Here is a 243,793-nt window from a genome sequence, read left to right as displayed (position 1 = left end):
ATATTGTCAAAGTTCGGCTGCCCCGCCAAATTCATTTAGATGGTACGCCAGTTCCATGATGGCATGACGGCCAGAGTGCTGGACGGCGGAGAATCCTCTGAGGTGTTCCCAGTCTCCAATGGTGTCAAACAGGGCTGTGTGCTCACACCCACACTGTTCAGCATAATGTTTACTGCCTTGCTGAATGATGCCTTCCAGGACAGTGACGCTGGAATCAGCCTTAAGTACAGAGTGGATGGGAAGCTCTTCAACCTGAGAAGAATTCAGGCTATTACCAAAGTGAAGGAGACTGTTCTGAGAGACTTCCTCTTTGCCGATAACTGCGCCCTGTATGCTGGCTCGGAGCCAGAGATGTAAGTCAATATAGACAAATCCTCCACGGCTTGAGACAACTTTGGAATCACCATCAACATCAAAAAGACCAAAGTCATGCGCCAGCCTGCTCCTCATGCACCGTACACAGAACCGAAAATCACAACCAATTGACAGAAACTACAAGCAGTGGACCAGTTTACTTACCTTGGCAGCACCCTCTCCCGAGCAGTCACTATTGATACAGAAGTTAACTGCAGAATAGCCAAGGCAAGTTCTGCTTTTGGTAGACTGCTCTCCACTGTATGGAAACGCCGAGGAATCAGTCCAGCAACAAAACTGAATGTCTAAGAGCCGTGGTACTCACCACCCTCCTGTATGCCTGTGAAACATGGACTGTGTATCGAAGGCATGCAAGACAGCTCAACCATTTCCACATGACTTGTATTCGCAGAATATTAGGCTTCAGATGGCAAGACAAAGTACTAGACACTGAAGTTCTCTCTAGAGCAAGTCTACTATCAGTCCACACATTGCTGATGAGAGCACATACCCGGTGGGCAGGTCATGTCATCCGCATACCCAAGCAGCTCCTTTTTGGAGAACTCCTCTCTGTTGGAAGACACTCGCATGGAGGGCAGAAGAAACGTTACAAGGACACACTAAAGGCCTTCCTGAACTCGCTTGACATAGACACGACCACCTGGGAAACGCTGGCACTAAACCACCCTGCCTGGCGCGGCCTCATCCACAAGGGCTGTCAAGCTTACAAAGCAAGGCGCACAACACAAGCGCCACCGGCGCAACAACTGCAGTGCCTACACGTTTGCCCATGTGCCTGGACATTTCGTGCCAGAATTGGCCTGACCAGTCATCTTCGGACACACCGCATCCAGTCTCAAAGAGACTAATAGTGTCGAGGTCTTCATCGACGACGACGATGGACGAACAACATTACTTATCAATACAATGCAGAAAAGACCCTTCTGTTCAACAACCCTAACCTAATCGGGAACAAATTACAATGACCAATTAACCTGTACACCTTTGTACTCTGGGAGAAAACACATGCATTGCAAGGGGAGGACGCAGATACTCCTTACAGAGGATGCAGGGATTGCTCTCCAAACTCTGATGCCCCGAGATGTAATAGTGTTGCAGGACCACTGCAGCGCCGTGGCATCCATATGCCCTCAAATAAGTGAAATAACGCTATCTGCAGCCACTCCATCAAAACCTTTTACACTGTCAAAGAAATTTTAGGTCATAGTCCCTTCAACCGTTCTTAATTTATAGCTTCCTTCTAGGTTCATCCCTTGTTTTGAACCCTCCCCATGCATCTATTTATGACAAGCAGACCAGTATGAAACATTTAAGACTAACTAAGGTTCAAGATTTAAAGTAACTTGCCATTTTCTCCCAATTTTATCCACTGGATATAACCCTGGTACTTAGCTTGCTTCTTTCATTAAAAAAAGGCAGTTAGTAATATATTCGTTTTTTTGCCTCGTTAACTTAGCTTTCTAACAAACGCCCATTTTATTCTATTAAAATACATTGGTTCATGTTTACATTGAATTTCACTTGTCTTTATTTATGTCCTCCTGTAATTTGCTGGTATTCTTACAATTGATGCTACTTCTCTAATACCAACAGCCTATCCCATCACCCCAAGAAACAAAATGCTGATATCAAATTATATAACTGCAGTTATTTACATAATCTCAATCATTGATATAAACTTTAATGGCAGTCCCGGCCACTAATTTTTGTAGAACATTCTACTCCCATTCTTCTATTTAATAGAATCTATTACATGGAGCTACACCTCGCTCCCAGTGAAGCCAACCTACAATTTATTCCTTTACTGACATGCTTAGTGTGGAATTTCCTCATCCAAATTTGACCAGAACTGTAACACACTCATGTTGTTTGATACCACTTAAGGGATTTAACAAGTTTGTACAAGCAATTTTTTTCCCTTTTAGAAGCTATATTGAGATTAAAAGCGGTGACAAATCAGCGTATAGGAGGAAGATTGAAAATCTGAGTGAGTGGTGCCTCAACAATCACCACCTACTCAATGTCAGCAAGACCAAGGAGCTGATCATTGAATTCAGGAGGAGGAAGCTGGAGGTCCATAAGCCAGTCCTCATTGAGGCAATCAGAGGTGGAGCAGGACAGCAACTTTAAATTCCTCGGTGCTACCCCTTCAGAGAACCTGTTCTGGGCCCAGCACGCAAGTGCAAATATGAAAGCACATCAGCACCTCTACTTTCACTTGCCCCATCACCAAAACGTTTCCACAACCTAGATGGACTCACTTTCAATGACTCATCATGTTCCCAATATATATTATTTATTATTATTTCTTTGTGTATTTGCACAGTTTATTGTTTTTGCACACTGGTTGCCCACCCTATTGGTGCAGTCTTTCATTGATTCTACTGTGATTTTTGGATTTATTATCCTCGCAAGAAAATTAATCTCAGCCATGTATATGGTGACATAGATGTACTTTTAAATTTGAGATTTCATTATCACACTTTTCAACTACTGACAAAGTTCTCTCCATCCAACTGAAAAGGAAGAACACAAAGATTCTGCATATGCTGTAAATCCAAAAAAAACACACAAAATGATGGAGGAACTCAGCAGGTCAGACAACATGCATGGAGAGGAATAAACAGTCGACATTTCGAACCAGAACTCCTCATGATTGAAAATGAGGTGCAGAGAGAGAGAGAGAGAGAGAGGGAAGACCAATTCTTCAGCTGGACTACAGGAATTGCAAGTGTGTTAAGATTTCTTAAGTCACAAAACATACCATGAATTTGGATCAATGCTTTCATATACAAACAGACACTTGACACTGCTTTGAACACATTTAGACTGAAGCTCAGCATTGGACATCAAGCTGTTTACTTACAGCCTGATGTGGATAACTGATTCCTCCGTTATCACAATCAACTGCATTATATGCAGTTCTAGTTGCCCATTATAGGAAGGATGTCAGGGCTTTGGAGAAGGTGCAAAAGAGGTTTACCAGGATTAGAGGCATGTTCTATAATGAGGTTGGAGAAACTTGGGTTGTTTTCTCTGGAGCGGCAAAGGGACCTGATAGAAGTTTATAAGATTATGAGATGCATAGATGGCTACATCATATCTTTTTCTCTGGGTTGAAATGTCTAATACCAGAAGGCATGCATTTAAGGTGAGAGGGAGCAATGTCAAAGGAGACATGAGGAACAGTTTTATTGTTTTTGTTTTAAACAGCGAGTGGTGGGATGTCTGGTATGCACTGCCTTGGCTCGTTGAAACATTAGGGACTTGTAAGAGATGTTTAGATGGACACATGAATTCAAGTAAAATGGAAGGATATGGATACTGTGTAGGCAGACAAGATTAGCTTAGTTAGCCATTTGATTACTAATTTAATTGGTTTAGTACAACATTGTGGTCCAAAGGCCCTGTCCCTTCGCTGTACTGTTCTACAAGAGCCCATTTTCAACATGTTCTCAAGGTCAAGTTCAATGGAGTACAGCAAGCTGTTTCAAGAAGCTTAAGGTGCCATAAATATGTTAGCAGGTGCATATTTTGATGAACCTTTAATAAAATGATGGGATTATTCTGTAAAACCAGAAATGCAAAAGAAATGTTGAACAAACTCAAAGCCAACATAGTGCAATGCTGTACAAAGTGAATCAAGAAGGTGCTATATTTTTCTATTATATAATAAGAACTGAGTATTTACAATTTAAAATAAGTAATGGGTTCATACATAGATTACAAAAGTTCTCATACCTTAAGTATTGTCCGTTGCATACAACCAGCAAAGCATTACAGGTCAATACTAAGTATAAGCCATTACAAAAGAAGGGGAAAATGTTGTGATTCTAAACGTGCATATGAAAGAGGCGACAGGAGTGTGCGAACTGCAGCAAGAAAGTGAATGCAAATTTCCTTTATTTTTATATAAAAATGCACTTTTCTACATGTGCACTGATTGGCCAACTCTTTGGTACAGTACACAAATTTCATATCTGAAACCTCAATAAACCATTTGTTAAACTTAGTGATTACCCAAACCAATGATTTTGTTTTTAAAGTAGCTTGGGTAAATAGAAGCATTTTGTGCCACCTGCACAAAAGGCTCAATTTTACATTTTGTGACTGAACGGTGCTGATAATACCAAAACTAAACATCCTTATAAATTATCTTGAGTGCGTACCAGTTCAAATCAGTTTAACCATGTCTTGGCAAAAGAACAAAGAATATATTTCACCTCTTACGGCAATATTAAAATGAACAAATCATAATTTAAAATTTATCCAATGATGAGTGGATGAGGCAAAGAAAAGGGCTTTTCCCATCAGGTTTAATAGCCACACACAAAATGTAAAGCATTCTTTTTTTTATTTTGGAATTCCCCTACCTTCTTTTATACAAGAACCTTTGATCAAACTTTCCACAAAGGCAGCAGTGAAATTTCAGAAACATTTTCAGTTCTCCTAGGCCTAATGACCATAAATCACAGTGTAATAATACATGATCTGCTGTCATCTTTGGCTGGGGTTAGGCTAACGGGTCACTGGATAGCCAAAAGCCTAGGTTAGAGTGAAAGCCGCTAAGCCTGTGGTTTGGACTTTTAGCTACAAGCCAAATTCAGGAATGTTCACCACCACAGAACCTCCAGGTGTGTGACAGCAATAACTTCCATAAATTTTATTGACAAATGAAAAATTAATCTACAAAACTTGGACCTAGTTATATTATTACACACAGTACACACATTTTATTATACTCTACACAAAACCAAAGTTCTTGGTCTTAATGGCTAGTAACAGTTTTTGTTTGAGAATTTGCTTGGAGGAATAAAGTGGGACGTATAGACGTGAGATGCAGGTGTTTGCAGTCGGAAGATGTTGATCATCAGGTGGTCTAATAGTGATCGATGGCATTGGTTGGAAACCTTCCTCACTGGCAGGCAATGATGGGCTTGACGTCCAGAAATAAACCTGAGGTCCAGAAAGAAAACAACATCATCAGCAAACTATTTTCATTATTTCCTTATGGCCCCCTGCTCCCACCCAAATACTTAGCAATGACTATCTGTAACAGGAGCACTGTAACCACCCACCCATCAGTAAAACTGACTGTAAAAAATAAGTGGGTTAGCCACATAAACACTAGCTGCATGAGCAGGCTGTTTATCTGTCACCTCAAACCATCACATCATCTATAAGATATTAAACAAATTCAATGTTAGCATTCATTTTGAGAGCACTAGAATATAAAAGCAAGGATGTAATGCTGAGGCTTTACAAGGCATTGGTCAGACTGCACTTGGGAGTATTCTGAGCAGTTTTGGACTTCTTATCCAAGGACAGGTATTCTGGCATTGAAGAGGATCCAGAGGAGGATCACAAGAATGATCCTGGGAATGAAAGGGTGTTTGATGGCTCTGGGGCTGTACTCACTGAAGTTCAGAGGAATGAGGAGGGGATCTCATTGAAACCTATGAAATATTGAAAGGCCTAGACTGAGTGGATATGGAGAGGATGTTTCCTGTTATGGGGGATTCTAGGATCAGAGAGCACAGCCTCTTAGGAGAGAGATAATAGAGGGACACCTATTTAGAACAGAAATAAACAAAAACTTCCTCAGCCAGAGGGTGGTGAATCTGTGGAATTCATTGCCACAGACAGCTGTGCAAGCCAGTTCACTGGGTATATTTAAGATGCAAATTGATAGGTTCTTGATTAATCATGGTGTCAGAGGGAGAAGGCAGAACAGGTTTGAGACAGATAACAAATCAGCCATGATGGGATTGCTGAGGAAACTTGATGGGCGAATTCAGCTCTCATCTTATAGAGATAAAAGGCATGTTAGGTGTGAAACTGAATACTTCCCACTTGCATGCATCTCTGCAGTTCCAAAAACACCCATGCTCAATGACATTACAAGAAATCCTTTGATTAGTTCCCAATCCCCACAAACATTGACTTCCTCTACCATTAGTACAGAAAGATTATAACGTGTATATTTGCAAATGCAATGAGTTACTGTACAATATTTTGCGACAGCATCCCAAAACTCATTATCTCAACCACCAGAGTCAAGAGGTGTGGCACTTGCAGGTTCCCCGTTGTACATTTAGAAATATATTGCTGCTCTTTCATCACCAACAGGTTCAAATATGGGAACACTGTATTCCAACACTACTGTGTGGATAGCTTCACCACAAGTATTGCAACAATTCCAGATTACAGTTCACCATTTGAGTACAACATCCATATCCCATAAACAATTACGTTTTACCAAAATCAAATTTTATTTATGAATTACAGCTACATCTTTGGACTATGGAGGAAAGACACGCACTCACGGGAAGGAATATACAAACATCCTACAGGTGGCATCGGAATTGAACTCCAAACTCCAAAACTCTGAGCTGTAATAGTGTTGCGCTAATTGTTACTGTACCACGGCACTCCAGCTAGAGAAATTCAATATTTTGCTGAAGTCTAATTTCAAAGCTCAGTAAAATTCACTTCAGTCTTACCAGATCTTGTCTTTCTGTCATGCTCATCTTCTCCACAATGGACCAGAACCACCGCTTGAATTGTAATAACTTTTCAGCGTTTTCCCCTGAAACAAAATGTTAAGTTGTTACCATCTACGTGCTTGGATGAGCCCAGAAATGTCAATCTTATCAAATCTGCCTACAGGTGCCTTGAAGAAAATGCGGATCTTTATTCACACAAGGATGTAATTTGCCAAGTCCTCAGAGCAGGGGAAAGAGATTTAAGCTACCTGAAGGATGCAAATGAAGTCAATACTATTGAAGCATAATGATATTGACTACCTGGCAACTAGCAACAGTTTTGTGTGTCTATTTAGACTAGGCTACTGCCAAAGCAATGAAGAAAAGCAATAACTTTTAAACTGGGTCTTCACCATCTCCTCCAACCTTCTCCTCTTTGACGCTGAATATTCTGTCCTCAGTAAGGGCTTTTCTTTTATCCCCCTGCGCCTAAACCTCAGTGAGCTCTGCACCCACTGTGACACTGAGCTCTTCTTCTGCCGCCTCCATCTCCATGCCTACTTCTTTGGCAAGGACTCTCCATCCTGCACCAATGACCCCTTCTCCCATCTTCAACCCTCCTCCTCTTCCTGGACACCCCGCCCTGGTCTTCTGCCTGCTCTGGATCTTTTCATTGCCAGCTGGCAACAGGACAACCGTCTCAACTTCACCACTCTGCTTTCCAATCCCAACTTCACTCCTTCTGAATGCTCTGCTCTTCGATCTCTCAGCGCTAATCCTAACCTCACCATCAAACCCACATTTGGGGGGGGGGGGGGCAGTGGTGCTGTAGTAGGCTGGCAGACTGACCTTTACCTTGCTGAGGCCCAGCAACAACTGTCAGACACCTTTTACCCTTGATCACTGGGGAGCACTAGGTCACTGTCTCCCACACCATCACCAACCAACATTAACCCTAGAGATCTTCCATCCACAGCCACCAACCTCAGTTCCCTCAACCCACACCTCCTGTTTCTACGTCCTAACCAAGATCCACAAACCTACCTGTCCAGGTAGACCCATTGTTTCTGCTTGTTCCTGGCCCACTGAACTCATATCTGCATACCTCGACTCAGTTTTATCCCTCCCCTGTTCAGTCTCTTCCTACCTACATCTGTGACACTTCAAACGCTCTTGATCTTTTCAATGATTTCAAGTTCCCTGGCTCTGAGCATCTTATTTTCTCCATGGATGCCCAGTCCCTATACACCTCCATCCCCCACCAGGAAGGCCTCAAAGCTCTGTTTCTTTCTGGGCATTAGACCCAACCAGTTCCCCTCCACCACCACTCTCCTCTGTCAGGCGGAACTTGTCCTCCCTCTCAACAATTTCTCCTTTGGCAACTCCTACTTCCTTCAAACAAAAGGCGTAGCCATAGATAATCACATGGGTCCCAACTATGCCTGCCTTTTTGTTGGCTATGTGGAATAGCCTATGTTCCAAGCCTACACTGGTGTCACTCCCCAACTTTACCTACACTACATCAATGACTGCATTAGTACTGCTTCCTGTACCCATGCAGAACTCGTCGACTTCATCAACTTTGCCTCTAACTTCCACCCTGCCCTTAGATTTTACCTGGTCCATTTCAGACACCTCCCTCCTCTTTCTCGATCTCACTGTTTCTATCTCTTATCTGCTTATCTAATGATGTCCATTATAAATCCACTGAATCTCACAGCTACCTGGACCATACCTCTTCCCACCCTGTTACTTGTAAAAACACCACCCCTTTCTCTCAATTCCTTCATCTCCGCCACACCTATTCTTAGGATGAGGCTTTCATTCTAGAATGAAGTAGATATCCACCTTCTTCACCATCAACGCTGCCCTCAACTGCATCTCTTCCATTTTGTGCATGCCTGCCCTCACCCCATCTTCCCACCACCCCACCAGGGACAGGGTTCCTCTTGTCCTCACCTACCACCCCACCAGCCTCCATGTCCAGCAGGTAATTCTCCGTAGCTTCCACCATCTCCAATGGGATCCCATGACCAAGCACATCTTTCCCTCCCTCCTACTTTCTGCTTTCCACAGAGATCGCTCCCTGCAAAACTTCCTTGTCCATTCGTCGCTCCCCACTGATCTCCCTCCTGGCACTTACCCTTGCAAGTGGAACAAGTGCTACACTTGCCCCCACACCTCCTCCCTCACTACCATTTAGGGCCCCAAACAGTCCTTCCAGGTGAAGCAACACTTCATCTGAGAGTCTGCTGGGGTCATCTACTGTATTCGGTGCCCCTGGTGAGGCCTCCTGTCTATCGGTGAGACCTGACATAGATTGGGAGACTGGTTCGCTGAGCATCAACACTCTGTCCGCCAGAAAAAACAGGATTTCTCAGTTGCCACCCATTTTAATTACCATTCTGACATCTCAATCCATGGCCTCCTCTACTGTTGCAATGAGGCTACACTCAGGTTGTTGGAGCAACACCCTATATTCTGTCTGGGTAGTCTCCAGTGTGATGGCATGAACATCAATTTCTCAAACTTCTGGTAATGACCCCCACCATTCCCTCTCTCTCACCTTATCTCCATACATAGAACATAGAATAGTACAGCACAGTACAGGCCCTTCGGCCCACAATGTTGTGCCGACCCTCAAACCCTGCCTCCCATATAAGCCCCCACCTTAGATTCCTCCATATACCTGTCTAGTAGTCTCTTAAAGTTCACTAGTGTATCTGCTCAATACCTCCCTCTAGTGCTCCTCCCCCTTTTCTTTCTTCCATGGCCTTCTGTTCTCTAAGAGATTCCCTCTTCTCCAGCCCTGTATCTCTTTCACTAATGAACTTCTCAGCTCTTTACTTCACCCCTCCCCCTCTCCCGATTTCACCTTGTGTTTCTTCACCCTGCACCACCCCCCCTCCCACCTTCTAACTCTGACTCCTCATTTCTTTTTCTCCAGTCCTGATGAAGGGTCTTGGCCCGAAATGTCACCTATACTCTTTTTCATAGATGGTGTCTATGTGTGTCTGCAGATTTTCTCTTGTTTATGATTAAACCACACAGTCCCATTCAAAAACCACCTACCCAGCATCTGAAATGACGTTTTAAAATTCATAGAATTTTACACAATCAAGATTGCATTGCATAATTCAAGAAAATACATGAGAAATTTTATGCAGCTTTGTTTTATATTAATTCCATGCACTAGACACAAATTCAATATGCTAAAGCTAAATGAAATTAATAAATTTCAACAACCCCAAAGTAATCAGTTGTTTCATACCAGACTCATCATTGAAAGATGTGTAACTAATTAGCATCTGGACATTCACTTCTCCACAGCCATTGACCAGAAGCCTAAAATCTTCTGCTGTTAGATCTTCTAGTGAATTTTTAGGAAGAACATCCAGTAATCCTTTCCGCATAGCCTGCAAATTGCCAAATACCAATATTAACAGCAGTGAAATATATCCAGGAAAATGCAAAAATGAATACTAAAACATACAAATTTTAATGTTTTAAAACTATTTAGAAAACAACCCTATGGGAAGGATGTGATTGCACTTGAGAGTGCACAGAGCAGCTTCACCAGAAGGTTGCCTGGACTAAGGGACTTTAGTTATGGGGAAGGACTGGATAGACCTGACTTCTCTCTCCTGGAGTGGTGAATCATGAAAGATGACCAACATAAGTACACAACTTCATGAGAGTGTAGATGGAGTAGATACAGGTGTCCCCTGCTTTTCGAACGTTTGCTTTACAAAACCTCATTGTTACGAGAAAAAAGCAGCGCGCGATAAAAAGCAGCGTGTCCCGAGCAGCCGCTCTCCCCCGGATTCGGAACTGCATTGCTTTAACAAGTGCCTGTGAGCAGCCGTTTGCAAGATGAGTTCTATGGTATCGGAAAAGCCTAAAAGAGCTCGTAAGGGTGTTATACTTAGCGTAAAACTAGACATAATTAAGAGTTTCGATTGTGGTGAACAAGTAAGGACAAAGTTAGTTTGGCTTGTGGAAGCTGACGAACATGATGTTAAAGAGGTTTTGGCATCCCATGACCAAGAACTGACAGATGAAGAGCTGATGCAATTGGAAGAAAAAAGGATAACAATCAAAACCGAATGAGTAATGATAAAGTACGACTTTAATTTTGAAAAGGTACGTCGGTTTAGGGGATATTTGCAGGATGGTTTGAGTCCTTACAAACAACTGTATGATAGAAAAATGCATGAGGCTCAGCAGTCAAGCAAGCCTTCCAATCAGCCACAGCAGACGACGAACCTCGACCTTCGACATCGAGGTGAGCAGTCATAGGAGATGATCAGCTGCTTGCTCTAATGGAAACAGACGACGAGATGACACCCCAACGTCCCATCACCCCAACCCCCAGGCCACGGACAGATACCGATTCGCGGAGAATGCAACGGTAGCCGGGAGGCACACAGCACATCTTTAAGAAAAAAGCCGAAATAAACATGCTAATTAATTAGGTGCCGCCGACACGTAATTGTCAGCCCAGATTGGAGGCGACACAATCGGAAATCGGCACTGATCAGGGCCAACAATTACGTGCCGGGCGGCAACTAATTAATTAGCATGTTTGTTTTGGCTTTTTTCTTAAAGATGTGCTGTGTGCCTCCCGGCTACTGCTGCACCCCTGCGTGCTTTGCGGCAATGTATCGGGTCGGCGGCCTGGAGGGTGGGGGCCACTGCACCACCCAAACTCCGATTCAGCCTAACACACCATCATCAGCGTGCTCGGTGCTGTCTTCCTGATTCCTGTAAGTGATACTACACTGTACATACATTATTTCTACTTTATATAGGCTGTGTATTTTTACATGTTATTTGGTATGATTTGGCAGCTTCATAGCTTAAAGGTTACTGGAGAGCGCTTGCGCCCTGTTTTTGCCAACAGCGCTTGCGTGAGATTTTCGCTACGGAGAACAGTTCAGTAATGATTGTGGAAAAGTATTTCTACTTTATATAGGCTGTGTATTTATCATATCATTCCTGCTTTTACTATATGTTACTGTTATTTTAGGTTTTATGTGTTATTTGGCATGATTTGGTAGGTTATTTTTGGGTCTGCGAATGCTCACAAAATTTTCCCATATAAATAAATGGTAATTGCTTCTTCACTTCACAACATTCCGGCTTATGAACCATTTCATAGGAACGCTCTACCTTCCGATGGCGGGGGAAACCTGTAGTCAATTTTCGCTTCCCTGTGATAGAAGTTATCAACAGGTGAGTAGTAGTAAATTTAAAGGGCAAGTTTTATTTAAATAGAGTGCCTGATAGCTGGAATATGCTACTAGGTGATGGCGGTTGTCTCAGATACAATGGCCATGTTTAAGAGGCATTCAGACAGACACTTAATTGGCAAGGTATAGAAGGATATAGGCAAAAAGGGTCAGTGTAGATAGGCAAAACGTTTGCCATCAACATTGTGGGTCAAAAGGCCTATTTTTGATCTGTACAGCTATGACTCTAAACGTGTGTGTGACAAAAGACCAAGTTATCAGAAGATTGATGCCGATAAGAGAGACAATGGGGAAACATTCAAAATGCTAATAAATGAGAGACGAGAGAGATTAACGAAAAGAGACACAATTCTGAGTATCGTCAGACCGGTTGCTTTGAACCTGAACTGTTTGAAGTTTGATGGACAGGCAATACCCCAGCAGGGGGATAAAAGGAACAGGTTCGCTAAGGCAAGCGACACACCATGACACCACGAGATAGCGAGACCCTGGAAGTGCGTTATGCCCCCCCCCAGAAGTTGGTGGGAGTTTTTGAAGGTCTGGTCACGGGACCGACCATAGATGCACAGGGTGAAAAGGTACGATTGGCGGGAACCTGGTGTGTGCGTCCGCCCTTGCCTGGGTGCCGGGTTCACCGCAGAAGAACGATCGTATCTGGAACGGAGGGGTGACAGTCGGTGACCTCATTAGACATTACAAAGGGCTCGCCCGAAAGTTAACTGCGAGGAATATCAAAGGCCTGTTTGAATCCAATTTGAATATCATCATTCGCTCTCTCTCTCCCCCCAACGGCACAACAGCGATTACTGCGAACTGAACTAAACTGAACTGAACTCTGTGTCACTTGAGACTGATCATTTTACCCCTAGACTGCGATAGAGCTTGATTGATCCTATTATCCTAGATCTGTGCACGTGTGTTTTATCATTGCTAACCTGTTGCATTTATATCCTTATGTTTAGAGTACTGTGTTACTTATTTCTTTAATAAAACTTTCTTAGTTCCAGTAATCCAGACTCCAACTAAGTGGTCCATTTCTGCTGGTTTGGCAACCCAGTTACAGGGTACATAACATGTGCTTGCTGCGCTGTTCCTTCAAAGCGCTCTCATCTGACACTAACAATCAAAAATAGTCTTCTGGATATTTGTTTGGGAGTACACAAGTGTTCGTGCTCACAGGCTGCTTAGCTGGTCATGCTGGATTGTCAAATGAGACAGTTTGTATGAATATACAAAAAATAGTCTATTACGTTACATTAAAAAAAGAAAAACTGGTAGGCAAAGATGTGGCCTCTATTTTGGAGCTGTGGCTCGATGGCTAAGATTTTGTTAATTGTTCTGAACATTACCAGACAGCAATTCTGTGACTTCCACCCATTGATAGTCAACACAAGTTTAAAACTTAAGATAACAAAGATCTTAGGTGGAAATTCATGCTGAGATTCACCAGCATTTAAGATAGGGAACTGTTCTGGATCATGTGCCAGGTTAAAGTTAGCACAGATCATCAGGCTAATGGTTTCCAATGGTGATTGTAGAGTTGTGGGGAAGAAAGGTGGGATTTTTAATTATTTGTGATTTGTTAAATCTCCTAACTAGTGTACAAGATGATAAGAGGCACAGATCGAGTGGGTGCAAATGGCTAATATGAGGGGGCATAATTTTAAGGTGAATGGAGGGAAGCATAGGTACACATAGAGCAGTGGAATGTATTGCTAGGGATGGTGACAGAAGCAGATACATTAGGCCATTCAAGAAACTCTTAGAAAGGAATGTGGATGATAGAGAAAATGCTGGTGAACGCAGCAGGCCAGGCAGCATCTATAGGAAGAGGTACAGTCGACGTTTTGGGCCGAGAAGGGCCGACTGTACCTCTTCCTATAGATGCTGCCTGGCCTGCTGCGTTCACCAGCATTTTTTATGTATGTTGCTTGAATTTCCAGCATCTGCAGATTTCCTCGTGTTTGGATGATAGAGAAATGGAGGCCTATGTATGAGGGAAAGGTTAGTTTGAACTTAAAAGTAGGTTACAATGTTACATCAAGATCATGTATGAAAGAGCCTGTATTGCGCTGTACTGTTATAGGTTCTAACTTAAAGCTTTTTTAGAAAATAAATGTGCTAAAAATTACATTGAGGTAAGTTGAATTATTTAAAAATGAGTTTTGACAGCTTATAAAACCAGACTGGGTCTTTGTTGGCTTTTAAAACTGTCAGGGAGTTTTGGAAGTAACACTTCTTTACAACAGTGTTCAGAATCCCATCACCATTCAGGGCCTTGTTGCTAGGCTTTGGGGTGCACTGAGCCACAAGATTCACCTGCTCAATTTGGTAATTATGGATGAGAGGTGATGCTGGGTGGCCAAATAAACCTGGGTTAATGAATATAAGTTCTATTTTGAATGACAGTGTTGAACAAAAATTGAAATGGAGAGAAAAGAAAAAAGGTCAGAAAAGGTCAATATTAATAAACAAAGCATCATCCTGACAAGGTTACTTATAAAGTCAAACAACACATCTCAGTTAACAAAGTAATAACAATCTGCAGAAATATTTTTCAGAAGCCATTTAAAAATATAACAAGACAACTGCAAATAGAAAAACACATTTAAAACAGTGGTATTTTTCAGGTGAAGTGAGATGGTGTTAAAATAAATGTGACTAGTGCAGAGACACACTTAACTATGGTCACAGAAGAAAACTCTTGCACGATTCAATGCAAGCTTTAAATAATCTAGAACAGGCAACTGTCTGAAACCAAGTACTGAAATTAGGGTAAAATGCAGTGAAAATTGTGAGGCAAGGTACACAAAAACCAAATAAGCAAGAAAATGATCCTGAAATAAAACAGGGCTGACCATTTTGATTTGGACATGCCTGTTCTGGGAAAGAGGAGTCATGCCAGGCTTGGGAGAATCCAGCAGTTGCCACCAAGACTGCAGTCAGCCACTGGTTTCATCCAGCAGAGATTTCACAGAAAACTTTAAGCACTTTTTAAACACTACACGGACCTCCACGTACATCTGTAAAGAAAAGTCCTATGTTTAAGTTGCATTGCTTTGTGCCTGAACTATATTTAAGAAAGATGGTGGGAACACACTGTAATACTGCTCCCAGCCTCCATTACTTTTATTGTTTAATGGGTGAACGATGTGTGCAAGCTTAAGAGGGTAGCTTTGTGGCAGGTACATCAAAACATTACCATGAAATGCATCGTTTGCATCAAATCAGAGAGGATTACGCTGGGGGTAGCCGGCAAGTGTCGGCACACTTCCATCACCAACATAGTATGCCCACAACTCACTAGCCCTAACGGTATATCTTTGAAATGTGGCATTTGAGCACTTGGAATAACCCCATAAGTGCAGAACAAAGACCGCTTACCAATAACACATAGATTTAGAGTTGGGAATGATGGCGATGTCAAGCAACCACTGACTGTCCATCTGGGTGCCTGAGATAATGACAGCTATTAGAAGTATTATATAAAACTACCTTCAGGATATTGGATATGTATAAGCTGTACATTTAATGTAAATGTATTTCCTGTTTAGACTTGGGTCTCATCCCCAAGGTATCTCATTAAACAGATGCAAATATTCCAAAATCTGAGAAGTACCAAAATCCAAAACACTTCTGGCCCCAAGAAGGGGTGCTCAATCTGTATTTGGTTTCAGTCAGTCATCTCAGTGAGGCTAAGTTTTAGATACTGCATGAGTCTTCTGTCAAATGCTATTATCCTTCAAACCCTTTTATAATCTTAGGAACATCCCACTTTAGAGTGAATCTCAAGAACTGATAAAGCACATTTTCAGCACAATAATAAGTGTTTCCACAGCACTAGCAGATTCACTGCTTACTGCAGTTTTAATGAATTTCTTCGTAAGTGACCTTTCCAGTGAAAACAAGATATTTGCATCAGAAATAGAAAGACTTACATGAAGAGGCTGCTCAGCAACCACCAACATTCGGTATTCTGCATATTTCCTAACATATTCGTAAACATTCAGAGGAGTGACCGGAATATTGGCTCCACCAGGAACAAGTTCAACCTGCAACCAACAAAAATTTCAGATTCTTACATGATCGTACATAATATACAGTGGAAAATAAGGAAAGAATTTTACAGTACTGCATCTACAGAGGCAGTGAATCACAATGTTTCTACTAAACAAAGCAGAAAATACCAACTTGACTTTGATCTCGAGGTGCTTTTAAGGACACATTTTCATGAATAAGCCTTTGTGAAGGTATCAAGTCTAGTCTGGCATTCGATGTGTACACAATACAAGCTTAAATAATTAAGCTTGCTCTCTTTATTTTAAAGGAACTTGAATTCCACATATCAATGAATAAAGCTTCCAATTGGAAAGAGGAAATAAATATGTAGTAATTGGCGAACACTTCATGCAAAACAGTACTCAATATTTGACATACAAACTGTATAATTTTACTCCATTTTAGAGGATGCGTGGAATTCAACTGCATCCAGTTGGGGCAAGTACAGAACTTTGGCTTCAGTAAGATACTAAAATGAAAGCTCTGAATACTTCACACACATGGCTAGATTGTGTACTGGCTGAAGAACTTAGAAGTTAATGTTTCATTTAGCCGCATCCACGTGTATGACTGAGTGATAATAACAGTTGAAGTTGATCTATGCTGGGAGGAAAACACACTTCCATTTGAGGAAGCAGACTTACTTTCCAGTAAATGAGGCAAAAGTGAGGAATTATGAGACACTGGCCATTAGTAGCATGACTATATTCCAACACTATCAGTAACTTAATGCTCCTTACTACATCATACTACCAAGAGATATCATGGGTATGAAGGAAAGCCTAGATAATTTCCAGATATATGTACAGATAAGTTGCCAACCTGGTTAAAAACTGCAACACGGGATACAATGCATGCTAAACAGGAAAAATAGCCACGTAATCCCACAATCAGATCACTCTGCATTCCTGCTTCACCAAGTTGTGGAAATCAACATACAAACAAAATTACTGGCTAAAAAAGATGATGCCATGAGTACATTTAATCTCTGCAACAATAGGGTGCAGCATGCAAATGCCTTGGAACCATGTTCAACCTGAATTATTGAGCAGATGGTCTACTCTGGCTTCTTTCGGCAATTCCTGTCAGCTTCATCAATCCACTAGTGACAGCAGCGAAGACAGCTGAGACTATGGGATCAGAAACATTCTTGCAGCAAGGCTGAAGAAATGAACTGAAACAAGCTGCAACTCCATCCTAACTGTTCCACTGGCACCTACCCACAAAGTGAAAAATCATTACCAGCAAGACAATGCCAATCAGGCAATTTACCTCTTATTTTATTCCATCAGCAGCCAAGTAATAAAGGCATCATCAACAGGACCATCAAGCAACACTTACTCATCCTTAATTTGAGTTTTATCAGGACCACTTGGGTCCAGATCTTATTGGAGCTTTGGTTCAAAAGTGGATTAGTGTTGAAAAACCAAAGGGGAGGTAAAAGCAACTGGCCTTGACTTCAGGCAGCATTTGCTTGAGCATATCACCAAGGGTATCCAAAGATTTTAAAGATCAGCTTTATTTGTCACATGAATATTGAAACACAGATATTCAATATTCATGAATATTGAAATACACCGCCTGCATCAATGACTAACATATTTGGGAGATGTGTTGAGGGCAACCTGCAAAAGTTACCACAATTCCGGGGCAAACATAGCAAGTCTACAACTCACTATTCCTAATCTGTGTTTCTTTAGAATGTGGGAAGGAACTGAAGTAGCTTGAGAAAGCCCATGGTCACGGAGAGAACATACAAAGTCAATATAGACAATAGCAGGAACTGAACCTTGATCCCAGGCACTGTAAAATGTTACACAAATAGCTACGTCAGCGCATCACCTTATCTGGTCAAAAAGCATCAAGAAAATTAAGTAGGAATTACATCTTGCATACAGATGACTGTAGTTATTGGAGGTTAACAATTCCATAACTGGGCTGCTGCTGCAAGCATTTCTCAAGAAACTGTTATTTCCCAACCATCTTCAGCAGCTTTAATCAAGGTCTTCAATTAAGCCAGATGTGGGGGACAAGATACAACATTATTTTCTAATCACAACTGCTCAGAAAATGAAGCACTCAGTGCTTGCTTACTCCAGGATATTAACATCATTTGGGCATGGCTGATGTGAAGACATCAGTGCAGTTGTTCCCTGTGCTGAGCCCATCACAGAAGGTTATCACCCTACCAGTGACACTTAGTGCAGAACATAACCTACTCTTTCAACCACAATCTGGAATCAAACTGACCAGAAGCCAATCACACACATACCGCAACCACAAAAGCAGATCAGTAACTGAGTATGTTGAAGGCAGTAATTTATCTTATACCCTACTGTGTTTCTACAATCTGCACGGATTGTCAGGAAAGTGATGAGATACCACTACATACATACCCCTGGTTGGCCAAATGCTGCTTCAATATTCAAAACACTTGCCATCATCCAGTTCAAACACCATTCACTCCCTCCACTATAGCCACAGTGAATATTACAAACTATTTACATCCTGCAATGACATTTGCTTGTCTAGGTTGCTCCAATAAGCTCACTCTGAGTCTCTATCACCCAGAAAGACAAGTGCAGCAGACACACAAGACCATAGCTACATGTCATGTCATATCACATCACACTACTCAACACTGTGAAATTCCCTAACCAACAAAACATCAGGAATGATGCATTTGAGATGGACTCTAATCATTAATCTCTAAGGCAATTAAGGACAGTAAATGTTGGCCTTGCCAATGTCACCCAGATCCTTAGTTATGGATTCAAGACAGTATGGATAAGGTGCAGATTGTTCTGATCCTATTGCATAGCAACAGCTGAATGATATACTCTAATTTTCAATATCCCTACCCATTATTTATGTCTTCAGAACTGCCTTCCTGGCCAACTCTATATATAATCATGTACCTATAATGTGTATTTTGTTTGTCAGTCTTTGCTCATGTATAGTTTTATAGTATTGTATTTCTTTATTTTCTGGTGAATGCCTGCAAGAAAATGAATCTCAAGGTAGTACAGTGGATCCCAGCTGACGGGACACATTGGGACCAACACATTTAGGTCCAATTAGTCCGTTTCATGGAAATAGTTAAAAGGCATAGAAAAGCCAAACTGAGTACCAAACTATGTATTTAAATGAAATATAGAACAAATTAGAACACTACCAATACCATTACGGTACTATAAAACTGTACTAGTTCCTAACAGTATCGACAGAGGAACTCGTCTAGTGTACACTGCCACGCTCTTGCTAGACTAAAACAAACAAAATCAGCAGACACCTCCTGCAGATAATGGAAAGCCTTCATAGAAAACTTTTGACAATTGTATCTTTCAAATCTTCATTTTCATTGTAACATTCAGATTTATCATCAATTCTTTCAAATTCTTTATAGTTCCTAACATGTTGAAGTAGTGAGATCATTTCATTTTCACTCCTAACCATTTCTAGTACCTTCAGGCCTCAATGCTTGAAACTGCAGTGAGCAAACAAGGTTCAGAATTCTCTTATTGCTTATATCTCACCAGTTACATATCAGTGACAAAAATCACTGCTTTTTGAATAGAAGCACATGCAACTGACGCTATTTAAAAACTATTTGCTCTAAGTATGGTGCAGTGTTAAATGACCACACAAGTGCACATGACTGAAGCTAATTAGAAACTGTTGGGCGTCAGTTTCGTATCCCTATAAAGTGTCTTAGTGTCCAAAATAAACAACTGACTCAATTAACGAATGGCCAAATTAATCAGAATACACTGTGTATGGTGACATATATGAATTTTGATAATAAATTTTACTTTGATTTGATTTTAGGATCTCAATAAAACAATACATATTCTTTAGTTCTATGATATCTATAGCAAGTTGCTCCAATACCTATACAGTGGCATGCAAAGTTTGGGCACCCCAGTCAAAATTTCTGTTATTGTGAATAACTAAGCGAGTAAAAGATGACCTAATTTCCAAACGGCATAAAGTTAAAGATGACACATTTCTTTAATACTTTAAGCAAGATTATTTATTTTTATTTCCATATTTTACTGTTTCAAACTAACAAAAAAGGAAAACTGCCCAAAGCAAAAGTCTGGGCACCCTGCATGGTCAGTACTTAGTAACACCCCCTTTGGGAAGTATCACAGCTTGTAAATGCTTTCTGTAGCCAGCTAAGAGTCTTTCAATTCTTGCAAAAGCCTTCTAGTGCTGTGAGATTCTTGGGTCGCCTTGCATGCACTGCTCTTTTGAGGTCTATCCACAGATTTTTGATGATGTTTAGGTCAGGGGACTGTGAGGGCCATGGCAAAACCTTCAGCTTGCGCCTCTTGAGGTAGTCCACTGTGGATTTTGAGGTGTGTTTAGGATCATTATCCTGTTGTAGAAGCTATATCCTTTTCATCTTCAGCTTTTTAAAAAAAATGGTGTGATGCTTGCTTCCAGAATTTGCTGAAATTTAATCGAATTAATTCTTCCCTCTACTAGTGATATATTCCCCATGCCACTGGCTACAACACAAGCCCAAAGCATGATCGATCCACCCCTGTGCTAAACAGTTGGAGAGGTGTTCTTTTCATGAAATTCTGCACCCTTTTTTCTCCAAACATACCTTTGCTCACTGCGGTCTATCTCATCAGTCCACAGGACTTGTTTCCAAAATGCATCAGGCTTGTTTAGATGTTCTTTTGCAAACTTCTGACGCTGAATTTTGTGGTGAGGATGCAGGAAAGGTTTTCTTCTGATGACTCTTCCATGAAGGTCATATTTGTGCAGGTGTCGCTACACAGTAGAACAGTGCACCACCAATCCAGAGTCTGCTGAATCTTCCTGAAGGTCTTTTGCAGTCAAACGGGGGTATTGATTTGCCTTTCTAGCAATCCTATGAACAGTTCTCTCGGAAAGTTTTCTTGGTATTCCAGACCTCCACCATTCCTGTTAACTGCCATTTCTTAATTACATTACAAACTGAGGAAACGGCTACCTGAAAATGCTTTGCTATCTTCTTATAGCCGCCTCCTGCTATGTGGGCATCATTTATTTTAATTTTCAGAGTGCTAGGCAGCTGCTTAGAGGAGCCCATGGCTGCTGATTGTTGGGACAAGGTTTGAGTAGTCAGGGTAATTATAAAGCTTTGAAATTTGCATCACCTGGCCTTTCCTAACGATGACTGTGAACAAGCCATAGCCCTAACAAGCTAATTAAGGTCTGAGACCTTGGTAAAAGTTATCTGAGAGCTCAAATCTCTTGGGGTGCCCAAACTTCTGCACGGTGTTCCTTTCCTTTTTTTCCCCACTGTAAAATTGTACAAAACACAAATAATACACTACTCTTGCTTCCAAATGTTGAAAAGAATGTTTCATCTTTAACTTTATGACTTTTGGGGATCAGTTCATCTTCTACTCACTTAACTATTCACAGTAACAGAAATTTTGACCAGGGATGCCCAAACCTTTGCATGCCACTGTAGGTATCAACAAGTTGAATCTATTTTGTAATTTTTGCCACACTTCATGAAGATACTAACCCCACACACAATATCTCAATAACTTGCGCAACTTCAAACTTTTTACTTTTGTTGCATCTCCACATATATGAAGTTTTATCTATTAATTTACCATGAACCTTTTCCATTGAAAGACTTTCCATAATATTTGACAGATGAACTTAATTGTTATGTTATTAAAAGCTTCATCTGCAAAGAGCAGGATTTCCCTGTGGCCAACTATTTAAACTCTTATTCCTGTTCCCTTTCTGACATGTCTGACCATGGCCTCCCTTTTCTGCCATGATGAGGCCATTCTCAGGCTGGAGGAGCGACAACTCGTATTCCAAAGATAGCCTCCAACCTAATGGCACGAACACTGATTTCTCCAACTTCCATTAATTTCTCTCCCCTCCTTCCCACTCCTCACTTCAGGTTTGCACTCTGGCCTCTTATATCTTCTCATCTGCCTATCATTTCCCTTTCTTCCATGGTCCACTCTCCTCTCCTATCAGATTCCTTCTTCTCTAGCCCTTTACCATTACCATCTATCACTTCCCAGCTTCTTACTTCACCCCCCTTCCCTCAGCCATCTGGTTTCACCTATAACCTTCTGGCTTTACCTCCTTCCCCTCCCTTGCACTTTCTTATCCTGCAACCTTCCCCCTTCCATTCCAGTGCTGATGTGTCTTGGCCCGAAACTCCAACTGTTTATTCATTTCCATAGATACTGCCTGACATGCCGAGTTCCTCGAGCATTTTGTGTGTGCTATTAAAAAGTATAACAATTATTATTTCTGTTAAGATTTTTAAAGTTATACATATTATGCATGTCATATTCATTCACTAATACAAATGTAATTACAATTCAGCTTACACACAAAAGTAACTATACCTGTCCTCCGCCTTCTTCTTTACAAAGATCAATAGCAAAAGCAAGATCCATTGCTGCAAACACTGCATATGCATCCTGACTCTGAGAAGCGAGGATCAATTGCCGTAAACTTTCATACATCACATGATCAAAGAAAGCAAAGTCATGCCAATTCACCTGGAAAGGATTTACAATCATTACTTTTAATAAGTCCAAGTTCCAATTATACAATATGCACATAAAATTATATTCACTAACATACTTACTTTCCTTCCTAGCAGAACTTTAATAACATGTCTATTTAGTGTTATAGGGCATAATTCATTTTGTAGTAAGCAAAGACCCAATATCCTGAAATGAATGCAAAGGGATAGTTATAATTTTTAATTTTCTGTATGAACTGGAAAAAATGAATAGTACATAACCATAATAAGTTTACAATTCAATTCACCTGCCAATATTACGGAAACAATTGAGGCGTGCTTCTGTGTTTTTGCCAGGCCTTGGTGAGTAGAATCCTCGCTTCCCAGGTTGATAGAATAATGGGGCATTATCATCACCATCATCTGGCTCATCCAATTCCATGTCCACCACACTCCGACTGGAACCATGTCGTTTTCTAGTGTCCTGCTAAAAATTTAAAAAGTCAGCAGTTTTTAAGAACATTGCAGCAACGTAATTTATTTGTGGACTCTTCAATCTCTGCTCTTCTGTTTTCCTCTGCCATAATGGAACTTTGAAACTGAATAGACCACGACATCTGCAATTCAAACTTCAGTCTGGTATTAAAAATTGAAATTGCTGGCTTCAGTGGTAAAGAGTTTAAAGTTCCTTATAAGCGAAGAATTACAATGCATAAAACCTGACAAAAGCAGAACCACGAGCATGGAGGTCATATTAAAAAAGTTGTAGAAGTACTAATACTAGTAACAGTAGTAGTGTGATTAGTCAAGTTGAGTTTGTTCTCATCCTAAAGGGTTATTTTTGGTGAACTGAACGTATATTAACATAGCTAGTTAATTTGAGTTGTAACATATTTTTACAAAGAACTCTTAAATTGCATATCCTACAGGCTGAAACAAATACAAAGACTTATTCAAAGAAATAAGATCTCACTACCTGAGATTTATCTGATGAATCAAGTAATCCCAAGTCCAATATACTATCAGCACCATTTTCCCTGTAAAATAAATATAATAATTAAGTTTGCATTATAGATTTAGAAGTTCAATGAAATGAAAGTAGAAAATGTTGGCAATACTCTTCAAGTCTGACTGCATTTGTAGAGATGCTGCATAACTTGTGCATATAGACGCAGATCTGAAAAGCGAACTCTTCTTCACACTCCACAATGCTTACCGAATGGCTGAAGACTTTTTTTTACTTCAGATCTGCAGGCTCTAAAGCTTTAGGTTCAAGGAGGATAATGTACCTTACCTTCCATGTGCAATTATTAGTTCCATGGCCTCGTCAACTCTTGCTCTTAATGAGTCTTCACTAGCTAGAAGAAGCAGGAGTTGTGCAGGGGATAATTCTAGCAACATTCCAGTAATTTTACTTGCAAATGCCTGAAATACAAAGTTTTAATTTAGGCATTACAATTTTATTAGAAACTACATAAATTCATCACAGAAAAATTGCATACATGATGACCAGAACAGATTATTTTTCAGCACTTACTGGCTGCATTGCTTGAACTCTGGGATAGAGCCGCTCTCCAAGTGCTTGGCGGTGGGCTGGTAGCGGGTCTGGATCATCACTAGGATTTCCTTCTGATGCTGGCCGGAAAGGTCTGGTATCTATCGAAAGCTGCCTTCTGGATTCCCTACAAAAATTAAGAGTACCCACTTTAATAATCATTGATTGTATTACATTAGAACAACCAGCTGGAGGAGGATTCATGTAAGCTTATTTCCTTATTACATCAATAATATTAATCGGATCAGATTCCAGTAATGCATTTGTGAAAGTGAAGGATTTTCAACTAGCACTAATTATATGGTCAAATCTGTTGAAATTCCCAGGTCAGGTCACTTACTTTGATATTGATATTGGTTTCCATTGTCACATGCACCAGCATACAATAAAATGCTTGTTTTACATAGCATTCATGAAGATCAAGTCATAACAGTATATTGAGGCAGAACAAGGTAAAAGGACAACAATGCAGAATAAAGTATAAAAGCTACAAAGAAAATGCAGTGCAGGTAAACAAAGTGAAGATCATAAGATAGATTGTGAGGTCTAATAATGCAAATTAGTTGGTTCAACAGTCTAATTACACTGGGATAGAAGCTGTCCTTGAACCTGATGGCACATGCTTATAAGTTTTTGTAACTTCTGTCCAATGGGAGAGGAAAGAGGAGAAAATGTTTGGAGTGGGTGAAGTCTTTGCTTATGCTGGCTGCTTTATTGAGACATCAAGTACAAACAGTCGATAGCAGGGAGGCCGGTTTCTGTGATGTGCTGAGCTGGGTAGTTTCTTGCAGTCACGTGCACAGCAGTTTACCAAGTCATGATGCAGATAGAATGTTTTTGATGGTGAATTAATAAAAACTGGCAAGAGTCAACAGGGACATGACAAATTTCTTTAGCCTCCAGAGGAAGCTTCCTCGAAGTATATATTTTAAAAAGATATGGAAACTTGTCTTTATCTTCTGCATTTTGAAACAATGCATAGTAATACTAAATTAAAAGCTAAATAACTCTTTTCAACATATTCTTTAGGATCTGATATTCATTATCCCATGGAACCAAAAAACTATTTAAAATTTATTTAATCCTGACCGTAGAACATTGCTGAAAGTAATCTAGATCGTACTCCACCAATGTAACCACAGAAAGTAAGATCTGTAATATGACTGATCAAGTAAGATCTGTAATATGACTGATCAAGTAAGATGAACTGGTAGAGCCTTCGATGTAATAGAATTCAACACTGCTGGCATTTCATTTGCCGAGGTACTGCTGGCTAGTGTAATAGGTTAGAATGGGCAAACATGACCAGAAAGGGATGGCCATTTTATTTTTAATAGAACAATATAAAAGCAAATTAAATGCTTAGGAAGTGTGATTACAAGCTCTAAGCCCTATTGTGCTGTGAATGGAAGTCTATTTATTTATTTAGAAATGCAGCATGGTAATAGGCTCTTCTGGCCCAACAAGCCTCCCACAGCACAATTAAACCCATGTGAGCAGTTAACCGAACTCGTACGTTTTTGAAACTGGAACACCTAGCGGAAACCCACGAGGTCACAGGGAAAACGTAGAAAATCAATACAGATGGAGACAGGATGTTTATCACCTGAAATCTCTTGAAAGTTCTATATTTTCTACTTTCAACTCTGTGTATAGGGACAAAATCTTAGGAATTTGTTTGGGGAGGAAACAATCCTTAATATGATGGTGAAATAAATAACGGTGCAGATTTTGCACTTTTAGTGACATTGATACTGTCAATGTTTGTTGTCATTATTCTGTGAAACAGACTGCAACTTCTTGAGTAGATCAAATGCAGTTCAAGCCTAGAAATCTGCAGTGTGTTGTTGTCAGTGATCACCAGCTACCTCACAGACTCGGCTGTTTTATGTTTTTTTCAGGATTAAAGAAATACTTTGTTCAGGTATCTACAGAGTAAACTCTCTAATCAGCACAACTTAACACAAGGTGCAAATGACTTTTTAAATAAAAAGTGTTACTGCTTAGCAACAAACACAAAACATTGGAGGAACTCAACAGGTCAGGCAGCATCTCTGGAAGGGAATAAACAATCAATGTTTTGGGCAGAGACCCTGCATCAGAACTGGAAAGGGAGAAGGAGCCAGAATAAGGTGGGGGTAGGTGAAACCAGGTAAGGGGAAAGGAAATTGGGTGGGTGAAGTGAGAAGCTGAGAAATGATAGGTGGAAGTGGTAAAGGGTTGAAGAAGGACAAATCTGATAGGAGAGGAGAGTGGAATAAAGGAGAAAGGGAAGGAAGAGGGGCCTCAGGCAGGTGATAGGCAGGCAAGGACAAGAGATTAGTGGGAGCCTGAATGGGGAATGGAAAGTGGCGGGGGTGGAGGCTTGGGGAAGAGACAAGAGAAATTACCAGAAGTTTGAGAAATTGGTTTTCCTACTGTCAGGTCAGGTAATACCGCTTAGCAACATTTCTGGTCTTATAATAACTAAAATTGTTGTTGCTTGACATATGATCCAAAACCTTGATGCACTAATCATTCCAGGATTTAAATAAAAGGTCTTCAGTTGCTATGCTTGATCACAATTTGACTTGTCTCAGTGACTAAGCTAGAATATCTACAAAAAATGCACCTATCAATCTGTAATCAAAAATAAAAAGGCTGAAGGACAAATAGGAAACAGACAGGAACGATGCTTTGACTGAGCTGGCAAGCTGATAGTTCAGCCCAAGCCAAAAAACTCAATTGGAACAAGATTCAACTGTATGGACGTAGAGGAGTTATATAGTTAGCATACATTCAGTGGCCACTTTGCTAGGTAGCCCATTCTGATGTTTGGTCTGAACAACAAATGAACTGCTTGACTGTATCTACATACTTTTATGCACTGAGCTGCTGCCACATTAGTGGCTGATTAGACAGATGCCTTAATGAGGTGTATAGGTGTACCTAATAACATGGCCACTGAGTGTAGAACGACACCTTTTCAGTTTATTGTAAACATTTTTGGACAACGGATATTTTCTTGAAATATCGATGGTAAAGTATCTAATGGAACTTGATTCGAATTCCATTAGTTTATAAAATTTGACAGGGTTGGACTATATTCTTCTGCACAATCTCTCCTCTTCAAAAGTGGGACCAAATGTAAACTCCTCCCTAACACAAAATGCAATGGTATTTCAATACTTTAACTGAATAAAAACTGATCTTCAGTTAGTTGATATCATACTGAAGCTTTTGAAAGCCAAGGGTAAATATGAAAAAGTTCACTTACCGATCTCTATCTCGACGTGAACCTGCTCTCATTCCACCACTTCTCCTCATTTCTCGTTCTCTCTCTCTTTCCCGCTCCCTCTCCCGGTTCCTCAGGCGCTGCATTAGACCTAAACCATAAACAACTACTTATTGTTGTAACTTCTATAGTAAATGTTATTAATTTTGTTAACAACCAGTACTATTGATCAGTTAAAACACAAAAATGAAAATTTCTAGATTTCAAATTTTCTTGTAGTAAATGTCTACAAATATATTTATCAATTAACAAAATATATTCTTAATTCAGAAATAGTCAGATAAAAGATCAGCTCTCTATCTATATACCAGGAAATTATGATCTAAGATCGCCAATCATTAATACTGTCCTTTCTTATAGATATGAAGGACAAAATACACAAGAAGGCACCATGGTAGCGTAGTGATTAATGTGTCACTATTACAGCTCATGGCATCAGAGTTTGGAGTTCAATTCCATCACATAAGAAAGTTTGTAAGTCCTTCCCCTGAAGCACGTGGGTCTCCCATGGGTGCTTCATTTTCCACCCACAGTTCAAAGACACACTGGTTAGTAGGTTAATTGGTCATTGTAAATTGCCCTGTGATTAAGCCAAGGTTAAATCAGTGAGATGCTGGGTAGCATAGCTTGGTCTGGAGTGGCCTGTTCCATGCACTGTGTCTCAATAAATAAATAAAATTTAAAAATAATGAATCTAACCTTCACCTGAAACTGACATCGTGGGAATAAATTTCTACTCAAGATCTTGATATGTTTGCAAACCATTACAATTATATAAAACAAAGAAAACTTGTTTTCAGTAATTTAATCACATGCTCTTTAAGAAACTGACAAAGCAAACTATTTACTTTCTATATAATATTCTGATGGTTTTGTAATCTGCTCCTTTGAATCACTAAGGTGAGAAATTAAATGCGAACAATTATGTACTTACAGTAAAGGTTAATCATGGTTAAATTTGATTGTTCTCATTAAAAATGAAAAGGTTCAATGAATTTTCAGACTATTACAGTTATCCATATACTCATGAAAGTCCACATCATTTCAGATGCAGGATTAGTTTGTAACAATCTAACAGATCCTGTTACAGTCAGATTTTTAAAAAATTTGTTAAACCAAATGATTTAGCACCAGAACACATAAACCATTTATATTTGTGAAATATTTAAAAATCACATACTGGTTTGCAATCCCTTGCTAGCATTCTGGATGCAGTCCAGATTTGGTAATTTTTCACTGGACAGAAATGCTTGTGCAATTGCAGTGTAAAAACTTCGAGCCACTCCACTACCCTCTCCTGGCTCATCTTTGAAAGTGACCTTCACCCTGTGCACTGTCATTGGAGTTGTGGTGCATCTGCGGCCAAAGTGATTGTTCAGTTGCCTCATTGTTTGTTGAATCAAGAGGTCACGATCGCGATCAACCTGAAATATCACACATTAAAATTATCTTTTTTTCCCCACTGTTAATTTAAAGTACCCAAACTACTTAACTATTTACAACATTGAAATAAATATTGGGGGGGAGAAATTGTAAAGGAAATGACGAGGCACAGATTCACTGTTTATAAACTTGAGGTACCTATCAATATTTCAGTATAAACTTAAAGGCTTCAAGATCTAACAACAAAAACTTGAATAATCCAGGAAACTCAAATTTAATCTCCCAAATTTAAACTGCTCTGTTCAAGTTGAAACATGAGCATTACTGACTAGTTACTTTGCTGGGGAATGTGCATTTGGAAATGGGGTTTGACATTTATTCCTCAGAGACACTCATGTACAAAGTTACAATATTCAAGAAATAATCTTCTATATTACTTCCTAAGATTTAAAAGAGAACAAAGGGATGCCAGTGATCATGAAATCAAACCACTTTTTACCTCAAGCGTTAGATCTCTGGATTGAGCATTTCTTAGTTTCTCCATTTCTCTCCGGAATTTTGATTCTTTCACTTCAAACCCACCAAGTTCAGTCAAGATCTATTGAAGAAATTCACACGTTTAGTTCAAGTGCTATATAAATAATTCTGAAAACAATAACTTTAGAATGTTTAACATCAGTGTCATGAGTGTATTTTACCCACCGAACCAGGTTCAGCTCCGACATCTTCCATAAATACTCTGCCAAAGAGCTCCAAAGACAATCGCCAACGCCCTAATAACATGTCATGAGAAATCACCATTCCCATGAAACTACACTGCGGCCTGAGATTAGATAAAAATAGGAAGAAATTATGAATTTCTAAAACCATGAACTGTTAGATTAAGAATATGACAGTTTTAACATTGTTTTGAACAATTTGAAATATAGCTGCACAACAGAAAAAACTGCAAAGAATACTTGCCTGAATGATGTAAGTGGTGGTCCTTCACTTTCAGTAAGCCCAATCTCAGCCAGTAAGCTACTTTTTAGTTGTGCTGCAAGGTCTTGAGCAGATGGTCCTATTCGTGAATTTTCAGATTCATCTTCTGGTAACACTTGCTCATCAGCTGTCTTCCTCTGTCGATTCTGCATACTCATAACATTCTTGAGGTTTGAAGAGTAAGACATTTTTGTGGGAAGCACCTGAAATGGACCACAATACTGATGTAAACTGGCAATGCTAAGGCTTAAAAAAGTTTCACTTGTAGGATATGATCTGCACAGCCAGCCCTGAGTTTGCAGAAGGACAGAATAAACAAGACTTACGGTTGCAAGAAAAAGTTTGTAAACCCTTTGCAATTACCTGTTTTTCTGCATTAATTACTCAAAATGTGGTCTGATCTTCATCTAAATAGACAGACCCAATCTGCCTAAAATAATAACGCACAAACAATTTTGCTTTTCATGTCTTTATCGAACATGTATAATCATTCACAGTCCAGGCTGGAAAAGGTGTGAGAACCCTTGTATTTAATAACTGATAGAACCTCCTTGAGCAGCAACTCCCACCAAACATTTCCTGAGCTGATCAGACTTGCACAACGGCAAGGAGGAAGTTTAGACCATTCTTCCATACAGAACTCTTTCAGTTCATCAATATTTCTGGGATACCTTGCATGAACAGTCCCCTTCAGTTCCATGGCACAGCATCTCAGTTGGGTTAAAGTCTGGACTCTGACTTGGCCATTCCAAAACACAAATTTTGTTCTTTTTAAACCATTCTGTTGTTGATTTACTCATGTTTCAGATCATTGCTTTGTTGCATCATCCAAATTCTCTTAAGCTTCAGATGACAGACCGCTTACCTGACATTCTCCTGTAAAATATCTTGATACAATTTTGAATTCATTGCTCCCTCAACATGTGCAAGCTGCCCAGGCTGAGACAGCAAAGCAGCCCCAAACCATGATGCTCCTTCCACCATGCTTCACAGTTGGGATGAGGTTTTGTTATTGGTGTGTGGTGCCCTTTCTCCTCCAAACACAGCAATGTGTATTTCTGCCAAGAAGTTCAACTTTTGTCTTAGCTGTCCACAGAACATTGTCCCAGAAGCATTGTGGAACATCCAGGTGGTCTTTTGCAAACTTGTAGATGTGCAGCAATTTTTTTTTTTGGAGAGCAGTCGTTTGTTCTGTGGTGTCCCTCCATGAACACTATTCGGGGTCAGTATTTTTCTTACAGTGGACACATGACCAGAGATTTTAGTAAGTTCCAGAGATTTCTGCCGGTCTTTTGCCGTTTCCCTTAGATTCTTTTCCACCTCCTTCAGCAGTGTGATTTTGGCAGGAGAGTAGCAATGGTACTGAGTTTCCTCCATTTGTAGACAATTTCTTATTGTGGACTGATGAACACTCAGGTCGTTAGAAATGCTTTTATAGCCTTTTCCAGCTTCATACATCTCTATAATTCTTCTTCTAAGATCCTCTGGAAGTTGTTTTGATCGAGGCATGGTACAGATCTTTCTTGACAAGAGCAGGCTCTGTCAGTAACCAGACTCTGTCCTTTTTATAGGGCAGGGCACCTCTACAACCCACACCTCCAATCTCATCTCATTGATTGGAACACCCAAGTCCAAAAAGCTTTTGTAGAAGGAATTAATCCAGGGATTCACATAATTTTTTTGAATGCCATTGCTTAAATGGTGTACTCAGTACTTACAAGTAGTAATACAATCACTTGTGTGTTATTAAGTTTAGGCAGATTGTATTTGTCTATTATTGTGACAGAAAACCAGACAACACCTTATAAGTATTTAATGCAGAAAACCAGGTAATTGCAAAGGGTTCACAAACTTTTTCTTGAAACTTTATTTCCATGAACAGTAATTGAATGGAGAATAAGAAACAGGTCATTGATTCATATTAAAGGAAAACTGCTCCTCCTTAAGATGGGTTTCATTCAAGTTAGAACATACGTACATAGTGGCTACTTCATTAGGTGCTGTATACCTGATACCTGCTTATTAATGCAAATATCTAATCAGTCAATTATGTGGCATCAACTCAATGTACACAAGAGCATGCAGACATGGTCAAGAAATTCAGTTGTTGTTCAGACCAACCAGCAGAATGGGGAGAAAATGTGATCTATGTGACTTTCACCATGGAACGATTGTTGGTGCCAGATGGGGTGGTTTGAGCATCTCAAAAACTACTGATCTCCTGGAATTTTCACTCACAATGGTCTCTAGAGTTTAGAAAATGGTGCGAAAAACAAAACATAAGCATCCAGTGAGCAGCAGTTCTGTGGGCGAAAGCGCCTTGTTTCAAGAGGTCAGTGGAAAATGGCCAGACAAGCTGACAGGAAGGTGACAGTAACACAAATAACTACTTGTTAACAGCAGTGGTGTGCAGAAGAGCATCTCTGAACACAGAACATGTCGAACCTTGAAGTGGCTGGGCTACATCAGAAGACCACACTGGGTTCCACTCCTGTAATTAAAGCAATTACTGTTTGTATATTTAACCAGCAAAGAAATTTTAGAAACTGTAGGTATTTTGACAAAATATTGCCATCTGAGAGGTTCTAACTCCTGGATTCCTGGCTGAGAAAGAAAGGAAGTAAACCAACTAGGTAATACCTTGAGTTCAGTTTTCTATGCCTGTAAAAAAATGTGAAGAAACACAGGAGACAGTTCTGAAACAGGAAACAGAGTGTGTTCTGAAGGCATACTTGAGAAGCTCTTACAGAAGGTTAACTAACTTGCTGTGCTGGAGGGACTTTGTGGCCGTTACTACTTTCACATGTAGAAGTAATGGATGAAATGACATCATCAGTTAGCATTGAAACAAGTAATGAGAACCTCACAATTCAAGTCAATCACCATTGCTGTCAGGTTATAGAATTCACAAAGTTCAAGGAGGAACTCCCTTACTGAGGAAATACACTGTCCTTGAAATGATGGCAATTGATTGACTCATTTGATCTGGAGGGTCAACCTTGCCTAACCAATTGGTAGCCCTTGTTATACATCTAAAACAATTGAAAAATTCTGAAATCAACTTAGCTCCTTCAAACTAAAATAGTGTATACTAAAAATTGAAGTAAAACATATATGTTCATTTGTTTTTATCAAGTTAGCAAGATGAAGCAAAATGATTCAAGTTTGAAAATCAACTGCAGATGCTGAAAATCTGGAAGTGCTGGAAACACTGAGATCAAGGAACATCTATGTGAAGAGAAACAGAATTTAATATTTCATGTCTGACAAAGGATCTTTGAATTAAAGTGTTAACTCTGCTTTACTTTCCACTGATACTCCCTGAAATGCCGGCTATTTCCAGCATTTCCTACAATAGAAACTCGAATAACATGCAGTGATTTCTAATAAATGCTCTGCAGGAGACTGCTTAATAAATTGCACGTTTACAACGAAAAGGGAGCGCTCCAGCCAGTATTAGCAACTGACAGACTCAGATCTAAGTATAATGTCAGGTTCGTAGAATAGAGTTCTATTCCACAAATATCACAGAAAAAGCCAATTTATGGTAAACAAATAAGTAAAAATTTGAATGAAAGCAAATTCAGACAGGAATAGAAAACTGTACAACCTAAGACATATGAAGTTCAAATATTATGAAAGTGTTTACTATTACAAACAAATGTACATGGGTTGATTTAGTGCTCTGCATTTTGCAAATCTAAGGCTTCATAAGGCACTGGTCAGACTGCATTTGGAGTATTGTAAACAGTTTTGGGTGTTAAGAAAGGATGCACTGGAATTAGAGGAGGTCCGGAGTTCATTGGAACACAGAAATAAAAACGTTAATGTATTAGGAGTATTTGATGGCACTGGAGTTTAGCAAAATGGTGTGGGAGAAATATTGTTGAACCATAGCAAACACTGAAAGGCCAAAACATAGTGGGCATGTAGATGTTTCCAACAGTTGGAAAATCTAGGACCAGACGGCACAGATTCAGAATAGGAAAATGCCCCTTAAGAACAGAGATGAGAAAGAATGTAGCCAAAAGGTGATGAATCTGTGGATTTTATTGCCAGACAGCTGTGGAGATCGAGTTATTGGGTACATTTAATGCAGAGGTTGACAGATTCATAATTACTAAGGACGTCAAAGATTACAGGAAGAAGGCAAAAAAATGGAGTTGAGATGGAAAATAAATCAGCATGATGGAATGATGTGCAGACTCAATGGGCTGAATGGCCTAATTCTGCTCCTAATGTCTTATAGTCTTACTTTCCTTTTAAAACTTCTCCACAATAGGTCTACTTTGCAATCCTTGACATTTTCAGCTTAAAAATAAAGCTTTTAAACTTAATTTCAATTGAATGCAGTGGATTATGGTTGACTGGGCCATATCAGGACAGCAGTTATTTGAGACAACCCTAACAAAAACAATTGTGAAGATTACCAGGACACTTTTCTCTTATTTGGGATACTATGCTGTTTAATTGGGACAGGAGACTGTTGCCAAACAGGTTCTAAATAGCAGCAGTTGTGCGCTCCATTAGACACAACACCATGCTTACAGCACAGTTTTAAATTGCGTCAGTTGTATACGTATGTGCTCAAAAAGCAGTGATTTTTGTCACAGATGATTGGCGAGAAATAACCAGGAGGACAATTTCAAACTGTTTTGTTCTCTATGGTTTCAAGCATTCAGGTTTGGAAATGCCAAAAACAGCCAGGAGTAAAAATTTCACTACTTCAAGTTAGAAACTGATGAATTTGAAGGTATTAACAATCTTGAATGTTACAAAGAAAATGAAGATTTGGAGGATGCAATCATCAATAGCATGGAATGAAGGCAGTCCATTATCTACACTAGGTGCTTGTGATTTTACTGAATTGTGTACACTGGATGAATTCACCCCTCAATAATAATTAGGAACTAATACACAGTTTTATAGTACTGCAGCACTACTGATAGTGTTCTAATTTGTTCTGCACTTAAACACATTAGTTTTTACTCAATTCGTCTTTTTTTAAAAAACCTTCAATTAATTCCATGAAACTTCAGCTAATCAGGGCAGCCGTTTAATTGGGCTAAAAAGTACTAGTCCTGATATGTTCCAATTAACCAGAATCCAATGTACTAGGAAGAGTACCTTTAACAACTCTTTTTGTATATTCACAGAAACAAATTGGAAGTAAACAATGAGCGCATGATCAAATTTATATGCATCTTAGTTATAGATCCACAACATGAGACAAAGATCACCAGAAGTTATATGTGAGGCAGTAATTCCTGATAGACTGCATTTTTTCCTTCTCCGGCACAACTTGCTCCATACTGATTTACAACATGCACTAGAGGCCATTCTGGCCATAAAACAGCCATGTACCCTGAAATCTCAATAGAAACTTTACAAAAAAATTTATAAGACCATAAGACACAGGTGCAGAGCTAGGCTGTTTTGCCCATTTCTGCTCTACCATTTCATCGTGGCTGATCCTCTCAGCCCCAGTCTCCTGCCTTCTCTCTGTAACTCTTCATGCCCTGACTAATCAACATCTGCTAAAAAAGTAAACATCCAATGACTCCACAGCCACCTGTGGCAATGAATTCCACAGATTCACCACTCCAAGTAAAGAAACTACTCATCTCTGTTCTAAATGGACATCCCTCTACTCTGAGACAGTGTCCTCTGATCTTAGACTCCTGCACCATAGGAAACATCCTCTCCACATCCACTCTACTGAGGCCTTTCAACATGTGAGAGGTTTCAATGAGACTCCCTCCCCCTATTCTTCTGAATTCTAGTGAGTTCAAGCCCAGAGTCATCAAACACTCCTCATATGATAAACCTTTCAATCCCGAAATTATTTTCATGAACCTCCTTTGAACTCTCTCCAATGTCAGCATGTCCTTTCTTAGATAAGGGGCCCAAAACTGCTCACAATATACTAAGTGAGGCTACAAAAGTGCCTTATAAAGCTTCAACATTACATCTTTGCTTTTATATTCTAATCCTCTTGAAATGAATGCTAACATCCCATTTACTTTACTCACCACCGACTCAACCTACAAATCAACCTTTTAGGGAATCCTGCATGAGGATTCTCAAGTACTTCTGCACTTCAGCTTTTTGAATTTTCTCTCCACTTAGAAAATAGACTACACTTATTTATTCTACCAAAGTGCATGATCATACACTTCCCAACACTGTATTCCATCTGCCACTTTTTTTGCCCAAATCCTAATCTGTGAAAGGCCTTCTATAGACTCCCTGCTTCCTCAACACTACCTGCCTTTGACCTATCTTTGTATCATCTTCAAACATGGCCACAAAACCAATTTTGTCACCCAAATTATTGACATATTATGTAAAAAGCAGTCCCAACACAGGTCCCTGTGGAAGACAACTAGTCATCAGCAGCCAAACAGAAAAGGCTTCCTTTATTTCCACTCTTTGCCTCCTGCCAATCAGCCAATCTTCTAGCCATGCAGTATATTTCCTGTAATACCATGGGCTCTCATCTTGTTAAGCAGTCTCATGTGTGGCACTTTGTCAAAGCCTTCTGAAAATCCAAGTACACAACATCCACTGATTCTCCTTTGTTTATTCTGCTTGTTACTTCTTCAAAGAATTCCAACAGATTTGCCAGGCAAGACTTTCCCTTAAGAAAGGGAAATGTTGACTTCCGCTTATTTTACCATGTGCCTCAAGGTACCCCGAAACACACCCTTAACAATCAACTCCAACATTGTCCCAACCTGAGGTCAGACGAACTGGCCTATAATTTCCTTTAATCTGCTTCTCTCCCTGCTTGAAGAGTGGAGTGACATTTACAATTTCCCAGTCCTCCGGAACCATGCCAGACTCCAGTGATTCATGAAAGATCATTACTAATACCTCCACAATCTCTTCAGCCAGCTTCGAAAGAACCCTGAGGTGTACAACATTTGGTCCAGGTGATTTATCTACCTTCAGATCTTTCAGCTTCCCAAGCACCTTCTTCCCTAGAAATGACAATATCCCTCACATCTGCCCCCTGACGTTCTCAAATTTCTGGCATGCTGTTAGTGCCTTTCAACCTGAAGACTGATGCAAAATACTTATTCAGTTCACGCATCATCTCCTTGTCCCCCATTACTACTGCTCCAGCATAATTTTCCAGTGGTCCAATATGTACCCTTGCCTCTCTTTATATAATATGAAGGAACTTCTGGTATTTCTTTAATATTACTGGCTAGCTTACCTTCATATTCCATCGTTTCTTTCTTTATGATTTTTTTGTTGCCTTCTTTGATTTTTAAAGCTTCCCAATCCTCTAACTTCCCACTAATTTTTGTTCTATTATGTGCCCTCTGGTTTTTATGTTGGTTTTGACTTCCCTTGTCAGCCATGGTTGGGCCATCCTTCCTTCAGAACATGACTACTTTGGGATGTATCTATCCTGTACCTTCTGAATTGCTCCCGGAAACTCTAGCTGTTCTTGCTCTACTGCCATTCCTTCTAGTGATCCCTTCCAACCAATTTGGCCAGCTCCTCTCTCATGCCTCTGTAATTCCCTTTACTCCACTGCAATACTGATACATCTGACCTTAGCTCCTCCTTCTCAAATTGCAGGGTGAATTCTAACATATTACAATCACTGTCCCCTAAGGCTTCCTTTACCTTAGGCTCTCTGATCAATTCTGGTTCATTGCACAACAGCCAATCCAGAATAGCCAGTCCCCTAGTGGGCCTAACCATGAGCTACTCCAAATAGCCATCTTACAGGCATCCTACAAATTCCTCCCTCTTGGGATCCAGCACCGACCTGATTTTTCTAATCTATCTGCAGATTGAAATCTTTTGGCATGCATTTTCTATGTTGTAATTTGTAGCCCACACCTTTGCTACAGTTCGGAGGTCTGTATTTAACTCCCATCAGTGTCTTTTTAACCCTTGCTGGCTTTTGGCTCGATCCACACAGATTCTACACCTCCAATCCTTTGTCACCTTTCTAAGGATGTTTTATGTGACTGAGGTGTTGGATATCTTTATTTTCATGCAAGAATACCATTAAGCATTTTTAAAAGCCATTTCCTGTTATTTAAAGCTGGGTTGTCTGAGTTGTGGCACACACAATAACCACAATTTTAAATCTAGCACTGCCCATCTAGTCTACTTTAAAGAATATTTCAGATTTAGTGACTAGCATATATTTTGTAAAAATTTGAGCAAAAAATAAGGATGTTTCTCAAACATAGTAGAACTGAGAAATTTTCATTTGGATTAACTAATCCATTCATAAGAACACAAGAAGTAGGAGAGTAGATCAATAAGATAATGGCTGACCTAACCATAGACTCATCTCCACCTACCAGCCTTTACTCCATAACCCTTATTTCCCCTACTATGCGAAAATCTACCCAACCTTGTCTTGTCTGAGGTAGCCTCCACTGCTTCATTGGGCAGGGAATTCCAGATTCACCACCCTCTGGGAAAAGTAGTTCCTTCTCATCTCTGTCCTAAACCTACTCCCCCGAATCTTGAAGCTATGTCCCCTAGTGGAAACAACTTTCCTGCCTCTATTTTATGTATCCCTCTCATAATTTTATGTTTCTAGAAGATGTCCTTTCATTCTTCTGAATTCGAGCAAATACAGTCCCAGGTGACTCAATCTCTCTTCATAATCTAACTTAGATCTTGATTCACTTTTTAAAATGGTTTAATTTACATTCAGTACAACTAATCTTCCCAGTTGGTATATGTTGTGCACATACCAATGCGCTCAAGACTTCATGCTGATCTTCAATCCTTTGTAAAGCTGACTGAAAAAAACAATGGAGTCTTGTCAAATGCAACCTTAAATTGACAAAGCTCTTATTTTAACTTGCATGGCGCTGCAGTATGAAAGATACATTAGCTGAAAGAAAAACACCGACTAGTCAAGCTTCAAAAAAATTATTACAGGTATGCATCACACAGATAAAGATTAAAGACGAGCTTTATTTGTCACAGGCCGGCTGGTGGCATAGTGGCATCAGTGCTGGACTTCAGGGCGAGAGGTCCCGAGTTTGAATCTAGCTGGCTCCCGCTAAGATCCGGTCATCTTTTAAAAAGAATCTCACCCACTGGCAGACCACTGCTGTAACTTGCCTTGTACACGATTTCCCAGTACATCAGAGCGGCGTGGAAGGAAATCGTCTGCTAACTGGAAATAATTCCGGATGCAACATACCTTTTTTTTAATTTGTCATATGTACATTGAAACGTAGTGAAATATGTCATTTGCATCAAATCTAGTAAGCGAGAATTGTGCTGAGCAGCCCACAAATGTTGCTACGCATCTAGCACCAACACAGCATGCCCACAACTCACTAATCCTAACCCATACAATCTTTGAAACTTGGGAGCAAACCACAGCATCTGGAGAAACAACACACTGTCATAGAGAGAACATATAAATTCCTTACAGACAGTGGCATGAATCGAACCCCGATCTTACACTGCATTCTAAAGCACTGTGCTAACTGCAACGCTACCGTGCTGCCCCGTGTGGATATTTCTGAAATGTTATGTTTACTTTCAGATCTCCAGCATCTGCATATACTACATGAAAAGTGTCAAAATGAGAGAAGACTACATATAGAGTAATCATTGCTTGTGTATTTGGTTTAGCCTTACCTCCAAGCAGTTTCTATCCACAGTTACTTCAGTTATACCTTTTCCAAGACCAGAACAGGATGAATATAGACCTTGACTTGGGCGACCAAATAAATCTTCTTTTCTAGCATTGGGCTATAAGGAGAAAAGAAAGTAGTAAATAAGGCTCTGGAGTAACAAACCATTTTGGCAAACATTCTTCACACTAACACAATTTACATAATTACCAACATCAATGTAAAATCACTAGCACTGTAGGAAACTTGAGGTGTCTGAAACCACCAGTGCTATTGTTTACCTGTAACAGGTGAGGTTGGTCTGCCAAAGGAATTGCTTCGGCGAGAGAAACTTCAAAAGGATTTGGTGGAATGCAGCCAAGGAAGGTCATAGAATCAGAACGCCGAAAGAATGGATGGTTTTGCCCCGCTTCTGTGGACAGTGTTTCATCATCTTTATCATGGAGACCTGAACCTGAAAGAAAATGAACCATGCCGAGGTGACAGCTTATTTGAAGGCTCCCAGACTAACATCCCAAATATCGAGACTGTAATTATACCTAGCTATGCTGTAAGGAACTTGTATGTTTCCCCCTCAACTGCATAGGGTTCCCTCCAAGTGTTCTGGTTTCCTCCCACATTTCAAAGATGTACGTATTAGTAGGCTAATTGGTCACAAGAGTGTAATGAGCGGCACAGGTTCGTTAGATCATAAAGGTCTGTTATTGCACTGCATCTCTAAATAAATAATGCTGGGCAGGCCATATAACATCGTTCCAAACTCTCTCATGGGAAGAGATTTTCAGGTGGACAGACGAAAACATGCAAAAGGTTGCTCAAAGCCTCTTGAAAACAACCCAACATTATCTTCTGACTCTTGGTAATCTCTGGCTGATGACCATTCAGAGAGAAGCTCAGGATGGCAAAGGTGGTGTTGGAAGCACAGATATATGGGACCATATCTGGGAGCACAGATATGCCTCACATTCTACCTACCCGCTTAACCCATCAGTCGTTACATGCCCTAACTGTAGAAGAGCCATGAACCTGAAGCTCCTTCACTAACCTCATTAGTCCAAGAGGTCACAAACCAGAGTGGAAACACGTCATTCCCTGCACCAGAGGTTCCCAACCTGCGTTCTACGGACCCCTCAGTTAATGGCAGGGATCCATGTCATACCAAAGGTTGGGAACCCCTGCCATACACCAAAGGTCTTCCCAAGCAGCAGCAGTATCTGTGTGCAGTTTAAGCCAGTAATGATGTACAAATGAAATGGATTCTTTCAGACAGATCCCCAAGTCGTCAGGTCTGTAACGTAGCATGAATATTAAATGAGCAGTTCTTGGGGGTGTTGGTCTTGGGATGGAACATCCCTCACATATATCCATGTGCCCTTCAAAACTGTACAAAATCAGTTTCTTATACATTTATGAACTTGCAATTTTGGACAGAACAAGTTGGGAAAAAAATTGAAAATCTACCTATAGATATCTACATCTAGTAAATAAATTCAATTTATTAACCCTGTTAACCCCATTTCCTGCCTTCTTCCCGTAACCCACAATCCGTTTACGAATCAAGAACCTATCAACCTCTGCTTTAATGACTTGGCTTCCAGTGTCTGAGGCAATGAATTCCACAGATGCGCCACCTTCAGGCTAAAGAAATTGTTCCTCATCATCACATATAGAGATTCACCTGGACCTACAAATTAGGTTTTATGAATACCTAAGTGATTTGTCCAACACCTGAAGAAACTAAGGCCCCAAATTATCTTTAAATTATGCAGATATGAATCACAGGTCACTTATTAGTTCAGATAACTAAATTCAAGCTACATATTTCACTGAAGTGTGAGCAACAACAGAAATAAAAGGTGATCAGCAGGGATGGATGACAAGATTGTCACAAGCAGAAGTTCTGCAGAGCAAGGAGATACACAACTGATCCCCTAATCACCACATCAATAATCCCAAAGCATTTAAGCGGATACCTATAAGAGTCTCTTATACAGGTTTTAGATGTCCACCCTTTACCCAATTTTGATTCATATTTTTCTATCATTGAAGTGGTGAGCCATTTTTGAAACTGGACTTCAAATCACCTATTATGCCTTTAAGTTACTTCCAATTTCTATAGTTTTCATTTACCCCATATTATACCTAAAATATGCAAAAATAATACCAGCCACTATGGAAAAATTGTCTAGTACAACATAATACAGAAGTCCATCACTAATTAGATTAAAGACTAAATGAATAGACAAGAAGTTGGCAGAGTACAATGTGTGAAAAAGTGATGTTATCCATGATGAAAAAGTAAAATAAAACGATTTAAATGGAGTGAGACCACAAATGGTAGAAGGAGATCTGGGAGTTCCAGTACATGAAACATGGGTGGCTGGTGTGCAAATACAGCAAAAGATTAAAAAGTGTAATGTAACATTCACCATCATTACAAGGGCCACAGAGCATAAAAGTAGGTTCTTTACAGGATGCTGGTGAGATCATACCTGGAGTATTCTTACAATTTCGACCTCCATATTTAAGAAACAAAGTGCTTACATTGGATGCAGTGCAGCAATGAGTCATTAGTTTGATGCTTAGGATGTAGGGGTTGACATATGAAGAAAGGCTAAGCCTACATGCATTGGTGTATAAAAAACTGAAAGATGATCTTGCTGAAACAAAATTTTAAACAGGGAGACAAAAAATCATTTCATCCACTGGGGGATTCTAGAACTAGGGAACAGAGTTTCAAAATAAGGGGTTCCCTACTTCAGGTGGCAATGATGAAGAATTTCTTCTTCTGGGATTTGGGAATCTTTGGAAGTTCCTAGAAAGTTGTAGGGATGTAGTGGAGAGTGGCAGAAATTTCAGGCTAGAGGGGCTGAGTCACGCCCCTATTTCTGAAGCATTGAAGTGACATCAAAAATCAACTTCAGCTATGCAGAAGCAATAAAACATAATTGTGACTGTAACTCAATACACAATGCAAACCAGCCTCCCCCTCCATTGACTCCATCTACACCACCTGCTGCCACAAGAAAGTAGCAAATATAATCATAGACCTCTCCCATCCAGGTCATCTTCCCCTCTCCCACCGGGCAGATCCCAAAGGTTTGAAAACACGTACGATCAGATTCAAGGTCTGCTTCTATCCTGCTGTTACCAGACATTTGAAAAGGACTAAAGATGAATTCTTGATATGCCAGTCTACCTCTTCATGGTCCTTGTACTTTATTTACCTGCACTACACTTTCTTAGTGCTTACTACACTATATTCTGCAATTGTGTTCATTTTACTTTTATATGGCATAATCTTTCTGGATGCAGACAAAAGATTTTTTATGGTATCCCAATACATATGACCATAACAAACAAAATTAATTCAAATTCCACTAAAAAACAGAAAGAATAGCCTTGATATTCTGTAAACCGTTTCTACATTCAAATATACTTACTTTGATTGGTATCGTCTTCATTTTCATGTTCTGAATCTTCATTGTCAAGACCCAATTCCAACAACTCTCGAGTTCTGCAACAACAGCATTAGATCCAAATATAAAACTTTCTTAGCTTGGAAGTAAAAGTTACTCAAATTAACTCAAGGACAGAAACTATTTTTCAAATTACCACAATGGACCACTTTTAGTTTTAAAAAACATTTTAACTCTAAAACCAAATCAGGTTTTACATTGCAATACCCTCTTCACTGTGCAGCCCACTCTAAAAAAATATGCTGCTATCGGAAAAGTTTCAGTGTTTCAGCCTGCATTTATTCAGATACAGCGTGGAATAGGCCCTTCGAGACATGCTGCCTAGCAACCCCCGATTTAACCCTACCCTAATCACAGGACAATTTACAATGACCAATTAACCTACAACCGGTACATCTTTGGACTGTGGGAAGAAACCGGAGCATCTGGAGGAAACCCGTGCCTTCCCAGGAAGGACATACAAACTCCTTATGGAGAACAGTGGGAATTGAACCCAGGTGGCTGGTACTGTAAAACATTGTGCTAACCACTACACTATCATGCCACCCGAGTTTAGGAACATCCAAATACTGATATACTCTGGAAATACTTGACCAATACAACACGGGAAATATTTGCCAGTCTTTTTATTGATTGTTTTGGACTCAGCATCATCTAAATTCTCCATAATTCACAGTTTTAGTTTCAAACATTATTCATTCTAAGGTGGTACTATTTTGTTCCTAGACAGAGCAACAAGCATATATGCCTTATCAATGAGAGAATTTGCAGCTGCATCGACAAGATCCACAGATCAAGAACAAAGATGCCAGTCCTATTTCCCCATTAACTTCTTGGAGTTACTGCAAATTTAGTAGTATTACTTATTAGGCTGCAAGGAACCCACCAAGAAATGATTAATTATAATGAAACAAAAACTCTACAAATTATATAATCTCCACTCTAGTAAGAGTCAACTGGCCCAGAACAGAATATTTTACTCTGAAAGATACCATTCAGCCCTTTTAATTCTATACTGCCTTTCAGTAGAGCTTAACAAAAGCTGCAGTCCAGGAGCTCAGCATCTAAGCTAACTTGACACTGTTTGAAGTAAGGTATAACCATGGCTGCTCGTGCCATAACGACTTTAAAATAAAACCAGTATTCCATCTACTTCCACAAAGATCTCTTGGTAGTATTCAACAGCAGATTGATTTGGACATTCTGCCTAAAGTAATTTTATTTACTGTGCTGCTTACAAACTAACCACTGATGCTCACATTATTCATAGATCATTAAATATTTTGAAGAAATGATAAGCTTTAAGTAAATGCTCCCTACCTGTAATTAAAGGTAATATCCTTTGATTTTCCAGCAATGATTTCTCATTTCAGAACATTTCAAATACAAGAATGCCACAAAGTCCAATAATCAAACTTTAAAGTGGGATGAAGCAAATGATCAAAGCAAGAGGAGGACACAGCTGAATGAGCATAAAATTCAAATATGCAATTCAAATCTAATGCAAAAAATCCACAAGGAAAACTAAATAAATTAGGATATAACCAGCATTGAGACTCAATGGGAGGAAATGGCTGTTGAAAGGCCAATTAAACCCTCATGGTTTTTCAGCCTCTGCTACCAACTCAAAGACCTTTCCTCCTATGCCAGTACCAGAGGGGTTCTGTTGAAGATTCTCAACAGCATTACTGTCAAATCCACATTGTGTCAACATCCAACAGTAGTATTTGAGATAATAAATGATGCAGCCTCAAGAAGGAGCAGGCCAGAAGAGACTGGCTCCTCTGTCATGAGCTATGTGGTCTGATCCCTAAATGCCTTTCCTTTTACAAAGCTAGGTCAGGAACGCAATGGAAATCTTGCCTGGGTAGGTAGATTCCCCAAGGATATCTATAGTTTATTGTTATGCTGTAAACCATGGACAGCGAGGTTCCCACTGGATTTCAAATACACTGTTTTCAGCATTGGTGCATTCAACAAACCCCATTTCCAGAAAAGTTGGGATATTTTCCAAAATGCAATAAAAACAAAAATCTGTGATATGTTAATTCACGTGAACCTTTATTTAACTGACAAAAGTACAAAGAAAAGATTTTCAATAGTTTTACTGACCAACTTAATTGTATTTTGTAAACATACACAAATTTAGAATTTGATGGCTGCAACACACTCAACAAAAGTTGGGACAGAGGCATGTTTACCATTGTGTTACATCACCTTTCCTTTTAATAACACCTTTTAATCGTTTTGGAACTGTGTATACTAATTGTAGTAGATTTGCAATTGGAAATTTTGTCCATTCTTGCTTGATATAAGACTTCAGCTGCTCAATAGTCTGTGGTCTCCGTTATCTGATTCTCCTCTTCATGATGTGCCATACATTTTCAATATGAGATAGATCTGGACTGGCAGTAGGACAGTCAAGCACATGCACTCTGTCTACAAAGCCGCACTGTTGTAGCCCGTGCAGAATGTGGTCTGGCATTGTCCTGCTGAAATAAACATGGACGTCCCGGGAAGAGACGTTGCCTTGATGGCAACATATGTCTCTCTAAAATCCTAATATACGCCTCAGAGTCAATGGTACCTTCACATACATGCAACTCACCCATGCCGTGGGCACTGATGCACCCCCATACCATCACAGATGCTGGCTTTTGCACCTTTCGTTGATAACAATCTGGATGATCACTTTCATCTTTGGCATGGAGAACTCGACGCCCGTTTTTTCCAAAAACTAGCTGAAATGTGGACTCATCTGACCACAGCACACGGTTCCACAGTCTTTCGTACCATCTGAGATGAGCTTGGGCCCAGAGAACTCGCCAGAGTTTCTGCATAGAGTTGATGTTTGGCTTCCTCCTTGTGTAATACAGTTTCAAGTTGCATTTCTGGATACAGTGACGGACTGTGTTGAGTGACAATGGTTTTCCGAAGTACTCCCGATCTTGCGTTGAGAAATGTTCCTTTTGAACTGACTAACAATTCTCTCACAAATTTTGGCACAAAGGGGTGAGCCACAACCCATCCTTGCTTGCAAAGACTGAGCCTTTGATGGACGCTACTTTTATACCCAGTCATGATACCTCACCTGCTACCAATTAGCCTGCTTAATGTGGAGTCTTCCAAACCGGTGTTACTTGAATATTCTGTGCACTTTTCAATGTTATTTTAACTCTGTCCCAACTTTTGTTGAGTGTGTTGCAGCCATCAAATTCTGAATTTGTGTATATTTACAAAATACAAGTTGGTCAGTAAAACCATTGAAAATCTTTTCTTTGCACTTTTGTCAGTTAAATAAAGGTTCACGTGAATTAACAGATCACAGATTTTTACTTTTATAGCATTTTGGAAAATATCCCAACTTTTCTGGAAATGGGGTTTGTAGTTACAATATACACACTCTACAGGAATCTTTGCCGAAATTCTTCCTTATCAGCTTCCATCAACATTAACAAACTTAAATACTATTATCTCTGTGGGGGTAAATTCATTGGATACATTTAAAGAGGACTTGATTAGGAAGGCGTCAAAGGTTACGGGCAGGAAGCAGGAGAATGGGACTGAGAGAGATAACAAATCAGACATGATGGAATGGCAGAACAGACTCAATGAACTTAATGGCCTAGTTCTCTCTTATCTCCAAACTCTTCCAACACTTGCCTTCCTGACATGTACTTTTATTTAATCACTGAAAGGTCATGTTCTTGTAATATCCTGATTATACCATCATTCAGGTACAGAGAGCACAAGATTGACAGAAAAGACAAATAGATTTTTATCAATAGAAGCAGTTCAGTTTTCAGAATCCATCTTTTTAAAATTTGAACACAAGTACCGTTTTCGATCTAGTTGTGGTGTATCCAGTGTTGTCTGTTGATTCATTGCTTTAATCCAATAAATAAGTGCTTGGAAGACGTACGCTACGTGCTTTAGTGAACAAACGTCCAGTACTGGCAGGACATCAGAATGTTCATCATTGTGCGAACGCATCAGAGAAAGAGCATAGTTAAGAAAATCACCACGAGCAGACATCATTCCTTGACGGGCATTCAACAAGGTGGCACGCCTGGACAGGGATCAAAATATTGAAAAGAACAGAATATATATTAAAATTTAATATTCATCCTTCTTTGAATTAATTCAGCCTACACCAAAACAACTATTGAAACTGCCTTCAAACCCAAATTGGGGTACGATTTAGTTCTTCTTATCAAGGCTTTAATAAGACTAAGATTTTCATACAATGCTTTCCTCAAAAACATTACATTGATACACGCATAATGTCAGTATGTTCTCAAAGACCACTGACAGCTATTTCAGAAAAATAGATATTTCCTAATATAAATCACTTGGGGGAAACATTTTTGTGTGCTGTTAATCAATTTCAATTTGAAATTGAGAAAGAAACTTCAAAAAAAATTTATATATAGTTACATGCCTGACAGAAATTTTGTCAAAAGTTCTTCTAAAATGGTAGCACCTATGATAACATTCTGCAATGACTATAACAGATAATTTTTAAGGCTTAAATCAATAGTATTATGGTAAACAATAAACGTCCTTTGACCTGATAATGCTTTGACTTCAACAACCAAATAACGTGCTATGCCGCAGTAAATCATTTTGGCAAGTCAACAGGTCATAATAGGTAATGCAACTAACAGACCATAACAGATAAACACCTCCAATATGATGATTCTCAACACTGGTGCCCTACAAAGCAGAGCCCTGAGCACACCTACTTTACTGTCGATATACTCATGACTGCATGACCAGATTCTGCTGTATCTACAAGTTTGCAGATGATAAATCATAGTGGGCTGTACTCAGAGTGTAGTAACTTGATGGCATGACAAAAGCCTTTCCTGTAATGTCAGCAAAATAAAAGAGGTGGTAATAAACTTCAGAAATACGAGTGGGGGGAGAGGATGCATATGCTCCTGTTTATATCAGCCGTACTGAGGTCGAGAGAGTTGAGAGCTTCAAGTTCCTAGGAGTAAACATCACCAGTACCCTGCTCTGTCCAACCATGGCCAAGAAAGCACACCAGTGCCTCTACTTCAGGAGGCTAATAAAATGTGCATGCTCCTTTTGACCCCAATTTTTATCAGTGTACCAGAGAAAACATTCTACCTGGATGCCTCACGGCTTGGTATGGCAACTGCTCAGTACGTGACTAAGAAACTGCAGAGAGTGACAGACACAGCTAAGCATATCATGGAAACCAGCCACCCTTCCATGAACTCTGTCTACAATTCATATTTGCAGCCTTGGTCAAGCAACTAGCATAATACCCTGCCTACTCTGAACATTCCCTCTTTCTCTCCCTCAACTCCCCCACCCCCAAACAGATAGAAGTTACAAAAGCCTGAAAACATGTAGCACGAGACTCAAGGACAGCTTCTATCACACTGTTATAGGATTATTGAAGGGTTCCCTATGAAAGGATGGACTCTAGATCTTACAATTTACCTTATTGTCTGCCAGCATTGCACTTTCACTGCAACACTTTTTTTCTGAACTCGTATTGCTTTACACCATACTCTTTCAATGCACTGTTGTAATGAATTGACCACTCCATGTGAACAGATGAACAGTACACAAGACAAGCTTTTCACTGTACCTTGATACATGTGCCAATAATTGTAACAGCAAATGACACACATTTGGGGTGAAGGAAGTGGTGTGGAGTAAAAAAAAGGTGGGTAAGGACAGAGGACAGGACAGTAAAATTATGAATGATGTTCGTCCCAATGACAAGATTCATAAAATCCCATTGTTAAATGCTGGACAGACTGAAATTAATTCAGGGAACTATGTTCATGACTGGAAAAATGCATGGAAACTGTCCCAAGGGCAAGATTAACCTGCTATGAGCACACGTACTAAAAGCTCAGAAAAACATTGGCTTGGGACTACTTTTGTTAGACAAGGCAGCATTTTTCCATCTTAAATTTAGTAACATCACGCTACCATTACATCAAAAGAATCCATATATTGAGAACTCACCTTCTTCCCTCTAGAGTTCTCAGACTGGCTTCTTCACGTGCTGTTAATCTTTCTCTCCTGGCAGAATTTTGTGAAGCATGCAAAGGATGACTTGGGTGACCTGGATCTCCAGCTGAAGATAATGCTGAACCATATCGCAACTGAGCCTCAGTGGAATCCATGATACTGACCATCCAGTTCCACGTGGGCATAAGCTTTTCCTCAACATAATTCTGTAGAAATTGTTAAGACTTTAAATAGTAGAGAGGATGAACATTCATCTGCTTAACACAAGAACGTCATTTAATTGGGACAAGGTGGCGAGGAGAAAAAGTAGGAAAAGAATTCTTTCAGAGATCCTTAACACTTTTGCAAGATCATGCTATGTAGACATATTTATTCCATCAGCACCTGCACAGACAAGACTCCTCAGTTGCTAATTCAATGAAGAAACTAAAGGTCAGGGAGTAGTCTACCTGTGTAGATGTGACAAACAATTTCCAATGAAAAATTAGTCTCACCAAGTCAAATCTTATATATAATGAAACTACCACTATGAGGAATTAAGCACTCAGGTTACAACACAATGGAAAAATAAGGCCTTTAATATTAAAGTAACTTGTGCAATCTGTTCTGTAGCCTTTTCAAAATTTATATGATAATGGGGAAAAAATAACTAAAGCATTTAATGCAATGAAGAATTTTAGGCATAATTCATCAAGTGGTTTCTACTGTCACCAGGTTTTCCTCCTTGGCCCTCAAATGTATGTTCAACACAGCAATGAACTTGCTCACAACTTGCACATGAGTCTGTGGTGGCCAGTGCTATCATGTTTGCTGTTGTGTGCTGGGGCAGCAGGCTGAGGGTAGCAGGCACCAACAGAATCAACAAACTCATTCGTAAGGCCAGTGATGTTGTGGGGATGGAACTGGACTCTCTGACGGTGGTGTCTCAAAAGATGATGCTGTCCAAGTTGCATGCCATCTTGGACAATGTCTCCCATCCACTACATAATGTACTGGTTGGGCACAGGAGTACATTCAGCCAGAGACTCATTCCACTGAGATGCAACACAGAGCATCATAGAAAGTCATTCTTGCCTGTGGCCATCAAACTTTACAACTCCTCCCTTGGAGGGTCAGACACCCTGAGCCAATAGGCTGGTCCTCGACTTATTTCCTGGCATAATTTACATATTACTATTTAACTATTTATGGTTTTATTACTATTTATTATTTATGGTGCAAATGTAACAAAAAACAATTTCCCCCGGGGTCAATAAAGTATGACTATGACTTCCATTATCCTAAGGCACCTCCAAAGACTTCCATACTTTCAAAAAATACTTTTAAATTGCTCACTGTTGTAACGTGGATATTAAGGAGCCAATCCATACAGAGAAAGATCACACAAACTACAGTGCCACTGTATCTGGACCATATCAACTACTTTCTCAATGCTACCTTAAAAATACACAGTACTACATTGGATATAACCTGTTTGCTTCTTTGCCTCTTCGAATAAACCAACAGAACTTTTGTATTCATTTAGAGTCATAGAACAGTACAGCACAGGAGGACCACCTTGGGCCTATCTAGTCCGTGCTGAACTATTACTCTGCCTAGTTCCATCGACCTGCACACAGACCACAGCCTTCCATACCCTTCCCATCCATGTACCTATCCAAATTTCCCTTAACTTTTGAAATCGAACCCGTATCCACCACTTCCATTGTCAGCTTGTTCCACACTCTCACCACTCTCCCCCTCATGTCCCCTATTCAACCTTAACCCATGAACTCTAGTTCTAGTCTCATCCAATCTCAATGGAAAAGCCTGTTTGCATTTACCCTATCTATACCCCTCAAAGTTCTAACTTATTCACATGATGGAACAGATGAGTTTAACATCCAAAGGACGTTATTCCACACTCCCTCCTTGTTCAGTAATGGTCGGAAATGGCAGACTAGCCGAAGCTTATTTCCTCAACACCTCCACCATTCTCTCACTTTCTGTAAGATACTGCTGAAAACAGACTTCTGTTCAAATTTTTGATCATTTTCTGTAATATTTCATAGGGGCACATGTTTTAATCTCCATTAATGTTGCTCTGCATGCATTAGCTGACAATGTCTAACACTGCTGCTACCAGGGAGAAGCATTTAAAATCAAGCCTCAAAGCAATTTCTTTGTGCCAAAAGTGGAGATAGTAACATGATGGAACCAAGAACATTAGAAGATAGGCATTAGAGGACCATCAATCTGTTATTCAGAAGGAGAATGCTTTTTAAAAGTCAAATACCAAGGAGGCAATTGGGATTTAGAAGAAAAAAAAGTGTTCTTCTTTGGCAGAGATACCAAGGGGACTACATGGATGGGAGTGGTATTGGGTGCTATAGACCAGGTGTGGCTTGATGGGACTAGGCAGAATAACAGTTCGGCCTGCACTGGATAGGTTGAAGGGTCTGTTTCTGTGCTGTACTGCCATATGACTCTATTGAAAATTGTTCTCTCTACAATTAATTTCTCGGCATCAGTGTATAAAATGCAGCAAGTGTTGAAACAGAACTAAAGTTGAGACATTAAACATAAATTAGAGAAGGAAAGGTCCAATGAACAAAGACAAAAGCCTAATGCAGCAGGTGCAAGAATGGTTCAGAAAAATCCAGTTTTCTTCTCCACTGGCAAATAAAACACATTAAGAAAAATGACAACAATTACTAAGACAAAAAGGACGACATATATACTTATTGCCACTTAGTAAAACTTTGACAAACCTGCAAGTTAATGGCATCCTGGTACGTTATTTTCAAGGCAGCTGGAATCTGGGAGTACACCAAGTGGTTATACTTTGGAATTAAGCCCATGAGATCCGAGATCTGCCTTATTACGATACTGTAGGCTCGTGCTAGGCTGCTTGCTGATGTGAGGTAGCTGCTAGAATTACTTGCTTCCAGAGCTGCAGCGGCTGCAGCTGCACTGGTGCTGATTGTAGCGCTGCGTCGCAAGGTAGAAGGGTCAATGTAAATTAAACCTGCTGAGCCACCTGGAAAAGATGCATTAGATAAAACCATAACAATTCAGTTCTACTTAAATCAACTCAAACAACAAGTAGCAAATAAAGAAAATATTCTCAGACCCAAGCACAAGAAATTCTGCAGATGCTGGAAATCCAGCACAAAATGATGAAGCAACTGAGCAGGTCAGGCAGCATCTATGGAAAGGAATAAACTGCCAATTTTTCAGGCCAAGACCTTTTATCAGGACTCATGAAGGGTCTTGGCCCATAAGGTTGACTGTTTATTTCTTCTCCATAGATATTTTCAGTCCTAAAGCCTATCATACATGATTTAAATAATTAGAACAGGTTACGCTAAAACAGTTTCCAGTTATAAGTTTGAAATGGATTTAAAAGATCAATTAAGTTACATCTTAAAATTGGTTTAATTCCTAAATTTCATTTGCTAGTTTTAGAGTCTGCAGTAATTCAGAACTTCGTATTTTACTGCCTTGCTTAATTTTATAAATGCCTGTCCATTAGAACTTACCTGCAGGAGTGCTATTACTAGATGGAGCTGTACTGTTAGACCGTTGGTTCTGAGTGCTGCGCACTGCCCACTGCATGGAACGTGGTGCCTGAGCTGCACTGTTTGCATGAGAGCTGCTGGTGGTTCTCTCCAAAGGCTCATCTTGTAAAAATGTATCCTGTTCCTCATCATCACTCTGACTGCTGCTGCTGTCAGAATCACTGGAGTCATTGGATTGAGAATCATCTTCCGAGAAAAATGCTGGAACGCTGCTGGCACCTGGTAGTCAACATTTATGGTTACTCAGATCGGAAGAGGCAAGTGTTCAAATTAATTGGACTGTTGTATTTAAACTGCAAAGCTAATTTATAACATTTATACAAAAAAGTACTTTCAAGTCTGAAGTAATGATTTAGAAATTACTGTTAACTGCAAAGACTGAAGAAAACTACACTTCAGAGTTTCTGGAGATACATTTGCAGATTATATTTTGTTTTGCACAAGTGATTGCCACAGAGCTACCTGAATATAACCAATAAGCCACTCATTGAAGTTGAAACACATTTCCTATATAAAGAAAAAGTTTGTGAACTCTTTACAATTACCTGGTTTTCTGCATTAGTTATTCAAAATGTGGTCTGATCTTCATCTTATAGACAAACACAATCTGCCTAAACTAAGAACAAACAATTGTACTTCTTATGCCTTTATTGAACTTATCATTTAATTATTCACAGTCCAGGCTGGAAAAAGTGTGTGAACCCTTGTATTTAAATAACTGGTAGAACATCCTTTAGCAGCATAACCTCCACCAGAAGTTTCCTGTAGGTGCTGATCAGAGTTGCAGGAAGGCAAGGAGGAACTTTAGATCATTCCTCCATCCAAAATTGTTTCAGTTCATTAATATTTCTGGAATATACCCTCTTCAGGTCATGCCACAGCATCTCAATTGGGATAAGACTTGACCATTCCAAAAACACAAATTTTCTTCTTTTTAAACCATTCTGTTGTTGATTTACTCTTGTGTTTCAGATCATTGTCTTGTTGCATTATCCAACTTCTATTAAGCTTCAGCCGACGGACTGCTACCCTGACATTATTCTATAAAATATCTTGACAAAATTTTGAATTCATTGTTCCCTCAATGATTGCAAGTTGCCCAGGTGCTGAGGCAGCAAAGGGGCCCCAAACCATGATGCTCCTTCCACCATGTTTCACAGTTGGTGTTGGTTCACAGTGCCCTTTTACCTCCAAACATCAGGTATGCACTTGTCTCATCTCTCCACAGAACATTGTCCCAGAAGTGTCGTGGAGGTATCAGAGGTGGTAATTTACAAACTTGAGATGCACAGCAATGGTTTCTCTGAGAGCACTGGTTTCCTCCGGGGTGTCCTTCCATGAACACCATTCATGTTCAGTGTTTTTTTAATATATAGTGGACACATGAACAGACCTTAGCAGGTTCTAGAGATTTCTGCACATCTTTTGCTGTTACCCTTGGGCTCTTTTTCACCTCCTTCAGCATTAGTGTGATCTTAGCAGGATGCGCACTGCTTGGGAGGGTAGCAACAGTACTGAATCTCCTCCATTTCCTGGACAAGTTCTCTTACTGTAGACTGGTGAACAGTCAGGTCTTTAGAAATGCTTTTGTAGTCTTTTCCAGGTTCATGTATCTCTACAATTTTTCTTCTAAGGTCCTCTGAAAGCTGTTTTGATCAAGGCATACTGACAATAACCCAAGTTCGTGTGTCTTTTTTTTATAGGCAGGTCACCTCTACAATCCACACCTACAATATCATCTCATTGACTGGAACCTCTGACTCCAAACAGCTTTTGTAGAAGGCATTACCCCAGATGTTCACATTCATATTTGAACCCAAACTGTGATTGCTTAAGTGGACTACTCAGTATTGACAAGTAGTTAGTTGTACAATTGTTTGTGTTATTAGGTTAGGCAGATTTTATCTGCCCATTACTGTGACTTAGATGAAGATCAGACCACATTTCATGAGTAATTAACGCAGAAAACCAGGTAACTGCAAAGGGTTCACAAACTTTTTCTTGCAACTGTAAATGCAGTAAACACATAAATACTAAATGGATTCACTTCCCTTTAGCCTACTTATTGCTTCCCTCAAACTGTCAGGCTGATCAACACCTCTATTCATTGACCCATCACCCCCCACCAACTCAACATACACATTACCTAACATCACATTACATACATATAAAACGGTTACTTAACCACTGTGTTTTATAGGATTGCGTTTATATTTATTGTGCTTTATTTTTGCTTCTTTGTTGTGTTCTTATATTTGTTGTGCTTTCTATACTTTCCGGAGTAACAATCATTAACTCACCTGCTTCGGACCCCGCTGTAGCTGCAGTGACAACACTTCTGCGCCCACTGGCATTATCCTGATTGCTATGGTTACTCTCACTATCACTTTCAGTCTCTGCTGCTGCTAACAGATCAAGCTCCATATCACTCCCTAAATAAATCAAACAAAACTTCAATGAAGACAGAGACATGAATGAAACATGACACAAATAAGGCCCATCACAAGCACTTTTACTGTACCATCAATGCAGCAGAAAAAGATGAAAGACTTGACACAGCCAAATAAAGTGTTAAAGCAATCGAAAAGGTAGGTCTTGAAAGAGAGCCGTTACAAAGATTTGTTTCTGCTTTTTTTAAAAAGCATTTTAATACGCATTAGATCTTCAGGGCAGGGCTAATTTGCAACTCAGTTTTGATTAAAGGCATTTCTTTGCAGTCTTGTTTCTTCCCCCCCAAAAGTGAAATGGTTTTGGTCTGGAATTCCAGAAATTTTGGCTCTGAAGGCATAGGCGGCTTTAAGAGGGTGCAGTGCAAGCGAAAAACAACTGAAGTGAATAAAGGTGTAAGTACCAGACCACAGAGGTAGAAAGGGACAACAGTATGGAGAGAGTATACGAAGTCAAGCAATTTGAAACTACAGTCTAGTTTAATTAAACAAGCAAATTCAGAAACAATGTATGAACAATTTAAGTGTAACTGTCTGCACAATCACTTCATATGCCAGCAATCATTGACTAGGGTTCGGTACGATAAAAGAACCCTTAGGAGGCAGTGATCACAATATGATTGAGTTCAACTGGAAATTTGATAGGAGAAAATAAAGTCTGACATAGCAGTATTTCAGTGCAGGAAATTACAGTGGTATGTGAAAGGAGTTGGCCAAAGTAAATTAGAAGGAGATGCTGGCAAGGATGACAGCAGAGCAGCAATGACGTGAGATTCTGGGAAAAATGAGAATGGTGCTGGATAGACAACACCCTCTCTTCAGTGGGAAGACAGGATTCGGAAGCTTCTAAAACTCTAGAGAGCAACTAAAAGAACCATTAAGAGAGAAAAGATGAAATATGAAACCAGTCTAGCAAACAATATCTAAGTGGATAGTAGAAGTTTTTTCAAGTATGTAAAAAATAAAAGATATGAGAGTGGATGTAGGACTGCTAGAAAACGAGGCTGGAGAAATAACTGGGGACAAGAGATGAAAGGTAAACTAGATAAGCATTTTGATTCAGTCATCTTTGTGGAAGACACCAGCACTGTGCCAAATGTTGAAGGGTGTGAGGGAAGAGAAGTGAGTACAGTTATCATTACAAGGGAGCAGACACTCAAAAAGCTTAAAGACCTAAGGGTACATAAGTCACCTGGACCAGATGAACTGCACCCCAGGGTCTGAAAGAGGTAGCAGTAGAGATTGTGGAGACATTAATGATCTTTCAAAAATCATTGGACTCTGGCATGGTACCAGAGGACTGGAAAATTGCAAATGTCACTCCACTCTTCAAGAAAGGAGGAAGCAGAAGGGAAGTTATAGACCAGTTAGCCTGACCTCAGTGGTTGGGGAGATGATGGAATCAATTGATAAGGATGAGGTTATGGAGTAGTTGGTGAATCAGGACAAGAAAGGACAAAGTGAGCATGGTTTTCTTAAGGGAAAATCATGACTGATAAACCTGTTGTAATTCTTTGAGGAGATTACATGTAGGATAAACAAAAGGGAATGCAGTGGATGTTGTACATTTGGACTTACAGAAGCCTCTGACGAAGTGCCACACATGAGGCTGCTTACCAAGTTAAGAGCCCATAGTGTTACAGGAAAATTACTAACATGGTTAGAGCATTGGGAGATTGGTAGGAAGTAGCAAGTGGGAATAAAAGGACCCCTTTCTGGTTAGCTGCCAGTGACTAGGGGTACTCCTCAGAGGACGGTGTCGGGACCACTTACTTTTATACTGTGTATCAATGACTTAGATGATGGAAAAGATGGTTTTGTTGCCAAGTTTACAGATATGAAGATTAGTGGAAGGGCAGATGGTATTGAAGGAACAGGTAGGATACAGAAGGAACACACATCAAAGTTGCTGGTGAACGCAGCAGGCCAGGCAGCATCTGTAGGAAGAGGTGCAGTCGACGTTTCAGGCCGAGACCCTTCGTCAGGACTAACTGAAGGAAGAGTGAGTAAGGGATTTGAAAGTTGGAGGGGGAGGAGGAGATCCAAAATGATAGGAGAAGACAGGAGGGGGAGGGATAGAGCCAAGAGCTGGACAGGTGATAGGCAAAAGGGGATAGATGTGGAAAGGAAGTTTCCCATGGAAGGGGAGTCTGGGACAAGAGGGCACAGCCTCAAGATAGAAGGGTGTCCACATAAGACAGAGATGTGGAAAAATTTCTTTAGCCAGCGGGTGGTGAATTTCTGGAATTTATTACTACAGGCAGCTGTGGAGGCCAGGTCGTTGGGTATATTCAAAGCAGGGCTTGACAGGTTTTTGATTGGACACAAAGGTTACGGGAAGAAGGCCGGGGAATGGGGCTGAGGAGGGGAAAAAAGGATCAACCATGATTGAATGGCAAAGCAGACTTGATGGGTCAAATGGCCTAATTCTGCTCCTGTGTCTTACGATCACATAATCCCTGCCGCTGTCTGTAAAGAGTTGTACTCCTCCCCTTGACGACTTAAGTTTCCTCCCACATTCCAAAGACATATAGTAAGGGTTAATAAGTTGCAGGTATGCTATATTGGTACCAGAAGCAAGGTAACACTTGCGGGTTGAAAGCACAATCCTCGCTGAATTGGTTTGACACCTATGATCTATTTTATTGTATGTTTCAGTTTACATTCGACAAATAGAGCTAATCTTTTAAAAAAATCTTTTGAAAAGTGCAAGGCTCAAAGTAGAATAAGGGAATACAGTTGCAAAGCACAAATGCACTGGAAGAGTCACATTTAAGTAGTAAAGAAACAAATGAGTTTGTCAGATGAGATGAGGGAGAGCAAAGGAGGGCAATATTAAAGCTGGAAATTAAACAAGAAATTCTGCATATACTGAAAATCCAGATAAACACATACAAAATGCTGGACGAACTCAGCAGGTCAGTCAGCATCTATGGAAATGAATAAACTGTCAACATTTTGGGGATGATTAAGAGTCTCGGCCCAAAACCAACTGTTTCAAAGATTCAAGATTCAAACTACATTTATAGAATGGATAAGAATGTATAAATTATAAAAACTTGACACTTGTCTGCTTACTGGCAGCCACAAAGCAAGAAACCTAAAAGAACCCAATTAAAAATAAAGACCAACACCCAAAGCACAGAGAAAGGGAAAAAGCACAAATCATGCAAACAATAAAAGCAAGCAACAGCATTCTCAAACAAATTGAGTCCTTGGATCCGAATCCCTGGAGTTGATTCTTTTCCCCAGATGCTGTCTGATCTGCTCAGTTCCTCTAACATTTTGCATGCATCATGTTACTGGAAATGGGCCGCCTTAGTGGTAGCATGGAGACTCAGCTCAGAAATTATTTTGGTGTCAAATCAGTCAAGTTTTAGACAAGTAAAGGGGGAGAGTAATAGAGTGTGATGGTGAAAAGAGCAAACGTGATTGTTTTAATCCTCCCTGCACTTAGGTGTATGAAGTTTCTGCACATTCAGTACTAGACTTTAGATGGCTTGATAAATTGGAGACAATTAAATGATTATGAGAAATTATGGTCAGGTAAAGCTATTGACCAGCATTCAATGGAGTCAGCTATCACATTTCCTCTAACCATGTTGCTGATTGACAAGGACAAATCCTTCTGGAAGGAGGCAGTATACAAGTATGGGCTGAGAATCCATTATTGGTAACTGGCTGAAAATGGTATGGACAAGAATGAGCGAATACTCCCTTTTAGATGGCAGTGGAAAGTTGAAGCTGACAGGGCAAGTAAATGATTAAAAGGTATTAAAGGCAGAATAAAAAATCTCTATTAAATCATATCTAGTACACCAATGCCACTTTATTTTAAGTAGGAATTGCGACTACTCTAACACAGACTGAAGTAAGACTTTCCAGGCGCAGACCCATGGTCTCGCGAGACTAACAGATGCCACCATGCTGTATTGGGAACCCTTATTAGTTACTCCCCAAAATAACTACAAATGCCTTCAGGGACTTACAGTTTTAAAACAATATATACACAAGTATTATTAAACATAAATGATATACCATACCATCATCATCGTGTTCATCATGGTGCCCCTCGGCCTCAGTATTTTCTTCACCCTGTTCCTCATGTTCATCATGATGATCATCTTCCCCAGCTACGCCCTCAACCACTTCAACCTTGAACACAGTTATAATGGACATTCTGATCATTACATTATTATCTAACAATAATTTTTTTTGAAGTGCACTTAATAGAGTAGAAATCATCACCATTATTTATAAGCAAATATGTTTCTAACACCCCCCAAAATGGTCAATGCTTGGGACTTCTTTTGTTTAAATATAGCCAATACTAAGGAGAGCAAAGAACCTGTCAGGATGCTCAGTGCTGGCCAATACAAAACCATCCATTACACTTGCCTAATTGAACAATCAGCTACTGAAAATTAAGCTGCATTAATAACTAAATTAGGAATAATCGTCAATCTTGGGAAGAATTTCTGATCATTCACATGCTTGTACACTTCAGCTTTTGTGTGCTTAATAGCAAAGTGTACAAGTATTACTTGATTTCTATGGACTTTATGTTCTTGAATATAGAATTAAAATGTGTGTATTTACTAAATACACATGGTTAGTAAACTTTATTGATGCATATTTTACTAACTAGGCTTGTGGCCTGATGCCAGGCAAATAACCTCAATGTCAGCAAGACAAAGAAGATGGTTATTGATTGCATGAGAACTCTCACACACCCCTCTTTATATCAGCAGCACTACAGTGGAAACTGCAAACAGTTTCAAACTCCTGGGAGTGTACATCCCACACAATCCTTCATGGCCACAGAACACATTTTAACACAATTAAGAAGGCTCACCAATGCCTGTACTTTCTGGGGAAACTGAAGAAAACTAAACTATGCCGATCAATATCTACGACCTTCCACAGATATACAGTAGAGACCATCCTAATGTTCTGCATCACTGCATAGTATGGAACTGCAATGTGGCAGACAGGAAGGCACTACAACGGGTAGTCTAAACTGCCCAACGCATCACCAGCATCAGCCTACCTGCCATCAAGGACACATGTACAGAAAAATGCTAGAAAAGTGCCAGTAACATTATGAAGGACCCCACCCACCCTGCTCATTGACGGTTTGCCCCACTCCCATCAGGGAGGAGGCTACATGGTCTCTTGCCAGGACGACAACAAAAATAGTTACTATCCCCCAAGCATTAAGGTTGATCAACACTTCCACCCAGTAACCCACCCCTCCACAGCCCCTACCACTACTACTTTATCAATTCCTGTCATTCACCTTATGTACAGACACTTGATTCAGGCTAACATCACTTTATGGACATACAATCAATGTATACAAGCTATCTTACATATTTATATTTATTGTTTTAATTAATATGTTCTTATATCTTTGTGGTTTTTGCTGGTGCTGCATCAGATCTGGAGCAACAATTATTTCATTCTCCTTGTGAACTAGAAATGACATTAAGCAATCTTGAATATTAAAATTTAACTATATTGAGTGTATACATGATTTTTATTAAAAATAGCAAACATATTGTATTTTAAATAGTTCCAAGATGTTAAACTGAAGGATAATAAAAATGTAAAATATCTATCCCATTGCTCATGGTCAATAAAGTCATCAAATGCCACAAACTATAGGGCTAAATTTAGTAGCCAGCTACAATTTAAAAATTTACACTGACAATAATTCCAAAAACAATTAGAGATAAGTTAAAGGAAAAATAATCTACATAATGTGTCTGGGTCTTGCAAGATATTTCAATAATTCTATAACACTTCCTTTCCTATCAGTTTGCATTTCACATTAAGATCTTTTCCTTTTTAATTACACAGTACTTTCAAGAATAAACTTCAGAAAACATTTGGAAAGCAATATTTAAATACTTTTTTTTATAATGCAATATTTTCTCTATTCTCAGCAAAAATAACCTTAACATTCCTAACTTCTTGCCCTCTGCATTCTTTGAAAATACTAACTCATTAGAATGACCAACTGAACAGATTGTTTTCAGTTCCAAATGAGTTAAAAATCACTTGAACAACTTGAACCGTGATGACAAAATATTTTATTCCACATATGCTCTACAAATCTAAGAAACGCGTGTAAATAGAGCTGCACCAGGAATATTTTATTGAAGAATATGACAATTATTACATACTTTGTTTAAATACATTGAACAAAAACAATTTAAATAACAAAGGGTCAAATTTGAAAGTCTGCGGTGAGAGAAACAGTTGTTGCTGGACTAGGTTCCTCTGTACAGATGTTGCCCAACTCAACTATTTTTAATGATTTATTTGTATTTCATGCTTCTAGCATCTGTAGTTTTGATTTTAAATTTTTTTAAAAACTCAAACTGCGTGTTTTGTGTTTGTGAGACATCTGAACAAACGAGCTTAAACTACACAAATAAAATTTACAAAGTTCAAAATTCAAAGTAAATTTATTATCAAAGTACATACATGTCACCACATACAATGCAAAGATTCATTTTCTTGCAGGCATTCACAGTAGATACAAGAAGCAATAGAAGCAATGAAAGACCAAACACAATAGGATGGACAACCAACCAATGTGCAAAAGACAACAAACTACGCAAATAAATGTGATACATATCAATAACATAAGATGAAGAGACCTTGAAAGTGAGTTCATAGGTTGTGGGAAAAGTTCAGTGATGGGATGAATGAAGTTATACCCTCTGGTTCAAGAGCCTGATGGTTGAAGGATAATAACGGTTTCTGAACCTGGTAGTGAGTCCTGAGGCTCCTCTACCTTCTTCCTAAAGGCAGTAGTGAGAAGAGAGCATGGCCTGGATGGTGGGGGTCCTTGATGATGGATACTGCTTTCCTGCAACAGTGTTCTGTGTAGATAGGCTCAATGGTGGGAGCAGCTTTACCCTGTGGCAGACTGAACTGTACCAACTACTCTTTGTAGGCATTTCTGTTCAAGGGTATTGATGTTTTCACACCGGATGTGATGCAACCAATGTGCTCTCCACCACATATCTATAGAAGTTTGTCAAAGTTTTAGATGATGTATTGAATATTCGCAAACTTCTAAGAAAGTAGAGGTACCGCTGTGCTTACTTCGTAATGGACGTAAATGCTGAGCCCAGAGCAGATCTTCTGAAATGATAACACTGAGGAATTTAAAGTTGATGAAACTCTCCACTTTTGATTCCCCAGTGAGACTGGCTCATGGACCTCCCACTTCCTCTTCTTAAAGTCAATTATCAGCTCCTTGGACTTACTAACAGCAAATGAGAAGCTGTTGTGGTACCACTCAGCCAGAATTTCAATCTCATCTCCCTCCTATATGCTGATTCGTCACGGCCTTAGATTCAGCCGATGACAGTTTTGTCATCGGCAAACTTAAATATGGCACAATCTACAACACCCAACAGTTTCAGCAAGTAAAAAAATCGGTAACATTACCTCTTCAACATCTGCCGTGACAATATCATCTTGCTCTTCATCCCTTCCTCTAACAGGTTGTGACTGACTGATGCGTCTCTGTTGAGGATTTCGAATGATGTATGAAGACTGTGACTGGCTGGAGCTGCAAAAGATGTTGAATTACAAAAACAATTCTACGACTAAAATCACCTCGCTGAAAATTAAACAAAATGACAGATGTAAAATTACCTGCTGGATTGATCAGAGGATTGCCTTGGAGGAAGTGGCTCTACAGAGAAGAGTTCTTCACTACCTTGCATAGCATCCAGACTTGTGCTTGCCAACGTAAAAGGAGCTGTTGGGCGTGCAATTCCCATTCTGACAGGAACAATGAGGGATTCTGCCACATTACAGAGCTCCTCTACGGCATAGGGTAGAAGTGCCTGGAATACCCTCTTGCACTTGCCAATTGGTTGAGGTACGAAATTGCTACAAAAATAGGAAACATCTGTAGAAACTGCAAAGATTAGGTAGCATAAACTCTTCAGTAAACCTGGGTTCAAGAATAATTCAACCAGGATTAACCCAACACTCCTACATTGTCCTTAAATTCCTAGAAGTCTACATGATTTTACTCAGCAATCTAACACTATGATCACAACTACAAGAACAAGTTTCTGCAAAAGAGAATGGACATTATTTATATTATCTATTCAAAATTGTTAGCTTAAATTATCAAGCTATTACTAAATGATACTGTTAAGTGAAGTGAAATAGACCATTTTAGTTCACATCTTTATATGCCAATTCTGAAATACAAGTTTAATGATCTCAAAGTTCTAAAATGTTTGGAAGAATCAAGTGCAATAAAAAATTCACAATTTCTTCAAATTTGACTATACATGAAAAGGTTGACACTATTTTAGTATATAAACAGTTTCTTACTTTTTTTTCTTTGATGAAGCCATTTCCACACTAAGTATGACAAACACTCTTGCTACTGAGCGCAGAAATCTCATGGTAACAGAGATAGCTTCTTCTCGACGCCCTGGAGTATACTTATTCTGTAGCTCCTTCACCAGTGTTCCAAGTAGAGTATCCAAAAGCTTCAAAATATATATTTTTAAAAAGGTTAAAGTAGTTTACTAAATCTGTTGATATTTTGATACACACTTGAAAGCAGCATGAAGGAAAAGGAACACATATCCATCTACCACAAGGTGACATTTAGTAGAATTTAATAAGGCAAAACTGTAATGTCTCCATATGTAAAAGTTGAAGACACCATATGCACTTTCACTCCGAAACAAAATGTAGCAAAGTTAACTGAGCCAATCCTGAATGAAGGCTATTGCAGTGCTGCGGGCATCCAGGACTAGAAGGCATAGCCTCAGAATATAATGACATTCACTCAGAACAGTAGGAAAATTTCTTTAACCAGAGGGTGGTGAAACTGTGGAGTTCATCGTTACAGACAGCTGAGACCAAGTCATTTGGGTATATTTAAAGCAGAAGTTGATTAATAACTATTTCAAAGGTTACAGAGAGAAGGCAAGAGCATGAGACTGAGAGGGATAATAAATCAGCCAGGACAGATGGACCAAATGGCCTATTTCTACTCCTATTCTTATGGTGATGAACAAAAGTACTTAGAGATACTTACCAGGATGTCAGCTGTACACTTTACAATGAGACAGTGAGTGAAGCAGTCCAACCGGATAGTGCCACTTTGTTGAGAAAGGTATACCTGTTCTTCTGGCAGTAGATGAGCTATCCGACTGCTGGCACTCAGCCTAAAACAAATGAAAAAAAGAGAGAATGGTGCTCTTTCTTTTCACAAACTACATTGCATGAAAACAGAAACTTGCATCTACTTACGGATCCTTGCTTTCTTGTGATCCAAACATTATCATAGATTTCAATGCATTCCAGTCCTGAAGGACACGCTCCAAAGCTAGCTGAGCAAATCGAGGGGGTTCCAAGTCGTGATCAGGCATATCAGAATCTGTGAAAGAACCAAAGAAAAATAGCAGGTAATGCTGATATAGAAATGTAAACAAATATAAGAAAAAAATTACCATATTTTAAATTACCTATTTTTTCCACTAAAGCATTTTTAACAGAAAATAACATTTTACAGTTTCTTAATTCTATCATGTGTTCATCCAAGAACATTTTAGTATGGAACAGACATGACCACAGATTAAAATACAGGGGACCAACACCTGCAAGAAACACACAACTGCAGGAGTGATTCCAAACAAGATGACTTCCAACTTCCACTAGGATCACCACACACAAAACGTTGGAGGAACTCAGCAAGACAGGCAGCATCTACGGAGGGGGAAAAGCAGCTGATGCCTTGGGCTGAGAATCCACTCAGATTTTGCTTTTAGTTTGTCGCAAATGTCAGTATCTCATGCTTAGCACAGAACTGGCACTAAGATTTTGTTTTTAAAACACACCTCCAAGCAAGTTTGTAACAAATGCCTTTAACATGTGCTTAGCTCTGGCAAGAAGTTTTATCCATCCTTTATGCTTTGCAATATTCAACGTTTAAAACAAAAACCCTTAAAGAACTTGGAAATTAGCAAAATCTAGTGCTAGTGCAATGGTTCTCAACCTTTTTCTTCTCGTGGCCCACTTGACTTTCACTTATCTCTGTGGCTTCCACCTTCCATAATCTGAGATGAAGTATTTTTGTCAACTGTACTAATTATTCTAATATAGTCAATATTTGTTTTAACAGGTGATAGGTATTATGTTATTATACATGTAAATTCTACGTGGCAACAAAGACTGTGCACTCACTAAGAAAAGGGAATTGAACATCCTTTCAAAATTAAGTATTCGGGATTAAGTTGTGGTGGTAGATAGTGATGCAGTGGAAACCACACACATTCTCACCTTTGCAGATTTAGCCATTTCTGGCAGATGACCCCCGCCCCCCACTCATGTCACATTTTAAGTATTGTAACACACAGGGGCCAGTGGAAGGCAAACAGAAATAGCTTCCTGCTGCATACCCACTGACTGGGTTTACTGCAGACAGCACCGCCCAATTGTATTACATAGATGGAGAAGGATTATTTATTTTGCATGTAATTTGATTATTTATTGCTAAATATACTAGCACTAGACTCTGAAGTGACAATATCTCCCAAATGAGAATAAAGGAATATAAATGTTGCTTCGTTCAATAGTCACAATAGTTTACAAGTTCTTTAAGTTTTTGTGCTTAAAATGTTGAATACTGCAAAGCATAATAAGATTTAAAAACTTCTGCCAGTTCAGTGCTTGCCATTGTTGACTTCTAGACCAGTGCAATATAGCACAGATGTCAGGAACATGCTGGAAACCAAATGATGGCACATTCAGTTTTCTATTTCACCACAAGACTGACTCAGCAGTGAGCTTAGTTATTCGAGCCAAATGGCTAGATCCCTTCCTCTAGACTCTCAGCTTTATGCAAGTCACTTCTGATGTGCAATCCCAATGATCTGACAGGGTTACTGACCTGGATTGAAAGGACAGTGCAGATAACTATCCCCCCCAGAAAAACTTGTATGAATGTATCTATTCAGACTGATGGACAGCCAATGCTGGCTAGAGGCAGGGTGCACACGACATCAGAACCGAACGCACTGCTGCAACCACTATAGCTTTATTCACCAGTTTCCACCTAACAGTTAAATGAAGGTGATCTTCTCTCCCCACCCCAACCCCAAAAATTGCTTTAATGAAACGATGGCAGTTGATAAAATAACTACATTCACAAATTTCTTTAAACTGATACGAATTGCTCTACCTTGGGAGAGATATTTGAAAACTATGAAAATGCCTGGTTGCTGCAAACCTCAAGATGTTGGCTTTCATACAGCCACAAAGGGTGAACACAGTTGATAAGCTAATGTGTAAGGCAACTTCAAAGTGTGGGCCGGATCTGATGTGCTCAGGCCCAATGTTTGTAATTTCAAAACAAATTTAGACTTTTTAAAATATCCTTTGCCACCTGAGCCTGAGTCATTGCTCTCGTAGAACTCTACTTCACAGGACTGCTGTGGCAGCAACCCCTAGAATTCAATGCGGCAGCAAACAATTAGTGCAGCTGTGGGAATAATGTGGGGGTGGACATGGCCAAGTGAGTGACATAAGCTGAATCAATCATCACACTCACTCATACTTAGTCACATTAAGTCTTACATTGGCTGCTGCCTTATGTTTTAAAATCCCTTCTATTTTCTTCTGACAATCTACATAAATGATAACTAATCCCTTTCTGTCAAAGTGACATCTAGAATATAAGCACAAAACAAATGTAAAAGAAATTCTCAAAACGTACATTACATTTTAATTGACTAACTTTTAATACAACCTGGATAATTTTACACACACTACAACCAGCTCTCAAAGTGCAGTGGATGTCTCACAATTCTGCACTTTAATCCTAAAAGCATTTCTTCAAAAGTTATACTGACCTTCAACATTTGCAGTCTTCCGGTTTCTATCCTCTCTTATTCGTGGTGGACGATACTGACAATGCTCGACAGTTTGCCTAGCAACAGTCTGCACTAAAAACAACAGCAGATGTTCACCCCTGTAAAGATTTTAACACTGATGAAATTTTGAATTGAGAAAGGAATTTGTATGACAAGTAGCAGAAATATTTCAGTGCACCAAGACAAAAACTGGCGACAAAGTAACAGTGATACACTTTACAAGATTGAGTTAAAAACAAACGATTCTGCTAACACTGGAAATCCTGAACAGCATACACAAAATGCATTTTGTATGTGTTGCACAGGATTAAAAGGTCAGTTTTACTTTCTATTTTTGCATTCCCTTTACAGTCTTAAATTTAAGTATTTATATATTCTTATATTATGAAAAACTATATTTTTAAAGGAAGATAGTGCACTCACTCCAAAACTATGACATTCTTTGTATTTAACCTAACTATGTTTGTGAGATTTGATACTCCTTGTCCGTTTCCAGTAACTTTGTGTTTTTCATTCCAGAATCAAGCACATTTTAAAATATTGTGACGGCACTAGAATTCTGATAGTTACAGAGCTTACACCAGGGATATTAGAAGTCAGCAATTATTTCAGCAGGTCAAAAACTTGGTTTTGTTATGATAGTTAGAAACAGTAAGTTCCAAAGGATGCTGTCACTATTTCCCCAAGCCAAACAAAAGAAAGCCTGACTGTGCTATCTTTTTTGATTCCTATGCTGAGCCCGATACTATTGTTCTCAGAGAAAACAGAAATAAAAATTGATGTGGAACTTTGAGAGAGGATTTTCTTGCTGTAAGAATTAACTTCTAGCAAGTCAGTTGCTACTACTGGACTCTATTTGGAGCTTCACAACACTGGATGAAACTTCAGAATAAACACCAACCTCTGCACAAGCTCATATACATTTTCCCCCCAAAGCAAGTGTGATTAATTTAGAAAAGTTAATGCTGAGACCTCATTTTAGCTGACCACAGAAAAGCAAAAGATAGTATGCAGGAAATAGCAGGATTAATAGGGAGACCCTTTACCAGAAATGGGAAAGTTAAAAAAGAGCAAGCTTGCAGAATATGGAAGAACAGAGGAAAGGCTTGTGGTAACACAGCTTTACTCAGAGATAAAATACGGTAACGGAACCTTTCAGCTCAACAAGCCTGCGCTGCCCAATTACACCCGTGTGACCCATTAACTTACTAACCCATTCATCTTTGGAATGTGGGAGGAAATCCACGCGGTCATGGGAAGAACGTGTGTACTCCTTACAGAAAGTGACAGGGACTGAACCCAGGTTGCAGATGCTGTAAACCATTATGCTAATTACTACTCTACCCTGCCGCTATATCTCTGTTGTCAAAATTATTTTTAAAACTACCAGGTGAAACAGAAAACACAAAAACTTCAATACAAATAAAATGAAGTGATTCTCCTAAAAAATCTGAGAGCTTAAAAATAACCAGATTGAAGATGAGGTGCTGTCCTACAAGCCTACATTTGGCATTGTAAATGGCCAATGAATGCCACAGACCAATGGAGTAGAACAAAGAACTAAAATGACAGACAGCTGAAAGTTCATCATCATCTTTGTAGAACATCTCCACTCAATAAACAATGGGATCAAGAGATCACATTAGGGAGAGCTGTATATAATACACTAAGTTGGAGGAAGTTCAAGAACCATCTGCTTTTCCTGGTAAGATCGTTCCGTCCGTTAACAATGGAAAGAAGCAAAGGCTAGATGTTACATGGTAAAATGCTGTGAGTAGGGGGGCAGTTGGTTGTAAAAGAAGAGCGAGTTGTGAGGGAACAGTCCCTTCAGAATGTTGGTTGACTGCTGAATGAATCCCTTTAGAAATGGCAGAAGTTTTATCGAATGGATTAGAAGGCAGGCACAAAAGGAGCTCTATCAATGTTCTGGTTGGGAGGAAGGGGACTGAGAACAGAAGTGAGAAAACTAATAACATGGCTGGGAGCCTTGCAAACTATGGTACAAGGAAAAACATTGTTCAAGGTAAGAGGAAAACATGTTAATGCCACTGGTGTGAAAGGCAAATCATCAGAACAGTTCTGAGAGGTGGAGAAAACCCAAGAGTGGAATGGTGTGGGAGGTGGTGCAGTTGAGGAAAAGCTCTGGGAGTCAGGGAGCTTACAATAGATATTGGTATCTAATTTTTGTTCAGAGAGAGAGAGATGTCAAGAGGAAAGTCAGGTGTAGAATAAATGAAAGTGAGAGTAGGTAGAAACTGACAAAGATCATGAAACTGTTGAAGTCAATACAAATGCAATAAACTGACATAATTTTCACCAACTCCAAAGGGATTCCATACCAGACACCCTCCCCTCAGCATTCAAAAGGTACTGTTCCCTTGCCGATACTCTGATTCACTCTTCTATCTCTATTTCAATTCACCTTCTTGTAGCATTACCCCATGCAACCAAGAGATATAATACCTATCTTTCCTACTTTGATTTCCAGCACCCAAGGACACAAACAATCTTTCCAGATGAAGGATCAATTCCCTTGCAACACACATAAAATGCCAGAGGAACTCAGCAGGTCAGACAACATCTATGGAGAGGAATAAACAGTTGATGTTTTGGGCAAAGACATTTCAACAGGACTGAAAGGGAAGGGGGAAGAAGCCAGAATAAGGTAGGGGGAAGGGAAGGGGTTCAAAATGGCAGGTGACAAGTGAAGCCTGGTGAGGGTGAAGGTAGGTGGATTGGGGAGGGTGCATGAAGCAAGAGTCCTGGAGGTGATAGACAGAAAAGTGGCTGAAGGAGGAATCTGATGGGAGAAAGGGAAGAAGGAAGAGCACCACAGGAAGGTGATAAGCAGATGAAAAGAAGGGGTAAGAGGGGAGCCAGAATGGGGAACGGATAAGGAGAGAGGGGAAGGGAAAGAAATTAACAGAAATTTCATTTCCTTGAACTCCTTTTAACTTAGCAAACTTTTAAAGCATTCGTGACATGATCTTCTCATGTTGGGATGCAAAACAGAATGGGTGATGGTTTTATGGAACTTCTCTATTCTGATTGCTGGGACAATCCTGTCACTTCAATTCTCTGCCTACTCCCATCCTGATCAGTCTTCAGTAGTTTGCCTTATTCCAACAATGCCAAAAGGTGGAAGGAACAGCATCTCATTATCATCTGGGCATTTTAGGATACATGAACCTTGATTCCCTTTTTAATTTTCTCTCCCCCCCCCCAACAGATTCATCATACTGTTTCAGTTTGCTTAATTTTTGTCTCAAGCTGCCAGTTTTTAATTGTTATCGTCACAAATTTATCTATACATTTTCATAAACATTCCCCATCCTTCCACCCTTTCCTTTCTCTGCAACTTAACTTCCTTTCTCCCCTCCCCATTCCACTTCTGATAGGAACTTGACAAGGTTGGATCCAGCTCTCTCCTCTGACGTTGGTTGACTGCTGAGTGATTCTATCATTTTCTGTTTTATATAGAACTTTACAGCACGGGACCTTTGGCCCACAATGTTGTGCCAACCCTGGAACCTACCCTTATGATCAATCTACGTAGGTCTCCAAGATCCTCCTACAAAGGCCTCTTTTTTTTTTCAAGGATTCATGTGCCTATCCAAGAGTTCCTTAAATACCATAGAACCATAAAACATCACACCACAGCATATGCCCTTCAGCCCAATGTTGTGCTGACTTCCATATCAGATTTTCAGCATTCACGTTTTTCGCTCCCACTATGTTCTGAGAAAATACAATTCATACTTCAGATGGTTCCAAGTTTCTCAAACATAAATCTTAATTATGAAAATGATTAAGCTTCACAAGCTTTGGATGGCTATTATATAAAGTTATCAGCATATAGTAAATCTTCATATCCTGTCATAAACAGAACTGCCACGTACAGTTGCTTTTTGCAGAACTCTGTCATTCTAGATACTTGCCTGCTATTTGGCAAAGTTACAAGATTGGTGGTGGTGAGGAGCCTATACAGCAAATCAAGACGTGCAGACTTCTGTCCTGCAATCAGTGTTTTACACTTGCACTTTTCCCAGCAATCACAGTATGCAGTAGGGGAAGTCCTTTTCAACCTGAAGGAGTTAAGCATAAAATTAATTATTTTAAGTCCTAGAAGAGTGCATTAACTAACACTGCACCCAATTAGCAAGAAAGTTGGCTGGTCAGAACTATTGATACAACAGCCAAAGACCAAATTAAAAGTGGGAATGGCAACTAAACATACCGTGTCATTGGATAAGAGCCATGTCTAAATTCTTTGTCATTGTTAGATGTTACATTGTTCACATTAGAGACTGAAACTTAACAGGTGTACTGAAAAGTGCTTTCATATCCCCCATACAAATGGTTTAGTTACTCACTTGCAGTCATGCCCTTTGTGACATACTCTTGCACATTCTGTACAGCAACAGAGAGACTCCAACAATCCACAAGTTCGACATTCAAAAATATCCTGCACAAAATATATCACAAAACATTAGTGCATTCAAGTTATAATGAGTGATAATGGACCAGTGCGATATTTAAAAAAAATCAAATCCATGGCACGGAACATCAAACGCTGTACACTAAAACAGCACATTGAAGTTATTAATTTTCATAAATAGAAACTATAAAGATAAAGATTAGCTTTATTTGTCACATGTACATCAAACCATAGTGAAATGCCTTGTTTGCATCAAATCGAGTTAGCGAGGATTGAATTGGGGCAACTCACAATGGTTGAGTTCGCCCTAACCCATGCGACTTTGGAATAGGAGAGGAAATCAACGCACCTGGAGGAAAACCCATGCCGTCACAGGGAGAATGCAGAAACTCCTTACAGACAGCGCGAGGAAAGAACCACAACCATTGGTTGGTGCTGTATAGCAATTCCACTAGCCACTACATTACTGTGTTGCCCCTAACTAACGTTAGTTTGTTAATTAACTAAGTAACACTTTAGTTAGTTAACTAAATTTTAAGGCTGTGAAAATCTGATTGATTAAATACAGAAATTCTAGTAGTAGTAGAGCAGGGACTTTTTAAGACAAGCGGTATATGTAACTTTATATTGCAAGGGAGATGAACTAAAATCAAGTATTTCTGTGAATGTTGCTGTAGGATTTTCTACTTGTTAAATGCATGTCAACTTCAAAACAGTCACCTTTTCTCCTTTTTCCAAAGTATAAATCCTGCAACTTTCCGCTAAATGTAGCACTCTGGAGAAAGCTCAGCCACCTGCCAAGTAAAACTAGGATGAACAGTTTGTGGCCTTCCCAGTAGTGCTCATAAAACCCAAATTTAAAAAAAAGTTTTGGAGTCCAAACCTTATAGTACTTAGTTTACGCCTCTTCACTCATTGAAGAATACACCATTCTGGGAGAGGCACAATACATTTTCTTTAAACTGATTCCTGTGAAAGGGATTGGGTAAAGGGAAGGGGGGGGTGGGGTTATCATTTGAGGAGAAACTTGCTAACTTGCTTATTTTTACTGGAGTTTAGAACAGAGATGATTACACTGAAGTACAAAACATTCCAAAAAGGTATTGATGGTGAAGTTCTTTCCTCTAGCCAGTGAGTCAGGAAATAGAACCATCATACATTCAGGATTGAAATAAAATGTTTATAAATCTCAGGAATTCTGCATGCCAGAGGGCTGAGGATTCTAAGAGTTTGAGCACATTCTGATTAACTAATGTCTGGGCACCAATGGAGTTGATTTAAAAAAAAAGTGAAATTAAAGTACAGCATCAGCCATGATCATTTGGCCCCTCATGGCCGCTCTGCTATTTGTTGAAATTATGGCTAATCTTTTATCTTCAATCACTTTCCTACCTTTCTCCATATGTCTTGATTCTGCTCCTACCCAAATATACTGATCTCTAGAACATATCAGTAATGAAATCACCCATCCCTCTTGGACAAAGGACAGCATATACAACCCTTGAGGAAGAGAATTTCTTTCTGTTTCTACTTTGTCTCTGTTCAAATTGTTGACCTCTATTTTGAGATTATAACCTTAGTTTCTAGACATCAGCCAGGGGAAATAAGTATGAACTGTGCAGCAGTTCAAAGCTTAAGCCTGATTTATACTTCTGTGTTAACTCGACGCCGTAACCTACGCAAGTGACTTACGCACGTTGTGAGCATTTACACTTGTGCGTTGGTGTGTCTGCGTCGCACTGCAATTCGCGCACGTCACGCATGCGCACACACCTGCCCGCACAAGGCTTCATGGTCATGGTAGTCTTTCTCAGGGCAAACCAGAAGCGAGCGTCTTTTTTCGTAAAAGCGAAATGTGTCCAACATAATTTCAGAGGTCTGTAAAGCTTTGTGGAAAGCATTGCAGCCAGAGTTCCTTCCCTGCTCTTCAGTCATCCAATGGGAAGCTATTGCAGCATAGGATATCACGCGATGCTATCAAGCGGACCAATCACAGCTGTTGCGTTCTGAGTTGCCGCAACACGTGGTTACATTTTGGGAGAGGTGTGCGTCGCAGCAACGCAGGCTCTCGCATAGGGTTCCGCGTCAGCTTTGCGGAGAAGCAGTACTTACAGCGACGAGTTGACGCAGAAGTATAAATCAGGCTTTACTTTGGATATTTTTAGCACTCCAATATTAATGTGCATTTCTTAGAAAGACTGTCACAGGAGAATAGATCAGGAAAAACTGATACCATACCAAGAGGATGAATTGGGGTAGGTAGAAAGGGGCATTAATGCTTGGTCAAATATGCTAGCCAAATCTTAAAGCAGCACAGAAAAATATTTGGTGAGAATTCCAGAGGTGAGGGCCTTAAAAGACCAAGATTTAAATAGGGAGATATACAAAAGACCACAGTTTGATGACCAGACTTCTGGGGGGCTATAGATCCAAAATAAATCTTCATGCAGTGACTATAAAATAAAGTTTGCCATGCGGGAGGAAGATTAATTAAGAAAGAGCCTTCACAATTAAGAAAGTGCAAAAAAGTCTGTGAGCAGCTAAGTTTAACAAAAATATCTCCTATAGCACCAATTAGGCATGTAAAGAAACAAGGTAATAAAGCAGAATGGGATACCTTGGTTGTGAGCAGTACAACTAAATGCACAAAGTATATAGTACTTTGTTGACTAACAGCTTAAGCTTCTGGAAACTTTGATTTTAATTTGTTATACAGGTATGTGTTGCTTAATGTCCACAATACTTCCTGTGAAATCGGACGTTATGTGATTTGGACGTTGTGCGAACACCATATTATATACTTAGCAAACCTATATGGAGTACTGTAGTGTACTTGTATTGACTAAATAGCCAAGAACTTACACTAGAACTGTATACTGTACACTATAATACATACACTATAATTTTTTATTTCATTTTAAACTTTCTAATTTTTTCCACTTTTTAAACTTTAATCTAAACACTTTCTTAGCCTATATCACACACAATTTATCAAAGATGATCGGGATTATCCACATCACTGTTCTCAACTTCCTCACAGTGTTCCACTGGAAGAGTTTCAGGTCGAATATCCTGCGTATGGAAGCCTTGATGCCTTTACGGTAATATTTTTGAAAGAAAATTAAAAAGAGAGATAACGCTACTATACTCAAGAGATGTGTGATACACGAGATTGGTTATGTCCGCAACATCACGTTCGCCGATCCGGACTACGGACGTATATGCGATTGGGCGTTGTCTGAATGGACATTAAGCGGCACACACCTCTATTGATATAAACTGGATTTCCCTTCATAAAAAGTACCTGGTTAATGTGCTCTGCTCCAGTCCAGGTAAAACTGCAAGTATCATTGCAGCACAGAACATATAATGGGGAGTCATCTGGATTTGTACCTGGTGGGCAAATCATGCCCATAAATATATCCTCCTCCTTTTCACCAGAGACATCACCTGAGGGTGAAAAATTATAGAGTCAATTCACTGGGAGCATTCAGACATCAAAAATTATAACCTGGAGATACACTCAGTGGCTACTTTATTAGAGACCCCTTGTACCTAAAAAAGTGGCCACTAAGTGTATGTTCATGGTATTCTGTTGTGTAGCCCATTCGTTGCAAGATTCAATGTGTTGTGCATTCAGAGATGTTATTCTGCACACCACAGTTGTAAAACGTGGTTATTTGAGTTACTATCTTCTTCCTGTCAACTTAAACCAGTCTGGTCTTTCTCCACTGACCTCTCTCATTAGCAAGGTGTTTTCATCCACAGAATTGCCACTCACAGGATGATTTTTTTTCCCTCCTACCATTCTCAATGAACTCTAGAGACTGCTGTATGTGAAAATCCCAGGAGATCAGCAGTGTCTCAGATACTCAACCATCCTATCTGGCATCAATGATCATTTTATGGTCAATCGTTTAGATCACATTTCTTCCCCATTCTAATATTTGATCTGAATTACAAATGAACCTCTTGACCATGCCTGCATGCTTTTAAGCATTGCACTGCTGCCACTTGATCAATGATTAGATATTTGCATTAACGAGGTGTACATAACAAACTGGCCACTAATTATAGATGCAAAATAAGCCACATTGAAAAGTTGAAACCAAATTCCAGAACATATTAAATAGACGAATGGCTTAACTTGTCACCTTGACAGCCAACTAAATAAAGTATCAGAACTATCTGATAAAAACCGGAGTGACCATTTTATTCTGAATCATCACGTGGGCAAGCAGATATCATGTACCTAGATTTCTGATACCTTTCAACTAGCTACAGTAAAACAAATAATCTCCTTAAAATAAGATAGCCAAAAAAACTTAATTGATGGGCTTCAAGAGAATTAAGAAGAATAGTCATGACTAATAATTCCTCCAGTTGACGTTTGGACACTCCAATCATTATACCTTTTATAAAGGGTCTTCAAAATGATTGTGATAGCATTCTTGTTAGTTGGGCAGAGAGTAGTTTACCATATTTACATATCTGGGGACCAAGTTAAATCATCTGAAAGCTCATAGGCTCATAGGTTAAAAAAAGCTTGGTAATTTTCACTATTCTGTCAGCTAGAATTCCTTGTGTCTCCGGTTTGACATTTCTGGCACTTTTTTTTGTTTCAGAATCACTTATAATGCACTTGGAAAATCAGATTCTCTGAAAAGCTAATAGAAAGCTCCAAACAGGATTCTTGTGGTTCAACAGTAGCTATTCAACATTTATCCACCTGCCTATAACTGAACAGATTAATTTCCAGGATACTAAGAAATCATTGAGCTGCTGCAACTTTGCCATGAAAATGTTACAAAGATTTTGTCCATAAAAGCAGAAATGGGGGGGGGGGGTAGAAAGAGGGGGAGGTCTACATTACAATCCTCAAATCTAATACCAATGCATAATTCAACTAATCTTTGGAAAGGCTTCCTGTCCAGAAAAGCCCAACATCAAGGCCTCAATGGGAATACTGACCCTGCTGAGCTCCTCCAGCATACTTTGTTACTTTGGATTTCCAGCATCTGCAGAATCTCTTGTTTAGGAATATCGTTATTTCTGTTCACACTGGGGATTCAAGCCATGTTCTAGAAAATGCTTCACAACCACTTGTGGGGATTAAGCCTTTACATGGGAAAAGACTGCAAACCACTATGTCATAACTTGACAATGAATTCAATCACTATTTCATTATTCATAGAGTTATAGAGAAACACAGCATGGATATTCTCCTCAAACAATAGTTACCTTTGGCTATTTTCTGAGCTGTTTCCAGAATAGTAATTGCAGCTGGATAAGCTCTCCCACCAACAGCTAGCATAAAAGGTGTCATTCCTCTAGCATCCCTGAAAATGCACAAGATAAACAATAAATCAGATTCTGACTTACAATTGACAATACATTTAAAATACAACTCATTAGCATCATCCCCTATTAGAAACTGATAATGTAATTTATCCAGCACTGCCATGACTAAGGAACAATGGTTCATGTTTGCTTCTTGAACTGTCCCTAGATTATTAGTTTTTTTAAATAGGAGTACAAAAAATCTATAGTAGATTCTACAGAATGAAATAAACAAGATACATAAGCAGTCATTGCAAAACTGAAGGCAATTCCTCACAAAATTTAGTGGATTAATTTACAAGCTGCAGTGGGTTGCAAACTCAGCCAGCTCCATCACAGGTACTAGCCTCCCTAGCATCGAAAACATCTTCAAAAGGTGATGCCTCAAAAAGGTGACTTCCATCATTAAGAACTCCCAACTCCCAAGATCTGCTCTTTTATTACTACCAGAGAGGAGATAGAGTGTCTATAAAAAGTAATTGAAAAAGTATTTTACAACATTGAATAACAGTGGATTTAATTAGCTTTTTTTGACACTAATCAATACAAAAAGACTCTTCCATGTCAAAGTGAAAACAGATCTCTACAAAGTGATCTAAATTAATTACAAATATAAAACACCAAATAATTGATTGGATAAGTATTCACCCCCTTCAAGTCAGTATTTAGTATATGCACCTTTGACAGCAATTCAGCGTGAATCTAAGTGGATAGGTCTCTATCAGCTTTGCACATCTGAACACTGCAATTTTTCCCTATTCTTCTTTACAAAACTGCTCAAGTTCTGTCAGATAGCACAGGGATCATGCGTGAACAGTCCTTTTCAAGTCCAGTCACAAACGTTCAATCGGATTGAGGTCTGGACTGACTTGGCCACTCCAGGACATTAACTTGTGTTTAAACCATTCCTATGCAGCTTTGTCTTTATGCTTGGGGTAATTGTCTTGATGGAAAACAAATCTTCTCCCAAGTCATAGTTCTCTTGCAGACTGCATCAGGTTTTTCTCCAGGATTTCCCTGTATTTTGCAGCATTTAATTTACCCTCTACCTTCACAAGCCTTCCAGTGCCTGCTGCAATGAAGTATGGTGCAGACACCACCATGCTTCATGGTACAGTTGGTGTGTTTTGGATGTGCTGTGTAACATAGAATTTAGTCTGATGGCCAAAAGGCTCAATTTTGATTTCACCAGACCATAGAATCCTCTTCCAGCTGACTTCAGAGTTTCTCACTTGCCTTCTGGCAAACTCTAGCCAAGATTTCACGTGAGTTTTTTTTCTAAACAGTAGCATTTTCTTTGCCACTCTCACATAAAGGCGTGACTGGTGAAGCACCAGAGCAGCAGTTGTATGTGCAACCTCTCCCATTTCAGCCATGGAGGCTTGTAACTCATCCAAAGTTGTCATAGGTCTCTTGGTGGCCTCCCTCACTAGTCCCCTTCTTGCACAGTCACTCAGTTTTTGAGGGCAGCCTGCTCTATGCAGATTTACAGCTGCGCCATATTCTTTCCATTTCCTGATGATTGAACTCCAAGTGATATTCAGTGATTTGGAAATCTTCTTGTATCCACCTCACGACTTGTGCTTTTCAATAAATCCAAGGGTTGCTTGGAGTGTTCTTTTCTCTTCATGGTGTAGTTTTTGCCAGGATACTGACTCACCAGCAGTTGGACCTTACAGATACAGGTGTATTTTTACTACAATCCATTGAAACACCTTGACTCTTCACAAGTCTCAAAAAGCAAATCTCCATTTTACTAATTAGATGACTTCTAAAACCAATTGGCTGTACCAGTGATGATCTGGTATGTCATATTAGAGGGGTTTGAATGCTCATGTAATCAATTATTTTAGGTTTTATATTTGTAATTAATTTAGATCACTTTGTAGAGATATGTTTTCACCTTGACATGAAAGAGTTGAAGGGTTTCGGCTCGAAACGTCAACTATACTTTTTTCCATAAATGCTGCCTGGCCTGATGAGTTCCTTCAGCATTTTGTGTGAGCTGTTCGGATTTCCAGCATCTGCAGATTTTCTCTTATTTGAGGGTCTTTTTCTATTGATCAGTGTCAAAAAAGCCAAATTAAATCCACTGTGATTCAATGTTGTAAAACAATAAAACATGAAAACTTCCACGGAGGAGTGAATACTTTTTAACGGCACTGTACACAAGTCTGAAGACACACACACACTGAAGTTTTAGGAGCAGCTTCTTCCCCTTTACCATCAGATTTCTGAACAAAAACTTAACCCATTAACACCAACTCACTTTTTTGCTTTCTTTCTGCACTAATTATTTAATTTTTTAATATATATTTCTTATTGTGATGTATTTTTTATGTATTGCTGCTGCAAAACATAAAATACTCTGCAGATGCTGGGGTCAAAGCAACACTCACAACACGTTGGGAGGATCTCAGCAGGTCGGGCAGCATCCGTGGAAATGATCAGTCAACTTTTCGGGCCAGAACCCTTCGTGACGAAGGGTTCCGGTCCAGAACGTTGACTGATCGTTTCCACGGATGCTGTCCGACCTGCTGAGTTCCTCCAGCGTGTTGTGAGTGTTGCTGCAAAATATATTTCATGATATATGTCGGTAATATTAAACCTGATTCTGATACATACCACCCAAACCTATGCTGTGAGGAAAGAAATGCTTTCAGATTCTTTGCACTTACTTAGGAATTCACTATGCACATTTAAAAACTGGCTTGTCACTACCCCATTCTCCCGTACCATGTACTGCAACTAGATAACATCACCATCTTATCAATGCTGTATCAAATCCAATGTTTCAAAAGCAGCAATGTTTCTTTCTAGTTGATGCAGATCCACAAGAATTAGAATCAGATTTATTATCACCAGCATGTGTCGTGAAATTTGTTAACTTAGCAGCAGTCCAATGCAATACATAATAGAGGGAAAAAATAATAAGTAAATCAGTTACAGCATACATATATTGAATAGATTAAAAATCGTGCAAAAACAGAAATAATACATTAAAAAAGTAAGGTAGTGTTCACGGGTTCAATGCCCATTTAGGAATCAGATGGCAGAAGGGAAGAACCTGTTCCTGAATCGCTGAGTGTGTGCCTTCAGGCTTCTGCACCTCTTACCTGATGTTAACAGTGAGAAAAGGGCATGCCCTGGATGCTGGAGGTCCTTAAAAAAGGATGCTGCCTTTCTGAGACACCGCTCCCTCACAATGTCCTGAGTACTTTGTAGGTTCGTACCCAAAATGGAGCTGACTAAATTTACAACCCTCTGCAGCTTCTTTCGGTCCTGTGCAGTCGTCGTGCCCCCACCCCCCCCACCACCCCCCATTCCAGACAGTGATGTAGCCTGCCAGAATGCTCTCCATGGTACATTTACAGAAGTTTTTGAGTATATTTGTTGACATACCAAATCTCTTCAAACTCCTAATACAGTACAGTCGCTGTCCTGCCTTCTTTATATTTGCATTGATATGTTTCGACCAGGTTAGGTCCTCAGAGAGCTTGACACCTAGGAGCTGTAATGACTTTATTCTTATATAAATCTGTTGCAAAACCTGTTTCAGTAATGCACCTCACTTACTTGGCTGAAAGCAACTCTCGAAGATAAGGTCGCAATACCACACTTTCACAAAGTAATTTTAAGATTAGATGAGCATTAGCTTTTCTGTCCTTTAACTCCACAACAGGTGGCTCAGCTGAAGGGCCTGCGAAAACAAACATTTTAAGTAGATTTTAAAGTGTGCTTTTACAAGTTTTTCTATACGATATGATGTTTAATGCACTATATATGACTTTAAAATTAACCAACAGTAAGTTTGGGCTAGCAGATGGAATAAAGATCTATCCACATTTTAGTAATGTTGATAAATGGAATAAATAAATAGTTATGAATATTCTATAGATGTGGCAACTCCAGGATTACTCATTTGGCTATTGCCATTAAGATTTAAAAAATGGTACTGGTAATGAACTTGTAAGCCCAGAAGAACTTATGAACATTATTTCCAAACTGCAGCTGGGAGCCCGCAAACCAAATTCAACAGAATTCTTGTTCACCAGGCACCAAACACATGAGATGACGACAAAAACTATAAATGAGTACTGAATCTACACTACAGAAATAATCTACTGATCCACTTTTTTTCTGCACATTATGATTACAAATTACCTAAAAAATCTACAGAAACTCTAAACCATTTCCCAACAAGAGGGTGGGGTGCAGAACAGATGGAAGTGGGGCTCTTGACTGATTGCACTGCTATGGTATGTTAAGGTACCTCGCTGTATTGTTAAAAGCAAATCAATAGTCCCAAACTAATTTAACAGATAGTAGTAAAATATTTTGTTTAATACATTTAATTTCAACCTTTAATTTGAGGAAGTAGTCAGTGTATTGCTTAATCTGATTTTTTGCTTCTATATTCAAAAGAAGCTCTGCTTTTCTTAAATAAACCAACTCCATCCCTATGAAGAAACAATTCAAATGTTAGCCTATTGTTTTATTTGTAATTTTGATAAGATACAGCTTACAGGTAACTGACAAAGTTAAAGTTAAAACTCTGTCACTCTGAATTAATGACAAGAGGGTGAGGCTCTTAACTACCATGGCACGTCAAGGTACCTTATTGCATGTAACTGAGCAGTTTCAGACTGCATCACATGTCATAATCATTTTAGCATTGTTACCCTGCCTTCTTGAGTGATAGCAGAAATGCTAATATTAGCTTAAGACTCATGTATTCTTGAATCAGAACTGAGGTAAATGACACTAGTCAGCCTGTTGAAATACTGCCAGCACTTAGTTGGGCAATATTGTGAATCACAGTCTTCAGTTCTTTCTCTCCTATGGCCCTCATACTTTGACTCGCATGCTAATTGAATTCCTATTTTCAAGCTCTTGAATGATTCAGTTTTTTCCACTTCAATAGACAGTGGCTTGAAATCCCCACTGGTGCCTAAAAAAATGTGGCTGAAATATTTCAACCAGGAAGGATATAGCTTCTACATCTTAAATCGGCAATATCCTTAAGGCAAAAATCATGATACCAAGAGTAACTATATTAAGCCTGGAGTTAAAAAGTTCAAAATTCAAAAAGCTCAAAGTAAATTATCAAAGAACATAAATGTCACCATATACAGTACAGCTCTGACATTAATTTTCTTGCAGGCATTCAGAGTAAATACAAACACAATAGAATCAATAAAAAAAGGCCCACAACATGGGTGAACAACCAATGTGCAAAAGACAACAAACTGTGCAAATACAAAAAGTAGTTAAAAAAAACACAAAATAATAACAACAAACAAGCAACATTAGGCTCTCAGGAGTACTCAAGTGACAAATAGTCTTACGTTTACTCTAATTCAAATGACGCACAGATTTGATCTCTCTCACTTGGTCACTTTCAAGTATGTTTAGTATATAAGCATATTACAAACATTAAAGTACATTGTGAGAATGATAAACAGATTATAAAAATAATTTCCAAAGGACATTGGAACAAGAAATTTTAAGTCCATTATAATATAAAGCAAATTTGCCACAAACACCAAGTTCTTCACTCTCTGTTGCTCCATTGTTCACCTATTTTTTATACATTATATATACACACACACACACACACAGTTATCACTTTCAAGACTAGCATCATTAGTCCATTCCTTCTACACTTTAAATGGATGTTGCTAACCCACAGCTTTGAATGATGCTGCACACAATGATTTGCTAATACTGCAAAACAGCTTGTGGGTTCCACTCCCAGTGGCCACTCATTTTAATTCCACATCCCATTCCTATTCTGATATGTCTATCCACGGCCTCCTCTACTGTAAAGATGAAGTCACACTCAGGTTGGAGGAACAACACCTTATATTCCGTCTGGGTAGCCTCCAACCTGATGGCATGAACATTGACTCCTCTAACTTCCGCAAATGCCCCACCTCCCCCTCGTACCCCATCCGTTATTTATTTATATACACACATTCTTTTTCTCTCTCTCCTTTTTCTTCCTCTGTTCCTCTCACTATACCCCTTGCTCATCCTCTGGGCTTCCCCCCCTCCCCCTTTTCTTTCTCCCTAGGCCTCCTGTCCCATGATCCTCTCATATCCCTTTTGCCAATCACCTGTCCAGCTCTTGGCTCCATCCCTCCCCCTCCAGTCTTCCCCTATCATTTTGGATCTCCCCCTCCCCCTCTCAAATCTCTTACTAGCTCTTCTTTCAGTTGGTCCTGACGAAGGGTCTCGGCCCGAAATGTCAACTGTACCTCTTCCTAGAGATGCTGCCTGGCCTGCTGCATTCACCAGCAACTTTTGTGTGTTGCTTGTGGGTTCCTAACATGGTCTTGGGTTTTTATTGTGCATGAGATGTCAAAATCTGAAATCTTCACCTGATATGGTAGAGGTACTTGGTCCCTGTCCAGTGCCAGATGCTGCAGTGGTAAGAGATCCAACAGCGGGGGCCAGGATAAAATCAATGTCACCATCTTTCAATAAACAGAACAGCATATTCATCGACAAATCACTTTACAAAATACATCTATGATTAAAAAATAAGAATGCTTTTATTCCCTTTTCAGCACTTTACAGAAATTATTTTATTGGACAGTAATACTTAATTGCTTAATATTGTATAACTCGGTAAAACTTTAGGTTTGTGTAGACTAATCTTTTCTTCAGTTTATTATATTCTGATCATTCAGCTGAATACTATACATTTACAATGTACAAATTCCAAAGCATAGTACTATTAATGGTAAAAAAAATCTAATTCTTCAATTAAAGTGCAGAAAATAGCAGTAAGCTAAATCAAGTATCTACAAATTACAAAAAATTGTAATAAGAAAATAGAAATTCACACCAAAAACTACTTCTATTAAAAAGCTATAAGCTTTTAAGCACACTGTATACAATTGTTAAAAAGTGTGACAGTTAATAGAGATACATTGAATAGACCTGAAAAAGAATGATGAATGCTACCCAAAATAGCTTGAATAGTACCAGATGAGCATCTTGATTGCTTAAAGTGAAAACTTATAAAATAATGTCCTTTCAGCATGCCAAACTTACAGGTACTTACAAGGGCTACGATAAAGGTTACTTTTATTTGTCACATTTACATTGAAACATACAGTGAAAAGTGCCATTTCCTTCTTTGACCAACATACAGGCAGTGCTGGGGGCTGCCCACAAGTGCCATCACATTTCTGGTGCCAATATTGCTTGCCCAAAACGCATGAACCCTAACCAATATGTCTTTAATCCAACAATATCTTTCAAATCTAAAATGTTATTTTATTTAAAGATAGTGTGGAATTGGCCCATCTGTCTATTCAAGTCACATTGCCCAGCAACTGTCAACAACCCTGATTTATCCCTATTCTACTTGAAGAAGCTCTTAAACAATCTTTTCCTGACACCACCTCCTCAAGGACAATTAGGAATGAGCAATAAATGCTGGCCAGCTAAGAATATATAGATCCCAAAAAATGGGGGGGGGGGGGGGGTTTAAAAATTCTGAATATAAAAGCAACTAAGATATTTTAAAATAAAGGATGTAATATCACTAAGTGTCAGTCATAATTTTTCAAGCAGCATTCACCTCACAGTCAGAGATTTGAGGGTTTAGACATGCTTAAAAATCCAAGATCATTGATGCAGCCTGAAAATGAAGAAACGCTGCACTGACAGATAAAACACCATTTGCTCTCAGTTGGACATAAAAGCTCCCCTGCCACTCTCCCAAGTGTCTTGACTAATTATGACACCTCATTTAACAATGCCATCAACAGGCTAGCCAGACATTATGTACTAATGATGTAGTTCTGTATACTGCAAAGCTTGTAGGATCAGACTGCATTGTCTAAAATTATATTGAGAAAAATGTAGTAGGTAATTTGAAGTCTGACCCTCTCCTGGCTCCAGTGAATACTGGTGATCATGAAACACCCTGCTGAACTGTCCAAAAGACCATGAAACCCCAGTATTCTCAACAAGACAGTTTATATTGGAATGACTGAACATTCAAAACAGACTACTTGCACTGTTAAAAATGGCAACAGCCATAAGCTCTACCACCATATGCAAACTTCCACTATAAACTGAGAAAGCGGTTACGTAGCTTTAAATTTTCCCTTGGGTAAATGAGTCAGCTTTAATTCATCAGTTCTTAAAGACTGAATGCCTTTGCTGATTGGAACCATGGAAAGTCTTGTATGGTCAAATTCTGCTGCAACTCCATCAGCAGGTTTGCAGATTATACCACTGTGTCTCAAATAATGAGTTGGAGTACAGGGAGGAGATAAGGGAGCTTAGTAACGTGGTGTCATGATGTTTCCCTCAATGTTAGCAAAACAAAAGAGTTGGTTATTGAAGAGGGGAGGGCTGAGCACATGCTTCTGTCTACAACAATAGACTGAGAGCTTCAAGTTCCTAGGAACATCAATAAACTATCCAACTATGAAGATGCCATGGCCAAGAAAGCTCCCCAATACTCTGCTTCTCTTGACTAAAGAACAATGGCATGTCCCCATCAACCCTTACCAACTTTAAATCAATCCATCACAGAAAACATTCTACCTGGATGCATAACAGATTATTATGGCAACTACACTACTCATGACCGCAGGAACACAGCTCAGCACATCACGGTAAACAGCCAAGAACTCAGTCTAGACTTCAGTGTCTCTGTAAAGCAAACTGCATCCATACTGGACATTCTCTCTCTTGCACTCTTCTAATGGGCAAAAGATACAAAAGCATGAAGGCGCGTACCACCAGACTCAAGGATAGCTTCGACCCTCAGCTATGGCTATTAAATAGTGCCCTGGTATGATAAGATGAACTTTCAACTTGATCTCACCATGTACATCACTATGATTTTGTACTTTACTGTTCACCCACACTGCACTTTCTCTGCAGTTGCTACATTCTATTTTGCATTGTTACTATTGTTATTGTTTTACCATTTTCCACTTCAATGCATAGTGTAACAATTCGATCAGTATGAACACTATGCAAGACAAGCTACAGAGTTTTCATTGTATCTCAGTACATGTGATAATGATAAACCAATTCCAATTCTAAAGCTGAATTATTCCAAGTGCAAAATTTGCTCTAGCAGTTTAAACAGCTGACATGTTAGTTTTCCTGAAAAGGAAGTATTTTTAAAATCAAATGTTCCTTGGAAATCAGACTTGATTGCGCCCCAAGTTCTAAGAACTATGGTTGATGTGTTAGCGGCTTTGCCTTACAATTATAGTCAAGGTGATCTTGGCTTTGTCTGGCAATGATGAGCAGAGAGAAATGAGTGGATAAATAAACAATACTGAAGAACACGTTTTGGAGCTTGGCCAAGTATTTCAAAATTATGAAATGTAAACAATTTCTCTTTGCAGCATATCCTATCTTACATGGCATGGCACTGACACTATCATAGGGATTTCCTGATGGAAGATCCATGAATTACATACTTTTATTCCCCAGGGCTACAACCTGATGTGGAGAAATGTTACTCACAGTAAGCACACTAGAAGACTCTAGCAATAAAAAAAAATCCACACTGAGCAAAGATTACACTTCCAGTCCAAGAATAATAGAGCTTAATAGCTCATGAGATCTAAAGAAAAATAGCAAATAGGATCTAAAACTGGCTCAGTGGCAGGAAACACGAGGTGGGAATTTTTGACAGGAAGGCTGCCTTCTCTTGGGTTTCATAGAGCTCTGTATGGGGTCCCTTACTTTTGTTATTGATATACCGACTCGTTTGGAGCTCGATAAAGTGGCGCGTCAGGGCAAGTAGCTGAAGTTGCCAGTGAGGAAAGCTTTAGAATGCACCAGATATAGGCTAGTTTGGTTAGGCAGAAAAGCAAAGGGACTGTCGGTAATATGAATTAAGGGGGAATGGGAAAAATATTTACACCAAGTGTGTGGTAGGAGCCAGAAACTTAATATTTTGTCAGGGTGATCTTCAACCTGAAGGCATGAACAATAATTTTTCTAACTTCTGGTAATTCATCCCCCCCCCCCACACCCCCTTCTCCTTTTTCCCTTCCCAATTCTGGCTCCCTTCTTACTCCTTCCTTTCATCTCACCTGTATATCTTCCCCCCCACCCCGCATGGTCCTTCCCTTTCTCCATGGGCCACTCTCCTCTCAGATGCCTCCTTCTTCAGCACTTCATACGACTTACACCTACCATCTCCCAGCTTTTCACTTCAGTCACCCACCTCCGCCCCTGCAACTCACTTATCTTCCCCCTCACTTGGTTTCACCTATTATCCGTTACATTGTACTCCTTCCCCCTCCCCCTCATCTTCTGCCCCCTTACTTTCCAGTCTGAATGTAAGGTCTTGGTTCGAAATGTCGACTGTTTATTCCTCTCCACAGATGCTGCCTGACTTGCCAAGTTGCTGCAGCATTTTGTAGCATGAAACTATGGTTTGAAAGGGTGGCAGGCAGAAACTTCCATCAAATTTAAAATAGGCTTATATGTACACCTCAAGGTCCAGGTCATGACCTGAGTGCTGGAATGATGGGATAGGTCTAGACAGACCTTTTGCAACTGGTCCATGTCACAGAATATCATAATATCTGAAATGGAAATTGGACTGCTACTTTAAAAGGAACTTATAGGACAATGAGAAATATGCAGAGGAGCAGGATAAATTGTACAGCTTTTTCATCATATCAGCATAGATCCAATGCTCTAAAAAATCTCCTCCTGTTTGTGGAATTCTATTTTAATACAGCTTGCAGGCTGCACTGAGCTTGTTAAGATCAGTAACTGCAGCAATGCAGCTGAAACATTTGAACTCTGCTTCTCCCTGCAAAGACACTGCGTGACCTGCTGAGCATTTCCGGTTTTTAGTTCAGATTAAATAAAAATTAGAGCAAAGACCAATAGTTGCTGACAATGCTGTCTAAAGATGGGTAATGTAAAAAGCAAACAATGATTAAAAGAACTTCACTTATGTAAAAAGTAGTGCCCTTAACTATTAAAGAAAAATGCTGGAGAAATTAAAAAGTCAACAAATGCCAAGGATTCATTGGCTCAACTTAGCATTTAAAAAACTCTAAAACAGTCCTTGTGGCTTGGAGGGTATTGAATACAATTCTGCTTTCCAAGAAGGCCTGAGGAAGCATACAAAATTTTAGGCTGATTAGTCTGTTGTGAATTGGTAGGAAATAATTTTAACCCATTAAGGATATTGTACTCTCAGTTTTAAGAAAAACCACATTTAGTAAATATGACTATTATTTAGAAGTATAATTAAGAACACAAAGGGAAAACTAGCAGCTGGAGCATATCAAAAGGCATTCTTTAACATAATGCTGACATGGCTATAAACAAGGCTTCAATCCCATGGAACTGGAAATAATACGTCAGGTCAAGATGAGAACTAGTTAACTGAACAAAAACAGTAAAAATGTTTTCAGATTATAACCTGTATTGTCAGATTGCCACAGAACTGAATGCCTGAAGTTCAGCAAAATACAATATAAGCCGATAACTCAGATGAGGTACTAAACCCTACCAGTCCTTTCAAAAGGTCAAGTTGTCTTTCTCACTTCAATTTTTATTATTATTAACAACAGCATATTGTGGAGAATATGCTGCATGCTCTGGAAAATAAACGACAAAGCACAGTGAAAGCAATACACAAAAATCCAGCTGATTATATTTTTTGGGCTTAATCCATTTTCAAATATTGTCACTTCAAAAGACCCCTGCTAGAAGTGCTGCACCAAGTAAACATCCCATCAAAAACAAAGCAATGTTTTCCTATTATAGCTCATTTGAAGAATCTGATATGGAAAAAACTGATACATGAAAATCAAAGAACAAAAGTAACAACCAAGCCAGTGAAAAATTGGTAAAACAAAAACAGCCCTGCAGAACCACAAGGAGTGAAATTTTTAGCATCCAGGTCTGGTATAAAAACCAATCACATCTGATCAGAAAATTAACTTGACATAAACCACTCAAATGGAACACTACTCCACTATGCCACCATAATGCACACAAGGATTCACTGTCACTTAAGAATGACAGCTAAAAATCACATTTCAGGAATTTGAGTACTAAATTTCAGTTGACAGGACAGTTCTGCAGCTAGATGAGGTATTAAGTTAAAGTCCCCTCATCCTTCTGAGGTGCACATAAAAACTAAGGTATTGTTTGAAGAACAGTCTGTGGTGTCCCAGTCAACATGACTGGGTACACACTCAATTCATTCCATGACTGGAGGAGTGCAAATTGGCTGCTGCATTTCCTAAATAAGACATTTTAGAGTCTTAAAAGCACTTTGGGACAGATCATAGAATGCCATGGACAGGATCATGCCAGTTGCTAGCTAATGGTTCCAGACTTTTGCACCTGCATGTAAAGATTAGCTTTATTTGTCACATGTACATTGAAACACAATGTATGGGGAGATAAGATTCAAAAACACGAATTCTCTTCATTCTGCTGGACCTACTGAGTTCAGAACACTGCACAACTGTGCTAAAGAATCAAACTAACTTCACATCGGGCTCCTTAGCATCTCAGCAGGCATAGGTGGTGCATCTAATACTGCCATTCACCTGAATAGAGTCATTGACCTTTAATTTATAATAACTGAAATTTTAAAAAAGAAAACTGGCATTTAATTGAATTTATTGAATTGAATGCCAGGCAGGATGTTGGAATGCTCCTCTTGCAGGATGTGGGAAGTCAGGAAGCCCTCCGGTGTCCCTGACAACGACACCTGCAAGAAGTGCATCCAGCTGCAGCTCCTAACAAACTGCGTTAGGGAACTGGAGCAGGAGTTGGATGACCTGCAGATCATTCGGGAGAATGAGGAGATTATAGATAGTAGCTACAGGGAGATAGTTACGCCAAAGGAGCAGAGGACAGGAAATTGGGTCACTGTCAGGTGAGGGAAGAGGAAAGGGCAGGCAGAGCAGGGTTCCCCTGTGGTCATTCCCCTCAACAACAAGTATACCGCATTGGATACTGTTGGGGGGAATGACTTACCTGGGACAAGCTGCAGTAGCCGGATCTCTGGCACTGAGTCTGGCTCTGCAGTGCAGAAGGGAGGGTGGAAAAAGAGGAGAGCGGTAGTGATAGGGGACTCGATAGTTAGAGGTGCAGATAGGAGGCTCAGTGGTCCTGACAGAGAATCCAGGATGGTTTGTTGCCTCCTGGGTGCCAGGGTCAAGGATGTCTCCGATCGCTTGCATGACATTCTGAAGTGGGAGGGTGATCAGCCAGATGTCATGGTGCACATCGGTACCAATGACATAGCAAGGAAGAGTGAGGTGGTCCTGGAGAGTGAGTATAGGGAGCTTGGTAGGAAGTTGAAAAGCAGGACCTCGAGGGTGGTAATCTCAGGATTGCTACCTGTGCTACATGCCAGTGAGGGTAGGAATAGGATGCTATGGAGGATGAATAAGTGGCTGAGGAACAGGTGCAGGGGGCAGGGTTTCAGATTTCAGGATAATTGGGACCTCTTCTGGGGCAGGTGGGACCTGTACAAGAGAGACGGGTTACACTTGAACTACCGGGGGACCAATATCCTTTCAGGGAAGTTTGTTAGTGCTATTGGGGAGGCTTTAAACTAGATTTGCAGGGGGATGGGAATCAGAGTGCCAGAGCTGACAGTGCGGCTGGAGTGAAAATAAATGATGTTAAAAGTTCAAGCAAATCCGCTAATAGAAAGGTTGTGAGTGGTAAAAATCTTCTGAGGTGTATATATTTCAATGCTAGGAGTATTGCGGGGAAGGCGGATGAGTTGAGGGCGTGGATTGACACGTGGAATTATGACGTTATAGCAATTAGTGAAACTTGGCTACAGGAGGGGCAGGACTGGCAGCTTAATATTTCAGGGTTCCGATGTTTCAGATGTGATCGAGGCAGAGGAATGAAAGGTGGGGGAGTAGCATTGCTTGTTAGGGAAAATATTACAGCAGTGCTCAGGCAGGACAGATTAGGGGGCTTGTCTACTGAGTCCTTATGGATGGAGCTGAGAAACAGGAAAGGTATGGCCACATTAGTGGGATTGTATTACAGACCACCCAATAGTCAACGAGAATTGGAAGAGCAAATCTGCAGAGAGATAGCAGGCAACTGCAGGAAACATAAAGTTGTGGTGGTAGGGGATTTTAATTTTCCATATATTGATTGGGACTCCCATACTGTTAGGGGTCTAGATGGTTTAGAGTTTGTAAAATGTGTTCAGGAAAGTTTTCTAAATCAATATATAGAGGAACCAACTAGAGGGGATGCAATATTGGATCTCCTGTTAGGAAACGAGTTAGGACAAGTGACAGAAGTCTGTGTAGGGGAGCACTTTGGTTCCAGTGATCATAACACCATTAGTTTCAACTTGGTCATGGACAAGGATAGATCTGGTCCTACGGTTGAGGTTCTTAACTGGAAGGCGGCCAAATTTGAAGAAATGAGAAAGGATCTAAAAAGCGTGGATTGGGACAGGTTGTTCTCTGGCAAGGATGTGATCGGTAGGTGGGAAGCCTTCAAAGGAGAAATTTTGAGTGTGCAGAATTTGTATGTTTCTGTCAGGATTAAAGGCAAAGTGAATAGGAATAAGGAACCTTGGTTCTCAAGGGATATTGCAATTCTGATAAAGAAGAAGAGGGAGTTGTATGACATGTATAGGAAGCAGGAAGTAAATAAGGTGCTTGAGGAGTATAGGAAGTGCAAGAAAATACTTAAGAAATCAGGAGGGCTAAAAGAGGACATGAGGTTGCCTTCGCAGTCAAAGTGAAGGATAATCCAAAGAGCTTTTACAGGTACATTAAGAGCAAAAGGATTGTAAGGGATAAAATTGGCCCTCTTGAAGATCAGAGTGGTCGGCTATGTGCGGAACCAAAGGAAGTGGGGGAGATCTTAAATAGGTTTTTTTGCGTCTGTATTTACTAAGGAAACTGGCATGAAGTCTATGGAATTAAGGGAAACAAGTAGTGAGATCATGGAAACTGTACAGATTGAAAAGGAGGAGCTCCTTGCTGTCTTGGGGAAAATTAAAGTGGATAAATCCCTGGGACCTGACAGGGTGATCCCTCGGACCTTGAAGGAGACTAGTGTTGAAACTGCAGGGGGCCCTGGCAGAAATATTTAAAATGTTGCTGTCTACAGGTGAGGTGCCAGAGGATTGAAGAATGGCTCATGTTGTTCCGTTGTTTAAAAAAGGATCGAAAAGTAATCCGGGAAATTATAGGCTGGTAAATTTAACGTCGGTAGTAGGTAAGTTATTGGAGGGAGTACTAAGAGACAGAATCTACAAGCATTTGGATAGACAGGGACTTATTAGGGAGAGTCAACATGGCTTTGTGCGTGGCAGGTCATGTTTGACCAATCTATTGGAGTTTTTCGAGAAGACCTGTGACTAGTGGTGTGCCACAGGGATTAGTGCTGGGTCCATTGTTATTTGTCATCTATATCAATGATCTGGATGATAATGTGGTAAAATGGATCAGCAAATTTGCTGATGATACAAAGATTGGAGGTGTAGTAGACAGTGAGGAAGGTTTTCAGAGCCTGCAGAGGGACTTGAACCAGCTGGAAAAATGGGCTGAAAAATGGCAGATGGAGTTTAATACAGACAAGTCTGAGGTATTGCACGTTGGAAGGACAAACCAAGGTAGAACGTACAGGGTTATTGGTAAGGCACTGAGAAGTGCAGTGGAACAGAGGGATCTGGGAACACAGATACAAAATTCCCTAAAAGTAGCATCACAGGTAGATAGGGTTGTAAAGAGAGCTTTTGGTACATTGGCCTTTATTAATCAAAGTATTGAGTATAAGAGCTGGAATGTTATGATGAGGTTGTATAAGGCATCGGTGAGGCTGAATCTGGAGTATTGTGTTCAGTTTTGGTCACCAAATTACAGAAAGGATATTAATAAGGTTGAAAGGGTGCAGAGAAGGTTTACAAGGATGTTGCCGGGACTTGAGAAACTCAGTTACAGAGAAAGGTTGAATAGGTTAGGACTTTATTCCCTGGAGCGTAGAAGAATGAGGGGAGATTTGATAGAGGTATATAAAATTATGATGGGTATAGATAGAGTGAATGCAAGCAGGCTTTTTCCACTGAGGCAAGGGGAGAAAAAAACCAGAGGACATGGGTTAAGGGTGAGGGGGGAAAAGTTTAAAGGGAACATTAGGGGGGGCTTATTCGCACAGAGAGTGGTGGGAGTATGGAATGAGCTGCCAGATGAGGTGGTAAATGCAGGTTCTTTATTAACATTTAAGAATAAATTGGACAGATACATGGATGGGAGGTGTATGGAGGATATGGTCCGTATGCAGGTCAGTGGGACTAGGCAGAAAATGGTTCGGCACAGCCAAGAAGGGCCAAAAGGCCTGTTTCTGTGCTGTTGTTTCTATGGTAAATGTAAAGCTTTTCCTCCTTGAACTGATTCTGATTATCCGATATTTGGAAACAATGAAAAGGCATCTCACAACTTATGTTGTCAGATGGCCAAAAAGTCCATTGCAGGACTGTTTCCACCACATATGGACTTGTTGCCATTCACTATTCTACCTTATGGAATGACCATTGAAACATTAGTGTACGTTGGGAACTATATAGCATGTGGGCTGAGTCCAGTTCAATCCACCCAGATTTTTCTCCTCAATTTGTCTCCAAGAGAACGTAGTTAAAATGTCAGTATACAAAAGGTTAATGTCAATAAATTTTTCAGCTTTTGTACAATGAATGAGCTGGCAACAAAGAGGAATATTTTGCCTTCTCAACATGATTAAATGCTCTTTTTGTATTAAGGAAACCTGTTCTGTCTATCAACTGCAAAGAATGCTTATTTATAAAGTACATATCAATATTGGATGAAACTTCTATTTTATTACAGCAAACAATAAACCACTTGCAGGTAAGATTACACCAATTTATATAGCTTCAAAGGAGAATCTTATATTTAATGAATTATTTTCTCATACATCTGGAAAATCTAACCTGGATCAATTGCAGGTGGATCTGGTGCCCAGCTAAGTGGTGCAATAGGAGGAGAGACTGGATCCTGATGGTCACTGGACGAAGCACCAGACTCATGGCGTCCTAAGCCAGCAGCTCGTAGTGAGCGTCGCATCATCTCACGTAATCTTAAACTTGGAGAAATTAATTTAAAATACATTATTCTGAGAGAGCCTGGGTGTGGGGGAAGAGGAAAGGGAGAGCTGAGAAGGAGAAACGAAATTTCTTTAGTGAGTTACTATGATTGTTGGAGGCATCTGACATCAAGTCACCTGGGTTTGCCAACTGTGAACCAATTGACTACCTTTCACTCCAACTCAGCTAGGTATTTATTAATTTGCTAACCAGATCTTCATAGCTTCAGATATCAACATGCTGACACAAAAATGCTTTCTCCAATTTTCTGGAAATTGACATAAATATCTTATTCATTTTAATCACTAAAATTTCAATTAAAATATTTACTATTTAATAACTAACTCTTCAATTACACCACTCCTGAGCTGAATGGGAATAATTTACCAAAATTCTTCACCCCATTCTCCCATGTCAAATGCATGCAGTTTGAACCCCATTTTATAGCAAGGAAATTGGGTGTTACATTTAGATAATTGGCACAAAATTAACACCCAAAAGAATTGTTTATACCTACCTACGACTGCTAGATGGTCCACTTCTGTTACCACTATTATTACTGGACACCACCGATATTGCATTTGCGATGGCCTCAACTGCTGACAATCTCTCTGCAAAGGTGTTCCTCTCAGAGCGCTCTGCTTCTGTGGGACAGAGGAATTTAGTCTCAAAAAAAACGATACCAGAAGGAATACAAATTCAAACCTCAAAGAATCCCACAGAAAATCTGATGCAAGTTTCTTAAAACCTACTTATTTCATTTAAAATACAAAGAATTCTGATTAATTGGGACACATCGGAAGTAGTACATTTTAGCTCAGGTAAGCAACTACCCTAATTAGCCAGTTTGATGGAAGTAGTTAAAATCATATAAAAAAGACAAACTATCATTTGAGTAACAAATTATATATTTAAATGAAATACAGAATTAGAACACTACCAATACCATTACAGTACTATAAAATTGTGCATTACGTCCTAATAGTTATTGAATGAAGAATTCATCCAGTGGTACACTGCCATGTTCTTCTGATTGACTGTAAATGAATGAAACCAGCCAAACAATGGGTTGCCTACAGACAATTCTTTCAATGATTGCATCTTCCAAATCTTCATTTTTATTATAACATCCAAGATGATTGTCGATATTTCCAAATTTTTCATCTTTCCTAATGAAGTAGTGAAGTAGTTTAATTTTTACTCCTTGCCTTACTGCTTATTTCTTGCCAACGATCGGTGACAAAAGTCACTGCTTTTCAACACAAACACATACAACTAAGGCTATTTAAAAACTATTTGCAATAAGCACAGTGCATGTCTAACGTCCACAAGTGCATGTGACTGACACTAGTTAGAAACTGTTCAGCAACAGTCTCCTGTCCCAATTAAGCAGCATAGTGTCACAAATAAACTAAGGGAATCCCAGCTATTTTCTCAGTTTTTGTTCATTAAGAGTGGTCCCAAATGAGCAGCTGCCCCGATTAACTGATAGTCCAAATAAATGCAATCCACTGAAACTTCTTTTAATAAATTTTTCAAAATAAATTCTTTACACCCATCCTAAACTTCCTCCCATTAAAAAATAGAATAGTTTTTCCCAAAGATTTTGTCCTGCACTATAATCAGCTCCTTTGGCGAATCAGTAGAGCATTTTAGACACACTTTTTGGATTCTTGAATAATTTAAAATTTTCACTTTACTCAAATTAAACATAATCAAAGACACCAGTGACATTCACCCACTGTGCATCAGGCAGAAGATACAAAAGCCTGAAAGCACATACCACGAGGCTCAATGACAGCTTCGGTCTAAAACTCTTGAATGGAACTCCTATAAACTGGGAAGGCCTCTACCTCACAATCTATATCTTCATGGCCTTGCATCTTATTAGCCACCTACACTGTACTCTCTGTGTAACTGCAACACTTTACATTTTATCACTGTTTTCCCCTTGTTCTACCTCAATGTACGAAGGTAATGAAATGTTCTGTATTTTGGGCATGCCAAATAAATTTTAGCACTGTAACTCAACACATATAACAATAACAAGCCAATTTACCAAAACCATGAAATTTAAGATTTGCTAGAAAACATATTTCAAAATAAAAGCTTTTGGAATACTCTCTCAAGCCAAGTCTAGCAAACTGGCATAAGACTCTTTGTACTGGTCAAGGAAAATAACTAAATTTGAGCAAGACAAAGTCCAGGTTAACTTCAAAAGTTACAGCAATTGAAAATGATTAACTCAGAAGGTGCAGCATCTCATGAGCAGCTACTTTATTACAACACTCTGGAAAATGTTTCAATGAGATCGCAACTGCAGCATATGGATCCCATTTCCTGCTTGACGTACTACTCTAGCTTCACCAAATCAAAATACATGTAGACTGCAAATGTTTATTGTAGCTTCACATTTTGTTACTGTTTATCTGATGGATATCTTGACGTGATTTAAAATGAATGTCTGTACATTTCAAGTTTTGAACATTTTAACGATTTTAATCTAACTACTGTATATGACCCACTTCAGGGCATTCTATATTGAGTTAAAGAGTAGCCTTTCAAGGATCAAAGTTGCCGGGTGGTGAGGCTCATTGGACTAGAAGGGCCTGTTCCTCGCGGTATCTTTAAACAAAATAGATAAAATAAAATGGGATTTAGGTGAGCAACTCCATCGTGGACAGTCCCAAGCCTGGCTGTGAAAGGAGGAGGGTTGAGCATGAGGCTGGCAACCTCATCCTATAAAAACCCAGAGCTACAGAAATATTAGTAGTTTCAAAACCCTTATTTCTGGAAGAGGAAGGATCTTCAGCTGGAAGACATATGAAGTCATATGGTGAAAGCAGAAACTACAGGGCCATCAACCTTCAGTCCAGGGCAAGGAACTCCGGCAAGTTGCTGTCAGTAGGGGTGATGGGCTTAAGAAGAACTTCGGTGAATACCTTGGATGGCACGGATAAATTGGGAGAGAGGACTCATTTCCAAGATGTATTACTCTATGGCTGCAAAGCTATTCATTATTTACTTTTACTTTATCCCCAAGTGATAACTAAAGTATATGGACACTTATTCTAGTCCCTTTTTGTTTCCTTGTTTTTGGCCAGTTACTATCATTTTAGTTCGGGATTCTCTTTCGTTAATCTGCCCCTCTTTGCTTCTGTCTCACTGACTTACACTTTTGCTTTATCTTCCTCTCCCTTCACTTTTCCACCAGCAGTCCTCACTCATCCTATATCCTCATCACCAACCCAAACTTCTGCTACTTCTTTAAAACTGATTTCCAGCTAGGTCCCTGACCTAGAAAATCCACCCTCTCCCTCCACAGATGCTGACGAGTCTGCAAAATATTCACGGTATTTTGTTGTTTCTTTTTCATAACTGAAGATTTTAGCCAATTTTATGAATAGATGAAGACACAACAGTTGTACCTTCAGAAACAGTATGGTTATGAACTGAATACCCAAGTCTAAGTTACAAACTCCTTCAAGAGCAGAAAGGTAACAGAAAATTAAAAATTCTTCCTAATATACATGCATCATAGATGAGCCTTTGAAAGATATTTGATTTGTAGAAAACAGGTGAAATGCTTATTAGCATATGAAATAATATCTAGAATTAAACAGGCATTGTGTAAAAGTCACATGCAAAACATGAATACTTTAAATACATCTATGTTTCAACTTGGTTTTATTGACAGTATTCCAGGCCAAGGGTGTCAAGTACATTTTTCAGGCTTTTACTTTGGAAAATCTGCAATAGTTGTATCCAAGAGAATGCTGCCCTCAGAGAAGTATGAAGTTATCTTATTTTAAATAAAAACATCTATTTAGAATAGACAAATTTATTTAAATCTGTGTGGACTGAACCAAATTAGGTCAGTTTTGCAATATCAGTCTCCATCTTAAGTTTCTTTGAAATCGTAATTCTAACAAACTGAACAATTTATTTACTGTAATGTTTTATTCGTCTACAGAAAATGTTTCCAACCTATACAACCTGTATTGTAAGTAGTAGAATGATAATGATTGATTCTTAGTGACGCTGCTTTCATTCATAGCACCTGTGATCCTATCTCACAGCAATATGGGTGTGTTTATGCCAAAAGGAACCCTCTTTCTGAATGGACCACAATAAGAACAAAGCTTCAACTGCAGAATTATATTCTATTATTAATTCTATCTGTAATTATATCCTACCAGAAGGCATTACCAGACTAATTTTCCAAGTAATATCACAAAACACCACAAGTGCGTCAGGCCACACTCAGTTGTTCTTGTTCTTTCCCCCACAGAAAGGGAAACAAAAACAAGCGCATAATTTAAGGTGAGGGGAAGATTTCAAAGGGACTTGAGAGGCACTTACTTCAAGCAAAGGATGGGTGAGTATATGGAATAAACTGTCATAGAAATTAGTTGAGACAAGTACACTTAAAAGGCATTTGGATAACACATGCATAGGAAAGGTTTGGAGGGATATGGGCAAAAGTACCTATTTGTATGGATTACTCATTTGCTTTCACTTCACCTCAAGAAATGACAACAGTATACTCCAGTCTTGTTCTTTTAAAAAAAAGAAACAGTCCATCCCAACACATTTCAAATCATAGTCAGGGACTTCAACCAGGCTTGTTTGAAGAAATCTCTGTCCAACTCCCAACATGGTAGACGACTTTTATACCAAGATAAGGAATGCTTACCATTCCATGTTCAGACCACATTTTGGTAAATTGGATCACTTGGCGGTCTTTCTCCTACTTGCATTGAGGTAGAGGCTACAGAGCAAAGCTCAGAAAATAGAACACCAAAGAGATGGAAACAACAGGAATTCTGCAGATGCTGGAAATTCAAGCAACACACATAAAAGTTGCTGGTGAACGCAGCAGGCCAGGCAGCATCTGTCGGAAGAGGTGCAGTCGGCGTTTCAGGCCAAGATCCAAAGAGATGGTATGGGAGGCTGGGGAGCTGCTACATGATCACTTCGAGTCAGTGGACCGGCCATGTTCAAGAACTCATTTGTGGACCTGAATGAATACACCATGGTTGTCAATGACTTTATTAAAACAGCTGTTAACAAGTGTGTCCCCACAAAATCATTCAGTCTTCCCCAACCAGAAGCCCTAGATGAACCATGATATCCACAATCTGATGAGGGCCAGGTCAGAGGTATTCAAGTCTGGTGACCAAGGAAGTTACAAGGAAGTCCAAATATGACCTCCAGAAAGCCATCTCACAGGCAAGGTAGCAATTCCAGACTAAACTTGAATCAACAAAGTATGCTTGCTAGTTGTGCCAGGGCTTAAATACCATCAGCTCTTATAAAGTAAAATCAAGCAAAATAGGTGACAACATGAATTTGCTTCCAGATGAGCTCAATGCCTTCTATGCTCGCTTTGACTGTCAAAAGATGGAAGAACCATCACAAACTCCCAAAGCCCCCAGTGATCCAGTGATTTCAGTCTCTGATGCTGACATGCAAACATCCTTCTGGAGAGTGAACCCATGAAAAGCACCCGGCCCAGACAGGGTACCTGGCCAAGAAAAACCTGTGCTGTACAACTAGCTGGAGTGTTCACTGAGATCCTTAATCTTTCGCTTCAGCAATCTGAGGTACCCGCCTGTTTCAAGCAGGTTTCAATTATACCCATGCCTAAAAAGAAGGCAGTAAGCTGCCTCAATCATTATAATCCAGTAGCACTTACATCCAGAGTGATAAAATATATCAACTCCTGCCTCAGGAGTGACGAGGATCATCTCCAATTTGCCTACCAGAGCAAGAGGTCCACATCAGTTGCCATCTCACTGGCTCTTTACTGAACCCTGGAACATTTGGACAGCAAAGGGGCATACATCAGGGTGCTCGGCATTCAATAATATCATCTCGTCAAAACAAATCAATGAGATCCAAGACCTTGGCCTCAGTACCTCCTTGTTCAATTTGATCCTCAATTTCCTCACTTGCAGACCCCAGTCAGTTCAGATTGGCAACATCTCCTCCACAATCTCCATCAGCACAGGTGCACTACAAGGCTGTGTGCTTCGCACCCTGCTCTACATGCTTTACACCTATGACTGTGTGGCTAAGCACAGTTCCAATCCCATATTCAAGTTTACTGAAGACACCACGGTCATACACCAAATCAAAGGTGGTGACGAATCAGCATACAGATTGAATGGTGTCATAACACTCAGTGTCAACAAGACCAAGGAGCTGATATTTGACTTCAGGTGAAGGAAACCAGAAGTCCATGAGCCACTCCTCATCAGAGGATCAGAGGTGGAGAGGGTCAGCAACTTTAAGTTCCTTGGTGTGATTATTTTAGAGGACCAGCCCTGGGCCCAGCACGTAAGTGCAATTACAAAAAAAGCTTGGCAGCGCCTCTACTTCCTAGGAGTTTGAAAAGATTCGTGGTGGGGAGTATATTAACTGGCTACATCACAGTGAGGTATGCAGATGCCAATGTCCTTGAATGGAAAATCCTACAAAAAGTAGTGGATATGGCCCGGTGCATCATGGGTAAGGCCCTCTCCAGCATTGAGCACATCTACACGAAGTGCTGTCACAGGAAAACAGCATCCATCACATTGCTGTACCACCCAGGACACATTATCCACTCACTGCTGCCATCAGGAAGGTGATACAGGAGCCTCAGGACTCTCACCACCAGATTTAGGAACAGTCATTACCACTCCACCATCAGGCTCTTGAAACAAAATTGATTAACTTCACTCAAATTAACTGGCCCCATCATCGAAATGTTCCCACAATCTACTCACTTTCAAAGATTCATCATCTCACGTTCTCGGTATTTATTGCTTTGTTATTTATTATTATTTTTCTTTTTGTATATGCACAATTTGTTCTCTTTTGCACACTGGTTGAATGCCCAGGTTGTCTTTCATTGATTCTATTATGGTTATTATTCTATTATGGATTTATTGAGTATAGAACATAGAATAGTACAGCACAGTACAGGCTCTTCGGCCCACAATGTTGTGCCGACCCTCAAACCCTGCCTCCCATATAAGCCCCCACCTTAGATTCCTCCATATACCTGTCTAGTAGTCTCCTAAACTTCACTAGTGTATCTGCCTCCACCACTGACTCAGGCAGTGCATTCCACGCACCAACCACTCTGTGAGTAAAAAACCTTCCTCTAATATCCCCCTTGAACTTCCTACCCCTTACCTTAAAGCCATGTCCTCTTGTATTGAGCAGTGGTGCCCTGGGGAAGAGGCGCTGGCTATCCACTCTATCTATTCCTCTTATTATCTTGTACACCTCTATCGTGTCTCCTCTCATCCTCCTTCTCTCCAAAGAGTAAAGCCCTAGCTCCCTTAATCTCTGATCATAATGCATACTTTCTAAACCAGGCAGCATCCTGGTAAATCTCCTCTGTACCCTTTCTAATGCTTCCACATCCTTCCTATAGTGAGGTGACCAGAACTGGACACAATACTCCAAGTGTGGCCTAACCAGAGTTTTATAGAGCTGCATCATTACATCGTGACTCTTAAACTCTATCCCTCGACTTATGAAAGCTAACACCCCATAAGTTTTCTTAACTACCCTATCCACCTGTGAGGCAACTTTCAGGGATCTGTGGACATGTACCCCCAGATCCCTCTGCTCCTCCACACTACCAAGTATCCTGCCATTTACTTTGTACTCTGCCTTGGAGTTTGTCCTTCCAAAGTGTACCACCTCACACTTCTCCGGGTTGAACTCCATCTGCCACTTCTCAGCCCACTTCTGCATCCTATCAACGTCTCTCTGCAATCTTTGACAATATTCTACACTATCTACAACACCACCAACCTTTGTGTCATCTGCAAACTTGCCAACCCACCCTTCTACCCCCACATCCAGGTCGTTAATAAAAATCACAAAAAGCAGAGGGCCCAGAACCGATCCTCGTGGGACACCACTAGTCACAATCCTCCGATCTGAATGTACCCCCTCTACCACCACCCTCTGCCTTCTGCAGGCAAGCCAATTCTGAATCCATCTGGCCAAACTTCCCTGGATCCCATGCCTTCTATCTTTCTGAATAAGCCTACCGTGTGGAACCTTGTCAAATGCCTTACTAAAATTCATATAGATCACATCCACTGCACTACCCTCATCTAAATGCCTGGTCACCTCCTCAAAGAACTCTATCAGGCTTGTTAGACACGATCTGCCCTTCACAAAGCCATGCTGACTGTCCCTGATCAGACCATGATTCTCTAAATGCCTATATATCCTATCTCTAAGAATCTTTTCCAACAGCTTTCCCACCACAGACGTAAGGCTCACTGGTCTATAATTACCCAGACTATTCCTACTACCTTTTTTGAACAAGGGGACAACATTCGCCTCCCTCCAATCCTCCGGTACCATTCCCGTGGACAACGAGGACATAAAGATCCTAGCCGGAGGCTCAGCAATCTCTTCCCTCGACAAGAAAATGAACCTCAGGGTTGTACATGGTGACATACATGTATTTTGATACTGAATTTATGTTGAACTTTGACATTACCTACTGGCATGCAAAAACTAAATATGATTGTTCCCAGTGAACTGTAAACCTTTCACAGTGCAACAATAAAAAGTCCCAATATAGGATTGAAAGCATAATACTGCCACAAAATTCATGCACATCGAAATGAGTGTAAAATAATATTTATTTTTCAGGAACAGACTGTTAGCACTAAGCCCAAGCATATCACATTCTTGCACCAAGACCCAATCTCAGAGAATGAAAAATGAGAGGAAAAAAGCTGAAAAATATTTCCATCTTGACAAATGGCCAATAAACATTGATTTGCAACCTCCACTTAGATTATATTGTTCCAATTTATCAGCAATAAAACTTCAGAAGAGCTTTTTGTAAAATTCCTAATTACTTATGCATCCAAGAACAGTGACGTAAGACCTATCCCCAACACACGAACAATCTGTCATCAAACAAACACCTTAATATTTAAGCAACACACACAAAATGCTGGAGGAACTCAGCAGGCCAGGAAGTATCTATGGAAAAAAGTACAGTTGCCGTTTCAGGCTGAAACCGTTCTGCAGGGCCTGCTGAGCTCCTCTAGCATTTTGTGTGTGTTGCTCGGATTTCCAGCATCTGCAGTTTTCTCTTGTTTATGACCTTAACGTTTTAACACAACTATATTAAAAGAGGTTTATAATCCTCAACTTCATGTTCATTAAAAACAGCCTGCAAATAACAAAAAAAGTCTTTTCTCACCTTCTTCCTCTTTGGTTTCCTTATTGCTTGTGGGGAAACAGACAGATACACAAGCGTGCAAGACATTACGGTTCCCATCACACCGATTGCTTAGAAATGTATTTAGGGCTTGTGGTGTTTGTTCCAACAGGACAGCCTGTTCAAGGTTCATCAAGTACTGCCTGGAGGCATCATAATCACATCTCAGTATATGCTGCATTAATGCTTGTTTCTGCAGAAGACAAAATAAAAGCAGTGACTAATTACTGTACATAGGGAAGTTGTACTACAGCGTGCAAAATGGTTTAAACACACATCCATGTAGACACTACTATAATTCTCATTACTGTTTAACAGCGGATCAGAGTACAAAACTACCAGCAAACTCTAACAGTCAAAAAAATAAAAGCAACCAAATTAAGTAATCAAAATATCAGTTAGTGCTCAAATGCTTATCCACCCTACAATCACCGGTCAGTTACATTTGGAACAAAACCATTTCTTTGAGAATGGCATAATTTTCTGCTGAAGGGCAGGACGCCTCCTCTATAACCAGGGCCCAGGACAAAGCAGACATCTCCCAGCACAAGGTCCTGACTGCACTAACAACAGCTTTAACAGGCTCATCAGCAAAATTGTCAGAGTAATACTTTATGGAAGCAAGACCTTAACATGGAACTGTAAAGGCCTTTCAAACTACAATGTTGTGCTGACCTTTTAACCTGCTCCACTATCATTCAAACCCTTCCTTTCCAAATAGCCCCCCCATTTTATCTTTCATCCATGTGTCTCTTAAATGTCCTTAATATACTTGCCTCTACCACTATCCCAGCAGCATGATCCACGCACTGAGGGAAAAAGCCCTGCATCTGACATCCTCTCTATATTTTCCTGCAATCACTTTAAAATTATGCCCTCTTGCATTAGCCAATTCCACCCTGGGAAAAAGGCACTAGTGGTCCACTCCATCCGTGCCTCTTTTCAGGATCAAGTTATCTCTCATCCTCCTTCACTCCAAACAGAAAAGCCCTAGCTCGCTCAGCCATTCCTCATAAGATATGCTCTCTAATCCAGTCAGCATCCTGGTAAATCTCCTCAGCACCCTCTCCAAAGCTTCCAAATCCTCCCTATAATGAGGCAACCAGAAGTGAGCACAATACTCCATGCATGTTCTAACCAGTTTTATAGAGCTCCACCATCACATCGCAGATCTTGAACTCAATCCTCCAGCGAATGAAGGCAAACAAGCCAAATGCAGTCTTAACCACCTTCATCAACTTTTGTGGCAACTTTGAAGAATCTATGGATGTCGACCACAAGAACCCTCTGCTCCTCAGCACTGCTAAGAATCCTGCCATCAATTCTGTATTCTGCTTTGAAGTTCAACTTTACAAAGTGTATCACTTCATTCCTGTCCATATTGATCTCTGGCGATCACTACTTAGACCACCTCTGCATCCTGTCAATGTCCCGTTCTAATCTACAACAACCTTCTACACTGTCCAAAACACCAATTCTCTTGTCATCTACAAACTTACACACCCAAGTAATCTATAAAAATCATAGAGAGCAGACATCTGAGAACAGATCCCTGCGAAGCACCACTGGTCACCAACTTCCAGACAGAATACACTCCACCTACTACCACTGCCTGCCTTTTGTGCCAGCTAATTCTGAATCCATGCAATCTATGTTCCGTGCCTATTCTGGTATCTGTCCCCCACTTTTCCTTCGCTACATTGACGACTGCATTGGCGCTGCTTCCTGCACGCATGCAGAACTCGTTGACTTTATTAACTTTGCCTCCAACTTTCACCCTCCCTCAAGTTTACCTGGTCCATTTCCAACACCCTCCCTCCCCTTTCTAGATCTTTCTGTCTCTGTCTCTGGAGACAGCTTATCCACTGATGTCTACTATAAGCCTACTGACTCTCACAGCTATCTGGACTATTCCTCTTCTTACCCTGTCTCTTGCAAAAACGCCATCCCCTTCTCGCAATTCCTCTGTCTCCGCTGCATCTGCTCTCAGGATGAGGCTTTTCATTCTAGGACGAGGGAGATGTCTTCCTTTTTTAAAGAAAAGGGCTTCCCTTCCTCCACTATCAACTCTGCTCTTAAACGCATCTCCCCCATTTCACGTACATCTGCTCTCGCTCCATCCTCCCGCCACCCCACTAGGAATAGCGTTCCCCTGGTCCTCACCTACCACCCCACCAGCCTCCGGGTCCAACATATTACTCTCCGTAACTTCCGCCACCTCCAACGGGATCCCACCACTAAGCACATCTTTCCCTCCCCCCCTCTCTCTGCATTCCGCAGGGATCGTTCCCTACACAACTCCCTTGTCCATTCGTTCCCCCCCCATCCTTCCCCACTGATCTCCCTCCTGGCACTTATCTGTGTAAGCAGAACAAGTGCTACACATGCCCTTACACTTCCTCCCTTACCACCATTCAGGGCCCCAAACAGTCCTTCCAGGTGAGGCAACACTTCACCTGTGAGTCGACTGGGGTGATATACTGCGTCCGGTGCTCCCGATGTGGCCTTTTATATATTGGCGAGACCCGACGCAGACTGGGAGACCGCTTTGCTGAACATCTACGCTCTGTCCGCCAGAGAAAGCAGGATCTCCCAGTGGCCACTCATTTTAATTCTACATCCCATTCCCATTCTGACATGTCTATCCACGGCCTCCTCTACTGTAAAGATGAAGCCACACTCAGGTTGGAGGAACAACACCTTGTATTCCGTCTGGGTAGCCTCCAACCTGATGGCATGAACATCGACTTCTCTAACTTCCGCTAAGGCCCCACCTCCCCCTCGTACCCCATCTGTTAATTATTTTTTTATGCACACATTCTTTCTCTCACTCTCTTTTTTCTCCCTCTGTCCCTCTGAATATACCTCTTGCCCATCCTCTGGGTCCCCCCTCCCCTTGTCTTTCTTCCCGGACCTCCTGTCCCATGATCCTCTCGTATCCCCTTTTGCCTATCACCTGTCCAGCGCTTGGCTCCATCCCTCCCCCTCCTGTCTTCTCCTATCATTTTGGATCTCCCCCTCCCCCTCCAACTTTCAAATCCCTTACTCACTCTTCCTTCAGTTAGTCCTGACGAAGGGTCTCGGCCTGAAACGTCAACTGCACCTCTTCCTAGAGATGCTGCCTGGCCTGCTGCGTTCACTAGCAACTTTGATGTGTGTTGCTTGAATTTCCAGCATCTGCAGAATTGCTGTTGTTTGCATTTAAATTCACTACTCCGAAGCCTCTTCTGGTGACGCCTACACCGAAGAAGTTTAGATCCTCTCTTCGACGGGAGTTCAGTGAAACCATCTCTCACTGCTCCCCATCTGTAATTTCTTCGGCTCTTCAACTTTTCGACCACACTTTGACTCAGACTCGCTATCACAGCCATATATCCTTTCTTGGAACGTGCCTCCGTCGCCAATTTACTCCAGTTGACTTTAGGATTCGTTTCCAAGCCTCTCAATTTGGACCTTCTGAGGATCCCAGGTACTCATATTTTATTAACTCTGCCTCTCGCCGCTTCTCCCGTCAAGCTCTGAAGGCCACTCTCTCCGCCATGAGGAGGTACTTGGTGTCCCTATCCCAGACCCTTCCACACCTTCAGGACACTTTCTTCGCTGTCTGTAATGGTCCTACCCGTTATTTCATCCTCCGTCAGATTCACGCCTGAAATCGCCGTTTTTTTTGACTTTGTCATGTTAGGCAAAGATCGCAAGATCCTACATCTACGGACTCCAGAGCCTGCCGGCCCCGATGCTAGCAGGCATGAACTTCAGATTGCGGCCCCTGCCACTGATCTCGCCGGCTCCAACACTTCAGGGCATATTCAAAACCCGGACTCCAGCAACGACCATGGACACCTTCACAGCGATTGCACAACCACCAACTGCGACGCCAGCCTTGAACACCAGGCCGGGTCTTCATGTGCTGCTGTTGTGACTCCCGTCTCCCCTTCCCCCACCAATACTCTACAATCCCATCTCCTTCCGATCCCATCGTCAGCTCCTGGGTACTCAGAGGCCCCATCTTCCTCTTACCCCAACCCTCCCCTCTCCATTGACACCCCGAGCCTCCCAGCCTCCCCCCTCTGATCCCAGCTCTCATCCATGCCGGGTCTTTACCATCCTCTCCGACCTTCAACTGTCGGAGGCAGAGCGCTCTGTTCTCAGTAAGGGCCTCACCTTTGTCCCCCTTCGCCCACAACTCAGCGAGTTCCGTGTTCGCCACGATGCGGAACTTTTCTTCCACCGTCTCCGTCTCCGAGCCTACTTCTTCGGCAAGGACTCTTCCACCCCCACCAATGACCCCTTCTCCCATCTTCAACCCTCCTCTTCTTCATGGACACCCCGCTCTGGTCTTCTGCCTGCTCTGGATCTCTTTATTGCTAACTGCCGACAGGACATCAACCGTCTCGACTTTACCGCACCTTGTCCCCATTCCAACCTCACTCCTTCGGAACGCTCTGCTCTCCACTCCCTTCGCACTAATCCTAACATTATTAAACCCGCCGATAAGGGGGGTGCTGTTGTAGTCTGGCGTACTGACCTCTACCTTGCCGAGGCACAGCGACAACTCGCGGATACCTCCTCTTATTTACCCCTCGATCGCAACACCACTAAGGAGCACCAGGCCATTGTCTCCCACACCATCACCGACTTTATCTGCTCAGGGGATCTCCCATCCACTGCTACCAACCTTATAGTTCCCACACCCCGCACTTCCCGTTTCTACCTCCTACCCAAGATCCACAAACCTGCCTGTCCTGGCCAACCTATTGTCTCAGCTTGCTCCTGCCCCACCGAACTCATTTCTGCATACCTCGACACTGTTTTATCACCCCTTGTTCAATCTCTTCCGACCTATGTTCGTGACACTTCTCACGCTCTTAAACTTTTCGATGATTTTAAGTTCCCTGGCCCCCACCGCTTTATTTTCACCATGGATGTCCAGTCCTTATATACTTCCATCCCCCATCAGGAAGGTCTCAAAGCTCTACGCTTCTTTTTGGATTCCAGACCTAATCAGTTCCCCTCTACCACCACTCTGCTCCGTCTAGCAGAATTAGTCCTTACTCTTAATAATTTCTCCTTTGGCTCCTCCCACTTCCTCCAAACAAAAGGTGTAGCTATGGGCACCCATATGGGTCCTAGCTATGCCTGCCTTTTTGTTGGGTTTGTGGGACAATCTATGTTTCGTGCCTATTCTGGTATCTGTCCCCCATTTTTCCTTCGCTACATCGACGACTGCATTGGCGCTGCTTCCTGCACGCATGCAGAACTCGTTGACTTTATTAACTTTGCCTCCAACTTTCACCCTGCCCTCAAGTTTACCTGGTCCATTTCCAACACCTCCCTCCCCTTCCTAGATCTTTCTCTGGAGATAGCTTATCCACTGATGTCTACTATAAGCCTACTGACTCTCACAGCTATCTGGACTATTCCTCTTCTCACCCTGTCTCTTACAAAAACGCCATCCCCTTCTCGCAATTCCTCCGTCTCCGCCGCATCTGCTCTCAGGATGAGGCTTTTCATTCTAGGACGAGGGAGATGTCTTCCTTTTTTAAAGAAGGGGGCTTCCCTTCCTCCACTATCAACTCTGCTCTTAAACGCATCTCCCCCATTTCACGTACAGCTGCTCTCACTCCATCCTCCTGCCACCCCACTAGGAATAGGGTTCCCACCCCACCAGCCTCCGGGTCCAACATATTACTCTCCGTAACTTCCGCCACCTCCAACGGGATCCCACCACTAAGCACATCTTTCCCTCCCCCCCTCTCTCTGCATTCCGCACGGATCACTCCCTACACAACTCCCTTGTCCATTCGTTCCCCCCATCCCTCCCCACTGATCTCCCTCCTGGCACTTATCCGTGTAAGCGGAACAAGTGCTACACATGCCCTTACACTTCCTCCCTTACCACCATTCAGGGCCCCAAACAGTCCTTCCAGGTGAGGCAACACTTCACCTGTGAGTCGACTGGGGTGATATACTGCGTCCGGTGCTCCCGATGTGGCCTTTTATATATTGGCGAGACCCGACGCAGACTGGGAGACCGCTTTGCTGAACATCTACGCTCTGTCCGCCAGAGAAAGCAGGATCTCCCAGTGGCCACACATTTTAATTCCACATCCCATTCCCATTCTGACATGTCTATCCACGGCCTCCTCTACTGTAAAGATGAAGCCACACTCAGGTTGGAGGAACAACACCTTATATTCCGTCTGGGTAGCTTCCAACCTGATGGCATGAACATCGACTTCTCTAAATTCCGCTAAGGCCCCACCTCCCCCTCGTACCCCATCTGTTACTTTTTTTTATATACACACATTCTTTCTCTCACTCTCCTTTTTCTCCCTCTGAATATACCTCTTGCCCATCCTCTGGGTCCCCCCCCCCCTTGTCTTTCTTCCCGGACCTTCTGTCCCATGATCCCCTCGTATCCCCTTTTGCCTATCACCTGTCCAGCTCTTGGCTCCATCCCTCCTCCTCCTGCCTTCTCCTATCATTTTGGATCTCCCCCTCCCCCTCCAACTTTCAAATCCCTTACTCACTCTTCCTTCAGTTAGTCCTGACGAAGGGTCTCGGCCTGAAACGTCGACTGTACCTCTTCCTACAGATGCTGCCTGGCCTGCTGCGTTCACCAGCAACTTTGATGTGTGTTGTCTGAATCCATGCAACTAAGTTTCCCTGGATCCCATACTTCCTGACCTTCTGACTGAGCCAACCATGGGCAATCTTGTCAAACACCTTACTAAAATCCTTACACACCGTATCTATTGCTCTACCTTCAATTTCCTCAAAGAATTCAATCAAACTCAAGAAGCATGAACTGCACCTCAAAGCCATGCTGATTATACTTAACCAGACAATGCTTCTCCAAATACTCATAGATCCTCTCTGAAAATCCGCTCCAATAGTTTGCCCACCCCTGATGAAAGGCTCAATAGTCTATCATTCCCAGGATTATCCTTCTTTGAACAAAGGAATAGCATTTACCATTTTCCAACTTTCTAGTAATGCTCCTGTGGCCAGCAAGGATGCAAAGATCATCACCAAAGGCAAGCAATCTCTTCTCTCACTTCCCATTGTAACATGGGGTATATCACATCTGAGCTTGAGGAATTATCTATTCTAATGTTTTTCAAAAGTTCCAGTACATCCTCTTTTTTTAAACATGGACATGTACAAGCATATTAGCCTGTTCTACACTGTCCTCACATTCGTGAACATCCTCTCACTGGTGAATACTGAAGCAAAGTACTCATTCACCCCTACCTCCTCCAACTCCAGGCACATTTCCTCTTTTATCCCTGATTGGTCCTATCCACACTCTAGTCAAAGATTCAAAGGTTCACATCCCTGTGGAATGCCTTGGAGTTTCCTTAAACCTCTCATGACCCCTTCCAGCTGTCCCAAGTCCCTTCTTATGCTGCTTCCTGGCTACCTCAACTCTCAAAAGGCCTGTCTGATCCTTGCTTCCTAAACTGTAAAATGTGCTTTTCTTGTCATCCATGGTACCTTCACCCTACCATCCTTTATCTGCTTCAAAGAGGCAAATCTATTCAGAACCCCATGCAAGTGCTCTCTAAACAATCTCCACTTTTCCATACGATCCGCTCCTGTCCCTGTCCAAGGTCATGGTGAAGGTCAGAGAATTGTGGTCACCCACTAAGAGATCTGTCACCCAACCAGGCTTATTGCCTAGTACTAGATCCAGTATAGCTTCTCGTCTAGTCAGCCTATCCAGATTTTGTGTCAGGCAATCCTTCCTGGACACACCTAACAAATTTCACCCTATCCAAACTTTTTGCACTAAGTGCGTGCCAATCAGTATTAGTGAAGTTAAAGTCACTCATGTCAACAATCCTTTTTAGTTTTACACCTTTCCAAAGTCTGCCTCCTGATTTGTTCCTCATCATCTCTGTTGCTCTTTGGGGGGGGGGGGGGAAGAGTATCTGTAGAACAGAGTGAATGCTTCATTCCTGACCTCTGACTTCTACCTACACTGAAACAGTGGACACCCCCTTCACGACACCCTCACATTCTGCAGTTGTGGTGCTCTGATTAGCAATACCACTCCCCCAGCTCTTTTACCTCCCTCCCTGTCCCCTTTGAAACATTTAAACCCCAAAACATGCAGTAGCCATTCCTGCTGTTGTGGCAGCCAAGTCACCAACATTGTAGTTTCATGTACTGACCCATTCGTTAAGTTGCTTAACCCTTGTTCCTGATACTCCTCACATTAGACACATTCCAACGTATCCAACTGTCTGCATCTATGCCCTATTCACTGCCTATCCTTCCTCACAGCCTCTCCACACACTGCATCCATCTCTACACCATCTACTCCGTATTCTGTCCTATAATCAGGATCCCATGTCGTTGCCAACCTAGTTTAAACCCTCCCCAATAGTTCTAAGAAACCTGCCCACAAAATATTTGTCCCCTTCAAGTTTATGTGTAACACATACCTTTTGTGCAGGTCACACTTTCTCCAGAGCAGCACCCAATGATCCACACATCAGAAATCTTACCTTGATGCACCAATTCTTCAGCTACACATTCACCTACAATATCGCCCTATTCCTACCCTCATTGGTGTGTGGCACAGACTGCCATCCAGAGATTACTACTATTGAGATCCTGATTTTTAGAACCTATCTAGCTCCCTATATTTGTTTTTCAGGACCTCGCCCCCCCCCCCCCCTTCCTACCTATGTCAATAGCACCAATGTGTACCACAACTTCTGGCTGCTCACCCTGACCCTGACATCTGAACGGCAACATACCGTCCATGAATTTTATTGAAATTTCTTTCTCAAAGCAGACTTACATTGCACTGTTCATAGTCAAGGATGCAAATGAAAAATCAAGGTTCTTAAAGTGCTCACGAATTAGAGCCACATCTCTCAAAATTACAAATTTCAAAGGCATTGTGAACAGATTCCCACTAATTGTTGCACAACACTTTCATTACTTCCACAAAAAAGTCAAATCTAATATGCTCCAGCCAGCTCTGCTCCTTATCAAGCCTTCCAACATTTTTGATCCTTTAATGTAATTAATCAAAACTACTTAAATAAAATACCATATGATTCCATTACTAAAGTGCATCTACACGGCCTGGTCCAAGTATCCCACTTCCCAAAGTTTGCTTTTCAACCAAAAATTATATTTAATCATATTGCCCAACATTTGCTTTACTGATTGGAGTGTTAAGTTAATAAAGTCAATGGGAATGAACCTCAGACTCCGATAAATTAAACTTAATAAACCTACCTCTACTGTCATTACAATAACAGCTGCTTTCTTTTTAAGAGATGAATTTGCAGGAAGATTTGTTAAGGAATGAATACCCATTCCAAGACTAGTAATTGGTGGAAGATCTAACCAGTCAGGATCACGGATTCCACCCATACAGTCTTTAGCCATTGGGTAGATTGTGCCATTTCCATCCCTGAGGATGATAGGAGATTCCTAGAAATAACAATATAAGCAATGAGAAACACGCACTCAAGTAAGGTAAACAAATGATCTGCACATTTTTCCAGAATTGGTAAAATTTATAGGTGATTCGGGTCATATGAATACCCTCATTCAGAACATAAATAGCTACATAAAACAATCAAAATTTATAGTAAAGGGCTTGCATCTTGCATCATTTGGCTGTCTAACCTTAAGTAACAATTGCAAGAACAAAAGCAAACACACAATTTAAATTCAATTCAACTTAATCTTAATGCAGAATACATTTCTCTACAAAACCTATATTTCTAAAAAAAATGAACTTCAGCTTTAATACATACAAATATTAGGCAGTTAATAAAATAATTTAGTTTCATTAACTGCCAAAATAGGTGCAGTGTCTATGAACTTTGTCAAAATCACATCTTTGCTTAAAACACAGTGTAGTGGTTAGCATAACGGTTTTACAGCTCAGGGCGTTGGAGCTCAGAGTTCAATTCGTCGTCCGTATGGAGTCTGTATGTACTCCCCCATGCAACTGATAGGTTTACTTCGGGTCCTCCAATTTCCTTCCACAATCCAAAGATGTACCAGTTAGTAGGTTAATTGGACATTGTAAATTATACTGTGATTAGGCTAGGGTTAAATTGGGGATTGCTGGGTGGTGCATCTCAAAGTGCCAGAAGGGCCAATTCCGCATCGCACCTCTAAATAAATAATCGTATCAACGTCTCAATTCAGTCATTACCCAGCATTAGCCCCAATTCCAGAAAATCTAAAGTGAATTTAAATATTATTTTGACCATTTAAAAAATCTTCACCTCTTACATGATTAATTGGGACACTAATGAATGTACATGAGGAAATCAATTACTGTGGGATACCTTCAGAATGCCTTCTTAATACAAGGTTATAAACCACACAAAAAAACCAAGTCCACATATTTATTATCGAAGTATGCGTATGTCACCATATTCTACCTGAAGATTTAGCAGGTATTTACAGAAAAATAAAGAAATACAATAGAATTTATGAACTATATAAAAAAAGATTGATAAACAACCAATGCACAAAAGATGACAAATTGTGCAAATAAAAAAATAAATACTGAGAACATGAGTTGGAGAGTCTTTGAAAGTGACTCTGTAGGTTGTGGAGTATGTTCAGAGTTGAGGTGAGTGAAGTTATTTAGGCTGGTTGAGGAGCTTAATGGTTGTAGGGTACTAACTTCTGAACCCAAGGCTCTTGTACCCTTGCCCAATGGTAGTAGCCGGAAGGGAATATAGCCTAAATGGCAAGGGTGCTTGATGATGGATGATGGTTTCTTGTGGCAATGCTCCTTGTAAATCTGCTCAATGGACTTGGCTGTATGCACTTGACTTTTCCATTCCTGGGCATTAGTGTTTCGATACCAGGCTGTGATGCAACCATTCAGGATACTCTCCAGTGTGCACCTATAGAAGTTTGTCAAAGCTACTGATGACATGCCAAATGGAGTAGTGTACTGTACGTATACATGACAGGGTGCATTTGTATGGCAACTATAGTGAAAATGCTACTCCCTTAAAACATGGCAAATATGAACACTGAGGGAAAAGAAACAGGAAGGCACATCATCAAGTATGTGCTCACAACGCTTATGCTTAAAAATCACCTTAAAAGGAAGAAGCAAAGATATTCAGCCAAGGAGCCTATAATCTAGATAGTTTAAAGCACATATGCCAATGAGGGAAAGTAAGAGGGAAGTGCACTAAGTGACATTGTGAGCAGAGGAAATGACATAGGAAGGGGCATGATTTACTGCAATGTTAAGCTTGCCAACACAAACATCATAGCTCTACACAGCTTGGTTCAGAGTAGAACATGGACAACGATTTGGATGTTACAAATGGCACCCAGTGCTCCCGGTGCGGCCTCCTCTACATCGGTGAAACCCGACGCAGACTGGGGGACCGTTTCGTCGAGCACCTCCGCTCCATCCGCCAAAACAGACAGGATCTCCCAGTAGCCACCCACTTCAACTCTGCTTCCCACTCCCATTCAGATAAGTCCATACATGGCCTCCTCTACTGCCATGATGAGGCTAAACTCAGGTTGGAGGAGCAACTCCTCATATACCGTCTAGGTAGTCTCCAGCCCCTTGGTATGAACATAGAATTCTCCAACTTCCGGTAATTCCCTCCCCCTCCCTTCCTCTATCCTTATTTCACTCTACCCCCTCCCCCAGCTCCCTCCTGGTTCCGCCTCCTTCTACTACCCACTGTGTTTTCCCCTATTCTTTCTTCACCTTTTCTGCCTATCACCTCCCTGCCTCCCCTCCCCCACCCCTTTATCTTTCCCCTTACTGGTTTTTCACCTGGAACCTACCAGCCTTCTCCTTCCCACCCTCCCCCCACGTTCTTTATAGGGCCTCTGCCCCTTCCCTCTACAGTCCTAACGAAGGGTTTCGGCCCGAAACGTCGACCGATCTTTTCCACAGATGCTGCCCGACCTGCTGAGTTCCTCCAGCATGTTGTGAGTGTTGCTTTGACCCCAGCATCTGCAGATTATTTTGTGTTTACCTAGCTCCCTTAATCTCTGATCATAATGCATACTCTCTAAACTAGGGAGCATCCTGGTAAATCTCCTTTGTACCCTTTCCAATGCTTCCACATCTTTCCTATAGTGAGGCAACCAGAACAGGACACAGTACTCCAAGTGTGGCCTAACCAGAGTTTTATAGAGCTGCATCATTACTTCGCGACTCTTAAACTCTATCCCTCGACTTATGAAAGCTAACACTCCATAAGCTTCCTTAACTACCCTATCTACCTGTGAGGCAACTTTCAGGGATCTGTGGACATATACCCCCAGATCCCTCTGCTCCTCCACACTACCAAGTATCCTGCCATTTACTTTGTACTCTGCCTTGGAATTTGTCTTTCCAAAGTGTACCACCTCACACTTCTCCGGGTTGAACTCCATCTGCCACTTCTCAGCCCACTTCTGCATCCTATTAGTGTCTCTCTGCAATCTTCGACAATCCTCTACACTATCCACAACACAACCCACCTTTGTGTCATCTGCAAACTTGCCAACCCACCCTTCTACCCCCACATCCAGGTCGTTAATAAAAATCACAAAAAGTAGAGGTCCCAGAACAGATCCTTGTGGGACACCACTAGTCACAACCCTCCAACCTGAATTTACTCCCTCCACCACGACTCTCTGCCTTCTGCAGGCAAGTCAATTCTGAATCCACCTGGCCAAACTTCCCTGGATCCCATGCTTTCTGACCTTCTGAATAAGCCTACCGTGTGGAACCTTGTCAAATGCCTTACTAAAATCCATGTCGATCACATCCACTGCACTATCCTCGTTTATATGCCTGGTCACCTCCTCAAAGAACTCTATCAGGCTTGTTAGACATGATCTGCCCTTCACAAAGCCATGCTGACTGTCCCTGATCAGACCATAATTCTCTAAATGCCCATAGATCCTATCTCTAAGAATCTTTTCCAACAGCTTTCCTACCACATACGTAAGGCTCACTGGTCTATAATTACCCGGACTATCCCTACTACCTTTTTTGAACAAGGGGACAACATTCGCCTCCCTACAATGCTCGGGTACCATTCCCGTGGACAACGAGGACATACAGATCCTCGCCAGAGGCTCAGCAATCTCTTCCCTCGGCTCGTGGAGCAGCCTGGAGAATATTCCATCAGGCCCAACCTAATGTATTTTAACAACTCCAACACCTCCTCTCCCTTAATATCAACAAGCTCCGGAACATCAACCTCACTCATATTGTCCTCACCATCATCAAGTTCCCTCTCATTGGTGAATACTGAAGAGAAGTATTCATTGAGGACCTCGCTCACTTCCACAGCCTCCAGGCACATCTTCCCACCTTTATCTCTAATCGGTCCTACCTTCACTCCTGTCATCCTTTTGTTCTTCACATAATTGAAGAATGCCTTGGAGTTTTCCTTTACCCTACTCACCAAAGCCTTCTCATGCCCCCTTCTTGCTCTCCTCAGCCCCTTCTTAAGCTCCTTTCTTGCTATCCTATATTCCTCAGTAGACCCATCTGATCCTTGCTTCCTAAACCTCATGTATGCTGCCTTCTTCCACCTGACTAGATTTTCCACCTCACTTGTCACCCATGGTTCCTTCACCCTACCATTCTTTATCGTCCTCACCGGGACAAATTTATCCCTAACATTCTGCAAGAGATCCCTAAACATCGACCACATGTCCATAGTACATTTCACTGCAAAAAATCATCCCAATTCACACTTGCAAGTTCTAGCCTTATAGCCTCATTATTTGCCCTTCCCCAATTAAAAATTTTCCTGTCCTCTCTGATTCTATCCTTTTCCATGATAATGCTAAAGGCCAGGGAGCGGTGGTCACTGTCCCCCAGATGTTCACCCACTGAGAGATCTGTGACCTGACCCAGTTCATTACCTAATACTAGATCTAGTATGGCATTCCCCCTAGTCAGTCTGTCAACATACTGTGTTGGCCTGTCAACATACTGATGTGCCAAGGATGCAGCCTAAGAGATTAGCTCGCTTTCGGAGTTCCAGGATCTCTTGGCTCTGGAGATGGACGGACCGAAGGTCGGTGTCTGCAGGAATCCGGGGTGTCGTGGGAGACTGAAGATCTTTGGCTGTGTGCCCAGAGACCCGAGTTCTTTGGGCACAGAGCTCAGAAAAGGCGACGTAACGGACTTTTAACATTGTAAATCAGCAAGTTGCAGAGAGCCTGTGGTATGTCGAATACGAGTAGTCTTTCGTGTTCTGTATTTTTGTTGATGTCTTGCTGCACACTTGAGTGCTCAGTGAGGGGTGCTGATGCTTTTTTTTTGCTGGTGGGGGGGATTGTTGCTTTGCTGCTGTTTTATCACGGGAGGGGCAGCTGGGGGGCTTTGGGGTTCTAAACATTTAACTGTCATTCATTCTTTGGGGGCACCTCTGTTTTTGTGGATTGTTGAGCAGTAAAAACATTTCAGGATGTATATTGTATACATTTCTCCGACATTAAATGTACCTCTGAAACCTTTGAAATAGTCAATATGGGAGCAATTGCTGGTTGGGGGCACTGATATACTGAAGCAGGTAAGTAAAAAATGAAACATTACCATATAAATAACCAAAGATAGAAGCCTCATGTCTTGAAGTTTCAAGTTAACCGTACACCAAATATAGTCAAAATTCTATTTATATTTTCAACCTTCACATGTAAAATAATACATCACAACACTACACACTGAAAACTGGGACCATGTAAATGTTCAGGCAAAATTTTCAAACTGAGGGCCTTCAAAATCAACATTACGTAACCAACTGGAAACCTGGATATGATTCTAATTACAAAATTCTTACAAATTTTACACATTTTAATCCAAGGGTTGTCATTAGTATTAAGATACTAATTAAATATTATTAAATAATTAGTGAAGTCTTCACCTAGTGCAGATTAAGTTGAACATAAGGACACATTGAACTCCACTTGACCTGGCTATGCGTCTGTTCCAGTCCAGTTTTGCATTTTAAAAAAAATCTGCACACTGTATACAATCCAAATACTCTGCACTGGCCAGGAGTTAAAAATGTAAAAGGAACATTTTAAAAGGGCTAGGAAAAGATTAACATTCCTCAAGCTCAATTATTCTGGTTTGACCAACATGATTTAACACACCTCCCCCATTGACATGAAAAGGAAAGAAACAAAACTAAGTTCTTGGAGGGAAAGGGGGTTGTGGGAGATGAAAATTAACTCCTTATTACAGCCCACCCTGTATATACTGCCCCGTGTTATAACAAAACTTTGAGGATATCATGTCCCCCATGAAGGATGTATTTTCTTTAATTGCAAAATAGAGGGCAAACTTTGATTTGCCAAGTTTGAGTAAATTAAGTTGTTCAGTTCTCAAAAAAACCTTAAGACTGTATTACGAAGAGAAATTAATGGGCAATGACTAGCAGAGTTATGGAAAATATATTCTAATGTAGACAAACATGGAGTGACCAAAATCAGTTTTTGTGGGACCCAACAGTTTATGAACATAGGACAACTATCCCAGACAGAGCCTGTGCACAAGACTAATACCCAGGGGAGTCCGTGTGTGTGGGACCAGGAAAACATTTTAATTAAGAAATACAATGCAACTTGCTCACCTGAGGTACTGTAGGATTATTTGATTATCTGTGCCAACTGCATCTCATTTGTTATTGCTGATTGGAGATTTGGCACGTAGGTGCCTGCTGCATCTATTTTACCCCTAATAGCTAATAGTTGATTTTGTGATAAGATACTTGTGGAAGTAACTGATCCTCAGCCACTTGCATCAAACATGGATAAGAAAGAGCATCGAAATCCACTCCCAACATCTGGCTCTACTGACTCCAGTCACAATCATGAATTTAGATAATATTGATACCAGATGAAAATCCATAGAGAGACAATTAAAATAGTACATACCTGTCCAGCTGTATAGATTTCTACATTGCGTTCATTCTGACCAAGGAAAGCAACACTGCTCGTGGGGAAATTATGCTCCTGCTCAGCTTTACCCGTCGCTAGATCAAAGATGCAATAGCGTACCCAGCTCCCAGTCTTCAGCACAGTATGAACACCTAGTAGCCAAAGATTTAATAAAATACATATATGATTAAGCAAATCACATTGTGAGATTTTAGTCATAACTAGATCAATAACCAGGTCTATTATTGGAGGCTTAGGTTTGCTCAATAAGCTTTGCTTTCATTTTCATCAGTTTTATTAAGGGGTCAGCATCCCTGAGGAAATGTTCAAATAACCTATCAAAAATTATGCTATTTCAAATATGGCATCACTAAATATAGAGTAGGCATTTTTACTTTGGAGAGGAAGAAATGAGAAGTATTTTCAATTCCTGTAATTTTGGTTGGAAAACAGATCCATCCTTTTGAGTAAAGACTCAAGTTTGATGGCACTGTGATGAAAAAATATTGATCTTCCAAGCTTTCCATTTATAAAGCCAAATCACAATACTTCTGCAGATCTGTAGTTTGATTTTCTTTACCAATAACCTGCTATAAAGTTTGTGGGAACAAAGAAATCCCAAATTTAAACATACATACAAAAAGAGTTCAGAAATAAATAGACCGTAGTGAATAAAGGCTTATCTGGTAGGGTAAACCTACACACTCTCAAAGTAGTAATTACAACAGTAAATATATATTAAAAACAACTTCTAATGTAAAACATTCAGGTTAAGCAACAATAATCAGACTAACCAAGAAAATCAAAGCTTCCATAGAGGGAAAACCTTATAAAAGGACTGAACACTACCCACAAAAGTACAAGAGACAGTATTTCAAAAAAATCCTCAACACAAAGCCAGGGTAAAAGCAAAAAAGAAGTAAATGAGAAAACATGGAACTTAATGGACTGGAATGTACCCAATCCAACTGGTAATTCAGTACAGAGCCAGTGATAACATCCTCCTCTCAGATTAGGTTATTTGACTCCTATGTGCTTGCTTAAACATACTTATCGGAGACAAATTGGAAGCTAGGCCCTTGCATATCTCACTTCCTACTCTGGCTCTACATATATCACAAATATACTGACTTGTGTGGCTAGATGCTGGTTGCAAAGAGGCTCTGAATTTGACAAGTAACAGAACGCAGTTACTAACCGAGTTAAAGGTGCAGTGGTTCGCTTATTTTTCTTTACCTAATTTCCATCACTAGGTTAGCACAGTAGCATGGCAATTAGCACAATTGCTTTACAGTACTAGCAATTACTGATCAGAGTTCCATTCCAACCTCTGTAAGGAGTTTGCATGTTCTCCCCGTGACAGTATGGGCTTCCTCTGGGTGCTCCAATTTTCTCCCACATTTCAAAGACATATAGTTAGGGTTAGTAAGTTATAGTCATGCTATGTTGGCATTCGAAAGCATGGCGACACCTGTGGGCTGACACCATCCATACTTAATCAATGCAAATGCATTTCACTGTGTATAAGTGAAATACACAGATGTGACAAATAAAGCTAATCCTTATCTCTCTTCCAGTCGTTAAAGGTAAGCTTTATTTTACATTCTTTAAATCAGATGACTGGTTTTAAAAGTTTCAGATACATGCAAACTTTCAAAAAGCAAATAAATGGCTTCAAAATTTGCTTTGTGAGCCATTACCACAGAATTCAGCGAAGGCGAGTACCTTTGCTTTGTAGACAAGCCTTGGCATCAATTGGTACTACTTGCTCCTGAGAAAAAGCATCATTAAGTGATTGGGGTCAGCTCAATCTATAGACTACTGCAAGGTTAAGATTCAAAACCTTGTGTTTAAAAAAAGAGCTATTCTCTCTAATGAGCATATTTTCCAGCAAGGATTGGTAAACATTGTTCGGAAACCTTGATTACTTTTCCTCAGGAAGGAAATTTTAAGATTCTAGTTTTTGGAAGCACAGGGAGGGAATCAATGCAGTTTGAACAACTGATCAGTAAATAATCAAGAAACTCTAGTTTATTTATACACATAAAAAAAAACTAAATAGTATTGCTACAAAATAATGATTTTGCTTTATAGCATTAGGATAAAGATAATATATTTTAAAACATTTTCTATGCATTTTCATATCAGCCCTTTAGGTGATCCTGCCAACCACTTTCATCCTCAAAAGGTTAATTCAATTTCTGTAGATGTCAATATAGAGGGATTGACCAATTAATCCACATCAAACACTCAAAATATCTTAAATATTCTTTAAAATTAAGTTTATTTTCATTTCATTATTGTCCCACTTTTGCATGGTTGAAGTTATTTTGTGTCGTATTACCATTTTCTAAAATGAACTTTGAAAGACTGGATTTACTGTTTGACAACATGTACAGCTGTCAGTGGTGGAATCCAGGTGATAAAACCCCAAAGTTATTAGATTTCATTCCCATTAATTTCCCCAATATTTTTCCAAGCAATAATACCAATTTCTTTCACATTCTTCCCAGGTGGTTTTCCTCCATGCTTTTTTTTTGCAAATCCACTGAAGCATTTACAGCCTGTTTTATACGCATTCATCAGATTACATTAGGGCTCTTCAGCTCCTTGCCAATACCATAGTACTTGCCTTTGCTGAATTCTGACATTTTCTCTAATCTTTAGACTGTTAATTTTGGCAAATTAACCTTTATACATTGGGACTAACACACTTAACTTCTCTTTTACAATATTACAGACCACTCTTTCTGCTGGAATTTTGTTTCTAAAGTATATCTATTTTTGTAAGCTATGTACTCATTTTTCAGATACTACTATTGCTCATCTATTAAAATAACTTATCTTAATAGTTCCAATGAAGCAAAGCCAACACATCTCATAACTTAGCAATTGTCTTTGTTTAAATTAAGACCCTAAGTTTAAGACTGAACCAAATTACTTCCAACCATTATGAACCATAAATGAAAAAGACAAGATGGCAACGGAACAATAGAATACTGTATAGATATTAGAGAAAGGAAACACAAGCTGGAAACTATTCCATCTTAAATGAAGCACTGTGCAAATAGAATGTCCTTGAGTCGAGTTTTCCTAAATCAGCTGATGAAAATATCTCATTAACTCAAGACATTCACCTTCCACAGCAATTACTACTTTTTCATGCATAGCTTGTGAAAATTAAAGTCTGTTATGATTACCCTATGACCTTGTTGGATTTGTGAGCAACCTGACCATGTTTAAAAGACCTGATTATGGCTAGAAGTGAAAGCTCAGTTATTATTATATTATCACCCTGTTTCAATAAAAATCTGCAAATGCACTGCAGTGGTCTTATTATAAATATATGGAGTACAGCATCTGAACTAACCTTTTGAATCCACATTCACTGCAAGGATCTCTGCTTTGTCTGGAATAGTAAGCTTTTTAGGTGTGCGTTGGAAACAGTCTGGAATCTTTGGTGTTCCACCCGTTTTCACCACCTGAAGCAAGACAGAGAAGCACCAAAATATAAATCATAATCAGCATTTCAAATACGAGTAACTCAACAAAAAGCTTTCAGTTACAGTAAACGCATATGCAAAATGTTTCACATCAATAGTTTACAACTCTTCTGAAGTATACTACAACAACTACACCAAGTCCACTTAGAAAATTTGTGATAGTGTTCACTACTTTCAACACAAGGAGTCCAAAGAAACTGAACATTACCAACGTAAAACAAATGATTGCAGAGATAGAGCATGGTGCACAAATGGAGTGGCACTTCAAGACAGGTGTGTAGATGATGCTGTAAATGACAAACAGAAGATGGCAACGGAACAATAGAAAACCATATAGATATTAGAGAAAGGAAACAGAAGTTGGAAACTATTCCATGCTAAATTGGTTGAGGGAGACACAAATTGGGAAGAGGTGGGAAAACAGAGTGAATTATGTCATTTATCCTTAGTGGAAGGCACCTGTCCTCCTCCTGTGCAATAACGGAGGATGACTGAATAGCTTGAAACTGTACACTGAAATGACCAAGGAGAAACCCAGATCTTTCCACCAATAAACTTACCCAGAGGTTACAAAAGCTAGAAGATGCCAGCTCAAATCCACCATGTGGTCTGATCACTTAAATGCGCAAGGGTCCAACTAGGCAATTTCAGTCTGGCAGTTTATAAAATCACATCACAATATCCATAAAATAAACTATAACAAGATCACTGACAAAGGTGACAATAGTGCAGGGAAAACTTACAAAAGAGTTCAGAAAAGATGGGCCATTATCAAGTTCTTCGGGGAATTAAAAAACTTATGAAAACTTAAAAGGGTAAACTGCAATGTATAAAGTCTAGGTGAGGAACTGCACTCCCCACCATCCCCCAAAGTCTTTAGCAAGAGACATCAGGCTCAAAAGCAAATGTAAACCACCATTTGTAGATTAAAGATAGAAGAGTTAGTCTAAACTGTCTGTTATGAGGGCTTGAAGGAAAGCCTGAAACAATTAGAGGATGCACAAATTCAGCACTTATAAAATTCTTAAAGAAAACTTTACAAAACTGGAAATGTGAACACATTTCAAAAGGATGGGTGAAAATGGGGAGAAAAGCTAGGAAATTACTTCAGTTAGTTGGTTTATTTGAGGAAAACTGTGTGAATACAAAAAAGGATACAATTAGTAAAACACTTGGCAAAACAGGAACTCTTTAAGGCCATTAGGTATGCATTTCTAGAAGAGACTATAGCTGAAATAGAAGATTCTTTGAACGAAAAAGGGAACATAAGGTTAGACAGAAAGAAGAGCCTGGCAGACAAAAAGCAAAGTGCATATGAAAATTCTTTGAACTACAAGGATCAATTCAGAGATCCACAGCAAAACTTTTGTGTTAAAGCTACTTCAGTAATCCATTTGCAACACAACAACCTGCAGTTCATAAATGAAGGGAATATTATTTAATGTTACTCAGTGAGAGCTTCATAAATAATCATGAAGTCAACGATAAATTGCAGGCAAGTTAACAAATAGATAATGCAATGGGGACAGGGTTCTGAGGGATAGGAAGTTTTCAGCAGAAACCCACTTGAAAGGTCTACAAGAAAAAGCCTTAAAGAGTAAAGCAACACACACAAAATGCTGGTGGAACGCAGCAGGCCAGACAGCATCCATAGGAAGAAGCACAGTCGACGTTTCCGGCCGAGATCCTTCATCAGGACTAACTGAAAGAAGAGATAGTAAGTGATTTGAAAGTGGGAGGGGGAGGGGGAGATCTGAAATGATAGGAGAAGACAGGAGGGGGAGGGATAGAGCTAAGAGCTGGAAAGTTGATTGGCAGAAGGGATACAAGGCTGGAGAAGGGAGAGGATCATGGGACAGGAGGCCTAGGGAGAAAGAAAGGGGGAGGGGAGCACCTGAGGAAGATGGAGAGCAGGCAAGGAGTTATTGTGAGAAGGACAGAAAGAGGGGGGAAAAGAGAGGAAAAAAGGGAAAAAATAATAAATAAATAAATGAGGGACGGGGTAAGAAGGGAGGAGGGGCATTGACGGAAGTTAGAAAAGTCAATGTTCATACCATCAGGTTGGAGGCTACTCAAACGGAATATAAGGTGCTGTTCCTCCAACCTGAGTGTGGTTTCATCTTGACAGCAAAGGAGGCCGTGGATAGACATAGCAGAATGGGAATGGGATGTGGAATTAAAATGGATGGCCACTGAGCAATCCTGCTTTCTCTGGCGGATGGAGCGTAGGTGTTCAGCGAAATGGTCTCCCCCAGTCTGCGTCGGGTCTCACCAATATATAGAAGGCCACACCGGCAGCACCAGACACAGTATATCACACCAACTGACTCACAGGTGAAGTGTCGCCTCACCTGGAAGGACTGTCTGAAGCCCTGAATGGTGGTGAGGGAGGAAGTGTAAGGGCATGTGTAGCACTTGTTCCGCTTACAAGGATAAGTGCTGGGAGGGAGATCGGTGGGAAAGGATGGTGGGGGGGAAGACGACAAATGGACAAGCGAATCACACAGGCAGTGATCCCTGCGGAAAGCAGAAGGGGGGGGAAGAGGGAAAGATGTGCTTGGTGGTGGGATCCTGTTGGAGGTGGCGGAAGTTACAGAGAATTATATGTTGGATGATGGGGTGGTAGGTGAGGACAAGGGGAACCCTATCCCTAGTGGGTTGGTGGGAGGATGGGGTGAGAGCAGATGTGCATGAAATGGGGGAGATGCGTTTGAGAGCAGAGTTGATCGTAGAGGAAAGGAAGCCCCTTTCTTTAAAAAAGGAAGACATCTCCTTCGTCCTGGAATGAAAGGCCTCATCCTGAGAGCAGATGCGGCAGAGACGGAGGATTTGCAAGAAGGGGATGACATTTTTGAAGAGACGAGGTGGGAAGAGGAATAGCCCAGGTAGCTGTGAGAGTCCATAGGCTTATAGTAGACATCAATAGATATGCTGACTCCAGAGATAGAGACAGAAAAATCAAGAAAGGGGAAGGAGGTGTCGGAAATGGACCAGGTAAATTTGAGGGCAGGGTGAAAGTTGGAGGCAAAGTTAATGAAGTCAACGAGCTCAGCGTGCACGCAGGAAGCAGCGCCAATGCAGTCGTCAATGTAGCAAAGGAAAAGTGGGGGACGGATGCCAGTATAGGCTTGGAACATGGACTGTTCCACAAAGCCAACAAAAAGGCAGGCATAGTTGGGACCCATAGCTACATCTTTAGTTTGAAGGAAGTGGCAGGAGCCAAAGCAGAAATTATTAAGAGTAAGGATTAATTCCGCTAGAGAGAGGAGAGTGGTAGTAGAGGGGAACTGGTTAGGTCTGAAATCCAAAAAGAAGCAGAGAGCTTTGAGACCTTCCTGGTGGGGGATGGAGGTATATAGGGACTGGACATCCATGGTGAAAATAAGGCGATGGGGGCCAGGGAACTTAAAATCATTGAAAAAATCCTGAGCATGAGAAGTGTCACGAACATAGGTGAGACGGGATTAAACAAGGGGGGGGATAAAACAGTGTCGAGGTATGCAGAAATGAGTTCGGTGGGGCAGGAGAAAGCTGACACAATGGGTCTACCTGGACAGGCAGGTTTTTGGATCTTGGGTAGGAGGTAGAAACGGGAAGTGTGGGGTGTGGGAACTATGAGGTTGGTGGCAGTGGATGGGAGATCCCCAGAGCTGATAAGGTTCGTGTTGATGTTGGAGACAATGGCCTGGTGCTCCTTGGTGGGGTCATGATCGAGGGGTAAATAAGAGGAGGTATCAGCGAGCTGTCGCTATGCTTCGGCAAGGTATTTCCTCGTGTTTGCATTTAAAAGAGTAAATTTTGCCTCAGATGCCAGTTCATTAAGGTGTGACAACAGGAACAATGCAAGTCATAAAAAGCCAATGAAATACATTGTTCTCCATGTTAAACACCTTAGACCTTAGCTTTGCACACCACCTGAAAGCAAAGGAATGATTATAGTGTATTTCTCAGGAGCAGGAGGCCGTGGTTGTACAGAGGGGCGTTATTGAAAGGCTGCAGTCATGACAGCTGACAGATAAAGTTCTTAAAGGAATAATAAAGAGAAATTTCTTGCTTACAGTGAAGTAGTAACATGGTATTGTTAAAGGCAACAGGAAAGGATTCTGTGCAAAGGATTATACAAATTTGCACTTCTCAGTAGGAGGCCATAAAGGTTTATCTAATGTTGCATAAAATATACTGTTCAAGAATGTGAATAGTATTAGACTGGGTGACTTGTGTAGATTAAATCAGCACAGAATTAATTGCCAGATGGCCTATTTCTATGTTGTCACTTTTAAAGATCAGAGTAAGATACATCATTTACCAGTGTAAATGATTTAAAACTTCAGAGACTAGTGAAACTCCCACCAGTTATCAATATGCACCCACCACTCAAACTTTATAGTTAAAGAACTGATCAGTTCCAGCTGCAGGATGCAAAACCCAGTGGTATCAGAAGACAACAGTACAAGTGAAATTATAAAACCTCACAGAAGTCAAAGAATAGAGCACCTGCAAGACCCAAAAGTGGCGCAAAGCATTCTGACATTTACTATGCCTAAATGGAAACGGGCATGTCTGCAAGCAAATAGCGAATCAGTTCAGAGCGTAATCACATTCCACGTTGCTTAACGTGGGCCACAAAAGTGCATTTTCTCCCCTACTTTAGTGTGATCCTCCTACATTGCAGACTGCAATATCCTCAAAGTGGTAACAAATGCCCACTAAGACTGGCACCAACTGTGCGACTTTCTACTTGCAAGGTACAGTAGCTTCAAGTGACCAAATAGATGGTGCACTTCTACATCTCGTTCTGTGCTATCTCGGGTTCTTTTGCCATATTGATGCAATGAACCCTAATATGACAGAAGGGTGTGGTCTGCTGACTAAAATCATCCTAGCATGCCTTCTTTCAAGTACAACAGAAAGTATGACATACTGTGATTAGACTACTTCTAAAGCATTGATCTAGTATTACAGACAGGCAAGTATCAACATGTCAAAGAAGCTAATGGATCGGGTATTCCAGTTTCTTATGGAAAAAGGAGCCACCACATGCACTAATTATCTGCCAAAGCAAGGTCTAGTCACCTCTGTCTGCAGATTCGGGTGTGAGGGTACTGCTGGGTGGGCACAGAATACCTCACGTGCAGTCTGACCTGGTTGGCAGCCTTCCGCTGGTCCTCGTTTTCCAAACACGTTAGATAAGGAGGATTCCCATTGGAGAACCCATTGGTACCAATAATAGTGCTGGGAGTAAAACAAAAACACTCTAATTGACACAAAGGCTCAAGATTTTCTAAGTGCTAGCAATAATTGCTAGGAAAATAAAACCAAACCTGGTGTGGTGATGACTTTAAATTTGTTGAACATCTTGACATGTTACTGCTATATACAGCTCAGTTAGTGCTCAACAAACCTTGATGCCCAATTAATACAAGGACTTGAACCTGGTGCTAATGACCAGTTGAATCACATGAAAAATCCACTTGGCAGATTTAGAACCAAAATCATATGCCACGCTAAGTGAATGAAAACCTGAAATGTGGTTATCCACCCCCTTTCTTGTACCACAAGGCTCAGTTAAAAGTCAGGCACATGCCCCAACTAATTTGACCTAATACTTCGTATTCAATTTTGTGAGATGATTTACAAGCTTAAATTTTGATCCAAAAATGCAACAGACAGATAGGTTTTTAATTTATCATCTGATTTAGTATTAGAAAGTAATTTCTCATTTAATGAGGAAAGAGACATGGCTTAGAAGTCACACATTCAAATGCTGGAAGAACCTGCGGAGTTCCTCCAGTGTTTCGTGTGTGTTGCTTTGGGTTTCCAGCATCTGCAGAATGTTTTGTCTTTATGGCTTAGAAGTGCAAGTTTTCTTTCAAATGGAATCGATAAAGCTATGCAATGCACTGTTACACTTACCATTGGAATAAACCGAGACATAAAACTGTTTATACCAATTTTATTCAAATAAACTAAGCAGAAATGAGTTTGAGATTACAAAATTAATAAACATTCGCTATCTTTCACAATATAATGCAAGATGTTTTTTTTATTTTTAAAAGGTGCAAGTTCCTCATCAGGTAAACAACTGGCATATTTTCAAACCAAAAACTTAGCACTAGGCCATGCAGATGAGAAGTCCATTGATGACAAACAAGTGCAAATATGGTGAACAACAACTTTAATAGCACAAGCACTTTATGATAATGGGCTGAAGAGGGTAAGGAGTAAAGAAAGACACAAAGAATAGGTGAAAGCCTCAATCTATTTCTAAAGAAAAATTAACTTATTTGGTTGTGTGATGTCTCAGCCCTAATAATCTCCACAAGAATCACCACCACAATGACACCCGCCCCCAACGATCCCGCTGCCAAAAAAAAGCCCAATGTTTATTTAAGACCAACTAATTTTAATTGGACTTATTTAATTGTTGATGACTGAATTTAGAAAATTCTAATTGGAAGTCATCACACTGAGCTTTAAAAACCATAGTTGCTGTTTAATGTTTGAAATTGAGCCAATTTCAAATAACTCTCACCTGTCTTTGTACAATAATAATAATTCTGTAATTCAACTGTTCAACATAAACTTAATTATTTTACAAAATATCTAAAAATGCTTACTTGCAGTTCATCAATTCGAAGCAGCCTACAGTCTTGCAGCAGAGAAGTTGGATCAGCATCTGCACTAGCACAGCTCTGATTACTGACATTGCTAGAAGTTCCAGGGAATTTCACAGCAACATAAGCACCATCCACTTTCAATACCTTGAAAATCAAGTGAATTTTACAGACAAACATTGCAATAATAAAATTCAACTTAAGAAGCAAAAACCTTTATTATTCACATAAGTTAACAACAGGGTAATCCAAGTGAAAGCTCCCGATTAGTGCCATTTATGTTGTTCTATTTAAAGACTAAGTAAATGCAAATATAGCAAGTTACCCTATCTGCTTGACTTGCCATAGAAAACTAGGATTAGTGATATTTTCTGATATATACTGTGTAAAACAAGGCCTCTGGTCAGAGTGGGAATAATTCAAAATATGAATCCCATTCCTGTACCATCAATTTCTAAAAGGCACTTTTCCCAACAGTCCCTAATCTCTCTCATCAAGTTTCCCTGTTATTCCTACCCATCACCTTGCTATATTATTTTCAATCACTTATGGTCCAAAACTGGAACTAAAAGAGTAGATCGAAAAATCTAACAAATCTAGAGCAAGATCTCGCCCACAAAAAAAGTCAAAAATCTCAATTAAAATATTTCCAGAAAATTTTAATTACTCTAATACAGCAAGATGATATTTGACATAAAGCTACAACAGTTTGCAAGTAATAACATTAAAATGCTAGATTCTTCAGCTTCATAATCCTTGCGTGGCTTAAAAATTATAATATCTCTATTATGCTTTTTTAAAAAACTGGCCTTGCTTCCAAGATAGTTCACTGCAGTACAAATTTAAATTATCTTTGTGAAGTGAGGGGCGCTATAGGGAAATCTCAAGAACTGAACTCACTCTTGATGGCAGGAAATGCCTATTTCTACTGAATGAAAGATGCTTCTTAAATTAGAAGTAATGCATAAGCCATGAGCATAAATACCATAACAGCAAAATTTGCTCCCCTATTACAAGAATTGTTTAGTTGGTAATATGCCAATGCACATTTCTATGCAAGAGCAAATAAAAGTCCATTTCATCAAAGAAACAATTTCCCTTTTTTTAAAAAAGTTATACATTTGAAGAAATTTTCCTTAACCAGAATAGAGCATAGTCACATTTCACTGAATTCACTAGTTAGTATATACATAACACCGCTTGGTTGCATACCTTCCCCACTGGCACATTTTTAACATCTTCAACAAATACTACTTCTCTAAGTGGCCATTGCTCCTCATTCACTTTTTCCTCTTCTTTAGGAGCTGGAGTGGAACGCCTGCGCTCTGAATTAGAAAAACAGGTAAGCCAGAATCCAAACAGAACCAAATAGAATTAAATTAATTAGAATTAATCTTGTTTAGTTTCTTTAGTATTAACAGTAATACGCATATGACAGTATGAGACAGTATAAGCATATGAAAATCTGGTTGAACAGTACCATAACAACCACTCAATGTCAGCAAAACCAAGGAACTGATCATTGACTACAGGAGGAAACCAAAGGTCCATGAGCCAGTCCTCATTAGGGGACAGAAGGTGAAGTGGGTCAGAACTTTAAATTCCTTGGTGCTATCATTTCAAAGGATCTCTCTTAGGACCAGCATGTAAATACCATTACAAAGGAGCACCTCTATCTTCCCAGAGATTTCCACAGATTCGGCATGTCATCTAAAACTCTAACAAACTTCAATAGATATACAGTGAAGAGTATCCTGTTTGGTTGCATCGTGGCCGAACATGGAAAACACCAACGCCCAGGAAAGGAAAGCCTACAAAAAGTAGTAGATAGAACCAAGTCCACCACAGTAAAAGCCCTCCCCACCATTGAGCATATCTACAAGAAGTGCTGCCACAAGAAAGCAGCATCCATCAAGGATGCCCCTCTATTTAGACCACACTCTCATCTCACTAAAACCATTGGCCTTTGGTCCAACACCACTAATTTTTGGAAAGTTCAGTCTCCTGTACCAGTGTGGGTAAGTTCTCTAACCTTAACACTGAACTGATTCCACAACCTATGGATTCACTTTCAAAGACAAAGACACTATAACCCATGTTCTCAATGTTATTTATTATTTTTCTAAAAAATTGCAGTTTGTCTTCTTTTGCACACTGGTTGCTTGTCGGTCTTTGTGTGTAGTTTTTCATTGATTCCATTGTATGCTTTGTATCTACTGTGAATGCCTACAAGATAATAAATCTTTGACTCTGAGAATCAAACTAAAGAGCACAGGAAAACATCCAGCTCATTACGCAAGTGGCAACTCTTCGAAATACCAGTCCAGTTAATTCTGTGTTGATCATCTTAACAACTTCAAAATAAAGACTATGAAAAACTTCAAAATAAAGAGTACACAATCTCAGAATACTTACTATAAGGCAGTGATGCACTACTAGCAATGGAGGATGCATCACTGCAAGTGGAAGCAGGTGATGGTGGCGGCCCCATTTCAGTCTTCACTGGCTCTTGTTTGCTTTCTGTCCTATACCAGAAAAATGGCAGCATTTCAGGGAACAAAGGTGCAGAATATTTCACCTCAGAATTATACCAAAAGGCAGAGTTGCTCTGAATATTGTAAATCAGCCAATAAGGGGAATATACTAAGTAAATTATTTAAAATGTTTATTTCCTGTTTTGCTTCTCAAAGAATTCTACGTAATAGCTACAGCAAAAAAAAGAGGATATTCAGCCAGATGTTTCTCTGGTTTCATACAGGAGCTATCCAGATAGATCCACTGCATGGCACCACCCAACATTCCCCACTAAAAATCCCACAATACTGTTTCATCTCAGTCCAACACCCAGCTATTATATATTATAATAGAATGGATCAATTGGAATGCAATCCAAACCCAAACCAATTGCAGTATACAGGTTTCTTCTGCTGTTACTTTTGAAAATGACTATTTTAATTGTCATGTTTTTTGACCCTGTTGCCAATGGGACTGGTTTTCAGAGATGTCCTTTTTGTGATCACCTCAATAACCTCTTCTATTCCAAGGAGAGCAACCCCTCCTCCTCCAGTCCATCCACATTAAAAATCTTTCATCTCCAGAATGATTTAGTTGGTTAAATTTCTCTCTATCCTTTACACTTCACATTTTTCTAGCACAGAACTAAACAAAAATACCCCAGCTCAGGCCAAACCTATGTTTTATAAAAGGCTCACTGCAATTTACTTGTTCTTGTATCTTAACCTATATACAAAGCTCAGAATCTAGGAGGTTTTATAGCCATTGTCTTAATCTGCCCTGTACTTGCAATGAACCTTGCTTATATACACTTATGGTAGTTTGGTTTATGACTCCCTTTTAGAATTGAGCTTGCTGTACTGCTGCTTTGCATTCCCTTACCAAATATAAAATTTTGCATTTCTCACCATTCAATATTGTCTGTCATCACTCTACCCATTCCACCAGCTTGTTTCTGTTTCCCAGTTTATAACTTGTTCTGTGCTACAAACTGCTAAGATGTATGTCAACTGCAAATCTGGATATTGTCTTCAGTATGCACAAGTGATTAACATCTTAGTCAGAGCCTGTGGAACTCAACTGTATAATTCCCCTCCAGTCAAAATTCAACTCCACTTGACCACTGTTTCCTGCTACTTAGCTAGTTTCCTTTGCTACAACTCCACTACACGTATTACAGGGCTTTTCAAGCTTAATATGTCGCACTTAAACATTTGGAAGTTCGTATATCACATGATTTACCTTTAACAAATACATGCTAGTGTCCTTTTTTCAATGCACACATCAAAGTAAATGCTAATTCAGTCACTAATTATTCCTAGAATGTACCCAGATATGAAGGTTAAACTGCCTGGTTTTAAGTTAAGAATTATCACCTTTTTAAACATATTTATAATGCTAAAACATTATTCTTGCTTCTTACTGAAGGAATAACAGAAGTGACTGTTTACTTTAGATCATGAAATTGGTAAGAACAAATTTTCAGCCAGTTTATACAATGCATAACAATAGGTCAATTTATATTAAGTGCTTCATAAAGATAGAGGATACATATTAAGCTACTATATTCACGCAATGTGAGACATCAAATACAAGGTGTGGGATTACATCAATGACTTACTTATTTTCAGTACTTTTGGCCAATTTTTCTAAGTTTTTCAAGCTCTCTGGTGACCGGAGCTGGAATCGACAGCTGTCATTCATGTTCCAAACAGATTCCATTAGTACACCAACTTTTGGAATGCCAGCACTAATGGAAAAAGCTACTGCTCCAGCGTGGTAAAGTGGATTATTTCTCAAACATACCTATTAGAATAAATTTACATATTTTTCATTAGGCATCCAGTTTTGATCCATTAGTTGTACCATCAAAGAGCACAAGATACAATAATGGACCCAATTTAACAATGGTCTTTAACATTATTCCCTATATTTGAACCCACACAAAAGTACAAGTCAAGTTTACTTGGTCGAAAGGTCTGTTTTCTTTTCCCTGAAATAAAGCTACTTCAGTTCATACTTCTATAAAAAATAACAATGGAGGTTCACTTTGCAGCATTGTAGGTTACTAAGGAAACAATCATTCAAAAGGTGCAAAGATTTTCCTAACCTGTGTTCCAACTGTTATGTTTGGCATTGAGGAAATGCCTGCATTGGATTTTGGCTTTTTGTTTTTGGCTCTGGCCTTCTCAAGCATCTTTTTTCTCTGACTGAAAGGAATTACTCCCCTGAAGAGAAAGTCAAATGCAGTTAAAAAGCATTACTGAACTTGAAAATATACTTAAACAACTTCAGCTAATGTACAAATATAAATCACTGAGTTAAAACTGAACAGTAAGAGTGTGGTTCCAATATATAAACTTCACCTAAACTTCAGACCTGCAAGCTTAAAACTAAATAGAAAGTAACCTGAAATAAATAAAGAGCTTTCCAGGATTACCTTGTATACTATTTACCTTTGATGAATTTGAGTACATCTGGAATTAGTCAACTGAGTAACACACACAAAACGCTGGAGAAACTCAGCAGGCCAGGCAGCATCTATGGAAAAAAGTACAGTCAACATTTTAGGCAGAGACCCTGCTGAAGGGTCTCAGCCCAAAACATCAACTGTACTCTTTTCCATTGATGCTGCCTGGCCCACTGAGTTCCTCCAGCATTTTGTGTGTTGCTTGGATTTCCAGCATCAGCAGTTTTTCTCGTTTGTGATTAGTTAATTGGGTAACTCATTTGAATCAACAGGCAAAGAACTTCAGCAAAGCCATTGCAAGTAAACAATTAATGAAACTGAGGCAAAGGATAGTTCTGGAGGAAGTAGTGTGAGCACCAAAGACAACTCTTGAGATACACAGATACTCTTAAGCTTGAGAAGCCAGGGCTGAAGGTTAAACGAGCTAGATGAGAAGAGGTCGTTTAAGTGACCTAGTTGAGTGAGAAATGTTTCAGAGAAGGCATAGGTAAGAGCAGATAAACTTTTTTTTGTTGTCTTTAAGTCCCTTGTCCTTAATTCAGTGCAAGCAGGACGCCAGTTGGGACGGTGGAATGCTCCTCTGCAAATATAGAATTTCAGGGAGCCTAACAGTTTCCCTAATGACTATATCTGTGGGAGGTGTATATGACTTCGGCTCCTGACTGACAAGGTCAAGGAAGTGGAGCTGGTGCTGGATGTACTCAGGGCCATTGGGAGGCTGAAAACCTCATAGTTGAGTCTTTTACTGAGTGGGTCATACCCAAAGTGCAGGCTTCAGATAATAAGTGGGTGACACCAGAAAAAGTAAAGGGAGTAAGCAGTCAGTGTGGTCATTCCCCTCAGCAACAAGTATTCCCCTCTGGATACTGCTGGGAGTGAAAGAGTCATCAGTGCACAGCAGCAGCAGCTAAGCAGGGAAGAGTAAATTCAGACAGAGTAATATAAGTCTCAATAGTTAAGGGGATGGACAGGAGATTCTGTGTCCACGACGGAGAAGCCAGGATGGTGTGTTGTCTCCCAGGTGCTTGGGTTCAGGATGTCTCAAGAGTAGCTGCAGAATATTCTCAAGGAAGAGGGTGAGCAGCCAGAAGCCATGGTGCACATTGGCACCAATGACATCGGTAGAGAGGGAGAAGAGGCCCTGTGCAGTGAGTACAAGGAGTTAGGAAAGAGGCTGAAGAGCAGAACCTCTAAGGTAGTAATAGGATGATAGTACAAATGAATGAGTGGCCAAGGAACTAGTACAATGGGCAGGGGTTCATGTTCTTAGATCATTGGAACCTCTTCTGGGGCAGGGGTGACCTGTATAAGAGGGATAGGTAGCACCTGAACTAGAGGGGAGCCAATATACTGGGTAGGAGTTTCACTTGTATTACTCAGGAGGGTTTAATCTAGTTTGGCAGGGGGGCGAGAATCAGAGCACCAGGCCAGAAAGTAGAGGGAGGGAGAGGAAGTTAGATGTCAGGGCCAGTAAAAACAGGCAGGAGCAAAGTAATAGATAGGATAGGACAGAGTTTGAAGTGTGTTTCTTTTAACACTAGGAGTATTATGGGTAAAGGTGATGAACTTAGAGCATGGATCAATATGGAACTATGATACTAGAGCAAGAGAGCAAGAGACAGACAGACAGACAAACAGACAGGAATGGGTGCTTAATGCCCCAGGGTTTTGATGTATTAGAAAAGGTGAGGGAGGTAAAAGAGGAGTTGAGAGGAGTTGCACGACTAATCAGGAGCAATATCACAGCTGCACTCAAATGGGACATAATGGAGACCCATCCACTGAGTCAACATGGGTAGAACTCAAAAATAAGAAGGCTGCATCACTCTGATGAAATTGTACCACAAACACCACTCTAAAAGCCATCAGGACATTGAGGAACAGGTATGCAGATGGATTAAGAAATGGTGTAAAAACTATACGGCTGTTGTCATAGGGGATTTCAGCTTCACTAACATAGTTGAGACCCAAGTAAAAGAGGTTTAGATGGGGCAGAATTTGTTAGGTACAGGAGGGTTTTGTAATTCAATACATAGATAGTCCAACAAGAGGAGGGGCTGTACTGGATCTGGTGTTGGGTAATGAGCCTGACCAGGTGATTGACCTTGGATGATCAGTTAGGGAATAGTGACAACTCCTTAAATTTTAAGATAGCTATGTAGATACAGATAAGTATGGTTCTTGCTGGAGAGTATTAAGTTGGAGCAGAGCAAATCACTAGAACAGTAGGCAGGAACTAGAGAGAATTAGAGAACAGATGTTTTTGGGTAAGTCCAACATCTGGAGGGTGTTTAAAGACCTGCAGGGTACAGGATGCATGTTCCAATCAGAAGGACAGACAAGAATGGCAAGCTAAGAGAACCTTGGATGTTGAGAGGTGATGAATTTAGTCAACAAAAAAAAAAATAAGTAAAGCTTAGGAAGCTAGAATCCTTGATCTTTAACCCTCTAGAATCTTAAAATCCTAGAGCCCTTGAGGATTATAAAGAAGCTAGAAAAGAACAAGGGAATTAGGAAAGCCAGGCGAGGCCATGATAAAGCCTTGGCAGGTAGGATTAAAGAGAATCCAAAGCATTCTATACATACGTCAAAAGCAAGAAGGTAACTAGGGAGAGAGCAGGGCCACTCAAGGATGATGGTGGGGGGAACATTTGCTTGAAAGCAGAGGATATGGGTGAGGTTCTTAATGAGTACTTTATATCAGTATTTATCAAAGGGAAGGACATGAAGGATAGGGAGATCAGTGCCAAGTGTATTAATATGCTATGGCATTTCAAAGTAGATCAAGGTGGATAGGTTCCCAGGGTCTGATGGGACATACCCCAGGTGGGGGCTGGCAAGTAGCTAATATTATTCCACTATTCACGTAGGGAACAAAGGATAAATCCTGGAAACCACAGACCCGTGAGTTTCACATAAATGTTGGTAAGTTACTGCAGAGAATTAGGGTAAGATTTATCAGCATTTAGAGAGCCATAGCCTAACTAGGGAGAGTGAGCATAGCTTTTGTGTGGGGCAAGTCAATCTTATTAACTGGATTGAGTTTATTGACAAGTGTGATTGAAGAAGGTAGAGAGGTGGATGTTGTTTGCATGGATTTTAATAAGTGCTTGACAAGGTCCCTCAAGGGAAGCTCATCAAGAGGATTAAGATGCATGGTATCCATGGTGAATAAGCTGTATGGATTCAGAACTGGCTTGCCAATAGAAAACAGAGGGTCGTGGTCCAAGGGACTCATTTGAGCTGGAGGTCTGGAATTAGTGGTGCTCCGCAGAGGTGTGTGCTGGGAGCTCTGCTGTTGTGATGTATACAAATTGCCTGGATGAAAATTTAGCTGGGTGGGTTAGCAAGTTCGCAGATAATACCAAGATTAGTGTTGTGGATAGTGTAGAGTACTGGCAAAGAATGGAAGTAGGATTTAGATCATTTGCAGATATGGGCAGAGAAATGGCAGATTGAGTTTAACCCAGTCAAATGTGAAGTGTTGCACCTTGGCAGGCCAAATGTAAAGAGACGGTACACTGCTAAGGTCAAGGAATCTTTGAGTCCAAGTTCATAGCTCCCTGAAAGTGGCTACATAGTTTGATAGAGTGGTTAAGATGGCATATGATATGCTTCCCTTTATTAGTCAAGGCATTGAGTTCACAACTCAGGGAGTTATATTGCAGCTTTATAAAACAGTTTTATTTAGCGACACAGCATGAGGCAGGCACTTCCAGCTCTTCACCCCAGCAACCCAAAAACCCTAATTAACCCGAGCCTCATCACAGGGCAATTTATAATCACCAATTAACCTACCTCATACACCTTTGGATTGTTGGAGGAAACCAGAACACCCAGGGAAAGCCTATGCATTCCACAGGGAGGACATACAGAGATTGCTTACGGAACAGCGCTAGAATTGAACTCTGAACTTCAAAATGCTGAGCTATGATAGTGCCATACTAACTGCTACACTACCATGTTACCCCATTATAGGAAGGATGCCGAGGCTTTGAAGAGGATGCAGAAGAGATTTACCAGGATGTGGCCTGGATTCGAGGTCATGTACTATATAACTAGAGGTTGGACAAACTTGGGTTGTTTTCTCTGCAGCAGCGAATGCTGAGGGGAGATCTGATAGATGTTTATAAGATCATGAGAGGCACGGACAGAGTACGAAGATAGCATCTTTTTCCAGGGTTGAAATTTCTTATACCAGAGGGCATGCATTTAAGGCGAGTTTAGGTGGGGGGGGGGGGTTGGGGGAGAGATAATTTGAAACCAGGGGCAAGGTTTATTTAAACACAGAGAGGTGGGTGCCTGGAATGCACTGCATTGAATGGTGGCAGAGGCAGATACATTAGAGACTTTTAAGAGACGTTTAGATAATCACATGAAAATGGAAGAATGTGGATATTATATAGGCAGAGGACATTAGTTAGGTTGTCCATTTGATTACTAATTGGATCAGCACAATACTGTAGGCCAAAGGGCCTGTTCCTGTGCTGCACTGAAATAGACCATTTCAACTAATTGGAAGATTTATAAACACAATAGTCCCTTTGCAATGTTATTTATCTAAACTTCAAAAATATAGACACAGAAAATGTTAATCCTTGGAAAGAGTAGAATATTCAGTTCAGATGCAAGAGATGCATAATAGATAACCCCTGTGTGAAAAAACATTGTGAATCACTTTAGGATCAAGTTTCCCTTTGTCAGCATGAGTAAATAATCAGCCAAGACTCCACATTAGAAGTTTTTTTGCATAAAAGAGTTAATGATTGTTGAAAGGGCACATTCCCCAATATTGACCAATTATAAAAGCACAACCCTCTGCTGGAAGATAATCAAAAGGTATTCAGATAATCAGAAACATCAGCCTACTGGCAAGCTCGCTGATATGTGTCATTGGTTCAAAAAAATCCTCAGATAATATTTCTATGAATGTATTTTAATTGATTAAAAACGGCTTGCTGTGGGAGGACTGAAATAACTGTTCAAATGTAAATGACCAGCCAACAGTACAGAATTTGTCTCGCTGGGAAGTCTTGCCAAAAAGGTGGGAAACATTATTCAGCAGATAAATTCAGATAAATTTATAAAAGATAAATTCAGCAGAGGTTGGGATACAAATTAGAATAGGCAATGGGAGACTGAGATTTTTTATGAAATGTATTTCAATTTTCACAGCTGTGGCTAAAAGAGAAAAATGGTCCTCTTGGTTTTGTCAATTTAACAGCAGTTAGATGGGATTCTGCAAGTTTACTGCATTATGGTCTGTTTGAACTCCTGGAGACCACCAAATCTGGAAAGAAAACCTCCCTAAAGGAACAAATCAGATTTTTTTTTGCTTGCTCTGAGCAAAATGAGCAAAAAGATCTTTCTTGGCTGATTAGATGAAGGCAGGTACAACTTCACAGAGTAGCAATTAGGTTTCAAACAACTTTTTCTAAAAACAATAAATAACGTGCTGCATTGAGTTTTTCCCCGCAGACCATGCAGTTACAAATACTTCTTCATTAGAAAGAAAAAGGCAAAGTAAACAGTTTTGATCAATTTTGTTGGACATTTTACAGGTGAAGTCTAATTTATCCAGTGCCAACTTCTACAAATGTAAAACCTTTTTTACATGAATGACAAATGCACAATTTGGCACACAAACAGTCTTTAGGATGCTGGATAATCCATCTGCATATCTGTAAATTGACAAGGAACACTTGGAACAGCCCTGCCAGGAAAGCTGGAGAGCGGAATCACTGGCTGTTCTCCGCTACACTCTCTAAAAAGTCTGATATGTTTTTCTACCTTACAATAGTAACTATATAACAATCTTTTTTCGGTTGCGAGGCACTTTGAAAGTTCTGATGCAGTGAAAAGTACTTCACTAATTTCCTTTAGTGAGCAAATGAACAGAGACATGATCATTAGAGGGTGGCTTGTGAGGAATGGTAAGAGTTCAAGAGCAAGAAATCTCAAAAGGATATCGAAGGAAATGAGCTGGGAAATTAGAATTCCTTCATAATTTGCATCACCCTTAGTGAGATTTCACCACCTTCACCACCCCTCCACTTTCAGCATTTTGAAGGGACTGCTCCCTAATCAATTTCCTGGTCTGCTTTTCCATCAACCACTCCTCAAAGCATTTTCCATTGCAACTGCTGAAGATGCAACATCTGTCCTTTTACCTTTCCCCTTCCCACCATGCAAGTAGATAAACAGTCTTTCTAGGTGTAGCACCAATTCCTGTGATCTCCTCCACATTAGATAAACCAAGCACAGATTTATGTGCCCGTCTTGCAGAGTACCTGCATTCAGTCCGCAGTGTTGACCTTGAACTTCTTGTTGCCTGCCACTTCAATTCTCCATCCCAGTCCCACTCTGATCTCTCTGTATGTGGCCTCCTGCAATGTTATAATGAGGCCCAATGTAAGCTTGAGGAACAGCACCTCGTGTTCTGTCTGGGCAAGTTATAACCTTTCAGACTCAGCATTGAATTCAACAACTTCAGGCAACTGGTGTGCTCTGCATCAGAACTGACCAGAGCACCCATCGTATTGGCACAGTTTTTCCTCTCCATTAGCACAGCATGCTGGGCATATCCTACAGTTCTGCATTTTGCAAATGTATCACTCTCACATGCTTTCCACTCTTTAATAGCCCTCAATTTTAACAATTTTGTTCCTTTGTTCAGTTCCTTTAAATGCCCCTATTGATTGGATAATCTCATCTATGTTATAGACCAGGGGTGGCCAACCTTTCACATTCCATGCGTCAATTTTTTTTATGAGTTCAGATGCACCATACAACTCTTGTACCCCCATTCAATTCTTGTAAAAACATGTTAATATAGAACTCGTGTGTGAAAAAAAAAAATCGCATCTGAGTTTGTGCGTGAAAAAATTGACGCACGTAATGTAAAAGGTTGGCCACCCCTGTTATAGACTTATAGGAATCCTAGCTTCACACTACCAGAAATATATTAAAAAGTTTGTTCTGTCAATTTCTGACATTGACTCTCTGCAATTTGACTTAAAATATTAACTAATTTTCTTTCAATAGATGCTGTATGATCTGCTGAATGTTTGCAGTATTTCTTAAATATGTTAACCTGGGATGTTTCTCTCAAAAGCCAAGTTTAAAATTGAGAGCAACCATCTTTTCCATACAGAATGGCAAACTTTCAGACATGGAAGTCAAAAATCAGAGAGATAAATTAAATGGTAAAATAGATTGGGAAAATTGCAGAACAGATTTATGCCAAAAGATCCTTCTAATCTTCTATTCTCTTGAAGCTCATGCTGACTGCAGACTGAAGATTAACATGTATTCATCTTAGTTTTAACTTGTGCTTTAGAAATGTACCTGGCAACCACAGAAACCATGGAGCAAAATATTTTATTTGGATCTATAGAGCCTCATTCAAGGTATTTTAATGTAGACTGCAATATTGATATTCCAATGATTTGGAACAGTTCATTTCTGATCAGGGTATTTCCATACACACATCCATACTTTTATTGACCAGGCAAGATACTAGCAATATAGAGTGTAAACAAATAAACATAATTTCTGGAATTTGGCTCAAAACACTTAGATTCACATTTCATGATGTGAATATATCAGGATACATATTCTTACCACAATCTCAATATTTCACAGATAATTGAAATTAACGTTGAATTAGAAATATCAACTAGTACAATCTGCATCAGTACCCCTATACAACGGAGCTTTCAATTTTCTCAACACCAAGACAAACCCTTCCTATTCATGCTTCACCAATTCCATACATAGATGAGAATGACTTTCTTAATCAGAATAAAATGAAATATGCTCAGCAGTTATTTAATATTACGTAATTTTGGAATTACCAGGTAAGTATTTTCTGGGCAAATTTGATGTTTAATAATGGCTCTTCTGTCATTACAAAAATAATGAACAAGAACTCATTCCATTAAAACTAATGAGTAAAGCATTAATCAAATTGAAAAAGTGTATTATTAACAGAGCTACAGTCATTAGTGAAAACAAGGAAACAAAGGGGAAAATTAAACCACATTTTCTAAATTCAGAATTTGCAATCATTTAGAAGCTAGGGGAAAAAAGTAGATGAACAAAGAGTTCTGGTAAAGAGCAGAAAAACTATTTCTAACCACGAGAGTTAACAGATGGTTTTACTACAAGCTCTGGAAAAATGGACATACGTAATGGCACAAGATTGGAACACGAAGACCAGTCATGTATGACAGAATAGTACTCAAAATAGCTGAAAGATAAAAATTTTTGAGTTTAACCAATTACGAAAACGTACAAAAATTACTCCTGTACTGGTGTTTTGGGAAGATCATTAAATGTTTCATTTAAACTACTTTTCCCCCAAATGCTTTGGGCTATCACTTAAGCAGAATTCAGTGTCACAATGAAAAAGCCAGTTCGCTAATGGTTAATATACTGTCAATATACAAATATTTATAAATGCATTCAATACTTACCACCAAAAGAGGCCATTTTCCAGCTGGACACATGTATACAGGGCACAACAATACAAAGATACAATCTTTTCTCCTTGCAGCTCAGGAAAAATCTGGGCACTGTGCTCCAGTTTAGAAGCTACAGAACATAATGTTTCATCAACCCAAGTGGCAACCTAAAGACAAAAGGTGAAGGATAAACTACAATCACAGATAAACAAATAACCAATTCCCTACAAACACAAGAGATTCTACAGATGCTGGAAATCCAGAAATAACAAGATGCTGTTGGAACTCAGCAAGATAGGCAGCATCTATGAAGGGAAAAAATATGTTGGGCCGAAATCCTGATGAAAGGTCCTAATGAAGCATTGCAGGCCAAAACATCGACTGTTTATTCCCTTCCACGGATACTGCTTGACCCAGGTTCCTCCAGCATTTTGTGTGTTATTCAGTTCCTCAGCTCCGATTTAAAGAACCATACAATTTCTAAAATTACAACACAAGTTATTTATTGCGAAGTATCAGAGCACAACTCATATGAATGGTCAACCCCTCATTAAGTTTGTGACTTCCAATTCTAGACAACTCAATCAAGGAAAACATCACTTCAGAACTTCCCCTATCAAGTCCCATATAAATTTTCAAATGACCAACCCTCATATCCTGATGAGTTCAAAAGATATACTCTCTCCTTTTCAAGGATATCCTTCCTTTTGCAGATATAGTAAATCAGATCTGCTGAGAACCTGCCAGATGTGGTTTCATAATTGACACTACACCTGTTAAACTCAACTTCACATTTCATTTTGCTTTCATAACTGTTTACTGAAGCTGCATGTTAATTTTTAGTGATTTGTGTACGACAGTAGCTAGGTTTCTTTTAAATACTATTCCTCAATTTCAAGGTTGCATATGTATACATGCAATAAATTTATATTGACTTTCATCACTATTAAAGAAATACTCCCATGTCTATTCACTTAATCGATCTATACTCCCCCTTGAAATCTCTCTGCATGCTTCTCACATCTCACCACCTTGTAGCAACAGGGAATGAGGGTCTATTCCATAATCTTTAAAAAGTTTCATGCAGTCTAGTTAAATATGACATTAATAGTTGACATCATTCAAATACAACCTGTACAATCATCTCATTTGAAGATCTGATTAGTCAGCACATCATGCTGTGAGAGGAAGTGGTGGATGAGAGTTTAATTTCAACATTTAAAAGACATTTGGATATCTACATGGATAGAAGAGATATGGAGGGCTACGGTTCAGGTGCAGGTCAATGGGATTAGGCAGAATAACAATTCACCATGGACTGGATGGGCCAATACACCTGTTCCTATTCTGTAGTGCTCTATGACTCCAATATCTTATAAAAGTAAAACCCACATTGCAGCACCTTAATCCAAAGCTTTGCCGATATACTGCATAGAATAAATAGGCACAAGGGAAGAATTTTGGGTAAGGCAAGTAAAAGAGGTAGTTCAGTTCAAAATTTTTCAATTATACTTACTTTGCTATTCTCTGTAGTGACTGTGGCTCTAATGCTATTGGCAGCCAGAAGGACAATTTTTTCATTTGTTAAACTTAACTGCGTAGTCCGAGGATGGTGCACTGAAGGATTCTTTGGGGAATGAAGATGTAACAATTCAGTTAACATGAACATTGATATTCAATTAGCTAAGTATGAAAGCTAAAACAAAAAATAATTATAATTTCATACCTGTGTATTTCTATATGGTTCAGATTCATTCCATTTCCACTGATATAATTCACCTTTACTGCTTACAGCCACCAGTTCAGAATACAAGGCTCCAATAGCTACAAATTTAGTACCATCCTGGGGAAGAAAGTTCAGTCATTTATAACAGCTCTTCTATTTTCATTGAAAAAATTACATAATCTGATCCAAATGACAATCATACTTTATTCTGTACTTAAAGGATTAATTCTGATCCACAGAAAGACAGAGTGGATGAAGAATTTCATCAGTAAAATATTTAAGCCTTTTGTAGAGGTAAAGTAGAAATAAAAAGAATTGCCATTGCCAAAACCAACTTCCAAGAAATGAAACCCATTTTTACCAACAGGTGTGAATTGGGATCATGTTTTAGCAGGGAATTGTACTATGGACATGTGGTCGATGTTCAGAGATCTCTTGCAAGATGTTAGGGATAAATTCGTCCCGGTGAGGAAGATAAAGAATGGTAGGGTGAATGAACCATGGGTGACAAGTGACGTGGAAAATCTAGTCAGGTGGAAGAAGGCAGCATATATGAGGTTGAGGAAGCAAGGATCAGATGAGTCTATTGAGGAATATAGGGAAGCAAGAAAGGAGCTTAAGAAGGGGCTGAGGAGATCAAGAAGGGGGCATGAGAAGGCCTTGGTGAGTAAGGTAAAGGAAAACCCCAAGGCATTCTTCAATTATGTGAAGAACAAAAGGATGACAGGAGTGAAGATAGGACCCATTAGAGATAAAAGTGGGAAGATGTGCCTGGAGGATGTGGAAGTGAGCGAGGTCCTCAATGAATACTTCTCTTCGGTATTCACCAATGAGAGGGAACTTGATGACGGTGAGGACAATATGAGTGAGATTGATGTTCTGGAGCATGTTGATATTAAGGGAGAGGTGGGGTTGGAGTTATTAAAATACATTAGGACAGATAAGTCCCCAGGGCCTGACGGAATATTCCCCAAGCTGTTCCACGAGGCGAGGGAAGAGATTGCTGAGCCTCTGGCTAGGATCTTTATGTCCTCATTGTCCACGGGAATGGTACCAGAGGATTGGAGGGAGGCGAATGTTGTTCCCTTGTTCAAAAAAGATAGTAGGGATAGTCCAGGTAATTATAGACCAGCGAGCCTTATGTCTGTGGTGGGAAAGCTGTTGGAAAAGATTCTTAGAGATAGGATCTATGGGCATTTAGAGAATCATGGTCTGATCAGGGACAGTCAGCATGGCTTTGTGAAGGGCAGATCGTGTCTAACAAGCCTGATAGACTTATTTGAGGTGGTGACCAGGCATATAGATGAGGGTAGTGCAGTGGATGTGATCCATATGGATTTTAGTAAGGCATTTGACAAGGTTCCACACGGTAAGCTTATTCAGAAAGTCAAAAAGCATGGGATCCAGGGAAGTTTGGCCAGGTGGATTCAGAATTGGCTTGCCTGCAGAAGGCAGCGGGTCATGGTGGAGGGAGTACATTCGGATTGGAGGGTTGTGACTAGTGGTGTCCCACAAGGATCTGTTCTGGGACCTCTACTTTTCGTGATTTTTATTAACGACCTGGATGTGGGGGTAGAAGGGTGGGCTGGCAAGTTTGCAGACAACACAAAGGTGGGTTGTGTTGTGGAGAGTGTAGAGGATTGTCGAAGATTGCAGAGAGACATTGATAGGATGCAGGAGTGGGCTGAGAAGTGGCAGATGGAGTTCAACCCGAAGAAGTGTGAGGTGGTGCACTTTGGAAGGACAAGCTCCAAGGCAGAGTACAAAGTAAATGGCAGGATACTTGGTAGTGTGGAGGAGCAGAGGGATCTGGGGGTACATGTCCACAGATCCCTGAAAGTTGTCTCACAGGTAGATAGGGTAGTTAAGAAAGCTTATAGGCCTCACAGGTAGATAGGGTAGTTAAGAAAGCTTATAGTACTGTGTCCAGTTATGGTCGCCTCACTGTAAGAAGAATGTGGAAGCATTGGAAAGGATACAGAGGAGATTTACCAGGATGCTGCCTGGTTTAGAGAATATGCATTATGATCAGAGATTAAGGGAGCTAGGGCTTTACTCTTTGGAGAGAAAGAGGATGAGAGGAAACATGATAGAGGTATACAAGATATTAAGAGGAATAGATAGAGTGGATAGCCAGCGCCTCCTCCTCAGGTCACCACTGCTCAATACAAGGGGCCATGGCTTTAAGGTAAGGAGTGGGAAGTTCAAGGGGGATATTAGAGGAAGGTTTTTTTACTCAGGGAGTGGTTGGTGCGTGGAATACATGCCTGAGTCAGTGGTGGAGGCAGATACACTAGTGAAATTTAAGAGACTTCTAGACAGGTTATGGAGGAATTTAAGGTGGGGGCTTATATGGGAGGCAGGATTTGAGGGTCGGCACAACAATGTGGGCCAAAGGGCCTGTACTGTGCTGTACTATTCTATGTTCTATATTACACATTTCTATGACAACAAAGCTTAGGCTACTAAAATGTTACATCTGGTCAATCCTGCTGTATGCTTCCGAAACATGGACTATAACACTAGAACTGCAAAGAAACTTAGAAGCAACAGAAATGTGGTTTCTTAGAAGAATGCTGAAAATATCATATAGAGATAGGGTAACTAATACTCCAACATGCCCATACAAAAAGATCTTTAATGAGAACATTAAATGAGAGGAAACTTAAAGTTCCTGGGTCATGTCATCAGGAAGGGAGAAATAGAATGCCTTGCATTACAAGGCCATATGCCTGGGAAATGCGAAAGAGGAAGGCAAAGAAGAAAATATATGGACACTGTGAAAGAGCTAACAGGTCTAAGTGTGCGAGATATCATTGACGCTGCAAGGGATCGTTCGATGTGGAGTGCCATGATCGCCCAAGCGCATAACACGCAAGGCACATGAAGAACCAACAGCCAACAATTTTAATGTGACTGGTTTAACAAAACCAATCCAGTTTCATATGCCCTTCATCAGTCTTTCTGAGACTTAAATTGAATCAGGGTTGTAGCAAAAAGATGGTTCTTGGCTTTTTCTACTTCTCAAACTCTTGCATAGCTCCAAAAACATTAAATCGTTAAATTTCCCATTCCTAATGACTGATAGTTGCTGTTTCATTAAAATATGACATTTGCTCATTCATTCGTATTTAACTAATTTTCACACAAGTGTGATCACAAACTTTACCATTCTAGTACTTGGAACCAAATTAATATAAAATATTTATAAGAAAAACCATTTAGCTTTAGCCAGTGATTTCAGCTGCATAGTACGATTTAGGTACAATTACAAAACTTATTTTAATTAAGTTTGAGTTCCACCAAAAAGAGCCTTTTATTGCTTCAGGTTTTCATTAAATGCACGGTTCTTAAAAGCAATGTATACAGCAGGATTATTTAAACTAGAAATTGAATGCCCAATTAAGTTCCATTCATGCATGTTCAATTTTCCTTGACTAAACAATGGCAGTGTCTTAATTTTTGCCAAATGGTCAGCTTTGTTATAACCTAGCAAACACAAGATATTAGAATAATGTGTTTAATAAAAAAACTTAAGTTTAGTTCCATTCAGGGGTCAATGTTGCAGCAATTATTACTCTTATGGCCAGAATAGTGTTTACAAGAGCAATAACTGTTAATGAACCAGAATGTCACCACTAAAATCGAGTACTTCAATTTAATTAACCAATGCAAAATTACTCACCCGATCAGGCCACCACTGCAATTCCTCTCCCAAGGAGACAGGGCTTTGGATGGGAAGGCTTTTCTTATCCAAGTTCGATTCACCTTCACGGCTTGTGGAGCCTCTTTCATTATCAAATGAAGAACCATCAAGCCATCTCCTTTCACGTAAACGTAAAACTGATTCACGTTCACGCAACAGATCGGAGTCTCTCTCTAAGGGAAGAAGGAGAACTGGTATGCAATAGGGTCACACCAGTGGAATAAAAATAAGCCAATCTCTAGGAAAACCCTCCACAGAACAATAGCAGTGTTACACACAAGACCTGTGGATAACAACTCTGCACCAAGCCAAATCACACATGCCAAAACTGACAACTGAAAATAAAAAGACTGATTCCCAATGTCATATCTTGGATTATTCATATAGTTTAAAAAAAAATGAACTAAGGTAAACAATTCCCAGGGGATAAATTCTTACCTACCCCAGACATCTCCACTCATGTAACCACAGTGAACAGGGACACAAGACTGGAAAAGCAGCCCTAAGGACCAGTCAGGCAACACAGTAATGTAGAATCAAAACCGCCAAAAATTAAGAGGCAATGGATTTGTAGCATGCAGAGAGCAGTTGCTTTGGGGCTCCTCAAAATTAACTTCTGACATTATAAAATCCTAAAATATCTTGTTAAACATGGGAATGAAAACTAAATATCTACTAATTATCACCTACCACAATACTTCAACTGATCGATCTGCATTTTTCCATGATGATCGCCACTTAAAAAAATGTACTCTTGGGCAGAGGCTCTTAAAAGGTCCATCACCAAGAGTAGTTTTATAGAACAGCCGCTGATTAGCTCCAGAAGGACTTAGCTGTACCTATTTGAATCTGGTTGACTTGGTACTCACCAATCTACCTGCCAGTGTCAACACTGGACATGATCATGTCCTTGCAAAAACCAAGTCCTGCCTTCACAATGAACACAACCATCATAACGTATGGTACTATCCCTGCAGATTTGCCCTGATGTAAACTAAATGGAACATTGGTTACCAAACAATTGGTCATTTCTGTCTAGAATACCTGCCCGACACTAACTCTTTTAGCATAGTAAATTTACAACAGCACTTGGGATTTCAAAATTAGGCACCTGTGAAACACAGTGGGGCTACAGTACAATTTACTCCATCACAATATCTACCATATATTTCTTGCTATGATTACTATCAAACCAAGGCTTGATGTAGATTTAAGAAATGTACAAGAGCATGCCAGTTGCAGCATTTGCCAGACATATTCTGATGAGGTTATAATTAAGTTCAAGAACAATTAGATCAAATCTATAATCTTGACTCATCTAGTCCCCTTGGTCCTGAAGAATTAAAGTAAAATAACATAGCAGTGCTAAAATCATTCCCATCCTCAATGATGGCAGAGTCCAGCATATAGGTGCAAAAGAAAAGGCTGAATTATTTGCAACCACCTTTGGCCAGAAGAGTCACATCAGAGTTCTGCCAATTCAATTTACTCCAAAAATTAGCTGAGCATTCTGAAGGAGGCAAAGACAAGTGACCTTGTAAACATTTACAGATGCAACCTAAAGACTTGCATTCCAGAAATGGTGGTCTATAGACAAGCTTTCTCATTACAGCCTAGAGGTGTCTTGTCCATTAAGTAGCTGGATGAAACTAATTTCCTAGTTGGCTCAATATGACAGAGTAACATGATGAACTTATCAAAGATGCTACAACTGGCAGGTGAATATATCTGGGTCTAGAATCCTGCCTTGAGGAACCCCTGCAGAGGTTCTGAGATGCTCAACTCATGATATCTGCATCTACCTTGCTTAGTGCCATACACAACTTCAGCCACAGTTAAGTTTTCTATTTCATCCCTACTGACTTTATCTTTACACAGCCTTAATGTCACACTCAGTCCAATGTTGCCTTGATATTATAGGCCTCTCATCCCCTGAACTCTTCAACTTATGTCCACACCAAGCCCATCACTAGGTCTGGAGACAAAGTAATCTTGGTGAAAACCAAATTGGGCATTGGTGACTATGTGCCGCTTGATATCACTTTTCTGATGATCAAGATTAGACATACATAACAGTAATAAACAGAATAGATCCATCTTACTTTTATGACTTTTCCATATTTCCAGTATAATTGCAACTTTTACTGGTCCTGTTTGGCGAAGGGCTCAGTTCTGGAGTGCAAGACTTCTGTATTGCAACAAGGATGCTATACTGTACCCAGTGTATTCAGCTGTTTCTGGACATCACAAAGACAACTGAATTGGCTGGATATTGGCTTCTGTTGTCCTGGGGATCTCAGAAGCATATGAAGATGGCTAAGCATGAATGCGAATGCTTCAGTCTTTTCTTAGCACTTGCAGCACTGAGAACAGAGATCTTCTTGCAACCTCCTTTAACACCCTGAAAGTTATTGCTGCACCTCCCCTGATTATTTTTAGTAATGAAAACAGTCCCCAAGTTTAGAAACTGCTCCAAACCTAGTACATTTGACAAAATGCCAAATGTACATTTTAAATTGAAATGTCATATGGGCAAAGGGCGTTCATTACCTTTTGATCCTGACACTGTGCATATAATAATACAAACTCAGGAAACTTCTTGATTTATATCTTCCCATTTCTTAGTTTATGTTACTGCACTAATGGATAAATAGCTTAAGTGAAATAAGTATGCAATTATCTACATCTAAAATTCTATATAATTGTAAACCAAGTCCTGGATAATCATAGGTTATAAAGGACAAGGACTGCCTGCAGTTAGCAAAAAAAAAAACCACCAAGGCTCTCTTTGTATTCAATGTACCCCCAAAATAAACAAATAAGCCCGATGTTCTAAAAACATTAAAAATGTATTCATAAACATTAAAATGTTAAAATACCTAAAGGAAAATTATATTAACAACCAGCTACTTTGATTAAATGCACTAACAGTCATTGATCAGTTTTGAAATTATAAGGAATAGATATGTACACAAAGTCAGAATTCTAACACATGAGTATAAATACAGGAGTCACTTCATACAAGTGGTGTGGAAACCAGTTACCTTACTTATACAGAGAATGATTAGTTACTTGATGTGTATGTGTGCACAGACACATCTGTTCAAAATTAAACCTAAAATGCAGCCGAGGGCCATGAATACACAGGTCTGTGCTCTGCAATCAAAGAATAATGGGGACTATATGCACAGCAATTTGAGTATAAAACCTTAAAAGCCTTTCATTGTATCTTACAATAACATTGGAACATTTCTTTCTTAAAACTGCATTATTTTAGCATTAATTATACACACTAGTGTTCCAAATATTGCTTCTCTTTATAAACCAATGATCCAACTTCAGTACAAATCTATCAATTTGCAATAAATTTTAAGCAAAAACTAAGCTGATCATTTTAATGAAAACTATTTTTGAACAATCAGGTGTAGTTTAGTACACTTGACATTTAACTTTAAAGCAACGAAGTTTATTTTTTAAATATAGATTCTAAATTTGCACCCTTTGCCCTCCTGTCTAAAATCCACTGTTGGACAAAACAAAAGCACTTTGTCCTTTTACAAAATGGTCAAATGCTCACTTTTCAATAGATACTGGAGACTAATTTCAGTAAACAAATATCTTGATCATCACGATAAACCAAACTTGTGGAACTCTACATTTCAGAGAAACATTACAGGCAAGTAGCAAATTCGGATTTATGAAAAGAAAGAGGATGCAGCGGCATGGTGATGCAGACAGAGAGGAGTGGTAGCAATCTAAATAAAATTTACCAATTTCACATCCCAACTCAAAATAGTAGGTTTTTAATGTGACTATTCACACCTTTGAGGAAATTGCAATGTTTAGGTGGGGCAGAGTATATTTTTAAATATCACAACTGTTTGGGATAATTGAATGAACATCATTTTCTCATTCTTCACTGTTCACCTGGAAAAAAAAGTTACTTTTGAAAGCCTAAAAGATAAACTCAAATATTTTAAAAAATCAAAAGCACAACAAAGAAAGCACTGTACTTGGTCATGCAGTTGTGCCTTAAAAGGTGCTGTTTTAAAAAAAACAACAAACCGACATGGAGGCATCCTGAAATTGAACCTTTCCATCATACTCCATTCAGGGAGGAGGCTACATAACATCCACACCAGGACCACCAGACTGAAAAGCAGTTACTTTCCCCAAGCAGGAAGGCTGATCAACACCTCCATCCACTAACACACCCCTCCACCACTACTTTAACATTTCATGTCAGTTACCTTATAATACTGACACTCCTGTACCTAGTGTCACTTAACAGACATACAATCAATGTGTACAAGCTATTTTTAGTGTTTATATTTATTGGGTTTTTGTTGTGTTTTTTATCTTAATTATGATTTTTTTGTGCTGCATCGGATCCAGAGTAACAATTATTTCTTTCTCCTGTACACACTTGTGTACTGGAAATGCAATACTCAAATGGAGATAAGTAGTGCTCTAGTTTCACTGTCCAGAGTTTGCTGACAGAGGGAGATTTAAGAACATGTTTTCTAGTGTTCTTATTCTTGCTACTGGCGATTAGGAGAAAACACCTTGAAAAAGGCACAATGCTTGTAAAATTATCTTGGCTTCAAAATACCTCTTGATGAGCCTAGTCTGGGTAGAGAAGAGCGACGGAAGGAAGGATAACCAAAATAGCTGATATCTTCAGAAAACATAGCATCAGCATCTATGATGACACTCGGATGAGCAGAATGGATATCTGCATCCAGCAATGACATGAGATCCTCTGAGAAGGGAACACAGCACTGTTAATAGTACAAAACAAGGTTCTTAAGTATGCGATATATGTTAGCTATATTATTCCAATTAAGATTAGTATCATATATTTTACCCCCCCAATACAAAATAAAATAAGATCTGATTATCATGAGTACAAATGTAAGCATTCTCCATGGTACAATGCTTAATAAAACATACATACAAGTATATTATCTTTTATAGATGAAAATAAATATTTCCTGCTTTAAAATATTGTTGTTCCTGTAGAATCAGTTCTTCAATTGAGAAGTGAAAGCTAAAAGACCATTTTACATAAAGAGCTACAGAAATTAGATTCAAGTAGCATGTTTGATCAGATAAAATATATATCAAAATCTTTCAGAAATGAAGTTGGAAGATGGGTAGTATTGACGCAAATCTGATTTAAGCTGTCTGAACAGCAATCTAAAACAGATAAGACTGAAAAGACAAGGAGGTTAACACTTAATATGAAGCCTCAGGCTCCCTTAGTTACACACGACCTACAAAAATTAGGCACAGTGTGACAGAAAATTTTCGAATTACAATTTCACAAAATTGAAGGACTTAACTATACAAGAAAGCAAAACACATCTGAATCTGAAATCACAGTATCAAGCTCACAAACCTCCAGGCAAATATGATTCACTTGCTGTATCATCACCATCGTCTCCGTCTTCATCATCGCGGCTAAGTAGGTTATTTACAGCAAGATTAACATCCAAATTAGTCCTCTGTAGTTCCCGGATAATAACACTTCTGGATTTGCCTTGTAATACAACCTGTGCCTGTGTGTAAGAGAAAGAACTAAACTGGGGCAGAATGAAAATTTTGTTTCATTTAGAAACCCAAGACATTAATTTCTAGAATAAAGTGAAAACTCAAACATCATTTCCATTAACTATGAAACCTCTTATTATCTATTCCTGAGGTATGGTCAAGTAAGCTTGCAAATAAAACATAGGTAGGATACTACTAACACTATTGGGATGGCTGGCTATGTTAATGAAGTATTGCACTCTATGCCCTTCGAACTCAGCGTAGGACTGCCTTTCAGACTCCAGCTCCAGATTTTTCCTTGAGGCTTACTCCTGAAATGTTCCCCATGAGTGGGTATAGCCACAAGGCAGTGGAGGTTTGAGATCAGAGTACAGAGAACATTTACGAGGATGTTGCTGGGACTTAAAGGTCCTGACCTGGGTCATAGAGAAAGGCTGAACAAGTTAGGATTTTATTCCATGGCAAATAGGAGAATGAAGGGAGATTTGGTAGACATATGCACAATTATGAGGGGTATAGATAGGGTTAATGCAGGCAGGCATTTCCCACAGAGGTTGGGTGAATATAGAACAAAGGTCAAAGGTTAAGGGTGAAAAGTGAGATATTTAAGGGGAACCCAAGGGGGAACTTCTTCAGAGGGTGGTACTAGAGGAAGTGGTAGATGTGGGTTCTATTTCAAAATTTATTTATTTAGAGATATAGTGCAGAATAGGCCCTTTCAGTCCAGAAGCTGCACCACCCAGCAACCTACCTATTTAACTGAAGCACAGGACAATTTACAATGACTAACCTACTAACCAGTTCATCTTTGGACCATGAGAGGAAACATACGTATTCACGGGAAGGATGTTCAAACTTCTTGCATAGGATGCTAGAATTAAACTGCGACGCCCCAAGCTGTAATAGCATCGCGCTAACCACTACGCTACCAAACATGCAAGAAGTCTGAATAAGCACCTGGATGGGACAGGTGTGGGTAATAGGACTAGGTAGAATAACAGTGATACAACATCAGCGGTAGGGAAGCTACTGAGGGATAGGAATTTGTCCACATTTGAAACAACATGGCTTGGTTAGCAACAGTCAGCAAGGCTTTGTCGGGGGCAGGCCATGCCTCACAAACCTGAGTTTTTTGAGGCGGCGACAAAGGAGCTTGATGAGGGCAGGAACATGAACGTTATCTACATGGAGGTTGATTCAGAAGATAAAGATGCATATAGGATTCAGAGTAAATTGCATGCTTGAATTCAGAACAGGTTTTCCCATAGAAGACAGTAGGTTTGGAAGGCTATTATTCTGGCTGGAGGTCCATGACCTGTGCTGTTTTGCAAGAATCAGTGCTGGGTGCTCTGTTTGTAATAAATATTAATGATCTGGATGAAAATGCAGATGAGTGGATGACATCTAGATTGGTGAAGTCATGGACAATGTAAAGACTAACAAATAATACAGCAGGTCAGATAGGTCACAGATATGGGCAGAGAGCTGGCAGATGTTACTTAATCCAGGCAAGTGTGAGGTGATGCACATGGGGGCGGGGAGGGGGGCAGGATCAATGAAAGGAGAAAATATGTAGTTAATGTCAAATCCCTTAATAGCATTGTGGTACAAGATCTCAGGTCCTGGTCCATAGCTCACTGGAAGTGGCTACTCATTGGTAGGCGTGTTGAGTCATACTTCAGCCACATTAGAATTTAGGCACACCGTAGTTGGAATGTTGCGTGCAGTTCTGGTTGCCCTATTAGAGGTAGGATGTACAGATTCTGGCTTAAGATGGCGTTGCTGTAGGTGAGCGACAACTTACTGATGGTTAACAAATACAACTAAATACTTCATTAGTAACATTATTTTGTGGAAAAAATTATGGTAAATGATGAAGAGGTGAGCGAAACCAAAGCTGAGTTGAGGATCGAAATGTGCTGGTGCAAGGTGAAGTCAGGGCGAGGTTGAGGCAAGATTAAGGAATATTTGAGGCAAAGTCGAGGTGATCAGAGCAGAGCAAAAACAGATTCGTGGCCCATCCAGCTAAACCAAGAGCGAGGTTTGATTGATCTAAGTACTGGGCCGATTTGGAAAGGTCCAGCATGGGCCAAAATGTGGTGGCGGATCCAAGCTCAGTGAGTATTGATGTGAGAGGGCCCGGGTCCTAATGAGAAGAATCATATTTGGACGATTTAAATGGAGGACTAAATGGATTGAAAAGACAGAGTGTCAGGACCAGAGGAAAGGGTTGAGTCGGTTCTGCTCACTGCTCCATGATTTTCACTCCACTCTTTGCTGCACTGAGACTGCAGCATGGCTTGCTCTGGGCTCCATGACATTTACTCCGTTATGTGCCAAACTGAGGATGTGGCCTGCTCCGGGTTTCATGTCTTTGGGCTCTGCGACGTTTACTCCTCTATGTCCTAAACTGAGGCTGAGGCCGGCTCCAGGCTCCGTGCCTGAGGACCCACTTTCATTTAAATGCTATTTGCTTACTTCTATTGTTTGAATGATTTGTTTTTTTCCCTCTCTCTGCACATTGGGTGTGTGGCAGTCTTCTTTATAAATGGATTCTTTTGGGTTTCTAGTTTTGTGGCTGACTGTAAGGAGACAAATATCAAGGTTCTATAATGTACACACACTTTGAACTTTGAAACTGAACAAGATGCTGTAACGTTGGATAAACTTGGGATGTTCTCTCTAGAGTGTGAGGCTGAGTTGAGACCTGAGACAATTTTAATATTACATGAGGCATAAATAGTGCCCCAGAGTGTTTTCCCCAGAGTAGAAATGTGAAATACCAGAGGACATGCTTTTAAGGTGGGGGGGGGGAGGGGTAGGTTTAAAGACAATGTGAGGGGCAAGTTGGGAGGGATTCATATTATACATAGGATATTTAGAATAAATTGGAATGTTCCTTTAGACAAAATTAAGAATCTCTAGGAACAAGACTTACAGACATCAATATCTGAGGAAACTTGGAATGAAATTTTTAAACTGGTTAATACATCACCGCTATGTGCTTGCCATTCCTTCATACAATTTAAGGTGGTACATAGAGTCCATATGACTAAAGATAAGCTATATCGTTTTTATTCAGATATATCTCCCTACTGTGACAGATGCAATAATGGAGAAGCTTCATTAATTCATATGTTTTGGACTTGTCCATGTCTTGAAAAATATTGGAAGGAAGTTTTTCAAACTTTTTCTTTACTTTTCAAAGTCAATTTTAAGTCTAATCCTCTGACGGCCCTATTCGGTATTGTTGCTGGACAAGATATCAAGTTGAAGACATCTGATTTACATATTTTGGCCTTTAGCTCTCTTATAGCTAGGACAGTGCTTTAAATGGAGAGATGTTTCTCCTCCTACTCATGCTCAACCGTTATGTGACGTCATGTCATGCTTAGATTCACAGAAGATTCGTTGTTCAATTTCTGAATCTCGTCAAGACTTTCAAACATTGTGGGGACCCTTCCTGAATTATTTTCAAAACCCTCAATTCGTTTAAATTTAGATGTTGGCTATTATTAATTTTTATTAAACGAGAAGGTATTTTACCTTTTTATCCTTAATAAACAGCTTCAGTCTTGGTAGGGGTTAGATTTTTTTTTATAATAAATTAGTATATTTCAATATAACTTTGACTAACTGACATAAGGGGTAATGAGATTGTTATTATGAATGGATATAATTGGTAGTTGTTTTTTTTTTACCTTTATATATACTTTTTTGTACTCTGCATTCTCTTATGTAGAAACTAATAAAAATATTGAAAGAGAGTAAATTGGCATCAAGATCTGCACAATGTTGTGGGTCAAATGGCTGTCCAGTGTTCTACTCTGTTTTATATTCATTCTACAACTGGGCTAATTTTTTTTTCTTACAAGGGGATTGCAACCTTTAAGCAATATCAAATCTAAAATTATTCTGTACAGTTAAGCTATCAATTCCAAAAATAAAAGGTAACTAAAATTCTACGTGCAATTTCAAGGCTAAATGAAAAATTATTTGACATGGTATTACCTCTGAACTAATGTTTATTAATCACGCCATTCAATGGATAAACTTCACCACAAGTAATAAACTACACTTTAACTCTTTGAAGTACATTTAATATCAATGTATGTATACAGTACACAACCTAAGTTTAACCTACTTGAAGGCAGCCCAAAACAAAGCCATTTAAAGAAAATATCAAACTTCCAACGTACAAAATAAAAAACAAATTGCACAAATAGCAAAAAGTAAATAACACAGAATATTAAACATCAAATCACAGGATCCTCGAAACAGTCTCAGGGTGTTCAGCTTTGCACTGTGTTATTTGTTGACTGAAGGCCACAGAGCCAGTCTACGCCAAAGCGCCCTGATTAAATCATGCAAAACAGCAAAACAAGTAATCAGAAACCCATGTAACATGAACCACAGAGTCCTCCAAAACAAGTTCACAGCTACGAGCACCGCTGATCAAATCTTGTAGTGTGGGAGCCAGGACTCCTGCATATTCTGTAGGTAGCAGCGAGTGAGGGGGAAATGGATAGCGAGACCAGTCAAACGCAGTCAGACTGCACCAAACACGTGCTCTCATCCTCATTAATTTCAATCTTGCTCAACACTTAATTGGCGAGATCAGCAAGGTATAATGGAGGTGATCATGAACTTGCACTCTGCCATCAGACCACACACTTTGCTCTCAACCTTGAACTCCCCCAGAGACAGCAAAAGTGCCAGATCGCTCAGTCGGCCCAAAAACACATTATCAAACTGCAAATTACAGCTTCCAATCACATGCAGTTTAGTAACAGAACTGCATTTAAAAGAAGTAGCTGCTTTGTGAACTGCCTGCAGAATGTCCCGTTGGTCGCACTGGCTGCTGGTACCATCTTGCAGTATATACTTGCATTTTGCTTACGTCAATTCTATTATCTGGCATTTAATGTTCAGTTAGTACTTAAAAGTTCAAATTCTTCATTATCCTGACCCAACTTTGTTCACTGAATTTCAGGCTTTGTTCTACAAAATCTTTAAACTGAGCTATCTCTAGGGAAAATGTTTGAAAACACTTCCACAGACCGTATTGTACCAACAAAGTGATATCCCATTCTTATTCCTCCTTTAAAATTATATCATACAAAGTAGTTTGATGCTCTTCTGGAACAGAAATAGTTTCTTATACGCTACCTGAGAGATCAGTTCCTCTGGGATGACTGACGCTGGTATAACTGGCTGTGGCTGACTTCCCAGAAGTCCAGATCCTCGATCGCGACCAGTACGTATCACTCTAGTCTGCCTCCGCGAGTCCCTTGTCCCTGTGGATGATCTTCCTGAGGCCCCACCACTCACTCCAGAACTCCAACGACTCCTGAATGCGCAATTCATGAAGTGTGTATTAGTTAAAACTAGTCTAAAAGCCATTGGAAAGGGATGAAAACAAAGGCTCAAAGAAACCTGTATGCATCATGAGAGATTATAATATACAAACCACCTTTATTAAATAAAAACTCCAGGAGCATTTTTTATCTTTAAATGTTTTATTCTCAAATGAAAATAATAGCAAAAAGCAGAGGTTAAAATAATGCATTCCAGAACAGCCAACCATAGCTTGTAACAAGTGCAAGTGAATTGCAAGTACAAAATTCACAAACATGCATTAATGGGAATTTGGCACAGTGCTATTATTTAATGGGTTTTTCAGCTAATGCTTGTCATTAAACCTCCATTTCTTAAATTCCAATTTATGGAAGATACAAATACTTAAAAGATCAGTAGCAGTTCTTATTTATATAATTTGAGTATTTATTAACAATTTGTCTACTTGCCTAAATATCTGAATTGTTTCCAGCCAGGATAAACAAAACATCCATTGTAAACACTCAAAATAGCAAACGGCAGAATCCTTCAGAGAGGGAAACCTTAGTTTTAATGAAGTACCAAGCCACCCTTGGTAAATATTCCAAAAGGTAGACTGGTTAGTTTTCAACAGTTTCATCTTTACACAAAATTTTTGGATTGCCTTCTAAAATTCTTCAGTGCACAGGCAAATTCCCATGGCAACGGAAGATTGCACAATGTAACTGTTGTTTCAACCTGTAATCACTTGTCAGATGATATTCCAATTGTATTTCTAATGCTTCCTAGCTAGATTCTGTTTATAAACGTATGCTAATGAAGCTGTTTTCAGAATCTCAGCTTTTTTTGGACAATTTTGACAGTTCAAATATTAATACTAGTAATTAATTGACAAGTATGCTTATTATTGCATTATGACATCAAATTCCATTTCACTGACCATTTACAACAGTTCATAGTTTGAATTATTAGTGGATGTAGTATAAACACTTCATCAACTGGACATGAACAGAATAAAGCATTTCTCACTTCGCAAATGCTTAAGGTAAGTGGCAGTGTTAGAAAAGCCGTCACTAAGATTACCATTCACAAATTCAAAAGAATATGTTTGTGCACATAATATTTCATTATGACTGGGTCCAACTTAATTGTTAACATAGTATTTGGTAAAAGTAGACAAGTGGTATTTAACAGCAGAAAGCCCATAAAGGAAACCAAGCAACCCACTTTAGCAGGAATAATGAGTCAGATTCCCAAATGCATCATGGCATGCGCTATGAATAACAGCTAAAGTTTACATCCAGCAGTTTCAAGACAAGTTTTAACCACCCTAGCAATGTGTATTTCTTTGGCACGTGGGCTAATTTGAGGGTCATGATGACCTAGAACCCTGCCAAAACTTACCCAAGGGGGTTGCCTGCCAGTCTGCCCAGAGTATCAGAACCAGACAGAAACCATGGGGAATCACTACTCCTGCCTGGCCTGGAAGTCCTTCCTGTGCCTGAACCACTGCTCAACTTTGAACTGGAAACAAAGATGGGAGATGGGTTACAACACAGGTATCCCAAGCCTCGCAGCTTTCTGTAACTGGTGAATGACCAGACAGTGCAACACCCTTGGGCAATTTTTAGCTTTCAATATTTGTTCAGTTACTGCCAAGTTTTTTTTTAAAAAACAGATGTTCATAGTTTTGAGCATGGCTACAATTTGTTTATGATACCGATTTTTATAAATCTGAATTCATATTAGATATCTTAAAATTTCACCAATTTTTAAAATAGCTTTCTGATTTAAAAACCCTGAAAATGTGGTACAAACAATTTTCATGGATCAATACACAGCCAAGCCAACCGAAACTAGTACCAAATTTAGGTACAGTATTGTTATCGCTTTACAGCCATGTGTCAGGATAAAATACTTTGTATAAATAGCAAAGGATTGCTAGACATCGAGTAAATCACAACCAAACCACAGTAAACAGATGGGTGGTCAATTATTCAGAAATAATTATACAGTACATCTAATTTTCTTCGACAAATTGTTGTCTTCAAATGAAGATTCAAAATAAGTTCAATTATTTTGTAAAAAATAAAGCCTGCATGTGTTAAAAGGTTTTCATTCCTATACTCATGCATGTGAAATTGGAACGTCAACAATATGTCAGAATTGAATATGTACACATTTAAAAAGTATGCAACTGCAAATTAAGTAAAGAGAGAGTAAAAGATGAGCAGACACAAATACTTACCCATCACTAGTATCTGGTTTTCCCAGCTCCAATCTGTCTGGTTGAACAGCAAAGCTAATTCTACAGATACGGCCATCCTAATGAGAAGGGTTTTTGGTTTGGAAGGAAGGGTAAATAAAGAGAAAAGATTCCAGTATGAAATACCATTCTATATCACTCAAAATACAAATGACTTCTATAATAGCTCAAAATGATTTACAGTTTGCAGCTACACATTAACAAATCCCAGAAGTGAATTTTGAAAATCATTAGTGATATCAGAACAATCACTTAACCAGCTTCAATGTATATATTGGCATGGGAACATGACAAAATTGCTAGATTTTAATAAACCTGCCTTCCCAAATCCCTTACACTAAACCTTTATATTAGCACCAACTCTCCTACGTTCTATTAAGCTTGGTGGGTCTCTTTACCACCATGCTAACAACTTCCTTACTCCTCTTAACACCCTTAACTTACCCTTGCAGCTACTACTGTCCTTATATGTGCAACAACACCAAGTGCCTCAAATTAATTCCGTTTTGCAGACCTTTGTTATCAATAATCTCAGAGTACTTACTGTTCATTTCACACTTACAATGGATTCCATCAATGGTCCAACATTGCACTACACCTGTTCAGTAATGATATTACCATGAAAGACTGTTATCAATATCTTGACCCTGAGACAAGGCATTTGGTGCTTGTTTTGGTATTTTAGACAGGTCTGACAAGTGCAGAGGAATCTGTGTGGTCAAAGTATGTGCAAATCCCACACAGAACTCAAGGTCAGGACTGGGTCAATGAGCTGAGACAGCAGCTCTAATCGCTGTCAGTGTGCTGCTCGAAAGTTTGCAGTAGAGTGAAAAGACATACATCTTTATCAATGTGCAGTCTGGTAGGTTAAATGGCCACTACAAATTACACCTAGTGTGTTGGCAAGCAGTAGAACCTGGGGCGAGTTAATGGAAATGTGGGGAGAATCAAATGGGATCAATACGAAAGGGTACTTGATCAGCACAGACTCTGATCAACTAACCATTTACACTATGCTGTAAGCATGTGAAATTGGAATCATTACACAATGTAATATACTATGACAGCCATACAGATAAACAAAAATATCTACAGATGCTGGAAATTCAAAGCTACACACAAAATGCTGGACAAACTGTACAGGTCAGACAGCATCTATGGACAAGAGTAAATAATCGACATTTTGGACTGAGAACCTTCATCCTGATGAAAGGTCTCAGCCCAAAACAATGACAGTTTAGTCAAAGACAAAGTAGTCCACAATGACAAACACACCCTAAACCTCATATCTTCCATCCTCAGCGTAAAAAAACATTAACTTTCTTGTGATCTGCATCTTCATGACATCAGCCAGCTCTGCCACGACTCCACTTACCCTGAAATTTCTTCCTAGCCACCCCACTACCATAACCCTGAAACTTCACCCTTCTCTGATTTACCTCCTACCTGCCCTCGTACTCTCCAAACTCACGCAAGTCCAGCTCCTCTTTCATTAACTCACTTCTTATTGTGATCTTTTTCAACTTTACCTAATTCAATTTATCAGAATCAGGTTTATCATCACCGGCACGTGATGTGAAATTTGTTAACTTAGCAGCAGCAGTTCAATGCAATACATAATCCAGTAGAGAAAAAAAAATACAATAAAAAATAACAAATGAAATAATAATAATAAACAAGTAAAACAATTACGTATATTGAATGGATTCTTCCCTCTCACCACCACCTGAGATTCTACCAACAATGGTTGTATCATCAGCAAATTTATAGATGGTATTTGAGCTATGCCTAGCCACACAGTCACGTGCATAGAGAGAGCAATACAGTGGGCTAAGCACACACTGAGGTGCACCAGTGTTGACAGTCAGCAAGGAGGATATGTTATCACTAGTCTGCACAGATTGTGGTCTTCCGGTTAGGAAGTCAAGGATCCAATTGCAGAAGGAGGTACAGAGACCCAGGTTCTGCAACTTCTCAATCAGGATTGTGGGAATGATGGTATTAAACGCTGAGCTATAGTCAATGAACAGCATCCTGACGAAGCTGTTTGTGTTGTCCAGGTGGTTCAAAGCCTTGTGGTGAGCCACTGAGATTGCGTCTGCCATTGACCTATTGTGGCAATAGGCAAACTGCAATGGGTCCAGGTCCTTGCTGAGGCAGGAGTTCAAACTAGTCATGACCAACCTCTCAAAGCATTTCATCACTGTCGATGTGAGTGCTACCGGGCAATAGTCATTAAGGCAGTCCACATTATTCTTCTTAGGCATTGGTATAATTGTTGCCTTTTTGAAGCGAGTGCGAACTTCCGCCCATAGCAATGAGAGGTTGAAAATATTCTTGAATACTCCTGCTAGTTGGTTGGCCCAGGTTTTCAGAGCCTTACCATGTACTGCATCGGGACTTTCCGCTTTGGGAGGGTTCACTCTCTATTTAAAGACAGTCTAACATCGGCCTCTGAGACGGAGATCACAAGGTCATCAGGCGCAGCAGGGATCTTCACAGCTGCAGTTGTGTTCTCCCTTTCAAAGCGTGCATAGAAGGCATTAAGTTCATCTGGCAGTGAAGCATTGCTGCCATTCATGCTCATGGGTTTTGCTTTGTAGGAAGTAATGTCTTACATACCCTGTCAGAGTTGCCGTGCATCCAATGTCCCCTCCAACCTTGTTCGAAACTGTCTCTTCGCCTTTGAAATAGCCCTCCGTAAATCATACCTGGTTTTCTGGTACAGGCCTGGGTTGCCAGACTTGAATGCCACAGATCTAGCCTTCAGCAGACGATGTACCTCCTGGTTCATCCACGGCTTTTGGTTTGGGAATGTACAGTAAGTCTTTGTGGGCACACATTCATCCACACAGGTTTTAATGAAGTCAGTAACAACTGCAGCATACCCATCTAGGTCCTCACTGCTTGTGCTGCAGTCTTCAGTCTCTGCTTATACTCAGGGAGTAGAAGTACAGCTAGGTGATCAGACTTACTGAAGTGAGGGCGTGGAACAGCAGGCATTCTTGATGGTGGTGTAGCAACGGTCCAGTGTGTTGTTTCCTCTGGTATTGCAAGTGATCTGTTGATGGTAGTTGCTTAGTAATTCTTTCAGACTGGCCTGGTTAAAATCTCCCAAAACGATGATGAAGGCATTAGGGTGAGCTGTTTTATGCATGTCGATCCCATTACTCCGATCATCTAAAGCCTGAGATGGAATGTAAACTGGTACCAAAATGACCCCAGAGAACTCCCGTGGCTGGTAAAAAGGACGGTACTTTACTGCTAGATATTCCAGGTCTGGTGAGCAGAATTGGGACAGCACGGATATATTTGTGCATCAAGAAAAGTTGATCATGAGGCATACTCCCCATCTCTGCCTTTGAGAGTCTATAGATCTATCCTGACGGTGTATAGCAAACCCGTCAATCTGGATCGCTGCATCCGGTACAGAAGGGGTTACTTTATACTTTACTTTATACCTTATAGTCGCCAAACAATTGATACTAGAACGTACAATCATCACAGCGATATTTGATTCTGCGCTTCCCACTTCCTGGATTACAAATATTAAGTATTAAAATATTAAAAATAGTTTTAAAAAATTAGTAAATATTAAAAATTTAAATTATAAATCATAAATAGAAAATAGAAAAATGGAAGGTAAGGTAGTGCAAAGAAACCGAGAGGCAGATCTGGATATTTGGAGGGTACAGCCCAGATCCGGGTCAGGATCTGTTCAGCAGTCTTATCACAGTGGGAAGAAGCTGTTCCCAAATCTGGCCGTACGAGCCTTCAAGCTCCTGAGCCATCACCTGGAGGGAAGAGGGACGAAAAGTGTGTTGGCTGGGTGGGTCGTGTCCTTGATTATCCTGGCAACACTGCTCCGACAGCATGTGGTGTAAAGTGAGTTCAAGGACAGAAGAGTGGTTTGTGTGAAGTGCTGTGCTGTGATCACAATCTTCTGCAGCTTCTTTTGGTCTTGGACAGGACAACTTCCATACCAGGTTGTGATGCACCCTGGAAGAATGCTTTCTACTGTGCTTCTATAAAAATTAGTGAGGGTTTTAGGGGACAGGCCAAATTTCTTTAGTTTTCTCAGGAAGTAAAGGCGCTAGTGGGCCTTCTTGGCAGTGAACTCTGCTTGGTTGGACCAAGTCAGGTTATTTGTGATATTGACCCCGAGGAACTTAAAAGCTTTTGACCTGTTCCACTTGCGCACCACCAATGTAAATTGGGTCATGCGGTCCGCTACTCTTTTTTATGTCAACAACCAATTCCTTCGTCTTGCTGAAGTTGAGGGATAGGTTATTGTTATTGTCAAGGGATACGTTAACCAGGATTCCATGAAACAAAGGACACACGCAGTCCTAATGTCCCTCTGATTCAGCACCCTGGCTCTGAGATCATCGATTTTTTTCACCGGAGACTGCCTGTTCACCAGCAAAATAGTCAGTATAGGAAGTTTAAAACCCTGTTTCCTTAAACGCACTTGTAATACTGATCTATACCCATGCTTCCTCCGAGGTGTCCTCCATGGGCACTTTCGACCACAACCGGTGTTGTTTCCATCGGTTTTAAGCAGCAATAGTTCATTTAAATGCATTAAGACATCTTTGTTGACTGTACTGACCTTGGAAGCAGTTGTGCTTTTTAGCTGTACAGGTGTCCCTCGCTTTCCGAACGTTCGCTTTACGACATTTTGCTTTTATGAAAGACCTACATTAGCACCTGTTTTCGCTAACTGAAAGAGGATTTTCGCTTTTACGGAAAAAAACGCCCACTTTAAACTTGTGTTTACCCCGAGAAAGACTACCATGACCATGAAGCCTTGCGCAGGCAGGTGTGTGCGCATGCGTGTACGTGCTGATTTTTTTCCTACAAATCAGTTTTGGCTCAATCTTCCCCGGTTCTGGTAAGTGACACTACACTGTACAAACATTATTTCTACTTTATATAGGCTGTGTATTTATCATATCATTTTTGCTTTTACTGTATGTTAGTGTTATTTTAGGTTTGTTGTGCTATTTGGTATGATTTGGTAGGTTATTTTTTTGGGTCTGGAATGCTCAAAAAATTTTCCCATATAAATTAATGGTAACTGCTTCTTCGCTTTACGCCATTTCAGCTTACAAACGGTTTCATAGGAACGGTCTATCTTCAGATAGCGGGGAAACCTGTATCAGGCTGAAACAGGAATATTTAATCGTATTCATTGAGAGTACTGTTGTTACTTGAGTCTCGCCTAGGCGCCCCAGAAGATTTCCTGATATAAATTTATGGTTCTTTCCTCTTGGGTCTGCCATTGTTATCACCTCCCTCACAAGTTAACCAATACACATCTCCTCAATGCTTGAGCCTTCCAGTTTATTTCTTTAGCTCAAGCCAAGCTACATTTCATTCACCATCTCAATCCCAACAACCTGATGGCCTCCTCTGTTGCAATGACAGATTGGATCTCAAAGACAACAAAATATTCTTCAAGCTGTCCATAGACTGCATCACTGTCGATCAGATCAATGCCCATCTGGGCACAATGACATTCCATTGATTTGCTTGTTACATGCACCTGTTAGGGTGCATTCTCCAGTTACCTTATAAGGTAACCGTAGCCTTCAGCCAGGTACCCAGAATATAGTCAGAACTACCTGCAACAATTCGCTTCTATCATCAATAGTCTCCCCCAAGGGCCTATACTTGCCACCACACAGCAAAGCACAGAAAGTTTCTTGGCAACTCCTAACCTTCAAGCAATCAATATATTATTAGATTGTTTGTGCAATCTTCAAGACTACATAAGCAAATTTCCTAGAAGTATCAGCAAGATCAAACTCGTCAACTTCAGACTGCCATAAACTCGGGTTTTTTAGCCACCAACTAAATCCTGATAGCTGCAACTTAAAGAAATGCCCTTGACTTTGACATCTTGCTTCATTACGAGATGGCCTTGGATGCCTACAAACATTCACTTAGTTCCACCATTTAATAATGCCTCCTCCATTTCCTTTGCTTGTAACTGCTAACACTGTAATTCATGCCTTTGTTACCAAAACTTTTGACAATTCAAACCTAACCAACGGTCTCTTTACTCCACCTTCAAACTCCAGAAAAAACGAAATCCTTGTTTCATCTAAATTCACTGTGCTCCCATCCATCTGTACCATGCTCTCCTGATTTTATTATAGCTCTGATGCTGAAGTTTGCTTGATCATATTTCTGTGATTTAGAATATATTACTATGTCAACAATGTCGTTGAATTAACTGTTGTAAACATTTAATCTTCATACTTCAATCCTCAAGTACAATATCAAGTTGCAATTTTTTGTGCATGTGCAAGCAGGCACATGAACCCAAATTCTAAAATAGAAAAACGTGAAACGAACCCTTAAAATGCAGTATTCTAAAGATACTAGTAACAGGTGTATGTTTGTTATAGGAATGTTTAAATAAGGAAGCAACAACGCTATACTCTATACCAAATCTTAAAATTAACAAGGCCCTCACTTCCTTTGCAATCCTGAAGGAGGATCTTGGCACAAAACGTCAACTATCCACAGTATTCATTTCCAGAGATGCTGCCAGACCTGCTGAGTTCCTCCAAGATTGTGATTTTGTGTTGCTTTTGATTTCCGACTCTTCTGTATTTATGATTTACAAGACCAACTAGACACAAGAAATTTTAGCACATATAGGAGTGAATTGACTGGGTTATGAGAGCTGATTGCTTAAATGAGATGATCAATTTAGAAATCAGAGACCGTTTCCTGTCATCACAAACATTTCATCTTCCCTTCCCCCACAAGGAACAGAATGGAATACTGTCCAAACTCATGTCACAATCGCCTGGTCACAGCTATTGCATTGAATAATTGTGTAGACAATCCTCACTGATTTATATGATGCAAACGTCACATTTCACTGTATATTTCAATGTACATGGGACAAATAAAGCTAATCTAATCTTTAATCTTTAAAAATCCAGTGCTGCACTCAGATGTTTCTGTAACCTTACTAGCTGTCCAAATGGGGCAAATTCCAAATGGAGAGGAAATCCTGTGCACAGTTTTAAGAAATCATTGAAAAACATGTTTTAAAAAATGAGAATCTTGATTGACTAACACATAAAATGCATTGGTATATCAACTACAAATTACTATACAAATTATTTGAATCTTTTCAGGATTATCTTATTTCTTACAATAAAGTTCTAAATTAACAAAACTCTATATAAAATTCCAAAATCACCTTATGAGAAATGGAACACCTGGCTTATTAACGGCTAATCATGAAAATCTACAGTTGAGATAGCTTTAATTAACTGTCTGAACAAGACTTTCCACCCACACCATCTCCAAAATACAGTCGCACTCAATGTCTTGATCAAAAATTAACAAAATTCAGAACTTTGGAAGAATGTTAACAATACCTCCAATATTTCAATAGCCATCTCTTTCAATTTCTTCTAAAATTCTGGGAAGGCAATGACTGTAACTCCATTATTTAAGAAAGAGAGGGAGAGAAAAAAAATGACACAACAAGCCTAACAGTAGTCTTAGGGATGATTCTAAAGTCTATTACAAGGGATGTGGTATCAAAAAGATTATAGACAAAATCAGCATGGATTTATGAAAATGATAAACAGACCAACAAGTTTCTGAGGATGTGACTTTTGGTACAGATAACAGAAAACAAGACAATGTGGTTAATTTGCTGAGTATTTAAGGACAGACAAGTATCTGGACATATAAGGCATTAAGCAATTTAGGAAGAAAGTGGAAACAGAAGATTCTATGGAGTAATGACATATGCTTCTATGGCCCACTCGTTTCTATTTTCTATATTTTTAGAAGTTACAAAATCAAGAGGACCGAGTATTATGTACTTCTTAAGAAATCAAACCACCACCTCATAAAGGAAACTTTACCATAATGGATAACTTGTTCTACCACTGAAGTGAACTGAAAATTACAAATCATGTTGAAGGTAATTCACAATTTATGCCCATTCACACTACATATCATTCAACTGAATGTCTTTTCATTAAATGTCACTGAAAGACTTCAGACATTTCAACCAGTACTTTTTTACTGCAGCATTCCCAAAATTACAAGCAACTTCTTTCTGGTGCAAATGTTCATTCAATAATTTAAATGTGACAGACAAAACATGCCATAAAAATTTTTCTTCTAATTATGAATAATAGTAGCAGAGTAGCAATGAACTGATGCATCCACACAAAAATTTAACAGCTAGTTTGAAAGGAAAATCCACAAAAGACATTAAGAAAAGAAACTTGCACTCACATAATAATCTACTATTTTGAAAATCAAATAAAACCCTAATGATTTTAATCTACTCACTACAAAGCAATATGCTGGAAATCAATTCACAACAGTTATCACAGTCACTAAATCCTGCAATAAGACTAGGATGCAAAGGGGCAAAATCGGTACTTGGTCCACCTTTCAAAATGGCTAAGTTTTTTTCCCCTCATCCTCATTCTCCCCATAACTCTTAACCGCTCTGCCAATCCAGAATCTATTCATCTCCACCTTAAATACACCTAACAACTTGCATATGAATTCCACAGATACCAACCACTAGATGAAAAAAATCCTTATCTGAGTTCTAAAGGGATATCCCTTTATTCTGAAGCTGTTCCCTTGATTCCTAGACTCTCCTACTAATGAAATTATCTTCTCCAGGCCACTCTCCACTCTATCCAGGCCTTTCAGCAATGTATGCCTTTGCTGAAGTTTCAATTAACAATAGAGCAAAATTCATCTCTGAAGCAAACTTGTCAAATGATCCATAATTAGCAAAATCACCAAAGAATCTCTCTAGTTCACTAATTTCAGCCAAATGGTAGGAACAAACTGTAGTTCAAACAGGCAGAGAAAAAAAAAATACTACTACCCAAATGACCACTAATGGAAGCTAGAGAATTCTAGAAGTGGAAGATGGGATTTGAAAGCTTTCATTCTGCCTGCAGCCAAGCATGCCATGAGGATGTACTGGTTCACAGTAATAATCCTTGAACAAGGCACCTAGTGAAATCCTATAGGCCTATAATATAGCCACATGTATTGCCTTCAGAAGCCACAGAAGTTTTTAAAACAAACACATGCCAATTTGAATTAGCTTTCAAAGTTTTAAATAGTAGCACTATGATTCTTTTGTATTTTTTCCATATTAAAAGCATCAACTTAATTTTATACCCATCTGCTAAAATCAGTTTGGACATCTCAATTATTAAAGCAAGTAGTGCTCTATGATAGCATGATGAATATATCTTGCATTTAAAAATTTATATTTAGGACAAATTTAACATGTGCCACAAGGCCTCTTAAAAACAAAATATTGACAAGGATCCAGTCACTGCACTAATTGCTCTTAATATTACGAGGTTAAGTATTCATCTCAAATATTTTGAAATTTGTTGATTTTTCATTCTTAACACTTCTAAATAGATCAAAGTAAAAGACTGTTTTGACCCTATTTCAGATACTTCATTCCATTCTCAGCCTCACATATTTTTGGACCCATATCTAAAATTATGAATTTCATTTTTCACCCTCAAATGAAATGGTTAAGTTTCTTCAAGTCTTATTACTCCAAATATCAGGGCACCATAACTCCTAGTATTCCATTCAATATCTAATTTAACATCAACTCAATATATATGCCTTAACTATACCAATCAGCTTATGAACGTGGCTCTCCACTTGGCATTGGACCGCCAAGACCACCAGATTTCAAAACCTGGGCCTCTGTACCTACACCCCACCCCCCCTTCTGCAACTGGGTCCATGAATTCCTCATCAGGAGACCATATTGTGGATCTCCTTGCTGACAATCAACATAGGCACAACACATGGACGTGTGGTTAGCCCAATGTGTAGTGAGGCTCAGTTCAAACACCATCTATAAATTCACCATTAACACCAATGTTGTTTGCTGAATCTCAGATGGTAACAAGGAGGCACAAAGGAACAAGGCAGATCAGCTAGTTCAGTGATGTCACAACAACAACCTTGAACTCAACGTTAGCAAGACCAGGGAAATTATTGCGGACTTCAGGAAGGGAAAGTTAGGAGTACACACACCAGTGTTCATTGAAGTGTCAATGGTTGAAAGGGCAAGCAGCTTTAAGCACCATCAGCATCTCAGAAAATGCTGCCACAAAACAAGAAATTTCATGACTTGTCAGTAATAATAAAGCCATTTCTGATTAGAATATAGGCATCCTGACCCCAAGATTCAACTCTGCATTTAATATTACCTCAGTTCTACAGTCCCATCTTAGTAACCCATATAAAAGTGCTACCAATAGTAAAGCTATCCTAATTATAATACAATAAATGACTTATTTTTACTTGAACAATGGATTATTCAGGAATCCTATTTACATAGAGAATTCTGCATTACAAATATAAAGAAATGTTTATTCCTTTGACATCATCCAACCTCTTTCATATGTGGCACTCTTCTTTTACAATCCTTTTAGGATATCTTGAAGGTGCAAAGCCCATTATAAACAAAACTCATATCAAGGCACTAGTCAAGATTGCTTTGCCTTGCCTCTGTAAAGGAGAAATTACTAGCACCAATTATTTGCTGGGTGCTGCCTCAGTTATATTTAAGAAAAGAGACCTTTTTGGCATTACAGTTAAACATGCAAGTGTTAAAGACAAAAAAAAAAGCTATTTTTTGAGCTGGGCTACTTTTTAAGAACATTACATTTTTAAAGGAGACCAAAAATTGACATGTTAAACACAAGAACTTACCTCAGAATGATGAAAATAACATTTCCAACATTCTCAGAAGCTTCTCTTTAAGCTTTCTACTCATAATCAAACTGCTTTTTTCCCCCCTATAGACATGAGCCAACCCACCTTTTCAAACCAATGTGCAAAGCAAATTGGGTCTGAACTAAATGTACCCAAAATCAAACAACCTGCTTTAAAGATTCACCTTTGGTAATATGGTCTGCCCTTCCCTTGAGATAAATACTGCAAATTTCCCATTCTCCTTTGGTGTTCTAAATGTTATGCCAAATTTCTGTGCTTCAAATGAATTTTAACCATAATGAACCCTGCAGCCAACCTTTGTCAGCCAAATCCACTTTGTTCCAACTGTCTACAGACATTCCCCCCACCCCCCCGCAAACAGTTCTTCCAAATCAGGGCTTAATAAGGCACTTAAAAAACTTCTAAATCTAGGTTAGGAAGTGAAGATTAATTTTAAAAGATAGTCAAAAATAGGTTAAGGATATTTCTGCTACATGTTTGTAAAGTCTCTGAAGTGCTAGTGCCTTCCATAACAGAATGTCAGCTGATTTCATTCTAAAATTCTTCCATCATTCCTTTTCTTTGCAGTTGATCATATGCAATTATCTATCCATTTTTTTTTTGGCAATTCCTTTCATTCAAGCTAAACACCCAACCTAAAAATTTAATACATTCAAAAATCATTGTCATGAGGATGAAATCTCAGTGTGATTATTATTTATCTGAAAACTACACTTGATTCAACAACTCCATATGTGACCATCCTGACTGGCTGTACCACTGTCTGGTATGGGAACTGTACTTCATTGAATCACAGGACTCTGCAGAGAGTGGTGCAGACACCCCAGCGCATCTGTGGACATGAACTTCCCACTATTCAGGATATTTCCAATGACAGATGCGTAAAAAGGGCCTGAAGGATCATTGGGTACCCGAGTCATCCCAACCACAAACTGTTCCAGCTGCTACCATCCGGGAAACGGTACCGCAGCATTAAAGCCAGGGCCAACAGGCTTGAAGACAGCTTCTTCCACCAGACCATCAGAATGATTACTTCACGTTGACACAATTGTATTTCTAAGACTGTTCTGTTGTATCTTACTGTACATACTACTTATCACAAATTACTACAACTTGCACATTGCACATTCAGACAGACGTAACGTAAAGATTTTTACTCCTCACGTATGTGAAAGATGTAAGAAAAGTCAGTTCAATTAAATTCAATTCACAAATAGTCAACTAGAATTGAAGGGGAAAAAAATATCACGGTCTTCCCAGTTTGTCCCCAAACTGCCTTCGTAAAGAGATCAGACACAAAAAAATGCTGGAAATACTTAGATGCTCAGGTAATATCTGTGGATAGGGAAAGTTATCCATTTACAGCGTTACTGCCAGATGAAGGAAGGATCAGAAAAATAGAAACAATGCTTAAATACAGAAAGACTTCAGAATACTGCTTTCGAGGGGATCTAAGAGAACACAGAGATCCCCTCTATAAAGGTGACACTTGAAGGATACAATACAAGCATAGGCAGTTCAGAAGTTCACAAGATTTATACCCATGATAACGGGGTAGACATGCACTCAGACTTTACAATGGCACCTTATGTTACTGAAACACAAAACATTGAAGTCTTAATGTTCATGCTCAGAGGAATTTAAAATTTGGTGGGGCGGCTGGAATGGTTAGGTAGGTAAAGTGCTCAGAAATAAGGAGTCATCCATTTAAACTGGGATAAGAAATTTCTGTGGAATGCTCTCCACCAGAGCTATGAAGACTGAAAATCACTAAATATATGTAAGCTGAGATGGCTAGAATTATAATCAACTGTGAGGTCAATGGATATAAAGAATATACAAAAAAAAGTGAAGCCAAGATGGAAAAAAAAATCACATAATTATCTAACTAAATGATATTGTGTTCAAGGAATCATACGTAGCCTATTTTGATTTTAAGGTCAATAACTGCTATGCAATAAATATCAAAAATATGAGTTGAGTTCTGGAAGGTAAGTCCGTAGGCTGTGTGTTCAGTGATAGAGCAAGTGAAGTTGAGTGACATTATCCTTACTGGTACAGGAGCCTGATGGTTAAGGAAGCCTGAGGTTCTGGAAATGACTGTTCCTGAACTGGTGGTGCAAGTCCTGAGGCTCCTATACCTTCTTCCTGATGGCAGTAGTGGGGTCCATGATGATGGATGCTGCTTTCCTGTGACAATACTCCATAAAGATGTGCTCAACAGTGGAGAGGTCTTTACCCGTAATGGACTGGTCTGTATCCACTACTTTATATAGGATTTCCATTCAAGGGCATTGGTGTTTCCATACAGGCTGCGGTGCAGCCAGTCAATATACTTGCCACCACAGGTCTATAGAAGTTTGTCAAAGTTTTAGATGTCATGGCAAATCTTCACAAACTCCTGAGCAGAGGTGCTCCCGTGATTCCTTCAAGGAATTAGAGATTTCAGAATCATAGCCTGAAACTGAAGAAATTTCAAACTAAAACAAGCAATTTTCCTCAGGTGCATCTTGAAGCAAGGACAGACAAGAGAGAATTATTTTGAGGTGGAAGACAGAAGGAACCAAATGAGATGGAGGTATGGCATGGGGGAAGAATGACTGGGGAAAAAAATGGTACATTGATAATGGGATAAATTAAGAATCTGTTAAATTCAATGACAGAACTGGATAAAATCTTCCCTGTTCCAATGGAAGTCGGGAAACAGCGTATCAGTTTTTTTTTAAACAAGACACAGGGGCTAACAGAAGTAAAATGGAATGTGTTCTGCAAAGCTGTTACTCAAGCTGCATCTAGCCTTCCCTTTGGGGAATGAATCTATATCAGCAACGTATAGTAAACTGATGGAAATATCCCTGTTCTATATCTTTGGATTAGCATGTCAGTGAGGAATTAGCCCTTTAGAAATGCATGAAATGGCTGATGATGCAGTGGCCAGAGCGCTTGGTAGAGCGCTGGAGGTGCCAGAAATCTCAATTAATCTGCTTAATGTGAAGGCTGTTGAAGTGAAAGTTGAAAATAAGGGCATCTTCAACATGTTGCAAAGAGGAAGGGACAAGAGTAGACATGCAGAAAAGTAGAAAATGATTTGTTCTCTAGCATTTTGGTTTATTCTTCGGTCACTCAAAAACATCCCTCCCATTCCCAATTAAAGATTCTTGTTGCTACACTCAAATTCATCAACCCACCCACCACATATTGTTGCAATAAAGCAAAACTCAAATTTTTACCTTGACTTGACATTTTAGTATTCCAAGTTCAAATGAGTTGAGATTCAGTTATTAATTCTTTTATTTACATTCACATATTTTGCACCTTTACATTTACTATCACAGAGCAATTTTCCAGTTTAAACTTTGTTTTTAACTTGTTAAACACCTTTCCTTTCCATCTGTTACAAATGTGCACACTTCTCTACACAGTTAGAACCTTCTACATCTGACTTTTCCTAGTTCTTATAAATGCAGAAGCTTTAATTCTCTTCCCCAAATCCTTCTTGCTTTTTCCATAATGCCTTTGAAGGACCTTGCAAGATTTTCAGTTCTGATATATACTCTTTTGGGTAAAACATCAACTGTTGTAACAAAAGCACAAAGTTTCATTAGGTACTAAATAATAGATTACTGCAAAAATAAATAGTCAAGGCACCAACAGCAGTACATTAGCATGACCAAGGAATGCCTAACCTACAGAATAGGACTAAATTGGGATAACGTCGCCATTTTCAGGTTAAGTTACATCCAATGTGGAGCACAAACACCAATGCTATGGCTGAACTATTTACATTTTTTACTAATTTAGATGAAAGGACTGCAAGTTTGCTATAGCTAAAGTCACTGACAATAAAAATAGATGGGGAAAAAAAGTTGTCAGGATAATGCAGTGGATCAACAAAAAGAAAAGTACCTGGACAGCATACATGTTTCTCCATTGGGTGAATCCAGAACTACAGAGCATAGATACAAAGTAAGAGGTCACCCATTTAAGACAACCAAAGAAGAATTTCTTCAGAGGTCATAAATTTTTAGAATAGTCTATCTTAGAGAGTCATGGAAGCAGAAAATTGACATATATCCACGCAAAAGATAGATCTTTTAATCAGGTCGTTATGAGCAACAGGAAGAAATGTCCTATTGAATAAGAGCATTCTTAAGGAACCACAGAATCCTAAACTTGACAAAGTACAAGAAATTCCAATAATACACTTAGATTCAGAGAATTTGAGGCTGTATTCAGGATAACATGATGGTGATTATATATACTTGCACCTTAATTTCTACTGTCATTACAAATTTCCAATGACTAACTTCAAGAACGTGGTGTTATTTTCGGATTTGTTTCAAAGTACAAAACTCCTCAGCAATGTTTAATACACACGTTATCACTTACTTAATCATTTAATATATGTTCATAATAAATATACGCTACCTCCAGAAGAAATGCTGCATGGTTTGGTCCAACCACGCACTGCTTAATTGTAGCCTGTTCCAAAACATTCAGAGGTGGGTGACTGGAAAAAAAATTATGAGGTTACTCAACATTTAAAATATAAAGTACTTAAAAATATAACTAAAGAAGAAAATGCTGAAAATATCTAGTCAAGGAGCAATCTTTGCCGAAAGACAGTTCGTACGTAAGCTAATGACTTAAACAGCACTTCACATTTTATGTATGACCACTTCCACTCTATTCCCCTCTGTGGCAAACTGGAGACAGACTCCCAAGCCCTCAATGTTACTTACTACAAGCAAGCACCCAAAGATGCATTTTATTTTGGCTCCCATTTTGGCATAGTTGCACAAAATGAATCGAAGTAGTCACCTGTTAAATGCATAAACAAACCAATATTCTACTTCTTCATAGAGAATTCCAAACTCTTCCAGTATTTCTGAATTTGCAGGTTAAGTTGTCAAATGACAACTATCTCAACTAATTTGGACTTGAACCGAGCATATCCACAGGGAAACAAAGTTCAATGGAACAGTATCACTTGAGGTTGTACAGTAACACTAATGCAACTTATACAGTAACACACGTTATTATGCGGCTTTCAAAGCTCACATTAATCAAAGCACATTAGACTGTGCAAGAATATCATGTTAATTAAGGCTCTGTCAACATTTAAATAGATAAGTATTTAAAATTGCCAGCTGGACCAGTCTCTTATGAGTTAATCAATGATTTTCAGATTTTACAACTGCCTGTTATGGCAATTCTGCTTTTCTAATGAAACAGAAAATATTAAAAATATCTCTGCATAATTAAGCTGCAAACTACTAGTCTATTTCTCTCTTCAATCTAAGTTTAGCAACTATCTGTCAAAACTCTGTCAACAGTATTTAACATTAACTATTTTAATATCAAATCTATGCACTATTGAGATGTTACTAGCTTGAATATTTAAGGAAGTACAATTGAGATGGGAGTGTATAATTTTCAAAACACTACCTAATTCAACATTCAATTACCACTATATAAAATCAATGACAAATATAAAAAGATACAAGGATATAAAATGATAAATTTGGATAATCACTGTTTAAAATACAAATTTCCAGCTCAAAAAGGGAAGCCTTATTTTTCTTTAAAAAAGTTCAAAACTAAGACTTGGATTGACTTTATGTTAGCCAAAGTACTGCTTTAAGTGCAGTCATTGCTGTAATGCAGGAAATACGGCCAATCTCACCACCAATTCCTTAAAAAAAACAGAAGTAATGATAAAAGTCCAAATTAAAGTCACAGGTCAATGCAAATAGACAGTTTAAATGCTTTTGGCATGGACTCGATGGGCCAAAGGACCTGTTTCTGTGCTGTATTTTTCTATGACTATCGGCATTTCTAATGGTCAGGGGCTTAAATATAACAGTCAGGAAAAATTATTCCACTCGTTATCAAATAGTGTTGTGCTTTTTTAATCCATCTTACGAGCTGGTAAGTTAACATGAAATTCAATTAATAGTAATCAATGAGCAACACTCTTTTACATTGGAATTGAAACTAGACATAACCTGACAGGAAAGAACCATGGAATTGACTAAAACATTACATTTAAACCAACCTTTTTGCATTGTTCAGCAAATAGCATTCTTCAAAGTAAACTGAGCTCCTCTTTAATTTTAAAATGTCTTTATTAAACCAATAAAATCACTTACTGACACTAGCACCAAAATACAAGCTATGGTTCCAGCAGCCTAAACAAAAATGGGAGGGAAAAATAACTATGCTAGCTAAAACTAGATTTTGAAATGTTCCCTATGAGATCACCCACAATTTACCATTGAAGGTAGATCTGATAAAGGGAGGGCTCTGCATATGATGTTTTTCTTTTATTAAAATTAACAGTTGATACTACACGTCTCAAAGAGATTTACATGGTATCGCAGGTCTAATAGCATTACCTGCCATACTAAACAAAAAAATAAGAAAATGTGAAAACTTAGCAAGTTGCATCTTCAAATGCTACTCTTGGACTTGAGGAAATAAACTGGTACTTCAATTTGACACCCCCAGCAAAATCTGTTCAATATGAAGTATCCAGTCAGAACAAAGCCCTATTGTCTAATTTAATAAACAGGCCCTCCAGATTCCTGCTTTCATATTAATTTTGCACAGTTCTACTCACAGATGTTGGCCCATACATCTAATGTACAGGCTTTCAAACTTGGACCAGACAATATCTTTGTAAGATCAGACATAATCGCTTCCATAAATCTATTTATAGTGGGATAATGAATAAATATTTGAACCATGTTTTAGAACCAAAAAATATTTTAGGGAATGTGCTCTTACATCTACCAGCACATTTGACTTGCAAAACCAAAGGTTGCACTAGAAATTGCAACACATCCAAATATAACCCCTTCACAATTTTTTGCCCTCCTCAACCCACCTCCAATTTAATGGTAGCAAAACATGAATGGATTTCCTGTCATATTACTTTCAATATGTTAGAACTGAACCGCTCCTTTCAGTGAACAATACTGTTTTTCTGAATGCTAGCCATATGACATTTTGACAAAAAAAACTTTCACTGGAGCTGTAATGCAGAAGGAGAATTTGAGACTTTGCGCATCGAACTTTTTGTATTGTCTCTATTGTCATCAAAACTAATATAAAACTTGTAACTCACTAAACTAAGTCTAAATCACTTGAAATTAATTACAATGATGGTGGGACACCAGTATTGGTCCAAGATGAAAGTACTGTACCAGAGATCTGTACAATTAAGCTACATCCAACGTAACTAAAAATCTTTGAAAAAGTAATTTGGATTCCACATAATCCAGATAGCACTCCTTAAACAGGGAACAAGTAGAGTCAGTACGGTAGTTTCATATTTGAAAGTCTTCGTAAATACCACTGGGAGCTTAATTTTCACACATCCAAGCCATGCTAGTTATTTGCATTAATTTAATGTTATTTTTACAAGAGCTTTAAATAAAAATTCCGAAAACTCCTCTTTCTTACGCAGTTGCTGGAGATCAAGGATACCTCGCTTAGACTATGGTTTTGCAGGTTGTTAAATGGCTAATGAAGCCAATGTGGGAAATGCAGATATTTCCACAAAGGGCAAATGTATGATGAGACAGACAACTGGGCAGTTTGAGTAAGTGCACACCTTACATAGGGCTTCTTGTGTGCTCCCAAGATTCTCAGTTCCATCCCAAATTCTCCTCCACTTTAAGCTGTCATGAGCCAGATTCCAATGAGGGTGTGGGAAATTCTCATTTCTTCAAAGTACTTCACAGAATCTTTCAATCCCTCAAAAAAAATGCTTTCCATATATCCAAACAAAATGTCAAAAAGCTTGAACAATATGCTAAGTTAATAAGTATCTTAGGACAGAGGAAAATGATGGAGAGATTCATGAACCCCAAAGCAAATGGCTGAAAGAGCTGGAGAGGTTATCAGTAGTGGCATTTGAGGAATAAAATTCTTTTAAAAGGTATTGGAAGATGTAAGAGACAGGGAGAAAGAACATGGAGAAACCTGAACACTAACAAGATTTAAAATCAAACTGGCAGTGGACCACAAGCAGATTCAAGTCAGCATGAACAGGAAAGAAAATAGATGCGTTTTGGGCAGGTAGGCCGTAGACCAGCTGAAAGTTATGAAGTGTCTAACATTGGTGATCATAAAATAGAGCCCTGAAGCAGCAAAGACAGGAATTACAAATGATTTGCAGCAGAATTTAAAGTAGAGAACTTTAATTAGGTGGAAGAACATGCCTTTGACAGGTAGAATATGGCTAGAACTTTGTCAACAGGATGTTGAGGATGCAAGTTGTTGACAGCCCATGGCTATGTGAATGGAAGGATATTGAAACCCATTAAAGCAGAAAGTGAGAGACTCAGTAGTTCAGGAATAGCTATGGTAACAGACACTTCAGATAAAGTCAGCTGAATCTGCCAAATTCAATAGAGTTCAGAGGGATTCAATGTGCCCAGACAGAAGATGAGGTACTGCTCAAGCTTACATTGGACACATAATACTGCAGCAAAGCACAGATGGATCAGAATGCAGGTGTAGAGAAGAATTAAAATTTCAAACTGTGTGCTGCAAGCTGCCTCTGAAATGAAGACAGGTGGCCACACAATCTACAAATGGAATAGAGAACAAAGACATTAGCTTTGGCTATCCCAGTGCTTGATTACAACCTGAGGCTACTTAGCCCATCAATTTCATGTCAGCTCTCAGCAGAGTAATCACATCAACCCAATTCTCCTTCTGCCTTCAACCCTACAACTTATTCTTTCTCACATCTATCAACTCTTTTAGGCTATATACCACTTCCATAAACCGAGTTAACAATAACCAATTAATCCACCGGTGTGTCTTCTGAAGTTAAAGAAAGAAAATGCAGCCTCCACCTGGGTAGCACCAAGCTGCTCTCTGGAGTTATGGGACTGGAGCACAAACCATAACTCCGCCATGAACGATCCCAAGCCCAGCTGCAAAAGGAGGATTGGGCATTGTGCCAGCAACCCCATCCTGCAAAAGCTAAGAGCTACAGAAACACCAACAGAAGTTCCAAAGACCTCATCGCTGAGAGAGATCTTTGCCTTGAAGACATATAAAGTTGTGTGATGAATGCAGAAGCCACAGGGGTAATCAACCTTCTGCCCAGGACAGAAGACTCTAGCGAGCTGCAGTTGGCAGCCCATGCCCCAGTAGGGATGATGGGCTTAAGAAGAACTAACTACATAACACCTGTTTAAATTACTTACCATTTGAATCAATTCAAAATGAGCAACCTGACTCAGTATTTTGAGAGGAAGGTCTAGCCATCACTTTAAAATTACATTACCAAGGGTCAAAGAAAAATGTGATGGCCCAGATAGGACTTTAAGGTGCAACTGAGGACATGTTTACATCTGGACGATAGCAAGCTGGAGTATCAAGATGAGCTTCTGGAAGGGATTAATTCTATCACAAGCTTTAGAAAGGCCAAAGTACAAGGTAGAATGATATATGATTATAAATGCAATTTATGATGACCCAAGCTCATTTTCATGCCAGAGCAGTTTTAAAAAAAAGCCTGATTGGAAAGGAGCAAATCTTGTATGGAGGGAAAAGATGGGCATTGATTAGAAAAGTGATAAACAGGGGAGCTGATTTCAAGATGCAAATCTATGGTGGATCTTTTAAATCTAAAGGGGATTGAGCTATTTTTTAAAAGATAGATAGTATTTGAGGAAATAAATGTTATAGCCACAACTTTTTCAATTTTTTCATCTCCCCTCTCAATATTTATAAATAAACATTATTAGTTTTGGATATTAAAAGCAGATAGTTTTGAAATACATTACTGCTAACCTATATACTTCATATATGTGTTGTCCTAATTATAACTTAGGATCTACCACCCATGCAGAATGCTGGCTTTACAGAAATCAATGTGACGATTTACTGCCAGTCATTAGAACACCAATAAATTACAATTTATTCCCAGTCTGGCAAACAAAATTACTGATGCTCAAATTTATCTATCAGTATCTCAAAGGAACTGAAATTCCATAGATCTTGCAAATAAAAACAGACCTTTTTTCCTTGATGAATTACTTCAACTTGCCACCTTCCTTCCCATACTTTGGGCCAAAATTCATTTTCTTTTTGCATTGTATAAAGTGATCTAGGGAGCATGCCTAAAATTTACTAATTTAAAACCGGGGCTAACTTGACTCAACTTGGCCTTAAAGAAAACAGCAGCTTAGGCTCTGCTCTGCACAGGCCTCGGCATCAATGGCTGCCTTTCTATCTGTAGTTTAGGCTCCTCACTAACTAAACTTTTAGCAGATATGTTTTCTCTCTCTCTCTCTCTACATACAATACAACTGACTTATAAATTGATGTAATTTCTGTATGTGCTCAAATTTAGCAAATAATATGGACTGATTCCAATCTGATGTGCTACTAGTACATTTCTGATGAAAAACATGACCTGGCAATATATTTAATTGTCAAACTTTAAATAAGACTCTCAGGGGATATGCAGGTAACACAAAATTTAGAAATGAGAAACTAATACTAACGCAAATTAAACTAAAAATCCCATTTTAAGAATTTATCACTGGATTTCCAAACTTTGCCAAAAATAGGTTAAACATGCATGGCAACTGATACCATCCTCATTACAGTTTGTTAGTAACACCACTGGATTCAGCTGCAGCCCAAGTTGCTGCGCTTTTAAGTTAGCATTGTTTAAATAATGAACCACTGCATCTTCACAAGATTAAAATAAAGGAACAAATGCTCAAACCTACTGTCCCACCTTCCCATCTACTTAACCTACAGACTGCTCTAATCACTTACTATAAGAATGTTACCTAACATAAATTATGGTCACATTACGTGCTTGTGACATCCCAAACTATTTCACACCTTTAAATTATGAGATCAAATTGCACTGTCATTAAGGCAAAAGTTCCACAAATACTAAATGAATTAAACATTTAAACACTTTTATTGATGATCGTGCTGAGGCAGGAATATTGGACCAGGAGGAATTCTCTCAATGTCATGGAATGTTTTATATCTGCCTGAACCACCAGCAATAAGTTAAACAAGTTGGAGTTCAGGTCCAATGGCTACCAAGTAAAACCAAGTTAGAAATAATATGGGGAAGATATTAAACCATGTCAATGGAAAAGGTGACGTCCCTGCAGACAATCATAGGATTCTGCCATTTCCATGGCTAACTTGGCTGTAGTTACCTATCAATACAATTTTAATTCAATGGCAGGATTTTTAGATGACAGCCATTGAAGACACATCTAACATTTAATGGAAACCATTCAAATCAACTTGATATAGAAAAATCTGCTCCTTTGAAATCCTCTAGTGGATTTATCATTCAGAGTAATTAAACAAATAACTGCAAAACTCAATCCGGGGCCACAAACGTTAAATATACACAACATTAAAGTATCAGCAAATAGAAATAAACCCAGAAATGGTGATGTTTAGAGAGCATCAATGCTCTATTCCCATATACACTAGATAGCAGTGAACAACAGATCTCTACATGTGGAACAAAGAGCAAAACATTCTTTACTACTCCAAATTCCAATATTTAGTGCTACAATAAATTAATTCCAGTTAGTTTTACACTTAAAACACAATTTTCTATCTCCTACAGAATAGTAAAAATAAAATTCAGGCATATTTAATTTTTACAATATCCATCAAGTACTTACTTACTTTTGGCCAAACTAAAAACAAGCCAGAGAGTAAATTATTTAAAATTCTAAGTACCAAGTACGGTGGTAAAATAAAAATGGAAGTTAAATATTCACAATACCTGCTAAGATTGAATTTGTTGAGTTTTTCTGATACTTCTCGTAATCTGCAAAGAAACAAGTCTAGTTGAAGCAATGCAATAATAATATTCCAGTTATTTAATGATTTTCCAGCATCCTCTATACAAATTCTGTCTTTCAGCTTCAATGTTATCTCCCAATATCACATATTATAGTTACATCCACTAATGTTAAAATCCTGGAAATTTTTAAACACTGCATGAAGATGCTAAATACAAACTTTTCTTCAAACATTACTTTGCTACCATACTAACAATTAATGGTTAAAAAAAAATTCCAGTTTTATTTCAAATTTGAATTCTGGACAGGTTCAATATAATACTTTTCTAAAAACACACCTAATATTGGAAACAGAATGGTTAAATTAAGTAGCAATGCTTCAATGTTTTTGATCAACTTGGTGCTATAGTATGGCACATGTTAACCTCAAGATAAACTTTGCTCTTTGTAATCTACCTTTGCAGTAGACATGAAAACAGCTCCAGTGTACGCTCACAGTACTGTGAAGTAATCCAGTGGTTCCCAACCACCGGGCTGCAGACCGCTACCGGGCCGTGAGGAAACAATATGATTTGGCAATATGAAACGATATGAGTCAGCTGCACCTTTCCTCATTCCGTGTCACGTCCACTGTTGAACTTCAACGCACGCGAGGTCATCAGTGACCCAAGACATGCAAAGGAATGGGTCCGTGACCCATTTGTGTATGTTTCCGGTGAATCTTCCATGTCAGCACGGGAAAAAGATCAACTCCTCGAGCTTGCAAATGACGGTGGGCTGAAAAGTATGTTTGACATAACATCTCTGCCTGCATTCTGGATCAAAGTCAAGGCTGAATATCCTGAGATAGCCACGAAAGCACTGAAAACGTTGCTTCCATTTCCAACATCATATCTCTGCGAAGCGGAGTTTTCTGCAATGACTGCAACGAAAACTAAATTGCTGAATAGACTGGACATAAGGAACCCCCTTCGAGCATCGCTGTCTCCCATCACCCCTTGATGGCACTGTCTTGTTGCAGGGAAACAAGCCCAGAGCTCCCACTGATTCAGCGATATTGGTGTGTTGCAATGATTTTATATGTTCATACGGGGAAAATATGTGCTGTGTTTAATATTCAAACGTTACTTAAAATATTATGATGCTATTGACTTATAAGTGACTTATAATTCAGTGGGCCCCAACCTCCGGGCCGTGAAGAATGCAGCAGTACAGCAGTAGCCGGAATGCACCCAGCACATCTTTAAGAAAAAAGCCGAAATAAACAAGCTACACACATAAAAGTTGCTGGTGAACGCAGCAGGCCAGGCAGCATCTCTAGGAAGAGGTGCAGTCGACGTTTCAGGCCGAGACCCTTTGTCAGGACTAACTGAAGGAAGAGTGAGTAAGGGATTTGAAAGTTAGAGGGGGAAGGGGAGATCCAAAATGATAGGAGAAGACAGGAGGGGGAGGGATGGAGCCAAGAGCTGGACAGGTAATAGGCAAAAGGGATACGAGAGGATCATGGGACAGGAGGTCCGGGAAGAAAGACAAGGGGGGGGGGGACCCAGAGGATGGGCAAGGGGTATATTCACAGGAACAGAGGAAGAAAAAGGAGAGTGAGAGAAAGAATGTGTGTATAAAAATAAGTAACAGATGGACAGATGGGGTACAAGGGGGAGGTGGGGCATTAGCGGAAGTTAGAGAAGTCAATGTTCATGCCATCAGGTTGGAGGCTACCCAGACAGAATATAAGGTGTTGTTCCTCCAACCTGAGTGTGGCTTCATCTTTACAGTAGAGGAGGCCGTAGATAGGCATGTCAGAATGGGAATGGGATGTGGAATTAAAATGTGTGGCCACTGGGAGATCCTGCTTTCTCTGGCGGACAGAGCGTAGATGTTCAGCAAAGCGGTCTCCCAGTCTGCGTCGGGTCTCACCAATATATAAAAGGCCACATCGGAAGCACCGGACGCAGTATATCACCCCAGCCGACTCACAGGTGAAGTGTTGCCTCACCTGGAAGGACTGTTTGGGGCCCTGAATGGTGGTAAGGGAGGAAGTGTAAGGGCATGTGTAGCACTTGTTCCGCTTACACGGATAAGTGCCAGGAGGGAGATCAGTGGGGAGGGATGGGGGGGGACGAATGGACAAGGGAGTTGCGTAGGGAGCGATCCCTGTGGAATGCAGGGGGGGGGAGGGAAAGATGTGCTTAGTGGTGGGATCCCGTTGGAGGTGGCGGAAGTTACAGAGAATAATATGTTGGACCCGGAGGCTGGTGGGGTGGTAGGTGAGGACCAGGGGAACCCTATTCCTAGTGGGGTGGTGGGAGGATGGAGTGAGAGCAGATATACATGAAATGGGGGAGACGCATTTAAGAGCAGAGTTGATAGTGAAGGAAGGGAAGCCCCTTTCTTTAAAAAAGGTAAGCATTTTCCTCGTCCTAGAATGAAAAGCCTCATCCTGAGAGCAGATGCGGCGGAGACAGAGGAATTGCGAGAAGGGGATGGCGTTTTTGCAAGAGACAGGGTGAGAAGAGGAATAGTCCAGCTAGCTGTGAGAGTCAGTAGGCTTATAGTAGACATTAGTGGATAAGCTGTCTCCAGAGAAAGATCTAGAAAGGGGAGGGAGGTGTCGGAAATGGACCAGGTAAACTTGAGGGCAGGGTGAAAGTTGGAGGCAAAGTTAATAAAGTCAACGAGTTCTGCATGCGTGCAGGAAGCAGCGCCAATGCAGTCGTCGATGTAGCAAAGGAAAAGTGGGGGACAGATACCAGAATAGGCACGGAACACAGATTGTTCCACCAAGTTTTCCAACAAAAAGGCAGGCATAGCTAGGACCCATATGGGTGCCCATAGCTACACCTTTTGTTTGGAGGAAGTGGGAGGAGCCAAAGGAGAAATTATTAGGAGTAAGGACTAATTCCGCTAGATGGAGCAGAGTGGTGGTAGAGGGGAACTGATTAGGTCTGGAATCCAAAAGGCGTAGAGCTTTGAGACCTTCCTGATGGGGGATTCAAGTATATAGGGACTGGACATCCATGGTGAAAATAAAGCGGTGGGGGCCAGGGAACTTAAAATCATCGAAAAGTTTAAGAGCGTGAGAAGTGTCACGAACATAGGTCGGAAGGGATTGAACAAGGGGGGATAAAACAGTGTCGAGGTATGCAGAAACGAGTTCGGTGGGACAGGAGCAAGCTGAGACAATAGGTTGGCCAGGACAGGCAGGTTTGTGGATCTTGGGTAGGAGGTAGAAACGGGAAGTGCGGGGTGTGGGAACTATAAGGTTGGTAGCAGTGGATGGGAGATCCCCTGAGCAGATAAAGTCGGTGATGGTGTGGGAGACAATGGCCTGGTGCTCCTTAGTGGGGTCACGATCGAGGGGTAAATAAGAGGAGGTATCCGCGAGTTGTCGCTGTGCCTTGGCAAGGTAGAGGTCAGTACGCCAGACTACAACAGCACCCCCCTTATCGGCGGGTTTAATAATAGGGTTAGGATTAGTGCGGAGAGAGTGGAGAGCAGAGCGTTTCGAAGGAGTGAGGTTGGAATGGGGACAAGGTGCGGTGAAGTCGAGATGGTCGATGTCCCGTCGGCAGTTAGTAATAAAGAGATCCAGAGCAGGCAGAAGACCAGAGCGAGGTGTCCATGAAGAAGATGAGGGTTGAAGACGGGAGAAGGGGTCATTGGTGTGGGTGGAAGATTCCTTGCCGAAGAAGTAGGCTCGGAGACGGAGACGGCAGAAGAAAAGTTCCGCATCATGGCGACACGGAACTCGCTGAGGTGTGGGCGAAGGGGGACAAAGGTGAGGCCCTTATTGAGGACAGAGCGTTCTGCCTCCGACATTTGAAGGTCGGAGGGGATGGTAAAGACCCGGCATGGATGAGAGCTGGGATCAGAGGAGGGAGGGGGGAGGCTGGGGGTGTCAATGGAGAGGAGAGGGTTGGGGTGAGCGGAAGATGGAGCCTCTGAGGGCCCAGGAGCTGACGGTGGGATCTGAGGGAGACGGGGTTGCAGAGTGGTGGTGGGGGAAGGGGAGACGGGAGTCACAATAGCAGCACATAAAGACCCGGCCTGGAGTTCAAGGCTGGAGTCGCAGTTGGTGGTTGCGCAATCACTTTGAATGTGTCCATGGTCGTTGCTGGAGTCCGGGTTTTGAATATGCCCTGAGGTGTTGGAGCCGGCGAGATCAGTGGCAGGGGCCGCAATCTGAAGTTCATGCCTGCTAGTTTCATGGCCAGCAGGCTCTGGAGTCCGTAGATGTAGGATCTTGCGATCTTTGCCTAACATGACAAAGTCAAAAAAACGGCGATTGCAGGCGTGAATCCGACGGAGGATGAAATAACGGGTAGGACCATTACAGACGGCGAAGAAAGTGTCCCGAAGGTATGGAAGGGTCTGCGATAGGGACACCAAGTACCTCCTCATGGTGGAGAGAGTCGCCTTGAGAGCTTGACGGGATAAGCGGCGAGAGGCAGAGTCAATAAAATGTGAGTACCTGGGATCCTCAGAAGGTCCAAATTCAGAGGCTTGGAAACGAATCCTAAAGCCAACTGGACTAAGTTGGCGACGGAGGCACGTTCCAAGAAAGGATATATGGCTGTGATAGCGAGTCCGAGTCAAAGTGTGGTCGAAAAGTTGAAGAGCCGAATAAATTACAGATGGGGAGCAGTGAGGGATGGTTTCACTGAACTCCCGTCGAAGAGAGAATCTAAACTTTTTCGGTGTAGACATCACCGGACGATTGCGTCGCCTCTGATCTGGGCCGACATTTACGTGCCAGGTAGCACCTAATCAACTAGCTTGTTTATTTCGGCTTTTTTCTTAAAGGTGTGCTGGGTGCGTTCCGGCCACCACTGTACTGCTGCATTCATCGTGGCAATGTATCAGTCCGCAGCCTGGAGGGTTGGGACCACTGTTATAATCCACTTATCACTATATTCATGCGAGGAAAATATGCGCTGTGTGTTTAATATTAAATTTGTTAGATAAATCCTTTTAGAAACGAAATTGAGTGTATTAGCCACTTATAAGAGACTTATAACCTATATTCCAGTTGTGTCCAGTTGTGATTAACACCTACCCCACCCCCCGGTCCAAAAATATTGTCAATATTAAACTGGTCCACGGTGTAAAAAAGGTTGGGGACCCCTGAAGTAATCTGTATATTTAAATATTTAGATTTCATCTTATACTTTTCCTTTATCAAATTAGAGGCTGCTCCATGTATAACATGACATTGCTAAAATATCCCTGTTAAAAATAGCTAGACAACGGGGTAACCCGTTGGGGCACCCTTTGAGAGAAGGGTAGTGCAGTCTGATGTGACCACAATGAACATCAAATTTTCCTGAATGCTATTGGTATCACTTTGCTTTGGAAATTGAAGAAGAAAACCTCAGTTTATTAAAGAAGAATGACGCGTAGCAAGGCAAATATAGCTCCTCCTCATTTAACAAAGGACACTTTTGATGACATCATTTCTGGTTGATCTGCCACCTTTGTGCCTCTCATTGTCATTCTGGAGAAGTGCAGTCCTTTCATCCACCGTCTCTTCATCTCTTCTGCTGTTTATTCTTTGTCTCTGATCCTGGAGACGTGCATTTCTCAGCTCCTTTGTCTCTTCGTCTCTCCTCCTTCTATGCCAGTTGTTGTCGCTTTGAAGACGTGCATGCCTCTCTTCCTCTGTCTCTTCTTCTCTCATCTTTTTTGTCCTGATTCTTTGATCCTGGAGTCGTGCAGCCCTGGCCTCATCCGATTCTTGTTTCTCCCTCTCCTTGCCGCTTCCCGATGACGTTTGGCATCATCTCTTGACCATAATGTCCCCCTTCTATTTCCACGCGGCATAATTAGGCTGACCATTTTTTTTTTACCCTAAAGCTGGATAGAAGATACGAAGCAGTAACACCAAAGCCTCCAGGATGCTGATTATTCTTGATGATGTGGTTGGCGCTCTCCTAAATGGACGTGACATAGTCACTGCTGTCCTCTGAATGCAGCAAAGCGTTTGATGGGTGTGTTGAAGTTCGTCATTACAGTAAGATTTAATTATCTCTTATTGATGGGTCTCAGTTTGATCTGTCCCAATCCTGCACACGCTGATGGTGATTAGCAGAATGTGACCGCTCGAAATAGAGCTGCACTGCCCTTTTGCTCCGGTTGGTGTCGCTGCTGTGAGCATCGTGAGTCGCTTCTGAGGCTGACCGTGCACATGCGTCATAGTGTCGCGTCATGGTTTCCAACATAGCTGACATCGGCTCTTGGGTGAAAGCGGGGCGTCTGATTTTGGCAAGTGAGTGATTTTGTACGAATATATAACCCTGAACTCTGCCTGCATTTGTAAGTTAGTGCATTTTAAGTCGATTTAGCCAAAAATAGTGCCGCAGTAATGCACTGTTTGCGCTAACTGGAAGTCACAAACAGACAAACAGAGCATGAGAGTTTTAGTAGTATATAGATTGTGGCAGTGCAACCTTACAAATTCTGTTTTTATTTAAAAACCAAAGCAGAACATCTTGCTGCTTCACAAATCTGTGCCTACCCTGCCATTAACTGCATGCTTCATGACCAATCTAATTTTCATCCTGTCCATAGTAATGAAAATGTCGAAATTCAAAAATGCTATCCTCTCCAATTGTACACAAGGTGGCGTTTCCTTTCCTCCATCCCCTTCTGTCAACAGCTGTAGACAACTACAATGACAACGTCCTCTACATGTCAGCTTAGTACAACTAGTTCTCTACCCATTACAATCACCCATCATTCCTAGAAACTCTCAGGCTGAATAGACTGATTGCAATCAACCAGCATATTTGATCTTGAACAAAACATCAAAGTCAGGTGTCCTTTTATAAAATATCTATTTTCAAATTTTTCATATTTTCAGGGGTCAACAATGTGTAGTCACTATTACTAAGGGGAAAGTTCTTGGGAAGCTGAAAGGTATGACAGTAGATAAGTTACTTAGACCAGATGGATGGACTACACTTCAGGCTTCTAAAAGAAGTAGCTGAAAAGATTCTGGAGGCATGAGCAGTGATTATTCAAGAGTCACTGGATTCTGTAATGGTTGTGGAGGACTGGAAATTTGCAAATATCACTCCACTATTTAAGAAGGGATAGCCAGCTGGTGGTGTAGTGGCATCAGCGCCGGACTTCGGAACGAAGGCTCCAGAGTTCGAATCCAGCCAGTTCCCTTGCACGCTTTCCATCCATGCTGGGTTGAGTGTCAAGCCTCGTAAACGCAGCCTCGTAAAAATAAGAAAGCCTGCTTAAAAAAAATGCCGTCATGACGGCATCCTGATGACTCCACTCAGAGTTAAGGGCTTTCTTATTATTATTATTAAAGAAGGGAGGGCAGCAAAAGACAAGAAACTATAGGCCAGTTAGCCTGACTTCAGTGGTTGAGAAGATGTTGGAGTCAATTATTAAGGACTGAGTGTGAGAAGTAAGATAGATTAGCTGGTTGTGTGGTATTGTAACAACAACCTTGCACTGAACACCAGTGAGACTGAGGAAATAATTGTGGCCTGTCCTCACCGAGGGATCAGCAGTGGAAAGGGTGAGCAGTTTCAAGTTCTTCAGAATCCACATCTGTAAAGATCTATCCTGATCCCAACATACTGATGCAATTACAAAGATGGCACAACAGAGGCTAAATTTCATGAGTTTGAGGAGACTTGGTATGTCAGCAAAGACACTAGCAAATTTCTACGGATCAACCATGGAGAGCATTCTAACTGGTTGCATCACTGTATGGCATGGAGGGGCCACTGCACAGGACTGAAAAAAGCCACAGACATCTTCAAAAGGTATTGCCTCAAAAGGACAGCATTCATCATTAAAGTCTCCCATCACAAAGCATATGCCCTCTTCTCACTGCTTCCATCAGGGAGAAAGTGTGCTTGAAATAATACACTCAACATTTTAGACACAGTACATCCACTCTGTCATCAAATTGCTGAATGGATAATGAACCCATGAACACTAAATCACTTTTTTTTTTACTTTCTGCACTACTTTTTTAACTATTTCTTATTGCAATGTACTCATCGTTCATTTGTTATGTGCTGTGCTGCATTTGATCCATCACCATGTCTGCTTCTGGCAAAATTTTCTATATTAGTGGTTTACCATTGCCTTCCTCTGGGCAATGTGTTTACAAGATGGTGACCCCAGCTATTATCAATACTCTTCAGAGGTTACCCAGCATCAGTGGTCGCATAACCAGGACGTGTGGTATGCACCATACACCTGCTCCCATAGCTTCACACGCTATACCATGCCCAAGGATGACCTGCAGGCTAGCAGAGGGAAGGAGCACCTTACACCTCCTTTAGTAGAAACACATCTCCAACTTGCCACCCTGCAATGTACTGCTAAAGCAAGGCAGCAAATTTCACGATATATGCCAGAGATATTAAACCCGATTCTGACGATGTGGTTTTGGGATACTTGGAGGCACAAGATAAAGTAGGCAGAAGTCAGCATGTTTTCCTAAAGGAGAAATATTGCCTGAAAAATCTATTTTAATTGCGGAAATTATAGGGAGAACAGACAACGAGTCAGCGGATATTGTTTACTTGGATTCGCAAAAGGCCTTTGACAAAGTGTTTATCAAAATAAGAGCCCAGGTATTAAAGGAAAGATTCTAACATGGACAGAAGATTGGTTGACTGGCAGAAGGCAAAGAGTGGGAATAAACGGGCCTTCTCTGGTTGGCTCCAGTGACTAGTGGTGTTCTGCAGGATCAGTTTCAAAACCTCTTCTATTCACATCTTATGTCAATTATATGGATGACAGAATTAATGGCCAAGTGTGCAAACAAAACAAAGATTGATAGTAGGGCAAGCAATGTTGAGGAAGCAGAGAGTCTGCAGAAGGACTTAGATTAGAATGGGTAAAAGATGAAATATAGTGTAGGGGAGTGTATGGTTATGCCCTTTGTTAGAAGGAATAATGGCACAGACTTTTCTTTAAAACGGGGAGGAAATTCAAAAATTGAAGGTGCAAAGGGACTTGGGAGTCCTCGTGTAGGATTCTCTAAGATTAACTTGCAGGTAGAGTTGGTAGTAAGGAAAGCAAATGAAATGTTAATTCATTTCAAGAGGACTAGAATAGTAAAATGAGGATGTAGTGCTGAGGCTTTATAAAGACCGCACTAGTACTGTAAACAGTTTTGGGGCCCCTTATCTAAGAAAGGTTTATTCACTACTGCAGTACCAAGTTAACCAATGAAAAACCACTCATTCACTTAATGCGGAACAAATAGACTTCCAGAGCTTTCCAGAATTATACTTTGTATATCCACTAGAGGCATATTAAGAACTACTTAAAATACAAGCAGAAAATTACCTGTGACACTGCAAAGAAAACAATAGTATAAATCTAAGAATTAAACAGTTGGATCCAACACCTGGAATTAAAGGGTTAATGTGTGAGGAGCATTTAATGTCTCTGGACCTGTACTTGCTGGAGCTCAGAAGAATGTGAAGGAATCTCATTGAAATCCAAACATTGAAAAGCCTAGATAGAGTGGATGTTGAGAGGATCCTCTGTTTCCAATAGTGGGGGAGTCTAAAAGCAGACAGCACTGCCCCAGAATATGTTCCTTTAGAATAGAGATGAGAAGAAATGTCTCTATTCAGATGATGATGAATATGTGGAACTCACTGTCACAGATAGCTGTGGAGACCAAGTCATTGGATACATTTAAAGTGGAGGTTGATAGATTTTTTGATTAGTAGGGTTGTCAAATGTTACAGGGAGAAGGCAGGAAGAAGGGAAATCAAATCAACCGCGATTGAATGACAGAGCAGACTCAGACCAAATGGCCTAATTTTGATCTTCTGTTTTATGGTTTTATGCTCTATTATCACATTTGGCTTTGCCATTTCCAATTAATTACTTTCTGCTCTAATGAAACGGTCTTAAATTTCCACAAACTGTAACTTGTTCACTATGTTGTCACCCATATTACTTGTATTAAATCCCACTCATGTTAGCCACTCCCACTTATGGTTTCAATTGTCATCTGAAAACTTCTCCAGTATTCATCTCTCCAACTTTGGCATCATGCATTCTATACTACCTTGCATCACCATCACTAGGTGCACCTTCACCTGTTTAAGCCATGAATTCTGGAATTCCCTCCCTAAATGCCTTCATTTAGAACCCAATCTTTGTCAACTGTTAGCCTATTTTCTCCGATAAAGTGTATTAAAGTGTTTGAATTAAAAATTAGTTTTGAATACAAGTTACTATATTCCATGTGAAAAACCATCATACCAAAACTGCTGCGAAAAATAGGTTAATTGGAAAAAGGCTTCAGTATTAAATCTCAAACAGCAATCATCCTTGAACAAGGAGCACATTATTGTTGGTGAAAGAATATTTAATGTCAACTGCTCAAAGTAAATCATAAACATGGGACTGAAAAGTTAACTACTGAACAATTTTAAATCTTCCTTCAGCTTAATATCACGACCAATATACTCCACAAAGCTAGTAATTATGCAACCTGAATATTCCACTTTTAATTCTCTTCAACAAGGCTTGCAAGCAGACCAGTCTTGTAGAAATGACAGAAAATCAAAGAACACCAATTCACTTCAAAACAGACCAAAACAAATTATCTCCTCCCCCTCCCCACAAAAAACAATTATCTTGAACAACTTCTTGCAACCTGCATGTACCAATTATAAAATGACTACACCGGTTTGAAACTCAGCATAAGTCAAGCCTTATTCATGGAGATCAGAAAAAAATCTTTCAAAATTCCTGTGATGAAGCTTCCAAAGTTCAAAGCAAATTTATTATCAAAGTGCATATAGGACATCATAACAACCTTGAGATTCATTTTCTTACAGGCATTCATAGAAAAAATACAGTAGAATCAACAAAACACTACACTAAGTCCAACAAACAACGACAGTGCAAAAGAAACTGCAAATACAAAAATAACAATAATAAGTAAATAAATAATAGTGAGAACATGAGTCTTTGAATTTGAGTCCATAGGTTGTGGAATCAGTTCAGATGAGGTGACTGAAGTTACCCATGCTGGTTCAGGAGTCTGATAGCTGAGGGGCAATAACTGCTACTGAACCTGGTGGCGTGGGAACCCAAGGCTCCTGTACTACTGCCTGATGGCAGCAGTGGAAAAAAAGAGCATGGCCTGGGCATGGGGGTCCTTGACGATGGACGTTGCTTTCTTGTGGCAGTGCTCCTTGTAGATGTGCACAATGGTAGGGAGATATTTTCCTGTGATGTACTGGGCTACATCCAATACTTTTTCAGCTGCTCACACCCTAGCCATAATCATTATTGTTTTCATTTGGATACATTGCAGAACAGGCCCTTCTGGCCAAATGAGCCACACTGTTCAGCAACCCAACTATTTCACACTAGCCAATTACAGGACAATTTACAATGACCAATGAACCTATCAACTGGTACGTCTTTGGACTGAGGAAGGAAATCATAGTACCCAAAGGAAACCCACATGGTCATGGGGAGAACATAAAACTCCTTACAGACTATGCCAGAATTGAACTCCTAACTCCAATTAGATTTACAATCAGATAAATCTAGCAGACTTCTCCAGATATTATTCTAAATAAAATCAAAGATCAGGTTTTGCACAAATGCACATAACCCATCAAAAACTTCACTAAACTACAATCTTGATTTCAATGTCAACATATTATGAAACTTAAAACTCAATTACAATGGAATTGGCAAGTCTGGTGCTCATAATGGAAAGACATTTCAGACCTTTTAACTTGTCAATCATTTCCAAAGACATGGTGCCGATGATATTTTCAAAAGTTTTACACTCAATTTAAAAGGTCTGAAAGATAAAGAATAGAACTCAATTTGTCCCAATTTCTATCATTTCAAAATACAGGCCAGTAACCACTGACAGTCATTTAATTCACTGTGCCACAGTCTTGCTTTATCAATTAATACAATTAGACGCAACTTCATTCTTCGTCTCTTAAGTACATTGGAACTTTCCAAGGAGCAGAATCAAAGCCTTAGCTTTTTCTCCCTATTGAGGCAGTAGTATTGTTTTCTTTGATAAGCAACAAATTACATGTACTAAAATCACAAACACTTGAATGTTATTCATGTTAACATACTTTCATGTGAATTATATAATCAAGCTGCACCAAGCATATTCTTTGCTGAATCAAGAGAAAATATAGATAAGTTGCACAGTGAATTGCATTTGGTGTGTTGAGTGATTGGTAATGAGGCTGGAGTTGAAAATCTGGGAGGGGAAAATGAAAAACAAACTGGATTAATGTGAGATTAGTGTAAATAGGTGGATGATGGTTGCCACAGACTCAGTAGGCAAATGACATGCTTCTGTTCTGCATGCCTGTAGGATAATGAGAATCAAACCCAGTGTATATCAAGTCAAGAACAAACCAGTAGACCATAGATACATTATTTTTCTCCAATAAAATGCACCAGTGGCCACAGATTATACAAATGATGTAATTGGCAAGACAATTTTCAAATTATTATCCTCCAAAGTTGCATTAATTTACTCAAAGGAGAAAAATCAAGTACAATTATCATAATTGCATAAAGGGGTTTATAGGGATTTTGAGTAACGTGGTTACTCAACAATAATGATGAATGTTTCTGTAGTATTCTTCACCAGATAATATAATTTTATAGCAAAAAACTCCTAATTGTAATTTACAAATTTAATCAATACAGAGCAAGGTTGGCTATTTCCACTGGAGATTAGTCAACTAATTGGCCAAGATTCTACTCATCTGTCAATATCCCGTCATTTCACCATGAAAATGACAGCAAATTCTACAGTCCATAATCTCACAGAAATTCAAATTTATAAGTTCTTGTCAGTGATTCCCTGCTCTTCGACTGCCTGTTGTCTTTGGCAGCCAGCTTCAAAATAATTTCTAGGATTAAGTGACCTATAAGAACTATTAGTATTCATCGTCTACTCCCACCATAAAAATTCTGAAAATGCTCACTGAGTTACCTGAAGCATAAATAGGTTTAGTGGCAGACTAACCATGATGACTGCTTCACCACTTCTTTCACTACATAAAAACTACGTTGATCATTCCATGCACAATTTAAAATCCAATTAATTTTGATCAAATCCACCTTCTTTAATATGTCAAAATATTCTCTGACTTATTGTTCTATGAAGAGTTACAATTTATAGCTTGAACTTCCCATTTTGCTGCACTGAAAATCATCCCAGTGAGTTAGCACTTGAGGCAACCCTGCTGCTCGTGTCAGAGCTTCCTACAATTGACATCTGAAGTGACATCAGAAAATGTCTGAAAGTCCACAGAGATCACTTGATCTTTGCAGACCTTCAAATTTCAAGATCAGTTGATGTCTCAAAGTGCAAAGGTAGGGTCATAGAAATAACCAACTTCATGCCAACTGAAACTTCAAGTGTATGATCATTTCATAAACTTCAGTTGTCAACAAATTTCCCCAACACTGAAGAGAGAGTAAAACCCTGAATATGCTGATGAAACCTGTTTTCCTACAGCAACTTCAGAGGTAACATTTCAATAAATCTGCAAAATAGGCATTCACAAGGAATTTGTTACAACATGACTACACAAGAAACAAATGTATGATCCACTTAGTATTAAAGTTGTGCAAAATACACTTCCACTAAAACTTCCAATGTATCCAACTTTATTGTATTCAGAAAGCTCCTTGAAATACTAAATTCAGAAATAATTAAGCAAATCAAATAAAATGGCGAAGTGAAGTCCCAAACTCATTTGCACTGTCAAAAAATACTGGCTGTAAACATGTCACCTTTTCCTCTGCGAGAAGAGGGTTCACAGAGCTAACACAATACAGCACAGTTACTGAGCAATATTAAAGAATGTGAGCCACATGATGTGCTAATTTTTTCCCAAATTATAGAAGTAACATCACACCTTGAATATAATTTGTATCTCATATCTACTACAGCATATGCATTCAGATAATATGGAGAACAAATCTACTGATGCACGGTATGCAGGATTAAGTACAAAAATTCATATGCCTTATTAAATTAATTGTTATATGCACAACTGTCACCTTCTTACAATGGAATCCCTGTACCATGGCTTGAACATGATTAGGTTTCGAATTCTAATCACCACCATCACTCAATTCTACTGTTCTACTGACTGAATTGCCCAACGGTGTTTCTTTGGGATATAACTGCCAAGTAACAGCAAGATAGGAATGCAGTGAGGGAAAGAGATTGTAGTCATACATTACAATACAGGTCCTTTGGCCCAACTCATATATTCTGAACAAGTTATCTACTTGAGCCAGTTCACTTGCCTGCCTTTTGCTCATTTTCCTCTTAACCACTCCTACCCATATACCTATCTGATTGTATTGCCTTTAAATGTAGCTGCCTCAAAAGCTTCCTCCAGCAGCTTGTTTCATTTACCTACCACTTTCCATGTAGAAAAATTTGCCCCTCAGGTCACTTTCCCTCACACTTTAAACCTATGCTGTTTAGTTTTAGATTCCTCTACCCTGGGAAAAAGATTATGACCTCATCTATGCCCTTCTGGATTTTATATACCTTTACCAAGCAATCCTTCAGACTCCAGACAAAAAGATTCCCAGTCTATCAAACATTCTCTTACAACTCAAGCTCTCCAGTGCCAAATACAGCCTCATGAGTCTTTTCTGCACTATTTCCAGCTTAATGACATGCCTATTGCTGGGCAACCAGAACTGCACACAATACTCCGAGTGTGGTCTCACCAACAACTTGTACTTGAGAGAAATAAAAGTAAACCATGCAGCACAGACAGGTTTGGAGCAAGAAGGGCTACAGAATAGCTTTACCATGTTGCAGTAGAGAGTGAAATCAAATTCTAAGATGAAGCAGAAACACAGAAAATCAGTTTTACTCTGTTAAAGATATATGCACACCTCAGCCACAGAGTGTAAACAATTCCAAAGCATTTCAAAAACTGGAGTGAGGTATGAAAAATCCCATTAATATTCTGCTTAATTCACTATTTGCACATCAAGCATACAGATACAGCCATGTTTAATACAAATTTAACCCATTTTATTCAGTTGAATTAAAGCATATTTTATAACATCAAATATAGCAAATTTAACAAATCTGGCAGTAACATTTTACCACATCAATAATATTAGCTTCTTCAAAACATGACCTTGGTTGACCACAGTGAGTATTCCATTCAAGGCAAGTTTAATTATAAAATGGTACTACAATGTAGTCAGTGTTCCTTTTTTTTGCCTAACTTAACAGTCAGGAGTTGAGGACATTCTCTTAAATATATGACAGAAAATCAGAACTCATGTAACAATTTGGAAGAAATGTCCAAACCAGATCAAACTAAAAGATTTACATTTATTTTAAACAGTAAACAAATTGAAACACCAGAAATTCAAGTTTTTCCAATTATTTAAACTTAAAGGACATGATTAACATTTTTGCTTTCATATTAGGTTGATGCAAACACAATTGTTCAATAATAGAATTAACTTGCTTTACAGCAAGGCTACATATACTTGCCACCAAATTTATTTCTCTTCTCATATAACTACCTAACATAATGAATTCTGTTTCAAAGAGTACAAGTTCAAATGGGTAAAAATTCTGGATTTTTAACCTCAGTAACCAGATTTTTTTTATATAGCCATGTTGAGGGAAAGGAAGAGCAAGAAAACAAAGATCTCTGGAGGAATGTTCTGCATTTTGACAGCAATAATTTGCTACTTTAAAAAAATCTGTGACACTCTGCAATGGAGAACAGCAACTCTGAGCAGGAAAATAATTCATAGAAGACCAATCATATGCTCAGACAGTTGTATTTTCTTTATTACAAGGTGCCGATGCAGTTATAAACACAATTGGGAACAAGCTCCACCTACTCTGAAAGAGGAGAGCAAAATATACCCAAGTGCAAGAACTGTCAATTCATTTAGCGATTGAACAAAAGTCCTTGAGAACTACAAATATAGATTGGAAGTTTTGTAAGCAGGAGACTAGCTGCAGATATATATGGCATAGAATATGAAAGCTTGTATTTCCACAGCAACAAGGACATAGGATAAATATTACAATACAATAACTGGAATTGCAAATGATGGTAAGTAATGAATGCATTGAAGTATTGCAAACCATTATTTGACAAAATGCAAGAAAGGTTTCAGATGAAGCAGTAAATAATGCTTCAAATAAGTAGTCCTGAGAGTGGAATGCATGTGGAGTCTGAGGTTTAATTGTGCATTATCATTAAAACAGAGTAAAGATATCTGATAGAACACAATCAAGGCACAAGCAATGCAGCACAGTTCTTGTTGTACAAGCCTTATACCAGACTGAGCAGCTGCAAGGGTAATGGCAACACTGGGCATTGTCAAAGATATTGCATGCTTTTAAGGAGAGGTTTCGTAAGAACCTCTTGGTCTTGATTCTCAGTTTGTGCTGAACCAAAAAGTAATCATACTCACGATGCCACCACTACGGTACTTTTCTATGTTCCCTTCCACGTGTATAATACACATCCAACATAACTGAAGTAATTTGCATCTCTTCCTGTTCGATTTTCTGACCACTTTACTGGCGAAATTGATCAGTTTAAGATTTAATTTGATTTTAACTAATTTGTCAAATTTTCCCCAAAGTGTAATGAGGCTCTACTGTAACATAGCAGCATCTGATATTATGTCCTTTATTGAAGTGCATGACCAAAAGATACCACCCATTAGACCTCACTCTCAATCCAGCAAATCTGCATGTTAAATCTGTTGCTATCACTACCATTCCTCCAATCAAAAAGGCAATGATGTTTATTTTGTTCCCATTTTATCTCTGAAACAATCTCTTCAAGACAGTAGCTCTTCCATTCTTTACTAAATTGTTTTATTCACTTGATAGCAAGAACCAGTTAATTAAACAATACCATTATGCAGAGATTAAACACAAAAAACTTGAAGCACTTATCTCCCTCCCCCCCCCCCAAAAAAAGGAATGGTGGTCTAATGATTTTTCTTTTGACACTAAACATGCATGGCAAAAGTTACAAGAGTGCACAATAAGAATAACTAAATACGGGGGCATCTTCAAACTTGCCCTATTTTAGATACTGAATATATTTGAATGGCAGTAGGAAAAACATGTTTTAAAAAAACAGCTGGTTAAATGGTCTGTTTTCCAAATATATATTACAAACCACGTTTTACTTCAAAATCTATGTTACTTCGTACCCAATTGGTTTAGACTATTAATCTCGCATTTTAATCCAAATTATACTTCCAATATAGTCATCGAACTGCCATCTGACGTATTAAAATTCATTGTGAACATCCTATAGAACTAAGGCAAATCCCCATAATTTAGGGTATTTTGATCCATGTGTGTATTACAAGTTTATCTATCATAGACAAGATATAAAATCACAAACTGATTTCTAGTTATGGGGGTGAAACATTCGGCAGCATTAGCAGAACAGCTCAAACAGAATCAAATTTAAACTAAAATGATATTCCTTCAACACTTGTCGAGATGTCACACATCAGAAGAATTTACAACTAAATGAACAAATGTTCTCAGTGGTCAATATGGAGCACATTCACAGCTCAACAACCCAAGCGAGCCGGGGCGAGAAACAATCGTTCTACAAATGACGCATCGACTGACACAAATCCGCTCCCTAGTCACCCTGAGATAAACCGATACTCTCTGTCGGTCACCCTCACTCAAATATTACACAAACATGTGCTTCATGTGTCATGCCTCAATAAAATAAATTGCATTAAAGTAGCGGACTCTTCCCCACACGCACCCAGCCCAATCCAACCCCAGGCCCAGGCACTGATCGCGGTGAGAACAAGAGACAGACACAAAGCACTGTGCTCCAGTCCTTTGCTGCAGAAGAGAAACCAGAGTAATCATCCCCCACCTTCCGATGTCTCTCCATCCGCTCATCACCCACCTTTGAAGCCGCTTTGTCTCGGTAACTTTTTGGCCCAGCCACCCATCAGGCCCGGCAAGCCTCGGCGACGAGCCACCTCGGCGCAAACCAGAGCAGTTCCTTTGTGAACCTCCTCCCCCCACCCCCACCCCTTCCCCTTCCCCCTCCCCCGGGCCTGAGTGCGCACTGCTCACCTGTCGTTGAGCTGATCCTCGGTGCCCGGTAGGGGATGCACCACGAAGTGAATGGACGTCATCGTCGGCTGGAAGGGGAGAGTAACCGGCCGAACCCGCGCGGCGCTAGCCTAGACTAAGGGGAAAAGAGACCGAAGCAGGGGCCCGGGGAGCGAAAACAAATAGATAAATCAATGCTAAATGAAGTTAATTCCTTTGAATGTTTTTGAAGCTCCCCAAACGTTTGTAGCCAGACGGCTTATTCTTTTTTTTTGGACACCCGCCGCTTCAGCAAGCAGCCGCCGCCATCTTACTGTTGATGAGCCTTCACAATAAAAGCTACCTCGCTATTGGTTGCGCTCACTCGGCTAACTGCCGCATCTAACAAGCTACGCGATTGGTCACTGCTGAAGGCGAGTGAAGGAGAAGACGAAAAAAAACATTGGGCGCAGTTCAGGTGACGCGTAACTGGCCATGTGACTGCGGGTCAGCCGACGGCCATTGTTAGGGGCGGACACATGACAGAAGGAGGGCCTTAAATATCAACTTCAAAGCTCCCCGGTGCCATACACGATTTATTCATCTGTCAAAAATTAATTTGTTGAAGCAGTCACTCATTAGTAAGTGAATGTTAAAAAGAGCAATTTTAAAAATCTTTCAGAAGGAAGTATGTAATTAGTTTTTGATATCCTTGATAGAAATCAAAATCATGTTCATTATCACGGGCATATTGTGTGTGGTTTGGCATCAGAAGGGTGATAGAGGACATTTGGGGTGTTCCCATACTGGAAGACCTGCTGTCTAATGAAGTCTATGTCTGCAGCATTCAAATCAGGTGATACTGACCTTTACAAGAAATTGAGATAGGCCCTCCATAAGCTATCGGAGATGCTAAGTGGCAACACCAGTACAGATTGAGTCCCAGACGAACCATCAGTTGTAGTATCTAGTAGACCACAAAGCAAAGTTGGACAGCACATTTTCTTCAGCAGTTTGAACAGGGCACGACTGTGCAAGCGCATGGAGGTCGGCCAGTGAGAACAGCAGGGAGAATTTAAAAAGAAGACAGATTTATAGAGCGGACGTCAGAGGAGCGGGAGACAGAGTAGGAAGGCTTTGGCTCAACGGGGCTTCGGCGATAAAGGGTCAAGGCCAGATAGGTTATCTGCTTAGAATACAGACAAGATATGTGTGTGAGGCCAGTTTTCTGTGCTCGGTGTCAGATGTGGGAGGTCTTGGAGACTCCCAGACGACCACATCTGTACCAGGTGTGTCGAGCTGCAGCTCCTTAGGGACCATGTTAGGGAACTGGAGCTGCTGCTCGGTGACCTTTGTCTGGTCAGGGAGAGTGAGGAGGTGATAGAGAGGAGTTTTAGGAAGGTAGTCAACCCGGGACCACAGGAGGCAGAGAAGTGGGCAACAGTCAGGAGAGGGAAGGGCAAGAAGCAGGTGCTAGATAGTACCCCAGTGGCTGTCCCCCTTAACAATAAGTTCTCCTGCTTGAGTACTGTTGGGGGGGGGGATGGCCTACCTGGGGGAAGCAACAGTGGTCGCGCCTCTGGCTCAGAGTCTGGCCCTGTGGCTCAGAAGGGTAGGGAAAGGAAGAGGATGGCAGCAGTGATAGGGGACTCAATAGTTAGGGGGTCAGACAGGCGATTCTGTGGACGCAGGAAAGAAACGCGGATGCGCTTCCCAGGTGCCAGAGTCTGGGACATTTCTGATCACGTCCACGATATCTTGGTGTGGAAGAACAGCCAGAGGTCGTGGTACATATTGGTACTGACGTAGGTAAGAAAAGGGAGGAGGTCCTGAAAACAGACTACAGGGAGTTAAGAAAGAAGTTGAGAAGCAGGACCTCAAAGGTAGAAATCTCGGGATTACTGTCTGTGCCACATGACAGCGAGTATAGGAATAGAATGAGGTGGAGGATAAATGTGTGGCTGAGGGATTGGAGCAGGGGGCAGGGATTCAGATTTCTGGATCATTGGGACCTCTTCTGGGGCAGTTGTGACCCGTACAAAAAGGACGGTTTGCACTTGAATCCAAGGGGGACCAATATCCTGGCAGGGAGTTTTGCTAAGGCTATTGGGGAGAGTTTAAACTAGAATTGCAGGGGGTTGGGATCTGAACTGAAGTGACGGAGGAAATGGAGGTTGGCTCACAACTAGAGAAAGCTTGGAGATAGTGCAAAAGGGAGGATAGGCAGGTGATAGAGAAGGGATACGCTCAGACTGATGGTTTGAGATGTATCTATTTTAATGCAAGGAATATTATGAATAAAGCAGATGAGCTTAGAGCGTGGATCAGCACTTGGAGCTATGATGTTGCGGCCATTACAGAGACTTGGATGGTGCAGGGGCAGGAATGGCTACTTCAAGTGCCAGGCTTTAGATGTTTCAGAAAGGACAGGGAGGGAGGCAAAAGGGGTGGGGCCATGGCACTGTTGATCAGAGATAGTGTCATGGCTGCAGAAAAGGAGGAAGTCATGGAGGGGTTGTCTACGGAGTCTCTGTGGGTGGAAGTTAGGAATAGGAAGGGGTCAATAACTCTGCTGGGTGTTTCTTATAGACCACCCAATAGTAACAGGGACATCGCGGAGCAGATAGGGAGACAGATTCTGGAAAGGAGTAATAATAACAGGGTTGTTGTGGTGGGAGATTTTAATTTCCCAAATATTGATTGGCATCTCCCTAGAGTGAGGGGTTTAGATGGGGTAGAGTTTGTCAGGTGTGTTCAGGAAGGTTTCTTGACACAACATGTAGATAAGCCTACAAGAGGAAAGGCTGTACTTGATCTGGTATTGGGAAATGAACCTGGTCAGGTGTCAGGTCTGTCAGTGGGAGAGCATTTTAGAGATAGTGAGCACAGTTCTATCTCCTTTACCATAGCATTGCAGAGGGATAGGAACAGACAAGTTAGGGAAACATTTAATTGGAGTAAGGGGAAATATGAGGCTATCAGGCAGGAAGTTGGAGCATAAATTGGAAACAGATGTTCTCAAGTAAACGTACGGAAGAAATGTGGCAAATGTTCAGGGGATATTTGCGTGGGGTTCTGCGTAGGTACGTTCCAATGAGACATGGAAAGGATGGTAGGGTACAAGATCGGTGGTGTACAAAGGCTGTTGTAAATCTAGTCAAGAGGAAAAGAAGAGCTTACGAAAGGTTCAAAACACTAGGTAATGATAGGAATCTAGAAGATTATAAGGCTAGCAGGAAGGAGCTTAAGAATGAAATTAGTAGAGTCAGAAGGGGCCATGAGAAGGCCTTGGTGGACAGGATTAAGGAAAACCCCAAGGCATTCTACAAGTATGTAAAGAGCAAGAGGATAAGACGTGAGAGAATAGGACCAATCAAGTGTGTATGGAACTGGAGGAAATAGCGGAGGTACTTAATGAATACTTTGGGTCAGTATTCACTACAGAAAAGGATCTTGGCGATTGTAGGGATGACTTGCAGTGGACTGAAAAGCTTGAGAAAGTAGATATCAAAGAGGATGTGCTGGAGCTTTTTGGAAAGCACTCTGTTTGTAAAAAACATCTCTGACTTGCCCCCATAGAGTACTTCCTTCAAATCACCGTAAAATTATTCTCCCTCTTACTGAACGTTTCCACGTTGGGAAAATGACTCTAACTATCCTTGGAATGTAGAAGATTAAGGGGAGATTTGATCGAGGTATACAAAATTATGAGGGGTATAGATAGGGTAAATGCAAGCAGGCTTTTTCCATTGAGGTTGGATAAAAGGTGAAAAGTTTAAGGAGCACATGAGGGGAAACTTCTTCTCTCAGAGGGTCGTGAGTGTGTACTGAGCTGCCAGCACAAGTGGTGTATGTGAGCTTGATTTCAACATTTAAGAGAAGTTTGGATAGGTACATAGATGGTAGGGGTATGGAGGGCTATAATCCCGGTGAAGGTCGATGGGGGTAGGCAGTTTAAATAGTTTGGCATGGACTAGATGGGCCAAAGAGCCTGTTTCTGTGTTGTATTTTTCTCTGACTCTATCCACTCGATCTACGACTCTCACCATCTTGTATCAACTTGCCTCTCAGCCTCCTTTGCTCCAAAGATGGGTTTGCTCAATCTATCCTCATAAGACATTCTAAAAATATATACTTGGAGCGCTGCTGTTTTGAATAGAGTACTCTATCAGCTCCAAGTCAAGGTCGAGTTTGTTGCCATATGTACGAGCACATGTATGCATGGATGCAACGAAAAACTTACCTGCAGCACCTTAGGAGGCTCATGTAAACCATGCAAAGCATCTGAATCAGTTTCATAGAAGTTTTGTTGAAAGTTTGATACCCGAAGACATCATTAAGTGCTCAAAATGTCTGTGAAAAGAAAAGGTAAGAAAGAACAATCACAAAATTCTGGAGGAACTCAGCAGAACAGGTAGCATCTATGGAGGGGAATAAGTGGTCAACATTTTGGGCTGAGACCCTTCATCAGAACTAGAAAGGAAGGGGAAAGGAACCAGAATAAGAAGGTAGGGGATGGGAAGGAGTACAAACTGGTAAGTAATTGGTGAAACTAGGTTAGGGGAAGGTAGGTGGGAAGGCTTATGAAGTGAGAAGCTGGGAGGTGATAGGCAGAAGGGGTAAAGGGCTGAAGAAGAACAAATCTGACTGGAGAAGACACTGGACCATGGGAGAACGGGAAGGGAGGGGGGTACCAGATGTACAGTAGGTGATGGGTAAGTGAGGACAAAAGAATGGGTAAGAAGACAGCCAGAATAGGGAATGGAAAAAGTGAGGAGGATGAGGGACAGAAATAACAGAAGTTAGAGAAATCAATGTTCATGCTATCAGCTTGTAGGATACACAGAGGAATAAGGGGTGTTGCTCCTCCAACCTGAAACTGACCTCATCGTTGCAGTAGAGGATGAGCATGTTGGAATGAGAATGGGAATAGGAAGTGGAATTAAAATGAGTGACTACCAGGAAAACTCAACTTTGGAGGCGGATGGAACAAAGATGCTCGTCGAAGTGGTCTTCCGATCAGTAGACGGTAGCGATGAAGGACTGCAGCTATGAAACTAGAGGTTTAGGAAAGAAATTCTCAAATTTTGGGACATAGGGGGCAGCTGCCGTGGTGGAATAGGAAAAATCAGGATGTTCCAAAGAATAAATTTTAAGAAACTCAGTTGTGTAAGATACTTGAGGGATTGGAGAAATTTATAATGATGTGTGCTATGGGGGGGGGGGGTGACATAAAAAATTCAGATAGATTAGTGACATCTATCTGAGTGGTAAATAACATATTAAAGTACAAGCAACATATTTTTGAAAATGTGTCAACACGTGAGAAATAGCATGGAAACAGAACTCACCAAAACACTTTTCCTAAGAACCATCATGGCATTTCCCTCTTTTGTACTATATCATTCTAGGGTTCTATGAGTTGTAGGCTGCATATTAAGAGATCAGTAATATGGAAACCAAAAGATATTGGTCAATTGATGTGAGAACAAAATGCAGATGGTACAAGGAAGGATTTTGAATGCCCTGAGCATAATAAACTGACATGAAGGAACTGAAATGTAAATAACAAAACCTATGAATACTGTTATTTTCCATTCAGACAGTAGTAATTTATATTTACAGTATATGGAGCGGCAAAGTAGCACAATGCCTTACAGTACAGATGACCCGGGTTCAATTCCTGCCGCTGCCTTTAAGGAGTTTGTACTTTCTCCCCCTAACTGTGTGGGTTTCCTCTGGGAGCTCCAGTTTCCGCCCACAGTCCAAAGACGTACCAGTCAGTAGGTAAATTGGTTATTGTAAAATTGTCCCGTGATTAGGCTTGGATTAAATCAAGGGATTGCTAGGTGGCGTGGCTCAAACAGCCAGAAGAGCCTATTCCATACTATATCTCAATAAACAAATAAATATTTATCAAACATTAAAACCTTAGGACATAGGAGCAGAATTAGGCCATTTAGTCCATTGAACCTGCTCTAACATTCAGCCATGGCTGATTTATTTTACTTCTCAACCCCATTTTCCTGCCTTCTGCCTACAACTTTTGATGCTGTTACTAATCAGGGACCTCTTGACTTCTGCTTTAAATCTGCTCTATGACTTGGCTTCCACAGCTGTCTCCAGCAATTAATTCCACAGATTCACCACCCTCTAGCTAAAGAAATTCCTTCTCATCTCTGTTCTAAAGAGACATATTTGTATCCTGAGGCTGCGTCCTCTGACCCTAGATTCCCCCACCATTGGAAACATCCTTAAGCCTTTCCATATTCAATAGAATTCTATGAGATCGCCCCTCATTTTTCTAAACTCCAACGAGTACAGACCCAAAACCAACAATGCTCCTCATATGTTAATCATTTCACTCCCAGGATCATTCTTGTGAACCTCTGGACTCTCTCCATCCTTTCTTACAGTAGATATGGAGCCCAAAACAATACTCCAAATATGGTCCAAACAATGCCTCATAAAGCCTCAGCATAACATTCTCACATTTATGTTCCAGTCCTCTCAAAATGAATGCTAACATTGCATTTACCTTCCTTACTACCAACACATCCTGCAAATTAACCTTACGGGAATCCTGCACTATGACTTCCAAGTTCCTTTGAACTTAAGAACATACAAAAAAGGAGTGAAGTAGGCCATCTGGCCTGTCGAACCTGCTCCGCCATTCAATAAGATCAAGGCTGATCTTGCCATGGACTCATCTCCACCTAACTGCCTTTTCCCCATAACCCCTAATTCTCTTGCTATACAAAAATCTAGCCAACCTTATCTAAAATATATTTACTAAGGTAGCCTTCACTGCTTCATTGGGCAGAGAATTCCACAGGTTCACCACTCTCCTGCAGGAGGAGAAGATGGCGGCGCGACACAGCGCATGCAGCCTCTCCGGTGAAATGATATCGTATTTGTCAAATAGGGTACCGTGCAAAATTCTGATTTGATGGAGACAGCTGTGAGAAGCACAGAGGAACATCTGGAGAAACTTCTGAAATGCCCGGTTCGCTGCCGCTGCTACTGTGCAATCGAGAATCTCCCAGTGCTCCGTGTTGGAGGGCTGGTTGGAGGCTCAAAGTTTACGGACGACTCAGAGTCGGACTGTGGTCGGGCATGGCAGGGAGAGTTTTCTTCCTTCTCCTGTTTGCGTGAGGTATGGGACTTTTGAGAGACTTTGAACTTTTTATACCATGCCCATGGCCTGTTCTTCATCAAGTTACGACATTGCTTGCGTTATAATTATGTGGTTTTTGTCAGTTTTTCGGTCTTGGTCTGTCCTGTGTTTCTGTGATATCACACCGGAGGAATATTGTATCATTTCTTAATGCATGCATTACTAAATGACAATAAAAGAGGACTGTGTGTCCTCATAATCTAATCTAATCTCTGGGTAAAGCAGTTCCATCCTAAATCTACTCCCCCGAACCATGAGGCACCTCTGATTTCTGAAGAATTAGAAAATAGTCTACATCTTTATTCCTTCTACCAGCAAGTATGACCATGTTCTTCCATACACTGTATTCTCTCTTCCATTTCTTTGACAATTCTCCTAATCTGTTTAAATCCTTCTGCAGACTCCCTGCTTTCTCAACACTACCTGTCCCTCTACCTGTCTTTATCTAATTGGCAGATTTGACCAAAAGCCATTAATACAGAAATATGTACCCAAAAGCTTCAAAGCTTCAAAGCTTCATTATTAGGCAACATTGAATACTGAGCCACACCAAAGACTAGTGAGAGATGGGCTAGTTGAGAGAATAACCATGAAAACATTGAAATCATTAACCCAAGAGGTTAATTTTAAAAAATGAATGATAGTATCAGGAATAATTCAGCAAAGGCAGAGTCAAAAAATAAAACATTACACTTTATACTTTATTGTCATCAAACAATTGATACCAGAGCGTACAGTCATCACAGCGATATTTGATTCTGCGCTTCGCATTCCATGGAGTACAGATTGATAGTAAATATTAAAAATTTAAATTATAAATCATAAATAGAAAATAGAAAAGGGAAAGTAAGGTAGTGCAAAAAAAATCGAGAGGCAGGTCTGGATATTTAGAGGGTACAGCCCAGATCTGTGTCAGGATCTGTTCAGCAGTCTTATCACAGTTGGAAAGAAGCTGTTCCCAAATCTGGCCGTACGAGCCTTCAAGCTCCTGAGCCTTCTCCTGGAGGAAAGAGGGATGAAAAGTGTGTCGGCTGGGTGGGTCGTGTCCTTGATTATCCTGGCAGCACTGCTCCGACAGCGTGTGGTGTAAAGTGAGTCCAAGGACGGAAGATTGGTTTGTGTGATGTGCTGCGCTGTGTTCACGATCTTCTGCAGCTTCTTCCGGTTTTGGACAGGACAACTTCCATACCAGGTTGTGATGCACCCTGGAAGAATGCTTTCTACTGCGAATCTATAAAAATTAGTGAGGGTTTTAGGGGACAGGCCAAATTTCTTCAGTTTTGTCAGGAAGTAAAGGCGCTGGTGGGCCTTCTTGGCAGTGGACTCTGCTTGGTTGGACCAAGTCAGGTCGTTTGTGATATTGACCCCGAGGACCCTAAATCTTTTGACCTGTTCCACTTTTGCACCACCAATGCGGTCCGCTACTCCTTCTGAAGTCAACAACCAACTCCTTCGTCTTGCTGACGTTGAGGGATAGGTTATTGTCTTCACACCATGCCACCAGGTTCTTAATTTCCTCTCTGTACTCAAACTCATCATTACCTGAGATACGGCCTACGATTGTGGTGTCATCAGCAAACTTATATATTGAGTTCAATGGAAACTTGGCTGCACAATCGTGGGTGTACAGTGAGTCCAAGGACGGAAGATTGGTCTATGTGATGTGCTGTGCTGTTAAGAAATGCTTATAAGGTCCTTATAAACTAACGTGATGAACAGCATGGTTCAGTTAACACGATGTGCCCCTTTGTGTTTCTTCTTTTTCATGATTTTAAACATTGCCATGATATCACTTCCTTTCCCAAGTGCCATTGAGCTGTGATCTCCATTGAGACTGCTGCTCAGATTTAGTCAGTTTTTAGGTTTTTCTTATGTTTGTAGGGATGATCATGGGCACTAGCCTCCCCAGCATCGAAGACATCTTCAAATAGTGATACATCATTAACACAGCATCCATCATTAAGAAATCCCATCACCAAGGACGTGCTGTCTTCTCATTGCTGCCATCGGGGAGGAGGTACAGGGGTCTGAGGAAACACACTCTACGTTTTAGAAACAGGTTTTTACCGCCTCCGCCATCAGATTTCCGAACAGGCGGTGAATCCGTGTACCACACACAAAATGCTGGAGGAACTCAGCAGGCCAGGTTGCAACTTTTGGGAAAGAAACCACAGTCGATGTTTCCGGCTGAGACCCAGCATTGTGTGTGTGTTGCTTGGATTTCCAGAAACTGCAGATTTTCTCTTGTTTGTGAATCCATGTACACTACCTAACTATTCTGTTTTTACAGCTTTCTTTTTGACCTAGTTACTTAATTTAAATTTTTATTATTATTTTTATTGTAATTTATAGTTTTTAAAATTATGTACTGCTGCTGTAAAGCAACAAATTTCAAGACACATGGCAATGATATTAAGCCTGATTCTGATTTTGGCAGAGAGGGGAATTAGAGATTGGGCTAGGATTTAGAGGCAGGGATGAAGGGAAAATTACAGGACAGGCCCCAAATCTGCGAATCTGTATGTCTGTTAGAGAAGTTCGGGCCCGGTTACTCTGAATCCACAGAGCACTGGAGGCTGGAAACCGAAGATGGCCTCTCCTGTGGGATTAGAAGACAGTTTAGGTGCATGGGTGGTTGAGAAGGAGGAAGAATGGGGCTGGTTTTGCTGTTGTTGCTTTTTCAGGGTGCATGTTGTCCTGTTATTGTTCTGCCAAGCATCATGGGCATGCCATGTTGGCGCCGAGATATGTGGCGGCATTTGCAGGCTGCCCCCAGCACACCCTTGGGTGTGTTGGTTGTTAATGCAAATGCCACATTTCGCTGTATGTTTCCATGTACTTGTGATATCTGCACCTGAATCTGGGGTCACACCTCACCTTACCATTTCCATAATCTAATCCAAGTCAATAACCTATGAATTCCCATTATTGGCCTTTTGCGCACCCACTATTCCCTTCACTTTACCACTGACAGCTGCACCTTGAACTGCGCATACAATAAAATTCCCTTGCTATACCTTTCCAAATTATATTTACCAAACTATAAAATGATCACATTACAGAAAGAAGCTATTTATTTCTGACCATCAGAATGGATAGTCAGTTAGGAGGAGATGGTTTCCTCAGTGATTGAGGTCTGCTGATGAGGAAGTCGAGTATCCACTTGCTGAGGGAGGTATATGTCCCCAGGCCTTGAAGCTTGATGATGAGGTTAGATGGGATGATTGTGTTGAAGTTTGAGCTGTAGTTGATGAACAGCAGATGAACATACAAGTTCCTTTTGTCCTGATGGTCCAGAGGAGAGTTAGAGTCAGAGAAATTGCATCTGCTGTTTACCTGTAGAGTAAATGGAGGAGATCCAGGCCATCTCTACAGCAAAAGTGGATTTGTGCCATAAAGTCGATAAATGTTCCATCAAATCTATGCAACCTCTAGCAGAGCACTCCCTTCCACCACAGCCCTGCAAATTACTTTTGCTCAGATGCTTAACCAATCGTCTTCCAGAGGTCATACTTGATTGTATTTCCATGACACTTACAAACTGTACATTCTAGTCCCAGTTATTCTGAGTAAAAATGTTATTCCTTATAATTCTTTTTCCATGGAATCTGTGAACTGTTGTCCATGAATTCTTTTAATGAGAACATCTTCTCTCCACATACCCTGTTTGAACCAGTCATGATCTTATGCACCTTGATCAAATCTTCTTTGCTCAGAGGATTACAACTTAGCTTCTCCATTTTCCTGTCTTACAGCTGCAATTCCTAAACCAGGGAAGCATATCGCCTCTGTTGTGGTTTAGTTCTGAATGATCTTTGTTCATGTTTCTGCATTGATGTTTATATAAGCATATCAATACTGTGTAGATCAAAAACAATTTGTAAAGTACTTTTGAAATCTTTGTTCATCACTTGTAACAATTTTCTCTTTTTTCTAGTTTATGCATCCTTAAAAAAAGTCCTTAAAACCTTTCGTCATTGAGACAAAAGTTATCAGGCTTGTAAATACTCACTTTATCTCTGTTTATCTTTTATAAAGCGGGTATTCTCTTTGGCACAAATCCAGATTCAACAGAGCCTTTAAGTATAACATCTAATTCCTTTCAATTTACTTCCAGATCTTTCAGACCCCTAGGAAAGATTCCACACAGCCCTGCCTTGGAGTTGAACCAGTTTATTAGATGATATTGTTCATCTCATTCTGCTGCTTTCGAGTTCACCTCTTCTCAAAAAATCTTTATCATTAGTAGACACCACTGCAAAATGGCAATTTAATAGTTGTTGCCATTTATTCTTTGCTGGTACTCTGCAATCTGAAATTCATAGAATATAGAAGATAACTGCACAGTACAGGACCTTCAACCCACAATGTGGTGCCAATCTTTTAACCTACTCCAAGATCTAACACAAGAGGGCACAGTTTTAAGGTGCTTGGAAGCAGGTACTGAGGAAATGTCAGGGGTAAGTTTTTTACGCGGAGAGTGGTGAGTGCGTGGAATGGGCTGTCAGTGACGGTGGTGGAGGCAGATACAATGGGGTCTTTTAAGAGACTCCTGGATAGGCACATGTAGCTTAGAAAAATAGAGGGCTATGGGTAACCCGAGGTAATTTCTAAAGTAAGTACATGTTTGGCACAGCATTGTGGGCTGAAGGGCCTGTATTGTGCTGTAGGTTTTCTGAGTGCTATATTCTATCAATTTAATCCTTCCCTCCCACATCGTCCTCCATTTTTCTTTCAGCCATGTGCCATTCTAAGAAGTTTCTTCAATACTTTAATGTATCTGCCTGTACCAAAACACTTGGCAGTGCATTCCAGTGTGTAAAAGAACCTACCTCTGATATCTCTCCTATACAGTACTTTCATCACGACACCTTAAAGTTATGCTCTTTGTATTAACCATTTCTGCCCTGGGAAAAAGTTCTGGATGTCCACTCAATCGAGAGGTGTATCAATTTGTACACCTCTATCATCACCTCTCAAGGTCCTTCACTCCAAAGAGAAAAACCCTAGCTCGCTCAGCCTATCCTCACAAGCCATTCGCTCTAATCCAAGCAGTATCCTGGTAAATCTCTTCTGCACTTCCTCTTAGTGTTGCCATTTTTCCTTAATCGTTCTTTTTACTGCTCTGTAGGTAAAATAACTTGGTGATTTGTAAAATATCTTACAATATTTTTCTTTCATATTTCCTTAGTTTTCCATATCTCACTCTTAACCTTATTTCCCATTGATTCGTGTATGCTTTGGGGTTATTGTGTATTGTGAATTTTCTGAATATATTATGTATTCCTTTCCAAGCTGGCTTCAAACTGAGGCTTCATTCTTTTAAGGAATGTCTCCTGTATTGAATTCATCTGTAAAATGTATGTCTTGCTATTAAACCACCAAATGCTGCGATATAAGCAATGGATTGGCTAGTATTTGAGAGGACAGATTATAATGACAGGCCAAAAGATGCTTTATTCTGTTCATTTGAGCCAAGTTCAAAATTCAGAAAGTATTTTGAATTGTAGATCAGTAGTAATATATTCCAGCAAACATGACCACAAAAACATTTCCTGTAAATGCCTGCAAGAAAATTAATCTCTGGGTAGTATATGGTGACATATAAGTACTTTGATAAAAAAATTCACTTTGAACTTTGATTTAAATTGCTTTCTCATTAACAATTTGATGGTTCATTTAACGTTATTTAATGGTGTTGATCATTTAAAACAGCGGTCCCCAACCACCGGGCCACAAAGCATGTGCTACCGGGCCATGAGGAAACAATATGATTTGGCGATATGAGTCAGCTGCACTTTTCCTCATTCCCTGTCACGCACTGTTGAGTTTGAACGCATGCGAGGTCATTACCCGCACATCATCCATGTCAGCGCGGGAAAAAGATCAACTCCTCGAGCTTGCAAATGTCGGCGAGCTGAAAAGTATGTTTGACATAACATCTCTGCCGGCATTCTGGATCAAAGTCAAGGCTAAATATCCTGAAATAGCCACAAAAGCACTGAAAACGTTGCTTCCATTTGGAACATTTTTCTGCGAAGCAGAGTTTTCTTCAATGAATGCAACAAAAACTAAATTGCAGAATAGACTGGACATAACGAACCCCCTTCGAGTATTGCTGTCTCCCAACACCCCTCGATGGGACCATCTTATTGCAGGGAAACAAGCCCAGGGCTCCCACTGATTCAGCGATATTGGTGTGTTGCAATGTTCACACAGGGAAAATATGTGCTGTGTGTTTAATATCCAAACGTTACTTAAAATGTTATGATGCTATTGACTTATACGTGACTTATATAACCATATAACAATTACAGCACGAAAACAGGGCATCTCTGCCCTTCTAGTCCGTGCCGAATGCTACTCTCACCTAGTCCTACCGACCTGCACTCAGCCCATAACCCTCCATTCCTTTCCTATCCATATACCTATCCAATTTTTCTTTAAATGATAATATCGAACCTGCCTCTACCATTTCTACTGGAAGTTCGTTCAACACTTACTGGAAGCTTCCCTGTCCTCCCTTGATAATTAACTTATCACTATATTCATGCGAGGAAAATATGCGCTGTGTGTTTAATATTAAATTCGTTAGATAAACCCTTTTAGAAACAAAATTGAGTGTATTAGCCACTTATCAGCGATATTCCGGTTTTGATTAACACCCCCCCCCCACCGAACAGAATCGCCAAAAACGATTTGCAGAAAAAAAATCGGCAGGTACACATGGTCATTGTAGTCTTTCTCGGGGTAAACACAACATATTGATTGCTACTCTTGTCCATTGGCAACCCTACCCCGCCTCCCACCCCCCAGCCGGTCGACCGGTCTGCAAGAATGTTGTCAATATTAAACCGGTCCGCAGTGCAAAAAAGGTTTAAAAGTTTTGTTCAAAATGTCATTTTAAAATTAAGCATCTCTTAATCATTTCCATTTTATTTTAAATTCTTTATAGATATCTATATATTTCTACGTCAACGATCCTTAGAAACATTAAAATTTTTTGACAGCTGCCAAAATCTTCCAAACCGCTCTCTCTTCCATCTCCTAATGAGGCCTGTGGAAGCAGCCAGTGAGTGAGTGGCCCAGTGAAGGAGTGGAGCTTTGAGGCTTTGACGAGAAGAGGTGGAGGACGAGCTTGCTCCCAGTTAGTCTTTACAATGTCTCCTGAGATGGTGATGTGCTTCTCATGTGAGATGTGGGAGTCTTGGGGGAACACCCCTCTCCCACAGAGTCACATCTGCCAGAAATGCATGCGGCTGGGCGATCTGGAAGACCGTGTAAGGAATCTGGAGCAGCAGCTGGATGACCTTTGACCCATGAGGGAGAATGAGGCAGTCATAGATGAGAGCTACAGGGAGGTAGTCACACCTAGGCTGTCGGAAGCAGGTCGTTGGGTGACAGTCAGAGGGGAGAAAGCGAAGGGGAGCAGACAGGTAGTGCAGAGCACCCCTGTAGCCATTCCCCTGAATAATAAGTTTACCGTCCCGGATACTGTTGGCAGGGACGACCGACCAAGTGTAAGCCACGGTGGCAGGGCCTCTGGCACTGAGTCTGACCCGGTGGTGCAGAAACATGGGATGGAGAAGAGGAGAGCTGTTGTCATTGGAGACTCTATAGTAAGGGGAGCAGACAGGAGATTTTGTGGACGTGAGAAGGACACCCGCATGGTTTGTTGCCTCCCGGGTGCCAGGGTCCGGGATGTCTCTGACCGGGTGCACGACATCCTGGTACGAGAGGGAAAGCAACCAGAAGTCGTGATACATGTTGGGACCAACGACATAGGCAAGAAGAGGGATGAAGTCCTGAAGTGTGAGTTTCAGGAACTAGGCAGAAGGCTGAAGAACAGGACCTCAAGGGTGGCGTTCTCAGGATTGCTGCCAGTGCTACGTGACAGTGATGGTAAAAATTGGAGGAGATGGCAGTTGAATGTGTGGCTGAGGATTTGGTGCAGGGAGCAGGGTTTTAGATTTTTGGATCATTGGGATCTCTTCTGGGAAAGGTGGGACCTGTACAGATTGGATAGGTTGCACCTGAACCCAAGGGGGAGCAGTATCCTTGCAGGTAGGTTTGCTAGCATGGTTCAGGAGGGTTTGAACTAATCTGCAAGGGGGATGGGACCCGGAGCGATGGAGCAGTGAAAGAAGTGCATGGAGTAAAGCCAGATCTAACATGTAGAGAGATTTGAGGAAAGAGAAGCAGAATAAACAGTGTGAAGACAGTAAGGTAGAAGGGCTGAAATGTGTGTACCTCAATGCAAGAAGCATCAGGAACAAAGGTGATGAACTGAGAGCTTGGATTCATACATGGAATTATGATGAAGTGGCTGGCACCAGGGCAGGAATGGATTCTCAATATTCCTGGATTTCAGTGCTTTAAAAGGGATAGAGAGGGCAGAAAAAGGGGAGGAGAGGTGGCATTACTGGTCAGGGATACTATTACAGCTACAGAAAGGGTGGGTAATGTAGCAGAATCCTCTTTTGAGTCAGTATGGGTGGAAGTCAGGAACAGGAAGGGAGCAGTTACTCTATTGGGGGAATTCTATAGGCTCCCTGGTAGCAGCAGAGATACAGAGGAGCAGATTGGGAGGCAGATTTTGGAAAGGTGCAAAAATAACAGGGTTGTTATCATGGGTGACTTTAACTTCCCTAATATTGATTGGCACCTGATTAGTTCCAAGGTTTTAGATGGGGCAGAGTTTGTTAAGTGTGCCCAGGATGAATTCGTGTCACAGTATGTGGACAGGCTGACTAGGGGGAATGCCGTACTAGATCTAGTACTAGGTAATGAACTGGGTCAGGTCACAGATCTCTCAGTGGGTGAGCATCTGGGGGACAGTGACCACCGTTCCCTGGCCTTTAGCATTATCATGGAAAAGGATAGAATCAGAGAGGACAAGAAAATTTTTAATTGGGGAAGGGCAAATTATGAGGCTACAAGGCTAGAACTTGCGGGTGTGAATTGGGATGATATTTTTGCAGGGAAATGTACTATGGACATGTGGTCGATGTTTAGAGATCTCTTGCAGGACGTTAGGGATAAATTTGTCCCGGTGAGGAAGATAAAGAATGGTAGGGTGAAGGAACCATGGGTGACAAGTAAGGTGGAAAATCTAGTCAGGTGGAATAAGGCAGCATACATGAGGTTTAGGAAGCAAGGATCAGATGGGTCTATTGAGGAATATAGGGAAGCAAGAAAGGAGCTTAAGAAGGAGCTGAGAAGAGCAAGAAGGGGACATGAGAAGGCCTTGGTGAGTAGGGTAAAGGAAAACCCCAAGGCATTCTTCAATTATGTGAAGAAAAAAAGGATGACAGGAGTGAAGGTAGGACTGATTAGAGATAAAGGTGGGAAGATGTGCCTGGAGGCTGTGGAAGTGAGCGAGGTCCTCAATGAATACTTCTCTTTGGTATTCACCAATGAGAGGGAACTTGATGATGGTGAGGACAATATGAGTGAGGTTGATGTTCTGGAGCATGTTGATATTAAGGGAGAGGAGGTGTTGGAGTTGTTAAAATACATTAGGACGGATAAGTCCCCGGGGCCTGATGGAATATTCCCCAGGCTGCTCCACGAGGCGAGGGAAGAGATTGCTGAGCCTCTAGCCAGGATCTTTGTCCTCGTTGCCCACGGGAATGGTACCGGAGGATTGGAGGGAGGCGAATGTTGTTCCCTTGTTCAAAAAAGGTAGTAGGGATTGTCCGGGTAATTATAGACCAGTGAGCCTTACGGCTGTGGTGGGAAAGCTGTTTGAAAAGATTCTTAGCGATAGGATCTATGGGCATTTAGAGAATCATGGTCTGATCAGGGACAGTCAGCATGACTTTGTGAAGGGCAGATCGTGTCTAACAAGCCTGATTGAGTTCTTTGAGGAGGTGACCAGGCATATAGATGAGGGTAGTGCAGTGGATGTGATCTATATGGATTTTAGTAAAGCATTTGACAGGGTTCCACACAGCAGGCTTATTCAGAAAGTCAGAAGGCATGGGATCCAGGGAAGTTTGGCCAGGTGGATTCAGAATTGACTTGCCTGCAGAACGCAGAGGGTTGTGGTGGAGGGAGTACATTCGGATTGAATGATTGTGACTAGTGGTGTCCCACAAGGGTCTGTTCTGGGACCTCTACTTTTCGTGATTTTTATTAACGACCTGGATGTGGGGGTAGAAGGGTGGGTTGGCAAGTTTGCAGACGACACAAAGGTTGGTGGTGTTGTAGATAGTGTAGAGGATTGTCAAAGATTGCAGAGAGACATTGATAGGATGCAGAATGGGCTGAGAAGTGGCAGATGGAGTTCAACCCGGAAAAGTGTGAGGTGGTACACTTTGGAATGACAAACTTTAAGCCAGAGTACAAAGTAAATGGCAGGATACTTGGTAGTGTGGAGAAGCAAAGGGGTCTGGGGGTACATGTCCACAGATCCCTGGAAGTTGCTTCACAGGTGGATAGGGTAGTTAAGAAAGCTTATGGGGTGTTAGCTTTCATAAGTCGAGGGATAGAGTTTAAGAGTCTCAAGGTAATGATGCAGCTCTATAGAAGTCTGGTTCGGCCACACTTGGAGTACTGTGTCCAGTTCTGGTTGCCTCACTATAGGAAGGATGTGGAAGCATTGGAAAGGGTACAGAGGAGATTTACCAGGATGCTGCCTGGTTTAGAGAGTATGCATTATGATCAGAGATTAAGGGAGCTAGGGCTTTACTCTTTGGAGAGAAAGAGAATGAGAGGAGACATGATAGAGGTGTACAAGATAATAAGAGGAATAGATAGAGTGGATAGCCAGCGCCTCTTCCCCAGGGCACCACTGCTCAATACAAGAGGACATGGCTTTAAGGTAAGGGGTGGGAAGTTCAAGGGGGATATTAGAGGAAGGTTTTTTATTCAGAGAGTGGTTGGTGCGTGGAATGCACTGCCTGAGTCAGTGGTGGAGGCAGATACACTAGTGAAGTTTAAGAGACTTCTAGACAGGTATATGGAGGAATTTAAGTTGGGGGCTTATGTGGGAGGCAGGATTTGAGGGTTGGCACAACGTTGTGGGCCAAAGGGCCTTTACTGTGCTGTACTATTCTATGAATTCTAACCCAGTGTCACTCCATTCTTTGGTCTGAGTCAAAAGTAAGATTAAAATTCCATAACTGGCTGAGCAGAAATCACAGGTGCTTCAGTAAAGTCCAGGCCTCTCATACTATTGTATGAATCATTTAAAGTTAAATTGGACAGATATATGGACAGGAAAGGAATGGAGGGTTTTGAGCTGAGTGCAGGTTGGTGGGAATAGGATAGGGTAAGAGTTTGGCACGGACTAGAAGGGCCAAGATGGCCTCTTTCCGTGCTGTAATTGTTATATGGTTATATGGTTACTATCTCTTCCAGGTGACCTCCGAAAATTACATGGAAAGTTATATAAAGTAATTATAATGTTTTTACTGCTGATTAGAATCATCGCCACAGTACTGTGTACCAAATAAATTATTCTGCAATGTAAAGAGAATCAAGGGTCCAATGTATCTTCAGATGGTAGATTTAAAGAATTGGCCAGCAATCAAATAAAACTTAAATCACCCCAGTTACTGATGCTCTTTGGTTACTGGACAGCTCTACATTTGTTAGGTATTTTACCCGTTATACAAGAAAGATCAAATAAGTATGTGGGATTAACCTTGAAATCAGAAACATCACGAAATATGTCATAGGGAATTTGGTGGTCCAGGGCCTGTACTCACTGGAATAAATGAGTACATGCCCAGAGCGAATTAGAGGAATGAGTGGCGGACTCATTGAAGCCTGACTTTCAGCATTCTTCAACTTTGATCTGGCTCCATAACCCAAAGGCTAACTATAAAAGATTCTACAAGTCAAAGTTCTCAGTATTATTTATTTATGCTTTTATTTATTATTTTTTTATTTGCACGGTTTGTCTTATTTTGCACAATGGTTGTTTGTTCATCTTTGTATGTATTTCCTCATTGATTCTATTTGTTCTACTCTGAATACCTGCAAGAAAATGAATCTAAATGAAATTGTGAATGATATGTACTTTAATAATAAATTTACTTTGAACTTTCTAACCTATCAAGTATTAAAAAGCCTATATAGCATGGACGTGGTGAGGATGTTTTCTAGAGTGGGGGAGTCTAGGAGCAGAGGGCACATTCTCAGAATACAAGGACATTCCTTTGGAACAGAGATGAGGAGGAATTCCTTTAGCCGGAGGGTGCTGAATCTGTGGAATTCATTGCCGCAGAACGTTGTGGAGTACAAGTCATTAGGTATATTTAAAGCAGACGTTGATAGATTAATGATTAGTAAAGAGTGCCAAAGGTTATGGGGAGAAAGCAGAAGAATGGGTTGAGAGGAATAATAAATCAGCAATGATTGAACAGGCAGAGCAGACTCAATGTCCGAATGGCCTAATTCTGCTCCTTAGTCTTTGTGGTTTTATGATTGAAACTCTGCCTACAGCCTGTTAGTAAACCTACCAGTATGATTAAAAGTCTTACATCCGATCTGCATCTGCAGAGCAATGCACTTCCGTGCTGAAATATAATTCTGGATCAACTAGCCATTCTCACGTGGTGAGCAGAGTTTACTCAGTCACTAGGGTACATAAGCTCATCACAGCTCACTTGAGTTCAGTAGATTATCAAACAAAACTCAATTCCACTAAATGAGCTGTTAATCAACAGTCAGAAAAAATGTAAATATTTATTATTAACATAAAATTGTCCACGCACTATTGGAAAGCAAGCCAGTAAAAATTGGAAATAAAAAATGCACATGCCTGAAACTGAAATAAAAACAGAAAATGGGAGAAACATTCAAAGTCAAAGTAACTTTATTATCAAAGTACTACTCTGGGATTAATTTTCTTGCAGCATTTACAGGAAAATAAAGAAATACAGAAGAATTTATGAAAAGACTGACAAACAATTTGCAAAAGAAAACAAATAGTGTAAATAAAACAAACAAATCAATAAATAATACTGAGAACATGAGTTGTAGAGTCCTCGAAACGTGAGTCTGTAGGTTGGGGAATCAGTTCGGTGTTCAGCGAGTGAAGATATCCACGCTGGTTCAGGAGTCTGATGCTTGAAAGGTGATACCTATTCCCGATCCTGGTGGTGTGGGACCTAAGGCTCCTGTACCTCCTCCCAGGTGGTAGTAATGAGAAAAGAGCATGGTCTGGAGGCTGCTTTCTTGTGGCAGCACTGCTTGTAGGTGTACTCAATGGTGGGGAGTGCTTTGCCTGTGGTGGACTGGGCTATATCCTACACTCTTTGCAGACCACTCAGTAGTTCAGACAACATATGTGGAAAGATAAACCCTAACCTGTAACTAGTAAGGTGGCTACTGAGAGTATGTTTGTGGTCTTCTGTTGCTGTAGCCCAACCACTCAAGGTTAGATGTGTTGTGCACTTCTGCACACCACTGTTGTAACACGTAGTTATTTGAGTTATGTCATCTTCCTGTCAATGAACCAATCTGCCATTCTCATTAGAAGGCCTTTGGATCTCACTGTTGATCTCATCCACCCAGTCCACTGGAGCAGACTTAACATGCTAGGACAGGGATGTCCCTATCTCACTGGGGTAAGAGGCCCGCTAGCTACACTCACCCTGATGAAGTGGTGTGACCGCTGTCGCATGCAAACAGCTACTTGGAGCCACAGCTGAGACCTGAGTGTCTGATGGAGACAAAAGCTGAATGAGCTGTCACAGAATGGACACAAAATGCCCCTTCTCCAGAGGTGCTACCCCTCCCTGGACACCCCATACACCTAACCCCCTTGACATACAAACAGTTCCACTTTATTTTTATTTATTCAATCACGGGGCATAGACATTACTGGCAAAGCTAGTCTTTATTGTCCAGCCTAATTGACCCAAATAAGGGACAGTTACACTGTATGCTCTGGAGTCACAGTGGCCTGATCAAGCTAGAATGACTGATTTCTCTTTCCTGAAGGACATGAGTAAACTGATTGCTTATTTTATGACTATACAATAATTTTAGGATCAATGTTATTGAGGCTAGAATTGTTTAAATAAAAAGAAAATCTAAGTTCACTCAATTATTCAAAATCAAATCCCCTAGCATGGTATTCAAACATATGTCTCTCAGTTAAGACTCCAGAACCCCAATCTCTAGCCCAGCAACCATTGTGTCTACTTGCTTACTTTGGGAAAATGAATGCTAATACTGAACATAAACCAGCCTGATATCAAAAATTGTAATGATTACACTGGACAGCAAAGATTTTGCTTCCTAAATACTTCTGGGTATATCTTATGGACTTGTGGCTGCTTATCTTGAAAATCACCATAAAATTTCCCTATCACACACCATTTTGTTTTGTATTTGCTTCTGTTTGTTATTTCAATTCATAATTCAAGTCAGATTAACTCATGCCAAGATTAAGGGAGGCATTTTTGTTGGTCCACAAATCAAACAGGTCATCAATGACAGGCAATTTGAAGAACTTTTAGAGGGATCAGAGAAAATCACATGGAAGGCATTCAAGGATGTTGTTGAAAATGTTCTCGGCAACTACAGAGCACCAAACTACGTGCAGCTGGTTGACAACATGTTTCAAGCATACAAAAGCTTTAATTGCAGCATGTTACTAAAGATTAATTTTCTGCATTCCTATTTAGGCTTCTTCCCTGCAAATCTTGGCGTTATCAGTGACGAGCATGGTGAAAGGTTTTACCAGGACATTACGGTCATGGAGAAACACAGTATCCGGGTAAATGGAATCCAACAATGTTGCTGATTATTGTTACATACTTAAACAAGAAGCCTCAGACACTGAGTACAAATGAAAAGCATCAATAAAACATTTTTAGCTTCATTGAACTATTGCAAAGTGTCAGCACCATTATATAATTAATGGCATTATATTCAATAAAAGTTAGCCAAATTTTTCTATTTCTCCAAATTCCTATGTGATGCAGGTAGTCTGAAATCATATCTGCGTTCGGGTCTATCATAAACAAAACACATTTCTGAGTAAGCAACACTTTCAAAAAAAATTGTTATCCAGTGTTACCTTTTCCTTGTGATCAAAATGCAGTTCTTAATAGTTTAATGTATGAAAAAATTAATCCACAATCATTTAAAAATTATGATAGATAATTTAACCACTCTACTACTGTCCCAATTGTAAAATAAACTCTTTCTGGACAATTTCCATGGCATCTTCTAACTGTTTCAGGTTCTTCTATTAAGAAGAAAAGCCTAAAGGACTTTGGGAAAAGCAATTAAGTTATTTCCTAAATACTTAATTGCATTTGTTAAATGTGAACGTAGTCTATTTCTTCATTTCCTTGTTCATTTAGGGTTAGTGAGTTGAAGGCATGCTATAGAAACATCGGAAGCGTGGCAACACTTACAGGCTGCCCCCAACACAATCCCTGTTAATTTGACGCAATGGACACATTTCACTGTCTATTTTGATGTTTCAATGTATATGTGACAAATTAAGCTAACCTTTACTCTCTCTAATTGAATGGGCAAAATCATGACAAATAAATGCAGAAAAATTGGAAATTGTCTATTTTGATAGAAAGAAGTTGAAATAGAGGGTACCTTTTAAGTGTGGTGAAATGAAAAGGTGTTGGTGCACAACAGAACCTATATGTGTATATACAGGGATATCAAGCCACTCAGAAGACAAATGGTATGTTGGTTTCTATTGTTGAGTACAAATGTAAAATCATCTCGTTCTGTCAGCTGTGTAAGTCCAGGGAAGACACCCTCTGGCCCCGTCAAACGTGAGATTGAAGTGCAAGCCCCTCAAATCCCTCTGTTGAGTGGATGCTGCGTAATTTGTTACCCTGTTACAAATAAGTACCACAAAATAACAGACAGTACACTGCATACAATTAAAAGATTTAGCTTTATAATTCTTAATTTGATAAAGGGTCAGTAAGGAAAAAGCAAAAAAAGAAAAGTGCCCATTTTAATGAAACAGTCTAATGTGCAAAAGTTGGAGCTCACAATTTCCCTTTTGCTGATCCTTCTTCAATTTCCCTGGGCTTCATCGAATCACAGCCCCACTCTGGATCAACTCCTCCGACTTCTTCTCTCTGCCGTCTTCTCTCTTCTCCCCTCTCTAAAGCTCCAAGCCCAACCTTAGTGTCCCTCACCAGAGAAACCTCCCCTGAATCCGTTCATCCCAATTGGATGGCTCTCCTATCTCTTATCTTCAATAGTAACCCAAACATGCAGCTTACACAGAGAACAGGAAAGCATAACAGAGAAAAAATATGAACCATGTGAACCAAGGCATTACATATGTTACTGCAGTTAGATAGAAATCCAGTAACACCACTCCTATAATATTTTGTGCAGGTCGGTCTCCATACCTAACACTTGTGATAGAGGAAGTGCAATGAATTTCACCAAACTGATTGTTGGGAAAGGAAATTTAGACCATAAGACATACAGTAGGAGCAAAATTAAGCTATTCAGCCCAAAAGGGCTGCTCCACCATTCCTGCTAATTTATTATCCCTCTCAAGCCCATTCTCCTGCCTTCCCCCCCTTTGACACCCTTAATACTCAAGAACCAATCAACCTCCAATTTAAATATACCCTTTAAGAATTGAGAAATGATTAAGCTAGTACTCAGAAGCATGAGAGCTGACCTTAATGAAACAGGCAGTATTTCTAAAACAGGGCAAAAGAAAAGATAGCATCTCTCTAAGCTGTTGGGCTTTGAACTAGAGATCATAAACTCAAGATAAGGGTAAGCCATTCAGGGCATTTTAAGAAAAGAAACTGCTTCTCTTGGAGCGCAAGGAATAGTTCTCTTTGGAGTGTAAGACTTCTCTAACCAAGAGGGCAGTCAGTGGTCATTCAAAGAACAAATTCAGAAGTGAGATTGGTGGACTTCAGAATATTCAGGAATCAAGTGGTGTGGGGTGTTTGTGCGGAAAAGGTACACATTGGTTAAAAAAAAGCCATGATCTTATTGGATTGGGGAGAATGCAAAGGGTCCAAATACGTAGCTCCTTTTTGCATCCATTTCTGAAGAAAGGAACAGACCTGCTAAGCAAATAACCTTTGTTCTTATTTTGTGTATTTTTATGCCTGAATGTTGGACATGCTACTTAAGTGACCAGTATGATAACAATTTGTATGGCATTACTGCCATACAAAATCTGAACAGATTATTGTCAGTAAAATGAGTTAGCCTCAATAAGAAAGATTAAAAAACAATTGATTACTTTGCATATTACTTTGTTTCATTTCAGTTGGAAAAAAACGTGGATCTCTAAATCTGTTTTCTTTTTAATTTGGGTTGGGACAGCAATAGCCTTTTATGCAGATTACATAAATTCTCCATTATTTTGCAGTTAGCAGTCCACCTTTGTTTTCACTTTTATTAAACTTAGAAGTTTACTTCTGAACCCCATGTTTAGGAGCCAAATTCACTCCCCATAAAACACAGGAGATTATGCCAGTGCTGGAAATCCAGAGTACATGTCAGGCAGCATCTATGGAAAGGAATAAAGAGTAGGTGTTTCGGGCTGGACCCCAACTTGGTCGCACCACCCAACAGCCCACTATTTAACCATAGGACAATTTACGATGAACAATTAACCTATGGCAGGCAGTGACTAGTGGAGTACCGCAAGGCTCAGTACTGGGACCCCGGTTGTTTACAATATATATTAATGACTTAGATGAGGGAATTAAATGCAGCACCTCCAAGTTTGCGGATGACACGAAGCTGGGCGGCAGTGTTAGCTGTGAGGAGGATGCTAAGAGGATGCAGGGTGACTTGGATAGGTTAGGTGAGTGGGCAAATTCATGGCAGATGCAATTTAATGTGGATAAATGTGAGTTTATCCACTTTGGTGGCAAAAACAGGAAAACAGATTATTATCTGAATGGTGGCCGATTAGGAAAAGGGGAGGTGCAACGAGACCTGGGTGTCATTATACACCAGTCATTGAAAGTGGGCAGGCAGGTGCAGCAGGCAGTGAAAAAGGCGAATGGTATGCTGGCATTTATAGCAAGAGGATTCGAGTACAGGAACAGAGAGGTACTACTGCAGTTGTACAAGGCCTTGGTGAGACCACACCTGGAGTATTGTGTGCAGTTTTGGTCCCCTAATCTGAGGAAAAACACCCTTGCCATAGAGGGAGTACAAAGAAGGTTCACTAGATTGATTCCTGGGATGGCAGGACTTTCATATGATGAAAGACAGGATCGACTAGGCTTATATTCGTTGGAATTTAGAAGATTGGGGGGGATCTTATTGAAATATATAAAATCCTAAAGGGATTGGACGGGCTAGATGCAGGAAGATTGTTCCCGATGTTGGGGAAGTTTGAGGATAAAGGGGAAGCCTTTTAGGACCGAGATTAGGAAAAACTTCTTCACACAGAGAGTGGTGAATCTGTGGAATTCTCTGCTGCAGGAAACAGTTGAGGCTAGTTCATTGGCTATATTTAAGAGGGAGTTAGATATGGCCCTTGTGGCTAAAGGGATCGGGGGTATGGAGGGAAGGCTGGTACAGGGTTCTGAGTTGGATGATCAGCCATGATCATACTGAATGGCGGTGCAGGCTCGAAGGGCCGAATGGCCTACTCCTGGACCTATTTTCGATGTTTTCTATGTTTTCTAACCTACTAACTGGTCCATCTTTGAACTGTGGGAGGAAATCAGAGCACCCGGAGGAAACTCAAGCACTCATGGGGTGAACGTACAAACTTCTTACAGATGGCACTGGAATTGAACTCCAAAATCTGGAAAGCCCCAAGCTGTAATAGCTTTGTGCTAACCGCTAGCGTATCGTGGTATTAGTGTTCAATCTTATTTGGCTGGACACACTTATCCCTCTGAGAAGCTGCAGCCAACCCAAGGCTATCACAGACCTGTTATTCTTCAATCTCTTTATGGACCAGAAGAGTAAACACAGTGAGGAGCTTCAGGGCCATTAGGCAGAAAAAGACTACGGATTCTAAATAACATCTCTTCCTCACTGGCAATCAACACAAGCGCACCTCAAGGATATATGCTTTGCCCTCTGCTCTGCTGTCTCTACACCCATGGCTGTGTAGCTAGGAACAGCAAAAATGCCATCTATAAGTTTGTCAATGACTCTGCTGTTGTCTGCACAATCACAGATGGTGATGATCAGCTGATTGAGTGGTGTTGCAACAATAACTCAAGCCAGTAAGACCAAGGATTGATGGTGGACTTCAGGAAGAGGTCGAGAGAACACACACCCAATCTTATGAAGGGGCCAGCAATGGAAAGGTTGAGCATTTTCAAGTTTCTGTGTATCAACATCTCTGAAGATTTATCCTGGGCCCAACACATTGATGTAATTATAAAGAAGGCACATCGGCAGCTATACTGAATAAGAAAATTGAGGGAATTTCAAACCAAAGTCTCCAGCAAGTTTCTACAGATGTACCATGGAGAACATTCTGATAGGTTACATCAGCATGTGGTATTGAGGGGGGGCAATGCACATGATCGGAAAAAGCTGAAGAGGGTTGTAAACTCAACCAGCTCCATCGTGGGCACTAGCCTCCTCAGCATAGAGGACATCTTCAAAAGGTAATGCCACAACTACTATAGAGACATCCACAGCATAGTAAATTTTAAATTGCTCCATTCAGGCCTAAAGATTTAATCACTGTGGAGGATTTCTTACTCTTGTGGGATATTGTCTTTTTCTGACAAGAGAGGTCCCTCTGCTTGGCAGTTAGACATGTGGATGGGAAAGCAATCTCAGGTTCTGGGACTTCCTCCATGGTGGTCATAGGAGTTGACTCTGAGACAACAGGAAGTGGTTCTGACAGCTTTCAGATTTACTTTGATCCTTGCTTCTTTCCCGGTCCCAGATTCTTTCTCTTTCTTCATCCCGCTCTTTTACTTTCTCACATTTCTTCTCTCTTTCTCGATCATGTGCTTTCTCTCTATCTCTTCTTTTTTTCAACTTCTTTCTTTTTCTTGTCTTCATTTTTCTTCTCCTAACCTCTTGTGAGTATCTGAGTGTGCTAATTTCTCAAGAAATTCAGTCTTGTTTATCCTCTTTCATTTCCATAGCACTTTTGTCATCCTCCTCGTTTTTTTCCCTTTTTCATCTTTCTAGGATGTGCATCTTGATCTCGGAAAGGTCCATTTAGTTCACTGGAGTATTCTCTAATTAATCCTACTGTTGTTCCCTTTACAACCCTGTTGGTTTCCTCATCCACAACATCATCTGATAAATCCTCTGTCTTCATATCTCCATTGACTCCTTTCGTTTTGGCCTTCCATTCATCCATTCATCCTTCTTGGGTTTGGCCTTTGCATCTACTTTTACAAGCAACTTTTTGTCTCCCAGTTCATGCAATAACATTAATGTATGCAGAATAGATTCTGGTTCTTTATACCCACAAAACCTGAATGCTTGCAACTTTCTTGAATCTCCTTGAGCTCTCTTCCAGCTTAAAACCAAGCCATATTACGCAAGTAACTGCCTGAATGATATATCAGAAGCTTTCTCGGATATGTCGCCTACAAAATCTGTTGTGGTTGAATCACTGCTTTAATCGCTTTCATGATTCCTCTGAGCAGCATGGTCCTTCCTTTGTCCAGTAGGCTTTCCAACCAGAGGCACAGAGGTTAGCACCCACAAATGTTTGCCCTCGTTGGGCAATGGTTCATGATGTACAATATTGAGAAAATTTGGCATTGTCTTGTACATTTCTTAAACACTTTCAGTTAACTCTATTGCAGGGGATATGGCATGCAAGTTGTGTGTGGATCTCCAATCAAGTTGTAGTAGCCCCAGTCAAGTATGCCCCACAGTGCTGGACCTTTTGTTTTTAACACATAGAAGCTCAATTTGGAGTGTTGGTTGTTGTTTTTTCACTGTTATGTATGTTGTTCCCACAGGAATTATCTTGTCTCCAGTGTAAATTCTTAGTTAGATATCTGCAGGCTTCAGCTCAGTATCTTTGAAATGCTGTTCAAACTCATTTTGTGGAATTAAGCAGCTGAACCAGGATCCAATTCCATTTTAATTAATTTGCAGTTCACTTATGGTGTAATCTATATACTTAGTTTTCACTTTGTAAATCCCAAGGCTACCCAGTCCTGTGTCACATTCATCATTATCAGATCTTCCATCAAAAACATGCAGAATAGTGCTCTGCTTGAAACTGCAACTTGAATTTTTATCTTTTTCTCTTCCCTATGCAGCCCATTTATTTCTGTCTGCCTGACATGCTCTTTGTATCTGTCCTACCTTGTTGCATTTTCTGCAAGTTTTGCCTTTAAATATGCATTGGTCTGGTGTATGTATGCCCCTACCACAGCAGTAACACAATTTGTTCAGACAGACTGTTTTCTGTTTAGATACTGCAATTTTGTTCACACTCACTTTCATTACTGACTGCAACTCAATTATGTTTCTGTCTGCTATTTTCATTGATACAGCTATTTCTACTGTTCTTTTAAATGTAAGTTGTGCTTCAGACAACAGCCATTTTTGAATGTTTTCTTGTAAGATTCTACAAACTAAGCCCATTACCTAAATGACAATTCTCAGATAATCTCTTCAATTTAGTCACATACACTGAAATGGACTTCCCTTCCATTGATTTCACTTAAGAAAAGTAATATAAAGTATTCTGCAATCAATAATGGTTTTGATTCTAAATGTTCCCACATTACTTTCATAATGTCAGCAAAACTCAATTCAGCTGGTATGGTTGGAGCAGTTAAATTTCTAAGCAAACTGTATGCCCTTAAACCCAATGCACTCTGCAAAACTGGCACTGGCTTCTCATTAGCTATTTCATTTGCTTTAAAATAGTGCTAAATAAGATCAGTATATATTAACCAGTTATCCATTGAGTAGTCAAACATGTCAATCTTTCTGAAGTAGCCAGCAATTTCTGCTTATTTTAGCGATCAATATCACCTAGTACTAACTGTTTGTGAACTTGTGAATTCTTCCATTTTCTGCCTTTTAAAGAACTTGATTATCTTTGCTTTTGCAAGGAAAATGTGCTGCTCTGAAAAAAATACTATGCTGTGCTTTTTATTTTAACTTGACCATCTCTCGTTGCGTTTTTTTTCTCAACTCAAGCATCTCGCTGTGCTGCAACTGGTAGGTAGTTGTCTCAGGCTTGTTTTTAAAATGCATTGTCGTCACTGTTGTGTTTTGTACTCCAAAACACAAAACAAATTGAAAGGAAAATGGGGAGCCGACAGATGCGATTCTTTGTTTGTTTTTACTTTGAAAAAGCTGCGCATGTATGACATGGTACCGCCATGGTGGATGTAATTCACTTATTTTTACATATAACCCATAATGAATTATTTAATTGAATAAGAATGTTTAATCAAACAATATATTTGCAATATTATTCAAATACTGCTGAAATATTAAATACACAACATGTGTTTCAATGTATATGTGACAAATAAAGCTTATCTTTTTCTTTGAAAACGTTCTTTAAGAAGGTCAGGCAGCATCTATGGAAAGAAATAAACAGTCAACATTTCAGGCCAAGACCGCTCATCAGGGTCAGATTTCTAGCATCTGCAGTCTTTTATGTCTCCAATCATACCTTGGAGAGCTCTCGTAATGCAGGTTCAAAATCTCTTTATTGTCTTCTGGATACTATACACATCCCTCATGCTGTGTCTCATATAACTTCCATACAAAATCTGAACAAGTTATTGTCTGTAAAATGAGTTAGTCTCAAACAAGAATGATTAAAAAACAATTGATTACTTAGCATATTATCCTGTTTCATTTCAGCTGTTGAAAAACCATGAATACCTGAATCTATTTTCTTTTTATTCTGGGTTGAGGTAGCAATGGTCTTCTTAACAGATTACATAAATGTTATGATTAGCTGGTCCATTATTTTCCACGTAGGATTTGCAATATTACGTAATCTAAATCAGTATAACTTGTGGTTCTTAGAGAGTAATTAGTTCTGAACAGGAAGAAAGCAATGAAGTGCAAAGTACTAAGATCCTAATAGTTACCCCCAAGGGAATGATTAAATTAACACAGTCCAATGAATTAAATTATTCAGTCAAGTCTTATTATTGCAACATGAGCATACAATGAAGAATTCACTAATTGTTTTCTAAATATAGTATTAGCAGCTTTGTAAATTTGCTATAAATAAAATCATCTCTTGGTACATTTGAAACATAGACTTAGTGGCAACTTTATTAGGTACCTCCTCTACCTAATAAAGTGGCCACTGAGTGTTTGTTCATGGTCTCCTGCTGCTGTAGTCCATCCACTTCGAGGTTCGACTTGTCGCGTGTTCAGAGATGCTCCTGCACATCACTGTTATTTGAGTTATTGTCACCTTCCTGTCAGCTTGACCCAGTCTGGCCATTAACTTCTGACCTCTCTCATTAACAAGGTGTTTTTGCCCATTGAATGACTGCTCACTGGTGTTTTTGGTTTTTCACGCCATTCTCTGCAAACTCCAGAGACTGTTGTTTGTGAAAATCCCAGGAGAAAAGCAGTTTCTGAGATACTCAAACCACTCCATCTGGCACCAACAATCATTGGACAGTCAAAGTCACTTAGATCACATTTCTTCCCCATTCTGATGTTTGGTCTGAAAAACAACTGAACCTCTTGACCATGTCTGCATGCTTTTATACATTGAGTTGCTGCCACATGATTAACTGATTAGAAAATTGCATTAGTGAGCAGGCATACCAGTGTACCTGGTAAAAAGTGGCCACTAAGTGTATTTAAATAATTGTAAGTTATCTTTCCTTTATGTTTTAAGGTGAAGATATGGAGTAACCAAACTTGATGAAGCATAGTAAATTATCTAGAAAAGGTTTGAAATTTGATCACTTACACACGTTGCAGTTGAATAATGCTGTGAAATTGAGTGCAAAATGTATCACCACTTCCTAATGCATTTTGTATATGGTGTGACTTTGAGTTGCACATAAGTGTGATCGACCTGTTCATAAGTGATACTGAACAGGCAGCAGGGATGTCAAGTGGACAACAACTCTTATTTGATGCCATTTCTGCAATACAGAAGCCTGAATATGTGATTACAAGTGGACCATGGAGAGGAAAGCAAGCAAACTCATAACAATCAATCATTCCGTTGCAACCTGGAATGAATGTGGTGCAGCACCCCCCTCCCACCAAATGTAGCTCTCTGTTTTACTATGCATCTTTAATGCATGTTATAGTTCTTCATCAAGCCTGAAAAAAACTTCACTTTTCAATTGAGCATTTCTTGCATTCTTCTTCCTCTTAAGCTCATCAATCCTACTGGGGCATAGGTTACCAACAGCAGCTCGCCAGAGTCCCCTGTCCTGGGCCAGTCTTTCAAGTTGTCCCCACATGTAGCCCATCTTTGAAGGTCTTTCCTCTCCCAGAGACGAAGTCTTCAGAGCTTCTATTGGTATATCTGTGGCTCTGGGGATTTCCCTCCCGTCGATGTAGTTATCCAAACTTTTCTTAAATGTTGAAATCAAACCTGCATCCACCAGTTGCACTGGCAGCTCGTTCTACACTATCATCACCCCCTGAGTGAAGAAGTTCCCCCTCATGCTCCTGTTCATTTCACCTTTCGCCATGACCTCTAGTTCTAGTCTTACCCGATCTCAGTGGGAAGCTGCAGTGGTTCAGAAGGTAGTTCACCAGCTTCTTCCCGAATGGGCAGTAAAATCCTGGCCTTGTCAGCAATGCCAAGATCCCAAAAGAGGATAAAATATACGGAGAAAAACTGAGAGACACATTACTTTCCCTTCTGGACCAATGGCTTTCAGAACAATAATTTGCAGGGCTAAAGTATTCCAATTTTAAGAAGCAAATAAAAGAATTTCAAGTTCAAGTTTAGAGTAATTCAACCATATGCGTATATACAACTAAACAAAGCATTGTTCCTCGAGGCCAAAGTAGAAACCACAGGACATTTTGTCACACACGGCACATATAGTTACGATCCAGCACATATAGTCAAAAAATAATATTAGCTCGTCTGTGAGTGACAAAGCCTGAAGATTGACAGATTGACATAAAGTGCAAGGTGCATGTTTACGTAAAACAGTATAATGTTACTGGCACTATTGGAATAAAACAAGCAGAAGTAGAAATATGGGAAACAGCAGTGATAAAAGATGAAAAGTGACCAGCACAGGATGAGAGTGTGGAGTGAGTTGGGGAGGAGGCAGCGGGGGTGCAACAGGGCATTCAGACCGGGTGTACATGTACATGGAGGGCATCTCCAAGAATGGGGATTTTTTTTTTAAACTCATAGTCAATAAGAACGTCTGAAAATGTGAACAGAGAAGCAGATTTTCTGTGCTCTACTCGAGCACAGGGAAAAGAAAGGGCACTGATGTCCCAAAAATAATGATATGGAGCACAAGTTTCCTAAAATGGAGGGGAGCCAAGTATCACCTCTTCAATGAGTACTGAAAAGGTCCTTTATGAATGAAAAGCCAAATGATGTGAAAAGCTAAGCAAGCACTTAAACAGAAAATCCTTGGCAGAATTGTTGTTTCCTTAAATTGAAATAATGGATGAGAATATAAAAGAAAGGATGTAATCCATTGGTCAGACCACATTTGGAATATGATGAGCAATTCTGAGCCCCTTATCTAAGAAATGATGTGTGGGCATTGGAGAGGGTACAGAGGAGGTTCATGAGAATGATCCCAGGAGTGAAAGGGTTAATGTGTGAGGAGCATGTGATGGCTCTGGGCCTGTACATACTGGAGTTTAGAAGAATGTAGGGAGAATCTAATTGAAGTCTATCAAATATTGAAAGGCCTAGGCAGAGTGGATATGGAGACAATGTTTCCTATAGATGGGAGGTCTAGGATCAGGGGGCACAGCCTCAGAATACAAAGATGTCCTTTTAGAACAGAGATAAAGAAGGAATTTCTATCTCCAGAAGGTGGTGAATTCATTGCCACAGATGGCTGTGAAGGCCAAGCCATTGGCTATATTTAAAGTGGAGATTGATAGGTTCTGGATTAATAAGGGTGTTAGAAACTAAGGAGAGAAGGCAGGAGACTGGGATTGAGAGGGATAATATATCAGCCATGAAGGAATGGTGGAGCAGACTCGATGGGCCAAATGACGTAATTCTACTCCTATATCATATGGTCTTGGTGAAAAAGATTCTGCAGATGCTGGAAATCCAGAGCAAAACACAAAATACTGGAGGAATGACCTGGTGAGCTCCTCCAGCATTTTTTGTATTGTTGTACCCTTAAATCGAACTAATGGTAAGTTGTGCCAGAGATGCTGATTCAACTGGAATTGTGATTCCAATGCTGAACTTGGCTTCTGTCAGTGTGGAGTTGTCTCTGTGACTGCAGGGGTTTCTTCTGAATGCCACCCGTATTCCAAAGAGGTTAGTTATCCACTATAAATTGCCCCTAGTGTATAGGTAGTGGTGGAATCTGAAGGAAGTGGATGAGAATCTGGGGACAATAAAAACAACGAGTTTAATGTAGCATTGGTGTCAATGGGTAGTTGATGGTCAACAAGGACTCAATGGGCTGAAGGGCCCGTTTCTATGTATGCCTCACAAGCCTGATTGAATTCTTTGAAGATGTAACAAAGCCCATTGATGAAGGTAAAGCAGTGGATAGGGTGTATCTGGAATTCAGTGGGACATTTGATAAGGATCAGTCAGGAAGTCAGGAGGTATGGGATCCAGGAAAACATGGCTGTGCGGGTTCAGAATTGGCTTGTCCACAGAAAGCAGAGGATGGTTATAGATGAAGTGTATTCTGCCTGGAGAACGGTGACCAGTGGTGTTCCATAGGGATCAGTTATGGAACCCCTGCTCTATGTGATGTTCCTAAATCATTTGGAAGAGTGAGTTAGTAAGTTTGCGGATGACATGAAGGTTGGTGGAGTTGTGAACAGTGTAGAAGGTTGTTGTAGGTTGCAACAAAACGTTGGCGGAATTCAGAGCTGGGCTGAAAAGTGGCAGGCAGAATTCAACCTGGAAAAGTGTGAAGTGATTCACTTTGGAAGGTCGAGTTTGAAGACAGAATATAAGCTTAATGGCAGGATTATCAGCAGTGTGGAAGAACAGAGGGATCTTGGGATTCATGTCCATAGATCCCTCAAGGTTGCCATTCAAGTTAATAGGGTTGTTAAGAAGCTGTATGGTGTGTAAGCCTTCATTAGTTGGGAATTGTGTTCAAGAGCCATGCTGTAATGTTATAACTTTGTAAAACCCTGGTTTAACCAAACTTGAACTCTTGTATTCGGTTCTGGTCACCTCATTATAGAAAGGATGTGGTATCTTTAGAGATGGTGAAGTGGGGATTTATCAGGATGCTGCCTGGATTAGAGGGCCTGTCTTATGAGTATAGGTTGAGTGAGCTAAGGTTTTCCTGTTTGGAGTGAAGGAGGATGAGATGTGACTTGATAGAGGTGTACAAGATGATAAGAGGCATAGATTGAGAGGATAGCCAGAGCCATTTTCTTCGGGTGAAAGTTGCTAAAATGAGGGGTTTTAAGGTGCTTGGAGGAAAATATATGGGGGATGTTAGAGCTAAGGTTTTACACAGAGAATGGTGAGTGCATGGAATGGAATAGCAGGGGTGGTGGTAGAGGTAAATATATTAAGGACACTTAAGAAACTCTTAGAAAGACGTGGATGATTGAAAAATGGAGGGATATGTAGGAGGAAAAGGTTAGATTGATCTTAGAGTAGGTTAAAATATTGGCACAACAAAGGCCTTTACTGTGTTGTTATGTTCTATGTATGACTCTCAGACCCTTCTTAGGCCTCCTGTGAAGAACACCATTTGCAAACCATACCACTTCCTATCCTCAATTGTCTAGGTCATGCAGAATGCCCATTCAGCCTTTCCCCCTCCTCTAATGTTACAAACCATTCCCCATCCAACATGTTTCTCAGGGCTATTCGCACGGAGGTTAGTCTCTTGTTAATTGAGCTCCAATGCAACATACTGCAGTGTAGAGACAGTTCCTCTCAGAGAATTTGAAGACCGGAGCCAGTGTCCATCGTTTGGACTTGATGTTAGCAGTGGTCATAATAATTTTTTGACTAATATTGGAACTTTGAGGTGCTTTAGCATAGATGGCAGTGAGAATTCAATACCTGCACATCTGTAAATGTGAATATAATTCAGAGATGGTGACGAAATATTTCAGCTCCAGCTTGAGAAGCAACTTGGATCCGCTCCAATTTGCCTACCAGAGCAACAGGTTCACAGCAGATGCCAGTTCATTGGCTCTTCACTCAACCCTGAAACATCTGGAGAGCAAAGGTATGTACACCCAGGTGCTCTTTATTGAATACAGCTCAGCATTTGATAGCGTCATCCCCTCAAAACTAATCAATAAGCTCCAAAACCTTGGCATCAATTCCTCCTTGTGCAACTGGATCCTTGATTTCCTCGCTAGCAGAGCTCAGTCAGTTAGGACTGGCAACAAAATCTCCTTCGTGATTTCTGTCAGCACAGAATGTACAGGAAAGATATTGATAAGATTGAAAGAGTGCAGAGAAAATTTACAAAGATGCTGCTGGGACTTGAGAACCTGAGTTATAGGGAAAGGCTGAACAACTTAGGACTTCATTCCCTAGAATGTAGGAGAATGAGGGGAGATTTGATAGAGGTGTACAAAATTATGAGGGGTTTAGATTTGGTGGATGCAAGCAGGCTTTTTCCACTGAGGTTGGGTGAGACATGAAGTAGAGGTCATAGTTTAAGGGTGAAAACAAAAGTGTTTAAGGGGAACATGAGGAGCATCGTCTTCACTCAGAGGGTGGTGAGAGTGTGGATCGAGCTTCCAGCAGAAGTGGAGGATGTGGGTTCAATCTCAATGTTTAAGGGAAATTTAGATTGGTACATGGATGGGAGGGTTATGGAGGGCTATGGTCCAGGTGCCAGTTGATAGGACTAGGCAGAATAATAGTTCGGCATGGACTAGATAGGCCAAAGGGCCTGTTTCTGTACTGTGGTGTTCTATGACTTTGTGACTATTATAAAACAGCAGCAAGCCCAAGGCCAGATTAAACACTAATTAAACTCTGAAAAATGCCTGGATCACAATAAACAGGCTGTGCCACAAGGAATAAATGCAAGTTGGGGTGTTTATCTAAAAGACTTCTGGCAGATTTGCCTACTAACCATTCTCCTACGACTGCGAGTTTCCTCACAGTGCTCCTGCTTCCTCCCACATTACAAAGGCGTACGGGTTAGTTAGGGATAGTAAGTCGTTGAAATGCTGTGTTGTCGCTGGAAGTGTGACAACACTGGTGGGCTAACCCCAGCACGTCCTCGGACTGTGCTGATTGTTAACGCAAACAACGCCTTTCACTCTAGGCTCAAGATCGACATGCTTCTCTGAAAGAAGCAACATACAACTTACAGCTGAAGTTAGAAATGTGATGAGAGACAGAAGGCCTCAACTTATTTAACTTTATGTAATTGTATCCTATCCCTCATCCCCGAACTCCTGCCTCTTCATTTCTAAAACCATCCTTGAAAGATCTACAGTGATAGTCATCAACTACTCAAACAGAAGACTTGTCCTTGCGATGCACCATCACATACTATATAGTGAGGTCTATGTCTCCCAGTTAGTTTTCTTTCATGTGTACTGTCAGTTCTTGTGCAGCCTCTTGACAGTGGCTGCATATTAACAATGAAACCTGTCTTATATGTATCCTGTCTTACACAGCAGTATAAATTTTGCAGTTACAAAAAAAAAACTCCTAGCAAATAAAATCTGGGACATAAAGATTTACCACCGGGCATGGCATAACTGGGCCATCTCACAGCTAAACAGGACAATCTTTAAATTAGGTAAGGATGAAGAGGAAGTATCAAAGAATCACTGACTAATAATATTAACAAAACACGAATAAAACTAAAACAACAAAAAGAGGATATTCAAAATTTGTGAGTGTCTCTGTCTGTTGCCAGTTTTTCTGCTGTCTTCTGGAAGGTGACCCCCCCCCCATTGCAATAAGCAGCAGCAGCTTATTCAATCACGTTAAGATATTAATATGTGTGCCACAGTATAGTAGTGGTTAGCACGACACTATTACAGCTAGGGGCGTTGGAGTTTGGAGTTCATTTCCGACGCAGCCTGTAAGATCTTTGTACATCTTTCCTGTGAGCAGGTGGTTTTCGTCCCTCAATCCAGTTAGTAGGCTAATAGGTCATTGTAAATTGTCTTGTGATTAGGCTAGCGTTCAATAGGTGGGTTGCTAGGTGGTGGGGCTCATTTGGGCGAGAAGAACTTGTTCCTCACTACTTCTCTAAATAATAAAAAAATATTAATTTTATATACCACTGGGTCCAGGAACAGTTATTACCCTTCAACCATCAGGTTCCTGAACCAGTGGAGATAACTTTACTCGCCTTATCATTGAACTGATTTCACAACCTATGGACTCACTTTCAATGACTGAACAACTCATGCTCTCAGTTATATATCTATATGCATTTGCAGTCGGTCTTTTTGCACATTGGTTGTTTGTTGGCCTTTGTATGTAGTTTTTCATTGATTCTGTTGTATTTCTTTGTTCTACTGTGAATGCCTGTAAGAAAATGAATCTCAGGGTAGTATATGGTGACACATATGTACTTTGATAATAAACTTACTTTGAATTTTGATATTACTATCATTTTCCACGGAAGGTTTATAGAAAAACCTTTTATTTAATCACAGTATTTCAAAGCAAAATTGACCAACGTGAGTTTAATAAAGTATGGAAATGAAAGATGCTCAAGATTCAAGTTTCTTTATCACGTGTATGTCAAAGCAGACAGTAAAATGCGTCATTTGCGTTAATAACCAACACATCTGGGTATGTGCTAGGGGCAGCCCACTAGAGTCACCACACATTCCAGTACCAACATGGCATCCCTACAGTGCTCAGCAGAACAACACAGAACACAACAAAACAAGCCCTGTTCCTTCCTCCCACCCACCCACACGTACAGTCCTTTAACCCCCAAGACAGACTGTCATCTTCGGCCTCCAGCTGACTCTGATATGCAGACACTGGGCCTTTGGCTACCCAAGCAGATTTGCAGACTGAGGGCTCTGGCCAACAGGCCTTGATTTCTGGACTTCCAGTTCAAATTTTGGGCCTCAAAATGTATCAACAAATGTTTGGTCCACAGGAGATAGGGAGACACTGGTTGCAAATGCTGTGAAGGCATTGTTTTCACCAGGCGCACCTTTGATGCCTTTCAGGACAATGTAAGATTTACATCATCACTCAGGCCATACTAACGTGCTGCTTGCTGCTGCCATTAGGAAGGAAGGAGGTACTAGAGTCTAAGGTCCCGCATCACCAGGTTCAGGAACAGATATTACCCTTCAACCATAAGGCTCCTGAACCAGTGAGAATAATTTCATTCAATGCAACTCTGATCTGATTCCACAACCTCTGGAGTAACTTTCAAAGGCTGTACAATTCACGGTCTCAGAATGATTTATTAACTCATTCACTTGTTTTTTTTAAAAACAAGTTTTTTTAAAAATTTGCATTGGTTGTTTGTCAATGTTTCTTGTGTAGTTTTTCATCGACTATTGTATTCCTTTGATCTACTATGAATGCCCACAAAAAAAATAAACCTCAAGGTGGCATATACATATTTGATAATAAATTCACTTTGAACTTTGAAACTTTGAATAGAGGTCAACAGGTAAGAAACTGCAGCGAGCTTTCGTTTATTTGTCCAGCCTGAGATGAAGCTGTTTGATTTTGCTCATTTGGTAGCAGCTTACTGGTTAGAAGGCTGCGAACATTCCAGAGGTTTGGTGGCAAAACGTTAGGATATCACTCCAGTGAGTACAGAGCAAGTACTGAAGTACTGGATGTGCTGCTGTTCCAATGAGATGAAGTGAGACTAAATGTCAAATTAAGGAACAGAGGCTCGCCAATGGCCATCACATATCCCTCAACCAACAAAATAAAAATGCACTATCTGCTTATAATCACTATGCTTTCTGCAGGAGGTTGAAACTCCTGTACCTAATAAAGTGGCCACTGAGTGTAGGTTTGTGGTCTTCTATTTTCGTTTACTAATATGATTTGATTAGTTTTCTAACCTGAACTCTGAGAAATAGTTCTGATGTTCTTTTCTCATTCACCTCCAGATCATGCCTAGGGAATTTCATATTGTTATCTGTAGCTTTTGATCCAAATTCCCAGATCTAGAAGAGGTCATGATTATCCACCATCAATTAATTAAAGGTCAAGTATCATACTGGCTTGTAATAAGTAAACATATTTGTTGATGACGTGACTTGAAAGAGGCGTACAAGATGATAAGAGGGCTAGATTGAGTGGATAGCCATAAACTTTTTGCCAGGGCGGACATGGCTAATGTAAGAGGGCATAATTTAAGGTTATAGTCAGGATGTCAGAGTTAAGTTTCCTACACATTAACGTTCATATTTCAGTATTTGCAAGATGAGAATCTAGGTTCAGGCTTACTTGATGAAATCATCAATAAAGATCACAGTAAATTTATTATCGAAGTGCATACTGTATATGTCACCATATACAAACCTGAGGTTCATTTTCTTGCAAACATACTCAATATCCATAAAAAATAATAATTATAATCGAATCAATGAAAGACTGCACCAACAGGGTGGACAACCAGTGTGCAAAAGACAAGAAGCTGTGCAAATACAAAAAGAAAGAAATAATAACAACAAATAAATAAATAAGCAACAAATATTGAGAACATGAGACAACAAGTCCTTGAAAGTGAATCCATAGGGTGTGGGAACATTTCGGTGATGGGGGCAAGTGAAGTTATTCCCTTTGGTTCAAGAGCCTGATGGTTGAGAGGTAATAACTGGTGGTGTGAGCCATAGGGCTCCTGTACCTTCTTGATTCTTGAGCAGTGAGAAGAGAGTACGATCTGGGTGGTGGGGTTCGTGGTGAAGGATGCTACTTTCCTGCGACAACACTCTGTAGATGTGGGGAGAGTTTTACCCATGATGGATTAGGCTGTATCCACCACCTTTTGTAAGGTTTTCCATTCAAAGGCATTGGTGTTTCCATACCAGGTTATGATGCAGCTGCTGAACATACTCTCCACCACACATCTATAGGAGTTTGTCAGATTTTTAGACATCATGCCAAATCCTCGCAAACTCCGAAGGAAGTAGAAGCGTTGCATGCTTTCTTTGTCCAGGGCTGGTCCTCCAAAATAATAAGACCAAGGAATTTAAAGTTGCTGACCCTCTCCACCTCCGATCCTCTGATGAGGACTGGCTCATGGGCCTCTGGCTTCCTTCTCCTGCAGTTGTTAATCAGCTCCTCGGACTTGCTGAAATGGAGTAAGAGTTTGTTGTTGTGACGTATTTTCAATCACCCTCCTATATTCTGATTCATCACCACCTTTGATTTGGCTCACTACGGTGGTGTCGTCAGCAAACTTGAATATGACATTGGAGGACATATTTGTATTATGAATTTTCAGAGGTGGAGTGATAGTGAGACCCTTGGGAGCAAGTCAGCATTTTACTAAGTGTGGCACTGAGGTACCTTGGCAATTTGAAATAAATGGGCACCAAGCCTCAGTGAGGGGTAAAGGTGTTCTTCAGAGCAGTGTCCCAGAACCAACCATCTTCAGCTGCTTCATCCCTGACCTTCTTTCCATGATGAGGTCAGAAACGCAGATGTTTGCTGATGAAGACGTAACTTTCAGATCCGTTCACAACTCCTCACCCCCCTTGTCATCTACACAGGGCAGACTTCCATGACTAAATTTGCCATTGCCTTCTCCGCAGCCTTTGGTCAACTGATCAGATTCAGATTTATTTATCACACGTACAGTGAAACATGTCATTTCATCAACAACGCGACCTGGGGGTGTGCGGGGGGACAGCCCGTAAGTGTCACCACGCATGCCCACGAAGCTGGACAGATAAGCACACAACACACGACCGAGGAAAGGATTGTTAGAGATCAGATCAAATGGCTCGGTACAATAAGTCATCCACTGATCAGCAGTGATCTTTACCCTCCAATGTGTTTCCGAGACCTGAATTACCTTCTGCAGGAAGTTCAGGGCTCTGGAAGGAACACCTTAGCTGCCAATAAAGTATTTAATAAGAAGTGGGTTTCAAGATTCAGAAACTCTGAAACTGACATCAAAATACTGTTCCTGCAAAATCTTCTGGAAGGATAAAATGAACTAATGTGAGAATCCTCTCCAATGCCAGTATCCCCAACATTATTCTCAGAGGCTAAAGATTGGAGGTCAGAGACCCGTTCTGGGGTTGGAGACATTCCAGGCCCCGGGATATTGTTGTAGTATTCCTCAGGACAGTGTCCTGTGCTCAACCATCTTCAACTGCTTCTTCAGTGACCTTCAGTGCAGGAAATGTGTCCAGCAGCAGCTTCTGGCAGACCACATTGAGCAGCTGGAGCTAAAATTGGGTTCATATTGGAGCATCCGCGATGCTGAGAAAGTCGTGAATAGCACGTTCAGTGAGTTGGCCACACCGCAGCTAAAGGCTACAAAGGCAGAAAGGGAATGGGTGGCCACTAGACCGCGTAGCAGTAGGCAGGTAGTGCAGGAGTCATCTCCCTCCTAAACAGATATACTGTTTTTGATACTGTTGGGGGAGATGTCTCAACAGGGGAAGGCAGCAGCAGCCAAGTTCATGGCACCATGGGTGGCTCTGCGGCACAGGAGGGAAGGAAAAGGAGTGGGATAGCTATAGTGATAGGGGATTCGATTGTAAGGGGAA

At 40.2% G+C, this 243,793-nt stretch overlaps 1 protein-coding gene across 13 annotated transcripts; it reads right to left on the bottom strand.

Moving 5' to 3' along the window:
- Positions 1-4,000: 4,000 nt before the first annotated feature.
- ubr5 (ubiquitin protein ligase E3 component n-recognin 5) lies at positions 4,001-202,219 on the bottom strand. 13 transcript variants are annotated; one of them, XM_072262022.1, is made up of 61 exons: positions 201,916-202,219; positions 183,755-183,799; positions 176,383-176,464; positions 161,146-161,222; positions 160,302-160,421; positions 158,730-158,910; positions 153,409-153,568; positions 152,620-152,769; positions 147,987-148,198; positions 144,302-144,418; positions 144,092-144,202; positions 142,588-142,742; positions 140,401-140,496; positions 133,751-133,868; positions 133,262-133,446; positions 131,542-131,651; positions 130,339-130,451; positions 129,130-129,273; positions 127,586-127,744; positions 122,380-122,491; positions 119,007-119,161; positions 112,350-112,547; positions 103,071-103,281; positions 94,353-94,479; positions 93,683-93,834; positions 83,097-83,192; positions 80,290-80,413; positions 76,615-76,712; positions 74,678-74,823; positions 71,309-71,400; positions 70,874-71,020; positions 66,915-67,033; positions 64,315-64,441; positions 64,100-64,229; positions 63,382-63,542; positions 62,686-62,925; positions 62,476-62,599; positions 59,052-59,163; positions 54,862-54,993; positions 52,523-52,780; positions 51,752-52,020; positions 48,996-49,207; positions 46,822-47,052; positions 42,948-43,021; positions 39,786-39,958; positions 39,509-39,622; positions 29,852-30,072; positions 29,591-29,711; positions 29,388-29,486; positions 28,686-28,929; positions 27,488-27,611; positions 24,214-24,358; positions 23,971-24,101; positions 23,653-23,713; positions 22,985-23,163; positions 22,800-22,884; positions 22,555-22,710; positions 16,051-16,164; positions 10,132-10,276; positions 6,879-6,964; positions 4,001-5,331 (listed from the first exon to the last, which is right to left on the bottom strand). In XM_072262022.1, exons 1-61 carry the CDS (start codon positions 201,975-201,977, stop codon positions 5,119-5,121), a joined length of 8,655 nt encoding a protein of 2,884 aa, XP_072118123.1. In that variant the 5' UTR covers positions 201,978-202,219; the 3' UTR covers positions 4,001-5,118. The 13 variants fall into 13 exon arrangements, with proteins under 13 accessions (XP_072118123.1, XP_072118131.1, XP_072118141.1 ...); XM_072262030.1 differs by having other exon boundaries at positions 22,985-23,160; XM_072262040.1 differs by having other exon boundaries at positions 27,488-27,596.
- Between the last annotated feature and the right edge of the window lie 41,574 nt (positions 202,220-243,793).

Source organism: Mobula birostris, chromosome 1, assembly GCF_030028105.1.
Source record: "Mobula birostris isolate sMobBir1 chromosome 1, sMobBir1.hap1, whole genome shotgun sequence".
Taxonomy (NCBI): Eukaryota; Metazoa; Chordata; class Chondrichthyes; order Myliobatiformes; family Myliobatidae; genus Mobula; species Mobula birostris.
This window is presented reverse-complemented; position numbering and strand designations above follow the sequence as displayed.

Bases quoted from the DNA above. Each gene is read 5' to 3' on its own strand.
- ubr5 (XM_072262022.1), bottom strand. From the start codon at position 201,977: ATGACGTCCATTCACTTCGTGGTGCATCCCCTACCGGGCACCGAGGAT. The intron at 127,745-129,129 runs GTAAGCATTTTT...TTTTACTCCCAG, and splicing joins TTCGAATTGATGAACTGCAA to CACTATTATTGGTACCAATG. The intron at 93,835-94,352 runs GTAGGTATAAAC...AATTTCTCCAAG, and splicing joins GGACCATCTAGCAGTCGTAG to TTTAAGATTACGTGAGATGA.